General features: G+C 42.5%; 2 protein-coding genes across 2 annotated transcripts; one reads left to right on the top strand and one right to left on the bottom strand.

The window, feature by feature from the left end:
* Positions 1-124,754: 124,754 nt before the first annotated feature.
* Positions 124,755-168,320, top strand: LOC124622418 (myrosinase 1-like). The gene is made up of 11 exons (XM_047148111.1): positions 124,755-124,905; positions 127,060-127,193; positions 137,158-137,292; positions 142,748-142,870; positions 142,950-143,133; positions 146,424-146,518; positions 150,097-150,244; positions 156,140-156,255; positions 163,665-163,799; positions 163,879-163,985; positions 168,114-168,320. Exons 1-11 carry the CDS (start codon positions 124,770-124,772, stop codon positions 168,250-168,252), a joined length of 1,452 nt encoding a protein of 483 aa, XP_047004067.1. The 5' UTR covers positions 124,755-124,769; the 3' UTR covers positions 168,253-168,320.
* Positions 168,321-178,446: 10,126 nt separating this feature from the next.
* On the bottom strand, positions 178,447-288,092 carry LOC124622704 (myrosinase 1-like). The gene is made up of 11 exons (XM_047148494.1): positions 287,960-288,092; positions 257,514-257,647; positions 229,717-229,851; positions 227,598-227,720; positions 224,215-224,398; positions 221,870-221,964; positions 210,225-210,372; positions 201,544-201,695; positions 190,949-191,086; positions 179,672-179,778; positions 178,447-178,585 (listed from the first exon to the last, which is right to left on the bottom strand). Exons 1-11 carry the CDS (start codon positions 288,090-288,092, stop codon positions 178,447-178,449), a joined length of 1,488 nt encoding a protein of 495 aa, XP_047004450.1.
* Positions 288,093-288,358: the final 266 nt, after the last annotated feature.

The following is a 288,358-nucleotide window of genomic DNA, read 5'->3' as shown; positions in this document are numbered from 1 at the left end:
CCGAAATCACCAGACCCCCAGGTAATGGGACCGCATACTTAGCATGTTGCATTTCCTATCCCTCCACATTGTCCAGGGCATCTGTTTCACATGTTAAGGTAGTACTGAGGCATTCGCATTCAACACAATAGCAACTACTCGATGCTCTCCAGACAAGTATCTGAAGAAGAAGAACCACAACAACCCAGTTGGTAATTCTAAATATTTGTACTTCAACGTTAAGACTTTTATATTTTATAAATATTGGGAATCCGATATATCGATATTAATAGAAAAATGATCATCAGACCTCGATGTATCCAAAAATGTTAACGATATGTCGACGGAAAGGATATCGACATAAGGCCTTCAAAAATATCTGCTCCACATTGTAAATGTACTGCCAGTTTTCAAGCTGTATATTTAAGGATAGATTTATTATTATACATTCTGTACATCAAGAAATAATAACGTTTCGGCCACTGTCATCTGGCATTCTTGAGGGAATGTACTGAGTTGTGTGACTGTCCTTGGAATTTGAACGGCACACTTCCCTGTGATGTACAACTCCCCTGTTGCAGCGTTTGCCTTTGAAATTTGACGAGCACCGCCGTAACACTCTCGCGTCCACTAAACGAATCAGTCCCCATTAGAGCAAGAATTGAAAGGAAAACGATGCATATAGACGCTTGACTATAACCACTTTGCTAACGGTATGCAAGTGGCTCAATACAGAGTGTCCGATGGATCCGTCGTTAGGTTTCGTCTCATATCGGGTTTGTCCAGAACACTTCATGTCGACTAATCCATTTTTGTCATTTCTTCCAACGCCAGTGACATTGCAGTTATCGTAGTGTCAAAATTGCACGGTGAAGCTAAATCCTACACTTTCTGTTGGTAGCGCCGATCGCCGACTACGTCAGCATTTCCCCTCACACGCCACCGTCCACTGCAGACACCAGTCTCGTCATTCAGATCCTTGTTCATCATTTTCAGCAACTGATTTTCAAGAATGCTGATGTGAAGAAATAGCACACGAGTCACATTAAAAATTGTTTTTCAACGCAACTGGTGTGCTACTTCTTCACGTCGAAAGTCTTGGTATTCCATTCAACCCTCACACCCCAGCGCAATCGGACTTCTTCTTTTGTGCCACATACACTTGCTTCACACAGTCGAAGAGAAAGATTGGACGTGATTAAAGGTCACAAAGTAATAAGACTCCCTCAGACAGTAAAAGTAAAATTATGTTCTACTACGATTTCAAAATAACGACTCAAAATATATACCGAAAATTTTGAGAAAAACAATAATATAAAATAAAAATATCAGCACTCGACATGCCGTTTTGATGTCGATATCTCGGGGGGAAAATATCGCCGGTGTACAATATGGGGCCGGCCGTGGTGGTCTAGCGGTTCTAGGCGCGCAGTCCGGAACCGCGCGACTGCTGCGGTCGCAGGTTCGAATTCTGCCTCGGGCATGGATGTGTGTGATGTCCTTAGGTTAGTTAGGTTTAAGTAGTTCTAAGTTCTAGGGGACTGATGACCACAGATGTTAAGTCCCATAGTGCTCAGAGCCATTTGAACCATTTTTTTTTTTTTTACGATATGGGTATTGTTTTGGAAAAGATATCAATATATTGATACTTTGTCAACAGCCCTCGTAGACATAAGCAATTTCCTCTGCGGTATTGTCACATATGTATAAACCTGACCTTACAACCAGACGAAAGAAAAAAGGAGAGTGATCAGCACGAAAAACCTCGACACGTTGACCTTCGTTTTGATACGTGGCAAGTTCTCTCTTAAATTGCCGCGCAACATATTTCAGGATATTTTATGCGCCTCCCCATGAACGATGTGCTTGCTGTGCTAAACTGCTTTTTAATTGCAGATCATATTCAGTACCATCTGTGACTGTCGTATTTATTGCCTTCTTTTCGCATTTCTTTAATTACAGTGAGCGTTCAGTAGCTTTAAGAATCTTCGATCTGGTTGGCAAAGAGAAAAGAGTTTTCTTAAAAGGAACAAGCAGGATTGAAAACCTGTTAGTCCAAGGTTGAATTTCAGCCTCAGGTAGTCGACACAGAATTCACTTTCCCAGTCCTACGCACTCCAGTTGATTGACGGGGACAACTACACACTGGGAAAACAGCATTGTTCGAAGAATCCTCACATAAAGATAAAAATCTAGCCAGATGTCGCTTTCGAGACGCCTGTGTGAGACCGCAGTTGCGTCAGCCGCCACGCTTTGGAATAACCTTCTGTTTCAATACCTGAAACAAGCGTTTCCGTTAGTTCACAGTAATATTTTCCGTGGAGCTCGTGCTTTCTCATGCGTGGCTACACTGAAGTTCTCATATTTCTCTGCTTCTGAATCATATTGCGGAGTGTGAAAAGTCTGCTGGTTTACACCTCGAACCACACCGTTGGTTAATAATGCGGAAAATCACAGAAGTAGAAGTTTGTCTAATCTCATTACTGAAATTCTACTGGTCGTGACTTGCAATGTTTGCTTCTACTGAGCGGTAATATTGCTCCTCCGACAGAAACAGCCACTTGTACGTTACCATCATGTTTGAATCTGTAATATTCGTTTCATACAAAAAGTTCTCCGTTCACTTATATTGCTATTTGCTCGGGGACTACGCTACCTATGTTTACAGCACATTAGTTTATCTTTAGCAAGAATATTCTACCAGTTAAGGAATATATTAGAGAATTGGTTTTTCTTTTAGAGCAATTTCGGTTGTGTCCGAGTAACACAAACTGCCTGCCTTTCAGAACCGAGGCAGTTCCACCCGGTTTAAGTGGCTAACAGAGACGCCTTCACCCCTCTGTTGACACTGCCAGTGTATTCACGGCATCGACTTCGCCAATAGCGTGCGTGGGAGGCAGGCAGACCAGAATACAGTCACTGCTCTCTCTTGTGTTCCAGACCTCGCCTAAAACAGACGTCTTTCTTGGAAGGCAAAGCCTCAGGCTCTGCACCCCATCACCAGCCACCAACAGAACTTTACATGAACCGCTTCCTCTCCTCTTGGCCATTTCAGTTATTTTGTTCGACCTCTTAGATTTGCCTACACCTGGTAAGTTCCTACCCTAGGCCCGCCCCTTGAATCCCGTACACTGCAATATATTCCCTTTATTTGACCTACATCTACATCTGCATAAACACGTCTCACGCCACCGTACGATGCTTGGTGGAGGGTACCCTGTACCACCGCCAGTCATATCCGTTCCTGTGCCACTCGCAAATGGAGTGAGGGAAAAACGAGTGTCTGTATGCCTGCGTACGAGTTCTAATTTCTGGTATCTTACGTTAGTGGGCTTTACGCGTAATTTATATTGGCGGCAGTAGAATCGTTCAGCAATCAGTTTCGGATTCCGGTTCTCTAAATTTTATCAATAGCGTTCCTCGAAAAGAACGTCGCCTTCCCTTCAGGAATTCCCATCTCAGTTCGGAAACATCTTCGTAACACTTACGTTTCGTAACGGTAACGAATCTAGCAGCCCTCCTGTTAATTGCTTCGACGTCTTACCAGTCCGGCCTGGTACAGATCCCGAAAACTCGAGCAGTACTCAAGAATAGGTCGCACCAGCACGTTGTATGCCGTCTCCTATGCAGGTGAACCCCTCTTTGCTAAAATTTTCCCAATAAACCCAAGTCAACCAATTGTCTTCCCTGCCACAGTTCTCACATGCTCGTTCCACCTCGGAACACTGAGTCAAACGCTTTCCGGAAATCTGGAAATATGCTGTCTGCCTGTTGACCTTCAATCACAGGTCTCAGTGTATTATGTGAGAAAAGGGCAAGTTGAGTTTCACACGGGCGATGCTTTCTACGGCTATACCGATTCGTGGACATGAGCTTCGCAGTCTCGAGAAAGTTAATTTCCTTTTCCGTCATTTAACGCGAGCTCTGGATGCCCACGCGATAAGTGCCGAACGCTCGACCACCCGTGAACTGTCGTCATCAGAGGGATGTAACAACCTCCCTTTACACGCATTTCTGCGTCGGTGTCAGAAGTAGGATTGCCACGATTAGGTCCATAGGGCGGCCGTTTACTTTCTGTTCAAGACTGATGCTGTGCGGCTGGTCAGCATATGTCGCTGTTGTTCCTATACGAGACGAACGTGGGAGCCCGCTACGTTCGCAGGTTCGAATCCTGCCTCGGGCATGGATGTGTGTGATGTCCTTAGGTTAGTTAGGTTTAAGTAGTTCTAAGTTCTAGGGGTCTGATGACCTCAGAAGTTAAGTCCCATACTGCTCAGAGCCATTTGAACTATCTGAACGAGCCTGGGTGTCTCCGCGCCCCAATGCTGCCGTCGAAGCCGCTTTCCTTGCCCATTCCGAGGCGCCTGGGACGAAATTGCAGAGAGACACGTGCGTGCTGCCTCGCTGGGCGCAGTTGATTGTCGTCACACTTGCGCTGCACTTGTTTCAATTGTCGTACTGGCGCACAGTGCCCGTAAAAACACCCGATACGTCCTTGTCGTTCCCATTGCTAACCAAGCGCACAGGCGCGCTACCGGGCAAGACTGAAGATACCGATATATCGGTCTGACGATACGTTTTACATGCCGTATCGATATATAGTGCCTTCGCTATCCCCCACGATGTCACGGCAAGAGCTGACAAGTGCGAGAATTATCGCACAATCAGCTTAACAGCTCATGCATCGAAGCTGCTTACAAGAATAATATACAGAAGAATGGAAAAGAAAATTGAGAATGCGCTAGGTGACGATCAGTTTGGCTTTAGGAAAAGTAAAGGGACGAGAGAGGCAATTCTGACGTTACGGCTAATAACGGAAGCAAGGCTAAGGAAAAATCAAGACACTTTCATAGGATTTGTCGATCTGGAAAAAGCGTTCGACAATATAAAATGGTGCAAGCTGTTCGAGATTCTGAAAAAAGTAGGAGTAAGCTATAGGGAGAGACGGGTCATATACAATATGTACAACAACCAAGAGGGAATAACAAGAGTGGACGATCAAGAACGAAGTGCTCGTATTAAGAAGGGTGTAAGACAAGGCTGTAGCCTTTCACCCCTACTCTTCAATCTGTACATCGAGGAATCAATGATGGAAATAAAAGAAAGGTTCAGGAGTGGAATCAAAATACAAGGTGAAAGGATATCAATGATACGATTCGCTGATGACATTGCTATCCTGAGTGAAAGTGAAGAAGAATTAAATGATCTACTGAACGGAATGAACAGTCTAATGAGTACACAGTATGGTTTGAGAGTAAATCGGAGAAAGACGAAGGTAATGAGAAGTAGTAGAAATGAGAACAGCGAGAAACTTAACATCAAAATTGATGGTCACGGAGTCAATGAAGTTACGGAATTCTGCTACCTAGGCAGTAAAATAACCAGTGACGGACGGAGCAAGGAGGACATCAAAAGCAGACTCGCTATGGCAGAAAAGGCATTTCTGGCCAAGAGAAGTCTACTAATATCAAATACCGGCCTTAATTTGAGGAAGAAATTTCTGAGGATGTACGTCTGGAGTACAGCATTGTATGGTAGTGAAACATGGACTGTGGGAAAACCGGAACAGAAGAGAATCGAAGCATTTGAGATGTGGTACTATAAACGAATGTTGAAAATTAGGTGGACTGATAAGGTAAGGAATGAGGAGGTTCTATGCAGAATCGGAGAGGAAAGGAATATGAGGAAAACACTGATAAGGAGAAGGGACAGGATGATAGGACATCTGCTAAGACATGAGGGAATGACTTCCATGGTACTAGAGGGAGCTGTAGAGGGCAAAAACTGTAGAGGAAGGCAGAGATTGGAATACGTCAAGCAAATAATTGACGACGGAGGTTGCAAGTGCTACTCTGAGATGAAGAGGTTAGCACAGGAAAGGAATTCGTAGCGGGCCGCATCAAACCAGTCAGTAGACTGATGACCAAAAAAAAAAAAAAAATTTGATATTGTGGTCGAACACAATTGTACTTTGAGCGTGTGAAGCAGTCTTCGAACATTTTGAGCTTTCATCAAGTCCACCTTTCTCCATGACTGTGTAAAGATGATGTTTAGTTTGTGGAGCGCTCAAGTGCGCGGTTATCAGCGCCCGTGCAAATTCCCAACCTTCTCTCAGTCCAATCTCGCGACTTTCAGGAATGATGATGAAATGATGAGGACAACACTAACACCCAGTCATCTCGAGGTGGGTGAAAATCCCTGACCCCGCCGGTAATCGAACCCGGGACCCCGTGTTCGGGAAGCGAGAACGCGACCGCGAGACCACGAGCTGCCGACAGACTGCGTGAAGCAAGTACATGTGACATCAAAAAAGTAGTCCGATTGCAGACGGTGCAGGAGGAGGGCGGGGGGGGGGGGGGGGAGGGCGGAGTGGCAGTGTGAACGGAATAACAAGATATACGATTTGAAGAAGTAGCACACAAGCGGTTTTAAAAAACAATTTTTAACACAACGAGTGCTAGTTCTCAACATCGGCATTTTTCAAAAACAGTTGCTGATAACGACGAACAAATATCTAAATGACAAGATTGGTCTTTACAGTGGGCGGAGATGTGTGGAGGGGAAATGCTGACGTAATCTGCACTTGGCGCTACCAACTTAAATTGCAACTGCTTCACCACACACTTCTGACACACGCCGCTGGCGATGGTAGAAACGAAAGAAGAGGGTGATCGACATGAAGTGTACCGGACAAATCCGGTACTTTTTTACTGATAATGATATTTTTTGTAAATATCGATGTATCGGATATCTGACATCTTTAAAAATATCAACAGTCCTGCTACCCAGGGTTGACGCAGCTTCTCTGTCGCTTCCGCCATCCAAAGGCGCCGCCCACGAGATGCTTGCCGCCCACGTGCGCCGCCCACTGACGCCGCCCGTCCACCTCGCCGCCAGTCTGCTTATACGCCGACATGCCGACATCGCGGATCATGCTGCTGCAGCCAACTGGAGCCGCGGCCAGGCTCTGCTCCGTTAGTGTTGACATACCGTGAGCCACATGCACCTGGAAATCACATACACCTCTTGGGCGCTAATGACCGTTGAAGTTGTGCGCCCTAAAACCACAAAAAAAAAAAAACATACACCTCTGTTAGTGCTTGTAATAGTTTCTTCTTTGGTCAGTACCAAAACAGTTACGTTTTTGTGGTGAAATATTGACTTACGCCGTAACAGTCATACAGTTGTGTAAGCAATGTGCGTGTAAATTAATCGAATCTAAAAGCATTTAAAAGTCTTGGCACTCAATTCGTTATTTGCATTCTACAGCCTGTAAAATTATTCTATACAGGGTGGTCCATTGATAGTGACCGGGCCAAATATCTCACGAAATAAGCATCAACGAAAATACTATAAAGAACGAAACTCGACTAGCTTGAAGGGGGAAACCAGATGGCCCTATGGGGTGGTTGGCCCAATATATCGCACTGCCATAGGTCAAACGGGTATCAACTGCATTTTTTAAATAGGTACACCCATTTTTTATTACATATTCGTGTAGTACGTAAAGAAATTTGAATGTTTTAGTTGGACCACTTTTCTCGCTTTGCGATAGATGGTTCTGTAATAGTCACAAACGTGGTATCACGTAACATTCCGCCAGTGCAGACGGTATTTGCTTCGTGATACATTACCCGTGTTAAAATGGCCGTTTACCAAAAGGTCGATATCGTGTTGATGTATGGCTATTGTGATCCAAATGCCCAACGGGCGTGTGCTATGTGTGATGCTCGGTATCCTGGACGACATCATCCAAGTGTCCGGACCGTTCGCCGGGTAGTTACGTTATTGAAGGAAACAAGAAGTGTTCAGCCACATGTGAAACGTCAACCACGACGTGCAGCAAATGATGATGGCCACGTAGGTGTTTTAGCTGCTGTCGCGGCTAATCCGCACATTAGTAGCAGACAAATTGAGCGAGAATCGGTAATCTGAAAAACGTCGGTGTTGAGAATGCTACATCAACATCGATTGCACCCGTACCATATTTCTATGCACTAGGAATTGCATGGAGACGACTTTGAACATCGTGTACAGTTCTGCCACTGGACACAAGAGAAATTACGGGACGATGACAGATTTTTTGCACGCGTTCTATTTAGTGACGAAGCGTCATTCACCAACAGCGGTAACGTAAACGGGCATAATGTGCACCATTGGGCAACGGAAAATCCACGATGGCTGCGACAAGTGGAACATCAGCGACCTTAGCGGGTTAATGTATGGTGCGGCATAATGGGAGGAAGGATAAATGGCCCCCATTTTATCGATGGCAATCTAAATGGTGCAATGTATGCTGATTTCCTACGTAATGTTCTACCGATGTTACTACAAGATGTTTCACTGCATGGCAGAATGGCGGTGTATTTCCAACATGATGGATATCCGGCACATAGCTCGCGTGCGGTTGATGCGGTATTGAATAGCATATTTCATGGCAGGTGAATTGGTCATCGAAGCACCATACCATGGCCCGCACGTTCACCGGATCTGACGTCCCCGGATTTCTTTCTGTGGGGAAAGTTGAAGGATATTTGCTATCGTGATCCACCGACAACGCCTGACACCTTGCGTCAGCGCATTGTCAATGCATGTGCGAATATTACGGAAGGCGGACTACTCGCTGTTGAGAGGAATGTCGTTACACGTATTGCCAAATGCATTGAGGTTGACGAACATCATTTTGAGCATTTATTGCATTAATGTCGTATTTACAGGTAATCACGCTGTAACAGCATGCGTTCTCAGAAATGATAAGTTACAGAGGTACATGAATGACATTGGAACAAGCGCAATAAAATGTTCAAACGTATCTACGTTCTGTATTTTAATTTAAAAAACCTGTCTGTTACGAACTGTTCGTCTAAAATTGTGAGCCATATGTTTATGACTACTACAGGAACCTTCACCGGGAATACCGGCTAGATACCATCTTGCAAGTATTCCAAAAACTCTCCACACGACTGTACATTAACGCGAGACAATCGCGCAACCCGTTTATCCTTTCTCTGGGTAACTACGACCACAACCATAGATGGAAGCATAACAGACCAAAGACACTGTTGGCAATGAACTAACATGGTCCATAGCACCCTAACACGATAGTACTGGCGAGCCCCTGCATCACAGCTACTACTGGTAACCCCAGATGCTCGACCCGCCGAAAAACAGGCAACCGCAGGGAAACCGTGCTGTACACAGCACGCAAACCAGCCACACACACCCCCTACACTGTCTGTGAGCCGATCTATGACGGATCGCCCACTAATGTACAACGACCTTGAACTGTTGCAGGGACGCAGCAACTGCAGCAAGCCCTACAACGAGCTCCATCAACGAGAAAGGTAACGATCCACGACACCTCGCACTAACATCACACCTTGCATGCACTGTCGCAGATAGCAAGCTGCTACTGCCCTCACTACCGGTCCTATTGTCGCAGAGGTTTTTTCCCTTGGCGCTTGCCTTGACACTTTTTTTTCCTCTGCCCTTACAACCGCTACCCATCGATCGCTTTCGTCCACTTTCTATCTCCTGATGGATCATGTTAGCGAGTAATCTGACCCAGGCGCATGGACAACATCACAGCCCGCATCCTGTCACTCCTGATTCAAAAAACTAACAAGTTATACGGAGGTGACAGTAGAACGCTTGGTTTGGTCACCACGTTGGTGTGGGCGTGGAGGGGCCCCATCATTTGTGTGTGTGCCCCGGCCACAGGCTCCGCCTCTCGCTCACCGCCGAGCAGTCTCTTGCTTCCGTCTCCATCAGGGCCCTGGCCTCTGTGGCCATTAAGCGCAAATTGAGACACATATAGCACGTGTGACACAATATGATTTACCGCCCCAGCGATCGTTCCACACGTGTCGCGTCGAACTGTGCAGATGCCAGGCGCCGGTTACTGACCTACTGTTTTTCAAACCAACAGTGCGTCATTTGCGGATAAAAGAGTAATTATCGTTAGATTTGAGTTATAAAACAGATTCGGATACCAAAGGCGAAGACGAAATGTTGCTTTATACATTAATAGTTCAAATGGCTCTGAGCACTATGGGACTTAACTGCTGAGGTCATCAGTCCCCTAGAACTTAGAACTACTTAAACCTAACTGACCTAAGAACATCACACACATCCATGTCCGAGGCAGGATTCGAACCTGCGACCGTAGCAGTCCCATAAGATTTCACACACATTTGAACATTTTTTGAAATATGTGGACAGTTTCAAACTACGACTATGATGAGTGATGCTGATTTTACAACTTACTTCAGAATGACTAGTGTGGTGTGCGTACTGTAAGACCTTCGGCACACACACCATCAGATTATTTGTCTTGTCGCTCTAACGAAATAGGCGAGTGTCAGCAATATGTCTCGTGGTCTTATCGTGGCGTGTTTATCTTCTGCCGTTAGGTCAGACGATAGAAATGCCACTTGCACGCTTAGAGCAGCAGATTGACTGTGACCAACTTTAAACAGAACTTGATTAATTTTCACACACATTTATTAAAATAATAACAAGCATAAAAATAACTTAATTGGTTCTGGATGCTATTTACAATAGACAATCTGAAGTTCCTTTGGTCTTGGTACGTTAATCTTATTCCCACATATCTCTGATAGTTGACAAAGTGTCTATACATTTGTCTTCATGGCTATGTACAGGAATATGGTAATCTTATTAGGCGCAGACTGAAACTTGACTGCAGACTATTACAGACTGATGCAGATAAATGCTGACTGACTAATCGGAGGTCCGTACACTCGTTATAATACCTCGCGCGTTCAGGTATCACTGCGCGAATGTGATCCGCGAGGAGAAAAGGTTCTACGTTAGCAGCAATCTCATTGGCTGCATTACATATTAATACGCGGATCGGCGGAAGCAGAATTTGGTCCGTCTTTATGGCAGCGCCATCTCGAAGAGCAGAGACGGACGGGCACTGCGCCTGCGCTGTTGTGCTTAGTGGGGCGCGCTCTAGTGGGAAAGTTGTGTACGCGCTGACTACGCGGAACTATGTGCACAACAACTAGAAAAATGGTTCAAATGGCTCTGAGCACTATGGGACTTAACATCTATGGTCATCAGTCCCCTAGAACTTAGAACTACTTAAACCTAACTAACCTAAGGACATCACACAACACCCAGTCATCACGAGGCAGAGAACAACAACTAGAAAGCAGTTTTCTAAAGTACATGGAATCATATAGCACACTATTGACTCAAATGGAGGTAATGCGCAGGAACCGATTGCAACTGAACAAAAACCAGCAGTATTTTTGAAGTAGTTGATGAACACTGACATTCATTTACTTTATTTAAGGAATTATAAAACGTTGCACTGATGTATCTAGGACTTTTATTTTCGAGTCACCGATGCAAAATGTATTATAAAGCTCCCTCCGTTCCCTCAGTGCCTCTATTAACTTTTATTCTGCCAGTGTGAAAAGCAAACTACTCATCCACTGTATAACACAATGGTCTGTGTACTGTCAGTAGCTGAGAATAATGTGCGCGACAGGAAAGCGGAAGATAACCAAGGTGAGTCATGTGTGCAGAAGAGTTCATCTCGTTCTAAAAACATTATCCTGAGTGTCGGCCTGTCTTTGTCAGCAATACATTTCAACAAATTAAATATGTCAGATCACCACATTCTTTCAGGATACTCATACTTTCGGAATAATACCAACCGCTTCTTCATTTGTGTCGCCAGTGCTATTGTGTGTGTGGATACCTAAGGGACCAAACTGCTAAGGTCATCGGTCCCTAGACTTACACACTACTTAAACTAACTTTTGCTAAGAACAACACGCACACCCATGCCCGAGGGAGGATTCGAACCTCCGGAGGGAGGGGCCGCGCAATGCGTGACATGGCGCCTCTAACCGCGCGGACACTCCGCGCGGCTAACCAGTTTTATATTTAGTTTTTTGGTACCGATACAGTGTATACTACCACTGAAATGCTTTTTCCCGTCACGACGAGCCAATTACAATATTGTCGTTCGTGGGGATTTCTAGACTGTTTCTAGCTTTCAGTGGAAATATGATGTCCACATACACGTATAGAGTACCTATTATTACATTCATATCCATGCAATCACGTATACACTAGAGATCGTGGACGCTTTTTACCAGGAACACACGCAGTGGTTAACACACTGGACTTGCATTCGGGAGGACGACGGTTCAAACTCGCGTCCATCCATCCCAATTGAGGTTTTCCGTGATTTCCACAAATCGCTTCAGGCAAATGCCGGGATGGTTGCTTCGATAGGGCACGGCCGATTTCCTTCCCTATCCTTCCATAATCCGAGCTTGCGCCCCGTCTCTAATGACCTCGTTGTCGACGGGACGTTAAAAACTAATCTTGCCCTCCTGTAACAGATCGTACAGGTAGATAACCTTGTTTACTTTCATGCCTCGGTTCTTGATCAAACTATTTTATAATATTCCTTGCCTGCTTATTCAGCACCCTCACCATGAATCGTGTGCCCTTCTTGCGATCTGAAAACAATGTCGGAGCAGAAGATACAATGCCAGTGGCTAATGGCTCACCAGCTATTGAACTGTACATTGTTCTTGACAAAAGAAAAAACAAAACACAAAGACTATACATATATAAGTAACTTAAAAATATAATGTATTAACGAAAAGAGATGGAGCTCTTAAATGGCGAAAAACGAAACACTATTCATTGACAATAAAATTTAGTACACAGTAAGGGTATATTTTTCGGATGACCAGTACTACCAAAGCGCATAGGAGCCATGCTTATGTGACTATACGGCCTCACCTCTTACGCAGCGATGCCCCAGCCTCAACGCCGCGCGACCTGGCGCAGACGCGTGTCGCGTCCCCGTCGCGTCGCCTAGCTATTACAAAAGTTACAAAAATGCGCCCTGTCCTGCGCCGAGCCACACGTGTTTTACGCGTAGCGTAAGGTGTCGCTATGCACTGAGGCACTGCAGCGAAGAACGCAGAGAGCGAGTAGGGACTCTCACATCAGTAAAATTATAGCCTTAAATGAAGAAGTACTGTGATTTTTAAAACTCAATTTTTATATTATATGCTATTATCTAGACTAATATTGCCTGTAATGTAAAAATGTGTCAGAACTATTTTCCTAGAAAGCCACAGAACACATCTAATGATACAGGTAAATATGTTTGGAGAGAAAATTTTCCTGAACATTGCGATATTAGGCTGTGATTTTACGCCTATTAGCGTTGCTGCTTGTATGGGTTTCTCTCCCTCAGTACTTGGAAACACACTGTAAGTAGCGAAGTTCGTTCTGGTGTATTTATGATATAAAAGTAATATCAAATTATTTGACTGATTAACTTAAATGATCAATTAATTACCCGCTCCTCCTCTGGGAAAACCCCAGCCTGGCGGACGATCCCTTCCCTCTTTCAAAGCCCCAGTCCTTCCCACCCCTTCCCCAGTCCTCTCCTTTATTCACCTTCACCCTACCAGAAAAAAAAATTGTCCAGAAAAATCGCTCAGACTGCGCTGAGCTGTTGCGCTTGAAAGAAAACCCATGACACAAAATTGAAAAGATCAATATCATGTACGTTGTTTAAGATATACTGGGTATTTATGAAATTCAATTTGCATATTATACATTTAATCAATTTGTGGGAGACAGGGCTCCTCCCCGCCCCTCACCCACCTGGAAAAATCGTGGGATATGTAAAATCGGCGAGAAATTCAAAATCGGCGGGAATTCACATTTTCGCGGTAAATTCAAATCCTAATTACATTGCATTGCAAAGGGCACAATAATAATAATAATAATAATAATAATTAATAGTGTGCCATCTACATATGATGTCAAATCCAGAATTCTGGCGCAGTCTGACTCCCCTCCTCGTATTGGCGGGTAAATCAAACTTTCAAACTGGGTAATACAAATATCAGTGGCAAAATTCAAATTTTTCCTCTGGCTGTGATGCACAGGAGTTGGCACCGATCTAGCGTTCACTGTCTTGGTGGATGGTAAAACTGTCCCATTCCATAATGATGTCGTTCCAAAGACTTCACTGGATTGCACGTTGAAGGTGTGGCGGTGGGACTTACCATTCACCCTCCACCCTCTGATGGTGGAAGTCCAAGTTGCAGCCAACACATAATGTAAGTACTAACTACATTAAGTAGTAAGTAACAATTCTTGTGCAAATCTAACATTTCTTGCCTTAACTTTCTATTCTCCTCACTTTCTAATTCTCTCCGTTTTAGATCTTCCGTTCTCTCTAATTCTCGCCGTTTTAGATTTGCCTCCATTTCTAAGTCTCTCCGTTTTAGATCTTCCTCCCTTTCTAATTCTCTCTGTTTTATAAATTCTCTTAGTTTGAAATTTTCCTCCCTTTCTAATTCTCTCCGTTTTAGATCTTCCTCTACCTTCGACATGAAATTGAATAATATGTTCATATCGAAGTGTTGCGCGGGAGAAGCATCTGCCACCCAGGAAATTTCTCTTGGTTCGTTTATTACTGTTACCTGAGTTTCCACAACGTCCGGAACTTTCTCGATTTCGTCATTGGATGTTGTGGGCATGTTCAGTTCATCCATTCGTTCTATTGACTCAATTTCAGGGTCAACAGAAGGAATGTTTTACACGTTTTGATTTATCGCTTCGACTGGGTCTTCTCCAATATCGAACTCCTCCTTGTCAGGTTCTAATCTACTTTTCTTAGTTCTTCTAGACATCTTGATTAATACTCGACAACTACCAGTTTACAAAACCTATTTATCTAGTAATACTTATTCAGTTGTCTATGTAGGTCCCCACCAGATCTTACAAATACTCAATGGCACAAAGTTCCAATGTTACACCACACACATAACAGAGTTCATCTACCACTAACTAACCTGAGTTGTACGATACTTTACTGTTTGTTGCTGGGTTGAGTCGAGACAACGGGCGCGCTGTCAGCTTTAGGCAGCCTCAGCGCCCCCCGATCTTCACGGCGTCACACGTCGTCGCTCTCGTAGTCGGCGCGTCGCTGTAGGTTGGTGCGGGCTGCGTCCTGCGTCCAAACGTGACGCAAAATATGCACCTACGCCGATCTTGCGTTGTAGTATAATTCGTTTAGGACGTCAGGTTTTTATAACCGGAAGCTTGAATATGTCTTCTTGTTCGAGCCCCTGGTTTAGGGCGGCGTTTTGTAACTTCTTTTCTTGTCCGTTGTCGTGTTCTTGCCCCACGTTTAGGGCGACATTTTGTATAACGGCTGTTCTTCTTGATGATTTAGCTTGATTTGTACTTGGCCTCGGCTAAAACTCGGCGACAGTCGGTAGAGTGTTGAGATCGTTATCAAGTTACGAAGACGACGTAACACAAAATAACAGTGCTGAACCGAAATGTCAACGTGCGTGAGATATTTACTACACCAAGAATCGTAATTAACCGTTCGTAATCGATGTTCAACTGATTAATGATGAAATATTAATGATAAAACCAATACAGTCACATCCACAACAAATTCCCTACAAGCTGGTCGTAATTTCAGTTATCTAAGAAATCGTAACAGTGGGATTGTTATTTGAGTCAAAGATTCTACACAGGCACCGAACGCTACAGTCAAATATTATCGCTGCGCGTAATTATTACTCGGGAGTTTCATGTCAATAATTTGATAGAGTTTTAAATCACAAATGCACGACTTGGTACGAGAGGGTGTTGTATTGTACAATATCAGTCACTTCCTAACCGAGCCTTGAGAAGAATACTTTCCCAGGTGTTGGGGGGATTTAAATTATATGCTTCGGAGCTATCACTGAAGTTCCATAAACCACTGGCTATTATGAATGAAAATTGTCTATCAGTGTTCGTTGCCTAAATCACTGTCTAAGTAATGTTTAGTTCAATTACCTAGTTAAAAGTTCACTTTATTCTAGTAGGTAAAGATCCTCCGTTCGAATTTTAAAGCCGTGATTTTTGAAGTCAAAAGATCGTATTACTGCATCATAATAGATCCCAATTATTCAATCTCAAAAACAATCTAAGCGCACCTACATGTACGAGCATTCAAATATATGACCGTCTTCGGCAAACTCTCGTAACGTAGTGACAATGCATTGAATTATACTGAGTCATTACTCATGGTTGCCAAATTAGTACTCACACGGAGTATTCTTTGGGATCGTTGGTTCTACTTTGCGAATGTTAATTTACGGTAATTTTGCGATTTATTATGATTTTGATTTTAATTTTACTGAAATTTAATTTTTCTTTCGTAGATTGCTAAATTGTCAAGTCTTAGATTCCTGATTTAATTACTTATTATTGTCCCAATAATAGTGATAAATAGAACTTCGTTCGCTTATTCACTTTTCTGGGAATTTGGGACTTGGGGGAAATCTCTGGGCTATTGCGAGCTAATTTTTGATTTTTATTTCTCGTCCGAGGAAGTGGCATTACACCCTGTAGTCAGCAAATTCAGTTATTTGGGACTCAAAGAAGGAGATTGGAATTTTTGGGTTTTTAAGCCTTTCTTGTTCTAATTCAAGCGAATATTCTGGCTCATATCTAACAACGGGAACACGAATTTCCATATTTTGAACTATAATTTTTTCTTCCAGAGGAAGTGTATCTTTTTCTCAACTCCAGCGTCATTGTAATCAGACCATCTAATAAGCACATCACCAGCACTTGAGCTCCAAGAAAAAATTATTGTTAAGTCTCCTTCCCACATGATTTCTTTGCAATCTTTAAAAAATCCTCCAACCATCGTTAGTGGATACAATACTTCTCGTTTCTTTCTCCATATTTTTTAATATATAGTATGTGTCCTTCCAATACATCTTTCATCAGCAAGAGATGATGTCAAATTTAACAGAACTGATGAGGAAATAAGAGGATGTTCGATTGTAGACAAAATATTGATGATAAGGATGATATCGAACAGTTTTGCCGCACATTTGTCAATCAACTTTTTATTGGATTTCCCATCGTATGTTGGATAGTCTGACCCATCAACCTTAACAACCACAAAGTTCATATGTAATTGTGCATGATTTGGATGAACCAACCATCACCAATTTTGATGTTAATCTCAGTATCCTTGTTGGTGAGATTCAAGTTATTTTTTGTCTTCTCATTCACGGGAAATGAGTAGAATTGATAGCTCTCGATGTGATTCATGATGTAGTCTATAACCACATTAACTGACGATGATTTATTTACGAAAACATTTCACTGATCCATTTTTAAAATTATGGAGACACAGGCACCACTGAAGGCGATCAAACGATCATTTTCGTCAGTTACAGTGGCTTCTAAGTCTTGAACTATGTCAAAAATTAGAACATATACGGGATAAGGTGGCTCATGAATAATTGGCCCTCCAAATTCTGCATTTGGCCTAAATGAGGCAATGATGTTGGTTTCTCTATGAAAATGATCTGTATGCTTGGCAAACATCCCATCAGCAAGATTGAAATTTATATTCATCAGTTAAAATGGAATAATTTTAGGAACATCGTTAATAACAGTCTTTTTATTGCCTTCAACAGTTTGTTCACTAAATCCAAACACACTTCCAATACTATCTGCTATATCCATGCATAATTTAACATCAGTCTCAGTAGTTTGTTTAAAGTTTCATCTGCCTTGATGTGAATATTAGGCTTCTTTGAGCGAATGAATCTATCTAAATTTTTAAACTGTATTGACCTACAGGAATTTCTATTGTCTCTCCGTCGCAGTTAAGTTTATTAATTTCCAGTGTGATGTTTACTGTCAAAAAAGTTGAGCAGAATTCGACCAACGACACAGTTTTAAAATTTCTTATTGGGACAGTCAACCGCTTCTTCAGAACAGACGAGATACCACTCAGTGGAAACAGACGACTGCCAACACAATCTTTAGATAATCAGTTAAGTCGATAAAAATTCTAATAAAATGAGTCGTAGACAAGACGTCGTTGACAGTCGCACAGATTGGGAACCAAAAGTCAGGAAAGCAAAAAGGAAGTCAACGAACAAACATGCTAAACTTTTGCCAAGTTCAATCCGATGTGCGATAATTGGGTGTGGAAAAACAACATTAATGATTGGCAACTACATTTTGCCCCTCGGCTGGTTGAAATGGAAGAAGATCAACCACTTTTTTGTGTACTCCAAATGTTTCGACCAGCCAAAGTACCGTGGATTTATAAAAAGATGCAGAAAATTAGAAGACCAGCGACAGCTAAAGCGGCGCCAGTTAAAGCAGGTTTTTGACTCCGTACAGTCTAAGGACGGCGTCCAGCACAATGAGAAGATTGCCACATTTATCGAAGACAGTGATGAAATAATTCCATTGGATGCATGTCAAGATGATGCAGTTGTAGTGTTCGACGACTTCATTCTCGAAAATCAAGACATAGTCAGAGAATATTTTATGAGAGGACGCATAAGGGGATAGATTGCATTTATTTGAGTCACACATACTCAAAAATGCTTAAATAGCTTGTGCGGGACAAACTAAGTTTTTTGAACATTTTCAAGCAGGACGAACGAATTTGTGTCATATCTAACATGCATTTGTTAGTGTTGATTTGAAGTTTAACGACTTTAAGGTGTTAGCAGTAGATGTTGCAATAGAGACAAATTCGGCTTCGTCACAATCGACATGCCAAGAAAGCCTAATGAGGGCAAATATAGAGAAAAAATTAAGAATTTTTGAGCATTGAACGTAAGTGATGAACGATGAATGTAAACATTGAACCATGAATGATGAACGCAAACGTTGAACGTTGATGATGAATGCAAACGTTGAACGTTGATGTTGCACGTAAACGTTCAACTATGAACAATGAACGTAAGCATTGAACGTAAACGTTGAACGATAAACGATCAATGTAAGCGTTGAATTCGTATCTTAATAAATGTTCGTAGATAGTTTAATTCTCTACAAATAACCAAAAATCAATACTTACTTGTAAAATATAAATAACGAATTGGGAATTTGTATTCATGCAAAATGGGTTTTACCTTAAGTACATATAATATCACAGATATCCTTAAAATGTGAAATAAAAGCAAGTCTTGTTTCACGACCCAGTTGCGCCTGTCGCCAGAAGATGGCTCCATTGTACAAAACGAGTGCTCCTGTCGCCAGCAGATGGCAGCACTATGTAAAATGAGCGAACTTCATTCTTTCTACCATGACTTTCTTTGAGATTATTAGTGCCACCAATAGATAGTTGCTTTGCAGATATTTTGACAGTACATTCTTCATATCATTAGTACTTCTCACTGCCACCAACAGATGGTATCACTGCTAAAAAACACATCGAAGTGACACATTAATATTTTCCCACATCTAAAACGCTGCAACATCCTAAGATGCCTGTAAAATACACAGGCAATGTAAAAATTGCAGTGCTTACACTAATTATCTAGGAGTTAGTTGAAGTTAAATACCCAAAAAAGCGCTGTAAGGCTCAAATAATGTGATGACACAATATATATTTCCCTTTATTGTTATTTCATCCCCTTCGTCCAATACCGGTGGTTGTTGGTCTATCAGTGAGTATATTCTGCCGCTCTTCGGCCATATGAGATCAAACGTTTTAGAACATATTATAAAACTGGACAGGGTGGTTGAAAAAATTATGACACAATGAAATGACAGATCGTCATTGCATAAATAAAAATATCAAAAGCTGACTTGTTGATTAATAGAAATAGTGACAGAGATGAATGGAAAATGAATGTTTTACACATTACAAACGACAGATGGGGAGTTGCATAAGTTAAATGGTAAAAAGCTAATGTGTTGACTGATTGAAATAGATACACTGTCGAATGAAGTGATGAGTGGTTGTAGACTGCGAGGGATAGGAATATCACGGGAATGTAGCAGTTGGGGTAATGTATAATAGGGTGTTTGTGTAGAGCGCTGTTTGGAGAAGGGATTTGGGATAATGAAGAGGGGCACAGTTCCAGACCAAGCCTTAGGACATGGGTGGAAAGAAGTGGAGGGGCACGAAGTATTGACCAGGGGATGAAGGGTGAGTTTTTCTAGATCTGGTAGGATGGGTATATATCAGGGCGGATCTCATGGTCAGGCAAGGAAAGCCAATTAAAGTTTTGGTGGGAGAGAATGTGGAGATTTAGTGTTGGGAGATTGCAGTAATAGAGCTGCAGAAGAGAACGAGGATCTGTTAGCATGGAGAAAATAAGCAGGTGCATAATGTCGAGATTATGACTAGCATAGGATATTTGGAAGTGCACAAGATGGAAGAATAGGGCAGGTAATTTTAGAAGTTGGGTGAGGATTCGGGTGGGGCAGGGGGAGGGGGGGGGGGCGAATCTAAAAGCCAGGCGGAGTGCATGGCGCTCAACGACCTGTAGGGATCATATTATTCTATAACGTCTGCGAAAATAGCTGCAGTGTAAAAGCAGGTGCAAGTTAATTTCCACATATTTGCGAAATTAGTACCCAAAACCCTAAAGTATGTACACCAATGGTAGTAATCCATACCTAATAATAGTAGACGTCTTAGAAGGTGGGCCTACGGATTCGATATAAAACGATCCTGACCAGAATTATAACTGCAGAAAAAAAGTGTTAGCTAAAATACTACGCTAACCAGGCAAACATTCAAGCAAATTGACGATCTGAATGTAACTAATTAGGGCTACTTCTGATGTAAGTCACATTATGCTCTCAAATTAAATATTTACGCATTTATTTTGGTTTCAAGAACCATTTTGAAGGGTCTCAGATAATGCATTATGGTATACAACAGAGAAAATATGATCGATGATACTGTCTGCCAATTATTTCTGTCATTGCAAATGACACGGGCCTACTTTCAACGAACCGTGAGAGCGGTAGGGAATTACGAATAATTGCTGAAGTAACGGAATTATATTGCATAAAAGAGTAGTTCAAAAGGCTGATATAACTCATTGTTTACACACAAAGTCTCTCTACTTTATAACTGGAAATCACCAACATTTAACTCTGTCTTATCATACAGCAAAACGCTAGGTGTCGTACATTGTCAACTGGAAGCGAACATTACGCTCCATGTAGCAAACTTCATAGACGTACCAAAGCGGGATGGCTCCTATGACTGCTGCATGGACGTGGAGAACCACAGAGAGCGACTCAGATTTCTTAACGTAGATTGATAGTGCAGTTTCGTGAGGCAAAATAGCGAGTGAATCCCATGTGTGGTGTGTATAAATTAATGACATCATAGCATATTTCACAAAAAGTGGCTGCAAGTAATAACCTAATGGAGTAATTTATTGATAAATTTCGTGATTTTTGTGTGACAGTACCAAATTGCGATGGTCCTGCGTCGGTGCAAGCAACAGATTCCTCGACTTGCACCGTAGGGTGTTTGGGTTTCGGTTCCGCTGAATAGGTCAGGAATCCACACAAGCAGTAGGCGGCTACACGAGTAGCAGGGGCTGTGTGGCGTGGACTGGGAAATATACAAAGGGCCTCAGTCTCAAAGCGTGCAGCTCGAACGTAGGAAGAACATTGATACAGCAACCATCGGTATAGTAGTTGTAAAATGTCGTAGCTGTCTTGGGAAGGTACCAGAGCTCCAAGTGGTAACAGAAACCACTGATGCTCAAATCGTTATAGGCACTTAAAGCTGGCTAAAGGACAGGCTAAACACAGTCGGCGGTGGCGTGTTTGTTGCTGTTAGACTCAGCAGATATTTCCTCTGAGTTACTGCGGGTAGAGGTCATGCTTGCCAACCGGAATAAAATAATAATTTGATCCTTTTACCGACCTCCCATCTCAGATGATACAATTGCTGAAATATTCAAAGAAACCTAGAGTTTAATTTCAAACACATACCCGACTCATACAGTTATACCTGATAAACACTTTTATTCACTCTCGATATGTTGTCGAAAATACATCTTAAAGCCCACAGGTACGCATAAAACATCATCCGGAACTGTGTTAAATGCATTCTCTGAAAATTATTTCGAGCATTTAGTTCATGAGGCCAGCTGAATAGCAAACGGTTGTGAAAACACACTTCACCTCGAAGAGGTTACTCACACGAAGTGTTGAGTGCTATTGACAAGGTATTTCAGATTTGTTCCATACTTCTAGATTTCCAAAAGGCTTTTGATACAGTACCAGACAAGTAGCTTGTAGTCAAATTGCGTACTTATGGAATATGGTCTCAGTTACGTGATTGGATTCGTGATTTCTTGTCAGAGAGGTCACAGGTCGTAGTAATTGACGGATAGTCATCGTGTAAAACAGAAGTCATTTCCGGCGTTCCCCAAGGTAGTGTTATAGGATCTCCGCTGTCCCTTATCTATATAAAAGATTTAGGAGACAATTTAAGCAGTCGTCTCAGGTTGTTTGCAAATGATGCTCTCGTTTATCATGTAGTAAAGAAATCAGAAGCTCAAAACAAATTGCAAAACGATGTAGGAAAGATATATGAATGGTGTGAAAATTAGCAGTTGGCCCTAAATAATGAAAACTGTGAGGTCATCCACATGCGTGGAAACATGAATCCTTTAAATTAAATTAAATCTAAAGGTAAAAGGTTGAGCAAATGTAAAGGCAAACAAAATACTGCGTTTTATTGGCAGAACACTCAGAAAATGTAACAGATCTACCAATCTTACAGATCTGTAAGTTTGTTTTGCCCAAACAATTTCGAATGCAGCTTCAATTCCCGTAAGCCTATCATTTCTATTTACGCTTAAATTCCCCCAAAAATCTCACTGCAATCAATTGTGTGTGTCGATAAGCTTGTTGCAAATTCTTCGATAGTTAATCACTATGATTTATTTATTGTTGTCTATGAAAGACATTTCACTTGATCTTACATTAATGGTTCCGGGTCTCGCACAGTAATTCTCGATAAACATATTTGTTTAGTCATCGGAATTAACGAACTATATCCATGCGTTTGTACACTCACTGAGCATCATTAACTTGTGAATATGTGTAACTGTCTTTAAGTGTTGTTGTTCTAATTTAGTGATTCTGTAGAATATCTCTCTTCGTAGCACGCTACGAAACCCTAGTGGTTGAGTAGCAAATGATGCTTGATAGCAAATCACGAAACACATTTAATAATAAATAAAAACAATATACGTGTCCTTAGTATAATTTCTGTGGAAGTTAATGACAATGATTCAATTTGTGCACAATCATATTTTTTAAATTTATCATGTCATGGATAAGAATTTCGTTATACCCGAGCCAAGGTAGCCCCTGAGGGCCGGCAACCCATGTAACACCACAGAGGACGAGGTTGTCTAATCCCAAAGGCGGACCCAAAAGCACCGTGGTAAACACCCGGTATTTACACTCAAGATAATGGAAACAGACATTCAGAGCACTACTTCCTGCAGGGGGAACTCGAGCCATGGCCTTCTGGAAGTACCACTACGCCGAAATCTGATTGGCTGGAGACAGCTACTTAGGGGCTAGAGCCAGGTCCGAATTTCAGTTCATGCCAGATGTCGACCTCGTGTACTGCAACCGTCGAAGATTACGTCTTCGTCTCGGAATTCGACTGTTACTAGTGTGTGACCACGAACCTTTGTGGAAAATAAGAAGTCAACTTTTGTTTGCCTCAATTAGGAGCCTTTTTTTCTTTATTGTTACCTTTCGTTTGTATGTTCAGTCATCAACCTTGTGAACTTACATCATTAAAAGTTGTGATGTGAAAAATTGCCAGTTGTCAGTCACAATAAATTTAGCCAACTATATCATATTTTATATTAAACTGCTTGAAACACTGAAACGTGATAAAGTAGGGTGGGGTTAAAAGCCAACCTCGAGGAAGATCAGGTTGTATTCCATAGAAATGTTGGAACACGCGAAGCAACAGTGATCCTACGAGTTATCTTAGAAAATTGATTAAGGAAAGGCGAACCTACGTTTCTAGCATTATAGACTTAGAGAAAAGTTTTCACAATGTTGACTGGAATACGCTCTTTCAAATTCTGAAGGTGGCGAGGTTCAAACACAGGGGACGAGAGGCTATTTATAATTTTTACAGAAACCAGATGGCAGTTATAAGAGCTGAGGGGCATGAAAGGGTAAGCAGTGGTTGGGAAGGGCGTGAGGTAGGGTTGTAGCCTATGCCCGATGTTATTCAATCTGTATATGAACAATCAGTAAAGGAAACAAAAGAAAAATTCGAAGCAGGAATTAAAATGCAGGAATAAGAGATGAAAACTCTGGGGTTTGCCGATGACACTGTAATTCTGTCAGAGACAGCAAAGGACCTGGAAGAGCAATCGAACGGAATGGATAGTGTCTTGAAAGGAAGAGATTAGATGAACATCAACAACGAAATGTAGTCGAATTAAATCAATTGATGCTGAGGAAATTAGATTAGGAAATGAGACACTTTGTTATATCCTAGCCAGTAATGCCACCCGAGCCCGCTGCCAAAAGGTTGGCAGCATCAAAATCCGGACGCCGTCCGCATAAGCAGCGCCAGCGAGACAGCAAATCGCCGCAAGTCTGCGCGCGCCACCGCTGGCTTCTGGTTTCTTAAGCGCTGGAGTCGCGAGCGCTAGGACAGTTCTGTATTCGCCGCTCAGTTGTATACTCGCCACCGAATTGTGTACTTGCCAGTCAGTTGTGTGTTCATCGCAGCAGAGTTGTTGTTTGTCGTCAGCCGACGCTGACCTAGCCGCTCCGACTCGAACTAGACAGATTTCTGTAGACACGGAGTTCACTACTGTGTATCTGTATCTTCGTTAATAAAGATAAGTACCGACTTTTATTTAATCAGAGTGTTTGGGTTTTCACCTTTCTGTTCACTGTTCCAGCGGACCGGTCGGCCCGCTATTAAAAGTGTGGCGGTGACTTCGTAAGCCGTGTCTACAGCGAATTGTTTGTCCCTACGAACGCCGCCACAAAACTGGCGACGAGGGCTTCCGAACTCGTGTGCAGGGCTGGTTCAACTTGTTTCTGGTTATACTCGTTATAGCGATAAAATTTTGGGGGCTGGTTTAATTTGTGTTCACTATGTCTGCCGACTTACAACAGTTGATCTTGTTACAGAGTCAGCAAATACAAAGTCTGGTGGAAGCAATCGCTAAACAAGCGGCTAATCCTCCAACACAAAAGGAACAAGCACAGGCAGCACCACCTTTCCGTGCTTTTGATGCATCACGAGAAGAATGGCGAGAATATTTCGCGCAGTTGCAGATGTTTAGGACGGGTGGTAGGGACAGAGCATCGAGTGACATTATACTGAGTGCACTATCCGAAAATTACCTCGAGCAATTAAACAGAGAACCGACTCGTGGAGATAACATCTTGGACCTACTGATAACAAACAGACCCGAACTTTTCGACTCTGTATGTACAGAACAGGGAATCAGTGATCATAAGGCCGTTGCAGCATCCCTGAATATGGAAGTTAATAGGAATATAAAAAAAGGGAGGAAGGTTTATCTGTTTATCAAGAGTAATAGAAGGCAGATTTCAGACTACCTAACAGATCAAAACGAAAATTTCTGTTCCGACACTGACAATGTTGAGTGTTTATGGAAAAAGTTCAAGGCAATCGTAAAATGCGTTTTAGACAGGTACGTGCCGAGTAAAACTGTGAGGGACGGGAAAAACCCACCGTGGTACAACAACAAAGTTAGGAAACTACTGCGAAAGCAAAGAGAGCTCCACTCCAAGTTTAAACGCAGCCAAAACCTCTCAGACAAACAGAAGCTAAACGATGTCAAAGTTAGCGTAAGGAGGGCTATGCGTGAAGCGTTCATTGAATTCGAAAGTAAAATTCTATGTACCGACTTGACAGAAAATCCTAGGAAGTTCTGGTCTAACGTTAAATCAGTAAGTGGCTCGAAACAGCATATCCAGACACTACGGGATGATGATGGCATTGAAACAGAGGATGACACGCGTAAAGCTGAAATACTAAACACCTTTTTCCAAAGCTGTTTCACAGAGGAAGACCGCACTGCAGTTCCTTCTCTAAATCCTCGCACAAACGAAAAAATGGCTGACATCGAAATAAGTGTCCAAGGAATAGAAAAGCAACTGGAATCACTCAATAGAGGAAAGCCCACTGGACCTGACGGGATACCAATTCGATTCTACACAGAGTACGCGAAAGAACTTGCCCCCCTTCTAACAGCCGTGTACCGCAAGTCTCTAGAGGAACGGAGGGTTCCAAATGATTGGAAAAGAGCACAGATAGTCCCAGTCTTCAAGAAGGGTCGTCGAGCAGATGCGCAAAACTATAGACCTATATCTCTTACGTCGATCTCTTGTAGAATTTTAGAACATGTTTTTTGCTCGCGTATCATGTCATTTCTGGAAACCCAGAATCTACTATGTAGGAATCAACATGGATTCCGGAAACAGCGATCGTGTGAGACCCAACTTGCCTTATTTGTTCATGAGACCCAGAAAATATTAGATACAGGCTCCCAGGTAGATGCTATTTTTCTTGACTTCCGGAAGGCGTTCGATACAGTTCCGCACTGTCGCCTGATAAGCAAAGTAAGAGCCTACGGTATATCAGACCAGCTGTGTGGCTGGATTGAGGAGTTTTTGGCAAACAGAACACAGCATGTTGTTATCAATGGAGAGACGTCTACAGACGTTAAAGTAACCTCTGGCGTGCCACAGGGGAGTGTTATGGGACCATTGCTTTTCACAATATATATAAATGACTTAGTAGATAGTGTCGGAAGTTCCATGCGGCTTTTCGCGGATGATGCTGTAGTATACAGAGAAGTTGCTGCATTAGAAAATTGTAGCGAAATACAGGAAGATCTGCAGCGGATAGGCACTTGGTGCAGGGAGTGGCAACTGACCCTTAACATAGACAAATGTAATGTATTGCGAATACATAGAAAGAAGGATCCTTTATTGTATGATTATATGATAGCGGAACAAACACTGGTAGCAGTTACTTCTGTAAAATATCTGGGAGTATGCGTACGGAACGATTTGAAGTGGAATGATCATATAAAACTAATTGTTGGTAAGGCGGGTACCAGGTTGAGATTCATTGGGAGAGTGCTTAGAAAATGTAGTCCATCAACAAAGGAGGTGGCTTACAAAACACTCGTTCGACCTATACTTGAGTATTGCTCATCAGTGTGGGATCCGTACCAGGTCGGGTTGACGGAGGAGATAGAGAAGATCCAAAGAAGAGCGGCGCGTTTCGTCACTGGGTTATTTGGTAACCGTGATAGCGTTACGGAGATGTTTAATAAACTCAAGTGGCAGACTCTGCAAGAGAGGCGCTCTGCATCGCGGTGTAGCTTGCTCGCCAGGTTTCGAGAGGGTGCGTTTCTGGATGAGGTATCGAATATATTGCTTCCCCCTACTTATACCTCCCGAGGAGATCACGAATGTAAAATTAGAGAGATTAGAGCGCGCACGGAGGCTTTCAGACAGTCGTTCTTCCCGCGAACCATACGCGACTGGAACAGGAAAGGGAGGTAATGACAGTGGCACGTAAAGTGCCCTCCGCCACACACCGTTGGGTGGCTTGCGGAGTATCATTGTAGATGTAGATGTAGATATAGACATGACAGTCTACAAAATCACAGGTACTGAGCGGCAGCTTTATTTAATTTCCACTGCAGGCGAGGAAGTCTATCGACTACTTTGTAAATTGTTCCCGGAATCCCAGCCAGAAGCTTTAGACTATGACGTTGTTGTTAACAAGCTTGCTGAGTATTTCGAGTCGCGAGTTCATGTGGCAGCAGCCAGATTCAAGTTCTTCAGATTAAAGAAACTGCCACATCAATCTAATAAACAGTGGTTAACAGACTTACGGGGCCTCACCCGTCAGTGCCGATTTAATTGTGTGTGTGGAGCTTCCTACAGTGATGTCATGCTACGAGACGCTATTACTCAAAACATTGCAGATTCTCGTATTCGTGCTGCTATCTTAAAGTTGCCTGACCCGTCATTAGAGACTGTGATGAACATCATTGAAGCCCAAGATACTTTTGACTATGCTGAGTGTGTGTTAGATCAGCCATGTATTTCTCAAATTGCCTGTGCTAAGCAAGTTATGTCACGCCCGCGGCCCCACCGGCAGAGTCAGACTGTAAACACTAGCCGGCCGCGTCATGTTAAACACATTCGTCAGCCGCGTGTGCAAAATGATAGAGTTAAGTCTTGCCCTAAGTGTGTTCTTGCTCATCCTCGTGAACGTTGCCCGTTGAGAAACGCGGTTTGTCACTTTTGTCAAAGGAAAGGACACATCCAGACTGTTTGCGTAAACGCAAGAACAATTCTAGTGCTGCCCAGCCCATGGATATTCATGTTCTTCAAAGCCAGCCCGCCCAGAAGGTCGCGTTTAAAGACTCTTCCACGGTTCGTGTGGGTAATAAACTTGTTCGCAATAAGCCACCCACCCAGCCCTCTGCTATGCGACCCAAGCGTAATTCAAACGCTGTAAAACGTAATGTACAGACTGCAAGTGAAGCGGGAGTTGTTGTTCCACCCGCCCAACCCACGAGTTGTCGTAAGCAGCGAACACGCGCTAAACGCGCTGATTTGGTGTCTTCCGCCTCCACTGCACCGATCCAGAGACAGTGTAATAAACTATTTGTGAAGCTACGCATCCAGGATAAGACCTTCAATTTTCAATTAGACACTGGTGCGTCTGTGACTCTCATAAATAGTGCTACGTATGCGGCGATCGGCCGCCCTAAACTTTCAGCGGCAAAACATTCTTTGGCTACTTATAGTGGAGAACAAATTCCTGTGTTAGGTGTATGTAGCGTGCCAGCCACATTCCGTGGCAATACAAAAACAGTTTCATTCACAGTGCTCCGCGCTACAGACAGTGTAAACATTTTCGGATTAGGCTGTTTTGACTTGTTTGGCCTGTCTATCCAAGACAATGTGTTGCAAATTAATTCTGTTGTTGTTCCTCAAGACAGCATAACCGATTTGTGTAAACGGTACAGTGACATATTTAAAGACGAACTAGGTTGTGCTGCGACTTTTGCCGCTCATATTACGTTAAAAGATAATGCTCAGCCTCGATTTTTTCGTGCTCGTCCAGTGCCTCACGCCCTCCGGGCACCTGTAGCAGATGAACTTCGTCGTTGGCAAAACAACGGTGTTATTCAACCCGTTTCAGCGAGCCAGTGGGCTTCTCCCTTAGTTATTATAAAGAAACCGTCTGGCAAGTTACGTTTGTGTGCTGATTTTAAGTCGACAGTTAATCCTCAGACTGTCATTGATTCTTTTCCTTTGCCTAGACCGGACGAGCTGATGGATAAGTTAGGGGAAGCTCGTTTCTTTTCCAAAATTGATCTCCGTGAAGCATATTTGCAATTGCCCCTCGACGAGCAATCACAACAGTATTTTGTCATAAACACGTCGTTGGGGTTGTTCCGTTTTCTGCGTTTGCCTTTGGTTGTGCGTCAGCTCCAGCTGTCTTTCAGCGTTTTTTGTCACAACTTCTGGCTAATGTGCCCTCGTGTTGCAACTATTTAGACGATATTGTTGTGTCCGGTCGGACGCCTGCTGAACATTTCCGTAATTTGGAGTGTTTGTTTAAAGTGTTGTCTCAGGCAGGCCTACGTTGCAACATCGATAAATGTTCATTTTTCCTTACGGAGATGGAGTATCTGGGACATGTTATTAATGCTCAAGGCATTCATCCCTCCCAGTCACATTTAGCAGCTATTCGTGATTTGCCCGCCCCTCGCAATCTGCATGAATTGCAAGCAGTTCTTGGCAAATTGACATATTATATTAGGTTTATACCTAATGCATCACAGATTGCTGCACCGTTGCATCGTCTCCGCCGTAAGAATGTTCCGTTTGTGTGGTCAGCTGATTGCCAATCAGCCTTTCAGCAGATTAAAGAGGCTTTATTGAATGATCGTTGTCTGGTCCATTACGACCCTAACAAGCCTCTGGTGTTAGCTTGTGATGCCTCTTCTTTCGGCCTCGGTGCTGTGTTGTCTCACCGAGTCGGTAACACCGAACGTCCTATTGCGTTCGCATCTAAATTGCTAAACAAAGCTCAGTGTAATTATAGCCAATTGGACAAGGAAGCGTTGGCTATTGTGTTCGGTGTCACAAAATTCCATCACTACCTCTATGGTAGATCATTCTATTTAGTAACAGATCACAAGCCCCTGACGTCACTGTTTCATCCGTCTAAATCAGTTCCTCAGCGGACAGCTCAGAGACTACAACGTTGGGCTCTTTTGTTATCACAATACCAGTATGAGATACTGTATCGCCCTACAACTCAGCATGCAAACGCTGACGCGCTTTCTAGATTGCCGATTGCTGCGGATGATGTCTTCGATTCCTCTGACGACTCTTGCCATCAGATTGACGCCGATGAGCATCAATCCCTCCGGGATTTTCCGATTGATTATCGTCAGGTGGCACGTGAGACAGCTACGGATCCTCATCTGAGTTTACTATTACGTTTTGTTCAACGTGGTTGGCCGTCCAAGGCAAAGCACATATCGGATCCTGTGGTTCGTCGCTATTATCCGCAACGTCATCTGTTGTCTGTTTCGCACGGAGTTTTGCTGTTACGCACCGAGAATGACCAGCTTCGTGTAGTGGTTCCCCAAGTGCTCCAATCCAAGGTCCTCGACTTGTTGCATCAAGGTCATTGGGGAGTGGTCCGCACCAAGCAGCTTGCCCGCCGTCATTGTACATGGATCGGCATTGATAAGCAGATTACGCAGATGTCTACAGATTGTTCGACGTGTGCCGAACACCAAGCTGCTCCGCCTCAACGCTATTTTGAGTGGGCACGCCCTGCCGGTCCCTGGCAGCGAGTACATATTGATTTCGCTGGTCCATATTGGAATTCTCGTTGGCTCATCGTGATAGATGCATTTAGTAATTTTCCGTTTGTTGTGCCCATGCAGTCTACAACGTCTGCACAAACTATACAGGCGTTGACTTCAATTTTTTGTATTGAGGGTCTTCCAGAAGTTTTAGTGTCTGACAATGGTCCACAATTTACCTCTGCTGAATTTGAAAGTTTTTGTTCTGCCAATGGCATTCGCCATGTTCTTACTCCGCCGTTCCACCCTCAATCGAATGGTGCAGCGGAACGTTTTGTACGCACATTCAAGGATCATATGGACCGTCTTCGTGCTACGCACTCTCGTCAGCGGGCCCTCATCACGTTCCTGTCGTCGTACCGGACCACGCCACGCGACGGCCCTTCGCCTGCGGAGCTTCTCCACGGCCGTCGTCATCGCACCCTACTACGGTTGTTGCACCCCCCGGATCGACCCTCCGCTTCCCAGCATCGTACGCGTTTTCAGCGCAACGACGCCGTTGTTTTCAGAGTTTATCACGGTCGCCGTCGTTGGGAACGTGGTACCGTGATAAGTGTCCGGGGTCGCGGTTTTTATACTGTTCAAGGTGCTACTGGGGTGCACAGGAGGCATCAGAACCAGTTGCGCCGCGCTGGCCGCCCGGATTCTGCCGCTCGTTCTTTGTCCACAGATTTGGTCCGCGGCGGGTTCCAGCCGCTCCTTCCGACTTCGCTGCCGCCCCCAGGGCAGCAGCAGCAGCCGTCGCCGCTACCACGCCGACAGCCCGTCCCGTTGATGCCTCCCACGCAGCTTCATCCGGGAGCGCCCCAGGTGGTCGCTCCGGCGCCTGCGGTCCCTCTTCAGTCGCCACCGCCTTCGGAGCTGATGGACGTCGACCCCTCAGCCGGGCCGCCTTCCCAAGCGGTGGCTGTGCAGCCTGTCCTGCAGCCGCTTTCCTTGGGCATCCCCAAGGAGTCTGACACCGCAGCGCCTTGTCCGGCGCCCACTCAGCAGCCGTCGACGCAGCGTCAGGAGACGCTGCCTCTCTTCGTGGGTCCCGACGCCCCGTCGCGTCCAGTACCAGAAGCTGCGCCCGTGGTCACAGGCGTGCACCCTGACCTCGGTTTTCAGTCGGTGTTTCCCGAGGCCCCGTGCAGCCAATGCTGGGGTGCGGACTGGGGACTGCCACCGACAACAGTCTCCGCCCCGGTCTCTTCTCCTACGCCTGCGGCCAGACCCCTCCCCCGCCGCCGACGCTCGCCACGTCATTATTCAACGACGGTGCGGCGATTTGGGGGGGAGGAGTGTTATATCCTAGCCAGTAATGCCACCCGAGCCCGCTGCCAAAAGGTTGGCAGCATCAAAATCCGGACGCCGTCCGCATAAGCAGCGCCAGCGAGACAGCAAATCGCCGCAAGTCTGCGCGCGCCACCGCTGGCTTCTGGTTTCTTAAGCGCTGGAGTCGCGAGCGCTAGGACAGTTCTGTATTCGCCGCTCAGTTGTATACTCGCCACCGAATTGTGTACTTGCCAGTCAGTTGTGTGTTCATCGCAGCAGAGTTGTTGTTTGTCGTCAGCCGACGCTGACCTAGCCGCTCCGACTCGAACTAGACAGATTTCTGTAGACACGGAGTTCACTACTGTGTATCTGTATCTTCGTTAATAAAGATAAGTACCGACTTTTATTTAATCAGAGTGTTTGGGTTTTCACCTTTCTGTTCACTGTTCCAGCGGACCGGTCGGCCCGCTATTAAAAGTGTGGCGGTGACTTCGTAAGCCGTGTCTACAGCGAATTGTTTGTCCCTACGAACGCCGCCACAAAACACTTAAAGTAGGAGATGAGTTTTGCTATTTGGGGAGCAAAATTACTGATGATGGTCGAAGTAAAGAGGATATAAAATGTAGACTGGCTATGGCAAGGATAGCATTCTGTAGAAGAGAAAATTGTTAAAATCGAGTATAGATTTAAGTGTCAGGAAGTCGTTTCTGAAAGTATTTGTATGGCGTGTAGCCATGTATGGAGATGAAACATGTACGATAGTTTAGACTAGAACAGAATACAAGCTTTCGAAATATGGTGCTACAGAAGAATGCTGAAGATTAGATGGGTAGATCACGTAACTAATGAGGAGGTACTGAATATAATTGGGGAGAAGAGGAGTTTGTGACAAACGCGAGTAGAAGAAGGGATCGATTGGTGGGACTCGTTCTGAGGCATCAAGGAATCACCAATTTCGTACTGGAGGACAGCGTGGAGGGTAAAAATCGTAGAGGGAGATCAAAGAATGAATACACTAAGCATATTCAGAATGGTGTAGGTTGCAGTAGGTACTCGAAGATGAAGAATCTTGCACAGAACAGAATAGCAAACCAATCTCAGGACTGAAGACGGTAACAACAAAACAACAGGAGGATTGAATGGGTTTGTATCGTGGTGAAGGGAAGTATTGTTTTGGTGAAGACGAAGAAAGGAATTGCTTCTGGATCAAACAAAGTAGAGTGAATATAGTGTAAACTTAGCATCTATGGATGGCAAACAGCTGCATGTGTATATAATTGTTATACTTCGGAATTCCAGGAGTGTCGCCTCGTTATGGGCGTAGTAATATTACAAGTTGTAGTAGGAAAGTATTTGAGCCTCCGCTTACTAGCTACAATTATTGATTTGCTGCAAAATGTATGTGTGATTATTGAATAATTCCAGCTCTCATTTAATTATTGATCTTTGTACAATAGTCAATGAGTCTAGCTCCAGTCATATTTTCTGCAGTGAATTTTATAAACTATCTGTTATATTTGAAGTACCTTGACTGACGTAGTGTCGTACATACGCTAATAGACAAATAGGCCAAACACATATGAAACTCGATTGGGCATTCAGTTCCACACCTTCAAGATGACACTCAAGCAAAAACTTAGTTGATAAAAGTAGTGTTAGGTGGAGCCTTCAGTTGTGATTAAATTCCTTCTTTGATGCAAAAATGAACAGTCACGACTCATTCATACTATCGCTGAATTGCAATAAATACCATTACGCATTCCATACAAATAGGGTAAATTTTTCAAGTATTTTTACCACTGACAAAAAAAGACACTGTCGTGAGCATCTATGGAAATTGGCCCAAGGACAGTGAAATGATGAGTACGCGAAGAAGTGTTGCACATCCAGGCAGCATCCCAAAACGTGGAGGCGGGAGGCTTGTCCGCTCTGAAAAACAGGATAGACGTTTATATGTAGTGGACGAGAAGACAGAACATACTGTCGAACACGGAATTCCGCTGTACACGAGCCCTACATACCACTGTGTTGACTCGACGACGTAGTCAGTTACGATTGCAGTGAACACAAAATCATCGTGATTTGGCCATGGATCAATGGAGACATATCGCCTAGTCGGATGACTCACGTTTCTTGTTACAGCCGGTCGGTGGTCTTGAACATATCCAGGCGAACATCCAAGCGAACGCGCCACGGACACAAGCCGGTGGGACAGTAGTGTACTACGGGGATATTCAGCTGGACTTGCACGGGACATGGGATAAAAATAGAAGACACCGTAGCAGCTGTGGACTGCGTGACCATTATTGGGTCCCACCTGTATCCCTTCATGCTTGATGTCTTCCCCGAAGGCGTCGCTCTCTTCCAGCAAGGTAACTGTTACTTCTCACTAGTGCAGAATCGAGTTACCGTGGCTTTAGGAGCATGGCAGTGAACTCACATCAATATCCAAGAAACCACATTCACCTGACATGAACTCGAAGGCACCTATCTCAGACGCTATAGATGCCAGCTCCATGGCCACGAACCACTGACCCGTAATTTATTGTAATTGCGTGACCTTTCCGTAGACATCTGGTACTACAAGGGTGAGTCAAATGAATACCTTAAATAATTTTTTAAATATTATTTGATGTGCAGAAGTGGAAAAAAGCTGTATCACTTTTCAACATAATATCCCCCACGCTCAATGCAAGTCCTCCAGCGCTTACAAAGTGCATAAATTGCTCCAGAAAAAAATTCTTTTGGTAGTCCGCGCAACCACTCATGCACCGCGCGGCGTACCTCGTCATCAGAACGGAACTTCTTTCCTCCCATTGCGTCTTTGAGTGGTCCAAACATATGGAAATCAATTGGGGCCAGTTCTGGTGAGTATGGTGGATGTGCAAGACACTCAAAATGCAGGTCTGTGATTGTTGCAACTCTTGTACGGGCAGTGTGGGACCTTGCGTTGTCATGTTGCAAAAGGACACCTGCTGACAGCAATCCACGTCGCTTTGATTTGATTGCAGGCCGCAAATGACTTTTTTTTTTTGTAGATCTGTGTCTGATACACTGGTGACAGTGGTCCCTCTAGGCATGTAATGCTCCAAAATGACGCCTTTTTCGCCCCAAAGAGAGTCAACGTTGCCTTCCCTGCTGATGGTTCTGTTCGATACTTCTTTGGTTTTGGTGACGGGGAATGGCGCCATTCCTTGCTCGCTCTCTTCGTTCCCTGTTGGTGTAAGTGAAACCAGGTTTCGTCCCCAGTAACGATTCTTGCAAGGAAGCCATCACCTTCTCGTTCAAAGCGCCGAAGAAGTTCTTCACAAGCATCAACACGCCGTTATCTCATTTCAGGGGTTAGCTGCCGTGGCACCCATCTTGCAGACACTTCGAGAAACTGGAGCACATAATGCACAATGTGGTGTGCTGACCCTTGAATAATCTGTTAACATGCTGCAATGTGATTCAGTGTCACTCGGCGGTTTTCCTTCACTATGGCTTCAACTGCTGCAATGTTCTTTGGAGTCACAACTCCTCGTTCCTGATCTGGACGAGGAGCATCTTCCACTGAAGTCACACCATTTGCGAACTTCCTACTTCATTCGCAGAGTTGCTGCTGTGACAAACATGCATCACTGTACTGAACCTTCATTCGTCAATGAATTTCAATAGGTTTCACACCTTCACTACGCAAAAAGAATAGCAGAACGCTGTTCTTCCCAGGTGCAAGTGGAAAGTGGGGCGGCCATCTTTATACTGATACAACGACGGCATGTGTGCATCTGCACTATGCTGCCACCTACAGGCCATTCTGCACGCTGTTTATAGCACGCTTACCAACTTCCAAGATAACGGCGCAAAATTTCGATTTGTTATTACAAATTTAAGATTTTCATTTAACTTACCCTCGTACATACCTCCACAAACCTACCCATGGCTTGTGGTATACATGCACGTAGAACCGCTGCCGTATTAGTCCTGTATGTTAACTAACTCGCTGTTACATGTATGCTCGTTATGTTTTGAGTGATCAGTGTATGTAAGCTTCTATCAGAGTTGGACTGGAGCCTCTTTTCAAAATTTCGTACCTCAATCGGTAAAAACTATACCCTTATAGGATGACTCTGCTGTCCGTCAGTTTGTCTGTTCGTCCGTGCGACTGTTAACTACCCTTTTCCTCACGAAATGACACATACTAGTGTCTACGGTCCCTTGGCTGGGTCAAAAATTGAAGCTTCTAAGTAAATGCAGACACGGACATTTAAGTCACATATTTTGATACTCGAAAACTCACTGATTAAAACCTGTAGGGGTCTTATCGTTGGCCTACAATCATGAAATTTGGCAAGAAGCAAGGTTTTAGAGAAGAAGTAAAGAAAAAATCCGAAAAATGTGACTTTTTAATTTGGCGATGAGAAGAACACAATTTAATCAGAATGCAATCAAAAGATACGGTCATTTATTGATATTCGCAAACCCACCCATGAACATTTATAGGATATTTTCCACTGAGATAGAGTCATGAAATTCGGCAAGAAACAAAATTTAACAGAATAAGTGAAAAGAAAATCCGAAAAGTGTTAATTTGTCATTATATAACACAAAAGGAAAATTTTTTGTCATTCCTTATCCGACTGCGTATCCGTCCGTCTGTTGAGACCCCTTTTCCTCGTGAAAGGGTAGACGTATCGAGTTGAAATTTATGTCTCGTACTAAGGTCCATACTTCCTTTGCTATGTAATAAATGTAACCGTATACATGATTAGAAACTAAAGATACGGCCACTCATGTCACATATTTTGCAGCTCGCGAACTCATTCACCAAAACCTATAGAGTACTTACCATTGACCTCGAATCATGACATTTGTCAAGAAACTAGTTTTAACAGTGCATGTGAAGGAAAACGAATCCATAAAATGTTAATTTGTAATTATAAAACACGATAAAAGTATTTTTTGTCATTTTTTATCCGACGTCAGACAGTCTCGTACGCCTTGGATTTCCAGGGACCGATGTCTTTCCAGTCTCATCGTCGAAAAACAGGCTAAAATCGTCCAGATTTTGAGTGCCAGGATCAATCATATGTCTGTATATATGGTTAATTTTTTACGGAAACCTTATAGAGTGAGTCCTACCTGCACCCGGCCTATTTTTTGTTATTTGGGCAAGAAAATATCCTGAATTCTTATTTGTATAGCAGCGTGACATTACTTAGAGAGATCAGTTCGGTAGCTTGCAAGCGGCCTATTCCTGAAATTCATTCATTTGTAATTGACATAAATGCACGGTAGCTATACTGATTGTTCCTTTACACACTGAATATAGTTACTTAATTTCTGAAAGGTTTTATGTTTGCCATTTCTACATTACTTCAAGCTTTTGCCTGACCAACTATGGGAGTTTCTTAGTACAGAAAGTAGAGACTGTTTGGAAAGAAATATTACGTTGAGTCATATTTCGATGAAAATTTCTGAGTACGAATTCTTAAACAAAACAAAAAAATCCACTGAAACTGAGAGTCTACTCAGAGAAGTAAAAAATTAGACCTGGTTACGAACTGCTAACTACGTGGATTTTGAGCGACCTATATCAAATATAAAAAATAGGTTTTACAAAATTACTTACAAACAACATGCGGCACATTTTAAATACCGATTCAGTGGAAGTCCACGAAATTATAAATGAATTCAGCCACTTCTTTTCGCAATGTTTTAGACATTCTGCAAACCCCTTCCACGGCATCAGAAACAGATCGTGGGATGACGTTATGGGCGTTAATGTACGAGGGTTGGAATTTAAATAGTGGAAACTATTTATTCACAACCGATACAAAAGAGTTACATGTTTGCACCTGTTACTGTCCTTCAAAGTAGTCACCAGTGCTGTGTAGGACCCGTTGCCAGCGATGTGGAAGGCGTAGTATATCTTTAGCAGAGCCTGTTCTGTTGATGGTGCGAATAGAGCGGTCTACTGCCTGTCGAATCTCTGGAGCAGTTCTGAAGCGGATGCCACGATGTGGTTCCGTCATCATCGGAATCAAATCAAAGTCATTAGGACTTAATTCCGGGTAGTATGGTGGATGGTACATTACTTTCCAATCCCATCGACCGAACAGAGCAGCCACAGCTGTCGTGCAAAATGATAGGTGGGTTGCGCAGAAAATGTCGCCGCTTCCTTCGCAAAGCTGCTCGCAGGTGATGCTCCAAAAACGAACAGTAATATTTTGCATTGACGGTCTGCCGTTGAGGAACGTAATGCGTTAGTATAACACCATCACAGTCGTACACGAGAATCACCATAACTTTAGACCGCTCCATTCGCACCATCAACAGAACAGGCTCTGCTAACGGTATATTACGCCTTCCAAATCGCTGGCAACGGGTTCTACGCAACTCTGGTGACTACTTTGAGGGACAAGAACAGGTCAAACATGTAAGTTTTTTGTATCGGTTGTGAATAAATAGTTGCCACTATTTTAGTTCCAACCCCCTTATCCCTCGTATTAGTGCAGAGGTGGAACTGAACTCACGGCCCTCTTTTAATCGGCTCCGGAAATGCGACAAGAAAGTGTCGAACGACACCGTGGATATTTCTATTGGGTTTCTATCAGCTTAGCTTTCACATCACTTTCAGTTTACTACATTTTTTCTCGACCCTGAACTTTATATCGTTATCGTCAAAAAAGACCGACATTTATCATGCAACATTCGTGTGTCTTCAGTGCTGTCTGAAGTGCCTCACAAGGCAATTTTTCTGATAATATGTTTGATAAAACACATTTCAGATATTGTGCCTCTGAACTCTCAAGTGGCTCTGGAGATATGGTATAAGTACCTGCCCAACAAAAATTTTTTATCTACCGATGTGCGATCTCTCTTAAATGGGCCGGCCGCGGTGGTATAGCGGTTCTAGGCGCACAGTCCGGAACCGCGCGACTGCTACGGTCGCAGGTTCGAATCCTGCCTCGGGCATGGATGTGTGTGATGTCCTTAGGTTAGTTAGGTTTATGTAGTTCTAAGTTCTAGGGGACTGATGACCAAAGTAGTTAAGTCCCATAGTGCTCAGAGCCATTTCTTTTTAATGTTGTGTCGGCTACTGTGGGAGTCAGCGCCGGCACTAACAGGGAAGTGGAGAACTTGCGAAGGCCGGTGGTGGTAATCCAAAATGATCTCTACATAACACTTTGAACTGATGTTGTTGTTGGGTTGTTGTGGTCTTCAGTCCTCAGACTGATTTGATGCAGCCCTCCATGCTACCCTACGCTGTGGAAGCATCTTCATCTCCCAGTACATACTGCACCCTACATCTTTCTGAATCAGCTTAGTGTATTCATCTCTTGGTCTCCCTTTACCATTTTTACCCTGCACGCTGCCCTCCAGTACTAAATTGGTGAACCCTTGATGCCTCAGAACATGTCCTACCAACCGATCGCTTCTTCTAGTCAAGGTGTGCCACAAATTTCTCTTCTCCGTAGTTCTATTCAATTTCTCCTCATTAGTTTTGTGATCTGCCCATCTAATATTCAGCAATCTTCTGTAGCACCACATTTCGAAAGCTTGTATTCTCTTCTTGTCTAAACTATTTATCGTCCATGTTTCACTTCCATTAACGCACATTCCACACAAATACTTTCAGAAACGACTTCCTGACACGTAAATGTGTTCTCCATGTTAACGAATTACTCTTCTTTAGAAACCCTTTCCTTGCCATTGCCAGTCTACATTTTACATCCTCTCTACTTCGACAAACATCAGTAATTTTGCTCCCCAAATAGCAAAACTCGTCTACTATTTTAAGTGTCTCATTTCCTAATCTATTTCCCTCACCGTCACCCGATTTAACCTTCTGTCGGGCGCGGTGTTTGTCGCAGAGAGATCGGGCTCGGTGTATCAGATTGATCACACCGTTTATTCACGTGATCATTTATTAAATTCTGTCCACAAAACATATTATAAGTGCCAAATATATTTAAAGAAAGACAAAGATGACATACGAGCACAACTTAAGTAGAAACATTCATCATTAAGATTTCTTATCGTCAATGTTGGGCTTTAGTAGCAAAAGATAAAAACGTTCGCTTTTTCATTTGCTTCTTCATTATATTTCACTAATAAAACACATTACAAATGACAATTATCTTTACAGAAAGGCTATTATGACACTGGAGCAGAACAACAATGATATTACAACTTATTCATTTGTTTCATCGTCACTTTTTGACTGTGATAACAAATGCGGAATTTTTCCGCATTCAGAGCAAAATGGTTCAATGTGTATCAAACAGATAGGCTTCTGACACATTTTGCAACAATATTTTTCTGTGCAGGTATTACACCTTTTCCTCTTGATCCCAGTCCCTTGTTCTTCGTTTCTGCTTGTGTCTTCTGCTTCTTCTTCACACGTTGGCCTATATTGTTGTAGCCGCAGTTGAAGATCTCTGTGAATTCCTGAGGTGTCCAAGCATCTACGAACCAAGTGAGGTGGAACTAACGCATGTGAGAGTTGATTCAGGAATCTTTTTCTTCGGATAAAATTCTCGTTGTTGCCATAGTAAATTACTTGTGAATTGATTCCACTCATATTGATCATTGCACAAAAAATGACCATAGGCCAACGGCACACATTTCTTGCTACATTGTATGAAGCGGTCAACTTATCTGTAATGTCGACTCCACCTTTGGTGCTATTGTAAAATGTTACAATGGATGGCTTCTGTTTATCTCCAGTGTCAGCATCTACTGAATTATCTTCATGCAAACTTGATGCCAAGATAACACACGTCCCCTTTTTAGGAACGTAGGAAACTAGAGTACAGCCTTTCTTGAAGCCATAAAGTGAACTATGGACAGCCCTGCCTTTACTTGTAGCAAACCTAAGAGGAATCTCATGCTTGTTTTTCTTCATCGTCCCAACAAAAGACTACAAACCAAGACTAGTAAACCAATTGTCTGCTGTCACATTTCGACCTGACTGATAAATTGGTTCACATAGTCGCAGAACAACATCTGAAGGTTCATTGCTAACGTGGTACAATCCTTCTGGCTGCAGCCCAGCGTATATTTCCAGATTATAGAGATAAAATACTCGGGAATCCACAAGAGCATCTATCTTAGTTCCATATTTGTTTGGATTGTTAGGTATGTATTGGCGAAAACTGCACCTTCCACGGAATCCTTCAAGTTTGTCATCTACTGTAACGTTTTCTCCGAGGGTGTAGGATTTCTGGTAACTCTGTACAAACAGAGAAAATATTTCCCGAATCGCTGTTATCTTGTATAATTTTCTCCTTTTATCGCGAGTCACACGATTGTCAAATCTAAGGCACCGCGTGATGAATTTTAAACGTTCATAACGAGACGAAATTTTTCAATTCCATCCCCATCACTTCCCTACAGATCTCCTAAGCTTTGCCTGTTACTTTTGTTAACGCCAGCCAAAAACAGAAGACCAATGAAAGCTTTTAATTCAATAATATCTATAGGTTTTACGTCTCTCTCTTGCTGAAAAGAAGCTTTGATGCTCTCAATATACTGATTGGTATAGAGAACAATAATCGACAAATTGTCATCATCTATGAGGCAATCCCAACATTCCAAAGGCGTTCTCAATGCTTTCGCCGCACCTATAGGGCCAGGTAACTTTCGAATAATATTGTGGGTCCTGAAACGTACTCTATGCGATGGTGGAACTTTATTCCATTTTGTCTCTTTGTCCCTTCCAGTATAATAATGCTGGCCTTCTTCAAGTACTTCCTCGTCGTTTTCACTGTCGTTTTCCTCTGTTTCTGAATCTTCCTGCCGAACTTCAACTGCGTCATCATAATCTGTGTCTACTTCAACTTCAAAATCCTCTTGAACTTCATCATTATCCTCTTCGAACAACATTTTTTGTATTTCTGCAACATGATTTGGGTCAAGGAGGTTGTGCGTCTTACTGTAGCCTGCCATGACCAAGTGTCTCGCACCTAAAATGATAAAATTCCTATAAAATAACGCAGTCAGGCGCAGTGTATCAATTTGATTCCTGATACTCAAACATTCTTAACTGACGATTAAATGGTCCAAAAAGAAAATAAGTGCATTACACATTGTATATTAACATTGTACTACTTACTAAGTTATGTTGATAACCAAAGAAATGAATTGTTGAAATGCAACACGAACGGGCGCAGTGTATCAAACAGATCAATCAGCACATATATCGACAACAGAGCAGTCGTATCGACACTGAAGCACACAACAATGACAAGCGTTCGGAAAAGGCTAGCTACTTGCGAGTAGGCGTCAGTGCTGCCACTCGTTGACAAATAATTTACACTAAACTTCGAGGTGAATCAATCTGAACAGCCGCACTCGACGGGAGGTTAATTTGACTACATTCCATTATCCTCGTTCTGCTTTTGATGATGTTCATCTAATATCCTTCTTTCAAGACACTGTCCATTCCGTTCAACTGCTCTTCCAGGTCCTACGCTGACAGAATTACAATGTCATCAGCAAACCTCAAAGTTATTACTTTTTCTCCGTGGATTTTAATTCCTACTCCGAATTTTTCTTTTGTTTCCAATAGTGCTTGCTCAATATACAGATTGAATAACATCGGGGACAGGCTACAACCCTGTCTCACTCCCTTCCCAACATCTGCTTCCCTTTCATGTCCCTTATAACTGCCATCTGCTTTCTGTACAATTTGTAAATAGCCTTTCGCTCCCTGTGTTCGACCCATGCCACCTTCAAAATTTAAAAGAGATTATTCCAGACAACAGTGTCAAAGGCTTTCTGTAATTCTACAAATGCTAGAAACGTACGTTTGCCTTTTCTGAATCTATCTTCTAAGATAACTCGTAGGGTCAGTATTGCCTCACATGTTCCAACATTTCTACGGAATCCAAACTGATCTATCCTGAGGTTGGCTTCTACCAGTTTTTCCATTTGTCTGTAAAGAATTCGTTTTAGTATTTTGCAGCCGTGACTTATTAAACTGATAGTTCGGTAATTTTAACATCTGTCAACACCTGTTCTCTTTGGGATTGGAATTATTATATTCTTCTTGAAGTCTGAGGGTGTTTCTCCTGTCTCATACATCTTGCTCACCAGATGGTAGAGTTTTGTCAGGGCTGAGGGCTGGCTCTCCCAAGTCTATCACTAGTTCTAATTGAATTTTGTCTACTCTCAGGGCCTTCTTTCGATTTACGTCTTTCAGTGCTCTGTCAAACACTTCACGTAGTATCATGTCTCCCATTCCATCTTCATCTACGTCCTCTTCCTTATCCATAATATTGTCCTCGAGTATTTCACCCTTGTATAGACCCTCTATATACTCTTTCCACCTTTCTGTTTTCCCTTCTTTGCTTAGAACTGGGTTTCCATGTGAGCTCTTGATATTCATACAAGTGGTTCTTCTTTCTCCAAAGCTCTCTTTAATTTTCCTTTAGGCAGTATCTATCTTACCCCCAGTGATGTATGCCCCTACATTTCTCCTCTATCCATCCTGCTTAGCCACTTCGCACTCCCCGTAGATCTCATTTTTGAGACGTTTGTATTTTTTTTTTTGCCTGCTTCATTTACTGCATTTTTATATTTTATCCTCTCTTCAATTAAATTCCATATTTCTTCTGTTACCCAAGAATTACTAGCCCTCGTCTTTTACCTACTTGATCCTCTGTTGCCTTCACTATTTCATCTTTCAAAGCTACCCATTCTTCCTCTACTGTATTTCTTTCCCTACTTCTTGTCAACCGTTCCCTAATTCTCTATTTGAAACTCTCTACAACCTCTGGTTCTTTCAGTGCCATCTCCTTAAATTCCCACCTTTTTGCAGTTTCTTCAGTTTTAATCTACAGTTCATAACCAATAGATTGTGGTCGGAGTCCACATCTGCCCCTGGAAATGTCTTACAATTAAAAGACTGGTTCGTAAATCTCTGTCTTACCATTATATAACCTATCTGAATCCTTCCAGTGTCTCCAGGCCTCTTCCATGTATACAACCTTCTTTCATGATTCTTGAACTAAGTGTTAGCTATGATTAAGTTATGCTCTGTGCAAAAATTCTACCAGGCGGCTTCCAATCATTCCTTACCCCCATTCCATATTCAACTACTACTTTTTCTTCTCTTCCTTTTCCTACTATCGAATTCCAGTCACCCATGACTATTAAATTTTCGTCTCTCTTCACTATCCGAATAATTTCTTTTTTCTCATCACACACTGCATCAGTCTCTTCGTCACCTGCGGAGCTAGTTGGGATATAAACCTGTACTACTGTGGTAGGCCTGGGATTCATATCTATCTTGGCTACAATAATGCGTTCACTATGCTGTTCGTAATAGCTTACCTGCACTCCAATTTTTTATTCATTATTAAACGTACTCCTGCATTACCCCTATTTGATTTTGTATTTATAACCCTGTATTCACCTGACCAGAAATCTTGTTCCTCCTGCCGCCGAACTTCACTAATTCCCGCTATAGCTAACGATAACCTGTACATTTCCCTTTTTAAATTTTCTAACCTACCTGCGCGATTAAGTGATCTGACATTCAACGATCCGATACGTAGAACGTCAGTTTTCTTTCTCCTGATAACGACATCCTCCTGAGTAGTCCCCGCCCAGAAATCCGAATGGGGGGACTGTTTTACCTCCGGAATATTATACCCAAGAGGACGCCATCATTATTTAACCATACAGTAAAGCTGCATGCCCTCGGGAAAAATTACGGCTGTAGTTTCCCCTTGCTTTCAGCCGTTCGCAGTACCAGCACAGCAAGGCCGTTTTGGTTATTGTTACAAGGCCAGATCAGTCAATCACTCAGACTGTTGCCCTGCAACTACTGAAAAGGCTGCTGCCCCCCTTCAGGAACCAAACATTTGTCTGGCCTCTCAACAGATACCCCTCCGTTGTGGTTGCACCTATGGTACGGCTATCTGTTTCGCTGAGTCATGCAAGTCTCCCCTCCAACTGCAACGACCATGGTTCATGCGGAAGGTAGAACACGATATTTCTAAAAGGTAAGAAACATAACTTCTGCTTATGAGGTGGCTTGATGTGCTTTCCATGCCACCTACATGCAATTACTTTACCCATTATTACCACTAGCAGAAGTACTGAAGCTGTCGATGTCTGCGACCGAACTGGGACGGACCAGCGATGGACGGCTAATTAAGGCAGTGTTGGCAATGGGCGCTGAACTCCGTCTCCCTGGAGGTGTGGTGCTGCCCGCTCTTTTCGTTTGTAACACCCCTCTTCCTAATCAGGCTACGGTACTGCGATGTAATTGACTGTGACCGCCTACGCCTAATGAAATTATACAATGAGTAAGACAATTGATAACGAAGGAAAACAATAGTTGTTAGTAGGAAGAATCTATTCTAAAGCTAATCTAAATACTGATAGTAATTTTAAAATGGGTGTCATATAATGCAATCGCTCACGAACCACACATGGAGGAAAAGAGCAACACGTAATATTTTAATACGAAAATTACTGATAATACAAAAAATACTGATTAGCAGAAAAAGGATAATTAAATGGTCACCTACCCCCTAGTGCAGTGAATACACAGAATACAATGAAAGTAATGGCAAAGAAAATTAAGCAAATAATCACTGGCGTGGTAACAGAAGGTTGTCACAACGCAACAGTTCACGAGAAGATAAATGAATCAGACGTCACTGAGTATGCAATTACTGAATCTGAAGTTCTAAACTTTGAAAGAAAATTTACATAAAGCTGCTGGTTAAATAAATGAGCGGCTGTAACTGAAACTCTGTAACGTGAAAAATGGCTTTCAATAAACTCAGCGTAAGCTACTGTAACGCATAACATGGAAAATTGCAGGCAATTTACTTCTTATTATGGAATGATTGAACTTAACTTACTTCAAGCAAAGGAGCAACTGAATTTACTCTTAATATGAAAACAATAACGTACTTACCAAGATAGCAGAAGTCACTACAGAATAAATGAAATGGCGCACTCGCAATTCGTACTGTATCTTTAGTTTTTAGTTTCGCCAGTGAAATTTTGTTACTTTCAGTGAGTGAAGTTAATACTCAAAATTGTAAATTAGTTAAGCCTGTATTGTGGAATACAAGACTGAACACTTAATGAGGCAGCAAAATTTATATTGAAATTCCTCATTAGCAAATAAACAATGAATTTTCGTATTGTTACGTTGTTGGGGGAGGGGGGGGGGATGCACGGTGTCGGCACGCCGCTCTCCGAAACCGAGAAGCAGCTGCTTCTAAGTATCTGCTTAAATGGCACAAGATTCCAGTCCTCTCAAGGAGCACTGGCACCAGGAATCGGACCTGGGTCATCCATATGGTAATCAGACAGGACGACCACTGTCCTACAGAGGTAGACTTAATCGTAGCATATTATGCAATAATTTCAGAGGCTGAACAACTTGTGTCACGTCAATACGATGAAAATATCATAAAAGACGTTATGATACCTGAAGCTAATACAATGCAATCGTTTTCTCCTCGCATCATATATCAACTGGCGGTGCCTGTTATTATTAGAACGACAAGATGAAAAATTTGATCTAACATTCTATGGTCCTGTGCAATTTTACCTGTAACAGTTGATTTTTAAACACATACTCAAATGCCTAGCTAGGCTAGTAAGGAAACAGTTTTTGATGTTGCTGAGCAACAGTCATACAGGAACACACCGCCATTTGACTGTTTCTTTGTTTATTTCGGTTCAACCCAGGTTTCGGCATTTATGTCATTTTCACGTATTTGCTAAAAGCAACATTTTCATACAGTAGGACCACTTAAAATTTCAAAGGAGGTAAAATATACATTGAAGATAAATTGACGTATAATTACCAAATATGTATTTACATTGTATGCCTTTAACATATATTCAGGACATGTTGTTGTGTTCAAAGTTGGCCATAAATTAAGATAAATATTGGCTCTCCATGAAACGCCGGATGTAAAATCACCGTTTTGTAACAAATCAGTAAATAAACATGGGACACGTCATATTTAATAAAAACAGCTTTCCATTGGTAAATAAAAGATCAGCACATGTCCTTGAAACGTAATGATAGTGAAATCAAAGACTATGAGTAATAGAACAACTGAATATTAAAATGACAAAGTATCATATGACTGTTAATGTTAAATATCTTCAACTGTACATAATTATCTTTGTGGTTGCCCTGTGCACCTCATCTTTGTAATAAACACATATACATCAGATCGTCAACAATTGTAAGCGAACCTGCATAAAATTGGATGAGGAAGTAAGGTCTAAAAAGATCAAAACGAAATACAAATCAAAGGCATTGGATCACATGTAAAAATATAGTAAGCGCCATTGATAATACAAAATACGAAAGTTAACAACAGGAGCTAAGAACGAGGGGGAGGGGGAGGCAGAGAGGGAGGGGTAAATCAATGCTAATAGCTAAAGAGTCATGGCAGAGATACAGGAATATGCATTGTTACGCCAAGACTTACAAAATTAAGAAAATTAAGGTGGTTAACATTGTAATTAAGAGATGGTTTTGAAATCAAATGGAGCAACGTCAAATGACAGTAGTGAGATGGAGAAATGGGAAAAGTTGCGTTAGAGGTGGGTGTATGTATGGGATGTGGAGGAGGTGCTGAGTAAAATGACGGGCATATGAATCCAAATTTCATTAAATGTTGAAGTGGGAAAAATCAAAACGAGGGTGAGAGATGAGACAAATTTAAGGTGTTGGTTTGTTGTGGGAAGGGGTGCGGGGGGCCAAGAAACTACAACGGACCTACCCCTAGGCGAATAGATGAAGACTCAATGAGGGGTGGGGAGGGGTGACAAGAGACTGTGATATATAACGACAAAATAGTATTGAGGAATTGGGGGGGGGGAGGGCTGTGTGGGAAAAGATAGTAATCCACTGGGGTAGGTTGATACAGTAATGCTGGAAGGGTGGAGAATGGGGATGAGAGCATGGGAAAGAGACCAGAAGATATGAGGGGAACGATTTGGGAGATGGTGGGGAGAGTGTGGTCGATAGGGGTTCCAAGGTGGATAGAAAGCGTGAGACTGCAGTCACAGTGCTATATTTATGAAATATAATAGAACTAAGAACGAAAGTAGTAATCATAACATGCACATAGATATGTAAAAATGCATTACTCTTGTATAACGTAGAGTAGTTGCCCCTTAGTAGGAAAAAGCACCTAATGAAAACCACAACAGCTAATGTCTTTTGCAGTTCCCTCTAGTACCATGGAAGACATTCTTTGATATCTTAACACATGTCCTAGATTCCTGTCTTTTATCCTTTTCAGTGTTTTCCACGTATTCGATTCCCTCTGATTCTGCACATAACCTCCTCATTCCGTACCTTATCATTCCACCTAAGTTTCAATATTCGCCTGTTGCACATCTCAAATGCATCGATTCTTTTCTGTTCCAGTTTTCCGCACAGTCCATGTTTCACTACCATAAAATGCTGTAATCCAGACGAACTTTCTCTGAAATGTCTTTCTCAAATTAAGGCCTATGTCTGATACTAACGCACTTCTCTTGGTCAGGTCTGCCATTTCTTCCACTGCTATTCTACTTTTGGTGTCCTCCTTGCTCCGTCCGTCATTGGTTATTTTGCTGCCTAGGTAGTAGAATTTATTAACTTCATCTACTTTGTTACCATCAATCCTGATTTTAAGTTTCTCGCTGTTCTCATTTCTGCTACTTCTTATTACTTTCGTTTGTCTTCGATTTACTCTCGGTTCATATTCTGTATTCATTAGATTGTTCATTCGATTCAGTATATCATATAATTCTTCTTCACTTGCACTCAGTGTAGCAATGCCATTAGCGAATCGTGTCATTGACCTTACTTCACCTTCAATTTGAATTCCATTGCTGAACCTTTGTATCATTTCGATCATTGCTTCTTCGATGTTCAGATTGAACAGTAAGCGAGAGGGGAAGAGGAAGACTACATCCCATTATTAATCCAAGCGCTTCGTTCTTGGTCGTCCACTCTTATTATTCCCTTTTGGCTCTTGTACTTTATGTATATTACACGTCTCTCCCCATAAATTACCCCTATTTATCTCAGAATTGCGAACATCTTGCACCATTTTACATTGTTAAATGTTTTTTCCAGGTCTACAAATCCTATGAACGTGTCTTGATTTTGCTACAGTTGTGCTTCAACCAGAACGTCAGAATTGCCTCTCTCGTGACTTTATGTTTTCGAAACCCAAACTGATCGTCATCTAGCACATCCTCCATTTTCTTTTCCATTCTTCTGTATATTATTCTTATCAGAAACTTGGATGCATGATTGTTAAGCTGATAGTGCGATAATGTTCGTTCTTGGCAGCTCTTGCAGTCTTCGGAATTGTGTGGATGATATTTTTCCGAAAGTCAGATGGTATGTCACCAGACTCATACATTCTACACATCACCGTGAATAGTCGTTTTGTTGCCACTTCTCCCACTAATTTTAGAAATTCTAGTGGAATGTCATCTATCCCTTTTGCCTTATTTGATCTTGAGTCTTCCAAAGCTCTTATAAGTTCTGATTCTAATACTGGATCCCCTATATCTTCTAAATCGACTCCTCTTTCTTCTTCAATCTCATGAGACAGATCTTACCCCTCAATGTACTGTTTCCACCTATCTGCTCTCTCCTCTGCATTTAACAGTGGAATTCCAGTTGTACTCTTAATGTTACCACCCTTACTTTTTATGTCACAAAACATTGTTTCGACATTCCTGTATACTTTGTCAGTGCTTCCGACAGACATTTCTTTTTCGATTTCTTCACATTTTCTATGCAACCATTTCGTCTTAGCTTCCATAGCGACTTGTATTTCTGTATTTCTTAATTTTCCTGCACTTTTTGCACTTCCTTCTTTCATCAACCAACTGAAGTATTACCCATGGTTTCTTCGCTGTTACCTTCTTTGTACCTGTGTTTTTCTTTCCAACTTCTGTGATTGCCCTTTTTAGGGATGTCCATTCCTCTTCAACTGTACTTCCTACTGAGTTTGCTGTATCCTTAGCATTAGAGAACTTCAAGCGTGTCTCGGCATCCGTTGGTACTTCTCCATCCAACTGTTTTGTGTATTGATGCTACCTGACTAATCTCTTGAACTTCAGCCTACTCTTAATCACTACTACAATGTGATCTCAGTCTATATCTGCTCCTGGGCACGCCTTCCAATCCAATATCTGATATCGGAATCTCTGTCTGACCTTGATGTAATCTAACTGTAATCTTCTCGTATCACCCGGACTTTTCCAAGTATACCTCCTCCTCTTTTGATGCTTGAACAGAGTATTCGCTATTACTAACTGAAACTTATTACAGAACTCAATTAGTCTATCTCCTCACTCATTGCTTGTCCCAAGCCCACATTCTCCCGTAACTTTTTCTTCTACTCCTTCCCCTACAACTGCATTCCAGTCTCCCATGACAATTAGATTTTCGTCTCCCTTTATGTACCGTATTATTCTTTCAGTATCCTCATATACTTTCTCTAGCTCTTCATCTTCAGCTTTCGGCGTCGGCATGTATACCGGAGCTGCCACTGTCGATATCGGTTTGCCGTCGATTTTGACAAGAGCAACCCTATCACTGAACTGTTCACTGTAATACACTCTTTGTCGTACCTTCTTATTCGTAATGAATCCTATTCCTTTGTACCATTTTCTGCTGTTGTTGATATTACCCTATATTCATATGAGCAGTAATTCTTGTCTTCTTTCCATTTCATTTCACTGGCCCTTTCCATATCTAGATTGAGCCTCACATTTTCCCTTTCAGATTTTATAGCTTCCCTACCACATTCTAGCTTCTGGCATTCCACCTCCTGGCTCGCAGAACGTTATCCTTTCGTTGATTGTTCAATCTTTTTCTCCTCTTTGGCAGTCCCCTCCCAGAGCTCCGAACATGGAACTATTCTGGTATCTTTTGCCAATGGAGAGATCATGACGACACTTTTTAAATTGAAGGCCACATTTCCTGTGGCTCTGAACCTCTGCCCGCTCCTCCACTCTCTTTGACTAGGCCGTTGGCAGAATGAGAGTGTCTTCTTATGCCGGATGCCTTCAGCCGCCAATGGTGATTATTGATCAAAATTTAAGTGCTGGCAGGTTTCGAATCCAGAACTAAGGACGTTTTGATTAGTAACCAAAGACGCTACACCTCGACCACAGATGCTCCAGCCTTGACTTGCTGTTTCATATTCCTGTGTCTCGCCGTTTCTTTGCAGCCAGCATCGTCTCCCCCCCCCCCCTCTCCCCCACCACCACCTCCACCACACCACACACTCCCCCAAGTTCCTGTTGTTAACTTTACTTTCATATTCAATGGCGCTTATATGTTGTTCACTGTCTTTGAATTTTATTTCGTGTTGTTCCTTTTAGACTTAGTTCCACATCCAACTTATTGTAGGTTCACTTACAGTTTTTGACAGTCCAATGTATTCATATTCCAAAGATGATGGTGCGCAGAGCCATCCCAAAGATTTTTACGTATAATCTGAAGATATTTAATATTAATAGCCATATATATTGACACTTTGTCAGCGGAATGTTCAGTTGTTCTATTTCTCATCCACTGTGATTTCACTATAATTACGTTTTAAGGACATTTCTTCATTTTTCATTTACCGACGTAAACCTGTTTTTACTGAATATGATGAGCCCCCACGATTATTAACTGATCTGTTAGCAGATGGCGATTTTACGTCTACCGTTTCGTGGCGAGCCAATGTTTTACTTAGTTTATGGTCAACTTTGAACATGACAACATCTTAAGAGTCCGCCAATATTTATTAAAGACGTAAAATATAAGTACATATTTCGTAATTATACACTAATTCATTGCTTAGGACATGTTACATATTTTGAAATTTTACGTCGTCTTACTGTGTGCAGTTTTTGCTTTTAGCAAATACTCGAAAATGACATAAAGGCCGAAACCTTGTTTGTACATAAATAAATAATAAAACAGTCAAATGGTGATTTGTTTCTTTAAAAAGAAATACTGTATGAGTGTTGCTCAGTAACATCAAAAACTGAAAGTTATTAATTTATGCAGAGTTTATGCTTCCAGATTTTAGGAATTTGTATTTTACTGTTACTAAACCTTTTTGTGGGTCTCATTTATTATTTTTTTACCTTAGCCAATATTTTTCTATCATTGGTGCTAAAAGTTACCCACTGTTATTTTAACATTTAGAATTTACTATTGCATTCTGTATTCTCTTATAATTCATCATTTGGGTATAGTCACATTCAGGAATCCTTCTTACTTACTAGAAAGAAATTACAAAGCAATAACATTTGTACAACATGAAGACCTATATACCTTACTTACTATAGATAGAACAGAAGAAGAGAATGAAACTTGAAGGACAAATAAAATTTCTTTCAGCTGGGACCGCATGGTACGCCAAACTATGTATCTGCCAGAGAGTGGCGGACTCCCTACAGAAACTAAGTAGTAATTACTGTCAATTTTGAATGGCTTCAGATCTGCAATGCTTTGTAGACCTAATACTCTCTTACTTTTTGGGTATTCCAATCGGTAAGTATTTGCGTGAGGCTTACCAATTGTCTTGATTGGTCCTTTATAAACATGCTTAAACTTCTTTATTTCCACTGAAATTTCAATATACAGGGTGATTCAAAAAGAATACCACAACTTTAAAAATGTGTATTTAATGAAAGAAACATAATATAACCTTCTGTCATACATCATTACAAAGAGTAATTAAAAAGGTTTTTTTTCACTCAAAAACAAGTTCAGAGATGTTCAATATGGCCCCCTCCAGACACACAAGCAATATCAACCCGATACTCCAACTCGTTCCACACTCTCTGTAGCATATCAGGCGTAACAGTTTGGATAGCTGCTGTTATTTCTCGTTTCAAATCATCAATGGTGGCTGGGAGAGGTGGCCGAAACACCATATCCTTAACATACTCCCATAAGAAAAAATTGCAGGGGGTAAGATCAGGGCTTCTTGGAGGCCAGTGATGAAGTGCTCTGTCATTGGCTGTCTGGCGGCCGATCAATCGCCTCGGGTAGTTGACGTTGACTAACCTTTTTCGTAGGATTCTCCATACAGTTGATTGTGGAATTTGCAGCTCTCTGCTAGCTCTCCGAGTCGATTTTCCTGGGCTGCGAACAAATGCTTGCTGGATGCGTGCCACATTTTCATCACTCGTTCTCGGCCGTCCAGAACTTTTCCCTTTGCACAAACACCCATTCTCTGTAAACTGTTTATACCAACGTTTAATACACCACCTATCAGGAGGTTTAACACCATACTTCGTTCGAAATGCACGCTGAACAACTGTCGTCGATTCACTTCTGCAGTACTCAATAACACAAAAAGCTTTCTGTTGAGCGGTCGCCATCTTAGCATCAACTGACGCTGACGCCTAGTCAACAGCGCCTCAAGCTAACAAATGTACAACTAAATGAAACTTTATAGCTCCCTTAATTCGCCGACAGATCGTGCTTAGCTCTGCTTTTTGTCGTTGCAGAGTTTTAAATTCCTAAAGTTGTGGTATTCTTTTTGAATCACCCTGTATATTTCTTTCTTTTTGACTAACACTAGTTCACCAATGTTAAATGTAGTGGGAGTAGATTTGCGTCATGCTTTCTTTTCTGTCCAAGGCTCTTTTACGAATGTTTGCCCCAGCCTACGCTTTCTTTTCATCTACAGAGCTCTGAAATAGGACTGGAAAATCAGCCATGTTTGAAAAGAGGTTATGGAGTTACTGCTTCAATACTAGTTCACAAGGAGCATCATGATTACCGTTGCACTCTTATGTTACCACCCTTTCTTTTTATGCCACCAAAGGTTTTTTGATTTTCCTGTATGCTGAGTCAGTCTTTCCAATAGTCATTTTTTTTCGATTTCTTCACATTTTCCAAGCGGCCTTTTCGTCTTAGCTTCCATGCACTTCCCATTTATTTCATCCCTTAGCAACTATTTCTGTATTCCTGAACTTTTTTGTACTTGTTCCTACATTGACCAATTGAAGTACTTGTTCTTTTACCTACAGTTTCTTCACAGTTACCTTCTTTGTTTTATCTATGTTTTTCTTTCCAACTTCTGTAATTGTTCTTTTTATAAATGTCAATTTCTCTTCAACAGTAATGCCTACTGAGCTATTCCTTATTGCTTTATGTACAGCCTTAAAGAACTTCAAGCTGGTTTCATCATCCCTTTGAACTTCTGTTTCCCACTTCTTTGCGTATTGATTCTTCCTGACAAATCTCTTGAACTTCAGCGCACTCTTCATCACTACTACATAGTGATCTGAGTCTATATCTGCTCCTGGGTACACATTACAATCCTATTTCGCAATTTCTGTCTGACCATGACGTAATCTAACTGAAATCTTCTCGTATCAAAAAAAAATGGTTCAAATGGCTCTGAGCACTATGGGACTGAACATCTGAGGTCATCAGTCCCCTAGAACTTAGAACTACTTAAACCTAACAAACCTAAGGACATCATACACATCCATGCCCGAGGCAGGACTCGAACCTGCGACCGTAGCGGTCACGCGGTTCCAGACTGAAGCGCCTACAACCGCTCGGCCACACCGGCCGGCTTCACGTATCACCCGGTTATTTTTCCAAGTATACATTCTCCTCTCGTGATGTTTGAACAAGAGTATTAGCTATTATTAGCTGAAATTTATTGCAGAACTCAATTAGTCTTTCTCCTCTCTCATTCCCTGTCCAAAGCCCGAATTCTATGGTTCAAATGGTTCTGAGCACTATGCGACTTAACTTCTGAGGTCATCAGTCCCCTAAAACTTAGAACTACTTAAACCTAACTAACCTAAGGACATCACGCACATCCATGCCCGAGGCAGGATTCGAACCTGCGACCGTAGCGGTCACGCGGTTCCAGACTGAAGCGCCTAGAACCGCACGGCCACACCGGCCGGCTATACCATTTTGTGCTGTTGTTGACATTGCCCTATACCCATCTGACTTTGTCTTCTTTTCATTTCGCATCACTGACCCCTTCTGTATCTATACTGGGCCTTTATATTTCCCTTTTCAGATTTCCTATCTTCCCTACCACATTCAAGCTTTTGACTTTCCATGCTCCGACCCGTAGAACGTTATCCTTTCGTTTATTATACAATCTTTTTCTCATGGTCACCTCCTTCTTGGCATGCCCCTAATGGAGATCTAAATGGGGGACAATTCCGAAATCTTCTGCCAATGGAGAGATCATGATGACACTTTTTTCAATTACAGGCCACATACCCTGTGAATACACGTTATGTGTCTTTAATGCAGTGGTTTCTATTGCCTTCTGCATCCTCTTGCCGTTGATCATTGCTGATTCTTCCAGTTTCTCACCCCAAGGATAAGAGACTGCCCTGAACCTTCGCCTTCTTTGACAATGCCGTTGGCAGAATGAGGGTGACTTCCTATACCGGAATTATCAGCAGCCTATGCTGATTATTAATCAATAATTTAAGCGGTGGCGGGTTTAGAGCCTGCGACCGATGACGTTTTGATTACTAATAGAAAGACGCTGCCCCTAGACCACAGCTGCTCCCTTATTACAATTTTATTCAGCCAGCGTGCGTCTAGCGCCTATCTTACGCTTTCCTCACGCTTAAACACAACAGGATTATTACATTCACTAATTGTTTGCTCAATGACTCCTCATGCCAACATATGTTGAATTTCTTTCTTAATAACTTCCTCTCTCACAATATATATCTGGTAAAGTTTCTTGAAAAATTCCTTCTCAAGTTTTACGTCATTGATACACTTTAACTTCATTAGGCGTATTAGAGAATTCATTGTGATGAATGGTGAAGACTTCCTTGAATTCTGCCTTATGTTAATCAGAAATTTTATTTGTTAACTGTACCTTAGCTCCAGTTTCTTCGAGGATATAGTTCTCTTCCACATTATACCTTGCACATTTTACCCGGATTCACTACCTCCCTGCAAGTGTTCCTTATTCCTCATTACTCTAAGAGTCAGCTCCTATGCTTCATTATTACTCCTCACGTAATTTCCAATCACTCGAGAATCTGGTGAAGTGAACGCTAAGTAGCTCTGATGAAAGTCAGTCTTTCCTATACATTTACTTAAAAGGCCTTTACCGATCAACATTTCGACACTTAACTTGAACACGATCAAACAACGATGATCTATTTTTATGTCACCTACACCAGTCGGTATGAAATCTTCGTACTATACTGGTCCAGAAACATTTCCATTTGCACCTATTGTTCTTAAACCACTTACTTTCATGTCAGTTAACTCATTCTTATTAGGAATAGAATCAAAGAATGCTTCGGACAAAGCACTTGCTTCACTGCCATTATCAAGAAGAAAACGCACTATTATTCCTGAGATGTTAGTTTTTGTAATAGGGTGAGTTATTATAGCCTGAACAGATTCCTTATGAAAGCCTTCTAATAAATCTTTTTCAATCTGTCTCCAGCTAAAGTAATTTTGTTCAGTTGCAAGTACATTTGTGTTTAGATCACGAGTTGATCAGCCTCTACTTCCGCAGCCGCCCTCTACAACTTGTGCATCATTTTTAAATCAAAGCAATTGATGATATCCTCTACTTTTGTTTGCTGCACATCAGCTAAACTAGTCTCTACATCTGAGCAGCTGCCTCTCTGTGCAACGCTGATATCTATATACCGTCGTCTGCTTTTACAATATGTGACAAGTCAGTATAGGTAATAGATCCCCTGACTTCACTATTATTACTACCCCTTCACAACTCCTCCTCCTCAAAACCTTGCAAAACTGACTCTACTTCCTCTACCGAAACTTTATCCTTCAGTTGCCACTAGCCTCGAAAATGTAAGCCTTTACTTCATCTTCGTCCTCATCTGGCTTAAACCAGTTAATTTGTTCTTCCCTGTTATCTGTAGTATTTTCTTTTTCCTTCTCGTCCCATTTTTCTAATGTGCTGAAAATTCTGCCAAATAGATAATGAGAGTGGTTTAGAACATTACTGGTACCATCTGTTCTTATTTCATCATCCCTGACATCGGTTTGCGTGTGCTGACTGACTGGGGTCTGTATTTTTGTTACTGGCTGTGTTATTGTTACCGCCTGGTGAGCGCCAGACGGGAGTTATATTCCCACCCACAGCCTGTTGCGTTCATTCAATTCAGAATCAGATCGGCTGGCATTCTGTGCTCCGCCTGTTTTTGCCACCGTCATAATGATTACTGCGAAAGCTCGGTGGCTGTCTGTCTCGTCTTCCTCCACCACAGCCTTGACCACGATAATTATATCGTGTATTCTGAACTTCCATTCCAATATTCACGTTCCCACTGTTACTATTTCGGTTATTTATATGACTGTTAGAGGACCTATTATTATTCTGCACCTTTTCCTCAACAGCAGCTACTCTTTCCACTCTTTTCAGATATTCAATGAATCTTTTCACATTATCTCTATGTGCAGAAATGATTCTTTTCTAAATATACCAAGGCAGCTTACTCTTTTAGCCAGACGATCATCATTTCCGGTTTCTTTATTTCTGTTTGATTTGACAAAATGGCTCTGAGCACTATGGGACCTAACATCTGAGGTCATCAGTCCCCTACAACTTAGAACTACTTAAACCTAACTAACCTAAGGACAACACAAACATTCATGCCCGTCGCAGGATTCGAACCTGAGACCGTAGCGGTCGCGCGGTTCCAGACTGAAGCGCCTAGGACCGCTCGGCCACATCGGCTGACTAAATGTGACAGCCGTGACATCCATTTCCTAGAGAATTCTTTGACTCATACACGACTTGGAAACTTTTTAACCCTCCAAAATTCTCTCAGATCATCATGTTTTATTGCGCGACCAGTACTCATTATGAAATGCCGTTTTAAATTCAGAAAGAGTTTTTCACCTAAGCATTATGTCAGCTGACCATCGCAAAGCGTCTCTTGACAAATGACTTCTTATAAAAGAAATTTTTTGACATTCTGAGCAAGCATTTGGTGAAACATCCTCAAAATCATTCAAGAACTATAACGGATGAATTTGTCAGGATCAAAACGTAAAAATTGACGACATTCGCTTAAAGCTGCGTCAACTGCAGCAACATGATGTACGGTAGTAATACCAAGAGCTACCAGAGTTTCCTTTTTTTGTACTAGTAATACTAGTATTTAGTATTTGTACTTGTAGTCCTGCTGTCTCCACTCTGCCAGAAAATTTCACACAGATTTTAGTTTCTTAGTATCCTTCTGAGAAACATTTACTTTATTACTTACTTTCCGAAACCGATTAGAGCCAAGTTCTAGTTCATTGCCTACTCTTTCTGATAAATCTGTATTTCTGATGTCTTTAAGAACTTCAGCAATTTCGGTTTTAGGAACACTATGCAATTTAGTTACCCGTTGCCCTATTGTGACTTGCACATAATGTTGTTTATTATGAGTTTTATAATTTTAAGCTGTTCATTTTTTAGTTCATTTCATCCTTTAGTGTCTTATTAATAGATTTCAGTTCTTTGTGATGTAATTCAAGTTTAGAAAACAGTAATTGATTCCCTTTTTCTTTTGCTTGCCACTTGACATTTCAACCCGTTTTAAAGGAGTTTCTAGCGTTCCATGACTTGGCTGAATTTCAGAAATACTGAATTCAGTTTCATCATCTGATGACGCTGTTAATTCCATTTTCTCTTTTTTGACTTCAACTTCATCATCATCAGAAATTGGTTATAATTTCGCAGAAATTTATCTCCGATTCTACTTTTGACAAATCACCGTCAGATTTTAGGTTTATTACTTTAACGGAACCATTCTCGTCAATTTCAATTTCTAATTCTGAGGATTCATCGTCAGAGAGTGGTTCCATCGTAGCTTTCACATCATCCTTATCATTAGATATAATTTCTAATAGCCGGTCGTCTTCTTACCTCCTTCCGTCACGTTCAAGGTTACTGTGGCTAACATTCAAAATTTTCTTTCTACATTCACGAGGAAATCTTAACACTGTTCTCGCGCTAGTTTTGGCATATTTCATTTCGCTATCCTGTTGGTAACAACAGAGTTTCCCAGTTTGTATCGATCACTTTCATAGATCTGTTTCCCGGCCAATTAAAACCATATTTGCGGCTGTGGGTAAATAATCAAAATGGTCGATACTTATCATGACGTTATAAAAATACACCTAAATTGTCTATGCGCTCTTTACAAGCGCCTGAAAATTATTTTTTGCGGTCAGCCAGAAAGCGATGGAGAACATACTGGACATAATTTCCACTCCGCAAGTCCACATTACTGTTTGCGCTCACTGAAAGAAAGGATTCCTTTTTGCTATTTACTCTGTGGGATCAGGAACTACGACTATAAATGAAAGTTTTGAGTTTTAACTGATTCACACATACTGAAAAAATTGACACGCACAAAAGTATGATAATATCCCTAATAATAATAACTCCACTATTACCAATCAGAAAGACGGGACCCCACGTAGCAAGTCACGGAGAAGGAGGAGGGGTAGGAGTAACAACCTCGTTAAAAAACATCAGACCATCTGCCTCCGAATGGCAGTACCCTGCGAGGGACCCTGCCTAGGTTTACAGGTGAAACCTGGCCAACGCTCTCGAAGGCAGGAGAGGAAGTCTGATTTAATTCCTGACGTTGAAGAGAACGGAAGAACTTAGTGGAGTGAACCACAAACAAAAAAATCAAATTTTGGACTGACAATCCGATCTTATCTTGGAATCCAGTTCTTTATGTTGTATGTAATGCAATCTCTGTTGCAGTATGGAAAGTCCGCAGAATGAATACACTACCCAGGTGGTAACTCGAGGGAGAAACATACCACTGCGTCACGAAATGCATTGGGACCAAGGGTTCTGGGGAGTCCCAACAACTGCAGTCAAAAGGTTGGATACGAGAAACCTTGGAATCCTTCTGAAATGAAATTCAGCAAAAAATTATTTCTAGGCGCTTTAAACGTAAATTAAATTGTAATGAAATCCAGACCGTTATCAGCTTACAGGCGTTGATAAATATCAACGGGGACAGTTGAAAATTTATTCCCCGACCGGGACTCGAAACCCGGATCTCCTGCTTACATGGCAGACACTCTATCTGATCGAGCCATTTTTTTTGTATTTGTCAAAAAAAATTGCATCTTAAATATCGAAGGACAGACCCCCACATTGTCACAGGGCGTTGAAATACAGCAACGGCCGCAGATGAAAATTTTCGCCCGGCTGAAGTTCGAACCTGGACCTCCTCTTATTAGGCTGACAGGCTGACAATTGCACTATTTTTTTTCTTTTTTTTTACTGCACCATATTTTTTCATTTTTATTTTTTGCATTTTATTTTATAAGGGGTCGAAGATCAGACGCCTGGCCACAATACCTCCCCCATTCCTGTCACTGAGCAGCTCCACTATTCCCATGTGAGCTCATATGTGGCTTAAACCGTAGAACAAAACTGAAGTAGTAACTAAAGTAAAATAAATAACAGATTGCCACTTCCAATGACGTGCGAATGCGTGCCAGGCAGGTGCCGACATGGAGGGCAGGGGTCAAAAATTCAGAGGCCTGGCCACGATGCTGTCCCCATACCTGCCACCAACTCAAATTTTTTGTGATATATCTTCTTCTTTTCTTTTTTTTTTTTGCTTTGGGAACAGTGAGGATTTGGAACAAAAAATTTATTGAACTCAACATCTTGCCTTGCAAAAGATCCAAATAACTGTCTCTCATTTGCAGATAATTTTGCTATACTTTCTGAAAATGTGGCATCTGCTGCAACACATATAAATCTCCTGGAAGAGATAAAGAGGAGAACTGCCTTGTGGATTTCTGTAGAAAAAAAAAAAAATTTGTAAAAAACGTGGGGGTGCTCCAAGATTCCTGCGAACAGATATTGGCCAAATAGAGAAAGCAAAAATAATTCACATATCTTCAGGGGGATAATCCAAGAAAATGCTTTGGAAAAATCAGAAATAGACGAACGGTTGCATAAAGTGGGGAGAGCATTTGGTCTCACCAAAGACCTCTACAATAAAAAGTGCCTATCCAAAAATGCAAAACTAAGACATTACAACATAGTAGTGAAGTCAGAATGCCTATATGCAGCGAATGCATGGCATTTAACTATAATTTAGATAAATTAGAAGTATTGGAAATGCGAATTACAAGGAAAATATTAGGACCACAAAACATAGAAACACAACAGAGGGTTGGATATTACGAAGTAATGATGAAAGATATCAAAATACAAAAATATATCAAACATAATGAGAAAAAGAAGTCATATTTTTTGGACATTTATTTCGAATGCAAGACAGTAGATTAAGTAATAAGATTTTCAAATATTTGTGGTGTAAGAAGTCAACAACATGCTGGGTCAATGAAGTGAAAAAGGTTTTAGAAAGAAACAAAATATAAACAGACGTTATAACTAACAGAGAAGCCTTTCGGGAAAGAGGTATTGAAAATGGAAGGATTCTAAGACTGGGTAGATAAAGAGTCGTTCAAAATGGTCTGATGACAGAAGGAAGAAACATAGTGGACAGATGAAAGCATACTGGAAGAAAAGGAAAGAATGAAGAACTGAAATTGGGAAGTGGTCCTCCGATGACCTATTCGAAGTAACTGGCTTAAAGTTCCGAAACAGAACTACCGTCCTGTAAAAGGAATAAGGGCAGACACTAGGATATGAACAGGATATCAGCCTCAAGTGATTGGTGATAAGAAATGAACACCAAAACCAAGTTAATTGGACGACGACCCAAAGTCTACTTCTCCAGCAGTACAGAGATGTTGTCCGCAGCTTGTGGTCTACCGCCACGGTAGCTCACCGTGTTCAGTCAGAGGGTTAACTGTCCTCTGTAATAAAAAAAACTGAGTTAATCGATCAACAACGAACTTCAATGGATGTCTTACGACGTCCGCCCCGAGAAGATGAAGGGAACAAAACGAGATCTTTTTTTTAAAAAAAAAAAAAAAAAAAAACGTGCTTAGCGTTGCTGCCTTTATATCACGGGGCCCAGGTTCGATTCCCGACCGGGGTGGGGATTTTCTCTGCCCGGTGACGGGGTGTTTTTGTTGACCTCATTATTTCATCATCATAATCATCATCATTCGTGACAGTGAATAGATTGGACCGTGTACCAATTGGAAGTGTGATAAAATTGGGACTTTGTACGGGCGCTGATGACCGCTCGGCTGGGCGCCCCACAAACCAAACGTCAGTACAGAGTTGCTAATCGAAGTCTTCCTCAGACTTCCTGCTATCGATTGTTTTAGCCTCTCTCTTGCGCAGTGCGTACTGTTGCTAGTCACGTTTGCCGTGCTTCCTTTATTGATAACATTGACCAATAATCGAAAAACAGGTATTGTAGAAGAGCCAATTATCTGATTTACCCAGTGATAATCAGTGATAGACGAGTTTGTTTGTTTGTCGCTGAGTACTGTAATGAGGTACTTCAGAGCCTATGTATATATAAAAACACACACACAAGCTCCAAAGGCTGCATGACACTATTGACCTTACAATATGCTGCAGCTAACTCTGTTGGCAGGACTGTTCGCTGCTGCTGCGGCACAGACGGCAGTAAACCAGTTCCCGGAAGGTTTCCTGCTAGGGACCGCCACTGCGTCTTACCAGATCGAAGGGGCTTGGAATGAGGATGGTGAGTGTGAATTAACATCTACGTTACCATATTCTGTATCATTGGGTGTTCTAAATAAATTTCTCGAAATTCCTCTTCATTTGAGAAAACTTCACTATACGTGTGCTCGCTTGCTATTCTCAGTTTATCTACAACTAACCCTCATGCTGAATTGATCTTACTTAACAGTGTCTACGAACCCATGCGTCTCTTCCTTTTAATATTATCCGAAGTCCCGTCCAAATGTTGGGTTCAGTACGAATTTATAGCTGATGAAATTAATGTAGATTTGATGAAAACCGATAGCAGACTTCGTTCACTAGCAGTGCTCATACCTTCGAAACTTATCCTGCGGTATAGTAAAAGAGACATTTCGACATGAAAATGTTTACTTTCGAATTGCGTTGCCTAGTGCTTAAATACTAATTTATTGGAACTACTTTCAAGAACATGTAATATTATCCAGCAACAAAAAATTTCACTGAAGCAGGTTCATTTAGTAAACAACTTCTTATTCAGAATATTTAGACCCCTGACTGCACCATTTTGTGGTGTATTTGCGACTTTTCGCTCTAAATTATAAAGTATATATTTAGCAATGTTCAGATTAAAAAGTGACATAAATTTTGAAATCATGTAAAAGCTTTCGTGAGTGCAGTGTGGCACTTTATGTGGGAAGAAAAAGGAGGAAAATGGCTGCACTACGTGAATGTGAAAATTTACAGCAATGTTGGTGCTTAAACTGACAGATAATTGGCAATAAAAAGAGTTTACAGTGAGTATGAGTACCTTTTCAGAAGGGTTTACACATTTACTTCTGACAAGCTCACTTCATTTTAATAGACCGTCTTCTGTCTCTGAGACAAACATATGACAAATGAATCCTAGGGCCTCACATCCAGCAAGGCAAGTATAACGTAATGATAAAAAAACATGTTGTTTATTTTCAGTGCCTCACTTTGCGATGATAAACATGGGGCACGTAAGAGACTGGGGAATGTACTAGGGTAGCCGAGACACTATAATAATAATAATAATAATAATAATAATAATTTTGTATGCGTGGATGGGCTGCTAAAAGTCTTTGAATTGGGCGCCGGCCGTGCGGTTCTAAGCGCTACAGTTTGGAACCGCGTGACCGCTACGGTCGCAGGTTCGAATCCTGCCTCGGGCATGGATGTGTGTGATGTCCTTAGGTTAGTTAGGTTTAAGTAGTTCTAAGTTCTAGGGGAGTGATGGCCTCAGTAGTTAAGTCCCATAGTGCTCAGAGCCATTTGAACCAACTGGGCGCCATTGTTGCGTCCTGCGTGTCCCTAACCTACGCCCGTAATCAAACCGGAGAAAGGACGGCTACAGTTCAACATGGAATCCGAACGATGTGTTGGTTCTGGCTGTTCCTCGCATCGCTGAGCTACTTTCAATTCGTTTCCATGCGCGATCTTTACTGCTGGAGTACTCAGGCCGAGACTGCAACTTGGTAACGAGGTGCAGTCAGTGGGCTCTCTAACACAAGAGATCCTGCGATGAGAAGAACTGGGAAGCCATGTACGTGAAGGTCGTGATGATACGAAATCCACTGCTAACAACGGACCTGGGCTGAGAGCAGTCGTTTCAGGACCGAAGACGGAGAGTGGGGTGCTCTGACGTGCACTTGTTCCTCACTCACCCCAAGAACACTGTATGTGCTCCGACCTGAGTCTGTAGAACACTACAGTAACACAGTTTCGGCTCACTGTCGTAGCAGGGCGAAAAATAAACGACGTAGCCACATTCAAAGTAATGATAACTCCGGTTGTTTAAAACAAGCCATAATAGCAGTGAAAGGCTGTCTCCCACGCGTCAGATTTTTGTGACTCCTGGCACTTTCCATTTTAAGCACACAAGAGACCCTCTGCCTTAACTTCTGCTTTTGATTGGCATAATTTCGCATTGTTTTCCATCAAGCGTAAGATCCGCTATTTATATCTCAGGCTTTTGCTTCCCACTTTTTGTATCTGCCATTTCTCGGTCCCTCTCACGCAGCTGACTTGTTTAGAAAGCTTCATAAATTCCAATGGCCTCAGGCAGCTATCTTACATGTTCTTTCTTGCTGTGTCGAGTAGTCCAGTGTCTTCTCTCTCATGCCATAAAAAAATCCGCTTCTCTTCTTGCAATGAGACATCGCTGTGTATGCAGGCAAGGGCGAGAACATCTGGGACCACATGCTACACGAACACCCAGAGTACGGCACCAATGGCGACAACGGCGACGTGGCCTGCGATTCGTACCACAAGTACCAGGAGGACGTGCAGATGCTGAAGGCGCTCAACGTGAGTAGTCGCTGGCGTTGCGCAGGTGTGGTGCTCGGTGAATGTACCGTGTTGTGGTGCAACTCACTCGTAGCAGATATTCTTCAGTCTCACATTAATGAAGTACACCGCCGCTTAGAAAAAATGCAGCATCAGGGCGAGGCATGCAACAAACGTAAAATTCACATGAAGTGTGCTACAGGGTGTCAACAATAAAACGCCCGGAAAACTTTTCACGCGCCTTAAGATAAGCAAAGTAGTTTACACTATTTAACGCCAGATGCATTTCTATTAAGATGGGTTATCTGTCTTAAGGTGCATCCCGGCCAGTTTCACTTTGTCCAACCTGTACATTTTTGGACATGCAAATGATTAGAATTTAAAAGCAACCGCACAAAACAGGTAAAAGTAACACCATCTACATTCTGTATATAAAGAAGAAAAACCCATTAAGTCACTCATTTGAAACTTATTTGCTTGTGAATAAATGCCGGCCGGAGTGGCCGAGCGGTTCTAAGCGCTACAGTCTGTAACCGCGCGACCGCTACGGTCGCAGGTTCGAATCCTGCCTCGGGCGTGGTTGTGTGTGATATCCTTAGGTTAGTTAGGTTTAAGTAGTTATAAGTTCTAGGGGACTGATGACCTCAGAAGTTAAGTCCCATAGTGCTCAGAGCCATTTGAACCATTTGTGAATAAATGATGTTGTGCCTCGTCCAAGGATAAGCGTCTACCAGTACGTGTCGGCATTCGGCTGTGGCACATGGTTTATAGTCTGCAGTATTTCTGCTGTTAGTGGATGGAATCCTACGAATGTCATGCGAATGTGGAATCTATGCGTTCAGGAGCAGTATCTCACCTCACTTTCACGAGTGAGGGCACTCATGCTCATAAATTAAGGATAATACTGATACATGGTGAAACAATACTCTGGTGGGCTATTTGCGGGTTTAAATCACCTCAGCGTATGACCATGCGGTGCATTTCGCCTGCAGTCGTTGCACGGTGGCGCTGGCAGCAGTCCACATACACAAAGGTGTGTTGGTGCATGTCAGAGTACGGTGCAGCGAGTAAGTGTGCAGACGTTTTCAGACGTGCTAATGGTGACTCTGTATTGAAAATGGCTCAAGGAACACATATTGATAACGTTATGAGGGGTAGAATACTATAGCAACTGGAGGCTGGTCAAAGAAAGCAGGTCGTAGCACGGGCCCTCCGTGTGCCACAAAGTGTGATCTCAAGATTATGGAAACGGTTCCAGCAAACAGAAAACGTGTCCAGGCGTTACAGTACGGGACGTCCACAGGTACAACACCACAAGAAGACCGATATCTCACCATCAGTGTCCGCAGTCAGCCACGGAGTACTGCAGGTACCTTACCGCAGCCGCTGGAACAGTTGTCTCCAGATACACAGTCTACAGAAGACTGAACAGACATCGTTTATTCGCCCGGAGACCTGCAAGGTGCATCCCACTGACCCCTGGTCACAGGAGAGCAAGTAAAGCCTGATGTCAAGAACACAGTACATGGTCATTGGAACAGTGGTCCCAGGTTATGTTCACGGACGAGTCCAGGTATAGTCTGAACAGTGATTCTCGCCGGGTTTTCATCTGGCGTGAACCAGGAACCAGATACCAAACCCACAATGTCCTTGAAAGGGACCTGTATGGAGGTCGTGGTTTGATGGTGTGGGGTGGTATTATAACTGGTGCACGTACACCCCTGCATGTCTTTGACAGAGGTACTGTAACAGGTCAGGTGTATCGGGACGCCGTTTTGCACCAGCATGTCCGCCTTTTCACGGTTGCAGTGGGTCCCACCTTCCTCACGATGGATGATAACGCACGGCCCCACCGAGCTGCCATCGTGGAGGAGTACCTTGAAACAGAAGATATCAGGCGAATGGAGTGGTCTGCCTGTTCTCCAGACCTAAACCCGATCGAGCACGTCTGTGATGCTCTCGGTCGACATATCACTGCTCGTCTTCAAACCCCTACGACACTTCAGGAACTCCGACAGGTACTGGTGCAAGAATGGGAGGCTATAACCCAGAAGCTGCTCGACCACGTGATCCAGAATATGCCAACCCGTCGCGCGGCCTCTGTACCTGTACGTGGTGATCGTGTGCCATATTGATGTCGGGGTACATGCACAGGAAACAGTGGCGTTTTGCAGCACATGTGTTTCAGGACGGTTTTCTCATCACGAATACCGTGGACTTACAGATCTGTGTCATGTATGTTCCCTATGAGCGTACGCTATTAGCGCCAGTTCTGTGTAGTGCCACGTTGTGTGGCACCACATTCTGCAATTATTCTTAATTTGCGAGCATGAGTGTAGTTTGCTAGGGCGTGCTGGATCGTACAGCCACATTGATTCAGGAAACGGCATCGTTTCTGGCAAGATAGTATCCACAAGGGCAGTGCGACGACGTCAGGAATACTGTGGAGTGTCAGTACGGCGGTCATCGTTGTAGCTTCACTTGCCTGCACCAGAGAGAAGTGGGCCAACACTGGTGCGAGCAACAACAAGAGTGGGCACATGAGGAACAATGCGTCGTGTTTCCAGACGAATGTCAGCGCTGTGTGTAAACTTCACGATGGACGGATTCCTGTGTGGTGTCTCTGATGAGAATGAACGTTTCCAGACTGCATTTTTTATAGTCTTATCAACCCAGCACCTGATGTGACGGTATGAGGTATTGGTACGCTTCTGGTTCATAGAGGCGGTAGTAGCCTTTACCTTCTGACTTGTTAAGGGCCTTAGTTTTGGGCAATTTTCGAGGACTGTGTGACATATTTCACACAGATAATAAAAGATTGCATGTTTCTCAAACGATTGTGACACCTCCTGCTGCACCAACACCCCTCCAGACAGCTTCGCAAGCCTTGGTCAGATACGACAGTTAGCGGCTAGTTTAGCTTCGCTTCCAGTGCTGGAGTATTGCTGAGGCAAGACCTCATCTAGCCACAGTGTCGAACATAATTACCTCATTCTGTGGTCTGATGTTGCATTGCCATGGTCCCTACATACTGCAGGTAGGGACTGGCGATAACAAATTTCGGAAAACCTACCACCAGCCCAGACTTAGCAGTACGTTGTCCTCGACTGCTACCAACACCAAGGTGTACTCCCCACCAGCGACAGACCACCCAGCCTTGTCTACATATCTACCCACTATACCTGCTAGCTGCTGGTGTAGGGGCTGGGCTGCTGCTAGACCTGGTGCTGTGGTGCCTGAACTAGTACCAGCCAGCCGAGGCCATCACCTGGGTGACACCAGCCGGCCTCCGTGAGTGTCCATGGGTCCTGGTTTTGGGTCCATTGCACCACACATGTGATTTCCCACAGAAGTGACTGGCTGTTCTATACCTATGCCTGTGACTTACCAGGTGCCTGACGTCATTCATGACTCAGCAAGGTATCTTGTCACTGTTCTCGCGACTTTCAGGAATGATGATGAAATGATGAGGACAACACTAACACCCAGTCATCTCGAGGTGGGTGAAAATCCCTGACCCCGCCGGTAATCGAACCCGGGACCCCGTGTTCGGGAAGCGAGAACGCGACCGCGAGACCACGAGCTGCCGACAGACTGCGTGAAGCAAGTACATGTGACATCAAAAAAGTAGTCCGATTGCAGACGGTGCAGGAGGAGGGCGGGGGGGGGGGGGGGGAGGGCGGAGTGGCAGTGTGAACGGAATAACAAGATATACGATTTGAAGAAGTAGCACACAAGCGGTTTTAAAAAACAATTTTTAACACAACGAGTGCTAGTTCTCAACATCGGCATTTTTCAAAAACAGTTGCTGATAACGACGAACAAATATCTAAATGACAAGATTGGTCTTTACAGTGGGCGGAGATGTGTGGAGGGGAAATGCTGACGTAATCTGCACTTGGCGCTACCAACTTAAATTGCAACTGCTTCACCACACACTTCTGACACACGCCGCTGGCGATGGTAGAAACGAAAGAAGAGGGTGATCGACATGAAGTGTACCGGACAAATCCGGTACTTTTTTACTGATAATGATATTTTTTGTAAATATCGATGTATCGGATATCTGACATCTTTAAAAATATCAACAGTCCTGCTACCCAGGGTTGACGCAGCTTCTCTGTCGCTTCCGCCATCCAAAGGCGCCGCCCACGAGATGCTTGCCGCCCACGTGCGCCGCCCACTGACGCCGCCCGTCCACCTCGCCGCCAGTCTGCTTATACGCCGACATGCCGACATCGCGGATCATGCTGCTGCAGCCAACTGGAGCCGCGGCCAGGCTCTGCTCCGTTAGTGTTGACATACCGTGAGCCACATGCACCTGGAAATCACATACACCTCTTGGGCGCTAATGACCGTTGAAGTTGTGCGCCCTAAAACCACAAAAAAAAAAAAACATACACCTCTGTTAGTGCTTGTAATAGTTTCTTCTTTGGTCAGTACCAAAACAGTTACGTTTTTGTGGTGAAATATTGACTTACGCCGTAACAGTCATACAGTTGTGTAAGCAATGTGCGTGTAAATTAATCGAATCTAAAAGCATTTAAAAGTCTTGGCACTCAATTCGTTATTTGCATTCTACAGCCTGTAAAATTATTCTATACAGGGTGGTCCATTGATAGTGACCGGGCCAAATATCTCACGAAATAAGCATCAACGAAAATACTATAAAGAACGAAACTCGACTAGCTTGAAGGGGGAAACCAGATGGCCCTATGGGGTGGTTGGCCCAATATATCGCACTGCCATAGGTCAAACGGGTATCAACTGCATTTTTTAAATAGGTACACCCATTTTTTATTACATATTCGTGTAGTACGTAAAGAAATTTGAATGTTTTAGTTGGACCACTTTTCTCGCTTTGCGATAGATGGTTCTGTAATAGTCACAAACGTGGTATCACGTAACATTCCGCCAGTGCAGACGGTATTTGCTTCGTGATACATTACCCGTGTTAAAATGGCCGTTTACCAAAAGGTCGATATCGTGTTGATGTATGGCTATTGTGATCCAAATGCCCAACGGGCGTGTGCTATGTGTGATGCTCGGTATCCTGGACGACATCATCCAAGTGTCCGGACCGTTCGCCGGGTAGTTACGTTATTGAAGGAAACAAGAAGTGTTCAGCCACATGTGAAACGTCAACCACGACGTGCAGCAAATGATGATGGCCACGTAGGTGTTTTAGCTGCTGTCGCGGCTAATCCGCACATTAGTAGCAGACAAATTGAGCGAGAATCGGTAATCTGAAAAACGTCGGTGTTGAGAATGCTACATCAACATCGATTGCACCCGTACCATATTTCTATGCACTAGGAATTGCATGGAGACGACTTTGAACATCGTGTACAGTTCTGCCACTGGACACAAGAGAAATTACGGGACGATGACAGATTTTTTGCACGCGTTCTATTTAGTGACGAAGCGTCATTCACCAACAGCGGTAACGTAAACGGGCATAATGTGCACCATTGGGCAACGGAAAATCCACGATGGCTGCGACAAGTGGAACATCAGCGACCTTAGCGGGTTAATGTATGGTGCGGCATAATGGGAGGAAGGATAAATGGCCCCCATTTTATCGATGGCAATCTAAATGGTGCAATGTATGCTGATTTCCTACGTAATGTTCTACCGATGTTACTACAAGATGTTTCACTGCATGGCAGAATGGCGGTGTATTTCCAACATGATGGATATCCGGCACATAGCTCGCGTGCGGTTGATGCGGTATTGAATAGCATATTTCATGGCAGGTGAATTGGTCATCGAAGCACCATACCATGGCCCGCACGTTCACCGGATCTGACGTCCCCGGATTTCTTTCTGTGGGGAAAGTTGAAGGATATTTGCTATCGTGATCCACCGACAACGCCTGACACCTTGCGTCAGCGCATTGTCAATGCATGTGCGAATATTACGGAAGGCGGACTACTCGCTGTTGAGAGGAATGTCGTTACACGTATTGCCAAATGCATTGAGGTTGACGAACATCATTTTGAGCATTTATTGCATTAATGTCGTATTTACAGGTAATCACGCTGTAACAGCATGCGTTCTCAGAAATGATAAGTTACAGAGGTACATGAATGACATTGGAACAAGCGCAATAAAATGTTCAAACGTATCTACGTTCTGTATTTTAATTTAAAAAACCTGTCTGTTACGAACTGTTCGTCTAAAATTGTGAGCCATATGTTTATGACTACTACAGGAACCTTCACCGGGAATACCGGCTAGATACCATCTTGCAAGTATTCCAAAAACTCTCCACACGACTGTACATTAACGCGAGACAATCGCGCAACCCGTTTATCCTTTCTCTGGGTAACTACGACCACAACCATAGATGGAAGCATAACAGACCAAAGACACTGTTGGCAATGAACTAACATGGTCCATAGCACCCTAACACGATAGTACTGGCGAGCCCCTGCATCACAGCTACTACTGGTAACCCCAGATGCTCGACCCGCCGAAAAACAGGCAACCGCAGGGAAACCGTGCTGTACACAGCACGCAAACCAGCCACACACACCCCCTACACTGTCTGTGAGCCGATCTATGACGGATCGCCCACTAATGTACAACGACCTTGAACTGTTGCAGGGACGCAGCAACTGCAGCAAGCCCTACAACGAGCTCCATCAACGAGAAAGGTAACGATCCACGACACCTCGCACTAACATCACACCTTGCATGCACTGTCGCAGATAGCAAGCTGCTACTGCCCTCACTACCGGTCCTATTGTCGCAGAGGTTTTTTCCCTTGGCGCTTGCCTTGACACTTTTTTTTCCTCTGCCCTTACAACCGCTACCCATCGATCGCTTTCGTCCACTTTCTATCTCCTGATGGATCATGTTAGCGAGTAATCTGACCCAGGCGCATGGACAACATCACAGCCCGCATCCTGTCACTCCTGATTCAAAAAACTAACAAGTTATACGGAGGTGACAGTAGAACGCTTGGTTTGGTCACCACGTTGGTGTGGGCGTGGAGGGGCCCCATCATTTGTGTGTGTGCCCCGGCCACAGGCTCCGCCTCTCGCTCACCGCCGAGCAGTCTCTTGCTTCCGTCTCCATCAGGGCCCTGGCCTCTGTGGCCATTAAGCGCAAATTGAGACACATATAGCACGTGTGACACAATATGATTTACCGCCCCAGCGATCGTTCCACACGTGTCGCGTCGAACTGTGCAGATGCCAGGCGCCGGTTACTGACCTACTGTTTTTCAAACCAACAGTGCGTCATTTGCGGATAAAAGAGTAATTATCGTTAGATTTGAGTTATAAAACAGATTCGGATACCAAAGGCGAAGACGAAATGTTGCTTTATACATTAATAGTTCAAATGGCTCTGAGCACTATGGGACTTAACTGCTGAGGTCATCAGTCCCCTAGAACTTAGAACTACTTAAACCTAACTGACCTAAGAACATCACACACATCCATGTCCGAGGCAGGATTCGAACCTGCGACCGTAGCAGTCCCATAAGATTTCACACACATTTGAACATTTTTTGAAATATGTGGACAGTTTCAAACTACGACTATGATGAGTGATGCTGATTTTACAACTTACTTCAGAATGACTAGTGTGGTGTGCGTACTGTAAGACCTTCGGCACACACACCATCAGATTATTTGTCTTGTCGCTCTAACGAAATAGGCGAGTGTCAGCAATATGTCTCGTGGTCTTATCGTGGCGTGTTTATCTTCTGCCGTTAGGTCAGACGATAGAAATGCCACTTGCACGCTTAGAGCAGCAGATTGACTGTGACCAACTTTAAACAGAACTTGATTAATTTTCACACACATTTATTAAAATAATAACAAGCATAAAAATAACTTAATTGGTTCTGGATGCTATTTACAATAGACAATCTGAAGTTCCTTTGGTCTTGGTACGTTAATCTTATTCCCACATATCTCTGATAGTTGACAAAGTGTCTATACATTTGTCTTCATGGCTATGTACAGGAATATGGTAATCTTATTAGGCGCAGACTGAAACTTGACTGCAGACTATTACAGACTGATGCAGATAAATGCTGACTGACTAATCGGAGGTCCGTACACTCGTTATAATACCTCGCGCGTTCAGGTATCACTGCGCGAATGTGATCCGCGAGGAGAAAAGGTTCTACGTTAGCAGCAATCTCATTGGCTGCATTACATATTAATACGCGGATCGGCGGAAGCAGAATTTGGTCCGTCTTTATGGCAGCGCCATCTCGAAGAGCAGAGACGGACGGGCACTGCGCCTGCGCTGTTGTGCTTAGTGGGGCGCGCTCTAGTGGGAAAGTTGTGTACGCGCTGACTACGCGGAACTATGTGCACAACAACTAGAAAAATGGTTCAAATGGCTCTGAGCACTATGGGACTTAACATCTATGGTCATCAGTCCCCTAGAACTTAGAACTACTTAAACCTAACTAACCTAAGGACATCACACAACACCCAGTCATCACGAGGCAGAGAACAACAACTAGAAAGCAGTTTTCTAAAGTACATGGAATCATATAGCACACTATTGACTCAAATGGAGGTAATGCGCAGGAACCGATTGCAACTGAACAAAAACCAGCAGTATTTTTGAAGTAGTTGATGAACACTGACATTCATTTACTTTATTTAAGGAATTATAAAACGTTGCACTGATGTATCTAGGACTTTTATTTTCGAGTCACCGATGCAAAATGTATTATAAAGCTCCCTCCGTTCCCTCAGTGCCTCTATTAACTTTTATTCTGCCAGTGTGAAAAGCAAACTACTCATCCACTGTATAACACAATGGTCTGTGTACTGTCAGTAGCTGAGAATAATGTGCGCGACAGGAAAGCGGAAGATAACCAAGGTGAGTCATGTGTGCAGAAGAGTTCATCTCGTTCTAAAAACATTATCCTGAGTGTCGGCCTGTCTTTGTCAGCAATACATTTCAACAAATTAAATATGTCAGATCACCACATTCTTTCAGGATACTCATACTTTCGGAATAATACCAACCGCTTCTTCATTTGTGTCGCCAGTGCTATTGTGTGTGTGGATACCTAAGGGACCAAACTGCTAAGGTCATCGGTCCCTAGACTTACACACTACTTAAACTAACTTTTGCTAAGAACAACACGCACACCCATGCCCGAGGGAGGATTCGAACCTCCGGAGGGAGGGGCCGCGCAATGCGTGACATGGCGCCTCTAACCGCGCGGACACTCCGCGCGGCTAACCAGTTTTATATTTAGTTTTTTGGTACCGATACAGTGTATACTACCACTGAAATGCTTTTTCCCGTCACGACGAGCCAATTACAATATTGTCGTTCGTGGGGATTTCTAGACTGTTTCTAGCTTTCAGTGGAAATATGATGTCCACATACACGTATAGAGTACCTATTATTACATTCATATCCATGCAATCACGTATACACTAGAGATCGTGGACGCTTTTTACCAGGAACACACGCAGTGGTTAACACACTGGACTTGCATTCGGGAGGACGACGGTTCAAACTCGCGTCCATCCATCCCAATTGAGGTTTTCCGTGATTTCCACAAATCGCTTCAGGCAAATGCCGGGATGGTTGCTTCGATAGGGCACGGCCGATTTCCTTCCCTATCCTTCCATAATCCGAGCTTGCGCCCCGTCTCTAATGACCTCGTTGTCGACGGGACGTTAAAAACTAATCTTGCCCTCCTGTAACAGATCGTACAGGTAGATAACCTTGTTTACTTTCATGCCTCGGTTCTTGATCAAACTATTTTATAATATTCCTTGCCTGCTTATTCAGCACCCTCACCATGAATCGTGTGCCCTTCTTGCGATCTGAAAACAATGTCGGAGCAGAAGATACAATGCCAGTGGCTAATGGCTCACCAGCTATTGAACTGTACATTGTTCTTGACAAAAGAAAAAACAAAACACAAAGACTATACATATATAAGTAACTTAAAAATATAATGTATTAACGAAAAGAGATGGAGCTCTTAAATGGCGAAAAACGAAACACTATTCATTGACAATAAAATTTAGTACACAGTAAGGGTATATTTTTCGGATGACCAGTACTACCAAAGCGCATAGGAGCCATGCTTATGTGACTATACGGCCTCACCTCTTACGCAGCGATGCCCCAGCCTCAACGCCGCGCGACCTGGCGCAGACGCGTGTCGCGTCCCCGTCGCGTCGCCTAGCTATTACAAAAGTTACAAAAATGCGCCCTGTCCTGCGCCGAGCCACACGTGTTTTACGCGTAGCGTAAGGTGTCGCTATGCACTGAGGCACTGCAGCGAAGAACGCAGAGAGCGAGTAGGGACTCTCACATCAGTAAAATTATAGCCTTAAATGAAGAAGTACTGTGATTTTTAAAACTCAATTTTTATATTATATGCTATTATCTAGACTAATATTGCCTGTAATGTAAAAATGTGTCAGAACTATTTTCCTAGAAAGCCACAGAACACATCTAATGATACAGGTAAATATGTTTGGAGAGAAAATTTTCCTGAACATTGCGATATTAGGCTGTGATTTTACGCCTATTAGCGTTGCTGCTTGTATGGGTTTCTCTCCCTCAGTACTTGGAAACACACTGTAAGTAGCGAAGTTCGTTCTGGTGTATTTATGATATAAAAGTAATATCAAATTATTTGACTGATTAACTTAAATGATCAATTAATTACCCGCTCCTCCTCTGGGAAAACCCCAGCCTGGCGGACGATCCCTTCCCTCTTTCAAAGCCCCAGTCCTTCCCACCCCTTCCCCAGTCCTCTCCTTTATTCACCTTCACCCTACCAGAAAAAAAAATTGTCCAGAAAAATCGCTCAGACTGCGCTGAGCTGTTGCGCTTGAAAGAAAACCCATGACACAAAATTGAAAAGATCAATATCATGTACGTTGTTTAAGATATACTGGGTATTTATGAAATTCAATTTGCATATTATACATTTAATCAATTTGTGGGAGACAGGGCTCCTCCCCGCCCCTCACCCACCTGGAAAAATCGTGGGATATGTAAAATCGGCGAGAAATTCAAAATCGGCGGGAATTCACATTTTCGCGGTAAATTCAAATCCTAATTACATTGCATTGCAAAGGGCACAATAATAATAATAATAATAATAATAATTAATAGTGTGCCATCTACATATGATGTCAAATCCAGAATTCTGGCGCAGTCTGACTCCCCTCCTCGTATTGGCGGGTAAATCAAACTTTCAAACTGGGTAATACAAATATCAGTGGCAAAATTCAAATTTTTCCTCTGGCTGTGATGCACAGGAGTTGGCACCGATCTAGCGTTCACTGTCTTGGTGGATGGTAAAACTGTCCCATTCCATAATGATGTCGTTCCAAAGACTTCACTGGATTGCACGTTGAAGGTGTGGCGGTGGGACTTACCATTCACCCTCCACCCTCTGATGGTGGAAGTCCAAGTTGCAGCCAACACATAATGTAAGTACTAACTACATTAAGTAGTAAGTAACAATTCTTGTGCAAATCTAACATTTCTTGCCTTAACTTTCTATTCTCCTCACTTTCTAATTCTCTCCGTTTTAGATCTTCCGTTCTCTCTAATTCTCGCCGTTTTAGATTTGCCTCCATTTCTAAGTCTCTCCGTTTTAGATCTTCCTCCCTTTCTAATTCTCTCTGTTTTATAAATTCTCTTAGTTTGAAATTTTCCTCCCTTTCTAATTCTCTCCGTTTTAGATCTTCCTCTACCTTCGACATGAAATTGAATAATATGTTCATATCGAAGTGTTGCGCGGGAGAAGCATCTGCCACCCAGGAAATTTCTCTTGGTTCGTTTATTACTGTTACCTGAGTTTCCACAACGTCCGGAACTTTCTCGATTTCGTCATTGGATGTTGTGGGCATGTTCAGTTCATCCATTCGTTCTATTGACTCAATTTCAGGGTCAACAGAAGGAATGTTTTACACGTTTTGATTTATCGCTTCGACTGGGTCTTCTCCAATATCGAACTCCTCCTTGTCAGGTTCTAATCTACTTTTCTTAGTTCTTCTAGACATCTTGATTAATACTCGACAACTACCAGTTTACAAAACCTATTTATCTAGTAATACTTATTCAGTTGTCTATGTAGGTCCCCACCAGATCTTACAAATACTCAATGGCACAAAGTTCCAATGTTACACCACACACATAACAGAGTTCATCTACCACTAACTAACCTGAGTTGTACGATACTTTACTGTTTGTTGCTGGGTTGAGTCGAGACAACGGGCGCGCTGTCAGCTTTAGGCAGCCTCAGCGCCCCCCGATCTTCACGGCGTCACACGTCGTCGCTCTCGTAGTCGGCGCGTCGCTGTAGGTTGGTGCGGGCTGCGTCCTGCGTCCAAACGTGACGCAAAATATGCACCTACGCCGATCTTGCGTTGTAGTATAATTCGTTTAGGACGTCAGGTTTTTATAACCGGAAGCTTGAATATGTCTTCTTGTTCGAGCCCCTGGTTTAGGGCGGCGTTTTGTAACTTCTTTTCTTGTCCGTTGTCGTGTTCTTGCCCCACGTTTAGGGCGACATTTTGTATAACGGCTGTTCTTCTTGATGATTTAGCTTGATTTGTACTTGGCCTCGGCTAAAACTCGGCGACAGTCGGTAGAGTGTTGAGATCGTTATCAAGTTACGAAGACGACGTAACACAAAATAACAGTGCTGAACCGAAATGTCAACGTGCGTGAGATATTTACTACACCAAGAATCGTAATTAACCGTTCGTAATCGATGTTCAACTGATTAATGATGAAATATTAATGATAAAACCAATACAGTCACATCCACAACAAATTCCCTACAAGCTGGTCGTAATTTCAGTTATCTAAGAAATCGTAACAGTGGGATTGTTATTTGAGTCAAAGATTCTACACAGGCACCGAACGCTACAGTCAAATATTATCGCTGCGCGTAATTATTACTCGGGAGTTTCATGTCAATAATTTGATAGAGTTTTAAATCACAAATGCACGACTTGGTACGAGAGGGTGTTGTATTGTACAATATCAGTCACTTCCTAACCGAGCCTTGAGAAGAATACTTTCCCAGGTGTTGGGGGGATTTAAATTATATGCTTCGGAGCTATCACTGAAGTTCCATAAACCACTGGCTATTATGAATGAAAATTGTCTATCAGTGTTCGTTGCCTAAATCACTGTCTAAGTAATGTTTAGTTCAATTACCTAGTTAAAAGTTCACTTTATTCTAGTAGGTAAAGATCCTCCGTTCGAATTTTAAAGCCGTGATTTTTGAAGTCAAAAGATCGTATTACTGCATCATAATAGATCCCAATTATTCAATCTCAAAAACAATCTAAGCGCACCTACATGTACGAGCATTCAAATATATGACCGTCTTCGGCAAACTCTCGTAACGTAGTGACAATGCATTGAATTATACTGAGTCATTACTCATGGTTGCCAAATTAGTACTCACACGGAGTATTCTTTGGGATCGTTGGTTCTACTTTGCGAATGTTAATTTACGGTAATTTTGCGATTTATTATGATTTTGATTTTAATTTTACTGAAATTTAATTTTTCTTTCGTAGATTGCTAAATTGTCAAGTCTTAGATTCCTGATTTAATTACTTATTATTGTCCCAATAATAGTGATAAATAGAACTTCGTTCGCTTATTCACTTTTCTGGGAATTTGGGACTTGGGGGAAATCTCTGGGCTATTGCGAGCTAATTTTTGATTTTTATTTCTCGTCCGAGGAAGTGGCATTACACCCTGTAGTCAGCAAATTCAGTTATTTGGGACTCAAAGAAGGAGATTGGAATTTTTGGGTTTTTAAGCCTTTCTTGTTCTAATTCAAGCGAATATTCTGGCTCATATCTAACAACGGGAACACGAATTTCCATATTTTGAACTATAATTTTTTCTTCCAGAGGAAGTGTATCTTTTTCTCAACTCCAGCGTCATTGTAATCAGACCATCTAATAAGCACATCACCAGCACTTGAGCTCCAAGAAAAAATTATTGTTAAGTCTCCTTCCCACATGATTTCTTTGCAATCTTTAAAAAATCCTCCAACCATCGTTAGTGGATACAATACTTCTCGTTTCTTTCTCCATATTTTTTAATATATAGTATGTGTCCTTCCAATACATCTTTCATCAGCAAGAGATGATGTCAAATTTAACAGAACTGATGAGGAAATAAGAGGATGTTCGATTGTAGACAAAATATTGATGATAAGGATGATATCGAACAGTTTTGCCGCACATTTGTCAATCAACTTTTTATTGGATTTCCCATCGTATGTTGGATAGTCTGACCCATCAACCTTAACAACCACAAAGTTCATATGTAATTGTGCATGATTTGGATGAACCAACCATCACCAATTTTGATGTTAATCTCAGTATCCTTGTTGGTGAGATTCAAGTTATTTTTTGTCTTCTCATTCACGGGAAATGAGTAGAATTGATAGCTCTCGATGTGATTCATGATGTAGTCTATAACCACATTAACTGACGATGATTTATTTACGAAAACATTTCACTGATCCATTTTTAAAATTATGGAGACACAGGCACCACTGAAGGCGATCAAACGATCATTTTCGTCAGTTACAGTGGCTTCTAAGTCTTGAACTATGTCAAAAATTAGAACATATACGGGATAAGGTGGCTCATGAATAATTGGCCCTCCAAATTCTGCATTTGGCCTAAATGAGGCAATGATGTTGGTTTCTCTATGAAAATGATCTGTATGCTTGGCAAACATCCCATCAGCAAGATTGAAATTTATATTCATCAGTTAAAATGGAATAATTTTAGGAACATCGTTAATAACAGTCTTTTTATTGCCTTCAACAGTTTGTTCACTAAATCCAAACACACTTCCAATACTATCTGCTATATCCATGCATAATTTAACATCAGTCTCAGTAGTTTGTTTAAAGTTTCATCTGCCTTGATGTGAATATTAGGCTTCTTTGAGCGAATGAATCTATCTAAATTTTTAAACTGTATTGACCTACAGGAATTTCTATTGTCTCTCCGTCGCAGTTAAGTTTATTAATTTCCAGTGTGATGTTTACTGTCAAAAAAGTTGAGCAGAATTCGACCAACGACACAGTTTTAAAATTTCTTATTGGGACAGTCAACCGCTTCTTCAGAACAGACGAGATACCACTCAGTGGAAACAGACGACTGCCAACACAATCTTTAGATAATCAGTTAAGTCGATAAAAATTCTAATAAAATGAGTCGTAGACAAGACGTCGTTGACAGTCGCACAGATTGGGAACCAAAAGTCAGGAAAGCAAAAAGGAAGTCAACGAACAAACATGCTAAACTTTTGCCAAGTTCAATCCGATGTGCGATAATTGGGTGTGGAAAAACAACATTAATGATTGGCAACTACATTTTGCCCCTCGGCTGGTTGAAATGGAAGAAGATCAACCACTTTTTTGTGTACTCCAAATGTTTCGACCAGCCAAAGTACCGTGGATTTATAAAAAGATGCAGAAAATTAGAAGACCAGCGACAGCTAAAGCGGCGCCAGTTAAAGCAGGTTTTTGACTCCGTACAGTCTAAGGACGGCGTCCAGCACAATGAGAAGATTGCCACATTTATCGAAGACAGTGATGAAATAATTCCATTGGATGCATGTCAAGATGATGCAGTTGTAGTGTTCGACGACTTCATTCTCGAAAATCAAGACATAGTCAGAGAATATTTTATGAGAGGACGCATAAGGGGATAGATTGCATTTATTTGAGTCACACATACTCAAAAATGCTTAAATAGCTTGTGCGGGACAAACTAAGTTTTTTGAACATTTTCAAGCAGGACGAACGAATTTGTGTCATATCTAACATGCATTTGTTAGTGTTGATTTGAAGTTTAACGACTTTAAGGTGTTAGCAGTAGATGTTGCAATAGAGACAAATTCGGCTTCGTCACAATCGACATGCCAAGAAAGCCTAATGAGGGCAAATATAGAGAAAAAATTAAGAATTTTTGAGCATTGAACGTAAGTGATGAACGATGAATGTAAACATTGAACCATGAATGATGAACGCAAACGTTGAACGTTGATGATGAATGCAAACGTTGAACGTTGATGTTGCACGTAAACGTTCAACTATGAACAATGAACGTAAGCATTGAACGTAAACGTTGAACGATAAACGATCAATGTAAGCGTTGAATTCGTATCTTAATAAATGTTCGTAGATAGTTTAATTCTCTACAAATAACCAAAAATCAATACTTACTTGTAAAATATAAATAACGAATTGGGAATTTGTATTCATGCAAAATGGGTTTTACCTTAAGTACATATAATATCACAGATATCCTTAAAATGTGAAATAAAAGCAAGTCTTGTTTCACGACCCAGTTGCGCCTGTCGCCAGAAGATGGCTCCATTGTACAAAACGAGTGCTCCTGTCGCCAGCAGATGGCAGCACTATGTAAAATGAGCGAACTTCATTCTTTCTACCATGACTTTCTTTGAGATTATTAGTGCCACCAATAGATAGTTGCTTTGCAGATATTTTGACAGTACATTCTTCATATCATTAGTACTTCTCACTGCCACCAACAGATGGTATCACTGCTAAAAAACACATCGAAGTGACACATTAATATTTTCCCACATCTAAAACGCTGCAACATCCTAAGATGCCTGTAAAATACACAGGCAATGTAAAAATTGCAGTGCTTACACTAATTATCTAGGAGTTAGTTGAAGTTAAATACCCAAAAAAGCGCTGTAAGGCTCAAATAATGTGATGACACAATATATATTTCCCTTTATTGTTATTTCATCCCCTTCGTCCAATACCGGTGGTTGTTGGTCTATCAGTGAGTATATTCTGCCGCTCTTCGGCCATATGAGATCAAACGTTTTAGAACATATTATAAAACTGGACAGGGTGGTTGAAAAAATTATGACACAATGAAATGACAGATCGTCATTGCATAAATAAAAATATCAAAAGCTGACTTGTTGATTAATAGAAATAGTGACAGAGATGAATGGAAAATGAATGTTTTACACATTACAAACGACAGATGGGGAGTTGCATAAGTTAAATGGTAAAAAGCTAATGTGTTGACTGATTGAAATAGATACACTGTCGAATGAAGTGATGAGTGGTTGTAGACTGCGAGGGATAGGAATATCACGGGAATGTAGCAGTTGGGGTAATGTATAATAGGGTGTTTGTGTAGAGCGCTGTTTGGAGAAGGGATTTGGGATAATGAAGAGGGGCACAGTTCCAGACCAAGCCTTAGGACATGGGTGGAAAGAAGTGGAGGGGCACGAAGTATTGACCAGGGGATGAAGGGTGAGTTTTTCTAGATCTGGTAGGATGGGTATATATCAGGGCGGATCTCATGGTCAGGCAAGGAAAGCCAATTAAAGTTTTGGTGGGAGAGAATGTGGAGATTTAGTGTTGGGAGATTGCAGTAATAGAGCTGCAGAAGAGAACGAGGATCTGTTAGCATGGAGAAAATAAGCAGGTGCATAATGTCGAGATTATGACTAGCATAGGATATTTGGAAGTGCACAAGATGGAAGAATAGGGCAGGTAATTTTAGAAGTTGGGTGAGGATTCGGGTGGGGCAGGGGGAGGGGGGGGGGGCGAATCTAAAAGCCAGGCGGAGTGCATGGCGCTCAACGACCTGTAGGGATCATATTATTCTATAACGTCTGCGAAAATAGCTGCAGTGTAAAAGCAGGTGCAAGTTAATTTCCACATATTTGCGAAATTAGTACCCAAAACCCTAAAGTATGTACACCAATGGTAGTAATCCATACCTAATAATAGTAGACGTCTTAGAAGGTGGGCCTACGGATTCGATATAAAACGATCCTGACCAGAATTATAACTGCAGAAAAAAAGTGTTAGCTAAAATACTACGCTAACCAGGCAAACATTCAAGCAAATTGACGATCTGAATGTAACTAATTAGGGCTACTTCTGATGTAAGTCACATTATGCTCTCAAATTAAATATTTACGCATTTATTTTGGTTTCAAGAACCATTTTGAAGGGTCTCAGATAATGCATTATGGTATACAACAGAGAAAATATGATCGATGATACTGTCTGCCAATTATTTCTGTCATTGCAAATGACACGGGCCTACTTTCAACGAACCGTGAGAGCGGTAGGGAATTACGAATAATTGCTGAAGTAACGGAATTATATTGCATAAAAGAGTAGTTCAAAAGGCTGATATAACTCATTGTTTACACACAAAGTCTCTCTACTTTATAACTGGAAATCACCAACATTTAACTCTGTCTTATCATACAGCAAAACGCTAGGTGTCGTACATTGTCAACTGGAAGCGAACATTACGCTCCATGTAGCAAACTTCATAGACGTACCAAAGCGGGATGGCTCCTATGACTGCTGCATGGACGTGGAGAACCACAGAGAGCGACTCAGATTTCTTAACGTAGATTGATAGTGCAGTTTCGTGAGGCAAAATAGCGAGTGAATCCCATGTGTGGTGTGTATAAATTAATGACATCATAGCATATTTCACAAAAAGTGGCTGCAAGTAATAACCTAATGGAGTAATTTATTGATAAATTTCGTGATTTTTGTGTGACAGTACCAAATTGCGATGGTCCTGCGTCGGTGCAAGCAACAGATTCCTCGACTTGCACCGTAGGGTGTTTGGGTTTCGGTTCCGCTGAATAGGTCAGGAATCCACACAAGCAGTAGGCGGCTACACGAGTAGCAGGGGCTGTGTGGCGTGGACTGGGAAATATACAAAGGGCCTCAGTCTCAAAGCGTGCAGCTCGAACGTAGGAAGAACATTGATACAGCAACCATCGGTATAGTAGTTGTAAAATGTCGTAGCTGTCTTGGGAAGGTACCAGAGCTCCAAGTGGTAACAGAAACCACTGATGCTCAAATCGTTATAGGCACTTAAAGCTGGCTAAAGGACAGGCTAAACACAGTCGGCGGTGGCGTGTTTGTTGCTGTTAGACTCAGCAGATATTTCCTCTGAGTTACTGCGGGTAGAGGTCATGCTTGCCAACCGGAATAAAATAATAATTTGATCCTTTTACCGACCTCCCATCTCAGATGATACAATTGCTGAAATATTCAAAGAAACCTAGAGTTTAATTTCAAACACATACCCGACTCATACAGTTATACCTGATAAACACTTTTATTCACTCTCGATATGTTGTCGAAAATACATCTTAAAGCCCACAGGTACGCATAAAACATCATCCGGAACTGTGTTAAATGCATTCTCTGAAAATTATTTCGAGCATTTAGTTCATGAGGCCAGCTGAATAGCAAACGGTTGTGAAAACACACTTCACCTCGAAGAGGTTACTCACACGAAGTGTTGAGTGCTATTGACAAGGTATTTCAGATTTGTTCCATACTTCTAGATTTCCAAAAGGCTTTTGATACAGTACCAGACAAGTAGCTTGTAGTCAAATTGCGTACTTATGGAATATGGTCTCAGTTACGTGATTGGATTCGTGATTTCTTGTCAGAGAGGTCACAGGTCGTAGTAATTGACGGATAGTCATCGTGTAAAACAGAAGTCATTTCCGGCGTTCCCCAAGGTAGTGTTATAGGATCTCCGCTGTCCCTTATCTATATAAAAGATTTAGGAGACAATTTAAGCAGTCGTCTCAGGTTGTTTGCAAATGATGCTCTCGTTTATCATGTAGTAAAGAAATCAGAAGCTCAAAACAAATTGCAAAACGATGTAGGAAAGATATATGAATGGTGTGAAAATTAGCAGTTGGCCCTAAATAATGAAAACTGTGAGGTCATCCACATGCGTGGAAACATGAATCCTTTAAATTAAATTAAATCTAAAGGTAAAAGGTTGAGCAAATGTAAAGGCAAACAAAATACTGCGTTTTATTGGCAGAACACTCAGAAAATGTAACAGATCTACCAATCTTACAGATCTGTAAGTTTGTTTTGCCCAAACAATTTCGAATGCAGCTTCAATTCCCGTAAGCCTATCATTTCTATTTACGCTTAAATTCCCCCAAAAATCTCACTGCAATCAATTGTGTGTGTCGATAAGCTTGTTGCAAATTCTTCGATAGTTAATCACTATGATTTATTTATTGTTGTCTATGAAAGACATTTCACTTGATCTTACATTAATGGTTCCGGGTCTCGCACAGTAATTCTCGATAAACATATTTGTTTAGTCATCGGAATTAACGAACTATATCCATGCGTTTGTACACTCACTGAGCATCATTAACTTGTGAATATGTGTAACTGTCTTTAAGTGTTGTTGTTCTAATTTAGTGATTCTGTAGAATATCTCTCTTCGTAGCACGCTACGAAACCCTAGTGGTTGAGTAGCAAATGATGCTTGATAGCAAATCACGAAACACATTTAATAATAAATAAAAACAATATACGTGTCCTTAGTATAATTTCTGTGGAAGTTAATGACAATGATTCAATTTGTGCACAATCATATTTTTTAAATTTATCATGTCATGGATAAGAATTTCGTTATACCCGAGCCAAGGTAGCCCCTGAGGGCCGGCAACCCATGTAACACCACAGAGGACGAGGTTGTCTAATCCCAAAGGCGGACCCAAAAGCACCGTGGTAAACACCCGGTATTTACACTCAAGATAATGGAAACAGACATTCAGAGCACTACTTCCTGCAGGGGGAACTCGAGCCATGGCCTTCTGGAAGTACCACTACGCCGAAATCTGATTGGCTGGAGACAGCTACTTAGGGGCTAGAGCCAGGTCCGAATTTCAGTTCATGCCAGATGTCGACCTCGTGTACTGCAACCGTCGAAGATTACGTCTTCGTCTCGGAATTCGACTGTTACTAGTGTGTGACCACGAACCTTTGTGGAAAATAAGAAGTCAACTTTTGTTTGCCTCAATTAGGAGCCTTTTTTTCTTTATTGTTACCTTTCGTTTGTATGTTCAGTCATCAACCTTGTGAACTTACATCATTAAAAGTTGTGATGTGAAAAATTGCCAGTTGTCAGTCACAATAAATTTAGCCAACTATATCATATTTTATATTAAACTGCTTGAAACACTGAAACGTGATAAAGTAGGGTGGGGTTAAAAGCCAACCTCGAGGAAGATCAGGTTGTATTCCATAGAAATGTTGGAACACGCGAAGCAACAGTGATCCTACGAGTTATCTTAGAAAATTGATTAAGGAAAGGCGAACCTACGTTTCTAGCATTATAGACTTAGAGAAAAGTTTTCACAATGTTGACTGGAATACGCTCTTTCAAATTCTGAAGGTGGCGAGGTTCAAACACAGGGGACGAGAGGCTATTTATAATTTTTACAGAAACCAGATGGCAGTTATAAGAGCTGAGGGGCATGAAAGGGTAAGCAGTGGTTGGGAAGGGCGTGAGGTAGGGTTGTAGCCTATGCCCGATGTTATTCAATCTGTATATGAACAATCAGTAAAGGAAACAAAAGAAAAATTCGAAGCAGGAATTAAAATGCAGGAATAAGAGATGAAAACTCTGGGGTTTGCCGATGACACTGTAATTCTGTCAGAGACAGCAAAGGACCTGGAAGAGCAATCGAACGGAATGGATAGTGTCTTGAAAGGAAGAGATTAGATGAACATCAACAACGAAATGTAGTCGAATTAAATCAATTGATGCTGAGGAAATTAGATTAGGAAATGAGACACTTTGTTATATCCTAGCCAGTAATGCCACCCGAGCCCGCTGCCAAAAGGTTGGCAGCATCAAAATCCGGACGCCGTCCGCATAAGCAGCGCCAGCGAGACAGCAAATCGCCGCAAGTCTGCGCGCGCCACCGCTGGCTTCTGGTTTCTTAAGCGCTGGAGTCGCGAGCGCTAGGACAGTTCTGTATTCGCCGCTCAGTTGTATACTCGCCACCGAATTGTGTACTTGCCAGTCAGTTGTGTGTTCATCGCAGCAGAGTTGTTGTTTGTCGTCAGCCGACGCTGACCTAGCCGCTCCGACTCGAACTAGACAGATTTCTGTAGACACGGAGTTCACTACTGTGTATCTGTATCTTCGTTAATAAAGATAAGTACCGACTTTTATTTAATCAGAGTGTTTGGGTTTTCACCTTTCTGTTCACTGTTCCAGCGGACCGGTCGGCCCGCTATTAAAAGTGTGGCGGTGACTTCGTAAGCCGTGTCTACAGCGAATTGTTTGTCCCTACGAACGCCGCCACAAAACTGGCGACGAGGGCTTCCGAACTCGTGTGCAGGGCTGGTTCAACTTGTTTCTGGTTATACTCGTTATAGCGATAAAATTTTGGGGGCTGGTTTAATTTGTGTTCACTATGTCTGCCGACTTACAACAGTTGATCTTGTTACAGAGTCAGCAAATACAAAGTCTGGTGGAAGCAATCGCTAAACAAGCGGCTAATCCTCCAACACAAAAGGAACAAGCACAGGCAGCACCACCTTTCCGTGCTTTTGATGCATCACGAGAAGAATGGCGAGAATATTTCGCGCAGTTGCAGATGTTTAGGACGGGTGGTAGGGACAGAGCATCGAGTGACATTATACTGAGTGCACTATCCGAAAATTACCTCGAGCAATTAAACAGAGAACCGACTCGTGGAGATAACATCTTGGACCTACTGATAACAAACAGACCCGAACTTTTCGACTCTGTATGTACAGAACAGGGAATCAGTGATCATAAGGCCGTTGCAGCATCCCTGAATATGGAAGTTAATAGGAATATAAAAAAAGGGAGGAAGGTTTATCTGTTTATCAAGAGTAATAGAAGGCAGATTTCAGACTACCTAACAGATCAAAACGAAAATTTCTGTTCCGACACTGACAATGTTGAGTGTTTATGGAAAAAGTTCAAGGCAATCGTAAAATGCGTTTTAGACAGGTACGTGCCGAGTAAAACTGTGAGGGACGGGAAAAACCCACCGTGGTACAACAACAAAGTTAGGAAACTACTGCGAAAGCAAAGAGAGCTCCACTCCAAGTTTAAACGCAGCCAAAACCTCTCAGACAAACAGAAGCTAAACGATGTCAAAGTTAGCGTAAGGAGGGCTATGCGTGAAGCGTTCATTGAATTCGAAAGTAAAATTCTATGTACCGACTTGACAGAAAATCCTAGGAAGTTCTGGTCTAACGTTAAATCAGTAAGTGGCTCGAAACAGCATATCCAGACACTACGGGATGATGATGGCATTGAAACAGAGGATGACACGCGTAAAGCTGAAATACTAAACACCTTTTTCCAAAGCTGTTTCACAGAGGAAGACCGCACTGCAGTTCCTTCTCTAAATCCTCGCACAAACGAAAAAATGGCTGACATCGAAATAAGTGTCCAAGGAATAGAAAAGCAACTGGAATCACTCAATAGAGGAAAGCCCACTGGACCTGACGGGATACCAATTCGATTCTACACAGAGTACGCGAAAGAACTTGCCCCCCTTCTAACAGCCGTGTACCGCAAGTCTCTAGAGGAACGGAGGGTTCCAAATGATTGGAAAAGAGCACAGATAGTCCCAGTCTTCAAGAAGGGTCGTCGAGCAGATGCGCAAAACTATAGACCTATATCTCTTACGTCGATCTCTTGTAGAATTTTAGAACATGTTTTTTGCTCGCGTATCATGTCATTTCTGGAAACCCAGAATCTACTATGTAGGAATCAACATGGATTCCGGAAACAGCGATCGTGTGAGACCCAACTTGCCTTATTTGTTCATGAGACCCAGAAAATATTAGATACAGGCTCCCAGGTAGATGCTATTTTTCTTGACTTCCGGAAGGCGTTCGATACAGTTCCGCACTGTCGCCTGATAAGCAAAGTAAGAGCCTACGGTATATCAGACCAGCTGTGTGGCTGGATTGAGGAGTTTTTGGCAAACAGAACACAGCATGTTGTTATCAATGGAGAGACGTCTACAGACGTTAAAGTAACCTCTGGCGTGCCACAGGGGAGTGTTATGGGACCATTGCTTTTCACAATATATATAAATGACTTAGTAGATAGTGTCGGAAGTTCCATGCGGCTTTTCGCGGATGATGCTGTAGTATACAGAGAAGTTGCTGCATTAGAAAATTGTAGCGAAATACAGGAAGATCTGCAGCGGATAGGCACTTGGTGCAGGGAGTGGCAACTGACCCTTAACATAGACAAATGTAATGTATTGCGAATACATAGAAAGAAGGATCCTTTATTGTATGATTATATGATAGCGGAACAAACACTGGTAGCAGTTACTTCTGTAAAATATCTGGGAGTATGCGTACGGAACGATTTGAAGTGGAATGATCATATAAAACTAATTGTTGGTAAGGCGGGTACCAGGTTGAGATTCATTGGGAGAGTGCTTAGAAAATGTAGTCCATCAACAAAGGAGGTGGCTTACAAAACACTCGTTCGACCTATACTTGAGTATTGCTCATCAGTGTGGGATCCGTACCAGGTCGGGTTGACGGAGGAGATAGAGAAGATCCAAAGAAGAGCGGCGCGTTTCGTCACTGGGTTATTTGGTAACCGTGATAGCGTTACGGAGATGTTTAATAAACTCAAGTGGCAGACTCTGCAAGAGAGGCGCTCTGCATCGCGGTGTAGCTTGCTCGCCAGGTTTCGAGAGGGTGCGTTTCTGGATGAGGTATCGAATATATTGCTTCCCCCTACTTATACCTCCCGAGGAGATCACGAATGTAAAATTAGAGAGATTAGAGCGCGCACGGAGGCTTTCAGACAGTCGTTCTTCCCGCGAACCATACGCGACTGGAACAGGAAAGGGAGGTAATGACAGTGGCACGTAAAGTGCCCTCCGCCACACACCGTTGGGTGGCTTGCGGAGTATCATTGTAGATGTAGATGTAGATATAGACATGACAGTCTACAAAATCACAGGTACTGAGCGGCAGCTTTATTTAATTTCCACTGCAGGCGAGGAAGTCTATCGACTACTTTGTAAATTGTTCCCGGAATCCCAGCCAGAAGCTTTAGACTATGACGTTGTTGTTAACAAGCTTGCTGAGTATTTCGAGTCGCGAGTTCATGTGGCAGCAGCCAGATTCAAGTTCTTCAGATTAAAGAAACTGCCACATCAATCTAATAAACAGTGGTTAACAGACTTACGGGGCCTCACCCGTCAGTGCCGATTTAATTGTGTGTGTGGAGCTTCCTACAGTGATGTCATGCTACGAGACGCTATTACTCAAAACATTGCAGATTCTCGTATTCGTGCTGCTATCTTAAAGTTGCCTGACCCGTCATTAGAGACTGTGATGAACATCATTGAAGCCCAAGATACTTTTGACTATGCTGAGTGTGTGTTAGATCAGCCATGTATTTCTCAAATTGCCTGTGCTAAGCAAGTTATGTCACGCCCGCGGCCCCACCGGCAGAGTCAGACTGTAAACACTAGCCGGCCGCGTCATGTTAAACACATTCGTCAGCCGCGTGTGCAAAATGATAGAGTTAAGTCTTGCCCTAAGTGTGTTCTTGCTCATCCTCGTGAACGTTGCCCGTTGAGAAACGCGGTTTGTCACTTTTGTCAAAGGAAAGGACACATCCAGACTGTTTGCGTAAACGCAAGAACAATTCTAGTGCTGCCCAGCCCATGGATATTCATGTTCTTCAAAGCCAGCCCGCCCAGAAGGTCGCGTTTAAAGACTCTTCCACGGTTCGTGTGGGTAATAAACTTGTTCGCAATAAGCCACCCACCCAGCCCTCTGCTATGCGACCCAAGCGTAATTCAAACGCTGTAAAACGTAATGTACAGACTGCAAGTGAAGCGGGAGTTGTTGTTCCACCCGCCCAACCCACGAGTTGTCGTAAGCAGCGAACACGCGCTAAACGCGCTGATTTGGTGTCTTCCGCCTCCACTGCACCGATCCAGAGACAGTGTAATAAACTATTTGTGAAGCTACGCATCCAGGATAAGACCTTCAATTTTCAATTAGACACTGGTGCGTCTGTGACTCTCATAAATAGTGCTACGTATGCGGCGATCGGCCGCCCTAAACTTTCAGCGGCAAAACATTCTTTGGCTACTTATAGTGGAGAACAAATTCCTGTGTTAGGTGTATGTAGCGTGCCAGCCACATTCCGTGGCAATACAAAAACAGTTTCATTCACAGTGCTCCGCGCTACAGACAGTGTAAACATTTTCGGATTAGGCTGTTTTGACTTGTTTGGCCTGTCTATCCAAGACAATGTGTTGCAAATTAATTCTGTTGTTGTTCCTCAAGACAGCATAACCGATTTGTGTAAACGGTACAGTGACATATTTAAAGACGAACTAGGTTGTGCTGCGACTTTTGCCGCTCATATTACGTTAAAAGATAATGCTCAGCCTCGATTTTTTCGTGCTCGTCCAGTGCCTCACGCCCTCCGGGCACCTGTAGCAGATGAACTTCGTCGTTGGCAAAACAACGGTGTTATTCAACCCGTTTCAGCGAGCCAGTGGGCTTCTCCCTTAGTTATTATAAAGAAACCGTCTGGCAAGTTACGTTTGTGTGCTGATTTTAAGTCGACAGTTAATCCTCAGACTGTCATTGATTCTTTTCCTTTGCCTAGACCGGACGAGCTGATGGATAAGTTAGGGGAAGCTCGTTTCTTTTCCAAAATTGATCTCCGTGAAGCATATTTGCAATTGCCCCTCGACGAGCAATCACAACAGTATTTTGTCATAAACACGTCGTTGGGGTTGTTCCGTTTTCTGCGTTTGCCTTTGGTTGTGCGTCAGCTCCAGCTGTCTTTCAGCGTTTTTTGTCACAACTTCTGGCTAATGTGCCCTCGTGTTGCAACTATTTAGACGATATTGTTGTGTCCGGTCGGACGCCTGCTGAACATTTCCGTAATTTGGAGTGTTTGTTTAAAGTGTTGTCTCAGGCAGGCCTACGTTGCAACATCGATAAATGTTCATTTTTCCTTACGGAGATGGAGTATCTGGGACATGTTATTAATGCTCAAGGCATTCATCCCTCCCAGTCACATTTAGCAGCTATTCGTGATTTGCCCGCCCCTCGCAATCTGCATGAATTGCAAGCAGTTCTTGGCAAATTGACATATTATATTAGGTTTATACCTAATGCATCACAGATTGCTGCACCGTTGCATCGTCTCCGCCGTAAGAATGTTCCGTTTGTGTGGTCAGCTGATTGCCAATCAGCCTTTCAGCAGATTAAAGAGGCTTTATTGAATGATCGTTGTCTGGTCCATTACGACCCTAACAAGCCTCTGGTGTTAGCTTGTGATGCCTCTTCTTTCGGCCTCGGTGCTGTGTTGTCTCACCGAGTCGGTAACACCGAACGTCCTATTGCGTTCGCATCTAAATTGCTAAACAAAGCTCAGTGTAATTATAGCCAATTGGACAAGGAAGCGTTGGCTATTGTGTTCGGTGTCACAAAATTCCATCACTACCTCTATGGTAGATCATTCTATTTAGTAACAGATCACAAGCCCCTGACGTCACTGTTTCATCCGTCTAAATCAGTTCCTCAGCGGACAGCTCAGAGACTACAACGTTGGGCTCTTTTGTTATCACAATACCAGTATGAGATACTGTATCGCCCTACAACTCAGCATGCAAACGCTGACGCGCTTTCTAGATTGCCGATTGCTGCGGATGATGTCTTCGATTCCTCTGACGACTCTTGCCATCAGATTGACGCCGATGAGCATCAATCCCTCCGGGATTTTCCGATTGATTATCGTCAGGTGGCACGTGAGACAGCTACGGATCCTCATCTGAGTTTACTATTACGTTTTGTTCAACGTGGTTGGCCGTCCAAGGCAAAGCACATATCGGATCCTGTGGTTCGTCGCTATTATCCGCAACGTCATCTGTTGTCTGTTTCGCACGGAGTTTTGCTGTTACGCACCGAGAATGACCAGCTTCGTGTAGTGGTTCCCCAAGTGCTCCAATCCAAGGTCCTCGACTTGTTGCATCAAGGTCATTGGGGAGTGGTCCGCACCAAGCAGCTTGCCCGCCGTCATTGTACATGGATCGGCATTGATAAGCAGATTACGCAGATGTCTACAGATTGTTCGACGTGTGCCGAACACCAAGCTGCTCCGCCTCAACGCTATTTTGAGTGGGCACGCCCTGCCGGTCCCTGGCAGCGAGTACATATTGATTTCGCTGGTCCATATTGGAATTCTCGTTGGCTCATCGTGATAGATGCATTTAGTAATTTTCCGTTTGTTGTGCCCATGCAGTCTACAACGTCTGCACAAACTATACAGGCGTTGACTTCAATTTTTTGTATTGAGGGTCTTCCAGAAGTTTTAGTGTCTGACAATGGTCCACAATTTACCTCTGCTGAATTTGAAAGTTTTTGTTCTGCCAATGGCATTCGCCATGTTCTTACTCCGCCGTTCCACCCTCAATCGAATGGTGCAGCGGAACGTTTTGTACGCACATTCAAGGATCATATGGACCGTCTTCGTGCTACGCACTCTCGTCAGCGGGCCCTCATCACGTTCCTGTCGTCGTACCGGACCACGCCACGCGACGGCCCTTCGCCTGCGGAGCTTCTCCACGGCCGTCGTCATCGCACCCTACTACGGTTGTTGCACCCCCCGGATCGACCCTCCGCTTCCCAGCATCGTACGCGTTTTCAGCGCAACGACGCCGTTGTTTTCAGAGTTTATCACGGTCGCCGTCGTTGGGAACGTGGTACCGTGATAAGTGTCCGGGGTCGCGGTTTTTATACTGTTCAAGGTGCTACTGGGGTGCACAGGAGGCATCAGAACCAGTTGCGCCGCGCTGGCCGCCCGGATTCTGCCGCTCGTTCTTTGTCCACAGATTTGGTCCGCGGCGGGTTCCAGCCGCTCCTTCCGACTTCGCTGCCGCCCCCAGGGCAGCAGCAGCAGCCGTCGCCGCTACCACGCCGACAGCCCGTCCCGTTGATGCCTCCCACGCAGCTTCATCCGGGAGCGCCCCAGGTGGTCGCTCCGGCGCCTGCGGTCCCTCTTCAGTCGCCACCGCCTTCGGAGCTGATGGACGTCGACCCCTCAGCCGGGCCGCCTTCCCAAGCGGTGGCTGTGCAGCCTGTCCTGCAGCCGCTTTCCTTGGGCATCCCCAAGGAGTCTGACACCGCAGCGCCTTGTCCGGCGCCCACTCAGCAGCCGTCGACGCAGCGTCAGGAGACGCTGCCTCTCTTCGTGGGTCCCGACGCCCCGTCGCGTCCAGTACCAGAAGCTGCGCCCGTGGTCACAGGCGTGCACCCTGACCTCGGTTTTCAGTCGGTGTTTCCCGAGGCCCCGTGCAGCCAATGCTGGGGTGCGGACTGGGGACTGCCACCGACAACAGTCTCCGCCCCGGTCTCTTCTCCTACGCCTGCGGCCAGACCCCTCCCCCGCCGCCGACGCTCGCCACGTCATTATTCAACGACGGTGCGGCGATTTGGGGGGGAGGAGTGTTATATCCTAGCCAGTAATGCCACCCGAGCCCGCTGCCAAAAGGTTGGCAGCATCAAAATCCGGACGCCGTCCGCATAAGCAGCGCCAGCGAGACAGCAAATCGCCGCAAGTCTGCGCGCGCCACCGCTGGCTTCTGGTTTCTTAAGCGCTGGAGTCGCGAGCGCTAGGACAGTTCTGTATTCGCCGCTCAGTTGTATACTCGCCACCGAATTGTGTACTTGCCAGTCAGTTGTGTGTTCATCGCAGCAGAGTTGTTGTTTGTCGTCAGCCGACGCTGACCTAGCCGCTCCGACTCGAACTAGACAGATTTCTGTAGACACGGAGTTCACTACTGTGTATCTGTATCTTCGTTAATAAAGATAAGTACCGACTTTTATTTAATCAGAGTGTTTGGGTTTTCACCTTTCTGTTCACTGTTCCAGCGGACCGGTCGGCCCGCTATTAAAAGTGTGGCGGTGACTTCGTAAGCCGTGTCTACAGCGAATTGTTTGTCCCTACGAACGCCGCCACAAAACACTTAAAGTAGGAGATGAGTTTTGCTATTTGGGGAGCAAAATTACTGATGATGGTCGAAGTAAAGAGGATATAAAATGTAGACTGGCTATGGCAAGGATAGCATTCTGTAGAAGAGAAAATTGTTAAAATCGAGTATAGATTTAAGTGTCAGGAAGTCGTTTCTGAAAGTATTTGTATGGCGTGTAGCCATGTATGGAGATGAAACATGTACGATAGTTTAGACTAGAACAGAATACAAGCTTTCGAAATATGGTGCTACAGAAGAATGCTGAAGATTAGATGGGTAGATCACGTAACTAATGAGGAGGTACTGAATATAATTGGGGAGAAGAGGAGTTTGTGACAAACGCGAGTAGAAGAAGGGATCGATTGGTGGGACTCGTTCTGAGGCATCAAGGAATCACCAATTTCGTACTGGAGGACAGCGTGGAGGGTAAAAATCGTAGAGGGAGATCAAAGAATGAATACACTAAGCATATTCAGAATGGTGTAGGTTGCAGTAGGTACTCGAAGATGAAGAATCTTGCACAGAACAGAATAGCAAACCAATCTCAGGACTGAAGACGGTAACAACAAAACAACAGGAGGATTGAATGGGTTTGTATCGTGGTGAAGGGAAGTATTGTTTTGGTGAAGACGAAGAAAGGAATTGCTTCTGGATCAAACAAAGTAGAGTGAATATAGTGTAAACTTAGCATCTATGGATGGCAAACAGCTGCATGTGTATATAATTGTTATACTTCGGAATTCCAGGAGTGTCGCCTCGTTATGGGCGTAGTAATATTACAAGTTGTAGTAGGAAAGTATTTGAGCCTCCGCTTACTAGCTACAATTATTGATTTGCTGCAAAATGTATGTGTGATTATTGAATAATTCCAGCTCTCATTTAATTATTGATCTTTGTACAATAGTCAATGAGTCTAGCTCCAGTCATATTTTCTGCAGTGAATTTTATAAACTATCTGTTATATTTGAAGTACCTTGACTGACGTAGTGTCGTACATACGCTAATAGACAAATAGGCCAAACACATATGAAACTCGATTGGGCATTCAGTTCCACACCTTCAAGATGACACTCAAGCAAAAACTTAGTTGATAAAAGTAGTGTTAGGTGGAGCCTTCAGTTGTGATTAAATTCCTTCTTTGATGCAAAAATGAACAGTCACGACTCATTCATACTATCGCTGAATTGCAATAAATACCATTACGCATTCCATACAAATAGGGTAAATTTTTCAAGTATTTTTACCACTGACAAAAAAAGACACTGTCGTGAGCATCTATGGAAATTGGCCCAAGGACAGTGAAATGATGAGTACGCGAAGAAGTGTTGCACATCCAGGCAGCATCCCAAAACGTGGAGGCGGGAGGCTTGTCCGCTCTGAAAAACAGGATAGACGTTTATATGTAGTGGACGAGAAGACAGAACATACTGTCGAACACGGAATTCCGCTGTACACGAGCCCTACATACCACTGTGTTGACTCGACGACGTAGTCAGTTACGATTGCAGTGAACACAAAATCATCGTGATTTGGCCATGGATCAATGGAGACATATCGCCTAGTCGGATGACTCACGTTTCTTGTTACAGCCGGTCGGTGGTCTTGAACATATCCAGGCGAACATCCAAGCGAACGCGCCACGGACACAAGCCGGTGGGACAGTAGTGTACTACGGGGATATTCAGCTGGACTTGCACGGGACATGGGATAAAAATAGAAGACACCGTAGCAGCTGTGGACTGCGTGACCATTATTGGGTCCCACCTGTATCCCTTCATGCTTGATGTCTTCCCCGAAGGCGTCGCTCTCTTCCAGCAAGGTAACTGTTACTTCTCACTAGTGCAGAATCGAGTTACCGTGGCTTTAGGAGCATGGCAGTGAACTCACATCAATATCCAAGAAACCACATTCACCTGACATGAACTCGAAGGCACCTATCTCAGACGCTATAGATGCCAGCTCCATGGCCACGAACCACTGACCCGTAATTTATTGTAATTGCGTGACCTTTCCGTAGACATCTGGTACTACAAGGGTGAGTCAAATGAATACCTTAAATAATTTTTTAAATATTATTTGATGTGCAGAAGTGGAAAAAAGCTGTATCACTTTTCAACATAATATCCCCCACGCTCAATGCAAGTCCTCCAGCGCTTACAAAGTGCATAAATTGCTCCAGAAAAAAATTCTTTTGGTAGTCCGCGCAACCACTCATGCACCGCGCGGCGTACCTCGTCATCAGAACGGAACTTCTTTCCTCCCATTGCGTCTTTGAGTGGTCCAAACATATGGAAATCAATTGGGGCCAGTTCTGGTGAGTATGGTGGATGTGCAAGACACTCAAAATGCAGGTCTGTGATTGTTGCAACTCTTGTACGGGCAGTGTGGGACCTTGCGTTGTCATGTTGCAAAAGGACACCTGCTGACAGCAATCCACGTCGCTTTGATTTGATTGCAGGCCGCAAATGACTTTTTTTTTTTGTAGATCTGTGTCTGATACACTGGTGACAGTGGTCCCTCTAGGCATGTAATGCTCCAAAATGACGCCTTTTTCGCCCCAAAGAGAGTCAACGTTGCCTTCCCTGCTGATGGTTCTGTTCGATACTTCTTTGGTTTTGGTGACGGGGAATGGCGCCATTCCTTGCTCGCTCTCTTCGTTCCCTGTTGGTGTAAGTGAAACCAGGTTTCGTCCCCAGTAACGATTCTTGCAAGGAAGCCATCACCTTCTCGTTCAAAGCGCCGAAGAAGTTCTTCACAAGCATCAACACGCCGTTATCTCATTTCAGGGGTTAGCTGCCGTGGCACCCATCTTGCAGACACTTCGAGAAACTGGAGCACATAATGCACAATGTGGTGTGCTGACCCTTGAATAATCTGTTAACATGCTGCAATGTGATTCAGTGTCACTCGGCGGTTTTCCTTCACTATGGCTTCAACTGCTGCAATGTTCTTTGGAGTCACAACTCCTCGTTCCTGATCTGGACGAGGAGCATCTTCCACTGAAGTCACACCATTTGCGAACTTCCTACTTCATTCGCAGAGTTGCTGCTGTGACAAACATGCATCACTGTACTGAACCTTCATTCGTCAATGAATTTCAATAGGTTTCACACCTTCACTACGCAAAAAGAATAGCAGAACGCTGTTCTTCCCAGGTGCAAGTGGAAAGTGGGGCGGCCATCTTTATACTGATACAACGACGGCATGTGTGCATCTGCACTATGCTGCCACCTACAGGCCATTCTGCACGCTGTTTATAGCACGCTTACCAACTTCCAAGATAACGGCGCAAAATTTCGATTTGTTATTACAAATTTAAGATTTTCATTTAACTTACCCTCGTACATACCTCCACAAACCTACCCATGGCTTGTGGTATACATGCACGTAGAACCGCTGCCGTATTAGTCCTGTATGTTAACTAACTCGCTGTTACATGTATGCTCGTTATGTTTTGAGTGATCAGTGTATGTAAGCTTCTATCAGAGTTGGACTGGAGCCTCTTTTCAAAATTTCGTACCTCAATCGGTAAAAACTATACCCTTATAGGATGACTCTGCTGTCCGTCAGTTTGTCTGTTCGTCCGTGCGACTGTTAACTACCCTTTTCCTCACGAAATGACACATACTAGTGTCTACGGTCCCTTGGCTGGGTCAAAAATTGAAGCTTCTAAGTAAATGCAGACACGGACATTTAAGTCACATATTTTGATACTCGAAAACTCACTGATTAAAACCTGTAGGGGTCTTATCGTTGGCCTACAATCATGAAATTTGGCAAGAAGCAAGGTTTTAGAGAAGAAGTAAAGAAAAAATCCGAAAAATGTGACTTTTTAATTTGGCGATGAGAAGAACACAATTTAATCAGAATGCAATCAAAAGATACGGTCATTTATTGATATTCGCAAACCCACCCATGAACATTTATAGGATATTTTCCACTGAGATAGAGTCATGAAATTCGGCAAGAAACAAAATTTAACAGAATAAGTGAAAAGAAAATCCGAAAAGTGTTAATTTGTCATTATATAACACAAAAGGAAAATTTTTTGTCATTCCTTATCCGACTGCGTATCCGTCCGTCTGTTGAGACCCCTTTTCCTCGTGAAAGGGTAGACGTATCGAGTTGAAATTTATGTCTCGTACTAAGGTCCATACTTCCTTTGCTATGTAATAAATGTAACCGTATACATGATTAGAAACTAAAGATACGGCCACTCATGTCACATATTTTGCAGCTCGCGAACTCATTCACCAAAACCTATAGAGTACTTACCATTGACCTCGAATCATGACATTTGTCAAGAAACTAGTTTTAACAGTGCATGTGAAGGAAAACGAATCCATAAAATGTTAATTTGTAATTATAAAACACGATAAAAGTATTTTTTGTCATTTTTTATCCGACGTCAGACAGTCTCGTACGCCTTGGATTTCCAGGGACCGATGTCTTTCCAGTCTCATCGTCGAAAAACAGGCTAAAATCGTCCAGATTTTGAGTGCCAGGATCAATCATATGTCTGTATATATGGTTAATTTTTTACGGAAACCTTATAGAGTGAGTCCTACCTGCACCCGGCCTATTTTTTGTTATTTGGGCAAGAAAATATCCTGAATTCTTATTTGTATAGCAGCGTGACATTACTTAGAGAGATCAGTTCGGTAGCTTGCAAGCGGCCTATTCCTGAAATTCATTCATTTGTAATTGACATAAATGCACGGTAGCTATACTGATTGTTCCTTTACACACTGAATATAGTTACTTAATTTCTGAAAGGTTTTATGTTTGCCATTTCTACATTACTTCAAGCTTTTGCCTGACCAACTATGGGAGTTTCTTAGTACAGAAAGTAGAGACTGTTTGGAAAGAAATATTACGTTGAGTCATATTTCGATGAAAATTTCTGAGTACGAATTCTTAAACAAAACAAAAAAATCCACTGAAACTGAGAGTCTACTCAGAGAAGTAAAAAATTAGACCTGGTTACGAACTGCTAACTACGTGGATTTTGAGCGACCTATATCAAATATAAAAAATAGGTTTTACAAAATTACTTACAAACAACATGCGGCACATTTTAAATACCGATTCAGTGGAAGTCCACGAAATTATAAATGAATTCAGCCACTTCTTTTCGCAATGTTTTAGACATTCTGCAAACCCCTTCCACGGCATCAGAAACAGATCGTGGGATGACGTTATGGGCGTTAATGTACGAGGGTTGGAATTTAAATAGTGGAAACTATTTATTCACAACCGATACAAAAGAGTTACATGTTTGCACCTGTTACTGTCCTTCAAAGTAGTCACCAGTGCTGTGTAGGACCCGTTGCCAGCGATGTGGAAGGCGTAGTATATCTTTAGCAGAGCCTGTTCTGTTGATGGTGCGAATAGAGCGGTCTACTGCCTGTCGAATCTCTGGAGCAGTTCTGAAGCGGATGCCACGATGTGGTTCCGTCATCATCGGAATCAAATCAAAGTCATTAGGACTTAATTCCGGGTAGTATGGTGGATGGTACATTACTTTCCAATCCCATCGACCGAACAGAGCAGCCACAGCTGTCGTGCAAAATGATAGGTGGGTTGCGCAGAAAATGTCGCCGCTTCCTTCGCAAAGCTGCTCGCAGGTGATGCTCCAAAAACGAACAGTAATATTTTGCATTGACGGTCTGCCGTTGAGGAACGTAATGCGTTAGTATAACACCATCACAGTCGTACACGAGAATCACCATAACTTTAGACCGCTCCATTCGCACCATCAACAGAACAGGCTCTGCTAACGGTATATTACGCCTTCCAAATCGCTGGCAACGGGTTCTACGCAACTCTGGTGACTACTTTGAGGGACAAGAACAGGTCAAACATGTAAGTTTTTTGTATCGGTTGTGAATAAATAGTTGCCACTATTTTAGTTCCAACCCCCTTATCCCTCGTATTAGTGCAGAGGTGGAACTGAACTCACGGCCCTCTTTTAATCGGCTCCGGAAATGCGACAAGAAAGTGTCGAACGACACCGTGGATATTTCTATTGGGTTTCTATCAGCTTAGCTTTCACATCACTTTCAGTTTACTACATTTTTTCTCGACCCTGAACTTTATATCGTTATCGTCAAAAAAGACCGACATTTATCATGCAACATTCGTGTGTCTTCAGTGCTGTCTGAAGTGCCTCACAAGGCAATTTTTCTGATAATATGTTTGATAAAACACATTTCAGATATTGTGCCTCTGAACTCTCAAGTGGCTCTGGAGATATGGTATAAGTACCTGCCCAACAAAAATTTTTTATCTACCGATGTGCGATCTCTCTTAAATGGGCCGGCCGCGGTGGTATAGCGGTTCTAGGCGCACAGTCCGGAACCGCGCGACTGCTACGGTCGCAGGTTCGAATCCTGCCTCGGGCATGGATGTGTGTGATGTCCTTAGGTTAGTTAGGTTTATGTAGTTCTAAGTTCTAGGGGACTGATGACCAAAGTAGTTAAGTCCCATAGTGCTCAGAGCCATTTCTTTTTAATGTTGTGTCGGCTACTGTGGGAGTCAGCGCCGGCACTAACAGGGAAGTGGAGAACTTGCGAAGGCCGGTGGTGGTAATCCAAAATGATCTCTACATAACACTTTGAACTGATGTTGTTGTTGGGTTGTTGTGGTCTTCAGTCCTCAGACTGATTTGATGCAGCCCTCCATGCTACCCTACGCTGTGGAAGCATCTTCATCTCCCAGTACATACTGCACCCTACATCTTTCTGAATCAGCTTAGTGTATTCATCTCTTGGTCTCCCTTTACCATTTTTACCCTGCACGCTGCCCTCCAGTACTAAATTGGTGAACCCTTGATGCCTCAGAACATGTCCTACCAACCGATCGCTTCTTCTAGTCAAGGTGTGCCACAAATTTCTCTTCTCCGTAGTTCTATTCAATTTCTCCTCATTAGTTTTGTGATCTGCCCATCTAATATTCAGCAATCTTCTGTAGCACCACATTTCGAAAGCTTGTATTCTCTTCTTGTCTAAACTATTTATCGTCCATGTTTCACTTCCATTAACGCACATTCCACACAAATACTTTCAGAAACGACTTCCTGACACGTAAATGTGTTCTCCATGTTAACGAATTACTCTTCTTTAGAAACCCTTTCCTTGCCATTGCCAGTCTACATTTTACATCCTCTCTACTTCGACAAACATCAGTAATTTTGCTCCCCAAATAGCAAAACTCGTCTACTATTTTAAGTGTCTCATTTCCTAATCTATTTCCCTCACCGTCACCCGATTTAACCTTCTGTCGGGCGCGGTGTTTGTCGCAGAGAGATCGGGCTCGGTGTATCAGATTGATCACACCGTTTATTCACGTGATCATTTATTAAATTCTGTCCACAAAACATATTATAAGTGCCAAATATATTTAAAGAAAGACAAAGATGACATACGAGCACAACTTAAGTAGAAACATTCATCATTAAGATTTCTTATCGTCAATGTTGGGCTTTAGTAGCAAAAGATAAAAACGTTCGCTTTTTCATTTGCTTCTTCATTATATTTCACTAATAAAACACATTACAAATGACAATTATCTTTACAGAAAGGCTATTATGACACTGGAGCAGAACAACAATGATATTACAACTTATTCATTTGTTTCATCGTCACTTTTTGACTGTGATAACAAATGCGGAATTTTTCCGCATTCAGAGCAAAATGGTTCAATGTGTATCAAACAGATAGGCTTCTGACACATTTTGCAACAATATTTTTCTGTGCAGGTATTACACCTTTTCCTCTTGATCCCAGTCCCTTGTTCTTCGTTTCTGCTTGTGTCTTCTGCTTCTTCTTCACACGTTGGCCTATATTGTTGTAGCCGCAGTTGAAGATCTCTGTGAATTCCTGAGGTGTCCAAGCATCTACGAACCAAGTGAGGTGGAACTAACGCATGTGAGAGTTGATTCAGGAATCTTTTTCTTCGGATAAAATTCTCGTTGTTGCCATAGTAAATTACTTGTGAATTGATTCCACTCATATTGATCATTGCACAAAAAATGACCATAGGCCAACGGCACACATTTCTTGCTACATTGTATGAAGCGGTCAACTTATCTGTAATGTCGACTCCACCTTTGGTGCTATTGTAAAATGTTACAATGGATGGCTTCTGTTTATCTCCAGTGTCAGCATCTACTGAATTATCTTCATGCAAACTTGATGCCAAGATAACACACGTCCCCTTTTTAGGAACGTAGGAAACTAGAGTACAGCCTTTCTTGAAGCCATAAAGTGAACTATGGACAGCCCTGCCTTTACTTGTAGCAAACCTAAGAGGAATCTCATGCTTGTTTTTCTTCATCGTCCCAACAAAAGACTACAAACCAAGACTAGTAAACCAATTGTCTGCTGTCACATTTCGACCTGACTGATAAATTGGTTCACATAGTCGCAGAACAACATCTGAAGGTTCATTGCTAACGTGGTACAATCCTTCTGGCTGCAGCCCAGCGTATATTTCCAGATTATAGAGATAAAATACTCGGGAATCCACAAGAGCATCTATCTTAGTTCCATATTTGTTTGGATTGTTAGGTATGTATTGGCGAAAACTGCACCTTCCACGGAATCCTTCAAGTTTGTCATCTACTGTAACGTTTTCTCCGAGGGTGTAGGATTTCTGGTAACTCTGTACAAACAGAGAAAATATTTCCCGAATCGCTGTTATCTTGTATAATTTTCTCCTTTTATCGCGAGTCACACGATTGTCAAATCTAAGGCACCGCGTGATGAATTTTAAACGTTCATAACGAGACGAAATTTTTCAATTCCATCCCCATCACTTCCCTACAGATCTCCTAAGCTTTGCCTGTTACTTTTGTTAACGCCAGCCAAAAACAGAAGACCAATGAAAGCTTTTAATTCAATAATATCTATAGGTTTTACGTCTCTCTCTTGCTGAAAAGAAGCTTTGATGCTCTCAATATACTGATTGGTATAGAGAACAATAATCGACAAATTGTCATCATCTATGAGGCAATCCCAACATTCCAAAGGCGTTCTCAATGCTTTCGCCGCACCTATAGGGCCAGGTAACTTTCGAATAATATTGTGGGTCCTGAAACGTACTCTATGCGATGGTGGAACTTTATTCCATTTTGTCTCTTTGTCCCTTCCAGTATAATAATGCTGGCCTTCTTCAAGTACTTCCTCGTCGTTTTCACTGTCGTTTTCCTCTGTTTCTGAATCTTCCTGCCGAACTTCAACTGCGTCATCATAATCTGTGTCTACTTCAACTTCAAAATCCTCTTGAACTTCATCATTATCCTCTTCGAACAACATTTTTTGTATTTCTGCAACATGATTTGGGTCAAGGAGGTTGTGCGTCTTACTGTAGCCTGCCATGACCAAGTGTCTCGCACCTAAAATGATAAAATTCCTATAAAATAACGCAGTCAGGCGCAGTGTATCAATTTGATTCCTGATACTCAAACATTCTTAACTGACGATTAAATGGTCCAAAAAGAAAATAAGTGCATTACACATTGTATATTAACATTGTACTACTTACTAAGTTATGTTGATAACCAAAGAAATGAATTGTTGAAATGCAACACGAACGGGCGCAGTGTATCAAACAGATCAATCAGCACATATATCGACAACAGAGCAGTCGTATCGACACTGAAGCACACAACAATGACAAGCGTTCGGAAAAGGCTAGCTACTTGCGAGTAGGCGTCAGTGCTGCCACTCGTTGACAAATAATTTACACTAAACTTCGAGGTGAATCAATCTGAACAGCCGCACTCGACGGGAGGTTAATTTGACTACATTCCATTATCCTCGTTCTGCTTTTGATGATGTTCATCTAATATCCTTCTTTCAAGACACTGTCCATTCCGTTCAACTGCTCTTCCAGGTCCTACGCTGACAGAATTACAATGTCATCAGCAAACCTCAAAGTTATTACTTTTTCTCCGTGGATTTTAATTCCTACTCCGAATTTTTCTTTTGTTTCCAATAGTGCTTGCTCAATATACAGATTGAATAACATCGGGGACAGGCTACAACCCTGTCTCACTCCCTTCCCAACATCTGCTTCCCTTTCATGTCCCTTATAACTGCCATCTGCTTTCTGTACAATTTGTAAATAGCCTTTCGCTCCCTGTGTTCGACCCATGCCACCTTCAAAATTTAAAAGAGATTATTCCAGACAACAGTGTCAAAGGCTTTCTGTAATTCTACAAATGCTAGAAACGTACGTTTGCCTTTTCTGAATCTATCTTCTAAGATAACTCGTAGGGTCAGTATTGCCTCACATGTTCCAACATTTCTACGGAATCCAAACTGATCTATCCTGAGGTTGGCTTCTACCAGTTTTTCCATTTGTCTGTAAAGAATTCGTTTTAGTATTTTGCAGCCGTGACTTATTAAACTGATAGTTCGGTAATTTTAACATCTGTCAACACCTGTTCTCTTTGGGATTGGAATTATTATATTCTTCTTGAAGTCTGAGGGTGTTTCTCCTGTCTCATACATCTTGCTCACCAGATGGTAGAGTTTTGTCAGGGCTGAGGGCTGGCTCTCCCAAGTCTATCACTAGTTCTAATTGAATTTTGTCTACTCTCAGGGCCTTCTTTCGATTTACGTCTTTCAGTGCTCTGTCAAACACTTCACGTAGTATCATGTCTCCCATTCCATCTTCATCTACGTCCTCTTCCTTATCCATAATATTGTCCTCGAGTATTTCACCCTTGTATAGACCCTCTATATACTCTTTCCACCTTTCTGTTTTCCCTTCTTTGCTTAGAACTGGGTTTCCATGTGAGCTCTTGATATTCATACAAGTGGTTCTTCTTTCTCCAAAGCTCTCTTTAATTTTCCTTTAGGCAGTATCTATCTTACCCCCAGTGATGTATGCCCCTACATTTCTCCTCTATCCATCCTGCTTAGCCACTTCGCACTCCCCGTAGATCTCATTTTTGAGACGTTTGTATTTTTTTTTTTGCCTGCTTCATTTACTGCATTTTTATATTTTATCCTCTCTTCAATTAAATTCCATATTTCTTCTGTTACCCAAGAATTACTAGCCCTCGTCTTTTACCTACTTGATCCTCTGTTGCCTTCACTATTTCATCTTTCAAAGCTACCCATTCTTCCTCTACTGTATTTCTTTCCCTACTTCTTGTCAACCGTTCCCTAATTCTCTATTTGAAACTCTCTACAACCTCTGGTTCTTTCAGTGCCATCTCCTTAAATTCCCACCTTTTTGCAGTTTCTTCAGTTTTAATCTACAGTTCATAACCAATAGATTGTGGTCGGAGTCCACATCTGCCCCTGGAAATGTCTTACAATTAAAAGACTGGTTCGTAAATCTCTGTCTTACCATTATATAACCTATCTGAATCCTTCCAGTGTCTCCAGGCCTCTTCCATGTATACAACCTTCTTTCATGATTCTTGAACTAAGTGTTAGCTATGATTAAGTTATGCTCTGTGCAAAAATTCTACCAGGCGGCTTCCAATCATTCCTTACCCCCATTCCATATTCAACTACTACTTTTTCTTCTCTTCCTTTTCCTACTATCGAATTCCAGTCACCCATGACTATTAAATTTTCGTCTCTCTTCACTATCCGAATAATTTCTTTTTTCTCATCACACACTGCATCAGTCTCTTCGTCACCTGCGGAGCTAGTTGGGATATAAACCTGTACTACTGTGGTAGGCCTGGGATTCATATCTATCTTGGCTACAATAATGCGTTCACTATGCTGTTCGTAATAGCTTACCTGCACTCCAATTTTTTATTCATTATTAAACGTACTCCTGCATTACCCCTATTTGATTTTGTATTTATAACCCTGTATTCACCTGACCAGAAATCTTGTTCCTCCTGCCGCCGAACTTCACTAATTCCCGCTATAGCTAACGATAACCTGTACATTTCCCTTTTTAAATTTTCTAACCTACCTGCGCGATTAAGTGATCTGACATTCAACGATCCGATACGTAGAACGTCAGTTTTCTTTCTCCTGATAACGACATCCTCCTGAGTAGTCCCCGCCCAGAAATCCGAATGGGGGGACTGTTTTACCTCCGGAATATTATACCCAAGAGGACGCCATCATTATTTAACCATACAGTAAAGCTGCATGCCCTCGGGAAAAATTACGGCTGTAGTTTCCCCTTGCTTTCAGCCGTTCGCAGTACCAGCACAGCAAGGCCGTTTTGGTTATTGTTACAAGGCCAGATCAGTCAATCACTCAGACTGTTGCCCTGCAACTACTGAAAAGGCTGCTGCCCCCCTTCAGGAACCAAACATTTGTCTGGCCTCTCAACAGATACCCCTCCGTTGTGGTTGCACCTATGGTACGGCTATCTGTTTCGCTGAGTCATGCAAGTCTCCCCTCCAACTGCAACGACCATGGTTCATGCGGAAGGTAGAACACGATATTTCTAAAAGGTAAGAAACATAACTTCTGCTTATGAGGTGGCTTGATGTGCTTTCCATGCCACCTACATGCAATTACTTTACCCATTATTACCACTAGCAGAAGTACTGAAGCTGTCGATGTCTGCGACCGAACTGGGACGGACCAGCGATGGACGGCTAATTAAGGCAGTGTTGGCAATGGGCGCTGAACTCCGTCTCCCTGGAGGTGTGGTGCTGCCCGCTCTTTTCGTTTGTAACACCCCTCTTCCTAATCAGGCTACGGTACTGCGATGTAATTGACTGTGACCGCCTACGCCTAATGAAATTATACAATGAGTAAGACAATTGATAACGAAGGAAAACAATAGTTGTTAGTAGGAAGAATCTATTCTAAAGCTAATCTAAATACTGATAGTAATTTTAAAATGGGTGTCATATAATGCAATCGCTCACGAACCACACATGGAGGAAAAGAGCAACACGTAATATTTTAATACGAAAATTACTGATAATACAAAAAATACTGATTAGCAGAAAAAGGATAATTAAATGGTCACCTACCCCCTAGTGCAGTGAATACACAGAATACAATGAAAGTAATGGCAAAGAAAATTAAGCAAATAATCACTGGCGTGGTAACAGAAGGTTGTCACAACGCAACAGTTCACGAGAAGATAAATGAATCAGACGTCACTGAGTATGCAATTACTGAATCTGAAGTTCTAAACTTTGAAAGAAAATTTACATAAAGCTGCTGGTTAAATAAATGAGCGGCTGTAACTGAAACTCTGTAACGTGAAAAATGGCTTTCAATAAACTCAGCGTAAGCTACTGTAACGCATAACATGGAAAATTGCAGGCAATTTACTTCTTATTATGGAATGATTGAACTTAACTTACTTCAAGCAAAGGAGCAACTGAATTTACTCTTAATATGAAAACAATAACGTACTTACCAAGATAGCAGAAGTCACTACAGAATAAATGAAATGGCGCACTCGCAATTCGTACTGTATCTTTAGTTTTTAGTTTCGCCAGTGAAATTTTGTTACTTTCAGTGAGTGAAGTTAATACTCAAAATTGTAAATTAGTTAAGCCTGTATTGTGGAATACAAGACTGAACACTTAATGAGGCAGCAAAATTTATATTGAAATTCCTCATTAGCAAATAAACAATGAATTTTCGTATTGTTACGTTGTTGGGGGAGGGGGGGGGGATGCACGGTGTCGGCACGCCGCTCTCCGAAACCGAGAAGCAGCTGCTTCTAAGTATCTGCTTAAATGGCACAAGATTCCAGTCCTCTCAAGGAGCACTGGCACCAGGAATCGGACCTGGGTCATCCATATGGTAATCAGACAGGACGACCACTGTCCTACAGAGGTAGACTTAATCGTAGCATATTATGCAATAATTTCAGAGGCTGAACAACTTGTGTCACGTCAATACGATGAAAATATCATAAAAGACGTTATGATACCTGAAGCTAATACAATGCAATCGTTTTCTCCTCGCATCATATATCAACTGGCGGTGCCTGTTATTATTAGAACGACAAGATGAAAAATTTGATCTAACATTCTATGGTCCTGTGCAATTTTACCTGTAACAGTTGATTTTTAAACACATACTCAAATGCCTAGCTAGGCTAGTAAGGAAACAGTTTTTGATGTTGCTGAGCAACAGTCATACAGGAACACACCGCCATTTGACTGTTTCTTTGTTTATTTCGGTTCAACCCAGGTTTCGGCATTTATGTCATTTTCACGTATTTGCTAAAAGCAACATTTTCATACAGTAGGACCACTTAAAATTTCAAAGGAGGTAAAATATACATTGAAGATAAATTGACGTATAATTACCAAATATGTATTTACATTGTATGCCTTTAACATATATTCAGGACATGTTGTTGTGTTCAAAGTTGGCCATAAATTAAGATAAATATTGGCTCTCCATGAAACGCCGGATGTAAAATCACCGTTTTGTAACAAATCAGTAAATAAACATGGGACACGTCATATTTAATAAAAACAGCTTTCCATTGGTAAATAAAAGATCAGCACATGTCCTTGAAACGTAATGATAGTGAAATCAAAGACTATGAGTAATAGAACAACTGAATATTAAAATGACAAAGTATCATATGACTGTTAATGTTAAATATCTTCAACTGTACATAATTATCTTTGTGGTTGCCCTGTGCACCTCATCTTTGTAATAAACACATATACATCAGATCGTCAACAATTGTAAGCGAACCTGCATAAAATTGGATGAGGAAGTAAGGTCTAAAAAGATCAAAACGAAATACAAATCAAAGGCATTGGATCACATGTAAAAATATAGTAAGCGCCATTGATAATACAAAATACGAAAGTTAACAACAGGAGCTAAGAACGAGGGGGAGGGGGAGGCAGAGAGGGAGGGGTAAATCAATGCTAATAGCTAAAGAGTCATGGCAGAGATACAGGAATATGCATTGTTACGCCAAGACTTACAAAATTAAGAAAATTAAGGTGGTTAACATTGTAATTAAGAGATGGTTTTGAAATCAAATGGAGCAACGTCAAATGACAGTAGTGAGATGGAGAAATGGGAAAAGTTGCGTTAGAGGTGGGTGTATGTATGGGATGTGGAGGAGGTGCTGAGTAAAATGACGGGCATATGAATCCAAATTTCATTAAATGTTGAAGTGGGAAAAATCAAAACGAGGGTGAGAGATGAGACAAATTTAAGGTGTTGGTTTGTTGTGGGAAGGGGTGCGGGGGGCCAAGAAACTACAACGGACCTACCCCTAGGCGAATAGATGAAGACTCAATGAGGGGTGGGGAGGGGTGACAAGAGACTGTGATATATAACGACAAAATAGTATTGAGGAATTGGGGGGGGGGAGGGCTGTGTGGGAAAAGATAGTAATCCACTGGGGTAGGTTGATACAGTAATGCTGGAAGGGTGGAGAATGGGGATGAGAGCATGGGAAAGAGACCAGAAGATATGAGGGGAACGATTTGGGAGATGGTGGGGAGAGTGTGGTCGATAGGGGTTCCAAGGTGGATAGAAAGCGTGAGACTGCAGTCACAGTGCTATATTTATGAAATATAATAGAACTAAGAACGAAAGTAGTAATCATAACATGCACATAGATATGTAAAAATGCATTACTCTTGTATAACGTAGAGTAGTTGCCCCTTAGTAGGAAAAAGCACCTAATGAAAACCACAACAGCTAATGTCTTTTGCAGTTCCCTCTAGTACCATGGAAGACATTCTTTGATATCTTAACACATGTCCTAGATTCCTGTCTTTTATCCTTTTCAGTGTTTTCCACGTATTCGATTCCCTCTGATTCTGCACATAACCTCCTCATTCCGTACCTTATCATTCCACCTAAGTTTCAATATTCGCCTGTTGCACATCTCAAATGCATCGATTCTTTTCTGTTCCAGTTTTCCGCACAGTCCATGTTTCACTACCATAAAATGCTGTAATCCAGACGAACTTTCTCTGAAATGTCTTTCTCAAATTAAGGCCTATGTCTGATACTAACGCACTTCTCTTGGTCAGGTCTGCCATTTCTTCCACTGCTATTCTACTTTTGGTGTCCTCCTTGCTCCGTCCGTCATTGGTTATTTTGCTGCCTAGGTAGTAGAATTTATTAACTTCATCTACTTTGTTACCATCAATCCTGATTTTAAGTTTCTCGCTGTTCTCATTTCTGCTACTTCTTATTACTTTCGTTTGTCTTCGATTTACTCTCGGTTCATATTCTGTATTCATTAGATTGTTCATTCGATTCAGTATATCATATAATTCTTCTTCACTTGCACTCAGTGTAGCAATGCCATTAGCGAATCGTGTCATTGACCTTACTTCACCTTCAATTTGAATTCCATTGCTGAACCTTTGTATCATTTCGATCATTGCTTCTTCGATGTTCAGATTGAACAGTAAGCGAGAGGGGAAGAGGAAGACTACATCCCATTATTAATCCAAGCGCTTCGTTCTTGGTCGTCCACTCTTATTATTCCCTTTTGGCTCTTGTACTTTATGTATATTACACGTCTCTCCCCATAAATTACCCCTATTTATCTCAGAATTGCGAACATCTTGCACCATTTTACATTGTTAAATGTTTTTTCCAGGTCTACAAATCCTATGAACGTGTCTTGATTTTGCTACAGTTGTGCTTCAACCAGAACGTCAGAATTGCCTCTCTCGTGACTTTATGTTTTCGAAACCCAAACTGATCGTCATCTAGCACATCCTCCATTTTCTTTTCCATTCTTCTGTATATTATTCTTATCAGAAACTTGGATGCATGATTGTTAAGCTGATAGTGCGATAATGTTCGTTCTTGGCAGCTCTTGCAGTCTTCGGAATTGTGTGGATGATATTTTTCCGAAAGTCAGATGGTATGTCACCAGACTCATACATTCTACACATCACCGTGAATAGTCGTTTTGTTGCCACTTCTCCCACTAATTTTAGAAATTCTAGTGGAATGTCATCTATCCCTTTTGCCTTATTTGATCTTGAGTCTTCCAAAGCTCTTATAAGTTCTGATTCTAATACTGGATCCCCTATATCTTCTAAATCGACTCCTCTTTCTTCTTCAATCTCATGAGACAGATCTTACCCCTCAATGTACTGTTTCCACCTATCTGCTCTCTCCTCTGCATTTAACAGTGGAATTCCAGTTGTACTCTTAATGTTACCACCCTTACTTTTTATGTCACAAAACATTGTTTCGACATTCCTGTATACTTTGTCAGTGCTTCCGACAGACATTTCTTTTTCGATTTCTTCACATTTTCTATGCAACCATTTCGTCTTAGCTTCCATAGCGACTTGTATTTCTGTATTTCTTAATTTTCCTGCACTTTTTGCACTTCCTTCTTTCATCAACCAACTGAAGTATTACCCATGGTTTCTTCGCTGTTACCTTCTTTGTACCTGTGTTTTTCTTTCCAACTTCTGTGATTGCCCTTTTTAGGGATGTCCATTCCTCTTCAACTGTACTTCCTACTGAGTTTGCTGTATCCTTAGCATTAGAGAACTTCAAGCGTGTCTCGGCATCCGTTGGTACTTCTCCATCCAACTGTTTTGTGTATTGATGCTACCTGACTAATCTCTTGAACTTCAGCCTACTCTTAATCACTACTACAATGTGATCTCAGTCTATATCTGCTCCTGGGCACGCCTTCCAATCCAATATCTGATATCGGAATCTCTGTCTGACCTTGATGTAATCTAACTGTAATCTTCTCGTATCACCCGGACTTTTCCAAGTATACCTCCTCCTCTTTTGATGCTTGAACAGAGTATTCGCTATTACTAACTGAAACTTATTACAGAACTCAATTAGTCTATCTCCTCACTCATTGCTTGTCCCAAGCCCACATTCTCCCGTAACTTTTTCTTCTACTCCTTCCCCTACAACTGCATTCCAGTCTCCCATGACAATTAGATTTTCGTCTCCCTTTATGTACCGTATTATTCTTTCAGTATCCTCATATACTTTCTCTAGCTCTTCATCTTCAGCTTTCGGCGTCGGCATGTATACCGGAGCTGCCACTGTCGATATCGGTTTGCCGTCGATTTTGACAAGAGCAACCCTATCACTGAACTGTTCACTGTAATACACTCTTTGTCGTACCTTCTTATTCGTAATGAATCCTATTCCTTTGTACCATTTTCTGCTGTTGTTGATATTACCCTATATTCATATGAGCAGTAATTCTTGTCTTCTTTCCATTTCATTTCACTGGCCCTTTCCATATCTAGATTGAGCCTCACATTTTCCCTTTCAGATTTTATAGCTTCCCTACCACATTCTAGCTTCTGGCATTCCACCTCCTGGCTCGCAGAACGTTATCCTTTCGTTGATTGTTCAATCTTTTTCTCCTCTTTGGCAGTCCCCTCCCAGAGCTCCGAACATGGAACTATTCTGGTATCTTTTGCCAATGGAGAGATCATGACGACACTTTTTAAATTGAAGGCCACATTTCCTGTGGCTCTGAACCTCTGCCCGCTCCTCCACTCTCTTTGACTAGGCCGTTGGCAGAATGAGAGTGTCTTCTTATGCCGGATGCCTTCAGCCGCCAATGGTGATTATTGATCAAAATTTAAGTGCTGGCAGGTTTCGAATCCAGAACTAAGGACGTTTTGATTAGTAACCAAAGACGCTACACCTCGACCACAGATGCTCCAGCCTTGACTTGCTGTTTCATATTCCTGTGTCTCGCCGTTTCTTTGCAGCCAGCATCGTCTCCCCCCCCCCCCTCTCCCCCACCACCACCTCCACCACACCACACACTCCCCCAAGTTCCTGTTGTTAACTTTACTTTCATATTCAATGGCGCTTATATGTTGTTCACTGTCTTTGAATTTTATTTCGTGTTGTTCCTTTTAGACTTAGTTCCACATCCAACTTATTGTAGGTTCACTTACAGTTTTTGACAGTCCAATGTATTCATATTCCAAAGATGATGGTGCGCAGAGCCATCCCAAAGATTTTTACGTATAATCTGAAGATATTTAATATTAATAGCCATATATATTGACACTTTGTCAGCGGAATGTTCAGTTGTTCTATTTCTCATCCACTGTGATTTCACTATAATTACGTTTTAAGGACATTTCTTCATTTTTCATTTACCGACGTAAACCTGTTTTTACTGAATATGATGAGCCCCCACGATTATTAACTGATCTGTTAGCAGATGGCGATTTTACGTCTACCGTTTCGTGGCGAGCCAATGTTTTACTTAGTTTATGGTCAACTTTGAACATGACAACATCTTAAGAGTCCGCCAATATTTATTAAAGACGTAAAATATAAGTACATATTTCGTAATTATACACTAATTCATTGCTTAGGACATGTTACATATTTTGAAATTTTACGTCGTCTTACTGTGTGCAGTTTTTGCTTTTAGCAAATACTCGAAAATGACATAAAGGCCGAAACCTTGTTTGTACATAAATAAATAATAAAACAGTCAAATGGTGATTTGTTTCTTTAAAAAGAAATACTGTATGAGTGTTGCTCAGTAACATCAAAAACTGAAAGTTATTAATTTATGCAGAGTTTATGCTTCCAGATTTTAGGAATTTGTATTTTACTGTTACTAAACCTTTTTGTGGGTCTCATTTATTATTTTTTTACCTTAGCCAATATTTTTCTATCATTGGTGCTAAAAGTTACCCACTGTTATTTTAACATTTAGAATTTACTATTGCATTCTGTATTCTCTTATAATTCATCATTTGGGTATAGTCACATTCAGGAATCCTTCTTACTTACTAGAAAGAAATTACAAAGCAATAACATTTGTACAACATGAAGACCTATATACCTTACTTACTATAGATAGAACAGAAGAAGAGAATGAAACTTGAAGGACAAATAAAATTTCTTTCAGCTGGGACCGCATGGTACGCCAAACTATGTATCTGCCAGAGAGTGGCGGACTCCCTACAGAAACTAAGTAGTAATTACTGTCAATTTTGAATGGCTTCAGATCTGCAATGCTTTGTAGACCTAATACTCTCTTACTTTTTGGGTATTCCAATCGGTAAGTATTTGCGTGAGGCTTACCAATTGTCTTGATTGGTCCTTTATAAACATGCTTAAACTTCTTTATTTCCACTGAAATTTCAATATACAGGGTGATTCAAAAAGAATACCACAACTTTAAAAATGTGTATTTAATGAAAGAAACATAATATAACCTTCTGTCATACATCATTACAAAGAGTATTTAAAAAGGTTTTTTTTCACTCAAAAACAAGTTCAGAGATGTTCAATATGGCCCCCTCCAGACACACAAGCAATATCAACCCGATACTCCAACTCGTTCCACACTCTCTGTAGCATATCAGGCGTAACAGTTTGGATAGCTGCTGTTATTTCTCGTTTCAAATCATCAATGGTGGCTGGGAGAGGTGGCCGAAACACCATATCCTTAACATACTCCCATAAGAAAAAATTGCAGGGGGTAAGATCAGGGCTTCTTGGAGGCCAGTGATGAAGTGCTCTGTCATTGGCTGTCTGGCGGCCGATCAATCGCCTCGGGTAGTTGACGTTGACTAACCTTTTTCGTAGGATTCTCCATACAGTTGATTGTGGAATTTGCAGCTCTCTGCTAGCTCTCCGAGTCGATTTTCCTGGGCTGCGAACAAATGCTTGCTGGATGCGTGCCACATTTTCATCACTCGTTCTCGGCCGTCCAGAACTTTTCCCTTTGCACAAACACCCATTCTCTGTAAACTGTTTATACCAACGTTTAATACACCACCTATCAGGAGGTTTAACACCATACTTCGTTCGAAATGCACGCTGAACAACTGTCGTCGATTCACTTCTGCAGTACTCAATAACACAAAAAGCTTTCTGTTGAGCGGTCGCCATCTTAGCATCAACTGACGCTGACGCCTAGTCAACAGCGCCTCAAGCTAACAAATGTACAACTAAATGAAACTTTATAGCTCCCTTAATTCGCCGACAGATCGTGCTTAGCTCTGCTTTTTGTCGTTGCAGAGTTTTAAATTCCTAAAGTTGTGGTATTCTTTTTGAATCACCCTGTATATTTCTTTCTTTTTGACTAACACTAGTTCACCAATGTTAAATGTAGTGGGAGTAGATTTGCGTCATGCTTTCTTTTCTGTCCAAGGCTCTTTTACGAATGTTTGCCCCAGCCTACGCTTTCTTTTCATCTACAGAGCTCTGAAATAGGACTGGAAAATCAGCCATGTTTGAAAAGAGGTTATGGAGTTACTGCTTCAATACTAGTTCACAAGGAGCATCATGATTACCGTTGCACTCTTATGTTACCACCCTTTCTTTTTATGCCACCAAAGGTTTTTTGATTTTCCTGTATGCTGAGTCAGTCTTTCCAATAGTCATTTTTTTTCGATTTCTTCACATTTTCCAAGCGGCCTTTTCGTCTTAGCTTCCATGCACTTCCCATTTATTTCATCCCTTAGCAACTATTTCTGTATTCCTGAACTTTTTTGTACTTGTTCCTACATTGACCAATTGAAGTACTTGTTCTTTTACCTACAGTTTCTTCACAGTTACCTTCTTTGTTTTATCTATGTTTTTCTTTCCAACTTCTGTAATTGTTCTTTTTATAAATGTCAATTTCTCTTCAACAGTAATGCCTACTGAGCTATTCCTTATTGCTTTATGTACAGCCTTAAAGAACTTCAAGCTGGTTTCATCATCCCTTTGAACTTCTGTTTCCCACTTCTTTGCGTATTGATTCTTCCTGACAAATCTCTTGAACTTCAGCGCACTCTTCATCACTACTACATAGTGATCTGAGTCTATATCTGCTCCTGGGTACACATTACAATCCTATTTCGCAATTTCTGTCTGACCATGACGTAATCTAACTGAAATCTTCTCGTATCAAAAAAAAATGGTTCAAATGGCTCTGAGCACTATGGGACTGAACATCTGAGGTCATCAGTCCCCTAGAACTTAGAACTACTTAAACCTAACAAACCTAAGGACATCATACACATCCATGCCCGAGGCAGGACTCGAACCTGCGACCGTAGCGGTCACGCGGTTCCAGACTGAAGCGCCTACAACCGCTCGGCCACACCGGCCGGCTTCACGTATCACCCGGTTATTTTTCCAAGTATACATTCTCCTCTCGTGATGTTTGAACAAGAGTATTAGCTATTATTAGCTGAAATTTATTGCAGAACTCAATTAGTCTTTCTCCTCTCTCATTCCCTGTCCAAAGCCCGAATTCTATGGTTCAAATGGTTCTGAGCACTATGCGACTTAACTTCTGAGGTCATCAGTCCCCTAAAACTTAGAACTACTTAAACCTAACTAACCTAAGGACATCACGCACATCCATGCCCGAGGCAGGATTCGAACCTGCGACCGTAGCGGTCACGCGGTTCCAGACTGAAGCGCCTAGAACCGCACGGCCACACCGGCCGGCTATACCATTTTGTGCTGTTGTTGACATTGCCCTATACCCATCTGACTTTGTCTTCTTTTCATTTCGCATCACTGACCCCTTCTGTATCTATACTGGGCCTTTATATTTCCCTTTTCAGATTTCCTATCTTCCCTACCACATTCAAGCTTTTGACTTTCCATGCTCCGACCCGTAGAACGTTATCCTTTCGTTTATTATACAATCTTTTTCTCATGGTCACCTCCTTCTTGGCATGCCCCTAATGGAGATCTAAATGGGGGACAATTCCGAAATCTTCTGCCAATGGAGAGATCATGATGACACTTTTTTCAATTACAGGCCACATACCCTGTGAATACACGTTATGTGTCTTTAATGCAGTGGTTTCTATTGCCTTCTGCATCCTCTTGCCGTTGATCATTGCTGATTCTTCCAGTTTCTCACCCCAAGGATAAGAGACTGCCCTGAACCTTCGCCTTCTTTGACAATGCCGTTGGCAGAATGAGGGTGACTTCCTATACCGGAATTATCAGCAGCCTATGCTGATTATTAATCAATAATTTAAGCGGTGGCGGGTTTAGAGCCTGCGACCGATGACGTTTTGATTACTAATAGAAAGACGCTGCCCCTAGACCACAGCTGCTCCCTTATTACAATTTTATTCAGCCAGCGTGCGTCTAGCGCCTATCTTACGCTTTCCTCACGCTTAAACACAACAGGATTATTACATTCACTAATTGTTTGCTCAATGACTCCTCATGCCAACATATGTTGAATTTCTTTCTTAATAACTTCCTCTCTCACAATATATATCTGGTAAAGTTTCTTGAAAAATTCCTTCTCAAGTTTTACGTCATTGATACACTTTAACTTCATTAGGCGTATTAGAGAATTCATTGTGATGAATGGTGAAGACTTCCTTGAATTCTGCCTTATGTTAATCAGAAATTTTATTTGTTAACTGTACCTTAGCTCCAGTTTCTTCGAGGATATAGTTCTCTTCCACATTATACCTTGCACATTTTACCCGGATTCACTACCTCCCTGCAAGTGTTCCTTATTCCTCATTACTCTAAGAGTCAGCTCCTATGCTTCATTATTACTCCTCACGTAATTTCCAATCACTCGAGAATCTGGTGAAGTGAACGCTAAGTAGCTCTGATGAAAGTCAGTCTTTCCTATACATTTACTTAAAAGGCCTTTACCGATCAACATTTCGACACTTAACTTGAACACGATCAAACAACGATGATCTATTTTTATGTCACCTACACCAGTCGGTATGAAATCTTCGTACTATACTGGTCCAGAAACATTTCCATTTGCACCTATTGTTCTTAAACCACTTACTTTCATGTCAGTTAACTCATTCTTATTAGGAATAGAATCAAAGAATGCTTCGGACAAAGCACTTGCTTCACTGCCATTATCAAGAAGAAAACGCACTATTATTCCTGAGATGTTAGTTTTTGTAATAGGGTGAGTTATTATAGCCTGAACAGATTCCTTATGAAAGCCTTCTAATAAATCTTTTTCAATCTGTCTCCAGCTAAAGTAATTTTGTTCAGTTGCAAGTACATTTGTGTTTAGATCACGAGTTGATCAGCCTCTACTTCCGCAGCCGCCCTCTACAACTTGTGCATCATTTTTAAATCAAAGCAATTGATGATATCCTCTACTTTTGTTTGCTGCACATCAGCTAAACTAGTCTCTACATCTGAGCAGCTGCCTCTCTGTGCAACGCTGATATCTATATACCGTCGTCTGCTTTTACAATTTGTGACAAGTCAGTATAGGTAATAGATCCCCTGACTTCACTATTATTACTACCCCTTCACAACTCCTCCTCCTCAAAACCTTGCAAAACTGACTCTACTTCCTCTACCGAAACTTTATCCTTCAGTTGCCACTAGCCTCGAAAATGTAAGCCTTTACTTCATCTTCGTCCTCATCTGGCTTAAACCAGTTAATTTGTTCTTCCCTGTTATCTGTAGTATTTTCTTTTTCCTTCTCGTCCCATTTTTCTAATGTGCTGAAAATTCTGCCAAATAGATAATGAGAGTGGTTTAGAACATTACTGGTACCATCTGTTCTTATTTCATCATCCCTGACATCGGTTTGCGTGTGCTGACTGACTGGGGTCTGTATTTTTGTTACTGGCTGTGTTATTGTTACCGCCTGGTGAGCGCCAGACGGGAGTTATATTCCCACCCACAGCCTGTTGCGTTCATTCAATTCAGAATCAGATCGGCTGGCATTCTGTGCTCCGCCTGTTTTTGCCACCGTCATAATGATTACTGCGAAAGCTCGGTGGCTGTCTGTCTCGTCTTCCTCCACCACAGCCTTGACCACGATAATTATATCGTGTATTCTGAACTTCCATTCCAATATTCACGTTCCCACTGTTACTATTTCGGTTATTTATATGACTGTTAGAGGACCTATTATTATTCTGCACCTTTTCCTCAACAGCAGCTACTCTTTCCACTCTTTTCAGATATTCAATGAATCTTTTCACATTATCTCTATGTGCAGAAATGATTCTTTTCTAAATATACCAAGGCAGCTTACTCTTTTAGCCAGACGATCATCATTTCCGGTTTCTTTATTTCTGTTTGATTTGACAAAATGGCTCTGAGCACTATGGGACCTAACATCTGAGGTCATCAGTCCCCTACAACTTAGAACTACTTAAACCTAACTAACCTAAGGACAACACAAACATTCATGCCCGTCGCAGGATTCGAACCTGAGACCGTAGCGGTCGCGCGGTTCCAGACTGAAGCGCCTAGGACCGCTCGGCCACATCGGCTGACTAAATGTGACAGCCGTGACATCCATTTCCTAGAGAATTCTTTGACTCATACACGACTTGGAAACTTTTTAACCCTCCAAAATTCTCTCAGATCATCATGTTTTATTGCGCGACCAGTACTCATTATGAAATGCCGTTTTAAATTCAGAAAGAGTTTTTCACCTAAGCATTATGTCAGCTGACCATCGCAAAGCGTCTCTTGACAAATGACTTCTTATAAAAGAAATTTTTTGACATTCTGAGCAAGCATTTGGTGAAACATCCTCAAAATCATTCAAGAACTATAACGGATGAATTTGTCAGGATCAAAACGTAAAAATTGACGACATTCGCTTAAAGCTGCGTCAACTGCAGCAACATGATGTACGGTAGTAATACCAAGAGCTACCAGAGTTTCCTTTTTTTGTACTAGTAATACTAGTATTTAGTATTTGTACTTGTAGTCCTGCTGTCTCCACTCTGCCAGAAAATTTCACACAGATTTTAGTTTCTTAGTATCCTTCTGAGAAACATTTACTTTATTACTTACTTTCCGAAACCGATTAGAGCCAAGTTCTAGTTCATTGCCTACTCTTTCTGATAAATCTGTATTTCTGATGTCTTTAAGAACTTCAGCAATTTCGGTTTTAGGAACACTATGCAATTTAGTTACCCGTTGCCCTATTGTGACTTGCACATAATGTTGTTTATTATGAGTTTTATAATTTTAAGCTGTTCATTTTTTAGTTCATTTCATCCTTTAGTGTCTTATTAATAGATTTCAGTTCTTTGTGATGTAATTCAAGTTTAGAAAACAGTAATTGATTCCCTTTTTCTTTTGCTTGCCACTTGACATTTCAACCCGTTTTAAAGGAGTTTCTAGCGTTCCATGACTTGGCTGAATTTCAGAAATACTGAATTCAGTTTCATCATCTGATGACGCTGTTAATTCCATTTTCTCTTTTTTGACTTCAACTTCATCATCATCAGAAATTGGTTATAATTTCGCAGAAATTTATCTCCGATTCTACTTTTGACAAATCACCGTCAGATTTTAGGTTTATTACTTTAACGGAACCATTCTCGTCAATTTCAATTTCTAATTCTGAGGATTCATCGTCAGAGAGTGGTTCCATCGTAGCTTTCACATCATCCTTATCATTAGATATAATTTCTAATAGCCGGTCGTCTTCTTACCTCCTTCCGTCACGTTCAAGGTTACTGTGGCTAACATTCAAAATTTTCTTTCTACATTCACGAGGAAATCTTAACACTGTTCTCGCGCTAGTTTTGGCATATTTCATTTCGCTATCCTGTTGGTAACAACAGAGTTTCCCAGTTTGTATCGATCACTTTCATAGATCTGTTTCCCGGCCAATTAAAACCATATTTGCGGCTGTGGGTAAATAATCAAAATGGTCGATACTTATCATGACGTTATAAAAATACACCTAAATTGTCTATGCGCTCTTTACAAGCGCCTGAAAATTATTTTTTGCGGTCAGCCAGAAAGCGATGGAGAACATACTGGACATAATTTCCACTCCGCAAGTCCACATTACTGTTTGCGCTCACTGAAAGAAAGGATTCCTTTTTGCTATTTACTCTGTGGGATCAGGAACTACGACTATAAATGAAAGTTTTGAGTTTTAACTGATTCACACATACTGAAAAAATTGACACGCACAAAAGTATGATAATATCCCTAATAATAATAACTCCACTATTACCAATCAGAAAGACGGGACCCCACGTAGCAAGTCACGGAGAAGGAGGAGGGGTAGGAGTAACAACCTCGTTAAAAAACATCAGACCATCTGCCTCCGAATGGCAGTACCCTGCGAGGGACCCTGCCTAGGTTTACAGGTGAAACCTGGCCAACGCTCTCGAAGGCAGGAGAGGAAGTCTGATTTAATTCCTGACGTTGAAGAGAACGGAAGAACTTAGTGGAGTGAACCACAAACAAAAAAATCAAATTTTGGACTGACAATCCGATCTTATCTTGGAATCCAGTTCTTTATGTTGTATGTAATGCAATCTCTGTTGCAGTATGGAAAGTCCGCAGAATGAATACACTACCCAGGTGGTAACTCGAGGGAGAAACATACCACTGCGTCACGAAATGCATTGGGACCAAGGGTTCTGGGGAGTCCCAACAACTGCAGTCAAAAGGTTGGATACGAGAAACCTTGGAATCCTTCTGAAATGAAATTCAGCAAAAAATTATTTCTAGGCGCTTTAAACGTAAATTAAATTGTAATGAAATCCAGACCGTTATCAGCTTACAGGCGTTGATAAATATCAACGGGGACAGTTGAAAATTTATTCCCCGACCGGGACTCGAAACCCGGATCTCCTGCTTACATGGCAGACACTCTATCTGATCGAGCCATTTTTTTTGTATTTGTCAAAAAAAATTGCATCTTAAATATCGAAGGACAGACCCCCACATTGTCACAGGGCGTTGAAATACAGCAACGGCCGCAGATGAAAATTTTCGCCCGGCTGAAGTTCGAACCTGGACCTCCTCTTATTAGGCTGACAGGCTGACAATTGCACTATTTTTTTTCTTTTTTTTTACTGCACCATATTTTTTCATTTTTATTTTTTGCATTTTATTTTATAAGGGGTCGAAGATCAGACGCCTGGCCACAATACCTCCCCCATTCCTGTCACTGAGCAGCTCCACTATTCCCATGTGAGCTCATATGTGGCTTAAACCGTAGAACAAAACTGAAGTAGTAACTAAAGTAAAATAAATAACAGATTGCCACTTCCAATGACGTGCGAATGCGTGCCAGGCAGGTGCCGACATGGAGGGCAGGGGTCAAAAATTCAGAGGCCTGGCCACGATGCTGTCCCCATACCTGCCACCAACTCAAATTTTTTGTGATATATCTTCTTCTTTTCTTTTTTTTTTTTGCTTTGGGAACAGTGAGGATTTGGAACAAAAAATTTATTGAACTCAACATCTTGCCTTGCAAAAGATCCAAATAACTGTCTCTCATTTGCAGATAATTTTGCTATACTTTCTGAAAATGTGGCATCTGCTGCAACACATATAAATCTCCTGGAAGAGATAAAGAGGAGAACTGCCTTGTGGATTTCTGTAGAAAAAAAAAAAAATTTGTAAAAAACGTGGGGGTGCTCCAAGATTCCTGCGAACAGATATTGGCCAAATAGAGAAAGCAAAAATAATTCACATATCTTCAGGGGGATAATCCAAGAAAATGCTTTGGAAAAATCAGAAATAGACGAACGGTTGCATAAAGTGGGGAGAGCATTTGGTCTCACCAAAGACCTCTACAATAAAAAGTGCCTATCCAAAAATGCAAAACTAAGACATTACAACATAGTAGTGAAGTCAGAATGCCTATATGCAGCGAATGCATGGCATTTAACTATAATTTAGATAAATTAGAAGTATTGGAAATGCGAATTACAAGGAAAATATTAGGACCACAAAACATAGAAACACAACAGAGGGTTGGATATTACGAAGTAATGATGAAAGATATCAAAATACAAAAATATATCAAACATAATGAGAAAAAGAAGTCATATTTTTTGGACATTTATTTCGAATGCAAGACAGTAGATTAACTAATAAGATTTTCAAATATTTGTGGTGTAAGAAGTCAACAACATGCTGGGTCAATGAAGTGAAAAAGGTTTTAGAAAGAAACAAAATATAAACAGACGTTATAACTAACAGAGAAGCCTTTCGGGAAAGAGGTATTGAAAATGGAAGGATTCTAAGACTGGGTAGATAAAGAGTCGTTCAAAATGGTCTGATGACAGAAGGAAGAAACATAGTGGACAGATGAAAGCATACTGGAAGAAAAGGAAAGAATGAAGAACTGAAATTGGGAAGTGGTCCTCCGATGACCTATTCGAAGTAACTGGCTTAAAGTTCCGAAACAGAACTACCGTCCTGTAAAAGGAATAAGGGCAGACACTAGGATATGAACAGGATATCAGCCTCAAGTGATTGGTGATAAGAAATGAACACCAAAACCAAGTTAATTGGACGACGACCCAAAGTCTACTTCTCCAGCAGTACAGAGATGTTGTCCGCAGCTTGTGGTCTACCGCCACGGTAGCTCACCGTGTTCAGTCAGAGGGTTAACTGTCCTCTGTAATAAAAAAAACTGAGTTAATCGATCAACAACGAACTTCAATGGATGTCTTACGACGTCCGCCCCGAGAAGATGAAGGGAACAAAACGAGATCTTTTTTTTAAAAAAAAAAAAAAAAAAAAACGTGCTTAGCGTTGCTGCCTTTATATCACGGGGCCCAGGTTCGATTCCCGACCGGGGTGGGGATTTTCTCTGCCCGGTGACGGGGTGTTTTTGTTGACCTCATTATTTCATCATCATAATCATCATCATTCGTGACAGTGAATAGATTGGACCGTGTACCAATTGGAAGTGTGATAAAATTGGGACTTTGTACGGGCGCTGATGACCGCTCGGCTGGGCGCCCCACAAACCAAACGTCAGTACAGAGTTGCTAATCGAAGTCTTCCTCAGACTTCCTGCTATCGATTGTTTTAGCCTCTCTCTTGCGCAGTGCGTACTGTTGCTAGTCACGTTTGCCGTGCTTCCTTTATTGATAACATTGACCAATAATCGAAAAACAGGTATTGTAGAAGAGCCAATTATCTGATTTACCCAGTGATAATCAGTGATAGACGAGTTTGTTTGTTTGTCGCTGAGTACTGTAATGAGGTACTTCAGAGCCTATGTATATATAAAAACACACACACAAGCTCCAAAGGCTGCATGACACTATTGACCTTACAATATGCTGCAGCTAACTCTGTTGGCAGGACTGTTCGCTGCTGCTGCGGCACAGACGGCAGTAAACCAGTTCCCGGAAGGTTTCCTGCTAGGGACCGCCACTGCGTCTTACCAGATCGAAGGGGCTTGGAATGAGGATGGTGAGTGTGAATTAACATCTACGTTACCATATTCTGTATCATTGGGTGTTCTAAATAAATTTCTCGAAATTCCTCTTCATTTGAGAAAACTTCACTATACGTGTGCTCGCTTGCTATTCTCAGTTTATCTACAACTAACCCTCATGCTGAATTGATCTTACTTAACAGTGTCTACGAACCCATGCGTCTCTTCCTTTTAATATTATCCGAAGTCCCGTCCAAATGTTGGGTTCAGTACGAATTTATAGCTGATGAAATTAATGTAGATTTGATGAAAACCGATAGCAGACTTCGTTCACTAGCAGTGCTCATACCTTCGAAACTTATCCTGCGGTATAGTAAAAGAGACATTTCGACATGAAAATGTTTACTTTCGAATTGCGTTGCCTAGTGCTTAAATACTAATTTATTGGAACTACTTTCAAGAACATGTAATATTATCCAGCAACAAAAAATTTCACTGAAGCAGGTTCATTTAGTAAACAACTTCTTATTCAGAATATTTAGACCCCTGACTGCACCATTTTGTGGTGTATTTGCGACTTTTCGCTCTAAATTATAAAGTATATATTTAGCAATGTTCAGATTAAAAAGTGACATAAATTTTGAAATCATGTAAAAGCTTTCGTGAGTGCAGTGTGGCACTTTATGTGGGAAGAAAAAGGAGGAAAATGGCTGCACTACGTGAATGTGAAAATTTACAGCAATGTTGGTGCTTAAACTGACAGATAATTGGCAATAAAAAGAGTTTACAGTGAGTATGAGTACCTTTTCAGAAGGGTTTACACATTTACTTCTGACAAGCTCACTTCATTTTAATAGACCGTCTTCTGTCTCTGAGACAAACATATGACAAATGAATCCTAGGGCCTCACATCCAGCAAGGCAAGTATAACGTAATGATAAAAAAACATGTTGTTTATTTTCAGTGCCTCACTTTGCGATGATAAACATGGGGCACGTAAGAGACTGGGGAATGTACTAGGGTAGCCGAGACACTATAATAATAATAATAATAATAATAATAATAATTTTGTATGCGTGGATGGGCTGCTAAAAGTCTTTGAATTGGGCGCCGGCCGTGCGGTTCTAAGCGCTACAGTTTGGAACCGCGTGACCGCTACGGTCGCAGGTTCGAATCCTGCCTCGGGCATGGATGTGTGTGATGTCCTTAGGTTAGTTAGGTTTAAGTAGTTCTAAGTTCTAGGGGAGTGATGGCCTCAGTAGTTAAGTCCCATAGTGCTCAGAGCCATTTGAACCAACTGGGCGCCATTGTTGCGTCCTGCGTGTCCCTAACCTACGCCCGTAATCAAACCGGAGAAAGGACGGCTACAGTTCAACATGGAATCCGAACGATGTGTTGGTTCTGGCTGTTCCTCGCATCGCTGAGCTACTTTCAATTCGTTTCCATGCGCGATCTTTACTGCTGGAGTACTCAGGCCGAGACTGCAACTTGGTAACGAGGTGCAGTCAGTGGGCTCTCTAACACAAGAGATCCTGCGATGAGAAGAACTGGGAAGCCATGTACGTGAAGGTCGTGATGATACGAAATCCACTGCTAACAACGGACCTGGGCTGAGAGCAGTCGTTTCAGGACCGAAGACGGAGAGTGGGGTGCTCTGACGTGCACTTGTTCCTCACTCACCCCAAGAACACTGTATGTGCTCCGACCTGAGTCTGTAGAACACTACAGTAACACAGTTTCGGCTCACTGTCGTAGCAGGGCGAAAAATAAACGACGTAGCCACATTCAAAGTAATGATAACTCCGGTTGTTTAAAACAAGCCATAATAGCAGTGAAAGGCTGTCTCCCACGCGTCAGATTTTTGTGACTCCTGGCACTTTCCATTTTAAGCACACAAGAGACCCTCTGCCTTAACTTCTGCTTTTGATTGGCATAATTTCGCATTGTTTTCCATCAAGCGTAAGATCCGCTATTTATATCTCAGGCTTTTGCTTCCCACTTTTTGTATCTGCCATTTCTCGGTCCCTCTCACGCAGCTGACTTGTTTAGAAAGCTTCATAAATTCCAATGGCCTCAGGCAGCTATCTTACATGTTCTTTCTTGCTGTGTCGAGTAGTCCAGTGTCTTCTCTCTCATGCCATAAAAAAATCCGCTTCTCTTCTTGCAATGAGACATCGCTGTGTATGCAGGCAAGGGCGAGAACATCTGGGACCACATGCTACACGAACACCCAGAGTACGGCACCAATGGCGACAACGGCGACGTGGCCTGCGATTCGTACCACAAGTACCAGGAGGACGTGCAGATGCTGAAGGCGCTCAACGTGAGTAGTCGCTGGCGTTGCGCAGGTGTGGTGCTCGGTGAATGTACCGTGTTGTGGTGCAACTCACTCGTAGCAGATATTCTTCAGTCTCACATTAATGAAGTACACCGCCGCTTAGAAAAAATGCAGCATCAGGGCGAGGCATGCAACAAACGTAAAATTCACATGAAGTGTGCTACAGGGTGTCAACAATAAAACGCCCGGAAAACTTTTCACGCGCCTTAAGATAAGCAAAGTAGTTTACACTATTTAACGCCAGATGCATTTCTATTAAGATGGGTTATCTGTCTTAAGGTGCATCCCGGCCAGTTTCACTTTGTCCAACCTGTACATTTTTGGACATGCAAATGATTAGAATTTAAAAGCAACCGCACAAAACAGGTAAAAGTAACACCATCTACATTCTGTATATAAAGAAGAAAAACCCATTAAGTCACTCATTTGAAACTTATTTGCTTGTGAATAAATGCCGGCCGGAGTGGCCGAGCGGTTCTAAGCGCTACAGTCTGTAACCGCGCGACCGCTACGGTCGCAGGTTCGAATCCTGCCTCGGGCGTGGTTGTGTGTGATATCCTTAGGTTAGTTAGGTTTAAGTAGTTATAAGTTCTAGGGGACTGATGACCTCAGAAGTTAAGTCCCATAGTGCTCAGAGCCATTTGAACCATTTGTGAATAAATGATGTTGTGCCTCGTCCAAGGATAAGCGTCTACCAGTACGTGTCGGCATTCGGCTGTGGCACATGGTTTATAGTCTGCAGTATTTCTGCTGTTAGTGGATGGAATCCTACGAATGTCATGCGAATGTGGAATCTATGCGTTCAGGAGCAGTATCTCACCTCACTTTCACGAGTGAGGGCACTCATGCTCATAAATTAAGGATAATACTGATACATGGTGAAACAATACTCTGGTGGGCTATTTGCGGGTTTAAATCACCTCAGCGTATGACCATGCGGTGCATTTCGCCTGCAGTCGTTGCACGGTGGCGCTGGCAGCAGTCCACATACACAAAGGTGTGTTGGTGCATGTCAGAGTACGGTGCAGCGAGTAAGTGTGCAGACGTTTTCAGACGTGCTAATGGTGACTCTGTATTGAAAATGGCTCAAGGAACACATATTGATAACGTTATGAGGGGTAGAATACTATAGCAACTGGAGGCTGGTCAAAGAAAGCAGGTCGTAGCACGGGCCCTCCGTGTGCCACAAAGTGTGATCTCAAGATTATGGAAACGGTTCCAGCAAACAGAAAACGTGTCCAGGCGTTACAGTACGGGACGTCCACAGGTACAACACCACAAGAAGACCGATATCTCACCATCAGTGTCCGCAGTCAGCCACGGAGTACTGCAGGTACCTTACCGCAGCCGCTGGAACAGTTGTCTCCAGATACACAGTCTACAGAAGACTGAACAGACATCGTTTATTCGCCCGGAGACCTGCAAGGTGCATCCCACTGACCCCTGGTCACAGGAGAGCAAGTAAAGCCTGATGTCAAGAACACAGTACATGGTCATTGGAACAGTGGTCCCAGGTTATGTTCACGGACGAGTCCAGGTATAGTCTGAACAGTGATTCTCGCCGGGTTTTCATCTGGCGTGAACCAGGAACCAGATACCAAACCCACAATGTCCTTGAAAGGGACCTGTATGGAGGTCGTGGTTTGATGGTGTGGGGTGGTATTATAACTGGTGCACGTACACCCCTGCATGTCTTTGACAGAGGTACTGTAACAGGTCAGGTGTATCGGGACGCCGTTTTGCACCAGCATGTCCGCCTTTTCACGGTTGCAGTGGGTCCCACCTTCCTCACGATGGATGATAACGCACGGCCCCACCGAGCTGCCATCGTGGAGGAGTACCTTGAAACAGAAGATATCAGGCGAATGGAGTGGTCTGCCTGTTCTCCAGACCTAAACCCGATCGAGCACGTCTGTGATGCTCTCGGTCGACATATCACTGCTCGTCTTCAAACCCCTACGACACTTCAGGAACTCCGACAGGTACTGGTGCAAGAATGGGAGGCTATAACCCAGAAGCTGCTCGACCACGTGATCCAGAATATGCCAACCCGTCGCGCGGCCTCTGTACCTGTACGTGGTGATCGTGTGCCATATTGATGTCGGGGTACATGCACAGGAAACAGTGGCGTTTTGCAGCACATGTGTTTCAGGACGGTTTTCTCATCACGAATACCGTGGACTTACAGATCTGTGTCATGTATGTTCCCTATGAGCGTACGCTATTAGCGCCAGTTCTGTGTAGTGCCACGTTGTGTGGCACCACATTCTGCAATTATTCTTAATTTGCGAGCATGAGTGTAGTTTGCTAGGGCGTGCTGGATCGTACAGCCACATTGATTCAGGAAACGGCATCGTTTCTGGCAAGATAGTATCCACAAGGGCAGTGCGACGACGTCAGGAATACTGTGGAGTGTCAGTACGGCGGTCATCGTTGTAGCTTCACTTGCCTGCACCAGAGAGAAGTGGGCCAACACTGGTGCGAGCAACAACAAGAGTGGGCACATGAGGAACAATGCGTCGTGTTTCCAGACGAATGTCAGCGCTGTGTGTAAACTTCACGATGGACGGATTCCTGTGTGGTGTCTCTGATGAGAATGAACGTTTCCAGACTGCATTTTTTATAGTCTTATCAACCCAGCACCTGATGTGACGGTATGAGGTATTGGTACGCTTCTGGTTCATAGAGGCGGTAGTAGCCTTTACCTTCTGACTTGTTAAGGGCCTTAGTTTTGGGCAATTTTCGAGGACTGTGTGACATATTTCACACAGATAATAAAAGATTGCATGTTTCTCAAACGATTGTGACACCTCCTGCTGCACCAACACCCCTCCAGACAGCTTCGCAAGCCTTGGTCAGATACGACAGTTAGCGGCTAGTTTAGCTTCGCTTCCAGTGCTGGAGTATTGCTGAGGCAAGACCTCATCTAGCCACAGTGTCGAACATAATTACCTCATTCTGTGGTCTGATGTTGCATTGCCATGGTCCCTACATACTGCAGGTAGGGACTGGCGATAACAAATTTCGGAAAACCTACCACCAGCCCAGACTTAGCAGTACGTTGTCCTCGACTGCTACCAACACCAAGGTGTACTCCCCACCAGCGACAGACCACCCAGCCTTGTCTACATATCTACCCACTATACCTGCTAGCTGCTGGTGTAGGGGCTGGGCTGCTGCTAGACCTGGTGCTGTGGTGCCTGAACTAGTACCAGCCAGCCGAGGCCATCACCTGGGTGACACCAGCCGGCCTCCGTGAGTGTCCATGGGTCCTGGTTTTGGGTCCATTGCACCACACATGTGATTTCCCACAGAAGTGACTGGCTGTTCTATACCTATGCCTGTGACTTACCAGGTGCCTGACGTCATTCATGACTCAGCAAGGTATCTTGTCACTGTTCTTCACTGAGGTATCGCACAGAAACGGCGTCCTTGCCTGCAGCATGTTGAGCATAATCCATTGTGAAACTTCCTTGGCAGATTAAAACTGTGTGCCCGACCGGGACTCGAACTCGGGACCTTTGCCTTTCGCGGGCAAGTGCTCTACCATCTGAGCTACCGAAGCACGACTCACGCCCGGTACTCACAGCTTTACTTCTGCCAGTATCTCGTCTCCTACCTTCCAAATCTTCCAGGAAGTTTCATATCAGCGCACACTCCGCTGCAGAGTGAAAATCTCATTCTGGAAACATCCCCCAGGCTGTGACTAAGCCATGTCTCCGCAGTATCCTTTCTTTCAGGAGTGCTAGTTCTGCAAGGTTCGCAGGAGAGCTTCTGTAAAGTTTGGAAGGTAGGAGGCGAGATACTGGCAGAAGTAAAGCTGTGAGTACCGGGCGTGAGTCGTGCTTCGGTAGCTCAGATGGTAGAGCACTTGCCTGCAAAACGCAAAGGTCCCGAGTTCGAGTGTCGGTCGGGCACACAGTTTTAATCTGCCAGGAAGTTTCATATCAGCGCACACTCCGCTGCAGAGTGAAAATCTCATTCTGGAATAATCCATTGTGTTTTGCTTAGGTTACCATGGCCACATGGGTCTCAAAGCATGAGTTCGAATTGTCACCAGCAGCTTTTGTGCGAGAGTCACAGTGCATAAAAACTTTAATTGCTAATGGAGTGTTTCCAAGAAAATCGTAGTACGCACCTTATATCTTCAATGGCATCTACAGTCGATTATCCAGGCATATAACAGTGTCCACAACTCTGACACTATTACTCTGCTGACAGAAATAGCCAATTACAGCCATCGACGTGTGTGTAAGCATTCAGCATCTTCGTTTCAGTGGGATGAATGAGGGCAAACTGATTTTATTTGCTCCAGTGATTGACAATAGGGAAGCAATTATATTGAAGAGTTATGTTAAAAGAGTGAGTCGTGAAAATTATCTAAGCATTGATTTGAATCGGTAGAAAATACTAGAGGAAGATATACTGGTTTGTGCCTAGATAGGTGCGGAAGTGCAATTTCCTGGAGCATAATGCCCCATTCACTCAATCTTCAGCAGTGTCCTGTTTCAAATGCAAAACCCATCGGCTGTTTGCTGAAGAATCCAGAGAGTGTGCATGGTTAGTATTCACATGTAGGGATTAAGCAACGTTAGTAGGCAAAATTGTGATGTGATATGAGTATTACGTTTTTCCTATATTTGTGCTTCTATTTTGTCCTGTTGTTGTATACACATGGTTTGAAATGAGTAAATGTAGGGAACAAGGGGTCACCACTACAGAGCGGTTCAGTCTGAGCAAGTGCCTCGAATAAGGGCAGATAATGTAGACTAGCATAAGAAGTTAGAGTGATTACAAGAGACCAGAGCCTTGTACAACTTATCAGTATCCCACCTAGAAACTAGTGCAGCTACCAGGACTTTTTGGGTAAAGCAGGAGAGGGTGTGTTGACACTAGTGAATAACCTTTTGACAACTCGGGAGCTGAGTTTATGATCAGAGGCACACTTGTTAGATATGGCTAAATTATGTTATGCAGGAGATGCGAAAATGTATGTGATGTATCATGAAGAATTAAGGAATGCTCATACATTTGACAGCCTTGGAGAGGCTTATTGCAGCGTCATAAGAATAGTTGTAGATGTAGAAGGTAGATAGTGAGCAGGTGGTGTCCATCAGACTAGATAATCTGGAGACTGAAGACATGGACTTGTCACAGATTTCATGGTCGCCAATTTGGAGATTCTTGAGGAAGATATTACTGATAAGATGAATTCGGACGCTAATTATAAAAAAGTCACCAGTATAATTATGGAAGAAAATAAAAAATTCAAAAGGAATGGAAAAATTATCAGTTGAGTAATTTTGTTGGAGTTTAAAGACCTGTTTAATCGTTTTTTGGCTTCGCCAGTGCCAAAAGTAACACAACAAAGAATCCAGATTGGGAATTAGTCAATGCACATCGTAAGCCGTACTTCTACCTCATAACCCACAGCCGGTGATGGAGTTCAATAACCAATGTTTACGAAACAGTATTATCGAGGAAAGTTGTAATCTTTGGCGAGCACTGGGAAAAAAGGTATTGATGGAACCAAAGTTTAGCATTTCAGATGTGACTGCAGATATCTTATTAGCCATCTGATTAAGGACACATATCCAGTACCAAATATAAAAGAAACTTATGACAATTTGGGGCAGTGCACATACTTTTCCACCATGAATCTGGGGAGTTGGAAGCAGCTCTGGAGGACTGACCAATAACGAAATTTATGTATGGTTGACGACACTACTAGGATCACTGTCTGCTACTTGGGTTGAAAAATGCACCAATTACATTTCATCAATTGTTATATGAAGTTTTGTAAGGATTAAAACAAAGGCAGTGTGTGGTGTATTTGGAAGACATAATTGTCTTTGCAAAGGATAGCCTGTGCTATGACTAAAAGAAATGTTCCAGATGTTGCATGCAGCACACTTACCACTAAAGAAGTCTCACTTCAGATTACAAAAAATACAGTATATGGGCCATATGATTAGTTGTGATGGAGTTTGGACGGATTCTACATTACTGAATGCCAAATAAGGTTTCCATACACTTCACACAGGGAAACGTTTACGCTCATGTTTATATTTAGCGAGTTACTTAACAAAGCTTATCCCAAAACTTGCAGAAATTTCTCACGTACTTATTGAAAGAAATGCACAATAAAATTTCAATGAAATCAGAGTATGAAGACATGTTCAAAGGACTGAAAGAATTGTTGACCACTAGACAGGTATTAATCATTCCAAACTTAGAAAAAAAGTCCATATTGATTTGTGATGCAAATAGTTATGTGCTTGGCTTAACTCAAGAAGTAATTGGAGCGGGGCAACCGATATCCTATGCCTCACATTAGCTAAGTAAAGGGGAATTATTCTACGATGAAGAAAGCAACTGTTAAAACCCCATTTGTGGTGTAACATATTTCCACTGATGTCTGTATGGTGGAAAATTTATTCTAATAATGGATCATGTCACTATTAATGGCTGCTGTGGTTGATTGATCTATGGAGCAGAAATCGCAATGGGTACTGAAGCTTAGCGAATTCGAGATAGTCCATCGACCTGAGAAGAGTCACATGAATGCAGATGGTCTCTGCTGGACGGTTTATTTTTTACAGAGAGTGGGTCATACCATTGTGGAGTGTCAGGCAGAGGAAACAGCTGATGAAGACTGTAAACTCTCTACAATGCAGTGACCCACAATGTACTATGCGAGAAGTAAGATGTTATGGCTCCGGGAATGATGCATGGGGAGGTGTCAAGCAGGTACATGATCATGTGTTATCAAGGCATGACGGTCAGAGAACCATGGAATGGCATGTGGCCAAACAGTACTGATATTGTATGTGTTAAAAGGATGTGGCTCAGTATCTGAAGAGCTGTGTACTGTGTACACATTGAGCTGACTATTCCATTTCAGAGATGAATGGAGGCTGAAATGATTGGTACGGATATCTTGAGTCTGTTTGCATACATACTGGCAGGGACTTGCAATAGTCTGCCTATAGTAGAACATCTTTTATGTAATGTGCAAATGGCAGCTATTCCAACTCAGTAATCTTACACAGTAGCTCACACCATGGTAAACAGTTCCTTGTTGGGGGTCGGTGTTCAGAAACGTTAATAATGGACCAGGGCACCAATTTTATATCAGAATTGATGAAACAGTTTCTCAGTTACTGTACATTCATAAGTTAAGGACAACGACCACTTTGATGAATAGTGATGTGAGCAAGGTACAAGTCTGGTTAGACACATTAGCCACTTGTTTGGACATGGCAAGTCTGTTGTATACCTTTGCCAATAGTGTTGGGGATGCTTGCATAAAACAGCTAACCTACAGCAAGTGATACACCATGGACAGTTAACTTCTACCCTGCTAACACTGACTCAATTTCTGGATGGTCTGCAACAGGCATGGGAGGAGCTGCAAACTGCACTGTAATTGGTTATACCTCTCGAAGAAAAAATTCTGACGAAACATAGCCATCTCACAACATGGGCGTCAATACTGACTGCAAAAACCTCAAAGTGTTAATATATATAACACTAGCAGATACCAATGCCAGATGTGAGTTTCATGGAAGCCTATAAAATGGAGTAATTTTAGAAAATTTGTAAAAGTCAGAGTGAAGAAATTTTGGAATTACACAAGATGAGAAGAAAGATACATTAATGTCAAGAGACGAATTGGAGTGATGTCAGAGAGATGAAATTACTGTGCGCCCATCAACAGTAGTCCAAACTGTCACTTCTAGGAGGGACTGGTGTGGAGTGATCCTCATGATACATGCCTACTACACAACCTTATTTTCAGAAGGTTGGACTTCACTTGGTGTACTCTATATGTGGTACAGCTATGTTATGAATAGCAACAGTTATGAACAAGAGCAGGCAAAAGACACAGAATGTGTAGAGCTGTGAGGCAACGAGTTACTACCAAATGGTATGCAGCGTGGTATCGCAGTACCAACTTCTCGGCTTCTGGCAACAATAACAGTGATTATAGCTTCAAACTTAACATTTGCAATACTGCCTGACAGTCCTTTTGGAAGTACTACTCTTAGGATCTTGACCTTCTTGTCTGCTACCTTGAGTCAAACCTTACTCAGCTCTTGGCATGGGCTCATAGCATAGAAAGAATATTCCAACATATTCAGCAGTACCACAGTAGATACCAACATCAAGTCGTAGTGATAGGATCCTTGTGTTTAGGCGCCGTCGTAATCCTTGTCCTTGCTTACACAATCTTTGTCTGTCTACAGTGCTTCCAAACTCCCAGTTCATTGTAAAGCAACGGAGTGGCTCACCCCTAGTGTTTAAGTAGTACAATATTAGCTCTAATGGACTAAGAAGAAAGACATTTGGTAGTAAAGTGTGAATAAGTGTACAGAAAAATGTAACAGTACACTGTAGTTTCTAACACACCACAGATTTAGCAGCAAACTGGGATCTGATGGACCAAATCTTCTAAAGGGGGAAGGAGTGTTATGCCAACACCCCTGTGGCAGAGTTCACAACTCGTAATCAGATGGACCAGCTAGTTTTGCAAGTAATTTTTCTGCCAGGGCTGGAAAATTGCTGAGGTGGCATGGTACAAGATTTCAGTCTGCCACAGAGGCAAATTCCATTATATCAGGCCACACCTGATGTCACATTGCCTCAGTCCCTATGTAGCAGAAGTGGTATGAAGTCACATCAAAACTGAGCAAAGGTACCATAAACATTTGCAGCCCAGACAAAGCAGTATGTTGCCTTCGACTGCTACTAACCCTGAGACGTACTCTGTTGAAGCAGAAGAGTCACAAAGCCTCACCTACATTTAGGTAATAGCTCCACTACTTGTTGGTCTACACACCACTGCGAAATCTGATGATGCCGGTGCTTCAGTTAGTGCCATACATATGGGGCTGCCTCTTGGGTGACTCCAAGGGGTCTCTGTGCGTCTGTAGGCCGTCTTTGGTTCTGGCCCAGAGCGCCAAGTGCCTAACTGTCTAGGGAAATAGCTGGCTGTTTTCTACCCGTGCACGTGGCTTACCTGTCACCGAATGTCATTCATGACTCAACAGGGATTGTTGCCACTTCTCTTCGCTGTGGCAGAGAATGCAACCTCCTTGGAATCCTTGCATACCACAAGCCGAACGCGCTAGCTTGCCATCTGAAAATCAATGTGTGATTTCGAGCGACCACCAGAAAAAGAGCCTGTGACAACTCTGACACTATTAACTCCATACAAAGATTATTCAGCTGTTCATGTGCCAGCACATTCCTGAGATCTTTCACCTACGCAAACCATCTGATCATGGGGTGTTGAGAGACTAGCAGACCAGCAAACACGAATCTGTGAAATGTAGCTAGCGTAAGGCTGAGACAGAATGAAATGACATGTCCTAGATTATGTCAACTGGATGCCCTAACCAGGTTAGAATCAATGTTGCTGCCTGAATTGTCAGCTTAGTGGACAAATTTTCGCATCTGTATTCATCCAAATCATCTACAAATTTAATCATGTATCATTCCTGCTCTGCTGTGTGTTCACAATACGTAAAATTTCGTGTTTTGCTCTCCTTCCTGGTGTTGCAAATTTAAGGATCAGTAGTGTACTTACTACTTCTCTTAATTTTACTGTGGAATTTTGAAAAATGATTCTCTCTAATTTTGTGTAATAAAATAGCTCCTTTCGGTGATATTTCGGTAAATTCAGCACTCGAATTAGAACTACACCCATTCATTACAAACCTCTATATCATACTCCAACACACAATGATGTGTATTTATTACTCTCAACACAGTATTTACCGTTACTTTTCACATATTGTGGTTTATTGTACATTGCAGAACAACTCTTGAAGGACACATACGATGAAGTTAACAGACCGTTACCGTACTCTTTCAATTTAGTATTTAGGAATAGTGATGCTGGTTTCACAATTTAGCTTACATTATTCTACTTATTTTCTAACAGGCGGGCGTGTACCGCTTCTCCGTCTCTTGGGCACGCATCCTGCCCACTGGAGACCTTGACGTCATCAACCAGCCAGGCATCGACTACTACAACAACCTCATCAACGAGCTGCTCGCGAACGGAATACAGCCCATGGTAAGAGGGACACACATAGGTATAGGACTGAGCAAACAAAACGTTGCTGGTGTGTAATCAAGAACTCATAAACGGGGCAAAGTGTTTCTTTCTTCATGTATATGCGCACGTGAACTTGCACTGAAAATGAAAGAAGTCTACTCAAGTTTCATGCTCAACTAGACTCAAAATTTCTTACATGGTGGGTCTTGGGAAGTCTTGCAAACCGAGTAATAAATACGTTAACTTATATTACAAGTCTTATTTGCTAGTTGTTTGTGGGATGTCAGTATATCCATAAGTGATGATATCGTTCCAAAAAATCTTGTCCTAAGAGTAATACACGACCTTCATCCTGCAGTAAGCCTTGGCTATTTTAACAATAGTTTGACAGTACAAACCTTCCAACGTCATCTGTTGTTAATAAACTAGCCCAGTTCAAAGGAAGTAAGAATATGAATAATTACAACGGTACACCTAAAAAGAAGTTCGTTAGTGTTCATTGCACATGACTGTAGTTCAAAATGGCATTAATAATGCTGTGAATCCTCCTGGACGAATTTTGCATGTAGCACAATGATTAGACACTGTGTTTAAAAATCTTGAAACAATGTTGTTCATGTGTAAGAGAGCTGTAGTTACTAGAGGGTTTTAGTTACGTTATGTAAAGTAAGTGCTTTCGAAACCACGTTTTAAACTACCGGGTTTTCAACTACCAGATCTTAAACAACAAAACAGTCCCAGGGGCTGATGACGATTCCGACCATAAATGTTGGAGATCATATTTGAAAAAGTAGTAAATCAAGACTTGGGTGAATTGGAAGATACAGTTTGTTTCTAGTTTCAAAGGGAGCATTGTGCAACGATCAGCTGAAACAGAGGAAAGAAATATAAAACGAATTGGTCGCTATGAGCAGTGATTTCTGACGGCAGGTGAGGATAAAAAAGTCAAAAATAACCCTGTGGAAATCTCCGCATAACGCACGAGGTATTGAATTTAATTGGGGAAAGTGGAGACTTAAAAATGCAGCCACTGAAGTTGACAGAGGAGAGCCTGTGAAGAATATGGTCGACAATTAAGTGACAAAATCGGAAAGGGGTGGAGGGAAATTCAGGGTTGCAGAAGCATGCGTGATTATGGGAAAGATAAGTGCCACCTGAAGGAAAATCATAGAGGCCCTTGAAATAAAGAAAATGCTGCATGAGTGCCAAGAGCTCGGCTGGCAGTCCAGTACTAAGAAAAGAAGGGAAAAGACAAAGATGGAAGAAATATACACAAGAGCTACACAAGGGAAGAGAACTGGAAGATAGTATTATGGAAAGCGAAGAGGCAGTAAATGACTATGCTGCAGGTGATACGATATTGAGAGAAAAAATTGACGGAACACATAAGTCGAAACAAGGCACCTTTAGCTTACAAGACTCCCTCAGAATTACTGAGGCGCTTGAGGAAACACATGTCAGGACCGTTTCACTTAGTGTGTAAAACACATGAGGCAGATGAGGTCCCCTCAGGCTTATAGAAGAATGTAATAATAGCAGTTCCGAAGGAAAGATGTGGCGACAGGTTTGAGTATTACAGAATAATCAGTTTAATAAGACATAGCTGCAAAATTTGACAAGAATTATTTGCTGAAGCATTGTTGAAGCTGACCTTGGGGAAGGTCGGTTTGGGGTCGGGCGAAATGTACGAACCTCCAGGGTAATGCGTCATCTTAGACGGTAGAGTGAAGGAAGGCAAACCTTCTATTATAGTATTTGTAAATTTGGAGAAAACTGGACAATCCTGATTGGAATACACACTTTTAAATAATGAAGAACACAGGGATAAAATACGGAGGATGAAAGTTCTTGTATAACAGTTACATGAGCCGAAGAAAGACAGGCAGTAGTTGAGAATGGAGTGAGAAAAGGTTGTATCCTACCCACGATGTTATTCAGTGTGTACATTGAACAAACGGTAAAGGAAGGGAATTAAACTACAGGGAGAGGAAATTAATGTTTTGAGGTGTGCCGATAGCCACTTAATTGTTTCAGAGACGGAAAATGCCTTGCAAGAGCAGTCGAACAGAATGGAAAGTGTCTTGAAAAGATATTATAAGGAGACAATCGATAAAATTGAAAGAAGTGTAATGGGGTAAATCAGTCGATGCTGTGGGAATTAGACTAGAAAATCAGATACTGTAAGTAGTAGATTAGTATTACTGTATGGGCAGCAAACAGCTGACGTTAGTCGAAGTAGAAAGGATATGAAACGAAGACTGGCACCAGTGATAAAAGCGTTTCTGACATTTGCTAGCATCGAATATAAGATTAAGTTGTAGTAAGTCTTTTCTCATTGTATTAGTCTGAACTGTAACCTGTACTGAGGTGAAACGTTTATAGTAAATTCTTGCAACAAGTAGAATAGAAGCATATGAAATTAAGTGCCAGAGAATGAGGCTGAAGCTTACGTGTGTAGACTAAATAACTAATGGAGAGGTACTAAATTGTTTTTGGGGGAAAAATAACTTACGGCACAATTTGATTGAAAGCTCAGTTGATAGAGCACATCCTGAGACGTTATGGAATAGTCATTTTGGTAATGGGAACGGTGGGGGTGGGGAGGAAGAGGCGAGTGATAAAAATTACGGAGGCACACCAAGGCTTTAACTACAGTAAACTACTTCACATGGATGCAGGTTGCAGTAGTTAAGTGAAGAACTGAAGACCAGAACAACAAAGCGACAATGAAGCTATTCTTCTCCACGGGTGAATGTCTACGTCAAAGAAGTAATGAGTGACATAGAAATCTTCAGAGGAAAAGTAATGAGTGAAAAAAGAGAAATATTCAGAGATGTGATTCAAATAGTGGGTGAAGGAGGTCAAGATTCATTTATAACATTGCCACCTGTAGCCAATCTGCGGATAAGTCAGGACCTGTTGCAAGGAATGAACAGGCTACTGAGCACAGATATCGATTGTGAGTAAGTCAGAGAAAGCCAAAAGTTATAAGAAGCAGCAGAAATGAGATTAGCAGCTAAATTAACATCAAAACTAGAGACTATTTACTAGGCGACATGAAGGTATTCACCTAACTAGGAAACAAAGCCGTGCATGATGGATGAAGCAAGAAGTGGGTTACCACAGGCAAAGGCAGTATTCATTCCATAAAGAAGGCTACTATAATAAAGCATAGCCATTAATTGACAGAGAAATTTATGAGAATACACGTCTGGGGATGAAACAGGGGTTGTGGGGAAAACGCAAAAGATTAGAATCGAAGCGTGTGAAATGTGGTGCTGGAAAAGGACGCTAAAAATTAAGTGTAGTGATAAGCAATGAGGATGCTTTCCGCAGAATCGGCGAGAGAGAAGAACACGTAGAACATTAACTAAAAGGAGATGCAGGAGAAGTGTTCAAACATCAGTTAATAGCTTCCATACCAACAGAGGGATTTACGAGGGTCACTCCAAAAGAAATGCACACTATTTTTGTAAAAGTACAGTTTTCATTTTGCATGTGTGAAAGTTTTACAGTGAGTAGATGCATCCTTCCCGCTTGTTTTCAAACTTAGTTCAACCTGTTGCCGTGAGTGGCGCCGTCACAGCATGTCTTCAAGGTGGCGCTACACTTGACGTTCGTCAGAAGCAACGTGCTGTCATAGAATTAATGTACTGTGAAAAAGAGACAGTGGGAAACATCCACAAGAGGTTGAAAAAGGTGTATGGAGATGCTGCTGTCGATCTCAGTACAGTTAGTCGTTGGGCAAGCAGATTGCGTGACGAAAGCGGGCACGGCAATATTGAGGATTGTCCTCGCAGCGGTAGGCCTCGTACTGCACACTCTCCAATGTGCAGAGAGTTAACGAATTGGTGACTGCTGACAGACGCATCACAGTGAACGAATTGTCACGCTACGTTGGGGTAGGGGAAGGAAGTGTTTGCAGAATACTGAAAGTGTTGGCGTTAAAAAGGTTTGTGCCAGGTGGGTTCCCAGGATGTTGATAGTGGTTCACAAAGAAACAAGAAAAACGGTATGCAGCGAACAGTACGAGAATGGTGGAGATGATTTTCTTGGAAGAATTGTGACAGGTGATGAAACATGGCTCCATCATTTTTCCCCAGAGACGAAGAGGCAGTCATTGGAGTGGCATCATGCAAATTTATCCAAGAAAAAGAAATTGAAAACCACACCTTCTGCTGGAAAAGTTATGACTATGGTGTTTTTCGATTCCGAAGGACTCTTGCTTGTGGACATCATGCCAAATGGAACCACCATAAATTCTAATGCATACGTGACGACACTGAAGAAACGTCTAGGTCAACTGAGTCGTGTTCGACCACATCGGCAGAAGCAGGATGTTTTACTGTTGCACGACAATGTACGGCCGCATGTTAGACAAAAAACCATGGAAGCGATCACAAAAGTCGGATGGACAACACTGAAACACCCGGGCTTACAGTCCTGACCTGGCTCCATGTGACTATCATCTCTTTGGGAAACTGAAAGACTCTCTTCGTGGAACAAGGTTTGAAGATGATGACTCCTATGTGCACGCTGCCAGACAGTGGCTGCAACAGGTTGGTCCAGAATTTTACCTTGCGGGTATACAGCCGCTGGTTCCAAGATGGCGTAAGGCAGTTGAGAGGGATGGAAGTTATGTGGCAAAATGAAAATATTGTTCCTCAAGGATGTATCTACACACTGTAAAACTTTCAAACATGTAGAACAAAAGATCGATTTAAAAAAAAAAATAGTGTGCATTTCTTTTGGAGTGACCCACGTATAAAGGGAAGAAACTGCAGGAGAAAGGAAAAGACAACCACAGCAAATATTTGACGTCGTTGAGTGTATGTGCTTCTCTGATAAGAAGAGATAGACACGAGAGAGGAATCGATCATATGCCGCATAGGACCGGTCAGGAGTTTAGATAAGCGTTAGAATCAGACAGTCACTAAATCAGACAAATGAACAAGCTCACTTGGATGTAATATCCAGTAACTGAACAGCCACATATGCTAGTGGTTTATCGCAGCAATAGAGAGTCCGTAATAAATCTAGTCTATAACGCAAGTTATTCTCAGGAATCATAAAACACGTTGTAGAGAAGGTACACAACGTGAATTTGAGGAGCAGAGCGCTCCAGCATTAAGGCCCATACCCGTGTGTCTGACCTGGCTACGTGACCGCATCGTGTGGCAGTGCGCACATTTCAAACTGCTAACCCCGAACCTTCTTTTGCTGGGAAATCGAAATTTCTGTCAGGCCCTAACGCAATAATAACTACAGCATGATCAGCCAGCCATTACTGAGACATGGACATTTCGTTACAGTCCATCGAAAATAGGTACTCCCACTGTAAAACTTTTGTATAGAGGCATGGCTTTAGTTTTATTAGAAAGCCGCCAATTTTATGACTGGAGAAACGTAATCAAAATATGATATGGTATGAGACTGAAACTATAAATTTAATTATGAAGCATTTGCTGTACAGGTGACGATGTATCACTGGGACCTACCACAAGCACTGCAATACATCGGCGGATGGCCAAACCCGCTCCTTGCCGACTATTTCGTGGAGTACGCTAGGGTGCTGTTTGACAACTTTGGCGACAGAGTGAGTACCCATGCCTCCACTAATTGTCACACGGGTTTCTTCCTGTTGTGACACATCCCTGACAGCCGTGATTCTTCAGGTGAAATGGTGGATCACGTTCAACGAGCCGGCAGTCTTCACCGGTGGCTACGCCTCCTCTGGTGGTCAGGCGCCCTCGCAGAACGCGTCTGGCATCGGCGACTACCTGGCCTCCCACACCGTGATCAGGGCCCATGGACTCGTCTATCGCCTGTACGACGAACAGTACAGGGCCACGCAAAATGGTATGCTTTTAAACATCGCTACGCTTTGCCTGATACACTGAATTAGGTTAGATGTACATTTCGTTTCAATATATCCACACTCAAGGGATCCTTCAGGAAGCTGAACACGTCAGAAAACAATATTACGCAAAAAACATTTTCGAAGAAAAACCATGTTAATGTATCTAATAAGATCTCAAGTTAAATACTTCTCATGGATGTGCAATAGCGCAAAAATCGTAAATGTGTTTTACTTATAAGGTAATATCAAATTTGTTATAACCCTTATAAATGTTCAATACACTGAGCTGCACATGACAATTCTTAGGCCACTGTAGCCATGTACCATTAACTAATAGAACCCAGTACGTTGTCCTCGATGGTGAGTGTTGATCGGAGGTGAGGGTATCATCTGGAGTGCCCCAGGGAAGTGTGGTAGGTCCGCTGTTGTTTTCTATCTACATAAATGATCTTTTGGATAGGGTGGATAGCAATGTGCGGCTGTTTGCTGATGATGCTGTGGTGTACAGGAAGGTGTCGTCGTTGAGTGACTGTAGGAGGATACAAGATGACTTGGACAGGATTTCTGATTGGTGTAAAGAATCGCAGCTAACTCTAAATATAGATAAATGTAAATTAATGCAGATGAATAGGAAAAAGAATCCCGTAATGTTTGAATACTCCATTAGTAGTGTAGCGCTTGACACAGTCACGTCGATTAAATATTTGGGCGTAACATTGCAGAGCGATATGAAGTGGGACAAGCATGTAATGGCAGTTGTGGGGAACGCGGATAGTCGTCTTCGGTTCGTTGGTAGAATTTTGGGAAGATGTGGTTCACATGTAAAGGAGACAGCTTATAAGACACTAATGCGACCTATTCTTGAGTACTGCTCGAGCGTTTGGGATCCCTATCAGGTCGGATTGAGGGAGGACATAGAAGCAATTCAGAGGCGGGATGCTAGATTTCTTACTGGTAGGTTTGATCATCACGCGAGTGTTACGAAAATGCTTCAGGAACTCGCGTGGGAGTCTCTGGAGGAAAGGAGGCGTTATTTTCGTGAATCGCTACTGAGGAAATTTAGAGAACCAGCATTTGAGGCTGACTGCAGTACAATTTTACTGCCGCCAACTTATGTTTCGCGGAAAGACCACAAAGATAAGAGAGATTAGGGCTCGTACAGAGGCATATAGGCAGTCATTTTTTCCTCGTTCTGTTTGGGAGTGGAACAGGGAGAGAAGATGCTAGTTGTGGTACAAGATGCCCTCCACCACGCATCGTATGGTGGATTGCGTATATGTATTTAAATGTAGATGTGAAATATAAAAATCATTTTACAACTCATATTTACAAGGATGGCATTACTGCTCTGAATTTGAATAGAATTCAGGTTGTACATGACACTCATTGTTTGATATAATTAGTACCATATACACATCAGGAGGTTCTGCTAATAATTTCATCAGTGGAGTAGAAGGAGATGAGCTCCAATAAATCTTTAGGATCCTCCTAAACTAAATTTTATTGTTCAAAAATGGTTCAAATGGCTCTGAGCACTATGGGACTTAACATCTATGGTCATCAGTCCCCTAGAACTTAGAACTACTTAAACCTAACTAACCTAAGGGCAGCACACAACACCCAGTCATCACAAGGCTTTTATTGTTAGTTTAAGTTTTAATGACTGGTGGGGAGTTATAGGAAATGCATGATCTTATTCAAGAATAATAATAATCTTAATCAAGAATAATAATAATAACAGTTTTATTCATCCATTGATCGTTTTGTACAATGATATAAACACGTGACTTCCTAAAGACGTATACACTCCGTCATGCAAAATGGAGATATTGGCCTATACATACAAAGACGTCTCTCAAATGCGTATCAAACCATTGTATGTATGTGGAGAAAATACATTAATGTATATTTACAGATTTAAAGGCTCAAGATGTCACAATTTTTCCCATAGTAAATTTTTAACAAATAGAATTATAAGTAAATTAGGCATTTTTGTATTAATAATTCACACAATATCTTAATCATTAATGAAAATATGACTACCATTACAACCTGAACGTTTTTCCTATACTTTTAAGCAGATTAACAGCCAAGGCTGTGATGACTGGTCGCGAGTCATGCTTGGGTAGTTCAGTTGGAAGAACACTTGCCTGCAAAAGGCAAGGGCCCCAAATTCGGGTCCCAGTCCGCAACACAGCTCTAATCTGCCAGGAAGTTTCATACCAGGGTGTGCTCTGCTGCAGAGTAAATGTTTCACTTTATAAAGGTGAACGTCTTTACTAAGCAAAATAGAAGATGCTCACTGAGACGGTATCTGACATTCATCAGGGTCTTCAAAAATACCAGTCTTCCACATTCATATTTGGGACACGATAGGAAGAAGTGATTTACATCAGTTTCCAACTCAGAATCACACTCACAGACATGAGAACCGGTAAAGTAGTTTCTATGTAGAGAAAATATGCGTGGATAAAGTGCTGTCGAATGATGGTAGAAATCATTGACCGCTCCAAGTGTGTCCTCGTAAACAATGGTCTTGAAGGAACTTGAGGTTGTAATGCCGCATTATCTCCATATTTCGTTTGTTGGGGCATATTCCACATCTCTTGCCACTGATATTTTCTGTGGCTCCAAACATCACAAGCAATCGGGTGGTCTATATATGGCAATTTCGAATTGAGGACAGTCCCTGTAGATGCAGCTGGACATATTCCATTAGCATACGCTGTTTGTAAGTGTTGGTTGCTTTATTGTATCTCTGGTGGTGAATATTTTTAAGGACACTGTGAGTAGGACACGATTAATATATTTTAAGCAGGAAGTTGAAGATACAGACCCGTGTGCTTGCCACTATCTTCGCCGTAAAAGTCGAAGCGTGTTTGGATAGTTTGAAGGCTTTATTGACTTGGATCTGAGGGCCTACAAAAGCACATAGAGGCAAACAACATCTTATAGATAGCAAGACGGAAGACCAAATTCCAAAGCTGTTGGACGCAGTCCATGATCCACATTTGCAGACAAGACAATCCATGAATTCGATGCCTTTGTCTGTTCTCCCAGCTTGTGCCTCTTGTACACTTGGTCTGCACCAGTCTGAGCTTTACTCCGAGCATGGAGTAGTGGATTCGTCTACGGGGCTCGTAAAGATATTTTTCACTTTAACAAATACTGCGAGAGGAGAAAAAAGTGAAAATGGTAAGAGAAAAAATCCTGGTGATAACCTGAGATCGAAGCCGAGAATTTCTGCATAGTATATTTCAGTGATTATCTAAATGGCAATCTGTTTCAGGCAGCGTAGGAATCACGCTGAGTATCGGGGGAAGTGAACCGGCATCAAATTCGACAGAAGACTTGGAAGCCGCAGACCGACAGCTACAGTTTGATGTAAGTACGGTATCTGCTACAGCTGTGTTTCTAGTTCGAAAACAAGTTGACCGTTGTGTGATTTCAGGCTTTCAGAGAGAAAAATTATTTTGAAATATTCTGGGATAGTCACTCGGCTAAATGCCCGAGGACAGTTCAGAACTTTCAGTCTGTCGCTGTCAAGTTCTAATTATGGACTACCATACCATACATCTATATCTACATCTGTACCCAGCAAGCCACTCTGCGGTGCTTGGCAGAGTGTACTTTCTTTATCACGCCACCCCCCCCCCCCACCCCACCCCCACCCGCCACGTTTTTACGTTCCAGTCACGAATGTTTCACTGAAAGAACGATTATTGGTAAGACTGCACCTGAACTTGAATCTCTCTTATTTTACGATGATGATCTTTTCGCGACACATACATGGGAGGATCAATATTTTTGTTAACTCTCCTAACTTGAATACACTCTGAAGTACCAAGGGGAGAAATCCAAGAGTCCGGAATCAGATGAACGTGATGGCCACAGCCTTGCTGAGCCTCTGCCTCTCCATCTTCAGGTGAATCTTCGATTTAGGTACTCGCTAACAATGAGAGCAAAATCACGGGCTGCATCCGTGTCAGCATTGCTTTCTTGCTGGAACTAAGGTTACAGGAGTTGTTCCAGCGTATCAAGATGAATGTGTCCTGTAACTGTCTCTTCTGCAAACATGGTGGGTTCATAAATCACAGTCTTTGTGAATTCAAACCACATATTCACTTTACTCGTGTCTCTTTCCCATTCGATGGTAACTTGAGGTGGATCCTTATCCATTAACGGCAGCTATATTTGTTACCTTTTGCGAAGATGTGGAATGTGGCGCCATTAGTAAACAAACTGTGATCCATGAGAAGTTCATTGTGTGCACCTTCTGTCAAATTAAAACACAAAGCTTTGAGAGCTGGATAATCTTCATTATCTAATTTGTGAAGCATTTCTTTAGCGTGAAGTCTAAACTGTCAAATTCAACGTTTAAATCTTTGCTTAAACGACGTTTTGATGCATTAGGACACATTTCCATTACTTTTCTGCTTAACTGAATAGTCTGTTGGGGAACTAGAGTTCTCCCGTAGTGTGATTCATTGGGAAGGTTTCCATTTATTTGGAATTTGTTAACAAATAACCGGATGTTTGCCCTCGTTGGTGTTTGTTCATGAAAGTTTCTAGTGAACTCCTATTGAGCCTCTAGATACGATAATGAAATGAAATGCCGTGTGACGAGGACCGCCCGTCGGGTAGACCGCTCGTCTGGTGCAAGTCTTTCGATTTGACGCCACTTCGGCGACTTGCGCGTCGATGGGGATGACATGATGATGATTAGGACAACACAACACCCAGTCCCTGAGCGGAGAAAAACTCCGACCCAGCCGGGAATCGAACCCGGGCCCTTAGGATTGACAGTCTGTTTCGCTGACCACTCAGCTACCGGGGGCGGACTAGATAAGATAAACTACACAATCACGCATGTCGCAATCATGCATTAACAACAGCCACACATTCTCCTATCATAAGTAGTCTTCTTGATTATCTTGGAAAAATACATCAGGCCATGCTATCACATTAAATGATTATAATCATGTATTACATAAATACACCCGTTACTCCTTACAATCAGAAATGGATCGAGACCTTATAACCACCCTGCACATTGTGATTTCGTAAGCTTTCCCAGCGTTATAACTTAGTCTTCTGGCTTCTGCAGCCGGATCTTCACGGCAAGCTGACTCAGTATTTCAACGGCCCACCTGGGCGTCGTATTCAGGGGAGACGCTGGTATTGCGGAGTGTCGTCCAACTAATGCTGCTTTGGAGCCGGGGCCCCTACAGATGGGTCAGCAGGGAGTCCTCAGTGTTGCATCATGGGACTCGCTACGGGTAGTACCTTATGGCCCACACATTATAATTAATTTATGGAGGGCAGCAACCTTAAAACCAAGATATTTCTAGAGAAATGTTAAGGACCTAGTTTGGCCACATAGATCCGATGTCCTTAATTGTTCCTTGGAACACTTTAATTCCCTTAACCCTGGATGTGGAAACTGATGGAAAGCTCCCATCCCTGGACGTTCTCGTCTGCAAACAGGATGATGACACTCTGAGACATAGTATATATTCGAAACCTGTACATACTGATCGCTATCTGGATCAGTATAGCTATCACACACCGCACCAACGCAATGGGATTCTTAGGTCGCTGCTACAAACAGCATATACCATATCTCACACGGGAAGCTTTACACAGGAAATTGAACTCCTAAATTCGGTATTTAAGTGGAAGAGATTCTCTGAGAGGCAGATCCGTCATGCCTCCATGTTCATATATTCACTATAGCGAGGTGAGTCGACATCAGTTGCTTTCCTACCATATACTGGGAGCATACCAGCTAAAATACGGAGAATTTTAAGAAATTTAACAAGACTGTCTTTCGCCCACCAGTCATCGTAAATGTCTTTTTGAATTCTGATACAGGTGATTTGGTGTCAAAGAAGTCCAGTTTTTGTAAGATTCCATGCCACTGTGGTAAGATTCCTACTGTTGAGTACAGGTGGATGTACCAGTACCACCACACAATGTTACAAGAACCCAAAAAAATCCGCTTGGTAGAGCATTGGTTACCCAAGGGAAAGACAATGAAAGTTAATGTGACTCAGATGATTGCTGCCACTTCTCTTATCTCGGACTGTGTTCTGCGACAGTCTATTGAAATTAGTCTGGCTAGTGAACATATTTATTGGGTCAAGGGCTGTATACTCCCAGCAAGTCGTGGGACCTAGTGCTGACATACATTAAAACACGACGTGCTTCATTGACAGAAGCATCTAAGGATGAGTTGTGGTAGTGATACCTCGTTTTTGTTTGCCTTCACGACTGGTAGCACTGCTATAGACGAATCGGCATAAGAGAATCGCTGGCAGCTGCTGCAGTGGGGTCCGCTTAAGTCAACCAATCCCATAAGGCGACTTCGTAAACGTCTCTACGGAGCGCCTCAGTGTCGTCGTAGTTCTACAGATGACTATTGTTTTCGCCTGCAGGCATGAGCACTAAGCAGCTGAAAGCCAGTAACAGCGCTGCCAACTGTCAGGGATCCTCATAATCTGACAGGACTACTGTATATTTTGCAGTGGAGGCAGCACTAACAGCATTTGGCAGATGTGCAGATTACTCTCTGCTGGTCTGTTTAGGGACACTGGTTGCACAGCAGCATCAGCAGGATTTCACCTGAAGATGACAGCTTGGTGAAGCACTGGAATATCGTCTCAGCTTGACTTGAAGATCTGGTTGCAAACCTGAGAAGAATATCACAGCATAATGTATTAATTTAAAATGTTTCCAGCTGAAAGTCTTGGACTCTTACTTCAGGAGAGGAAACCATACTAACTGCCAATAGCTGATTATCTACTGGTTACACATAAGCTGTCATGTCACATAAAATTCTTTGCTGATACCATAGCATTTGGTTTTTCATAAACAAATCCTTTTCTGTGGTTGAAATAATAATTGGCAATATTTGGCATGTTTACCAAATTTCACCATCTATATTCCTTGGTGTTGATCAGGCTGGACTATACGCACATCCCATCTACAGTCAAGACGGCGACTACCCAGCTGTAGTGCGTCAGAGGGTAGATGCAAACAGTGCAGCAGAGGGGCGACCCCGATCACGGTTGCCAACTTTCACTCAAGAGGAGATCGCATACATCAGGGGTAAGCATGTGCTGTTTTACCGTCTTCATTTTCCCTCGATGCTCAACGTATTGATTTCCTCTACAGAGCATCAGATATAATAATGTAAGTACTATTTTTACTCTTCCCATTCTTGTTATTTCGTTTAGAAAAGTAGAAGCAAATTTTTCATATAGTTCAAGCATACTTCGTGCTTAACATTTGGCACATGTGGATCTTCATTGCACGTATCGCCACATCCCACATAACCGAGGTCACTAATATCCAACCCCCTTTTGTCCATTCTCAATTTTGGAAGAAACTGTTTCTGCCAGTATTTGGTTGACAACCATAAAATGAGAGATCGACACCCTATGCGCCAGTATCCCTTGTTAACTTCCAATCATTCTTCATAGCGTGCTGTCGGCGTTGATGTGGAAGATGCCATGAATAATTTGTGGTTAATGAACTTTACATTGAGGGTTGCAAGAGAATGTCACGATGTCAGCATGAGTTTCTGAAACCAACTGAACACCAGTGTGAAATTTCGTATGAGACCCAACAGATGAAGTTTTTACTTCTGTTGTCGAAACAAGTGTCGAGAAAATATCAAGCGTTGGACAAATACTGTTCTATTGCTTTAAACACACATACTAGTTTTTGTGAAAATCACAGCACCAAGGAAAAAAAATCTGCTTGAATTAGAGAAAGTTCATTTTCCGCGCTTTGTAAATAAAGTATAAAAGTGAAGTATGTAATGGCGTTTCGTAACGCAATTCGTGACGCAGTAAATAATTTATAATAAAATGGATCTCTATGTAGCCTTGATGCATTTTCAAAGTCACAGCTTTACTGACAAATTTGGAATGGACAGGAAATCAGTTATATATACGTGATGTCTATAAGGCTCTGAGGACTGGCTATCAGCAAAAATATGTCTCAATAATATGCACCAGCAAACACAAACTTCGTTTTGATAATGCTATGGGGTACCTGTATGAATTCGTTATTACCAGTGACACAGGACGAAGAATCACATACCCTTTGTTATTGTCAACGTAAGTTCTCTGCTTGTACTACAGTTGGCAGGCCGGGGTGGCCGAGCGGTTCTAGGCGTTACAGTCTGGAACCGCGCGACCGCTGCGGTCGCAGATTCGAATCCTGCCTCGCACATGGATGTGTGTGATGTCCTTAGGTTAGTTAGGTTTAAGTAGTTCTACGTTCTAGGGAACTGATGACCTCAGAAGCTAAGTCCCATAGTCCTCAGAGCCATTGGAACCATTTTGTACTACTGTTGTTATGCTTGCAGAACTGGTAACATTGCAATACTGCACGGTTTGTTTGCAAATGGTAAGCAAAGGAAATGGTCCCTCCTCTACCATCAGTTTCTTGCTGATTGTCGTAGCGACGGAGGGTGGCATGCAGGAGGAATAAGGCGCAGGTCGTTCCATTCCAAACGAAGGATAACAAGACTAGTGGGCAGAGCTATGCACTATTTCAGTGATGTTACTTTCATGTACTCGTACAAGGGCTGAAGATCGAACAACTCCGTGTAGAATTCAATGTTGCTTGTGTGGGCTCAAACGGAAGGGAATCCGTCTTCCTCCGTTCATTCATGAGATACAGGAGGCAGCAGATAGTGGAATCCCTCAAGATTACCGTAGAAGCGATATGTAGGTTCCTGAAGAAGTTCTTCCTATGCTCTCCCGTGACATAAGCAGGCCACTAATCTTTGGCGCTGCACTCTATTGCCTACAGATGTATCTGATGTCTCGTGTAAGTCCAAACTGGTATGGGTCCCTCACAACTCAGCTGCTTCACCACGTCATGCCAGTCTTCTAGACTTGAATATGACTTCATAGAGCTCACACTGTTTATTTTCCTGCCAGGAACCCATTTTTTAAGGATTATTTCCAATTTTATACCTGAGGGAATTTTGGAATGGTACATGTTATCCCAACGAAAATTCAAAATCGTTCACAGTTACAATTCTTCTTGGCTGTTGAACTTTGCTTCGTCCTCTGAGTAATCATGGTGATTGCAAGAGTACTGGGCCAAGTGGAGAATGCAAAAATAGTGGGTTCAGTTATGATTTCGTCTACTGCGAGTCGGCGAAACATAATCCTTGACGGCTGTCGTGGGCTTGATGTGGCTACTTCGCACTTCCACCTTAATCTGTCACGTAACGCTATTTTGTGTACGTTTCTATGGATACCGCTCGGTTTCATCGCAACTCTACAATGATGAGCCAAAACATTATGACCACCTGCTTAATAGCTTCTTTGTCCGTATTTGGAAAGAAATACATCACTGATTCTTCCTATCAGGGATCCGACAGTTTGTTTTTAGATTTGTGGAGGCGTGTGGCATTAGATGTCTACGCACAGGTCACGTAATTCATGTAAATAACGGGCCGCTGATTTGCGTACGTGGTGATGGCGTCCAATAGGGGCCCAAATGAGTTCCACAGGATTTACTTCAGGCGAATTTGGTCACCGAGAAATCAACGTTAGTTCACAATAATACTCTTCAACTGTAGCACAGTTCTGGTTCCGAGACATGGGCAATTATACCTCTGAAAGATGACATCGCCGTCGGGGAAGACACCAAGCATCAATGGATTCAGGTGGTTAGCAGCTGTCAGCGTATCTTCGATTACTACCACAGGTCTCACGCAAGTGCAGGATGTGTGTCCCACAGCATACCACTGCTCCCACCAGCCTGCTCCCGTGGTGCGCTGCACGTTTCGAGCCGTTCCCCAAGATGACGGCGTTCTGGACGTCTCCACAGCGACGTAGGGTAGAAAAAATGTGTTTCACCCGAAGAGCGTCCACGTGTCGACGGTCGAATCCCAACGGTGCCCTGCGCAGTCGTAATTGACGATGTCATTGGGTCAACGTGTGGACACGGAAGGTGGGGGAGTGGGTCCGTTGCAGAGCTCCATGTTCAACAATGTCCGATGAACGATGTGCTCCAAAACACTTCTGCATGCAGTAGCATTGTGCTTTTTCAGCAAAGATGCCGGAGATCGCCATCTATCCTACTTTACAGAGCAAACATGCCTCGACGTCCGACCATTTAGCGCCTAGTGGTAGTTTCACTGTCCTTCCACTCTCTCCGTAGATGCTCACGTCAATAGCACGTAAAATTCGACCACAAATACTAGTTCACAGGATCTGCGTAATAATAATCTGCGCTTTGTCAAAGTCGCTTATCTCTATGGTTTTCCCCATTGGAAGCCAATATCTTCGCTAGGTGTCTACTCAGATTATATACCTTTATTACCACGTTACGTCCCCACAACGCCACCAGGTGGTCTAACGTCCAATGGGCAGTGGTCATAGTATTTTGCTTATCAGTTTTTTGCGCCTCGATGTATATGCGGCTACTGTTTTCGCCTGTAGCATTTGCGTTTCATAGTCGAAACCTGACAACAGCGGTGCCAATTGTTAGGGATTTTCTTTCTCCGACTCTATTACAGTGTTACGTTAGATATGTATTGCATTATTCCAAAGACTTTGAGAATCAGGTTATCACAGCTTGTTTATACAAAAAGAACTCATTGCAAATGTGCCTGCAGCTGCTTAATTTAATATAATTTAAAATGATTAAGAATCAACTGTACTTACCACATCAATTAGCTGTAAGTGCAGTCAAAGCAAAAAAAATTCTGAATGAACTTCATGTATTGATTGTTGATGTTACGTATATTTTTTGCCAACATTCAGTATTACTCATGTTGTCTTAAAACTGACATGATTCTATGTCTTTATGTGAACTGGGAGTGCATTACTGTAACCGCCTGATACTATACGAGTTGTAAGGCGTCCGGCTTTCACGGACCTTACATGAGTTTGATCCATAACGACAGTACGATACAGCATGAGATCCTCAGAAAATAATAATTATATTATATCTGTGGTGTCACCGCCAGACACCACACTTGCTAGGTGGTAGCCTTTAAATCGGCCGCGGTCCGTTAGTATACGTCGGACCCGCGTGTCGCCACTGTCAGTGATTGCAGACCGAGTGCCGCCACACGGCAGGTCTAGAGAGACTTCCTAGCACTCGCCCCAGTTGTACAGCAGACTTTGCCAGAGTTGGATCAATGACAAATACACTCGCATTTGCCGAGACGATAGTTAGCATAGCCTTCAGCTACGTCATTTGCTACGACCTAGCAAGGCGCCATTACCAGTTTATATTGAGATTGTAATTAACGTATCATCAAGAGCGATGTTCTCCAATTATGGATTAAAGTTAAGTATTCGAAGAGCTCCCTACTTTATTTCTTAGACTCAACTCCTTTAACTGTTCCAGACCCCACGCCAGCCTGCGTGAGCTTAAACGCGTGCATTTCGGCCTCCTCTAGCAACACGGTGTTGGCTCTTCTGCCAACACATCAATATCAACATAAGGCAATTGTATTAATCTCATGTACCGAAAACTAACAAAACAATATCTACCAATATGGACAGGCGCATAAATAAACAGCTTAAAGTGAAATGCATTTTTGAAACGAACCGAGCAGCTGGTTAAAGGCATCGGAATCACCACTTAACAAGAGAACGGCTAGCTTCAGCGCAAAAACGGATAAGGCCAGAACAATATATTATTCCTTTTAACGTAAATACGGCAGGGACCGACCATAAGTGGCTGGACGGCTTTAACAGGGCTAGGCTGCGGCCCAGCAAGAAAAATAAAATTCACCTCTAACGAGACGGCGATTGGCTGAAGCCATACTGGGCGACACAGGAGCGACACGATGAGAAGATCCCCATTATATAAAAGCATTTTGAGAACGAAAATTTCTAGATATATCTCTCGTTTCACAGCGGATCGCACAAGTGTGTGGAAAATAGCGAGGACGTAGAGAGCTTTGCTATCGTGGCGACAGATAGAAAAGAGGTAGTTAATTATTGCTGCAGGAATTTTTGCGGGCAAAGAAATTGTGCACGTCGCTCCAACCGTTAGCGAGTGTGCAATAGCCATTATTTCAACTAGGGAAAAATTAACGTTCTACGCAACGCAGTAAAGTTGAGACTGAGTGAATCCAGTGAAGGCCAAAGTAGGGAATTAGCGTTTCAGATCCAGCATAGAGACAACGCCGTTGCAGATTCCGCTTGGTGAAGTACCATTATACATTAGGCCACAGTAAATGTTGAGTCGAGATTTTGCTCACTCCAACTTGCATACGCTTTTACCATTGAATATCAAACGCTTGGATACTAACCTACCCTCACATTGAGTACATGGGAGTTTTTTCATTGGTTCAAAAAGTAAATTAATTCTCCTCCAACTCACTCAGTACATTGACCAGCTACGACATTGTAGATTAAATGAGCTAATGAAGATTTTAATAATTCTTTCATGTGATAAAATTTTTTTCGTATATTGAGATAACGATTTTAACAATCGTCAGTTCGAATGTCCAAGAGTTAAATATTTTGTTCTTGAGTGTCAAAAGTAATTGAACGTGATTGTTGTGTATCACTAGACACCTGAAAGCACAGTTGATAAATTATATGTAGAAAAAAGGGTATAGCTGTTTTGTATTTCTATAATAGACCCCTAACTTTCACTTTTATTATTTCATGCCTCCTAGTTACGTGACAGCAGCATTTCTAATGAATTTTGTTACGATCCGCACCTGTTATTACCTGCCTTAAAGGGCTATATTTATATATAATGTCTGTTTAACACCCTGGGCTTGAGAAGGCAGTTCAGATGTTTTGTCCATTTGCACGCAAAGTGGTAAGCTAAGTTCGCACACATTAGTTCACTCGCTGTGCAGGTACAAAGTGCAGACTATCTCACAGAGTGTTAAGCATAATGAAAATAGATTCTAGCTTTAACTGAATGCTAATATATGTACCCCTCAAGGAAACGCTCTCTTCCGAAATGTTTATTCATAGCAGAAATAAAACTCTGTTGTAGGTTCATCCGACTTCTTTGGAGTGAATCATTATTTCACGAGTATCGTAACGTCAGGTGAAGCTGGAATATCCCCATCCAAGAGCAGAGACTCGGGCGTCATCAGTGTCGGCGGTGGGGTAAGTAAGCTGTACAAGACCTTCCGCCAGATGTGCGACTTTCAGTAATTCTAAGTGAGGTTAGATCAAGCACAGTATGCGATCAAAAGTATCGGGACACCTGGCTGAAAATGACTTACAAATGGTTCAAATGGCTCTGAGCACTATGGGGCTTAACGACTGAGGTCATCAGTCCCCTAGAACTTAGAACTTCTTAAACCTAACTAACCTAATGACATCACTCACATCCATACCCGAGGCAGGATTCGAACCTGCGACCGGAGCGATCACGCGGTTCCAAACTGACGCGCTGAGAAACGCACGGCCACACCGGCCGGCAAATGACTTACAAGTTCATGACGCCCTCCATCGGTAATGCTAGAAATGAATACGGTGTTAGTCCACCCTTAGCCTTAGTCCAGCTTCCACTCTTGCAGGCATACGCTCAATCAGGTGCTGGAAGGTTTCTTGAGGACTGGCAGCCCATTCTTCACAGAGTGCTGCACAGAGGAGAGGTATCGATGTCGGTCGGTGAGACCTGGCACGATATCGGCGTTCCAGAACATCCCAAGGATGTTGTATAGGATTCAGGTCAGGACTCTGTGCAGGGCAGTCCATTACAGGGATATAATTGCCGTGTATGAAGATATGCTCGATCGTGTTGAAAGATGCAATCGCCATCCCCGAATTGCTCTTCGACAGTGGGAAGCAAGAATGTGCTTAAAACATGAATGTAGGCCTGTGGTGTGATAGTGCCACGCAAAACACCATAACACCACCGCCTCCGAATTTTACTGTTGACACTACACATGCTGGAAGATGACATTCACCGGGCATTCGCCGTACCCACACCCTGCCATCGGATCGCTACGTTGTTTGCCGTGATTCGTCAGTCCACACAACGTTTCTCCACTGTTCAATCGTCCAATGTTTACGCTCCTTACACCAAGCGAGGCGTCGTTTGGCATTTACTGGAGTGATGTGTGGGTTATGAGCAAACGCTCACCTCCAGCCTAACTGTCTTTGCAGTGGATCCTAATGCAGTTTGGAATTCCTGTGTGATGGTCTGAATAGATGTCTGCCTATTACACATTACGACATTCTGCAACTGTCGGCAGTCTCTGTCAGTCAACAAACGAGGTCGGCCTGTGCGCTTTTGTGGTGCTTAGTGTCCCTTCACGTTTCCACTTCACTATCACATCGGAAACAGTGGACCTAGGGATGTTTAGGAGTGTGGAAATCTCTCGTAGAGACGTATGACACAAGTGACCACGTTCGACTACTGAGGTCGCTGATGTGGAGTACCTGGCAGCAGGTGGCAGCACACTGCACCTATTATGAAAAGCGTATGTTTTGGGGGAGTGTCCGGATACTTTTGATCACATAGTTTAAAGTAAATTCCTTATTGGATTTTTGTATATATAGCAATAAGCATATTTTTATAAAATGAAAGCATTGTTTAGATCGTTATTTGTTCACATCAGCTGTAAGTTATGCGTTTTGGTAGATTACTATCGTCAGATTCACGTTGAAATAAAAATGATAGTAATAATCAGTACCGCGTTAAAGCATCGTGGCATGAAGCTATACACATTCGTTCATCCTTATCTGCGAGAAACTTCTGAGATGAAACACTGGCAACTATGAAGAAAGCTCAAGTAGAAGCCAGAAATTTCGTATATTGTCTCTACACAGGGTCGACAAAAATATTTGAAACGCTTGCTGGGATGTTGCAGGGCAGGTTGTACTGAGACATAAAAATGGACAAAAAAATTCGATATTTTGCGCCGTTTCCGAGTTATTTATCATTGAAATCAGTCGGCCGGGGCGTCGCGCGCTCGCCTTAGAGCAGCCTGCCTGGGGCTGTGCTGCCCACAGAGTGCTTTGCTTGGTCAGCTGGAAATTTAATTTGCGTCCTCGACGACCTGACTGGCTAAATTAAATTCTAAATAACTGGGAAAGGACACAACGTATCGAGTTTTTTTCTTAACATTTATGTCTCAGTACAGCCTGCCCTGCAACATCCCTACATGCGTTTCCGACATTTTCTGACCACCCTGCATTGCCCGCTACGACTACTCGGATGATGTCGTAAGCATTCTGTTGACAGATGAGTTCTTTTCAGTTAATAATAGTCAATAATTAACCACAGTTACTGGTTGCAAGTATTCAATCGTTGGAATTCTTCTCGTTGCGCAAAGTAGGCATCCAAAATTATTTGCTATAACTCAGTTTCCGTTTCTGTTAAACTTATTACAGTGTGCATGATTTTCAGTTGCTTGTATAAAAGCACGTACGACAAATAGTGCCTTTGGCTAAAATCCTAGTCTCGTGAAATTTGCAAAACGTGTTCCGGTATGGTCGTCCGTTCAAAGCGACGGCTCCTCTGGAGTCCGGCTGAAGGACTGTTTCGGTGCATACCGCTCAAAACAGCTGTGAAACCCTTGATTTCATTTATAACAAAATCATCGAACGCGGAAGTGTTACAAAAAAATGACGTCGTTGTGAGGACCTGCTGTGTTTTAAGATAAGAGGGAACAGGGTAGTCTGCTGTTCGGAGACTTCTTTTGGTTGGAATAAACATGAATAAATGCATGCCAGTCTGTGTGAAAAAACTGTGCAGAAATACCCGTGGTGGCACTGATACGTCCCCTTAGAAAAATTAATCAATTACTGTGCTGATAAACCTCTTACATTATTTGATTTTCAAACAGCTGATCAGAACTGAACGTACTCAGACATTTCGCTCTTTACCTATTCTGATCAACACTAAACTGACACACAATTTTTTTACCGCAACGCAATCTGACTTTCAAAAATCCCTACAAAAGAATGGCCCTGACTAACATTAACCTATACCTTTCACAAATCACTTACCTCACAAAAATATTCGTTACTCGAACTATTGCAATACAGCGAGCGGCACTACTGCCAGCTAAATAAAAGATTCTAACTACTGAAGGCACTAACTACTGATAGGCATAGTTAGCAAATGAAAGATTTTGATAGATAACAAACAATGTATTTACCTTACTAGTGTTCAAAGGTCACAATATATAGCAGTTCATGTCATTCAGTCTTACAAATTTACTGTCTCTGATGGACACACGTCCAGATTATCCTCTCTCAAAACTCCGCCATCTCTCTCCCCACATCCACCACTGCTGGCGGCTCACCTCCAACTGCGCAACGCTACGCGCTGTTAACATCCAACTGCCCAACACTACAATAGCAAAGTCCAACAATGCCACCCAGCCACAGACTGCACACAGCACAGCCAGTGATTTTCATACAGAGCGCTACGTGGCGGTGGCGTTACCAATATAAGAACCTAAGCAGCCTACTTACAGCACTGCTGTTCTCGGAAAACAGTATTCAAGAACTATTCCCACAAAAAAAAAGGAAAAAATGTAGCGGTTTCGTGTTTCGTATCGAACTGTCTCTCGGGTTATACGGTTGGGGCAGTCGAGTTTAACTTCCACATCCGACGGAGGGATCGCCATCCACTGTACCACTTCCCGCACTTCATCAGATACTGTGAGAGGTTTCAAAATAAATCCTTGACGTTCGTACAAAGTCTGCTGATCAGCATCTGTACTTTGCTTCCTCTCGCTGCGGATATACCGCTGCTGATAATTTCCTCCACCACGACGATCGAAGCGGCTGCCTGCAAGTCCATTTCTCCTACTGCTTTCTGAAATTCTAATATAGGGGTATAGAATCTTATTTTGAGATGGTGGTTGTGGACGCTGGCTACTTAAGGTAACGTTTATTAGTTTGAGATCCGGATAACGTTACGAGGTGAAGGAGCTAGAAAAATAAGCAAGTAATCACTTCACCATACCTAAAAATTATTCAAAGTTCCAGATTCGTCGAAGCTCTTTCAAATTCGGGAGTCCATATAGTTCCATCCCCCAATGTAATAATAAAGTTCTAGCATTATGTAATTAGCAAAAGTAAAATTCATTATTCCAGATACTCGTGGGATATACCCAAGTCGCCACTGCACAGTACAAGGATTAAAGTCCTGCGCTGACGTCCACTAAAAAATTCGCATGTCATGCATGTTGAATCCTGCCTAGTCGTCAAGTATGGGAAGTCTAGAAAACCTGCTTTCTCGGATCGCTAGATAACAATTTAAGCAAATCATATTCATGAGTTTTATTACAGAAAATAATGACAATACTTAACTTTTTATTTACACAGATGAGTTGTAAGCAAAGGGCTACAGACAAAATTATTCTTCGGTGTATGCAGTTCCTATGTCGCTAATCTTGAAGTGCCTAATCTTGATGCTCCTGATGAAGTGGGCCGCGACCAGTCGCCTCTGCGCTTGTGTCCTCTTCTCATAGAGGCCGCTGCCGTCGCGTTGTCGTCCTGGAGAGGGGTCAAAAATGGTTCAAATGGCTCTGAGCACTATGGGACTTAATATCTGTGGTCATCAGTCCCCTAGAACTTAGAACTACTTAAACCTAACTAACCACAGGACATCACACTACACCCAGTCATCACGAGACAGAGAAAATCCCTGACACCGCCGGGAATCGAACCCGGGAACGCTACCGCACGACCACGAGCTGCAGACGGAGAGGGGTCGGTCAGCGCGCGATTGGCTGACGGCTTCTTCACAGCGCCCTCTGCTCCCTCGTTTCCGACTCGCGTCCCGGTGCTTGACTTTACGCCGCAATAATGCAGACTCGATGCCATCTACAACTGCGTTCGGAAACGATCACACGGAGACCCTTTTTCCTCGTCGACTCAGCTTGGAAGTACGCCACCCAGAGACACAAGGAGGAATATTTCCAAGCCATGATCAACAGAGTATAAAATCTACCACGTTTCCATCCAAGAAGAACGCGACACATTGCGATGTATAGCACGACAAAATGGTTTCAATCCAGATATACTAATGCAAACATACGAAAGAGAAACAACACCTGCCCAATAAATAATTCACAAGGTCATAAAGTTATTCACAGAAGCACCAAAAAAGGACTAACCAATATATATATATTTATAACATATTTAGGCACAATAGCACACATATTAAACGCACTAACGAACAACACAAGCATCCAATACTCACATGGAACGAACAACAATTTCCGCCACAAACTTCACTCAGTATGAACAAAGTTACCGATATAGACAAGCCCATGCATATATAAAATCGAATTTCACGACTGCAATAAATTTTACATAGGAAGGCAGGACGCGAGTTCAGTTTAACGAGAGCATACGAGAATTTGCGAAAATAGTTCATCTCTATTCTTCCACCTCTTACTGGATGATAACCTCAGCAAAATCTAAAATATCTACTAACAAACGTTAATGATTTAGAGAACTCTATGGTATATGAAAATGTGCGTTGTTTTGCGGCCTTTAATTTAATGACTGGGGCTTACTTCTACGGCTGGTATTACGGGAGATACTCCTTAATGATTGAATCTCAATTTGTGACTAATGCAAACCAAAAGAAAGTTCCCTGAGTCTAGTTGAGTGTCTACATCTGAATGTATTAGTTATTCTCGTGCCTCTGATGCTGCTGTGTGTGTCGGTCTGTGTGATAGTTTGCTGTGATTAGCTAAGTCTCTCGTCCTACCACGAAATAAGTACGTGCACAATAACAGCCTTGTAGATCCAGGTAGGCAATGCAATGTGCTATCCTATGACGTTTTTCAGGGTCTTATATCTGTTTTTGTATGGCAGATTTGCCATAGATTCTGCGAACCTTGCAGAACGAGCACTCCTGAAAGAAAGGATATTGTGGAGACATGGCTTAGCCACAGCCTAAGGGATGTTTGCAGAATGAGATTTTCACTCTGCAGCGGAGTGTGCGCTGATATGAAACTTCCTGGCAAATTAAAACTGTGTGCTGCACCGAGACTGGAACTCAGGACTTTTGCCTTTCGTGGGCAAGTGCTGTACCAACTGAGCTACCCAAGCACGACTCACGCGCAGTCCTCACAACTATACTACTTCTGCCAGTACCTCGTCTCCAACCTTCCAAACTTTACAGAAGCTCTCCTGCGAACCTTGCAGAACTAGCACCCCTGCAAGAAAGGATATTGTGGAGACATGGCTTAGCCACAGCCTAAGGGATGTTTCCAGGATGATATTTTCACTCTGCAGCGGAGTGTGCGCTGATATGAAACTTCCTGGCAGATTAAAACTGTGTGCCGGACCGAGACTCGAACTCGGGATCTTTACCTTTCGCGGGCAAGTGCTCTACCAACCGAGCTACCCAAGCACGACTCACGCCCCATCCTCACAGCTTTACTTCTGCCAGTACATCGTCTCCTACCTTCCAAACTTTACAGAAGCTCTCCTGCGAAGTTTCATATCAGCGCACACTCCACTACAGAGTGAAAATCTCATTCTAGAAAGAGAAGGAGACCACACTTCTAAGGCATTTATTAGATTAGTTAAGCTAGTAATGTACTTTCTGTGAATCACGGCGAATATTTGATAATCTTACCGATCAAAACATTAGTCACCTCTAGAGAGATCATTACAAGCATCAGTAAATACCGTGTAATTCCGCCCCAGGACTTAGTAAGTGCCTGGATTCGGTTAGGTTTGGTAGGTACGCCGCATCCAGATTAATCCACTCGCTGAGGATTTGATCGTATAATTCCTCCAAACTGCGGGAATGCTGATGGCATTTTAGCCGGTGTTCCAATATGTTCCATGAAATTTTTGTGGGATCCAAGCCAGATTATATTTCCGGTCAATAGAGATGTAATAGGGTGGAGGAGTGTTCACAATATGAATCACATATACTTACAGACCGATGAACTTTGTCTTTATGCACCGACGTGAGCACGGTGACGGACTCTAAATGTTCACTGCATGCAGTTCCCGTCGCTATGTCCTCTCGCTAACAGCAAGGAATGGACTTTCGTTCACTGACTGCAGCAATTCCTCTCGTTTTGGAAGCGATTTTAATTCACAAGCTGTGAAACGCGTATCCTTTCCCTCCCACTCAGGATCTTCTTCCGACCACAATTTTGACGTCGCGTTTCGTGGGCCCGTGTGTAACATCGCTGGTTATAAACGGTCCACTGCAAAGCACCAACAAATCCAGCAACTTCACACAACGTACGGATTTGGGCACGGCCAAACAGATTGCCCCTCTTTGCCACTCTCTCAGGTTCTTACGTTTATGCATGTTTACATACATTGGGCGCTTGAAACATAAATGTCCCGCTGGTTGCTACTACTGTGTACTCGGATAAAAAAAGTAGAGGCAGTGCGCGTGCGGTTTGAGCGCGTGACTCGACCGCTGCGTCACGTGTGAAGGCTTAACAAATCATCTGTGTATGCGCTGTGGGACGACAAATTTTTTGTCTAGGGGTCTTACCATTTCAGAGCCGCTTCGCTCATGTTCATATTTATGTTAAATAAGGCTTCATTTTCTATGGTTCCAGCAATATCCATGGGGATTCCGCAACCTGCTGAACTGGATCGCTAACGAATACCCAGGTTATCCAATCATTGTGACAGAAAACGGCCTGGGAAATTCTGGTGGCCTCAATGACACCGACAGAGTCGATTACTATACGGTAAGTTTCTGTCGCAGTTAACATTAGCAGTTTACCTCCGTAAAATGAACCTTTTAAATATGTTGTATCTACATTACAGTCTTACTTAACGGCTCTTCTACAAGCTGCCAACACAGACGGCATACCAGTAATCGGCTACACTGCATGGAGTCTTATGGACAACCTGGAATGGAACAGTGGATTCACGTGAGTGCTTACGCATTTTTTTCCTTTGCATTTGCTCATAATGGAATTTGGAAACAGCAGTAGTGTTTTAGCCATCTTAAGAATTTTCTTCGGCAATAAGCAATGATAAACATAGGCATTGTCAAAACTATTGTTATAGGTCTTGCAAAGAACTCTCTCTCGTCCGCGGTAAATACTATTGAGTGTGAACGAGAATCAAAACTCATCATGTGACTGGCACATTATCAGCAGTACAGAATTCTTCGGATTTCAAGGTTCTTGAACTGACTAACTTTCGCTTATTATCTTTTTCTTTTACATGTTCGGTTAGGGCGGAACCGAGTCGGTATTTTCCACACCCGCTGATTGCTTCAAAACCATCTTAATCAATAGTTTGCAATACGTATACCCTCTTATGACATACCTGTCTTCATTCAATAATTAGAACTCAAGATCTGGCATACACAGCACCTCAGCTACGCCTGTGCATACACTATATAATCAACAGTACCTGGACGCCTACTACTGGGCATTATCGTTGAGTATGTCCACCCTGCGTCTTCATGTCGGTTTGAACCCAGCTGGGGACACATTCAATGAGATGTATGATGTCTGTGGAGGAATGGCGGACCATTCTACTCAAGAGCAGAAACCAGAAAACGCATTCGTGTTGGACGCAGATTCTGTAACAAAGTCGATGTTCTAACTTATCCCAAAGGTGCTGAATTTGCTACGAGTCGGTATTCTGGGCGTGACAGTCTGTTTTAGGAATGTTACTGACAGCAACTCACTGACTTGCTGCTTTATGACGGGGTTGGTTGTCATGCTGGTACAGTCATCGTTCCGGAATTTTTTCTTCCGCATTTGTCGTTTTCTTAAGTGCAGCGAGGGGACCACACCTTGACCACGAAAGGCACCCCCATACTGTACCACCACCTCCTCCCCACTTTCCTGTTGGCACTATGCATGATGGTAGGTAGCGCTTTCCGCGAATTCACCAAAAAAATTCCCCCAACGGAGGAACACAGTTTATAGCGTGATTAGTCACACCGAATCACTCGCTTCGAGTCACGCATTGATCAGTAGAACTACTCTTTACACCACTTCAGGCGTCTCATAACATTGACTACAGAGACAAGTGACATGTGAGCAGTTTGCTCGACCACTATACCCAACTCTCTTTAACTCTCTACGGACATTGTCGTAGTTGGACAGCTGGTAGCACTTCTGTACTCACGAATGATTCTTCCAGCTGATTTCATGCATTTTTTACAGCCAACCTGTGCAATGGTCTACGGTCCATCAGTATAAGAGGTCTGTCTGGTATTGGTTTAGCTTTGGTGGTTCCTTCCACATTCCACTTCACTGTCATATCACCAATAGTCGACTTGATGAGCTTTAGAAGGGTTTAAATGTCGCCGATGGATATGTTACTCTGGTGACGCCCAGTGACTAGTTTATGTTCTGGGTCACTGAGGCCTTATGACCGACCAATCCGGCTGTGGCTGTTTCTCGACTAACAACGCAACCCTTCCTGGCTCCGTGTATAAGTGGGGCTCCCCCTCTCGTGACATCTAGTGATCAACCACTCATTTCATACGGTTGTCTGGATACTTTTGATCAGATACTGTAACTATGTAAACTCCATCCTCCTTCCTACGACCATATATTGTCCACATTAAAGTCTTTTATGAAGATTTGAGAGGAGCGAAGATTACAATAAACTTTCAAGTTTACTTAGCTTGTCATGTTGAGATGGCTCCAGTTCTTCTTGTCTAGCGGTCTGATTCTTGAGGGTGAAAATATCACATCAGGTTCTCACGGCTGGTTTGCACGAAATAGAAGGTTGTTGTTGCAGCATTTTTTACGTAAATATATTTTCTCACATTTTAGTATTGTTCTGGTCTTCAGTTCTGAGACTGGTTTGATGCAGCTCTCCATGCTACTCTATCCTGTGCAGGCTTCTTCATCTCCCAGTACTTACTGCAACCGACATCCTTTTGAGTCTGCTTAGTGTATTCATCTCTTGGTCTCCCTCTACGATTTTTACCCTCCACGCTGCCCTCCAACGCTAAATTTGTGATCCCTTGATGCCTCAGAATATGCTCTACCCACCGATCCCTTCTTCTTGTCAAGTTGTGCCACAAACTCCTCTTCTCCCCAATTCTATTCAATACCTCCTCATTACTTATGTGATCTACCCATCTAATTTTTCCTGTTGGCACTATGCATGATGGTAGGTATCGCTTTCCACGAATTCACCAAAAAAAGTCCTCCAACGGAGGGACACAGTTTATAGCGTGACTCGTCACACTGAATAGTATATCATACAGTATTTTCATTTTTTTACATTAACAAAGCCAAAATTACATTATTCGCACAAAAATACGTCCGATCACATCAGAGGCACGCTTACAACTCTCACACTCTGCGGAAACAATCATATTCCAAAAGGTTTACAATTTTTCGTAACAAATGGATTTCTACTAGCTTTAATTTCGATTATTACTTCATAAATGAATCCAAAAATAAACACTGTAAACAGTACAGGATTGCGTAATTAATAATAGAACATTCAGGTGTGCATATATTTCTAAAAAAAATAATTTTAACTGTACATTATGAACTAGTACTTATCCATTACAAAATCGGAACTAAAATTTTTTATAAAGTAATTTGCTTTTCATAAATTTAAGCTTGAAATATAACATACTGTGTACAAAATTATGTGAAAGTTTTCAGGAAAGCAACTGACACACTTATATTTCCAAAATTCGAAAAATAATGGTGGTATCGACAACTACTGTTGAGGAAAGGTAATGCCAGAGTAAGATGTCCCGTTACAACTATAAATCCTTTCCCATATATATATATATATATATATATATATATATATATATATATATATATATATATATATATATTTCACAAACAGGTGTCTGTAAGGGTCTACGAAGTGACTTGTGTCTGATACAAACGCTCTTCGAAACCAGAGCTCTCTGCGTTATCATCAGTTTAATTTCGTTATCATCATGCCGCAGATAGATTGTTGTTATCCGGCAATGAACAAGGGCAAAGAACGTGGTAGCAGCCGATTACAAGGTCAGCAGTGAACATCTTGAGTACGTCACATTACATAAATATTTCTGAGTGTTCCAATCAAACGAGGTGATTTTGCACGAGCGCGTAAAAGCAGTATTACCAAATGCGAACAGTGCACTTTTGGAAGGATCCTATGGAAATGCAGTTCGTCTATAAATGAATTCGTTAGTGGGAGAAGTTCTATAGTTTGGAACCAGCGTTTGGACTCGTTATCAAGCAGGTAAGACTACAGACAGCAGACACTCAGCGACACGCCGTTAGGATTGTAGCAAGTCTGTACACCTCATATGAAAACATAACAGAGATGCTCAGGGAACTTACATGGGAACTTTGGAACAAAGTCGACTTACTTCTCAAGAAAACTTGTGTAACTATAGAGACCAGGTACTGTAGGAAGACCGGGTGAGCATTGTGCTGACAGTATGGTATATCTCGCTTAGGGATGATGAGAACAAGCTAAAGAGAGTTTAAGTGACGTAGGCAGACACGAGTAGAATAGGAAAGAAGATCACTAATTTTGATTCAAAGTACCCTCCACTATGCAATGTGCATCGTCTTGCGGACAGTAGGTCTACGTATAACCGTAGCTGTAGAGAAACCAGTACAGCGGTTTCACTATCAAGACTCTCCTTACCTCTTTCATTTTCTGTTTCTTTTTGTCTCGTGTGGAGACTGGATTTCCTCTCGTTGTCTCTTCAACTGCCTTTCCTCTGTTGTTACACACTCTTCCTCATACTGATTAACAAATCTGTGGTAAATGATATTTTGTAGCGTCAGGTTTCATTTCTATAGGTTACATTTTTTCGTTTATTTCAGCTGATTTTGTTCGTATGTTTGATGATGACACCCTGGCTGGCTTTATCGTATTAAGATATGTTTTAAAAATATCTGAAAATGGTCTCCACTGACCATAATCCGTATCAAAGGAGAGAAAGAAGATTCTGATCACCAATCAGAATGACATAAAGGAATTCTACACTTCCCGGATCTCTGTTTTTATTCGCGAATGTGTCGTAGCTTGTTCTTACTAATTTTATTTCTTTCCAGAGTAAAATTCGGGCTGTACGAGGTGGATTTCGACAGCCCGAACAGAACGAGGACGCCGAAGGCTTCTGCAGGTGTCATATCGCAGATCTACGAGAGCAGGGAGGTGCCTCAGGAGTACTTCCGCTACAGTCTTGTCTGAACTTTTTGCTAGCACTTTACGTGACTGTCTGTAATGGTGAAATAAATGACTCTGGCTAACACTGTCAATTGTTTAAGCTCTTACTTTCAGTACTAATGAGTCTATTAGCCTAAGTCTCAGCTAATTTTTACTTTCCTTTGTCCCCTTTGCATCATCCATATTACAAATTATGACAAAAACAATGAGATGATAACTCGTGAAGGCATCTTGATACCTAAACAAGTGACTCTTCATAAATAATTTAGAGGCTATCTAGTTTTTTATTCATGTATATCTACATGTACATCATTACTCAACAGTTCTCAAATAAGCGCTTGACGGAGGGTTCATCGAACCACTTGTAAGCTACCTCTCTACCGTTCCACTCTCGAGAAGCGCGCGGGAAAGAACAAAAACTCAAAAATTTCCATGCGGGCTCTGATTTCTCTTATTTTATGATGATGTCATTTCTCCATATGAAGATGGACGCCAAAAAAATATTTTCACACTTTGAGGAGAAAGTTGGAGATTGAAATTTCATGAGAAGATAACCCCCATAGCGAGAAAAGCCTTTGTTTTAATGACTGCCACACCAATTCGTGTACCATATCCGTAGTACTCTCCCTATTTCGCAAAAATAAAAGACGAACTGTGTTCTGCAAATAAATATCAGTCTTTGATTCGCTTTCGCCACAACATTATCTACGTTATCGCACCAATTTAAGTTATTCACAATTGTAATCGCTAAATATTTAGTTGAGTTTCTAGCTTTTAGACTTGTAATATATATCGTCTAATTGAAATTTGGAGGTTTCTTTTTAGTGCTCATGTGGATGACTTCACACGTCTTGATTTACAGCCAACTGCCACTTCAGACTTCTTGTCTAAATCAGTTTGCAATTCGTTTTAATTATCTGGTGACATTAAATGACTGTAAATGACAGCATCACCTGCAAACAATATAAGAGGACTGCTCAGACTGTCTCATAAATCATTTATGTTGATCAGGTACAACTGAGGACCTATAACACTTCCTTGGGGACAGCCAGATATTAATTCTGTTTTACTCAATGGCTTTCTGACGGGAAATCACGATCCTGTCACACAACTGATTGTGAGACGGCACTCCATAGACACGCAATTTAATTAAAAGTCGCTTGTGAGGAACGGTGCCGTAAGCCTTCTGTAAATCTAAAAAAATTGAATCAATTTGACGTCCCTGTCGATAGCACAAAATTACTTCGTGAGAATAAAGAGTTAGTTGTGTTTCAAGAGAGCGATATTTTCTGAATCTGTGTTGGCTATTTGCCAAAAAATCGTTTTCTTCAAGGTGATTTATAATGTTCGAGCACAGTATGTGTCCCAAAATCCTAGTGCAAATCGACTTTAGTGATATGGATCTCTAGTTCAGAGCATTACCCCTATCTCCTTTCTTGGGTATCGGTGTGACATGTGCAACTTTCCACTCTCTACGGATCTTTCTACGAGCGAGTGGTTGTATATGATTGCTAAGCATGGAGCTGTTGTATCAGTATACTCTGAAAGGAACCTGTCTTGTATATAATCTGGACCGGAAGGCTTGCCATCCTTAAGAGTTTTAAGCTGCTTCGCTACACCGAGGATATCTACTTATATGTTACTCATGGCGGCATTGTTCTTGATTCTAATTCTGGAACATTTACTTCGTCTTCTTTTGTAAAGGAGTTTTGGAACACTGTGTTTTGTAACTATGCTTTTAGTTGCGCTGTCACCAATAACATCACCACTGTTATCGCGCAGTGAAGGTATTGATTACATCTTGCTGCTGGTGAACTCTACATATGACCAGAATTTCTTTGTGTTTTCTGTCAAATTTCAAGACAGAGTTTCGTTCTGGAAACTATTAAAAGTATCTCGCATTGAAGTTCGCTCTAAATTTCGAGCTTTCGTACGACTTCGCCAATCATGAGGATCTTGCGCTTTTTTAAATTAGGCACACTTTTTTCGTTTTGCAATATTATCCTGACCTGTTTTGTGTACTATAGGAGATCAGTACCACCCCTTAATAATTTATTTGGAATGTATCTCTCAACTGCCGTCGATACTATTTCTTCGAATCCAAAACACGTCTGGTCTAGGCTTATGTAGTCAGATTGTAAGGAGGGTAGACAGACCCTACGATGACGTCAAGAGAATTTTTATCTGCTTTTTTAAATACGTGTATTTTGTATTTATTTTTGGCTGGTTTAGATGTTAAGATATTTGGTCTAGTTGCAACAATCTTGTGGTCACCAAAAGATATTCGGTCTAGTTGCAACAATCTTGTGGCCACCAATCCCCGTATATGTCAAGATGTTGCCAATTTCGTCAGGATTATTTGTTGCTAAGAGTTCAAGTATATTTTTGCAACCATTTATACTTCGATTGGGCTCCTGAACTATTTGTTCAAAATACTACTTTGCGCATGTTTAAGGTTATTCTATTCCACTTCTAGGGACTTCAGGTTAGGCTTATTTAATTAGACATCGCACTAAGTTTTACACTGCTGTCGTCGAAATTCGGAGGTATTTCTCCTCACATGGGGAATTAATACCGAACAGGCATTAAATTTCGAGGTTATCCAGGCTGTTTTATTTTTACACCTAGATATGAAACGGACGAGTACAGATCAACAAAACAAGCAAATAATCATAATAGACACAGACCCACAAATCAAATCATTATCCCAACACGACATATTACAACAAAGTGTAATGGAGGTATGTGAGTTCTGGGATAAAATATTCACTCTAATTTAAACAAACCGATTACTTGTCCTAACTTAATTTAATGACCCCAACTTAAATGAACCGCTCGTTTGGGCTCTTAGTTTTGGATCTAATTATTCTTTACATCCACATCTACATAGATACTCCACAAGCCTCCGAACGGTGCGTGGCGAAGGGTATCTTGTAACCACTACTTGTTATTTCCTTCCTGCTCCACTCGCAAACAGAGCGATGGGACAACGACTGTCTGTACGCCTTCGTATGAGCCCTGATTTCTCTTTAATTATCTTCGTGGTACTTACACGCGACGTATGTTGGCAGCAGCAGAATCGTTCGGCAGTCATCTTCAAACGGCGGTTCTCTAAATTTTCTCAATAGGGTTTCCCGAAAAGAACGCCGCCTTCCCTCCAGGGATTTCCATTTGAGTTCCCGAACCATCTCCGTAACACTTTGATTTCGTTCGAACTTGCTGGTAACAAATCTAGCAGCCTTCCTCTGAATTGCTTCGACGTCTTCGTGCAATCTGACCTGGTACGGATACCAAACACTCCAGCAGTTCTCAAGAACAGGTTGCACCAGCGTCCTGTATACGGACTCCTTTGCAAGTCGACCATTTTCCTTCCCTACCACAGTTTTCACACGCTCGTTCCACCTCATATAGCTTTGCAACGTTGCCCCCAGATGTTTAAACGACTTGACTGTTTCAAGCTGGGCACTAGTGATACTGCATCCGAGCATTACAGGTTTGTTCTTACATTTTTCGAGATTTAGGGCTAGCTGCTATAGCTGCAGCCCGTAAATGTCATTTATTGCCATTATTTATTTTCCAAAAATGTCGGTCTCCACTCCCCCACTCCTGTAGTGCGTTCCCATTGGTTTCGCATTAACAGTCCGCCTACATGTGGCACTCAGTTGATCATTAGCAGCAGCAGAAACCGCAAATTCAGTTGATATTCGCAATTTCGTTTTCCTTTTTCGCAATTTGCAGCAGCGTACCACACCCAATACTATTGTTGGCATACGTGTCAACATGTGACACTGTTTACGGATTTGGGGCTCTTTGCTACAGTTCTCCAGATTTTCTCCCACTCTTCAAGAAAGCGACGTTTCCACAGTTGGTATTTTAACAAATACTGACAGAAATGTCTGCAATTTATTATTTAACAACAAATATACTCATGCTACGTACGTGCTCCAAGCACATCACCTACCTTCATTGCTATTTACAATGTCAGGGTACTTCACTAAAATTTTGTCGATTTTATCCCAGTATGACAAAGACATATGATAATTTTAACGTCTGTCAATTACCTCAGTGCAATATTTAAACAAACCACATGAACATCCAGCATTAAACAATTTCTGCAATGCGCTGTTTAACAACAAAAACGCTCTTGCCATACACCAAGTCTATGTTTCACTGTAACGAGTTTAACCCTGCGTTATTTGTGTGTTATAAACTAATGTTGCATGGGCAACAGTCTGGATGATTGACTGATCTGGCCTTGTAACACTAATCAAAATGGCCTTGCTGTTCTGGTACTTTTTTTTTAAAAAAAAGCTAGAAATCCCCACGAATGACAATGTTGTAATTGGCTGGTCGTGACGGGAGAAACCATTTCAGCGGTTGTATACACCGTATCGGCACTGTTGTTGTTGTTGTGGTCTTCAGCCCTGAGACTGGTTTGATGCAGCTCTCCACGCTACTCTGTCCTGTGTAAGCTTCTTCATCTCCCAGTACGAAACAATAAACACTCTCTTGATGCTGATTAAGTAGTCTTAGCGTTATTGTAATATTTGCGGCTATTTGAAGATTGTAGCCCTTCTGTTTGGAATGCACTGAATACACAAAGCACATGTGCTTTCCTTGCCTGTGAAATAGTCGGGATGACAAGAATCACTACATAGTGAAAAATTGGCCACCCAGAAATCTACCTGTAGCCGAACAGCACAATGTTCAACGTGTACCTCTTGTGCATCGTAATAAGATTTCTCTACCTCCACTCCATCTCAAACTGGGTCTTATGAAACAGTTTGTTGCAGCGATGAATAAAATAAATCGTGGGTTTTTAGTACTCCTAAAAGTCCAGTTTGAAAAGATGAAAACTGATGAAGAATTGAAAGCAGGAGTCTTCGATAGACCACAAATACGTAAGTTGATTCGAGATCCACAATTCAGATTGGAGCTCACGGGAAGAGAACCAGCAGCCTGGGACGCATTTGTGCTTGTGGTGCACAACTTTCTTGAGAACTACAGACCAAACATCTATGAAGGAATTGTAGACAACTTGCTAACAGTCTTCCAGAACCTCGTTTGCCGAATGTCACTAAAGATGCATTTCTTGCATTCACATTTCACCTTCTTTCCGGCAGATATGGGAGCCGTGAAAGATTCCACCAGGAGATGTCCACCACGGAAGCTAGATATCAAGGTCGCTTCAATCCGAACATGATGGGGGGATTACTGTCGGTTTCTTGCAGAAAGCAAGATGTTCACAGGCGGAAAGCAAGAAGCTCTACACAATTTTAAACCCAGATATTGTCAATCTTTGTGTAACTAAGATCCGTGACTCATTTTAGAGGTACATAAACATTTATAATTCACTTCTTAATAATGATATTTAATGTTTTCATCCCAATGTACTCACATTAATTTCCCTAAAATTTCTGACATTCACAATTCATCATAGTTAATAGCATTACCCTTGATAAGCTTTACACGTACGTAACCCTTTTTCCTTATGTGCCAGAGCAAATACGACTGCAGTTCTGTATTCAGTGCGTATGAATTACCATAAGGAACATATTTTCAACCGAGTAGCAGGAAAAAAATTTTATTTTATTGCATAGTGTTGTTCGAAGATGCTCACACCAGCTTCTGTGTCCATCAAGCCCACAACAAGGCCATGTATTAAAATAATTTCCTACACTTCTTCAATTTTGTAATTTCTATATAATTTCTATATTTTATTCAAGAGTGCTCACACCAGCTTGTGTGTTCATCAAGGCCACAAATGGTTCAAATGGCTCTGAGCACTATGGGACTTAACATCTGAGGTCATCAGTCCCCTAGAACTTAGAACTACTTAAACCTAACTAACCTAAGGACATCACACACATCCATGTCCAAGGCAGGATTCGAACCTGCGACCGTAGCGGTCGCGCGGTTCCAGACATCAAGGCCACAGAGAGGCCATATGCTAAAATAATATCTTACACTGACTCTTGAATTAAGGTATGACTATTTCGACCACATCATAATCAAATTTTGAAACGTATTTATTGGAAATTTTAGGTGTTTTCCTACACTTTTTGAATCTGAAATTTTTGGGACAGTTTTTGCACTAGTGTATAACGATTCAGACCCTATCATGGTCACATCTTGAGTGCAGATTACTTTTATTTGTTGAATGGTATGTACCTAAATTACAAGCTAATAGATCTGCGTGGTCTTGAATGACTGATATCTATGGATACATTCACTTCAATTCAGTATGCATTTCATATCTGTGCGTGTGTTTTCTTATGTGAAAAATGTTTGAACACTTTAATAGATTTTTTATTTTAAAAGGAACTATTTTCATAAAAACAATTATTCTGGGCACTGATATATTATTAGTTATCAGGACTCTGTGTCCTAAGCTCTATTTTAATGCTATGATGATTTAAGAAGTATGTTTTCTCACATTTTATTGAATGAGAATGACGTTTCTGCCTACTGGACTTGTTTAAGCGATCAGCCTGGAGCGTGCTCTGCAAATTGATTCTATGGAAAACCTACCAAATCTGCTCTAAAATTCAAGGCGAGTCTGATGAAAGTTGTCTGTTACAGATTGCCAGCTTCCATACATTATGTTTCATCTGTCTATTAGGCACAGTCAATCTTTGCTATCACTACTCTGAAGAACAAGTCTTTCTACGACAGTGATGTGTGTAGCACATAACTCATGTAATATAAATCTTATTGTTTCTATGTAAAATATGTGTATTCTTTGGGTTTTAATAATCACAGATCAAAAGAGAATCTCATTTCTTCGTTTAAAATTCGCTCATTTCATCCATTTAATTAAATTAATGTAAGGGTCTTTGGGTTGCACGCAGCCGTATCGTACGTAACACGTGTTCGCCAGCCGACCTAACTAGAATGCTGACAATCTGCTTGGTCAGTACACGTGTGTCCGGCCGCAGTGCGACGCAGGGAGTAAGCCACTGGCCGCCGTCCACAGCACGCCATATTAATTAGCGCGGCCTCAGGCGCGAGTATGTCTCTTTTCTTAGCTCACCATGGAGCCTTTCGATATGACCGTAATTAGGATGTCAGACAGAGTGATGATGGATGCACATGACGTGCGTTTTTTAAAATCAGCCATTGTTAATAAAACTGATTAAACTTACTTCTCGTGTACGCGTATTGCCATACCTCGAGGACCCACTGCTTACAAATCCTGACAAATACTCCGTCTAATTATCATCTGGGGCAACAACACTAACAACGCCCTTATATATACTTTGCATGAAGGTGACAGTGAATAACCATGACGCCTTGTGCTAATGTACTACACAGGAATAATAAAAGGAACGATCTTGTGCCCTCAACTCAAAATTTAGTTCGATGATAACGACTTCACATCATACACATTGTACGGACAGAAAGGATTTCTGTTACTTTAATAATTTGTTTCAGATTTTAGAAAGTAAATCTGTTTCGAGAATTCCAATACAGCAGTTACTACAGTGTACTGATAAAATGTTTTTTTGTGAACGATGTATTACGTGACAGAAACAGTCAAATGTTATGGGCCATAACTGAATCCACAATGAAGACCTTATCAACATGTCGCATATGGGACCCAACATTAGACTCAGTGATAAGAAACTTGCTCTGTTAACGATAGCAAATCATCTCAGATACCAAATAAATTAAATGCACTAAGTATGTGTGCCTGTTTCGAATTATACCTGAAGGACAGTCAGATCGCTTAAAAATATTACCTCTTTGGACTTTATTCACTTAGTGAAGAGGGCATCTTTAATCACGGCAATTTGATGTGGAACTCACGGACAAATACTAATGCAAACACATTGTACTTATACGTTTGCCATCCTTCTTCTAAATGGGCGTAATCTGTGTTTTCTTCCACTCACTGGCCACTTTTTTTTGTTAGATGTAGGCAGAGTAATATTGTAGTTTATGGGATCTAGTTCAGGTGCAAATTCTGTGCTGAACATCAGAGGTTCTATCGAATCCTGAAACCTTGTTTAATTTTAGCGATTATAACTTTTCTGTGCGGCACTGACACTAATTTCAATATCATTTCTTATTGTAGTGTTCCCGGAAGTAAACTGAGCAGTACACGTGTGTCTTCGTCAGAGAAGGAACACTTGAAAGCAGAGTCCACCATTTCTCACCATTTCTGCTTTTGCTTTTCTACACTCAAATTCAGTTCTTGTGTGATCGATGGTATATATATATACAATCTTAAAAGCCAAACGTGTTTCATTCAGCATCTCCCTATCTCTAGATCTATTCTTGCTTTACATTTGTTATACAATGAAAGATGTTTCTCTACAATTGCGGTATACCGTAGAGCGTCGCCCCAAACCCGCAGTTTTCTACTAGGTACGAGTACATCTCTAAATAGTGCACGGTCAACTATTATTTTAGATCTGCGCTGCAGTTCCCGAACATTCTCCCGCCCAAGTTAATGTTTTCGGTCCCTTTTCCAGATATGCCACTGATGCTTTTATATCTAGTTTACTGAACATATAAAACTTCCTATTCATTTTAGTTGCCGTTTGTAAATGTAATCATTGTTGCTGCAGCTGGCTAGTAGTCACTGATATCAATTTCCACGAGGACATCTTCAAAGAGGTCGAGTTTATTTGTTTGCGAGAGATTTAATACATTTCAAGCACAAATGGACTTCCGAAATATTTGTATAGGTTTAAGAGAAGGCATTTATTAATGTTTTGGGAATATTTTGTAACACTCACCACTTACAAAACTGCATATCGAAACTGACTGTTGGATGATTAGTTTTCCAGTACGACTTACCATTATCTGGATTGGGTGAAAAACCTTGTGTAAACCCCACACACAGATCACCACGTAGGTGGCAGCGTCTGACGTGTAGCACACCTCAAACATTTAGTAGGGTGCTACAGTTCTCAATTCCATGGCGCACGTCCAGTAAGTGACAGGCTAGCTTGTCGATCTTTGGTTAGGCCTTCTGCCCGGCTAGAAACCAGAGGTCCTCGATCACTTCTTGGGACAATGCTGTAAACTGTGAACTTCGTTGAAAACCCATGATCAAGTTTGGCCTTCTCAACTACCTCTGCCAGTCGTTGGAATTGATCAAATACGATCTTGGACTCCAGACGACAGGCATCGTTTATTTCTGCACGTGCTAAATGGTTGACGTAACAGCCTCTTTGACATGTGTAATGAGCTAGCTAATCATACACACAGAGGGATTCTTGCCACTCCTTGCTGCCGTTCCCGTAAGCGGTATCTTTTTCGCCATAAGTCTCAATTGCTGACGATGAAGATACCACTGTCATTTTGTTCTTCATTCCCCCTAACACTTGCCACGCCAAGCTTCACAACACGTGAAGTCTGTGGCAGTGGAATACACCGCCTCAAACCTGTTGATTACGAGGATACATGTAAGACCCTGAACTATCCCTGGTCCCCATCTTCCCTGTACAGGACGCCCAGACCGACCACCAGTAAAGTGGATGAGTGGTGATAAATTCTGTACTACCTGCATGGCAGAGAGCATCCATTTGAGAGGATAGTATTTCAGATACCTCTCCTATCTCTGTAACACGTCATTTACCTAGCAAACTCATTCGAAGCAGCTTCCATTTGTTAGAAAGCTGTCACAGAGATTTACAGCTGTTTAAGAACAGCAGCTAAGCCATTACACGTCCAAGAATAGTACTCACGGTAGTGGTGCATTCTGGTTGATGCAATATTAATTGGAAACTGGTTAACGTTATATTAGCCTCACTCACTTTCTTTTTATTTCATGACCTATCATGTAACAAGTGTCTCAAGTTCCCTTTAAGATCTGAAGCTACAGAACCCAATAATTGTAATTTTTTTAAAGAGCTATGCATCGCTGTTTAATTACACACCACGTATGTGTTGAAGTAACTGAAAACTGTTCAACACAGCAGACACAAAATTAGAGTTTTTGTCTTGATTCTATTTCCTTACCAGAAACCAGTTTCATACTAAAACACAGTATCGTAATTAAATTTCAAAGGTGTGGGGAGTAGAACAGAGAACTTATAACATTGTATTTTTGTTTGCATTAGTGGACAGTCATTCTTGGAATGCATATAATACACAAAAATAAAAGAGCATAGAGTCTTCTAAGTTTCTGGTGCTCTATATCGTCAGAAGTATCCGCAGTTGACAAAGTGAGAAGTTCTCCACGGTCTAAGTATTCCACAAAGGACGCTACGTGAAGGCTGGCTTTGCAGCGCGGTTAGGAAGCTGTCGTGTCGCCACGATCTCTTGAAACATGGTTGCTGACGGCTTCGGTGTTCGGGTCCTATTCTGATCACTGAAGTCCACTTGATAAAAGCCATATTTCACACTGCAAAAAATAACAAAAATAAAAAAATGAAAAACTGCGTAACGTATTTATGTTCAAAATATCTACAAGAAACACTTTCAGAAGACTGCCAAAGTTTCACAGACGAGAAAGCTGTTTCAGTTTTAGTTGATCACGTCGTAGGCGTAGCGTTGTTGTATAGACCACAGTAGATTCCTAAGACACTACTCAATAAGGCCTGTTTCAGTTTCTACAAAAAAACGTTTTACGGTTGTCCATATGAGTAACCATCCGCGCGAAAAGGAGGTACAGTCTTTCACTACAGTTGCGGTTAACTGTTTCGAAATTCATAGTTCATTGTCAGCAGAATCAAAAAGCTCATGTTAATTTAGGAGATTTTACACACATTGGCGAATGGCTACAGTCATCGAACCACATTGCATCATTCGATTTCTAGAATGTTGTTAATGCCTGATGTTTTCATTTGAGACATTTTTCTGTCTTTGATGCTTTCTTTCTTTCTCATTTCTTCCAGTACCTTACGAAACGTTTCGTGCTTCACACACATTTACCAGTAAAATTAACTGGACCAGTAAAGCGAGCAACAGCATTGATATGAAAAATTTCGCTGGAAGAAAACGATTAAGGAATTTGTCGGACTGTTGCTTTAAGAGTCGGCTGATAAGTAGTGAAATTATCGTCAGAGTGAGCAACTATCATCAGTGTCAGAAATTATCATCAGTGAAATTCGCCGAGAAGGCCCTTATTTTCGCTAATTTACTTATCACCACCAAATTATCATTATAAATTATCTGATTATGCCGTTTATCTTAATTTACTCTGATGTTTGTTCTAGCTTTTCAGATATGTTATTCTTATTAGCATTGTTTCGTTTTTATCTCGGTCATACATATTTCCTAAGTAGTATTTCACAGGTAAAATTTGATCATAACTAACACCTTTTCAGTGTCCTCGATCCGATAGTAAGTGTAGTTACCATTTCTGTCAGATTGTTCTGTTATGGTTTTCACATATTTGTCAGTAGTTAACAGCAAACCCAAAGTTTTCACAGCACCACTCAGGAAGTGACTATAACACGAAGAGAATGTAATAATTTATTATACTTACGTGTATCCTCTAATCCACTCGAAACCGTCAAGCAGGCTCCATCCTGTGTAACCAATCAAGTTGATACCATCTTCATGAATGGCATTCAGTATCTCCGCCAGGTAAGCCTGCGCAAAGTGTTCCTAGTTAGCATAGCGTGTAATGGCCGGTGAGTGAATTCCATTTAAATAAATTTGTAAATGTACCGTTACTACTATCAAAATACAAACTGCGATGAATGTGAGTGTGACTGGCACCCCAAAAGAAATTGATATTTGTCGCAATCGGTTCAGTCACTGTTTGTGTTAGTCATTGTTTTCTATCTGACCATCGACAATTTACTAAGATAAAGAGCGAACAGATACACATTTTCACTCCAGTGTTTAGGTTACAATATCTCCGCACTCAATAAATATATAGTCCTGCAATTTTAACATTTATTTAGATTATTTCTAAAAAATAGGTATTCTAGAATTGGTTCTAATTCAGAAAATAGTTTTCATTTTGTTCTGTCACGTAAGGATCTTTTGCAAAATAATGTCTCATATTTTTAGATTTAAGTAACAGAGACACAAATATTAAAATTGCAATCAGTTACACATTTTTACAACTATTGTTTTCTGTCTACAGGCTCACATTAAAAATACCACATTAACAATTATCTAACAACATAATGGGTACTCTGTTACATTTAATCTTCAAAGTTTCTCAATTTTTTTAAATTTTGTCTTCTCACATAACATTCATCTTTACTGTTCCTTCACAACATCCAGCAATAACTGGCCACCATGCTTTTATACCGTCTTCCCTGGTATCTCTTCTCCATCTTCTTAACGCCCTGGCGGAAGCGGTCTCCTTGCTTATCACTATAATTTCCCAGATTTTAGGGAGAATAGTCGGTATGTGTGTGCAAGAAGTCGACCTTTATGCTCATGTTACAATCCAAATACATGAAATTTTCCAACTTTTTTTTTGCACTTTTCTTATGATCTGGATGTTATGTTCCCCAGAAATTTTTCTGTAACAGGCTTGATGGACGTCATTGCACCTTTTTCTGTAATATTCATCATGTTCTCAAATTTGAGGCCTTTAATCAATCTGTGCTTTGAGGACTAACCCAAAAAGGACAGCTTTCAGTTTTTCTTGACTAATGAGGGGAAATTTCATAGAAAGCTATTTAAAGCAGGGTCTATCATATGGAAGAACCCCTGCGAACTGCTTCATCAGATCCAATTTCACATGCATTTGCGGAAGCATTTTTTTTTTTTTTTTGGCCTATTAGCGGTTTCTGATTGTAGCACCAGGAACAAAATGTTTCCGATTTGGCCAAATCTTTGCAGTCCAATACTTTCTATTTTTCCAGTGATCACATTCATATAAAAAGCAGGGCACTTTCATGTGTTCAGCTTGCTGCCCTAATAAAATTCATATAGTCAAAAATAAAATAAACTTCATTTCATTATGAAAAAACTGTACGTCATAGAAGCAAACTAAAAACAGTTTTGAAATCTACACATAAAGTTAGTTAAAAAGACAGATTTGCTTTCAGTCGTTTGATATTATACGAGCAAGTCCTTAAAGTGTGTATCCCGTCTCTCTTCGACTGCCTGCAACTTGAAATATTTCAGCACTTCTGTTCCGCTCTGTCGCCACTCACACTAGCTTGTAAAAGTCCGATTGACGGTTCTTTGTATAGGCCCCAAGACCCCTAATAGTTTGAGCTGACATATGATCCACGTACTTGAGCAGTAATCTAGTATGTCCCATACAAGTGTTCAGTGTGCAGTCTCCGTTAGAGACAAATTGCAGTTTCCCAGTATCCCACCAACGAATCGATTCCTACCATGTGCTTTGCATAACACAACCGCGCCTCTATTGGCGTTCCACCTCCTGTTTAATATTTATTTGGCTTTGTTCAGTACATTTTCTTCCCTCCTAATGTCTCTTCAGTCGCCCATTCCTCGTCGTTCTGCTTCCGTGATCTTGATCTTGTTTCTCGTTCAGTGCAGCATGACGTTCCACTTTACTCCTACAACTGAACGAACCAGTCTTGCACCTTTTTTGCTTATCCATCTGTCTTCCACTCCCGCCTGACTTCTGTCATCAATCTGTTCCCCGTTAAGCATGTTGCGCTACATATATTCTTGGACAACGTGTTATTGCCCGACCGCCAACGTGCCAGTCAAATCTCAGTCTGTTCTTCTGTGAGATGCCTGAACTTGATTCGGCACTCTCTGTCAGCTCCTGCCTTGACCTATGTGATTTTATACAGGTGTAACTCATTAACCCGACAGCCAAAGGATACCACTCCTTTTTTACGTTCTGCGAAGTGCACTATTTTGCATTTCTCTACATTGCGATAAAGTTGGTAGCTTTGCCACCAGATTGATCTAGAGGGACATTACTTCAATTATTATGGGATAGAATGTCTTCGTAAATAAATTTATCATCTGCGAATGACCTGAATTGTAATTAACAAAAATCTAGTAACCCAGTCTTCTGCAGGAAGGAGAAAACAAAATGGCCCAAATACAGGGTGTAAACGGTACAAGTGAAGACATTTCTATACTGAGGACGGCGCACTGAATAACATTACATCAGTATCTACGATATTTTTGCAGTCAAATGATCATAACTATAATAAGTCGTCTGTTTTTAGATTTATTAGTATCTCTAAGTATGTGTGACAAGAGCAAGCCATTAATGGTTGTTTTCCCTCAAGCAGCAGGTCAAGAGGTATAGTGTGGACGCGTGGACGCAACACAGTTAGTCTATATCGGCAGGTGTATTCCACTCAGTGGTGCAGTTACGACCGTGCAGAAAATATTAGGTCGTAAAGTCTGTGATGTGTTTGTGGGAAGACTGTTCGATGCAGAGAAAAACAACCTACACAATGATGTGTGCTCATATTAATGTACCATGTATAACAATATCCGCGCTTATTACGTCGCTGCAGCGCTGTGTTCGATTTATCGAACTATGTGACATGCCTAGCAGCTCTATAGAATAGCAGCAATATTGTTTCTAGTGTTCTGCCGCAGCTCTCAAAGTGCCTGAGTATTGAACGCGACCCTTCAATTTGGCTCACAGGTAAAAATCACAAGAAGAGAGATCAGGCGAACTGGGTGGCCAGGAGACTTCGCTGCCCCAGACTGACCTCTCCTCACGGAACACCTCACGCACTCGTGAAGAGATTGTCAAGGGTGTGTGTCGTTGTTAAGTATTGCTTAAAAGATCCACACAGCCGCTCATCTTTTGTCAGCTAATTCACTTATGGATTAAGCAGTTCCTGGACATACCTCTTAGCTCTAAGAGTTCGTTCAAAGTATCTTCTTACGTTACGAACGACAGACACTGCGCACCAAACAACAGTGTTGAGATTGTGCATCAGCTCTTCAAACTATGTTGGGAGTTTCTGACAGATAATGCTGCATGTCACTCATATGTAATACAGTTAAATGCTTGGTGCACAGGAAACGGGTGACGCGCATGCGGTGACAGGTAACAGAAACCGATTGGTGCATCGAAATCACCGTATTTTAGGTTATGGGCAGTTCTCCTTTTCTTTAACAAGAATCAGTTTGAAGTCAGTCTTATTAATATTTTCCGAGCCGGTTTAATTTTGCCAAGCCTGTATAACACAAACAACAAAGATCCTGTCACTCTCCGCGGGCCCACACCTAATATTACGCCAATGCCCGTGGGCAACCCACCGTCTGGCGTAAAGAAGTGACTTGCGCGCAGCACGATATTTTCGAACCAGTCGCAAACCTGGTTAAAAAATGGGAAGTCTAGTGTTTAATGTCCCGTCAACGACAAAGTAAATGGAGACGATACAGAAGCTGAGGCAAACGTAGTTAGCTGTCTCAGTTGCCTTAAGACGTCTCGATGTACCACTGAGTGAAAAATCTTATCGGAATCCTAGAAACAGCGATTCATCCTGGTTTCCTTTCATACCGAGCGAGACGGCGCAGTGGTTCTAACACTGCGCTCACTTTCAGGAGACTGTTTAGAATTCGGTCCGACCATCCAGATCTAAGTTTTACCTGCATCGCTTATGAATTGTCTTTGAAAGTACATGGACTTTTCTTGCCGATCCTGTCTTAATGCGAGCTTGCGCTCCGCTTCTAATATCCTCGTTGTCGACGGGGTGTTAAAAACTGAACTAACTTTCCTTTTCGTTTCGTTACTCCATGCCACTGAGGACAACACCTGTGATTAGCTATGAGTACTTGACACATTCGATACTTCGAAACACGTCTCTTCTACTACACTCACTTTGGTCTCCATATTTTGCTTCGGTCGTTCCTGTCATATCCCCGAATACTTATCGTTCCTCCTGGGTAGATAACTTTCAGAGGTTATAGTATGAATCACAGAAAGGAAAAAAATGTTCAGTAAATATGGGCTCTTGTGACAGCCAGAGCGAGAGCACCAGCAGCAGCGAGTACTGTTTGTATAAAGCGTTTATTTTGCATTTTGTTTACGACCTTCCACTAAGGAAGGGATTCTATTTGTGTTTATCTGCTCTGCATAGTAACTAACAGTTCTTGATAAAACTTTACGTAGATTTCTTAGTGTTTTCTTGATCGTTTAGAACAGAAAGCGCCCTAAAACCGTCTTTTGTTTGTTTCGCGGCCGTTAGCCACTAGTCACTTGAATCAGCAGTTGTCTTGTGACAGCCAGAGCGAGAGCACCAGCAGCAGCGAGTACTGTTTGTATAAAGCGTTTATTTTGCATTTTGTTTACGACCTTCCACTAAGGAAGGGATTCTATTTGTGTTTATCTGCTCTGCATAGTAACTAACAGTTCTTGATAAAACTTTACGTAGTTTTCGTGTTAGATTTCTTAGTGTTTTCTTGATCGTTTAGAACAGAAAGCGCCCTAAAACCGTCTTTTGTTTGTTTCGCGGCCGTTAGCCACTAGTCACTTGAATCAGCAGTTGTCTTGTGACAGCCAGAGCGAGAGCACCAGCAGCAGCGAGTACTGTTTGTATAAAGCGTTTTTGTACTTATTTGCTGCGCTTAGCTTTTAAATACTTTTTCTGGGAAAACCTAGCGTAGTTTTCGCGTCTCGTATTTCAGTGAGTGTTTCTTGATTATCAGAGTAGCTCATCAGAAGATTATCTTGGGAATTTGTCACCGTATAGAGTAGGGTAAACATAGTCATGTGTAGGGACTGTGGTTGTTGTGAGCGGACGCAAGGAGAATTGGCCACTCTTCGGGGGCAGGTGGAGGCTTTGTCTGTTAGGCTCATCGAGCTCGAGGCGCAGGCGTCGGCTCGTAGTGGCGTTGGGGCAACTGTGGTGAGACCTATGCCTACTTCGGTGGCCTTGGAATCACATGGAACCCCTGATGTCGCTGCGTCTTCCGGCAGTGAGCATCTTACCGGTCAGCCATCACTCCAGGGTGAATGGCGGACAGTGGTGGGCTCGCGCGTGCCTGGCCAAAAGGCAAAGGTGGGATCTGGCCGCGTGGCAGCTGCCTTACCCCTTTCCAACAGGTACGGGGTGCTTCCTAGTGGTGATGACATCGTTTCCGAGCCACCACAGGATGCCTCGCCTGTTGGGCCAGTGGCCGATTCTCCGGCAAGGTCCCGACAGTCACAGAGGGCGGGCCTATTAGTTATAGGGAGCTCCAACGTTAGGCGGGTTATGGAGCCCCTCAGGAAAATAGCGGGTAGGTCGGGGAAGAATGCCAGTGTGCACTCGGTGTGCTTGCCGGGGGGTCTCGTCCGTAATGTGGAGGAGGCCCTTCCGACAGCTATTGAACGCACTGGGTGTGACCGGCTGCAGATAGTAGCACATGTCGGAACGAATGACGCCTGCCGCTTGGGTTCTGAGGCCATCCTTGGTTCCTTCCGGCGGCTGGCTGATTTGGTGAAGACAACCAGCATCGCACGCGGAGTGCAAGCTGAGCTTAATATCTGCAGCATAGTGCCCAGAGTCGATCGCGGTCCTCTGGTTTGGAGCCGTGTGGAGGGTCTAAACCAGAGGCTCAGACGACTCTGCGACTATAATGGTTGCAAATTCATCGACCTCCGTTATTGGGTGGAGAACTGTAGGGCCCCCCTAGACAGGTCAGGCGTGCACTACACACCGGAAGCAGTTACTAGGGTAGCAGAGTACGTGTGGCGTGCACACGGGGGTTTTTTAGGTTAGAGGGGCCCCCCCTTGGGCGAAACGATAAAATACCTGACGGCTTACCAGAGAGGACATTATCATCGTTGATAAAGAACGTCCGTCCTCAGAGACCAAAACTAGGAAAAGTTAACGTAATATTGGTAAACTGCAGGAGTATCCAGGGCAAGGTTCCTGAATTAGTATCTCTTATTGAAGGAAATAGTGCGCATATAGTATTAGGAACGGAAAGTTGGTTAAAACCGGAAGTGAACAGTAACGAAATCCTAGACACAGAATGGAATATATACCGCAAGGATAGGATAAACGCCAATGGTGGAGGAGTATTTATAGCAGTAAAGAATTCAATAATATCCAGTGAAGTTATTAGCGAATGCGAATGTGAAATAATCTGGGTTAAGTTAAGTATCAAAGGTGGGTCAGATATGATAGTCGGATGCTTCTATAGACCACCTGCATCAGCAACCGTAGTAGTTGAGCGCCTCAGAGAGAACCTGCAGAACGTCGTGAAGAAGTTTCGTGATCATACTATTGTAATAGGGGGAGACTTCAATCTACCAGGTATAGAATGGGATAGTCACACAATCAGAACTGGAGCCAGGGACAGAGACTCTTGTGACATTATCCTGACTGCCTTGTCCGAGAATTACTTCGAGCAGATAGTTAGAGAACCAACTCGTGAAGCTAACGTTTTAGACCTCATAGCAACAAATAGACCGGAACTTTTCGACTCCGTGAATGTAGAAGAGGGTATCAGTGATCATAAGTCAGTGGTTGCATCAATGACTACAAGTGTAATAAGAAATGCCAAGAAAGGAAGGAAAATATATTTGCTTAACAAGAGTGATAGGGCACAAATCGCAGAATATCTGAGTGACCACAATCAAACGTTCATTTCTGAGGAAGAGGATGTGGAACAAAAATGGAAAAAATTCAGAAACATCGTCCAGTACGCCTTAGATGCGTTCGTACCGACTAAGGTCCAAAGCGAGGGGAAAGATCCACCGTGGTATAACAATCATGTACGAAAGGTACTACGGAAACAAAGAAAGCTTCATCATAGGTTTAAGAGTAGTCGAATCATAGCTGATAAGGAAAAGCTGAACGAAGCGAAAAAGAGCGTAAAGAGAGCAATGAGAGAAGCATTCAACGAATTCGAACATAAAACATTGGCAAACAATCTAAACAAGAACCCTAAAAAGTTTTGGTCATATGTAAAATCGGTAAGCGGATCTAAATCCCCTATTCAGTCACTCGTTGACCACGATGGCACCGAAACAGAGGACGACCGAAGAAAGGCAGAAATACTGAATTCAGTGTTCCGAAACTGTTTCACTGCGGAAAATCGTAACACGGTCCCTGACTTCAGCCGTCGCACGGACGCCAAAATGGAAAATATTGAAATAAACGATATCGGAATTGAAAAACAACTGCTATCACTTAGTAGCGGAAAAGCATCCGGACCAGACGAGATACCCTTAAGATTCTACAGTGATTATGCTAAAGAACTTGCCCCCTTTCTATCAGCAATTTATCGTAGATCGCTGGAAGAACGTAAAGTACCTAGCGACTGGAAGAAAGCGCAGGTCGTTCCCATTTTCAAGAAGGGTCATAAATCAGATGCGAATAAGTATAGGCCTATTTCGCCTACGTCAATCTGTTGTAGAATAATGGAACATGTTTTGTGTTCTCGTATTATGACGTTCTTAGATAATACAAATCTCCTTCATCATAACCAACATGGATTCCGCAAACAGAGATCATGTGAAACTCAGCTCGCCCTATTTGCCCAAGAAATTCACAGTGCCGTAGACACTGGCGAGCAGATTGATGCCGTATTCCTGGACTTCAGGAAGGCATTTGATACGGTTCCGCACTTACGTTTAGTGAAAAAAATACGAGCTTACGGAATATCGGACCAGGTTTGTGATTGGATTCAGGATTTCCTAGAAGAAAGAACACAACATGTCATTCTTAACGGTTCAAAATCTGCAGATGTAGAGGTAATTTCGGGAGTACCGCAGGGAAGCGTGATAGGACCTTTATTGTTTACAATATACATAAATGACTTAGTTGACAACATCGGTAGCTCCGTGAGGCTATTTGCAGATGACACGGTTGTCTACAAGAAAGTAGCAACATCAGAAGACTCGTACGTACTCCAGGAGGACCTGCAGAGGATTAATGCATGGTGCGACAGCTGGCAGCTTTCCCTAAACGTAGATAAATGTAATATAATGCGCATACATAGGGGCAGAAATCCATTCCAGTACGATTATGCCATAGGTGGTAAATCATTGGAAGCGGTAACGACCGTAAAATACTTAGGAGTTACTATCCGGAGCGATCTGAAGTGGAATGATCACATAAAACAAATAGTGGGAAAAGCAGGCGCCAGGTTGAGATTCATAGGAAGAATTCTAAGAAAATGTGACTCATCGACGAAAGAAGTAGCTTAGAAAACGCTTGTTCGTCCGATTCTTGAGTATTGATCATCAGTATGGGACCCTTACCAGGTTGGATTAATAGAAGAGATAGACATGATCCAGCGAAAAGCAGCGCGATTCGTCATGAGGACATTTAGTCAGCGCGAGAGCGTTACGGAGATGCTGAACAAGCTCCAGTGGCGGACACTTCAAGAAAGGCGTTACGCAATACGGAGAGGCTTATTATCGAAATTACGAGAGAGCACATTCCGGGAAGAGATGGGCAACATATTACTACCACCCACATATATCTCGCGTAATGATCACAACGAAAAGATCCGAGAAATTAGAGCAAATACGGAGACTTACAAGCAGTCGTTCTTCCCACGCACAATTCGTGAATGGAACAGGGAAGGGGGGATCAGATATTGGTACAATAAGTACCCTCCGCCACACACCGTAAGGTGGCTCGCGGAGTATAGATGTAGATGTAGATGTAAAGAGCATACCACAAGGGCCATGAGCATCTGCTATACAGCGCATCTATTCTACTGAAGAAGTGCCCATAGCTCTTGAGGTATACATTTTAGACCCCATGTTCACACAGCATGTTGTTCTTAATGGACAGACGTCTGCAGACGTTAAAGTAACATCTGGCGTGCCACAGGGTAGTATTATGGGACCATTGCTTTTCACAATATATATAAATGACCTAGTAGATAGTGTCGGAAGTTCCATGCGGCTTTTCGCGGGTGACGCTGTAGTATACAGAGAAGCATTAGAAAATTGTAGCGAAATGCAGGAAGATCTGCAGCGGATAGGCACTTGGTGCAGGGAGTGGCAACTGACCCTTAACATAGACAAATATAATGTATTGCAAATACATAGAAAGAAGGATCCTTTATTGTATGATTATAAGACAGCAGAACAGACACTGGTAGCAGTTACTTCTGTAAAATATCTGGGAGTATGCGTACGGAACGATTTGAAGTGGAATGATCATATAATATTAAATGTTGGTAAGGCGGGTGCCAGGTTGAGATTCATTGGGAGAGTCCTTAGAAAATGTAGTCCATCAACAAAGGAGGTGGCTTACAAAACACTCGTTCGACCTACACTTGAGTACTGCTCATCAGTGTGGGATCCGTACTAGGTCGTGTTGACAGAGGAGATAGAGAAGATCCAAAGAAGAGCGGCGCGTTTCGTCACAGGGTTATTTGGTAAGCGTGATAGCGTTACGGAGATGTTTAATAAACTCAAGTGGCAGACTCTGCAAGAGAGGCGCTCTGCATCGCGGTGTAGCTTGCTCGCCAGGTTTCGAGAGGGTGCGTTTCTGGATGAGGTATCGAATTTATTGCTTCCCCCTACTTATACCTCCCGAGGAGATCACGAATGTAAAATTAGAGAGATTAGAGCGCGCACGGAGGCTTTCAGACAGTCGTTCTTCCCGCGAACCATACGCGACTGGAACAGGAAAGGGAGGTAATGACAGTGGCACGTAAAGTGCCCTCCGCCACACTCCGTTGGGTGGCTTGCGGAGTATAAATGTATATGTAGACTTTTTTTCTTGTTTTGGTCCATACCACCACCTCTACACTACCTCTACACTACAATCGTAACGGCAACATTGCCGGTACCAATTACAGAGGTACCAGAATGATTTTCGCTAATAACTTTTCACTCGATGATTTCCAGACCAGGGTCCCTTACCTCAAATTGCAATTTTTACCCATCATCCCTGAAAGTTTGTAACATTATCACGGACTCGTCTTAAAAGAGTGAAAGTCATCTTTTGTGTCTTATGCATGAGTCAGTATCGTAGTTCCTTTCGAGTGAACTCGTATAAATAACGACAATTTCGAAGCTTCTGGCAGATTAAAACTATGTGTCGAACTGGGAACCGAACCCGACATTTTTTCCTTCTCCGGGCACTGACTGAGCTGCCCTAGCACGACTCAAGACCCGTCGTCACAGCTTTATATACGCAGTATCTCATATCTAAACTTCACAAACGTTCTGGAAAAATTCGTTCTGGAAATGAAACTTTTCATTAACTAAGACACAAATACGTACTAGGATGCTAGATTCATGATTCATAGACTGTTTGGCAGAGTCTAAATTCATGAACTGACACCGCGAATACTGTTGATAACCCCGTTGCTGGACTATATATAATAGAACAGCCAGAGCTACACCAGCCTAATCGCTGTAACATTGTTAAATGACGTACGCAGGTGGGCACATACCAGATGATATGGAGAGCATGTTAATTTAATCTACTGTTATACTGAACGAGCTAGATTCATTCTCATATCTGTTGCTCTTGATTTACGATTAATGTCACTTCATTAAATAATTTCAGCTGTATATCTGCATAGCTCCACATACAGATTTCATGTTTCTCCTGTGGAATTGACCGTCCGTCTAATGACAACCTTCTTTTCACTCCCTATATTGAGGTATCCGTAAACTTCCTTAAATAATGAGAAAACAGAAAACACCCTTACCGTTATGTTTAATATACGAGATTGATAAGCTCTTAAGCACCTACCTTTTCACAATGAATGTCATTGCACATGTTGACGTTAAATCTGTATTTAGAATACAGAAATCACTTTACGTTTCCTCTTTACCAGTGAACACTGCGTTGTCACAGCGAATGAAGTGTCTCAGCGCACAAGCTCTCTACTCACCCGCGGCACTGACAATGGTATTTTTCTCCTTCACGCTTACCCTGTAGTACTCCTGCCGACCACTGTCCTCTAGCTCTCCTGCGTCTGGAAAACCGTTCCCTGTTACAAAGATCCCTCCTCTGACGTCGTATTCGTTGTTGATCCAGTTCAGCAGACTGCGCAAGCCCCACGGAACGACCTGAAACATGAAAAATACGAAAAGCGTAATCCAAATGTCAATGTCCAGAAAACCTGTGTCCTCGGAGCGTTCCGTGGTGGCGCACCTGATCGAAAGGTCCTCTCGGCTCACAACCAGCGTCACTTCGATTAAAAACCACGAGCTTTATTCGGGTGTTTGCGCCATCGTCACCAGTGTCTGCTTTACTCCTCATGACGATGGCGGAGACAGCTGTAACTCGAGTGTTTCACTCACAGTGACGCGGATTGTAAGCCGAGAAGATTTTATTGGCTCAGGAAATGTGCTACTGCCAGTCTTGAATGTTTAGCTCTCTATTGGAGTGAAAACTTATTTCTTTTAAGTCAAATATACCAGCAGGTTGGGTCTGGAGCAGACGGAATCGCAATTCGGAATATTTAGGAAAGGATTTGCAGTTCCCGTATTTACTTGACAACTCAGAGAAAATTCCCGAAAACCTTGATCAGAATTGAGGGACAGAAGTATTCTTAAATTATTTCAATTATTCGAATCAGAAACATGTGTGATTGGTGGTGTGGGAATCGGATGTAACCAATATCGATGGGAATATTTTGTTCCATGGAAGAGAGGCCGGTGAGGATATTAGAGAAGCCAATATTACTACAATATACCTTCTGTTTACACGACAACTAGCTATGATGCATCAGGGAATTGTATGGATGCCTCAAAAAGGGTAAAACGAGTTTCAGTTGGGCAAGTCACCTCTGTGCCAACGCCTTACGGCAGTGCTAACACCGGTTCCAGTCGCATCACCGAAGTTAAGCTTTGTTGGGCTGGGCTAGCACTTGGATGGGTGACCATTCGGTCTGCCGAGCACTGATGGCAAGCAGGGTGCACTCAGCCCCTGTGACGCAAGCTGAGGAGCCACTTGATTGAGAAGTAGCGGCTCCGGTCACGGAAACTGACATACGGTGTGCTGACCACATGCCCCTCCATATCAGCATCCAATGACGATTATGGACTGAGGATGACATGGCGGCCGGTCGTTACCGTTGGGCCTTCCAAGGCCTGTTCGGACGGGGTTAGTTTACGTCACCTTTGTAACTAATACGATGGAGAGCACCAGCGAGAGAAAAAAATTAGAGACATTCAAGGTGATGGATTTCAGGACTTTACATGAAAACAAAAGTGATCTGTGTCTATTTAATCCATTTCCCTTGTATTTGTCCGTCACCAGCCGAAAATTAATAATTCTAAAATACATTGTGCTGAGTCAAAAGCACGGATTTCGTACGCCATTGCAATTGCTGATCACCCGATCCGGCAAATGGGCAATAACACCTGGTGAATGCAATAATCATATACATATGAGTACTAAAAGGCGATAAAACATGTTCTAGATGACCCGAGCGTGTCGCAGAGAAAACAGGTGGTGAAGGTGTGCGCTTCAGCGATGTAACAACTCGCCATCGCTGATTACAGAGATGCTGCATCAGTGACGCGACGCAGCCGGCCGCTATCTACGTTAGCCGTTGGCCAAAAGGAATAATAAATAATTTAACAGTCAAAATTTGGTGTGGCGTTGCGTGTTTGTTCATGTAAAAGGTACCCATTGTATGACATCAGAAAATAGTTAGTTCCCCAGTAGACCTCTTACCGATAAAGTTAATCTCGGGGTATGTCTAGATCGGATATAGTACCGGCCCACTGCGTGTTGTATACAGTAGAGGCACCGCAATTGCTGTTTAAGGTTTGGGAGAGGTGAAGGAGTTTGGCTGGTGAAGTCAGTGTAGAATTTTGTGCAGTTTACGGAGACAGTGTGGCAACTTTGTCATTTATGTTCCTGTTGATAGACGTAGCTGCGACTGTAGTTTTCCTCCCAAGGCCGAGCTACAGAACATATGTAGCTTCCGGAATTTTGAAGTAGTCGCAGATTAGACACTGGTTTGCGAAATTGTGTTTTTGCGCGGTCGATTGGTTGTCGTCGTGTGGACAATTCGGGAGGAAAGAGTGGTTATTTTTCTGTGATAGTTACAGCGTAAGCCGTGTTATAGAGAGATATTTGCATTTGATGATTTTTATTGAATCGGTAGAACCCGATATCCTGTCCGTGTTGTATGATTAGTGGTTGCGTCTTGCCCGGAGGTAACTGGGTTGATAGTTGCTTTAGGGAGTGGTTTGGTAGTAACTGATGTGTATCAAGAAGACAAAGCCTCGAGCGCATTTTTCCCTGTTGTTATTTGGATGCCACGATCGTACAGCGGATCTAGAATTGGCTCGTGTACATTCGAAGAGTTTCACCTGGATATTGTTGAGTTGGTAACCGACGGGAATAGAAAGGAACCATTTACGAGCAACACGTAAATATGCAAAAACTTGGTTAGTGGAAGTGACGAGTGGCCTGATTTAATTTAGGGAACTTTAGCGGGTCGCGTTGTGCTAACGCCTGAAGAGGCTCAGTTTTGTTTGACTTGTTAATTAAGCTTAAGACAAAAGAGGCGGTGGCGCATAGATTTTTTTGTTTATATTTTTATTTGTTCTTGAATTTCCGTTTCTGTGGAAGGGGGAAGGGGGGGGGGGGGAGTCTTTGCTGGCACTCGATCACTTACGAGATCTGAACTTGTGTTGAGATCCTAGCCCAAAGTAAGACGAGTTTTCTTGGGTCAAAATAAACCTTTGCGTGTGGTTACTTGGTAGCCGTTGCATGTAATTCATTGTGTTGTAATTGCAAGATTGCAAGTTCAAGTGTCACCCTAAAAGTGACGTGTTTGAAGGATATTTAATTTCAGAGAACAAGGGAAACTTATTTTGGTTGAAACTGAGTGATGAATAACTCTGAAAACAGTATTATTACGTAAAGGTGAATCTATAAAAACTCTTACAAAACGACGAAAGCAAAGAGTTAAGTTTCAGAGATATTACTAGCTTCTTGCGTAACATACTCCGAATTGGTATTAGGAAGTTTTGGTTTCAGTGAAAATCACTGAACTGCGTTGGTCCACGCAGACTACACAAGAGTCCGATACTGATAAAAGCTAACAAGACTACATTTACATAAGAAAAATTCCAAAGTGACTGATAATCAGAACTGAAATTATTTTTAGTAGTTACGAGAAGTTTGCGATCATACTCACAAATGTGTAGCTGTTAATCTGTGGAATACATTACGTATCATTATTTACGTATCAACATTAGACTACACAGAAAGAAACAGAATTATCACTTCAGTTATCTTCATTCCGATACAAACGTTGTCCAAATACGAGTTTAATATGAATCGATCGTTCCACTCACTTCATATTTGAGATGAACGTTAAAAGTTGTTAAAAGGTTACAAGGCGGTCCCAAATAGATTGTTCTGCGTTGGAAGGAAGTCGTTGCTTATGAGAACAATTGCGAGCTGGATTTACGATTTAGCTGGGCATAATATAAACAGGTATCGTATTGAAATAATTTTGGTGTCTTGTTTTGGACGACAGGGAGATAACATGTGTTGTCGCTGTATTCTGCTAGTCTCGTCATTGCTGATAGATAGCGCTTGTCGGTATCATTTGGATATTTCGGTGAATCTATTTGTGATGCAGTAGCATTGCTGTACGACCTCGAATTTTGCGTGTATTGAAACTGCTGTTTGTTATTATCTAGCATTTGAGTCTGCTGTCTCGTCAGTGTTTATTATCGTTGCAGTTGCTGATCACCAAATGGTTGATTTGTCCTCAAATTGTTGTCTAAGAGTTCAACTACTGTACAAGCTAGGCTTCAAGTGTTTGCCAGGCGCTCGGCCACTACTAGAATCTTCTGTGATCGGATAGCGATCCACAGTCACAACATCGACTGTCAATACAAAAACTGTACCTGATTCTTGCTGTAGTGGTCGATTGGTTCGCTCAAGAGATTTTGTGTGGCAGGAAGCTACATCGCGACGTTGGTACAGTACGATCCCTTGTCGTTTTGAGTCTCGCCAGTGGCCGCTTTACAGTCTGTGGTGACCCTTGGTTCAGGATTTGCCTAATCTGAGATCATCCTGAATAGCAAGAAGTGTGCTGGTAGACAGAAGTCTGTCGCACGTCTTGACATTATTGGAGGATACTCTGACGGGATTCTGTTGCTAGGAGACGGATTAAGTTCTGTACAGATTCGATGACCAGATTAAGCTGAGCTGAGTGGAAATCCAACCCCATCGTCATTGCTGCTGAACTATCGCCACAGTCCAGACCTCTCTTCAGCTGAACCATCTCTTCAGCCGAGACATCGCTTCAGCCAAGACATCGCTTCAGGTAATTTTCAAGAATGTTTGCCTATCGCTGGCCGGAGTGGCCGAGCGGTTATAGGCGCTACAGTCTGGAACCGCACGACCGCTACAGTCGGAGGTTCGAATCCTGCCTCGGGCATGGATGTGTGTGATGTCCTTAGGTTAGTTAGGTTTAATAGTTCTAAGCCCAATAGTGCTCAGAGCCATTTGAACCATTTTGTTTGCCTAGCAAAGATGCGGACTCCAAACACTATATATCGAACGTGCGATTATAAATCAATTACGCGACTGTGGTGGCGGGTGCTATGATAAATTATTTGCGAGATGCTAGGAAAACCCAAACGATTTATGACGATAGTGAGCGGGATGTCTAGTATTGTAGACGTTTCTTTCGCTAACGGCGTCACATGGAAGAATCTAATTCCATGCTTAAGCAATGTAGAAAATTGTTAGAATTTTTGTCGAAAATGTGACACTCTAACCATATTTTTGCGTGATGTTGGAAGAGTCTACCCAAGTTATGGCAAAAAGGGATTGCTTGCCGTAGCATCATATGTACTTTATCACGACGACAACGTCGACGACGAGTGAGGTAAGTAATTTCCTTTGTAATTACAACTATTTTAGTAACACTCTTCTTTTGTCATTGCTGTAGTGACCACTATAAACATGCTCCTACCACACGCCACCAGTGCCGCATGATAGATTTAGAATAGCACGTTCGATAACTATCGTTTGGAGCCCACGGCTTCAATAGGCACACACTCTTGGAAATTACCTCGCTTCAGCCGAGACATCGCTTCAGCCAAGACATCGCTTCAGCCGAGACATCGCTTCAGCCGAGACATCGCTTCAGCTGAGACATCGCAGTAGCAGTATCATCACTGCAGCCGAGCCTACACTGCTGCCCAGCCCTTGCTTCAGCCTAGACGTCGATACAAGCGCAGCATAGAGCTGGAGGAGGAAGTAAATCTTAAAATTTGGTATTTTTTTACTAACCGTTTACTTTCATTGAACTTGGTCCGTGTGTTGTGTGTTTGAACAGGGTGTTTCAAAAATGACCGGTATATTTGAAACGGCAATAAAAACTAAACGAGCAGTGATAGAAATACACCGTCTGTTGCAATATGCTTGGGACAACAGTACATTTTCAGGCAGACAAACTTTCGAAATTACAGTAGTTACAATTTTCAACAACAGATGGCGCTGCGGTCTGGGAAACTCTATAGTACGATATTTTCCACATATCCACCATGCGTAGCAATAATACGGCGTAGTCTCTGAATGAAATTACCCCAAACCTTTGACAACGTGTCTGGCGGAATGGCTTCACATGCAGATGAGATGTACGGCTTCAGCTGTTCAATTGTTTCTGGATTCTGGCGGTACACCTGGTCTTTCAAGTGTCCCCACAGAAAGAAGTCACAGGAGTTCATGTCTGGCGAATAGGGAGGCCAATCCACGCCGCCTCCTGTATGTTTCGGATAGCCCAAAGCAACCACACGATCATCGAAATATTCATTCAGGAAATTAAAGACGTCAGCCGTGCGATGTGGCCGGGCACCATCTTGCATAAACCACGAGGTGTTTGCAGTGTCGTCTAAGGCAGTTTGTACCGCCACAAATTCACGAAGAATGTCCAGATAGCGTGATGCAGTAATCGTTTCGGAGCTGAAAAATAGGCCAATGATTCCTTTGGAAGAAATGGCGGCCCAGACCAGTACTTTTTGAGGATGCAGGGACGATGGGACTGCAACATGGGGCTTTTCGGTTCCCCATATGCGCCAGTTCTGTTTATTGACGAAGCTGTCCAGGTAAAAATAAGCTTCATCAGTAAACCAAATGCTGCCCACATGCATATCGCCGTCATCAATCCTGTGCACTATATCGTTAGCGAATGTCTCTCGTGCAGCAATGGTAGCGGCGCTGAGGGGTTGCCATGTTTGAATTTTGTATGGATAGAGGTGTAAACTCTGGCGCATGAGACGATACGTGGACGTTGGCGTCATTTGGACCGCAGCTGCAACACGGCGAACGGAAACCCGAGGCCGCTGTCGGATCACCTGCTGCACTAGCTGCGCGTTGCCCTCTGTGGTTGCCGTACGCGGTCGCCCTACCTTTCTAGCACGTTCATACGTCACGTTCCCAGTCCGTTGAAATTTTGCAAACAGATCCTTTATTGTATCGCTTTTCGGTCCTTTGGTTACATTAAACCTCCGTTGAAAACTTCGTCTTGTTGCAACAACACTGTGTTCTAGGCGGTGGAATTCCAACACCAGAAAAATCCTCTGTTCTAAGGAATAAACCATGTTGTCTACAACACACTTGCACGTTGTGAACAGCACACGCTTACAGCAGAAAGACGACGTACAGAATGGCGCACCCACAGACTGCGTTGTCTTCTATATCTTTCACATCACTTGCAGCGCCATCTGTTGTTGAAAATTGTAACTACTGTAATTTCGAAAGTTTGTCCGCCTGAAAATGTACTGTTGTCCCAAGCATATGCAACAAACGGTGTATTTCTATCGCTGCTCGTTTAGTTTTTATTGCCATTTCAAATATACCGGTCATTTTTGAAACATCCTGTATGAACTAGAAGGGTTTGTTGGACGTCTTGTTAGCAGGGAAAACTGTGGTGTAGGGAGTGTGGAGTTTCTTTGAAGGATAATTGTTGTCACATGTTGGTTTTTAAAGTAATAACAAAATGGATGAAAACTGAAAGGGCTATCTGGAGCAACTTTTAGCCAGCTAAAGAAAGTTTGGGGAAGATCTGAAAGGGCTTAAGAATGGCCAGAGGAATAAAAACAATGACTTCAAGGAGCTTAAGGATAGTACAAATAAAAGGTTAATGGATTTGAAAAGTAAGTTAAAGTTGGGCACGAAGAATTCAGGAATGAAGTATTAAATTTGAAGCAAAACTATCAGGAGTTATCGGCACTTCCTGAGGAAATAGAAAAGTTGAAAGAGGCTCAGGAAATGTTGACTGAATTATTGTTAAAAAATATCTAATCAAATGGCTGGAGACCATAACAAACTTCAGAAAGAGTTAAAGGAGGATCTTACAGGTTTAAGCAAGTCTGTTGATTGCAAAATCAATAAGATACAGACTTGGGTTGTAAAGAAGTTAAAGCCAACATCATCTTCTGTATGAGAAGTTAGTGTTACTGATAGAAGAATTGATCTATGTGTGAACCTGGTTGTAGTCAGGTGGATGTAAGTTAGACGCCATGTAGTCGTGAAGCCAATCGTTCACAAGATAGTAGTGCGGTTCCTGAGTTGTTAAACTCACAGGTTATCATTGGACGTGCCTGTAGAACAGAAACTACTCATAGTGATTTGGTGGAATACTTACGTCTTGGTATTAAAAGTAGCAGTAGCAACTTTCCTAAGTTTAACCCAAGGGGATGAGTGCATCCAGTAATCTTTATAAATTTATTTCAGGGAGCCTTGCCTGCTTCCTGGGACAGTAAAAGAAGCATTCGTTTTATAGTAAGCCATCTAGAAGAAGGTACCTTACATTGGGCTATGCTGAATTTAAGTCGTTTTAACACTGTGTAGGAATTTTGGTGAGCTTTAAAATCTAAATATTGGTCAGATAATGCTCAGAGGAAGTATAGATTAGAACTGTTTGGACGACAGCATTATACTGGTAGTTGGGGCGGATACCGCAACTTCGCCGAACATTACTTGAACCGGTCGTTATTTAGACGAACCAGTAAATGAGATGCACTTAATCGAAATATTGATTACACGTTTACCGGATAAAGTAAGAGGACGGTTGGTAGGTAAGCGTTGGGCTCAACCGCAATCCTTGTTAGAATTATTGGACCAATTGGAATTATTTATATTAGTCAAGGGAAAAGAATGATACATGAGTTGCTGTATGGGTAGATGTAAGACGAAGTCTGCAAGGCCAAGAACGAACTAGAAATAAGTTCAGAGATAATAGGTGGCGTAATAATAATAATGGTTCACGTAGTTGTAATAAGAAATACGTTAACTGTAGAAATAGGAATAGAGATAAGAGGAATCCGTGCAATGGAAGTGACTTGAACGGGCGTAGAACTGGTCCACCGAAAAATCAAAATTGTGAACAGAGAACTGTAATTGTGAATAGTACTGATAATGGTAATAAGAATAGCAATAATCTGGAACACGTTAGTAATGGTAGAGCAAGCCACAAGCATAATGGAGCAGTTATACAGGAGGTATCCGAGGATAATTAGCCCATTCCTATGCATGGTGGTTCTCGTGACAATACTCAAGAATATAAGAATGCTTTTTTAAGATACCGTGACAGGCAAGCAATGAGTGAGGAACTTTTGCGGTTCCCGTGAGATCACCGAAGTTAAGCGCTGTCGGGCGTGCTCGGCACTTGGATGGGTGACCATCCAGGCCGCCATGCGCTGTTGCCATTTTTCGGCGTGCACTCAGCCTCGTGATGCCAATTGAGGAGCTACTCGACCGAATAGTAGCGGCTTCTGTCAAGAATACCATCATAACGACCGGGAGAGCGGTGTGCTGATCCCACGCCCCTCCTATCCGCATCTTCCTGGAGGATGACACGGATGGTCCCGGTAGGCCACTCGTGGCCTGAAGACGGAGTGCTTTTTTTTCATGTGGACGGATTGGAGTTTGAGTTTTTGTTAGACACTAGTAGTCAAATTAGTTTATTATCTAAGGAAGTGTGGGAAAGGTACAAACAATAGTGGATGTATCCCACCTTCCCAGTAACCTACGAAAAGAACGTAGAAGGAGAAGTGTTACTTATATTTAACATCACTTGGACAGACTTTGGCACGATATCCCTTAGGAGGACATCCAAAAACGCTATCAGACAATGGCAAAGAGAATAACTGCTTGCAAAAGTACCAGAGGCGAACCAATGCGTTATTGACTTGCCCAATTTATGAAGCCCTTTCTCATGAATAAATTATCTAATTTTTGAAAGTGTAATCTTTTGTTTGTCTGTACATGTACATCACATATACCGATTTTCGTCCCATTCAGATAATTCCTTCGTGGTGTGTAATTTTATTGCCTTCGAGTGTTATTTCAAAAATCCTTTCATTCCATACTTCACCCCCTTACGGCTGGAGTTTACAACAATCCCTTATTAAATGATACCTACAGTCTAACATCAACACCCTTTCGAAATTTTATGTTTATTTCCTTCGTGTTCTGGGCTGGACGATGATGGGTTAGTGAATCAGTCAGAATCTATTACATCCCCCTTAAAGGTTGAATTCCCAAGAACAGTGAAATGTACATTTCTTTTTTTCCAACCGAGAAGCCAAGTACAAATTTTCACAGATCTATCTTTAAAAATTCTTTTGTAATGAAATATTTTCATAAAATCTTTCATCCACAGCTGTCACACCCTTAGCTGCTGAATTTCCAAAAACACTGAAACACGTATTTTTTTTATTTCTAACCCGGAAGTGAAATACAAATTTTCATAGATGTAAAAATCTTTTAGTAGTGCTTTAATAATTTTAATAATTTAGTACTTTAATAATGCGCGAAAAACGACATTCACTCACTGCTTTACACCGTTAGTGATCGAACTGCCATAAAAATGCTGAAGATGTATTTCTTTATTTCTGACTGAGAAGCCAAATAGCAATTATCATAGTTCTAGCTTCAAAACTGCCTTAATAACGGCATATTTCCATAACCATTTCATCCCTATTTCACCCCCTTAGACGTGGAATTTCGAAAATCACCTTCTTAGACGATGTCTGCAGTATAAGGCAAACATCCTGTACAAATTTCAAGTTTCTATCCTTAGCGGTTTGGGATGGATGATTATGAGTCAGCGAGTCAGTCAAGATATTTCCTTTTATCTATAGAGATAAATGTTAAAAAGAAAAACTGATGGAGGGTTGGTACTTCGGTCTTTGTGGTGCTTTCTTGGACTTTTCAAACCGGGAAACATAAAATTTAGAAGCAAAGGCGAACAACTTCTTTGAGATCATCCTGTAACGGAGCACGTATCTGTTGCCACTCAAAAGAAACGATCGGAACTGGGATGAAAGCACCGCGTGGTGCGTCAACTGCCTCGGCGTGATCGTAGAACCACGACACAGGCTGCTGCTGCGACACCCACCAGCTGACAGCTGAGCTCAGCTGTTACGTGAACAAAGTTTCCTGTAGTTTACGCATTGGTTACTGGTAAACGAAAAATGCTTTTCGCTATGGGTCTGTAAACCAAAACTAATAAATGTATATTGCGAAGACAAACCTTTATGTTGTCGTCGGCTGTGGCCGCCCAACTGTCGTCAAAAGACAAGATGGCGCCCGTGTCCCAGTCGTGCGACGGGTGGAAGTAAGCTTGCTGACCGTTCGATGCCAGTTGCGTCGTGAAATGGTTCAGGGCAAAGAAGTCTGCTGCTCCTGGACATACAGAAATAGAAGCTGAAAAACGTTTGAGTCACTTGGAACTTGATGACTGTCTTTAGCGCCACACAACATCTTAATAGCGATTTATTATAAACGAATAGTTTGGATGATTATGATAAAAATGTTAGCGATGATACTGGAGGACGATGTGTCACTCGGAGACAGGGAATGCTGGTCTAGAAAGTACTGATACGAAAGGTACATGCGAAAATTCAAAATATAAAAGTTGCGCCTTTTTTACGACTGTAAGCATCGAAGCGAAAATGCTTTTGTAATGACTTTTTTTTACTTACACAAAGGCTACATTTACAATAAATGTTCAAAGAGGTGTCCACCAGCGTCATCACACTAGCGCACGAAGTTCAGCCGTACCTGACCCATCACCTCTGGTATCGTTCGTGCAATGACACAGACAGGCGCATTATTACGAGGGGATCCTCTTCACTTTCCAAGAAAGCCAGGTTTTCCACTTGACCCCAGAGGACGAAGTCAACTAGAGCGAGATGGGACGACCTACTTGGCCCCTTTGCATCCACGTTTTAGTGAACGACTGAAGCAAGCCTTCACGAGCTCGAAGTGCATAGTTAGCTGTAGATCCATTATGTCGGTATGAGATATGCTCGAAGGTGACATGGTATATCTTAAGACAGTGTGAGAAATACATCTGTAAAAGCACAAGGCAGTGATCGAATCAAACGGAGGGGAAGCAGCTACGGACCAATTAGCCAGTCGCTCACTACGCCCACCACCATTTCGCAGCTAATCTCTTTTGGTGGCTCCTCACGACAGGATCCTACGCATTCTCAATGACCAATATATTACTATTGTGACCGTTTATCATTTAATCTTTGATAACACTGGGTTCGTGTGAGAGAAGTAATCTGTTTGCCATTGCCATTGCAACACCAGGAAGAATTCAAGAAATATTATTTGTGGTACATATGCAGTGTAGTTCCAAGAATATATGAGTGTATACGCGGCTCCCAGCTTTAGTAGCAACAACAACTCTAGCGAGGCTGGGATCGATCTTCGACAGCAGGTAGAGGAACGACATTCCATGCTTCTTTAACTCAGTGCCAGACTGGTGCTTGCGCATGATGGAGCGACAGTCTCTCTGCAACCCATGGCCACACGTTTTCCATGAGCAAGAGATCTGGAGAACGTGTTGGCCGGGTCAACAATCGAACACGTCTATTGCCAGGTGAGTCAGAACGAACACAAGCAACATGCGATTTAGCGTTATCTTGCTGAAATAGACACTACTGGCCATTAAAGTTGCTACACCATAAAGATGACGTGGAACAGACGAGAAATTTAACCGACAGGAAGAAGATGCTGTGATATGCAAATGATTAGCTTTTCAGAGCATTCACACAAGGCTGGCGCCGGTGTCGACACCTACAATGTGCTGACATGAGGAAAGTTTCCAACCGCTTTCTCATAAACAAACAGCAGCTGACCGGCGTTGCCTGGTGAAACGTTGTTGTGATGCCTCCTGTAAGGAGGAGAAATGTGTCACATCACGTTTCCGACATGATAAAGGTCGGATTGTAGCCTATTGCGATTGCGGTTTATCGTACCGCGACATTGCTGCTCACGTTGGTCGAGATCCAATGACTGTTAGCAGGATATGGAATCGGTGGCTTCAGGAGGGCAATACGGAAAGCCGTGCCGGATCCCAAAGGCCTCGTATCACTAACAGTCGAGATGATAGGCATCTTATCCGCATGGCTGTAACGGATCGTGCAGCCACGTCTCGATCCCTGAGTCAACAGATGGGGACGTTTGCAAGACAACAGCTAAAAACGTCATTTTTTCGGATGAATCCAGGTTCTGTTTGCAGCATCATGATGGTCGCATCCGTTTTTGGCGACATCGCGGTGAACGCAGACTGGAAGCGTGTATTCGTCATCGCCATACTGGCGTATCACCCTGCGTGATGGTATGGGGTGCCATTGGTTACACGTCTCGGTCACCTCTTGTTCGCATTGACGGCACTTTGAACAGTGGACGTTACATTTCACATGTGTTACGAACTGTGGCACTACCCTTCATTCGATCCCTGCGAAATCCTACATTTCAGCAGGATAATGCACAACCGCATGTTGTAGGTCCTGTACGGGCCTGTCTGGATACAGAAAATGTTCGAGTGCTACCCTGGCCAGCACATTCTCCAGATCTCTCACCAATTGAAATGTCTGGTCAATGGTGGCAGAGCAACTGGCTCGTCACAATACGTGTTGAAGCTGCATGGGCAGCTGTACCTGCACACGCCATCCAAGCTCTGTTTGACTCAATGCCCAGGCGTATCAAGGCCGTTATTACGGCCAGAGGTGGTTATTCTGGGTACTGATTTCTCGGGATCTACGCACCCAAATTGCGTGAAAATGTAATCACATGTCAGTTCTAGTATAATATATTTGTCCAACGAATACCCGTTTATCATCTGCATATCTTCTTGGTGTAGCAATTTTAATGGCCGGAAGTGTAAATTGACGAAGATATCGAACATAGACATCAGCCAACCTCCATCAACATGCTAGAAGAGTAACGGCTGCTGTCCAGCTCACTAGGTGATAGTATTTTCTACCTAATGTCATCCAGTACCATCACACCAGGTGCTGCGCTTGTATGACAATGTCGAATGCAACATGGCAACGTTCGCTCTCCCCGGAGCGTTCATACATGGACACATGCATCGTGATGCTGTGCCCAGAACTGGGACTGGTCTCAAATCACGGACCGTTGCCGCACTCCTGTGTACAGTGTTGTCGGTAGGCGGGCTACTTCCCGCACGTCCCTCCCTGCTGCTCTATACCGCAACTATGGTGCACCGGCCGTGCCGGATTGTGTGCCTGCATACCTGGCTACCTCCATACAAGCTCATTCACTGAATCAACGTACTTGACTTTTTTTTTACAATATGTCGTGGCCCGGTGAACAATACAGGGCTATTAATAGGAATCTCCAGGGTTTCTGAAGAGGTACACCGCAGACAGAAAATACTGGGAAGAGTAGCCTGCTGGGAGAGAAAGTGGGAGGTAATGTTGTGTGGCACTCAGCAAAAAATTGAGTATTTGTGTTGTGTTTGAAGCAAGTGATTCGAACAAGCAATAACTACCATTTCCACTAATGAAAGTCGTCTCTATTGTATCACTGCCATGGATGAGACATTTTTACAGGTCTATGAGGTTTCGCAATACTACACTATACTTCAAGTGTGCTGCTACAGGGTGTTTCAAAAATGACTGGTATATTTGAAACGGCAATAAAAACTAAACGAGCGGCGATAGAAATGCACCGTTTGTTGCAATATGCTTGGGACAACAGTACATTTTCAGGCGGAGAAACTTTCGAAATTACAGTAGTTACAATTTTCAACAACAGATGGCGCTGCAAGTGATGTGAAAGATATAGAAGACAACGCAGTCTGTGGGTGCGCCATTCTGTATGTCGTCTTTCTGCTGTAAGCGTGTGCTGTTCACAAGGTGCACGTGTGCTGTGGACAACATGGTTTATTCCTTAGAACAGAGGATTTTTCTGGTGTTGGAATTCCACCGCCTAGAACACAGTGTTGTTGCAACAAGACGAAGTTTTCAACGGAGGTTTAATGTAACCAAAGGACCGAAAAGATATACAATAAAGGATCTGTTTGAAAAATTTCAACGGACTGGGAACGTGACGGATGAACGTGCTGGAAAGGTAGGGCGACCGCGTACGGCAACCACAGAGGGCAACGCACAGCTAGTGCAGCAGGTGATCCGGCAGCGGGCTCGGGTTTCCGTTCGCCGTGTTGCAGCTGCGGTCCAAATGACGCCAACGTCCACGTATCGTCTCATGCGCCAGAGTTTACACCTCTATCCATACAAAATTCAAACGTGGCAACCCCTCAGCGCCGCTACCATTGCTGCACGAGAGACATTCGCTAACGATATAGTGCACAGGATTGATGACGGCGATATGCATGTGGGCAGCATTTGGTTTACTGACGAAGCTTCTTTCTACCTGGACGGCTTCGTCAATAAACAGAACTGGCGCATATGGGGAACCGAAAAGCCCCATGTTGCAGTCCCATCGTCTCTGCATCCTCAAAAAGTACTGGTCTTGGCCGCCATTTCTTCCAAAGGAATCATTGGCCCATTTTTCAGATCCGAAACGATTACTGCATCACGCTATCTGGACATTCTTCGTGAATTTGTGGCGGTACAAACTGCCTTAGACGACACTGCGAACACCTCGTGGTTTATGCAAGATGGTGCCCGACCACATCGCACGGCCGACGTCTTTAATTTCCTGAATGAATATTTCGATGATCGTGTGATTGCTTTGGGCTATCCGAAACATACAGGAGGCGGCGTGGATTGGCCTCCCTATTCGCCAGACATGAACCCCTGTGACTTCTTTCTGTGGGGACACTTGAAAGACCAGGTGTACCGCCAGAATCCACAAACAATTGAACAGCTGAAGCAGTACATCTCATCTGCATCTATTCCGCCAGACACGTTGTCAAAGGTTTCGGGTAATTTCATTCCGAGACTACGCCATATTACTGCTACGCATGGTGGATATGTGGAAAATATCGTACTATAGAGTTTCCCAGACCGCAGCGCCATCTGTTGTTGAAAATTGTAACTACTGTAATATCGAAAGTTTGTCTGCCTGAAAATGAACTGTTGTCCCAAGCATATTGCAACGAACGGTTTATTTGTATCGCTGCTCGTTTAGTTTTTATTGCCGTTTCAAATATACCGGTCATGTTTGAAACACCCTGTAAAAGGTAGACATAATGGTACTTCTGTTTATTGATCGTATCAGAGATATGAAGAGTATTCTGGAGTACTTTAACATCACGTCGTCTTTAGCACTCCATCTGACAAGGCAAGCTACAATAGTTTTATTCTGTAGTAATGTGTAGCAAAGCCAGAATGTTGTTCATTCAAAAGGCTTGAAAGCGGTTTTGAAATAATACACTGACGCTGAAAACTACAATACATTTGTTTAAAAAAGGCACGAATCAGAAGATACTGCAGCTCTCCAAATTTCTGTTCGTATCAACTGTGATGATGTAGCTGCAGAACGCACCATGTGGGATCCTGTAAACAGGTCATCCACTCTGTAATGTGGCCTTAAATTAGTTCGCGCCTGTAGATAGGCAATCCAATGAACAAACTTCCAAAACGGTCTGCTGCCATTGCCAATCCCAGACAGCAGACACTCCAATGAGTTGCAACCTCGTGCTCTTCCTCGTCACAAGTGGTGCTCACATCAGCACCTGTAATGTGAATTAAGAACTTGGAGAAACGCTCTATTCACTCACATATGTAGTTTTTCACACAGTCGTCTTCTGAAATAACAGAGTTATATATTAATAACCCTGTAAGTTTGTCTCCTCTGGCATTCGTCGGACGGGCTCATTGAGGTCGTGCATGGCATTGAGTATTCCACTCCTGAACTATGTATTCCATATTTGAATGATAGACGAAGATTCCTGACCAACACATCCACCATTACCAACGGATTCCTGTAGTCCCACTCAGCCCATTGACCTACAACGCTCAGGTGGAAAAGCCAAACACCATTTTCCTACAGCACAGGAATTGCTCCTCTACAGTTTACCACAGAGCCCAACACATCGCAAATCAATAAATACCACACCATTTTTCCTGTTTCCATTACCTGCAAAAACAGTCTTGGGAACGGTGTGCGTCAGGGGACTCCTACGTGGATACTTGACGTGACACAATCTTACAGCTTCCTTGCATTTTACATTTGCTCATATGTACACGAAAATCATGTCTGCTAATTCAGAAACTGTGCTCAACGCCACTTCACTTGGACTGATAGTTCTTACACTTCAACATTTCCATTCAGAGTGCAGTGTATACTTGAATGTTGCGCAATGCATCACAGGAGATTTATCTCAACTTCATGTGATGAGCACTCATATATTGATCGTTTTTTTTTCCTACCCTAAATTACATCATTTTGTCTCACAGGTAATGAAATATTCCCAGCATTTATACCGTGGTCGGATGGGTTTCACATTAAAACCCAACGTTTCGTCCCCATCTGCGGAATTTATAGGATTCATTGTAGTTGTGGGGACTACAGAAAGAACTGTCGGGAAAGACTAGAAGAGCACAATTGCAACTCTTGAAGTGGAGAGATTAAGAGATCAGCTGTTGTGGAACGTGATATGGAGCCAGGAGAGTACCATATTCATTTCGATATGACTCAAGTACTCGCAGCCACAAGCGGATGCCATGGAAGGTTACGAAGAGAGGTCACAGAGATTGTTAAACACCGCAGGAATTTGATTTGGAAGGAGAAAGGCGTGAAACTGAATGATATCTAGATCCCGGTACTAAAGGACATGTGTACGAGTCTTCCACCATGGGGTGGTAGGAACAGCGGATGACGGTAACCACGAACGGCCAACTGCCCCTCGGTTTTCAAAGCATGTGACATCAAGTGACTGCGAAGGAGGTCGCGTAAACGAAATTTTGCGCTGAAGTCTAGTAGTAGTCAGCTAGGCAGTGAACTGGACGCTCAAAGAAGCTGAGATCCCCCATAAAAATTTCCTCTGCAGATGGGGACGAAACGTTGGGTTTTCGTGTGAGATCCATCCGATCACGGCGTAATATCCAGGAATATGTTATTAACTATCGTATTTCCAGCCATGAACCTTTACATTTTACAATAATTTTCTCTTCCATAACCCAAGAAAGTTTATCATCACAGAAACATCCTGTATTCCTAGACATTGTATTTCATAACAATGTCGCTTCTCATCGTTTGCTGATCCATTTTTGGACACAGAAGGAAATATAGTGATCCGTATGCTTCCATAAGCGTCTTGACGCATTTTATCTCATTATTATGGAAATATTGCAGGAAGTCAGTAGAAACGATTTACATTCTGTCTCAGATATTGCATCTCTACTCGCACCCAACAGCCTTTCAGGAAAAGAAACTTTCTTTTCTCCAGCTATTCACGTAACCATAATTCAGTCATCAACAAAAGTATCCTCACTCAGTAATTTTCAGGTTTGTATTACTATAGACGATAACTATACTGTAGTACTATTTGGCACAACAAAAATGTTATAAAGTTTACACTGAAGAGCCAAAGAAACTGGTACACCTCGTAAATATCATATAGGGCCCCCGCAAGCACGCAGAAGCGCCGCAGTACGACGTGGCATGGACTCAACTAATATCTGAAGTAGTGCTGGAGGGAACTAACACCATGAACTTTGCAGGACTGCTCATAAATCTGTAAGAGTGCGAGGGGATGGGGATCACTTCTGAAAATCAAGTTGCTAGGCATCCCAGTTATGCTCAATAACGTTCATGTCTGAACAGTTTGGTGGCCAGCAGAAGTGTTTACACTCAGAGGAGTGTTCCTGGAGCCACTCTGTAGCAATTCTGGAAGTGTGGGGTGTCGCATTGTCCTGCTGAAATTCCCGAAGTCTGTCGGAATGCGCAATGGACATCAATGGATACAGGTGATCAAATAGGACGCTTATGTATGTGTCACCTGCCGGAGTCGTATCTAGCCACGTCAGGGGTCCCACATCATTCCAACGGCAGGCGCAACATACCGTTACAGAGCCTCCACCAACTTCAACAGTCTCCTGCTGACATGCAGGGTCCATTGAATTCATGAGGTTTTCTCCATACCAGTACACGTCCATCTGCTCGATACAATTTGAAACGAGACTTGTCCGACCAGGCAACATGGTTCCAGTCATCAGCATTCCAATGTCAGTGGTCACGGGCCCAGGTGAGGCATAAAGCTTTGTGTCATGCAGTCATAAAGGGGACATGAGTGGGCCTTTGACTCAAAAAGTCCATATCAATGATGTTTCTTTGAATGGTGCGCACACAAACGCTTGTTGATGGCCTAGAATTGGTATCTGCAGCAATTTGCGGAAGGGTTGCACTTCTGTCACTCTGAATGATTCCCTTCAGCCGTCGTTGGTCCCGTTCTTGCAGGATCTTTTTTCAGCCGCAGCGTTGTCGAAGATTTGATGTTTCACCGGATTCCTGATATTCACCGTACACTCGTGAAATGGTCGTATGAAAAATCCCTAAATCATCGCTACCTCGGAGATGCTGTGTCCCATCGCTCGTGCACCGACTATAACAGCTCGTTAATACTCAGTTATATCCTGTTGATCTTCCATTGTAGCAACAATAACCGATCTAACAACTGCGCCAGACAGTTGTCTTATATAGGCTTTCCTGACCGCAGCGCCGTATTGTCCCTTTTTACATATCTCTTTATTTAAATACGTATACCTATACCAGTTTTTTGGCGCTTCAGTATATTTGTCATTGTAAGTCCAAAGTTTCATTAGAATACAATATTCGTACTGCGCCTCTCCTAGAACAGGACACGCAAGCAAAAGTGCGTATTCAGGACCTGGCTGCAGGAAGGACAGAGAAAAACAGTCATTGCTTCAATGGATTATTGTTTTTACGGCTGAGAGAGAATATATGTTAGGACAGAGAACTTACCTCTGAGGTCGACTAGTTCCTGGGCGCTAAACTCGGGTAGCCGCGAGATCCAGATGTTGTCGTTGATGCAGTCCTCCCAGATGCGTTCTTGCATCACCAGGGGGTATCCGCCCTCCTCCGTGTAGATCGGGTGAGCAAACCAACCCAGCTGCAACAGAGGCGGCACGTGCACGTTAAGGAAACAAGTGTGCTTTTGGCCAATATAACTGTTGACGAAAACATCTTTAAAGGCGTATTTGAAAACAAATTAAGGTGAGAGTAAAACTACACAGATCAACCACATCAGTTATGATTCAATATGCCATATATTGTTTTGATGGTTTAAAACGAAAGTAATGAAGTAAAAACAGAAACAAGAATTTGTGCGTCTGAACCTCAGTGGCCACCCGTGGGATACCTTCCTAGATTTGTACGCCTAAACGATGAATACTAAATTTCACGAAATTTGACGCTAATCATCCATGTAATCGTTAGAGTTAATAAATATCCACATTATAGTTATAACACACCTTTAAAATTCTGACGCTGCCTTCTGTGCATGCACACTTATAGTTGGTACCACTGTGGTCACATAAGCGTCATTCAAAGCCGATCACCTCAGTTTTATTTGTCAGAGTCAGCGTAAACATGTCGTCTCCCCTGTCCCTAAATGCTGCAAGATTCAGGAACAGTAAACAGCATGAGGCAGCAGAACGGAACGGAAACCACTGCATTAAGGATACAGGGTACTTATAAATGGTGGAAAAATCGATATTTTTATGACTTTATTGAATTCTATAGTCTTTTCTGATTACATTGACATATACATTATAGGGTTTCAAATGAAAAATGACCTATACAAACCAAATTTTAAAGTTACGTTCAGGCGTGTCGCCACGCCCCCTTTATTTCTGTTACAGAACCCAGTATTATTTCGAAAAGAACTCTGAACTTTCTGTTTCCAGCGATTATATGCATGATACATTGAGTATGTTGGTAATAGTGGAGGTTTCTAGTGTCTGTAAATGATTATCGTTGGTAGTATTTACTTTTGTTCCGCTGAAGCACTTTGTTCACGTGTTACTGAAAGTTTGTTGCCCAAGTGCTACATATATTTGTGAAAGTGCATATCCTATAGTGTGCAATAAATGCTAACCATGCCACGCATCAAGAAATTCAATAAAAGGAAATTCCGTGGTAACCAGTTCACAGACAAGGCAAGCCACAATGTTGAAAGTAACCTATGTACCAGTTCTTCAGGGAAGAAACTCTCACATAGCTCGCCTCCTGGTGATTCAAATTTTTGTGTTAACAATGAAGCTGTTTGTAGCGGATTTGTTGTTGTTGATGTGGGCATCTTATCTTCTTTGATGAAGGAAGCGGTGAAATGTAAACAATGTGATGGTGTAGGCTGTCTGGAAATAACTGAACAACAAAGTAGCAGGAAGGGTTTAGCGTCAAAATCAGTTGTTCTGTGTAGATCCTGCAATAAATCTACCTAGAAAATGACTTAGAAGATTGGGCATAATTCATATGATGTGAATTTGAAGTTAGTGTATGCAATGAGTGCAATAGGTAAAAGAAAAATGCTGTTCCAATGTTTTGTGATTTTATGGACCTTCCTCCTCCTCCCAGTAGGTTCAGCAAGAGATAAAAATACTTTTAGGTGCCTTGACGGTTATGTCTAAAGCATCTATGAAACGTGCAGCAGAAGAAACTGCAAATATTAGTGGAACCAGGGACATTGCTGTTGCACTTGATGGGACATGGAAACGTCGAGGACATCGTTCCTTGAGTGGTGTAAGTGCTACTTCTCTGGAGAATGGAAAAGTTATTGATGTTGAGTGCTTGTCTAAGTACTGCCACACCTGCCATGGTAACACTGAAGGACATACTGAACATCAGTGTTCTAAGAATTATGATGACTACGGTGGAGATATGGAATGTGATGGAGCTCTAAAAATATTTCGGAGGTCGGTGCCCGTTTATAACGTTAGATATACGAAGCACATAGGTGATGGGGACTCTAAAGCTTTCAATAAAATTAATGAGTTCAATGTTTATGGTCATACAATGTTAACAAAACTTGAGTGCTGTGGACATGTACAAACAGGGATGGGTGCTATATTGAGGAAGCTACGAGGAGAAATGAAAGGAAAGCTGCTATCTGATGGAAAATTTCTGTCTAGCCGAGGCAGATTGACAGAAACTGAAATAGACCTTCTTCAGAGTTATTATGGACTGGCCATTAGATGATCGGCCTGCACCTCTGAATTATGTTACAGCAATGGGAAAAGCTATATCGGGCACCTACTTTCATACGTTGTTCACAGATGACCACCATGTTCATAGACTTTGCTCTAAAGGAGCAGATTCTTGGTGTGGTTACCAAAAAGCAAGAGAAAGTGATCAAAAATATCATCATAAGCATTCTCTTCTTGGGCCTAATGTGAATGAAATAAAACCAATTTTTAGAGAGCTGAGTGACCCTGTTTTGCTTAGTAAGTCTTCATGGGGGCACTCAGAATACAAATAAAAGTTTCTACCATTGAATGTGGGAAAGATCGCCCAAGAATGTTTTTGTAGGACTAAATACATTAAAAATTGGTGTACTAGCTGCAGTGTTATGTTTCAATGATGGAGTGATAGGAAGGTTGGAAGTCCTGAGAAATTTAGGCATAAAATGAGGCTCTAATATGGAAGATCAATTGGTTGTGTGTGACAGACAACAGGTGCATGAACCTCAAGATTCGCTCTTCAAGTAACCAAAGAAGCAAGAAGTGCTAAAAGGAATGCCAAGAGGAAGCTTGAAGATGAAGGAACGCTGCATGATGAAGACAGCTTCAGGAATGTTCTGAGGAACAGTTTAATGGGACTCATATCTTCATTCACAATTTCCCACAAGCTGTATTTTTCAGAATTCACGTATAAATATTTCCCAAAGTTCATAAAGCATTGCTCTAATTTTTTTCTGTAACTTGCAATAGTCAATATTTATGTAGTATATCTAAGCTTTATTACAGAATCAACTAAATTAAAGAAAAAATAACATTTTTATTAGGAAAAAAATTATAATGGAAGATGTGATATTTTTTATCCTTGTAATATACATTATGGGTGGAATTAAATAGGTCTGGTACCTCAGCCATCATGTCATGCATATCTGGTAAGAATTTGGTCTCCTTCAAATGTGTAACATTGGATTAAATGGTACCCCAATTTGAGGAAGCATTTTGGAAAAAAATTGCATCAGTTTCTTTGTAATTTTTTTAATAACCGTAAGCAGGTTCAAAAATAATCAAAATACTTCTAATTTGATTAGAAAGTGTGCTGCATTACCTGATATCAACAAAAAATCTGTATAACATGTATGTTATAAACAGTGCCTGAAAGAAATAGGTGCTGATTTTTACATAATATTGAGCCAGAAAAGTACCCTATATCGTTAAAGACACATAACATGTATTCAGAGGACATGCGATCTGTAATTCAAGAAGTTTCACGATGATCACTTCACAGGCAAAAGATTCTGAGCTAGTCCCCCACTCGGGTACCTAAGAGGTGACTGCCAACGGGGAGGTGACCATGAGAAAAATATGAAATAACCAACGACGGGATAACATTCTACGAATCGGAGCATGTAATGGCAGGAGTTCAAACGTAATAGGAAAGCTAGAAAATCTGGACAGTGAACGGCAAAGTAACAGTCTAGATATAGTAGGATTCAGTGAATTTAAAGGGAAGGAATATAAGGATTTCTGGTCAGACGAATATAGCGTAATATGAACAGCGGCAGAAATTGATGAAACGGGAGTGAATTCGCTATGAATAGTATAGCAGGGCAGAGAGTGAGCTACTGTGAACAGTTCAGTGGTACGCTTGTTCTCGTCGGATTCGACAGCAAACCAATGATGACAGCGATATTTCAGGTGCGTATGTCAACTCGGAAGCAGAAGATGAAAAAATAGAGAAAATGTATGAAGATACTGAACAAGTAATTCAGTATGTAAACGGAGATTGTAATCTAATAATCATCGGGAAATGGATCGCGGTTGTAGAGGAAGGGATAGAAGAAATGGTTATGGGAGGATATGGGCTTGAGAGTAGAAATGAAAGAGCAGAAAGACTAAGCTGTGCGATAAATTTCAGATGATAATAGCGAATAACCAGTTCATGGAAGGGAAGGTATAGTGGGAAAAGCCCCGGAGACATGGAAAGATTCCAGCTCTATCACGTCATGGTCAGATAGAGATTACAAAATCAGATATTGGATTGTAAGGCGTAACCATATAGAGATGTAAATCCAGATCACAATTTAGTAACGATGAAGAGTACACGAAGTTTAAGAGAATCGTCTGGGAGAATAAGTGTGAAAGGAGTGAGACACTGAAGTACAGAGGAATGAAGAGACGCATTTGAAGTTCGCTAAGAATGTGGATACTATGCTAAATGATATCAAAGAATAGAGTACAAGACCATGAAAAGAAATAACCCAAATACTACGGTATACAAAGTGGCGTTACGCCCAACAAGATACAACTTTCTACTGAAGGCTACGGCAAGTGTCTACTAGATTAGAACGAGAGTAGGTATTGGCCAGAGAGCTCCTAGCTGTAGGTACACACCGCCAGTCTGACTCTCCTGGCGTGCTTATAACACCGTAGTCACATTAGTTCCAATTGGTGGATCACTGTCACATGGTTTTTCACGAAGTAGTGCCGCGTTTGTGTGGAAAGTCTTTTGATGTTTACATCCACTGACGATGTTTTGATCTGAGCTCTAGAAGGGAGGTCGGCAGATCACCTTGTTTGTCTGTTGTGCGGGCCCTCTAACTGGTAAGGGGCTGCTACGACACTGTCCTCTTTGAAGCAAAATAGCCTGCGATGAAAGGAGGACATAAAAAGTAGACTAGCATAGGCATCCCTGGCCAAAAGAAGTCTACTAGTATCAAACATAGGCCTGAATTTGTAGAAGAAATTTCTGAGGACGTACGTTTCGAGCTCAGCATCGTATGGTAGTGAACCATGGACAGCGGGAAAATCAGAAGAGAATCGAAGCGTTTGAGATATGATGGTATGAGGGTAAGTCAATTATTATCCGCAAAGTAGTTACAAAATTTTATTATAATCAAATAGGAAACTTACAAGAACATCATTTTTCGACATTGTCTCCTTGCGTTTCAATGAACTTGGTCCATCGTTGTACAAGCTTCCCGATGAGCTCATAAAAGAAGGTTCTCGGTTGAGCTGCGAGCCAAGAATGCGCCGCTTCTTTCACTGCTTCGTCAGAGGCAAATAGACGGCCCCTTAATGCCAGTTTGAATGGACCAAACAAGTGATAGGAGGGGCAAGATCGGGACTATATGGAGGATGATCCAGTACTTCAAATTTGAGTTTCTGGAGCGATTCAGCAGTGTGGACAGCAGTATGCGGGCATTGTCGTGCACAACATCTTTTGACAGCAATCCTCGGCGTGTGCTTCCGATTGCAGGCTTTAGCCTGGCAGTAAGCATCTCACTGTAACATACTCTGTTTTTTGTTGTGCCCCTTTCCTCATAATACTTTACCTTGTGCGTCCCAAAAAGCCTCAAGCATCAGTTTTCCTGCGGATTGTTGGGTCTTTAACTTTTTCGTACATGGCGAATTTAGATGTTTCCATTCCATACTCTGCCGTCTACTCTCCGGCTCGTAATGATTCATCCATGTTTCGTCACCAGTAATGATCCTATCTAAGAAGTTATCCCCTTTATTACCATAGCGATCCAAATGTTTGTTGCAGGTGTCCAAGCGCGTTTGTTTCTGCATCTCTGTGAGTTGTTTTGGGACCCATCTTGCACAAACTTCATGAAACCCAATTCTGTTGTGGATGATTTCGTAGGCAGAACTGTGACTGATTTGCAGATGATGTGCCACTTTGACAATAGTTGATCGACTGTCTAAGAAAATCATTTCACGTGAACGCTCAATGGTTTCTTCGTTTGTGGCGGTAAACGGTCATCCTGTTCCTTCATCGTGCGTAACACTTGCACGATCATTTCAGAATCATTGAATCAATTTGTAGACACTCCGTTGTGGCAGAACACTGTTCCCGTACTGTACCGAAAGTCTTCGATGAATTTCGGCCCCTGATACGACTTCCGACCACAAAAAATGGAGCACTGGACGTTGCTCTTCTTTGGTGCAAATAGACAGCGGAGCGATAACGAAACTAACGTATCAACTTGAAAATTGCAAAGATGTAACAACAAATAAACAAAGCATGCATAATCAACGTAAAACGACAGTGCTAAAAAATAAACAAAAGATACCTACATTTCGGATAATAATTGACTTACCCTCTTACAGAGGAATGTAGAAAATGAGTTGGACTGACACGATAAAGAATGAGGTGGTTCTCCACAAAATCGGCAAAGAAAAGGGACAAACGGAAAATCAGGAAATAACCTCCATGACACTAGAGAGAGGTGTAGAAGATAAAAACTGTGCGAGAAGACAGAGATCTGAAGACAACCAAGAAACAATTGAGGACATAGGGTGGTTGGTCTGTTTGGGTAGTCCCTTGACATAGGGATCATATGCTACCCTGAGATGAAGAGCTTGATGCACGAGATGAATTCTTAGCGGCCGGCCGCATCAAACCATCAGACGACTGACGACTCAAAAAAAAAAAAAAAAAAAAAAAAAGCGTACCCTGGCCTGGTGATCCTGGCTTCTCGTTTCCACCAACCACCACAGAGGCCTGCCGCTCTGGCGTTTACTATAGCAGGAATACTTAAGCTTATAAACTGCTGGACCAAGCATATTGAAGAGGAAACAAAATGCGTTGATAAATAATTGCAAGTCAAATCCACAGTTTTACTTTTTAAATATGTTGTGGATTGAATTTCTTATTCTTCCTCAAAGTTTATCAGATGAAACTATTTTTCCTGACTGGTTTAATATTCAACAGAATTACTACTAAGTCACGAATAGTTTACACTACTTTCTCATTATCAAGCCAACATACGTAAAAATATCTATTTAAAAAATGGGAAACTGGGTCTTGAAACAGTAATAAATATTACCACTTAATACAAAAACCACTCATGTTTTCAATAAGATAGTAGCAATGGAAGACGTGTGGGGCTACTAATGCAATTTACGTGGTCCAGCATAGCAAGGATATTCTTCAGATTCCTAATGGTTGACTTAATAAACTTCGTGTAAGTCAATGTAAATTCATGGAAGGTTAATAGTAACAGTCACAGTATAAAGCTTTTTAAAAGATGAATCTAACTATTCACGAAATAATGTGATGCATTGCACACGTTTTCATTACTTAAGAGGATAGTAGGGAAAGACTTGAATTTCGTGGAATATAACGACTTCAGTTTCAAAATAAAATACACTGATGGTTCACGTAATTTCTTTATACAATTTTCAACTAGAGTTTTAGGAATAGTAATATTCCTATTGACAACAACGTGTAGTCAAATCCAAACTGGAAACAGTAATACAATTCCACTGCTTAATTGTCTCTCTGGCATCATGATATTTGACTGCTGATATGTAAATACATGGTACATCATTAAAATAGTAACAGGACATAGGAATTTGCAAGGGTAGTAAATGAAGAGTGGAGCTGATGATCTAAGGACTATTTGTGAAAGACATACTGTAAAAAGAATTCAGTACACTCTACAAAAATTTAAAATACAGTATATGCTCTAATACGGTCACACTCTACTTGTAAAACATTGGTTTACTAAATTAAATGTTTCCAAGCACTGGTTTGCATTGTTATCAGAACAACAAAGTTAGAGGAGACTATATTTAAAAGTATAGGACACAGATAATCAAGAGGTGAACACACATCAAAAATTGAATTTCAGAGTTTTAAACAACTATCAAAATGCCTCTATTTTTAAGGCAAAATACGCTTCACAAACACTAAGATAAAAACTGTTTTAATAGAAATATAACATAAATCAGAGGACAGAATAAATTTCTTGAAAGGAAAGTAATTTACTGATGACACATCGTACACAAATATCAGATACCTTTCATGTTCGCTAGGGATAATTTTGATTACAAAATCTCTTTAGCGATTGATCTACGGTTCCTAATAGCATACAAAAATGAGCTTGATAAAATTCAGCTATAACCTACAAATCAATCGAAAGAATTTTTTTATATCACCAGTTATCTGAAAGATAAATATTATACTGCTAATGATGAATTCAGTAGTAAAATAATCAAATATTAGTCAACTGATCCTTGTGTATAACAATTTATGTCATTAATTATCCCCTTTATGGGAATACTGTATTTCCACAGAGAGATGTAAAGATGGTGTCAAACCAGTTCATAAATAACATAATAAAGAGGTAAAGAGCAACAATATCCAAATACTGATTGGTCCACAACATAATTAGCGCCAGACTGAAAAAATACAATTCATAAACACTTAGAACAGGAAAAGAAATTACACTGACAATCTGGATTTCGAAAAGATGAGTATATTCGCCTTGACATGATACATTATTGTCAGCCAATCAGAGATTTTTGCAATTGAAAATATTTGTGATTTAGTGAAGGGTTTTGCTTGTGTGAGCCACGATATCCTCAACAATAGCTAAAAAAAGTATAGCGTAATCCACAATATTGGTCTAAACATCATGCAGTGATAGGTATTCAGAATCTAATGAAAATGGGCCTGTGTAATGGTCTAACTTCCATCTTCCACTGTCTGTAATATACATTAATCACTTCCAAGTTACTCTAGGATCAGATGTTTTTAGATTTTTCTTTCCTTTTTGAGCACGATGCATATGTGAAATTAAAATTCGATACTGATCCTTTAACAAAAATCCAACTGATATAGTATTTGAAAATGCCAGCAAATGGTTCACTGCAAATGGACTGTCGTCAAATTTTTATAATTCTTGGTACATGCAGTTCAGCACTCCTCACAGAACTCTGAACCCTATAATCAAAACCTATTAAAACTCTCTCAAATTTTAGAAGCAGATGGCCTCCCCCCATGAAGCATGGACCTTGCCGTTGGTGGGGAGGCTTGCATGCCTCAGCGATACAGATGGCCGTACCGTAGGTGCAACCACAACGGAGGGGTATCTGTTGAGAGGCCAGACAAACGTGTGGTTCCTGAAGAGGGGCAGCAGCCTTCTCAGTAGCTGCAAGGGCAACAGTCTGGATGATTGACTGATCTGGCCTTGTAACAATAACCAAAACGGCCTTGCTGTGCTGGTACTGCGAATGGCTGAAAGCAAGGGGAAACTACAGCCCTAATTTTTCCCGAGGGCATGCAGCTTTATTGTATGAGCATGGAGAGCTGCATCAAACCAGTCTCAGGACTGAAGACCACAACAACAACAACACATGGTCTTTAGATCTTGAGACTGCAAAAAGATCACATCATGTGATCAGTTTGGGCTCCAGAGAAATAAAGGAATACGTTAAGCAATAATCAGTCTATAATTTGTCATAGAAGGCAGACTGAAGAAAGACAGACCTTCATTTACAGCATTTGTAGATTCAGAAATAGATTTTGGCAGTGTTGACTACAACAACTCTTTGAAATTCTGAAATTACTAGGGATAAAAATTATATACAATTCACACAGAAACCAGGCTGTAGGTATAAGAATGGAATGAAATGTGAGCAAAGCAGTAGTTGATAATGGAGTAAGTCAGAGTTGAAGCCTAATCCCAATGTTATCCTGTGCACTTCGAAAGTGCTAAAGAGAACCAAGGAGGAATTTGCAAAGGGAACTGAAGTTTAAGAAGAAGAAATAAAAACGCAGACTACTGTAATTCTATCAGAGACAGTGAATTACTTCGAAGAAAATTGAGTGGAATGGATAGCATCTTGAAAAGATGAGCGTTAATGAAAGTAAAAAAAAAAAGGGTGATGGAATGGAATCGAGTTAAATAACATGATTATAATACAATCAGATTACAAAACGAGGCACTAAAAGTAATAGATGACTTGCTATATTGGCAGGAAGTAAAGAGCTGAACTACAGGTGACATAAAATACCAACTGAAAATAGCAAGAAAAGACTTTTTTGGAAAAAGGAAATTTGCTAAAGCTGAATATAATTTTAAATAGTTGGAAGTATTTTTAAATGTATTTGTCTGGAGTGTGGCATCATATGGAAATAAAACTTAGACATTTAACTGTTCAGACAAGAAAAGAATATAAGCTTTTGAAATGTGGTGTTACAGAAAAATGATTAAGATTAGGTGGGTGAATCGAGTAACTAAGATGTACGCTGTACCACTATAGCAGGTGTGCAGAGATGAAGGAATCTGCATATGATAGACAAATGTGGAGATCTGCATCAAACCGTCTTCTGACTGAAGATTACAACAATATGTATTGAGACACACAAGCCCTAGACTTATTGAAATATCTTAGTTCAACTACGTTTTCAATACATGTTATTGCAACTATAGGTGGTCATAATTCGAAGAAATTAGTTTATTCATAATGTCTTCATTAACTGATGCTACAGCATAATTTTTGGGAAGAGGTGAGGGGAGCAGGCTGTGCTTACAGACAACACATTTTCAGAATAAATAAATGTGCTCTAGGAATGATAGCTAATATTACTAATTGAATGTCCTATTGAAACCTGCTTTGTTCAAAATAATTTTCGTAACAGATTTCGGAATGTCTTATGTCATTACCAGTACAAGCACGTCAGTTTTCTCATAAGAAAACTACAAAGTAATAGTGTATTAGTAGCACCAATAACAATCCCTACATAATCATCAACAGTTTAAGTTAATACAGAAAGTAGTCTAGCAAGTGAATGCACTTGTGTTCAACAACCTGACACAGTATATTATGTGTCATCTTAATAATTGGAGTTGAAGAGTGAATGGCAATGTTACTTTAGAAATTCTTATTGCTATGTAAAGAGCATCTCTACAAGGATTTACATAACTATTTTATTAATTAATATTAATCCCTATTAGCACTTTAAGATTATAATACTTAATAGATTTAAGTCATTACACTGGCTTACACTTAAATGTTCATCTTTTAATCAGTTTCACTGACAAAGATGTAGCATTTCTTATTTTTCAAGGTAATAAATTTATTGTATTATTTATGTTGGCAGCAGGGTCAAGAGCAATTAGCCCTGTATAGTAAAAAAGACAGATTAATGGAAACTCTTACATAGGGAAGTATAATTTCAAAACTGCTGATAGAAGACCTGCAGGACCAACATTGAATGTAAGAGAAAATGCTTATTGCATGTAGTTTATCTAAAACTGATGTAATAATGAGATATTATAAAAGTGTTGTTGTGAAGCATGTATATCTACACCAAATGAATCAAAACATAATATTCGAAATCACCTTAAAAATATTAATCCTACCTTTATAGTCTGTTAAATATGTTTAGTACTAGAAGCAGAGAACATGTGATTAACTGATAACAATAAAATTCAGTTGCAAAAGATGAATTATAGTTATTATTATACACAAGGTTTTTCATTGCAGAATGAGTAGGTAAAGACGGAATGTAGTAGATTAGTTACAGTTAACTGTTAACATAATATACAGAATTAGTTTATTGCCATTGTTATATATCAATTGCTGAACTACTCTGTCTTATAACTCTGGTAAAATGTAGTATAATGACATTTGACTTACGAAAAATTGTAAGGCCCTTTCCGCCGCTTCTGAATCTTCAGTGGAATTGGTGGCTGGCGCATAGAAGTTTGAGTTAAGAGCAATACTGACGTACCCTGTGAACAATGCAGTTTCCCAGCAGTTAAAGTGTGTCCATTTCTTAGAATCATAGTGCAGTTTTATTAAATTAGAAGGCTTAATCTACCAATTTGTTTAACAAATAGTATGTACACCACTTATAAACAATGATACATAACGTTTCATCAGAATAATATATACACAATGGATACTGATATTAAATTTGCTGGCATACTTGATGCTTTGTCTCAGTGGTAGCAATTTGAAGACGGATCTTCGCTCTGAAGAAAAAACAAAATTAAAAGCACTAACCTTTGAAACATATACTAACTGTATTTGCAGTGCAATACAGAAGATTCCACAACGGAATGTTCTAGATATCGCTTTTTCGATGGATATTTAATGCGTCAGTGTCTGCAAACAGTTTTTTTTCTGCACACTAACTTTAATTCAAAAGCCTCAAAGTGACTCACTTTGGCTTAGGAAGTATGAAATCAAGTGTGGCAAGTTCCCATGTGTTCTGCACCAGCCAATCACACCACAGGCATGCTTAGTAAGAAACGAACGATTACTGAATATTTTCTAACGTGTAGAGTGCTCGACAGTACCTAATTCATACGGTTAAAATGTAAGTCGTTACTTTCACAGGCCCACAGCTGGAACTTCCGTCGTGCAGTGTGTGCTGCTGCAGCTGGTGACAAGCGCTTCCAGATGTGCCGAGTTTCACGCGACGTCCCCGTATTAAGGGGTGTCTGTACCATCCCGTGTAAGGCTTCCCCGGGGCACCAAATATCCCGACTTTACGGCTAACAATACCAAATATCAGTATATCACGTGTTCAGAAATGGTCGAGTCATCAAAGTTCCGAAGTGAGTTTCTGAATGCGTAGATGGCGGTGAACGAGAAAGAAATGTTGCGTCGAGAGGTGGCAATCAGTCAATGTACAACAGGGAGGCCTCGGCACATGCCCGAACGCCAAACCGGGTGACTTACGTTGTTGTTTAATTAACACCCACACCGTTGCTTTCTGCAGAGTGGTTAAAAGTCTCTCTGCCTCCCTCTTGGCAATTAAGCGGCCGCGAGTTCTTTTGGCAGGCCAGTTAGAACCTAGCTTGCTTTCCACAGTGGGAACTGCCCGTTGTGTCCGCCCACTTGTTCGTGTTATGTTTTCATGTGTAATGAGATTCAAAAAAAAATTTTTTTAATTAAAAACGCGGGAGGTAGGCGACTTTAAAATGTGTGAACAATGCCCATTGACATTCCCAATCCATTCTCTCAGTAGAAAAACTAAGTAACTGATAGAATATACAGCTGTTTCGAAAGACAATACGGGTAAATGCAAAGAATATGAATGAAGCAGCGTGTGTTACTTAGGTGTGTTAGGTAACTACACTATGGAACCTAGACATTGATCCATATTAAAGTTCTATGTTTAATTAGATTTCCAATTATATGCAAAGCATGCTATACTTTATTATGATTGCTTTTCTTCATATTTAACCCTTCAATGTGCGGTTTTACTGTGTAAAGATTTTTTTTTTCATATGAGCTTAAGACTCATGTGATATCTCAGGAAGACTAATTGAATACTAATAAGTGCAAATATTTTTTGCTATAAGCCAAATTTGTAATTTTGATGAACAGATCAGTATATTTGAATGCAACAGTACCAGTGTACTAATTCTGCTCATAATATATTGTAAGAAAATATTAATTTAATGATTGAAAATTTACATCTTAATTTTGTGTTCCGAATTTTTAAGTCCTTGCTCCACAAATCTTTTAAACCACCAGCCCTTCAGTCATGATTTTCTGCAAACTGGATCTGCAACACTACAAAGTGTCAAGTTGTAGTTGCGGGTAGCGGAGTTAGCAAGCCTGGCCCCCACAAGAGCAGCTGTGCACGGGAAAACGAGGCACGCAAAGCAGGCATCTCAAGTTCTGTTACATGCTTCCACAGATGCAAAAGCCACGCTAGGAGGTAAAAACTGCTTCAGTGTTCTTCATAATCAAAACTGACATCGTTTCATGTACTGCCACGTTCACTAAAGATACTAACTGCAACAATTAGGTACACTTATTACAGGGAAAGGAAACAGTTTGAAGCATAATGAAGTACAACAATGTAAAATAACAGACAACAAACGCTGCCTCACACGCTACTGTCAGATGGGTGGCATTGGCTGCAGATAAAAACAAGTGACTACCAGCCGACGCCTACCGACCCGTACCGAATCGAGCCCGGGGAGCTGAACGGCCAACTTAAACTCCCTGTAGCGGTGACTCACCTCCTTGGGCGGCCCTGAACTGCTGATCGTAGAGCCTGTAGGCCATGGCATGCGCACGCAGAATGCAGTGGGCCGCCGTGTAGTCGCCGAAGCCGTGGGCGCCGATGGCCGGTGCGTTAGTGTCCGTGGAGCTGTAGCCGAATGCGATCGTCGTCGGCTCGTTGAACGTCACCCACCACTTCACCTGCCACACAGAGAAGCGGGAATTCATCCGGTTGACAAAAGTGTTACAGGTGTCTCTATCTACACATGCATCTCCGCAAGCCACCAAGCGGTAAAAGGCAGAGGATATCTTGTACCTCAACTACTCATTCTCTTTCCTCTTCCACTCGCAAATGCCAAGTGAGAGAAAGACGAACACCGATACACCTCAGTAAAAGTCCTGATTTCTCCTTTTTAGTTCACGGTCCTTACGCTAGGTGTACATTGGTGGCAGTAGAATCGTTCTGCAGTTAGTCTCAAATGCCAGTTCTCTAAAATTTCCCAATAATGTTTCACAAAAAGAACATCTTCTTCCAGCCAGCGATTCCCACTTAAATTCATTTCCATGATACTCGCTGTTTGGTGAGATCAGCAGCTAATATGTCTAGCAGTGCGTCTCTAAATTACTTCGATGTCTTTCTTTATTCCAAAATACTAGAGCAATAATCAAGAATGTATTGTTTAAAGTTAGTATTCATGGGGAAATGTTCGAAGAAGTGGTAGTTCTCGTAAATTTTGACATATTAAGTATATATTAAGCAAATGTGGTCACAACCAAGACAACTTGGGGCTGGTGGCCATCACCTTAGCACCTCTATTTGTGTATATCAGTAGTTGAAATCTGCTCGGTTGAGAGGACAGACAATGTAATGTATCTCTACGTGTGGTATAGTTTTTAATGGTCACCTCTTTTTGTCTTAGTACTGAGTACATGTTCGTGACAAAGGTGTAAGTGAGCCTTAAACAAATGAAATTCGAGGTTTGGGAGTTTTTATCGATATTTAGTGATTGTTGTAAATAACAGAAAGTCAGACAGGGTGTTTTATTGGATCATTTTTGGAATTTTGTGGTTTTCTTTTGTAATTTGGTGATGAACAAATTCACGCCAGTTGTGTAAGCGAAATTTAATCTTGCGAAATTCATGGTATTACGTTGGTTTATCATTCTTGAATACTTGCTGTAGGCTTAAAGTACTTTTCCTGGAAATTTTAGTGTCATTCTGTTTACGCTTTATTTGCGACCACGTGTTTCGCGATATTTTTTGGAAACAGCTCCTAGAGATAGTTAAACAATTACCAACGGAAAACAAGCTCAGTTAGCGTGGCTTTATTGTTTTATAATGAATATTTTAGTTGTTTTGTTTGTGACTGGTGTTGGAGCCACATGGCCTCCCACGTGTGTGGTAGGCAATGTACATCTCTGAGAGGGGTTAGAATATGATCGATTGACTCAACTAATTTTAGAACTGCTGTAATAGCGGTGCCCTCATCAAAGAACAGCAAGACGACCTCAAAAGAGCTACACGGGCTGTTGTCAAGAGAATTCGGAAGTGCACTTAAGAAGGAAGTAGAATTTGTGAAAATTATATTTGAACTTAATCATTTGCCTTTGCTTAGTACCCTCCGTGTGTTGCATTCTAACAGATGTATCTGTGTACCAACAAAACGTGGACCCATGTGTTGTGCGGAAGGTTTCATTCGATTTAGTCTATGCTACTATCTCCTAAAACATTTAATATTCTTCCTAAAAGACCCTGTATAGATGAATGTCACTAAGGATACAGACACTGTATACGAGCTAGGTAACAACACCAGGGAAGTTCAGCATTATTCGTAAGTAGCCCCTGGGTTACCCAAGACAACTGTGTGAAAACTACAAGTTCTGTTAAAAAGTGATGCATTTCAGTAGCTAGGGCAGTTTGCAAGCTTCGATTCGTAAGACGTCCCGTGGCGTATTTGTACTAGGGGCCGGCATTTAAGAATATGTCATTAAGTAATCCACTCTATATTGCCCCAGTAAATTTGTTCGCGCCTGCGGGAAGGCAATTTAATAAACATATTTTCACCGTGAGCTGCTGTCCCGCCTTCCAAGGCAAATCATGCAAACGACCTGAATAACGTGCACTCACGTATTGCCGTTTGCTGTGTCACAAATTGTGCCGATACTGAGCAATCGTAAGCTGAGTTAAAAACTTGGAGTGGTGCTCTATCCACTGTTGCGTGTAATTTTTCTGTATGCCATATAGTTTTCCTTCAGTCGTCCATTGAAAACCCGTAAGTACTTATGAGTAACCGAATATGATCTCCCCAACCACAGACAGAAACTCTACATCTACATACATACCCCGCAATCCACCATACTGTGCGTGGCGGAGGGTACCTCGTACCACAACTAGCATCTTCTCTCCCTGTTCCACTCCCAAACAGAACGAGGGAAAAATGACTGCCTATATTCCTCTGTACGAGCCGTAATCTCTCTTATCTTTGTGGTCTTTTCGCGAAATATAAGTTGGCGGCAGTAAAATTGTACTGCAGTCACCCTCAGATGCTGGTTCTCTAAATTTCCTCAGTAGCGATGCACGAAAAGAACGCCTCCTTTCCTCTAGAGACTCCCACCCGAGTTCCTGAAGCATTTCCGTAACACTCGCGTGATGATCAAACCTACCAGTAACAAATCTAGCAGCCTGCCTCTGAATTGCTTCTATGTCCTCCCTCAATTCGACCTGATAGGGATCCCAAACGCTCGAGCAGTACTCAAGAATAGGTCGTATTAGTGTTTTATAAGCGGTTTCCTTTACAGGTGAATCACATCTTCCCAAAATTCTACCAATGAACCGAAGACGACTATCCCCCTTCCCCACAAATGCCATTACAGGCGTGTCCCACGTCATATCGCTCTGCAATGTTACGCCCAAATATTTAATCGACGTGACTGTGTCAAGCGCTACACTACTAATGGAGTATTCAAACATTACGGGATTCTTTTTCCTATTCATCTGCATTAATTTACATTTATCTATATTTAGAGTTAGCTGTCATTCTTCACACCAATCACAAATCCTGTCCAAGTCATCTCGTATCCTCCTACAGTCACTCAACGACGACACCTTCCCGTACACCACAGCAACATCAGCAAACAGCCGCACATTGCTATCCACCCTACCCAATAGATCATTTATGTGGATAGAAAACAACAGCGGACCTACCACACTTCCCTGGGGCTCTCCAGATGATACCCTCACCTCCGATGAACACTCACCATCGAGGACAACTCATTCAAATACTGCCACAGACAAACAGTTAAGGCTGTAGTTCATGTTGGCTACAGTAGTTTTTGTCGAGGCCACTGTTATTTGCTGGAAACCAAACTCTTAAATCCACTTATAAATTACTTTAACTCACCCTGTCTCCAAACGTCTGGAAGAGGAAGCGAGCGTACTCTCGGAAGTACTGTGCCACCACGGGGTTCGTCCAGCCGCCCAGGAGCTGCAGCGGCTGCGGCAGGTCGTAGTGGTACATGGTCACCTGCGAGAGGGCGACGAGTCGATCAGAACGGCCATAACGTTCTAGATTATATCTTTCACGAAACTGTGTACAGTACCCAATTCACAGAAAAATTTTCATGGAGTCTACATTTTAATGTACAGTGCAAATACACTCCTGGAAATGGAAAAAAGAACACATTGACACCGGTGTGTCAGACCCACCATACTTGCTCCGGACACTGCGAGAGGGCTGTACAAGCAATGATCACACGCACGGCACAGCGGACACACCAGGAACCGCGGTGTTGGCCGTCGAATGGCGCTAGCTGCCCAGCATTTGTGCACCGCCGCCGTCAGTGTCAGCCAGTTTGCCGTGGCATACGGAGCTCCATCGCAGTCTTTAACACTGGTAGCATGCCGCGACAGCATGGACGTGAACCGTATGTGCAGTTGACGGACTTTGAGCGAGGGCGTATAGTGGGCATGCGGGAGGCCGGGTGGACGTACCGCCGAATTGCTCAACACGTGGGGCGTGAGGTCTCCACAGTACATCGATGTTGTCGCCAGTGGTCGGCGGAAGGTGCACGTGCCCGTCGACCTGGGACCGGACCGCAGCGACGCACGGATGCACGCCAAGACCGTAGGATCCTACGCAGTGCCGTAGGGGACCGCACCGCCACTTCCCAGCAAATTAGGGACACTGTTGCTCCTGGGGTATCGGCGAGGACCATTCGCAACCGTCTCCATGAAGCTGGGCTACGGTCCCGCACACCGTTAGGCCGTCTTCCGCTCACGCCCCAACATCGTGCAGCCCGCCTCCAGTGGTGTCGCGACAGGCGTGAATGGAGGGACGAATGGAGACGTGTCGTCTTCAGCGATGAGAGTCGCTTCTGCCTTGGTGCCAATGATGGTCGTATGCGTGTTTGGCGCCGTGCAGGTGAGCGCCACAATCAGGACTGCATACGACCGAGACACACAGGGCCAACACCCGGCATTATGGTGTGGGGAGCGATCTCCTACACTGGCCGTACACCACTGGTGATCGTCGAGGGGACACTGAATAGTTCACGGTACATCCAAACCTTCATCGAACCCATCGTTCTACCATTCCTAGACCGGCAAGGGAACTTGCTGTTCCAACAGGACAATGCACGTCCGCATGTATCCCGTGCCACCCAACGTGCTCTAGAAGGTGTAAGTCAACTACCTTGGCCAGCAAGATCTCCGGATCTGTCCCCCATTGAGCATGTTTGGGACTGGATGAAGCGTCGAAGCGTCGTCTCACGCGGTCTGCACGTCCAGCACGAACGCTGGTCCAACTGAGGCGCCAGGTGGAAATGGCATGGCAAGCCGTTCCACAGGACTACATCCAGCATCTCTACGATCGTCTCCATGGGAGAATAGCAGCCTGCATTGCTGCGAAAGGTGGATATACACTGTACTAGTGCCGACATTGTGCATGCTCTGTTGCCTGTGTCTATGTGCCTGTGGTTCTGTCAGTGCGATCATGTGATGTATCTGACCCCAGGAATGTGTCAATAAAGTTTCCCCTTCCTGGGACAATGAATTCACGGTGTTCTTATTTCAATTTCCTGGAGTGTATATCTGTTTATGTACGAGTGAAATATTTTATTGATGCTATGAAAATAATTATTTCTTAAAAAACTATCGATATTTTTTTTTAATATAGGCTTGGAATAGTCACACGCTGAGAGTATAAAACAGTCCAGCTAATACACGATAGTCTAGAACAGAACGTTGTCGGTGAGACGTACCCCTTACCAACACGGGGTCCAATCATGAAATTCTTTATACTTTACGCAACAGAGAATTCAGGCCCTAAATTTGAATTTATGGGTAAGTTAGAGTATTTCAGGAAAATGAACAGAGGCAGTCATAGATACAGCTGCGGCAGTGAAAGGTAATTTGATTCGTAGGTGTTTCCAGAGCTACCTCATACACAAAACCATACGTTACAATCAGTCATAAAAACTATAACATGCATAACTGTAAAAACTGTGTATAGCTTCACTTACCATAGGCTGAATGCCATTTGCAATCAACAAATCGATGAGGTTGTTGTAGTAATCCACTCCTGCTTGATTGATTTGGCTGACATCACCCACAGGAAGAACTCTGGCCCAAGAGATGGAGAATCTATATATGTCCACCTGAAACACGTAGCGAAGTAAATATTCAGTGATAACTAGAATCTTTTCATCCAAGTTATCGTAGGACAGCCAGCGCCCTTCCTTCTCCATAAAAGAATTTCCTTTTAGTAATAAGGAACTACGAAGTTTCCCTGAGTGAGAAACAGTATATTATACGAAAGTGGTCTGCTAGTCTTGGTACTGTGTGGTGCTAAATCAGAGCGACATTGCGCAGCGGTTTAGACCTTGAACTCGTCGGGTCATCCTGATTTAGACCTCCCGTAGTTTCCTTAAATCGCTCAAGGGAAATGCCAAGATGGGGACTTTTGATCCAATCCAAATTTGTCTTCCATCTCCATGTCGACGGGACGCTAAACCCTTACGTTCTTTCTTTGGTGTTGAACGTCTGAGACTCGCTGCACAACAAATCTTAGGAACTTTGGTTGGTGTATTGTTGAATGAAACTCTATAAACCTTTTTCAGTATGTTTGTTTGTGAATGTGTGTGTGTGTGTGTGTGTGTGTGTGTGTGTGTGTGTGGGTGTGTGTGTGTGGGTGGGTGGGTGGGTGGGTGGGTGGATGGGTGACTGGGTGGGTGTGGAGTAATGATTTGAAGAAATAGTAGGCACATTTGTATCTGTACACTCTCACAAAAACACATAACTAAGAGTTGCCACGCCTGTTTTCTCTGTTTCTTCGGCAAATTTTCTTAATTTCGTTTTTGCTGTGTGTATCTGGAGTAAGCCGAAACAAATATTGTTCATCATATGTTACACACGACGTCTACTGTCAATGGAAACGCTAGAAACAAAAAACAATTTAAAGTGGAATTTTCCGTGGCCATTCGATGAATTGGCCCCAAATTATTTTGGTGCGATATTCGTTTTTTCGAAACGCATTGACATGAACAGTAAAGAACGAAGAATAACCAGCATCCCAGCAGCCACAGAACCGCTCTGGGCCACTGTGACTGCTGCTGCCATGCACAAGCGCTGCTCAATCGCTACTGGAGTACTGCCTGTTCTTTTTGTTTTACTGTCCCTTTCAGTACTTACATATAAAGCCAATGTAACAGATTAATGTTGCACCGCTCCATCCAACAGGCATATAAAATTCCGCTTTAAAACTCCTATATAAGACAAGATGATTTATTTGGGCTAGCTCCTGTTACACACTGCGAAAACGCAATTGCAAACATCAGAGAAACTGTGTGTGACAACTCTCAGGACGGCATCCGCTATACAGGGTGCAACGGATGTAAGTGCAGATATTTATACTGGTGACTGAGGACAGTGGACTGAATAACATTGCATAATAATTTACCTCATTTACAGACTAATAATTATAGTTATTACAAGTCGTATGTTTTAAGGTTGATTAGTACCTCCAAGTACATTTGACAACAGCAGGTCATTAATTCTTATTTTCCCCTGCCCTGCAGGTCAAGTGTTGAAGTGTGGATGCAGGGACACAAAATGGTTAGTCTAAACTGACAGGCGGAGCCCACTTAGTAGTGCAATTACAACCATGCAGAAAACATCAGGTAGTAAAATTTGTAACGTGTTTGTGGGAACAGAAGAAACAACCACCACACTCATGTGTATACGAGGGTCACTCCAAAAGAAATGCACACTATTTTTGTAAAAATACAGTTTTCATTCTGCATGTGTGAAAGTTTTACAGTGTGTAGATACATCCTTCCCGCTTGCTTTCAAACTGTTCCCGTGAGTGGCGCCGTCACGGTATGTCTTCAAGATGACGTACGTCAGAAGCAACGTGCTGTCATAGAATTCCTGTGCTGTGAAAACGAGACAGTGGGAAACATCCACAAGAGGTTGAAAAAGGTGTATGGAGATGCTGCTGTCGAACGCAGTAAGTTAGTCGGTGGGCAAGCAGGTTACGTGATGAAAGCGGGCACGGCAATATTGAGGATTGTCCTCGCAGCGGCAGGCCTCGTACTGCACACACTCTAGACAATGTGCAGAGAATTAACGAATTGGTGACTGCTGACAGACGCATCACAGTGAACGAATTGTCACGCTACGTTGGGGTAGGGGGAGGAAGTGTTTACAGAATACTGAAAGTGTTGGCGTTAAAAAAGGTTTGTGCCAGGTGGGTTCCCAGCATGTTGACAGTGCTCACAAAGAAACAAGAAAACGGTATGCAGCGAACTTTTGGAACAGTACGAGAATGGTGGAGATGAATTTCTTGAAATAATTGTGACAGGTGATGAAACATGGCTCCATCATTTTTCACCAGAGACGAAGAGGCTATAAATGGAGTGGCATCATGCAAAATCACACAAGGAAAAAAATATTCAAAACCACACATTCTGCTGAAAAAGTTATGGCTAGCGTGTTTTTTGATTCCGAAGGACTCTTGTTTGTGGACATCATGCCAAGTAGAACCACCATAAATTCTGATACATGTGTGACGACACTGAAGAAACTTCAAGCCCGACTGAGTCGGGTTCGACCACATCGGCAAAATCAGGATTTTTGCTGTGCATCTTCAGGTTTTGGCGGCGCAAAGACTGTTCCATTAAGTTTCGGGTGTGCACCAGCAAGAAATCTCCTTCTTCTTCTAATATTTCGGCTGTATAACGTTCAGCCATCTTCAGAGTGAGCCGCAAGACTGCCGCTCCAGTGCTCGCTTCGTCCCTTTATACTGTTGTATCGCGTGACTGCGCGTGCGGCCACAGATGCCATTGCGCCAGAGACGTTGGTCGGCGGCAGAGACGTGCATAATGCGCGAGCTGTATCTATGACTCCGCAGTTGATCTGTGTTGGCATATCGATATACCATTGTGAGCTGCAATGTGACGACGTCTTTGTGAGTTTATTACAGCAAGTGCCGGATTCCATGATTTATCAAGATCGAAACCACTATCTCTATTAATTAAATTCGTCGTCAAGCGAATTTCAATCGCCTCCTTCACTATCGAGTCCCAAAAGGATGATGTAGTTGCTAAAATTTTGACGTTGTCATGCAACATACTGTGACCGTTATCAATACAGTGCTCTGCCACTGCCGACGTCTTAGGTTGTAAAAGTCGTGTGTACCTCCGGTGTTCTGTACATCTTTCTTGGACAGTACGAGTTGTTTGTCCGATGTAAGAAAGGCCACATTCACATGGAATTTTGTAAACTCCAGATCATCTTTCACGGAGCCCACGAGTGCAGTTGTCTTTGGGTGGAGGACGAAAAATCACTTTTATTTTGTGTCTGCCGAGAATGCGTCCTATTTTTGATGAGAGGCTGCCCACATATGGCAGGAAGTCCATCGATTTAAGGGTTTCTTCATCTTCTTCTGCTTTCTTTGTGGCCTCTTTCGGTTTCATTTTTAGTGCCCTCTGTATTTGTTGTGGAGAGTACCCATTGTCTTCAAACACTCTTTGTAAGTTCATCTTGCAGACTGCTTTCGTCAGAAATAATATGAGCTCTGTGGGTCAAAGTTCGGAGAACACTCATTGTCTGGGCAGGATGGCGGCAGCTATTTGCACGTAAATACAGATCGGTGTGCGTCGGCTTCCTATACACTTCATGTCCCAAAGTGCCATCCTCTCTGCGCCGAACCAAAACATCCAAGAATGGAAGGCATCCCTCCTTTTCAGTTTCCATTGTGAACTTTATTTGATCGTGGAGGGAGTTCAGCTGTCTTAAGAAGTCTTGCAAGTTGTCTTCACCATGGGGCCAAACTACAAGGGTGTCATCAACATACCTCAAAAATACCGTGGGTTTCCAGCAGATTCAAGCGCCTTCTCCTCGAAGTCCTCCATAAATAAATTGGCCACCAGAGGGGATAAGGGACTACCCATGGCGACTCCGTCCGTCTGTTCAAAAAATTCGTTGTTAAATAAGAAATATGTGGAGGTCAGAACATGTTTAAATAAAGCTGAAATCTCTTTGTCAAAACTTCTTTCATTAAGTTGTAGAGATTCTGGAAGGGGAATCTTTGTAAATAAAGCCACCACATCAGAACTCACTAATATATCAGACGGGTTCATTTTCAATGATTTCAGTTTACTAATCATTGAAAATGTACAGATCACCGGAGGTACACACGATTTTTACAACCTAACAAGTCGGCAGTGGCAGAGCACTTTATTGATAATGGTCACAGTATGTTGTATGACAACGTCGAAATTTTGGCAGCTACATCATCCTTTTGGGACTCGATAGTGAAGGAGGCGATTGAAATTCGCTTGACGACGAATTTAATTAATAGAGATAGTGGTTTCAATCTTGACAAATCATGGAATCCGGCACTTGCTGTAATAAACTCACAAAGACGTCGTCACAGTGCAGCTCACAATGATACTTCGATATGCCAACAGAGATCAACTGCGGAGTCATAGATACAACTCGCGCATTATGCACGTCTCTGCCACCGACCAACGTCTCTGGTGCAATTGCATCTGTGGCCGCGTGCGCAGTCACGCGATACAACAGTATAAAGGGACGAAGCGAGCACTGGAGCGGCAGTCTTGCGGCTCACTCTGAAGATGGCTGAACGTCATACAGCCGAAATATTAGAAGAAGAAGGAGATTTCTTGCTGGTGCACACCCGAAACTTAATGGAACAGGATTTTTGCTGTTGCACGACAATGCACGGCCACGTGTCAGTCAAAAAACCATTGAAGCGATCACAAAACTCGGATGGACAACACTGAAACTCCCGCCTTATAATCCTGACCTGGCTCCATGTGACTATCATCTCATTGGGAAACTGAAAGACTCTCTTCGTGGAACAGGTTTGAAGATGATGACTCCCATGTGCACACTGCCAAACAGTGGCTCCAACAGGTTGGTCCACAATTTTACTGTGCGGGTTTACAGGCCCTGGTTCCAAGATGGCGTAAGGCAGTTGGGAGGGATGAAAATTGTGAGCCAGCCGGAGTGGCCGAGCGGTTCTAGGCGCTACAGTCTGGAACCGCGCGACCCCTACGGTCGCAGGTTCGAATCCTGCCTCGGGCATGGATGTGTGTGATGTCCTTAGATTAGTTAGGTTTAAGTAGTTCTAAGTTCTAGGGGACTTATGACCACTGCAGTTAAGTCCCATAGTGCTCAGAGCCATTTGAACCATTTTTTTTTTTTTTTTTTGAAAATTATGTGGAGAAATTAAAATATTGTTCCTAAAGGATGTATCTACACACTGTAAAACTTTCAAACATGTAGAATAAAAGATGGATTTAAAAAAAAATAGTGTGCATTTCTTGTGTAGTGACCCTCGTATATATTAAGGTACCAAATATAAAAATATCTGCACTTATACCCGTCACATTCAGTATATTGAAGGGGTCTCAAAAAGTAAGCTAGACATTAGTATGACAGAGCAAGTAACTTTTATTGAATGCTGCACAACATTTCAAAGTGACCGTTGGTATCATTTGGCCGAAAGTGGCATTTCATTTGGTCCGTACACCTTCAAAATTTCACGGTGGATCTGTGTGAAATTTAGACGTTTTGCCTGTCCCACGTGATGCACCTGTGAACCGCACTGAAATGTTGCATTTTGAATAATTAATAGAATATGTCCCAATCGTTTAATTACTGCTGCAATGCATTAAGAGTACATATTGTTTGTGTAAATAAATGTGTAAAGTAAGGAGAAAAGGTCACGATTTAATGTGAGGAATGTATTTTTTTGCTGTTCCGATAAAGAATGTTCCACAGAAATGTTTATATATCGAAACTGTAAAGCAAGTTGAAGACAATCGCCGTAATATGTTTTTGGATTATATAAAAGTAGGGGATGTGAGCTCTCCCTCTCATTTGTTTTCGATGGCTGTTACACGAAATGTAAGTGTCGCTCTCGTATCTGTAACTTTTGTCTAAATAATTAGGCACTTTTAATCATAACAACTGTGTCTGAATTAAGAACCTACTTTCCTCTTCCATTAACGCCACATCTCAGTTTATTATGTCGCGTTTTAGAACTTTTTCAGGCTGCAGCGAAGGAGAGTTGCCGACGAATTTTTTGGTAACCACAAGAGAGCTACCAGTGTTCAGTCAGCTTTTACGTTATCAAACTTTTACTTCAGCGTCGCAGCGACCTCCTTTACCGATCTTTTCTATCAGTACCTGGGCAAGGTAATTACGCAAACTGCGTAATTTTGACATCGGTCACAGGCCTCTAAACAACACCATCGTTCAACGTTCTCGCCGATGTGATGGGAATCATCATCATCAAGCAAAAATTTTCTATGCACCATTTTATAATTTCGGAAGCATTGCTATCAGTAAAAGTGATAAAAGTATTACATTTTTTTTTACATCAATAATATTATTGCACTGTAGCAGCACTGTGTCTGCAGGGTAGCCAAAACGTGTACTCTCTTCTGACAATGTGGCACTCTTGTTGTGGAAAGGTCTTAGCTTGGGACGATATGTGCAACTCACTTTTTTAAGTCCCCTCGTATATACAGGTCCAACATTAATAAAACCCACAAAGTGTACAGATAGATTTTGACTGGAAATTGGGGGAAATGTCCTATGAACATGTGTCTGGAAATGCATCGTTGCCACGATGAATGAAAGTTCCTCTAACCATGTGCCGTGTGTTCCTTACGTGTTGCATCTCTGTGATTGGTGCAACCTACCGTAAACGCAGAATAGTCCGGTATTCATGTGGGGAACACTCTGGGACGATACTCGTGTATGGTCAAGCAGATGGAAACAGTCGAGAGGCAGCAGGGCTGTACAAAAACAAGTACCCTCACAAACACCAACCATATCCCACAACATTTATAGCCATTTTTGGGCGTTTGTGTGATAGCGGGTACTTCCAGAGAGACGAACGTGCATGGAAGCGGTAGATTGTGCATACACCGGATTTAGAGAACCGGATTCTATAGGATATTGAGACGAACCTTAGTAAAAGCTCCAGGCGAGTGGCCCACCAGCATGGTGTAAGCCAAAGTACGATTATATATATCGTGCATGATAACCGCAATCATCCCTATCACCTGAAGGATTACCAGCAGCAGAGTTCCTTCTAAGGGAGCGCTTTTGTCGATAGTTTTTGCAGCAGACCGATACAATTATGGGATTTCACTCATCAGTTGGCTTCACTGACGAAGCAACCTTTACCAGAACTAGCATCATCGATTTGCATAGCCGGCATCTTCGAGGAATGGCTGAGGCATCTCATCAGCATCGGTTCAGCACCAATGTGTGGGCACGGATTCTTGGCGACCACATCCTTGGACCAGTTATTATCCCGCAACATCTCGACGGAGGAGTACTCGGACTTATTGCGGAATACTCTGGACTGCTTAAGAATGTGCCTTCGGAAATATCAAAGGTTATATTGTTTCTGCATGACGAAGCACCGTTCCACTTCCAAATTACCCCACTTTATCATTGCAGTTCGCTGACACAATTTGTTGTCGCTGCACGCACACCGTCCATTTCCGGACACTTGTTCACAGGACCTTTTCTGGATCTGTCCCTGCAGCTTGACGGTATTATTTATGTTCACCCGGTATACAGGGAAAATCAAGTGAAACGTAACAGCCGTTGTATTTTGTGAAAAGTTTCAGATACTGAAACGAGGTTTTCGGCAAATGAAAGTGCACTAAGCGGCAGGTACTTTGGATGTTTGATAGAATTTTGACACTTGTATCGATCGAGATACTGAAGGAAGTATGGTTTTTTAATGGAATGATATCTTTTTAATGGCATCTGAAGGCGAGCGAAAAGGCGTTATATAATGCTTGTTAATTTTGAGGCTGAAAGAATTCGAGATGTATTCTTAAACTACATCATTGTACGAAGCCCTTGTTTGTTTGCATGTCTGCAGTGCAGAACTGGCAGGAACTGTATCGTCAATCGGCAGCTCATTGCTGCTCAGTGTTCTTTGCATGCAGACATGTACAGGAATGAGAGGTTAAACGTGGTAGTTTCATACGTCAAATGTCAAAAAAATGCTGTCGAAACGCTACGGCGCTAGAGGAATGTCCATCCTGATCGTCGCTGCTTGTCGGGCCAACTTCAGCGTTTAACACGGGACGAGGACGACTACAGCAACTGGAAGTGCACATCAAGAAGCTGTTCTGGTTACGACGCTTGTGAATCTCCATGGGATCAGCAGGACGAGTGCCATGCGTGTCTTGCATCTACACACATTACACCCTTGTCATCTGCCACTACACCAGCCACTCGGAGGACGTGATTCCGAAGAACGTGAGTTCTTTGCCAGTGAAGCAATGTTTACGAATCATGGTAATGTAGCTTGCACTGAAAATCCGTGATGGCTTCGCCAGGTACAACGCCAACGAACGTGGAACATAAACTAATAGCGTGCCACGGTAGTCAATTCCGTTGTGGGACCTCATTTAATCCTATGGTTGTTGAATAGAAATACGTACGGACACTTTGTTACGAACATTCTACCTTTTTTTCTAGAAGAGGTGCCGCTGGTTAAGCGACAGTGTATTTGGTTTATGTCACGTTCCCCGTGTTGCAACACCAATTCTGAACAGAAGTTTCCTGACCGCTGGATACAAAGGAGTGCTTCAGTACAATGGCAGACCAGGTCCCCCAGTTTGACTCCTCTTGATTTTTTTCTGTTGGGATAACTGAAAGACGCAGTCTATGAAGCCCTAACTACACCAGGCCATATGCGCCGTCTCATAGTCACAGCATGCAACGCCCTGTCATCTAGTGTACTTTCATCTGCCCATCTCTATCGAACGACGATTTCAAATATGCCTTGCAGCTGGTAGTAAACAATACATGAAAAACTATGTTTCGTTAAGAAAAGTAATTATTTTGTGGGTGACATGTCTTCTGTCAGTCTAAATAAAAAGTTTAGTTTATTTAAAGTACATTCCATCTACTTATAATTTCGAGTAGACACTTATCCACTGCAGGCGTTAAATTTTTGAGAAGCCTTCAGGCGTCTCCAGGCAAAGAGACATCAGTTGTTCTTGTTTTATTATTATTATTATTATTATTACTATTAACCTAAGAAAGTTCATAAACCAGTTTTTTTCGGGAATAAGGTTGTATATCAGAATGAAGTGAACAACCTACTTTTCTTCTTCGGCTTTGCCTTCTAACTAAGCAACAACGAGGAGCGTTTAAATTGGAATCTGTCTGGCGAAACTGTAGTTGTTTCCACAAAAACCTGGAAATCTAAACTCAGTTGAAATACTTTTCCTAATATCCATCTGATGGCAACGGCCTTAGCGCAGTGGATACACCGCTTCCCGTGAGATCACCGAAGTTAAGCGCTGTCGGGCGTGGTCGGCACTTGGATGGGTGACCATCCAGGCCGCCATGCGCTGTTGCCATTTTTCGGGGTGCATTCAGCCTCGTGATGCCAACCGAATAGTAGCGGCTTCGGTCAAGAATACCATCTTATGACCGGGTGAGCGATTTGCTGACCCCACGCCCCTCCTATCTGCATCCTCCACTGAGGATGACACGGCCGTCGGATGGTCCCGGTTGGCCACTCGTGATCTGACGACGCAGTGCATTTTTTTTTTTTAATATCCATCTGATGCGCCGGAAGCTGACATTTGCCATATATTCATTCACGAAAGTCACAGCTGGCCCTGTATCTATGTTGTATACGAAATGAGGTTTTTCTTAGTAGTGTAGTTGTATCTTGTTGCATGTAATGATAGAGCCTGGCACGAAAACTCTGCCTGGCGGTGTTTACAACGCAATAGCCGACTCTAGCAGCATTGCATTCCAATTTTAGAACATTTCTCGGATTCTTTAGCGAAGACTTTCAACCTCAAAATTAACAAGACTTATATCATTGTATTCATCTTTTCAAGCTCTTTCGGATGCCGTTAAATAAGCTATATCACTCCGCTTTAAACAATCGCACTTGCTTTAATGTCTCGATTGATACAGGGGATAAGACTCTTTATCACACACCGAAGTGCGTGTCTCTTAGCGTACTATCATTTGCCGAAAACATCGTTTCGATATCTGTAACTGTTCACAAAATAAAACGGGCATTGCGTGACTCACTTTGTATATATTCAGTCACCCGTATATGAATGCGTGTGTGTTGTCCTCAATGCAAAACGTAACGACGTGTACATGAGACGTACAGGTCCGTATTTCAACTTCATACACTCAAACTGAGCTGGATGAGTACGTTACGAGTCTTTGATCGTCACTTACCGAACTACTGCGTAGGTTATTTGTCTGTATCTACGGGGTGGCTAAAATGAAAGCGACCCGGAACATACACTCCTGGAAATTGAAATAAGAACACCGTGAATTCATTGTCCCAGGAAGGGGAAACTTTATTGACACATTCCTGGGGTCAGATACATCACATGATCACACTGACAGAACCACAGGCACATAGACACAGGCAACAGAGCATGCACAATGTCGGCACTAGTACAGTGTATATCCACCTTTCGCAGCAATGCAGGCTGCTATTCTCCCATGGAGACGATCGTAGAGATGCTGGATGTAGTCCTGTGGAACGGCTTGCCACGCCATTTCCACCTGGCGCCTCAGTTGGACCAGCGTTCGTGCTGGAGGTGCAGACCGCGTGAGACGACGCTTCATCCAGTCCCAAACATGCTCAATGGGGGACAGATCCGGAGATCTTGCTGGCCAGGGTAGTTGACTTACACCTTCTAGAGCACGTTGGGTGGCACGGGATACATGCGGACGTGCATTGTCCTGTTGGAACAGCAAGTTCCCTTGCCGGTCTAGGAATGGTAGAACGATGGGTTCGATGACGGTTTGGATGTACCGTGCACTATTCAGTGTCCCCTCGACGATCACCAGTGGTGTACGGCCAGTGTAGGAGATCGCTCCCCACCCCACACCATGATTCCGGGTGTTGGCCCTGTGTGCCTCGGTCGTATGCAGTCCTGATTGTGGCGCTCACCTGCACGGCGCCAAACACGCATACGACCATCATTGGCACCAAGGCAGAAGCGACTCTCATCGCTGAAGACGACACGTCTCCATTCGTCCCTCCATTCACGCCTGTCGCGACACCACTGGAGGCGGGCTGCACGATGTTGGGGCGTGAGCGAAGACGGCCTAACGGTGTGCGGGACCGTAGCCCAGCTTCATGGAGACGGTTGCGAATGGTCCTCGCCGATACCCCAGGAGCAACAGTGTCCCTAATTTGCTGGGAAGTGGCGGTGCGGTCCCCTACGGCACTGCGTAGGATCCTACGGTCTTGGCGTGCATCCGTGCGTCGCTGCGGTCCGGTCCCAGGTCGACGGGCACGTGCACCTTCCACCGACCACTGGCGACAACATCGATGTACTGTGGAGACCTCACGCCCCACGTGTTGAGCAATTCGGCGGTACGTCCACCCGGCCTCCCGCATGCCCACTATACGCCCTCGCTCAAAGTCCGTCAACTGCACATACGGTTCACGTCCACGCTGTCGCGGCATGCTACCAGTGTTAAAGACTGCGATGGAGCTCCGTATGCCACGGCAAACTGGCTGACACTGACGGCGGCGGTGCACAAATGCTGCGCAGCTAGCGCCATTCGACGGCCAAAACCGCGGTTCCTGGTGTGTGCGCTGTGCTGTGCGTGTGATCATTGCTTGTACAGCCCTCTCGCAGTGTCCGGAGCAAGTATGGTGGGTCTGACACACCGGTGTCAATGTGTTCTTTTTTCCATTTCCAGGAGTGTATTTAACGCACCTTAAGACAGGAAACACAACATACATCATCTGCCACAGGGGCAGATAGTTTGCATTAGTGTACAGGAACAAAGACAGGGTCGTACTCCTCTGAATTAGCCCGAATTTCTCTCATTTTAACGTTCTGGTCACTATACGGGACATATTTTGGAGCAATCAGCATGTTTCCTGACTTGTTCTGTACTTTTGTGAGTTAGCCTTTCAGCAATGTGAAACGCCCAGTGTCTCCGTCTAAGAAATTTTTTCAGTAATAATAACTTTTTCACAGCCTTAAAGCACCCATGAAGTATCGTGCAGGTCTTATGTGAATCAAATCTGTGTCGTAAACGACTTCGTTAGTGCGTGTAATACACTTCCTTAGGAGTCTTGTAATAAATCTGAGGATGTCGTAATCCGCCATGCCCACGGCTAGACCGTTACACCAGAAATCGTTCGAAACGGGTAACCCAAAATGCTTATCATATGTAACTGCCTTTGGTTGACAGACAATCGTTTCATCTGTTTATTCACATTACATTGCGTTTATTAATGCTTAGAATCAGCTGCACCCGGAGATGATAAACTGCAAGTCCCTCGTTCCTTCGCAACAATATTCCAATGATAGCACCTCCCAGTACCAAACTGCATTCTTTGCGCACAGCTTCACGGGGCTACAGAAGTCATTTGGTAGGTCGTTTAGAATCGTATACCGCCAACAGAGGCGGCCCTGTCTCGCTGTCTTTCTGCAGACGGTGTAGAACTTTCAGAATATCCCACGCTATTTTAAATCTTAAGTTGGTCAGACGAACAGGCGAACAGGGCCCCGAGGCTGTAAATGGCTGGTCTTGCAGTCATATACGTCACAAAATATAGGAGGGTACCAACTGCTACATTCATTTCATGTCTGGCCTTTCTACGTTTTGCTATGGGAACAAAATAGGTCGCACAAATAACGCCCCTCGTGTAGACACATCCTCAGACCTGCACCAGTGGTTACATACGCTATGGTAATGGTGCTACGTTGTCATACTGTCGATATAATTAGAGATGGCAGAACACTGCAAACAAGATTGCTAGTCTCCGCTAAACTGGAAAAACTGACGTTGAAAGATAAGTAAACATGCTGCCTACCAAAAAGGGAAGACTTTAGTAAGCATAACAAGAATGTTTCGCGTAGTAAAGATAGTAAAAAAGTAGCTTTTATTTTACACGGAGAATGTCGTATTCTTACACTGCTTCCAGTGCATTCACAGAAGCAGATCCATACCAGTAAACCCGTTTGTGCTTCATTAATCAGTTTAGGGGTTAATTTCCTCATTCGGCATATACAATAAGCGATTTGTACCTTTTTTTTTTTTTTGAAAAACTAACGAAGCATTCAACGTAAAGCTTTTTCAACATTATATAATGATTGGTGGACAACATTTTCTGATTTCTGTAAGAAATTCAGTCATCATTAAGGCCCCCCTCCATCCGAGGAGTTGAAGCTGCTCAGTTCAAAATGAGGTGTCTCCATGAGGGAAGTACCGCAATCTGTAAATCTTGTATGAGGTCAAACCACAAACGATTTTCTTAATATATAGGATATTACGCACGGTTTAATAGCACGGTGTTTTGAAATTTGAAAAAATAATAACGTGGTGGTCACTTGAAACAGAGATGTAGTTTAGTCGTATGTTTTTGGTCACATTTTTTTGCAATAACTAGTGAATAAATTAAAATAAAAAATAGCCCATTACTATTTGCGGACAAACCCGCGAACTAATTCAGCCGAATTTCAGAAAGATATCTTTGTTTGTGTGAACGCAATTAATTCCGTCATGTTGAGATGCAACGTATTTGCCAGCAGGGTCTAACGGATAATTCTTTGCTTTAATGTATTCGTCAGTTATTGGAAAAAACGTGACCAAAAATACATGACAAAACTACATCTGTGTTACAAACCTTCGCTATTTTACTATTTTTTACTAATTTCAAAAAGCTGTGTTATTACTCGGTGCGTAGTATTATACAGATTAAGAACGTGTTTTTTGTTTCAGATAAGATTTACCGACTGCGAGACTTCCGCCATTGACAAACTTCATTTTGGATAGAGCAGCTTTAACTCCTCGGGTGCGGGGGCGTAATGATGACTGAAGTTGTTACAGAAATGCGAAAATGTTGTCCAAGAATCAATTAATCATGCGTAAAAAGGTTTACGTTGATTGCTTCATTGGTGTTTCCAAACTAAATCGTAAAATTTCCTTATTTTGTAGACTGACTGAAGAGAGTGGACCCTTAAGAACCATTACGAAACCCGTTCATTTACAGTGTGGTTATAAAGTCTATAAAACATTCCAAAAAAATCGGTACAGATAAATGGCCAAGTACAACGTACGATATGATGTAGTGTATGAAAGACAAATTCTCGAAATTTATTTTACCATGTTTATAAATATTGTGTGTCCTCCTGGAATCACACAGCAGACCTCTAATCAATAGACTAACTCTTGCCATACCCGACCCATCGTATCAGGTGTAACGGTAAGAACAGCTTTTGCAATGTCGTGTGGTAGGCCTTCAAGGTTCTGGGGTGCAGGTGGAACAAACACGCTGTCCTCGATATAAACAAATACGCAAAAATTCTCAAGTCCCGCAACCGTGGTGGCTACTCGGGTGGCGCCAGGTCATCGGCCACAACACGACCTGTTCAGCGACGTGGCGACGTTTCGTTCATGTCATCTCGTACACAACTGTCGAAATGAGGAGGGACATTGTCTTGTTGAAAAATGAAACACCAGCTTTAAGTTTCACGTTGTGGCAAGAGTCGCAGCTTTCACGTTGTGGCAAGAGTCACAGCTGCAGCCTGTCGAAATAGATGATACCACTGACAGTTACCTCTGTGAAGAAGAAGAGTCCATACGCCGCCTTGTTGGACACAGCACAGAGTGCGTTAAATTCCTCGGAACTTAGTCCAGTTCGACAGCTGCATGTGGGGTCTCTCTCCCACTTATGCGAGTCTTGTGACAGACTCATTCCGGAAAGATGAGAAGTAGCTTCGCCGTTGAAGTTTAATTTGCTTGCAAAGTCTTAATTTTCGATACGGTTCTGCATTTCAGTACAGAACAACGGAATTTGTCATCGTAGCTTATGGTTTACAGGAGCCATAATTTGTACGGAGCACTCCTAATCGCTTACGAAGGATTTTTCACACTTTTGGCTGAGGAACGTTCAATTCTCCACTACCTCGAGGGGTAGAGTTTGTTGAACTTCGCAATATCACGTCCCTCGCACGGTCTACTGTCCGTTCTGACACGTCACGTCTGCTCGTGGTCGGCCCAAACGTTTTCTGCATCTATATCTACATCTACATACTCTGTACTCTGCAAACCACCGTGAGGTGCATGGTAGACGGTACGTCCCGTTGTACCAGTTATTAGGATTTCTTCCTGTTCCATGCACATATGAAGCGCGGGAAGAATGATTGTTTGAATGTCTCTGTGCGTGCAGTAATTATTCTAAGCTTAACTTCACGATCCCTGTGTGAGAGACACTTAGGAGATTGTAGTATATCATTTAAAGCCGGTTCTCGAAAATTTCTTAACTCAAACACAGCTTTCTTAATAGTTTACTTTTGTCTTCAAGAGTCTGCCATTTCATTTCCATCAGTATTTCTGTAACACTCTCCCACTGATTAAACAAACCTGTGACCATTCGTGCTGCCCTTCTCTGTATGCGTTCAGTATCCCCTGTTAGTCCTATCTGGTACGGGTCCATTCCAGGATGGGTCGCACGAGCGATTTGTAAGCAATCTCTTTAGTAGACTGATTGCAATTCGCCAGTATTCTATCAATAATCCGAAGTCTACCACGTGCTTCACACACTATGTGATAATTCCAATTCATATCCCTGCAGAGCGTTACACTCAGGTATTTCTATGTGTTGGCCAATTCCAACAGTGACTCACTGATATTTTAATCATAGGGTACTACGTTTTTTGGTTTTTTGAAGTGCACAATTTTACATTTCTGAATATTTAGAGCAAGTTGCCAATCCCTGCACCATGGTGAAATCTTATCAAGATCTGACTGAATATTTATGCAGCTTCTCTCACATAGTACTTCATTGTAGATAACTGCATCACCTGCAGAATTACTATTAATATTGTCTGCAAGGCCATTAATATACAACATGAACAGCAACGGTCCCAACACACCATTCTGGGGCACACCCGAAGTTACTTCTACATCTGACAATGACTCTTCGTCCAAGATAATATGCTGTGTCCCCCTTACCAAAAAGTCCTCAAGGCAGTCACAAATTTCACTTGATACCTCATATGACCGTACTTTAGACAATAAGCGTTGGTCCAGTACTGAGTGAAATGCTTTTTGGAAATCAAGAAACACTGTGTCTACCTGGTTTCCTCGATCCAAAGCCATGTTCGAAAAATGCGAGTTGGGTTTCACATGCCCATGTTTTCGAAAACAATGCTGGCTGGCATTGAAGAGATCATTCTGTTCAAGATACCTCATTGTGTTTGAGCTCAGACTATGTTCTAAGATGTCAAGGATATTGGACGGTAGTTTTTTCGATCACTTCTACTACCCCTCCTGTAGACGGGTGTGACCTGTACCTTTTTCCAAGAATTGGGCACGGTTTTTCTTTTTTGTTCGAGGAATCTACGACAGATTATAGCGAGAAGAGGGGCTAACTAAGCCGCAAATTCACTATAGAATCCGATAAGGATTCCATCGATCCCTGGAGCTTTGTCCGAATTTAACAATTTCCGCTGTTTCTCAATACCACTGAAACTAACGCTGACTTCACTCATCTTTTTAGTGGTACGAGGGCTAAACTGGGGCAACGCTCCTCCGTTTTCTTTTGTAAAGGAACATTTGAAAACGGAGTTAAGCATTTCGGCTTTGCTTTCCTACCCTCAATTTCAGTTCCTGTGTCATTCGATAGGGACTAGAGACTAACTTTGGTGCTACTAACAGCCTTTGCATTCGACTAGAGTATCTTTGGATTTTTTGAAGTGTCATTTGACAGTATTCCGCTACGGTAGTCATTGAAGGCATTGCTCTCTTGACAGGCCAACGCGTTTCATTCAGCATCTCTCTGTCTGTAGCTCTACGTTTTGTTTTACAGTTATTATGCAGTAATCTTGGTTTTCGTAGAAGCTACTCTGCAGTGACTGTATACCATGGAAGTTCTCTCCGAGTATGAACTGTTCTACTGGATACATTCTGTCTAGTGCGAGGTCAGCTATTCTTTTAAACTTGAGCCAGGGTTCCTCTACACGCTTCTGACCTGAGCTGAAAGTTTCAAATTCCTCATTGAGATTCTCATTACTTTTTCATTGCCAAAACAACTATTCTCCTGGAACTTGATGTACCACTTTTCTATTCTCTTGTCCGACTAACAGTGGCCAAATTCCGGCACAAGGAATGCATCCTCTTTCGGCGGTTCTTTAAACAAAAGTACTGGCACTAGATTTAAAAAAAAATGGCCAACTACGAGTAGGATGCCCGCACTGAGGGTTCAGTTCAGACTTAATTACGTATACAGGCAGTTCATCCAGTTCTGGGGATCGAGTACCTCGGCCATTTAGACCTGTTGTCGACACTGACACCAGTGAAATTCGGTTGGTTGTTTTAAAAGAGGGGGGTAGGGGGTCATCGGTCCCCCGTACCGATTAAAATAATTCCACAAGGGTGGGAGAGAAATAATTCATACATACAAAACACACATGGAAGAAAGAAGTAAACCACAAGAATGACAGAAGGGCAATAAACACTAGAATGGACAAAATTGGACAAGAAAACCACAGAGGGATGCAAGAAACATGTAGAAGAGACCAAAACAAAACCTTTTAGGGTGGGGATTTTAATGTGTGGCTGGCTTCTCCTTTTTATTGTCATGGTCAGCCAACCACTCGGTGGAGGACACAGAGGGACAAAGGACATGCACTAAAAGATCAAATGAAAAAACCCACCCTCACGAATAAAACGTAAAACTAAAGCTGCTGTTGAGGCATTGTCTCCTAACACCGAAGGCAGGGTGCTGGGAAAGTTAAAAGTCCGCCACAAAGCGGCCTAAAAGTGGGCAGTCCAGCAAGAGTTGGACACCCGTCATTCGTGAGCCACAGCAACACTGAGAGGACTGCATGGAAGACTTCCATACATTCGTAATCACGAGGACCGCATGGAAGACTTCCACACATTCGTAGACACCTCAACTACATGTAGTTTATTGTGCGTACTGTTAAGCCATTCCGTCTCCCAAAGCTGAAAAACCCTGTGGCGTAAGGCAGAACGAAGGTCAGTTTCGGAGATGCCCATCTCCAGAAGCGGTTTTCGCATAGCCTGTTTGGCCAGCCTGTCGACAAGTTCGTTGCCTGGGATTCCGACGTGTCATGGGGTCCACACTAACACCACTGAACGGCGGGACCGTTCCAGGGCATAGACGGACTCCTGAATGGACACTACCAAAGGATGGCGAGGGTAGGACTGGTCGATAGCTTGTAGGCTGCTCAAGGAGTCAGTACACAGGAGAAATGACTGGACAGGGCATGTGCGGATGTGCTCAAGAGTAAGAGATATGGTCGCCAGGTCTGCAGTGAAAACACTGCAGCCATCTGGCAAGGAGTGCTGTTCAATATGTCCTCCAGGAACATACGCGAAGCCTACGTGAGAGTCAGCCATCGAGCCGTCGGTGTAAACCACTTCATGGCCCCGGTACATGTCGAGAATCGAGAGGAAGTGATAGTAGAGAGCCGCAGGGTTAACGGGGTCCTTAGGGCCATGTGAAAAGTCCAGAAGAATCTGCGGCGTAGGCGAGAACCATGTAGCTGTACGTGAATGGACCTTGAGGAGAGGTGGTAACAGGAAGGACTCCAATTCAGACAGAAGGGACTGGACGTAAACCGCAATCGTAAGCTCTGACCTGGGCCGCCAATGCGGGAGATGAACCGCCGTGGTTGGGAAAAGGAGACGATAATTCGGATGCGCAGGAGAACTACAAACGCGTGCAACGTAACTGGCCAGCAGTTGTGCACGCCTAACCTTCAATGGAGGGACTCCGGCCACCACGAAGACACTGGTCAGTGGACTCTTTCTAAAAGCACCCGTCGCTCGGCGAACGCCACAGTGGTGCACTGGGTCAAGTAAACGCAACGCTGAGGGCGCTGCCAAACTGTAAACCAGACTCCCAAAGTCAAGGCGGGATTGAATAAGGTCTCTGTAGAGCTGCAGCAGCGTAGAGCGATCTGCACCGCAGTTGGTGTTGCTCAAGCAGCGGAGGGCATTGAGGTGCTTCCGCTTAAGCTGACGAAGGTGAGGTAGTCAAGTCAATTGGGCGTCGAAAACCAGTCCTAAGAATCAATGTCTCCACTACAGTGAGTGAATCGTCATTAAGGTAAAGTTCTGGGGCTGAACGGTTCGACACCGACAGAAATGCATGATACATGACTTCGCAGCTGAAAACTGGAAGCTGTCGACTAGAGCCCACGACTGCACCTTGTGAATGGGTCCCTGTAGGCGCCGCTCAGCAACACCAGTACTGGAGGAGTAATACGAAATGCAGAATCCCTTTGCATACAGAGAAGGTGAGACCGACGGCCCCACAGCTGTTGCTAGACCGTTTATAGCCACCAAAAATAGAAAGACACTCAATATGGAGCCCTGTGGAACGTCATTCTCCTGAATGTGGGGGGAACTATGGGAGGTACCGACTTGGACATGGAAAGTATTGAGCGACAGTAAGTTTTGTATGAAAATCGGGAGTGGGCTCCGGAGAACCCTCTCATACAATGTAGCAAGGTTATGATGTCGCCAGGTCATGTATGCTTTACGTAAGTCAAAAAAGACGGCAACCTGATATTGGCGTCTGGAAAAGGCTGTTCAAATGGCAAACTCGGGGGACACAAGATTATCAGTGGTAGAGCGACCCTGGGGGAAGCCACCCTGACATGGAGCCAGTAGGCTACGTGACTTCAGGACCCAACCCAACTTCTGACACACCATGTGTTCCAGCAGCTTACAAATAAAGTTGGTGAGGCTGATGGGCCGGTAGCTATACACATCAAGCGTGTTTTGACGGGGTTTGAGCCCCAGAATGATGGTGCTCTCCCGCCATTGCGATGGAAAGACGCCATCGTACCACATCCGGTTGAAGATGACGAGAAGACGTTACTTGTAGTCAGACGAGAGATGTTCAATCATCTGACTGCGGATCCGATCCGGCCCAGGAGCTGTGTCGGGGCAATGTGCAACGGCGCTGAGAAGCTCCCTCTCTGTAAATGGGACGTTATAGGGTTCACTGTGGCGTGTAGTGAACGAGAGGACTTTTCTTTCCATCCGCCGTCTGACGATGCGAAAGGCTGGGGGGGGGGGGGGGGTAGTTCTTCGACACAGAGGCTCGAGCATAGTTCTCAGCAAAGTGCTCGGTAATCGCATTTGCGACGCTAGATAACACGCCATTGATGTTAATGCCAGGGACACCTGTTGGGTTCTGGTACCCAAAAAGACGTCAGATCTTTGTCCAGACTTGGGAAGGTGACGTATGGCACCCAATGGTCGACATGTACCTCTCCCAACACTCCTGCTACCGTAGTTTTATAAGCTGGCGAAGACGGGAATGGAGCTACTTAAAGACTATTAGGTGCTCTAGGGAAGGGTGCTGCTTATGTCGCTGTAGAGCTCTCCGACACACTTTAATTGCCTCAGCGTTTTCCAGCGATCAACAAGGGACTGTCTTTCGCCAGGGGCATCCTAAAGTACGAGGGATCGCGTTTACCGCCGCAGAAACGATCGTTGTAGTTTCCTGCTCAACGACAACATGGATAGCACCATATGGAGCAGACTCAGCGGTCACAGCAGAGCAGAAGGTTTCCCAGTCTACCTTGTTTAAAGCCCATCTGGGTAGACGTCCATGGACATGACGCTGTGAGAGTGACAGGAAGATGGGGAAGCGGTCACTATCACACAGGTCGTCATGTGCTCTCCAATGGATAGAAGGGGAGAAGTCCAGGACTGCAAGCCGAGAGATCAATGGCCGAATATGTGCAATGTGCCACAGTGAGATGCGTGGGGGTACCTGCATTTAAGAGGCAGAGGTCGAGTTGTGAAAGTAAATTTTCGACCTCCCTACCTCGGCCAGTAAGTATGGCGCCACTCCACGAGGGGTTATGTGCGTTAACATCTCCCAAAAGAAGGAAAAGAAGAAGTTGATCAATCAGTGCAGCCAATACGTTCGGTGATACTGCACCATCTGGAGGAAGATACACATTGCAGACAGTTATTTCCTCCATCGTTCTTCTCCTGACAGCATTAGCTTCAAGAGGGGTTTGAAGGGGCATAGGTTCACTACATACTGAGTTCAGGACATAGACGCAAACTCCACCTGACTATTATAATCGCTACGGTTCCTGTAATATCCCTTATAGCCACAGAGGGCAGGAGTCCGCATTGCTGGAAACCAGGTTTCCTGGAGGGCAATGCAGAAAGCAGGTGTGAAGCTTAACAGTTGCCGTAGCTCAGCGAGGTGGTGGAAGAAACCGCCGCAATTCCATTGGAGGATTACGTGATCGTCAGACTGGGAAGCCATGAAACACTCAGTGAGGCCTGTGCGATCGACATCCATTGTGTCTGAGGGCCCAGCGATATCTAGTAGGTCCTCAGCGGACGCCAGAATCTCCACCTCATCCTTAGACACGGAGCTTGTAGGTAGTGGGGTTGTGGGTGCCACTGCAGTGCCTTGGTTCTTGAGGGTCTTTTTCTATTTAGGTTTCTCTCGCTGCTCCTTAGGTTTGCCCAGCTGGGAGGGCTTCACTGATTCAGTCTCAGGAGGAACGTGAAGCCCTATGATCAGCTACCTGTGCTTGCTTCAGCCACTGGTGGGTGTCAGCTTTGCCACTCATAGGAACCTGCGAAGGGACTGACCTAAGAGATCCCTTCCTGGCGAGAGGAGCCGAAGGAGACTTACGCTTATCTAGCTGAGAAGTGGGACTGACATCCCTGATGGTTGTGGGGGTGTTGCTCCTGAAGTAGGTTCTGCAGGAGCAGCAACATGGAGGGAAGTGCCCTCCACCATCAGGGGAGCAGGTGGAGTTTTACGTCTCTGAGAGCCAACTGTACCCAGCAGAACGGAAGATGGTAGAACCTTTGTTGTAGCGGCCTCTTATATTTTCTCTTAGCCTCAGTGTAGGTCAGTCTGTCCAGGGTTTTGTATTCAGTTTTCTGTCTTTCTTTCTGGAGAATCCTGCAGTCTGGCGAGCAAGGCGAATGATGCTTTCCGCAGTTGACACAGATGGGAGGCGGGACACATGGAGTATTGGGATGTGAAGGACGTCCACAATGCCGACAGGTGACTCTGGACGTACAGCAGGAAGACATATGGCCGAACTTCCAGCACTTAAAGCACGGCATCGGGGGAGGGATATATGGCTTTACGTTACAGTGGTAGAACATCACCTTGACCTTCTCGGGAAACGTGTCACCCTCGAAGGCCAAGATGAATGCCCTGGTGGCAACCTGATTATCCGTCGGACCCCGGTGGAAGTGCCGGACGAAATGAACACCTCGCCGCTCTAAATTGGGGCGCAGCTCATCGTCAGATTGCAAAACAATGTCTCTGTGAAATATGATACCCTGGACCATATTTAAGCTCTTATGGGGCGTGATGGAAACAGAAACATCCCCTAGCTTGTCACAGGCGAGTAGCGCCCTTGTCTGGGCAGAGGATGCTGTTTTGATCAAGACCGACCCTGTCCACATTTTGGACAAGCTGTCCACCTCCCCAAACTTGTCCTCTAAATTCTCCACGAAAAATGAAGTTTCGTTGACAAGAAAGATTCCCTATCAACTCTCGTACATACGAGGAACCGGCGTGAATAAGCTTCGTTGCCATCCTTAGCCTGGCGTTTCTTCCATGGTGTGGCCAGGTAAGGGGGGAGGGGGGGGGGGGGAGGGACGATGTCCAACCTGATGCCACCCACTCGAACCAGGGGCCCTCCCCATGGGCGCCACCCAGCCGTAGTAAAGGCTACCTGGCAGGATGGCCATTGCCGGGGGTCCCGATGCCCCAGGGTGACGAGCACCTACTCCTTGGCATACGCGGTGAGTTAACGGGGCAGGCATCAGCAGAGCGATCCCTGTGTGGTCAGGGGCCTACAACCAACAGGGTACATGGTGGCCCCACCACAACGGACGTGCTACTGTGCTAGATATCAGGCGCAAACGAGCTAAGAAGTCCGTTTTCGTCAACAGCGCAGAAAGCGATACTGCACAGAGGACGGAAGAAAACGCCCCCAGGAGAGTGACATCGCCCAACAGCTGGAGAATGAACGGAAGTGCAGATCCACGTCGACGGAGGATGCGAGAGGTCTCAGCGCATGATGCATCATGTAAGGCGCCCTTCCTCAATGGGCTTGCTCTTCGGGAAAATTTTGTAAAATGGAGGCCAAACCGTACAGGGGACCATCACATAAAGGCCGAAACATGTGTGACTCTTAGTCGCGTCTTACGACAGGCAGGAATACCTCTGGCTTATTCTAACCCCCGGACCCGCATGGGGGCGAGATCTGACCTAGGAACTGCAAGGTTTTCGAGAATGTTTTAATTTCAATAATATAAATGACGGAGGCAGACGACCATTATTATAATAATCACTGGTTATCCATTCAGGCTGACTGGATCGCAATGCTAAATGTCGAACATTAAATGTCATCGCTCATTGCAGACTAGTCTTCGAATGCGTGTTTCACATACCACTTAAAATGCCATATCTACGTGCAGTGATTGCTCCTGGTTCTCAGATGATGGATAAATCCGGAACTCGTCATGTGAGCAATAAAGTCATTCCTTGCTTGATATTTGACTTTTACCACTGCGACGCTGTCAGCCTGAATGCGGAAATACTCACTGTTTTAATTTCAAGTCTGATGTCGGATAGCAAATGACAAACGAAATATTTATTTTCGTGTGGTGTAGTTACAAATGAACAATTTTAGAATTTTTTTCTTTACTTATACTGTGAAACCTTGATTCTTGTCAAATTTCATGATTCTGGGCTAACGGGAAGTACCCTATAGGTTTTGATGAGTGAGCTGGTGAGTATCAAAAATGGCCGTATCCTTTTATTGCATCGACTTGGAAGTTTCAATATTTTACACCGCCAAGCGATGATAGACCTCATTATCTGGTATAAAGTTCAAATTGATACTCCTACCCGTTTCTGAGAAGAACTGTTTTTAACAGCCTGACAGACAGAAAGACAGACAGTCAGACAGACGGAAAACAAAGTGGTGCAGTGAGAGTTCCGTTTTTATCGACTGAGATTCGGAACTTTTGAGAGCTTGTCTTTCACGTACTGTATAGTTGTATTATGGTATTTGCTGCTATTTCAAAATGAAAACTAAAGCAAGACCCTCGTCCATTTCTTTCCAGGCATCTTAATTGTTACGGAAAATAGCGTAAGTCCGGTTTATCAATATTATCGTGTAGAACAGCGGTAGTAGAGTGCAATATCTCCACGAATCTCTTGAAAAAATAATCAGTTATTATACTCTCTGCCAACGGCCTTGCCGCAGTGGTAACACCAGTTTCCATCAGTTCATAGAAGTTAAGCGCTTTCGGACTTGGCTATCACTTGGATGGATCACCGTCCGAATCTGCGGAGCGCTGCTGGAAAGCGGGGTGTACTCATCCCTTGTGACGCAAGTTAACCCTGTGGAGCATAGCGTCCACTACAGTGGACGTCTGTTAATGGTCGTTTCTTTGGCATTTTCAGTCAGTCATAAGGCTGCAAATGCACACAGTTTACTGCAGTGAGCACTCCCTACTGGTGTTGTGTCCTGCATGCATTTTCAGCGTCATGACTGACTGAAAACGCCAGAGAATTGACCATTAAAAGTTGTCCACTGCAGTGAAATTCATGCACCACAGGATTAACGAGCTGCTTGATTGAGACATGGCGGCTCCGGTCATAAAAGTTGACAGCGGCCGGAAGAGCGGTGTGCTGACCACCTGTAAGAGGTCCATGATTAAAGATTTTTGTTGCTAGCGCACTCGAGCAGATGTAATTTCGATGTATTGCTCACGCGCTGCCTGCGATATGTAAGCTATAAGAGAATCTCAGACCAAAGAGCAGTGTTGACTGCAAGAGGAGTAAGTAGTTGCTAGCGAGCTGTCTGGTGTATCGTGTTAGCTGGGCCGGTCGTGGTGGAGCGATGGCGGAGCCTGAGCGTTGTAATACACTCCTGGAAATGGAAAAAAGAACACATTGACACCGGTGTGTCAGACCCACCATACTTGCTCCGGACACTGCGAGAGGGCTGTACAAGCAATGATCACACGCACGACACAGCGGACACACCAGGAATCGCGGTGTTGGCCGTCGAATGGCGCTAGCTGCGCAGCATTTGTGCACCGCCGCCGTCAGTGTCAGCCAGTTTGCCGTGGCATACGGAGCTCCATCGCAGTCTTTAACACTGGTAGCATGCCGCGACAGCGTGGACGTGAACCGTATGTGCAGTTGACGGACTTTGAGCGAGTGCGTATAGTGGGCATGCGGGAGGCCGGGTGGACGTACCGCCGAATTGCTCAACACGTGGGGCGTGAGGTCTCCACAGTACATCGATGTTGTCGCCAGTGGTCGGCGGAAGGTGCACGTGCCCGTCGACCTGGGACCGGACCGCAGCGACGCACGGATGCACGCCAAGACCGTAGGATTCTACGCAGTGCCGTAGGGGACCGCACCGCCACTTCCCAGCAAATTAGGGACACTGTTGCTCCTGGGGTATCGGCGAGGATCATTCGCAACCGTCTCCATGAAGCTGGGCTACGGTCCCGCACACCGTTAGGCCGTCTTCCGCTCACGCCCCAACATCGTGCAGCCCGCCTCCAGTGGTGTCGCGACAGGCGTGAATGGAGGGACGAATGGAGACGTGTCGTCTTCAGCGATGAGAGTCGCTTCTGCCTTGGTGCCAATGATGGTCGTATGCGTGTTTGGCGCCGTGCAGGTGAGCGCCACAATCAGGACTGCATACGACCGAGGCACACAGGGCCAACACCCGGCATCATGGTGTGGGGTGGGGATCGATCTCCTACACTGGCCGTACACCACTGGTGATCGTCGAGGGGACACTGAATAGTGCACGGTACATCCAAACCGTCATCGAACCCATCGTTCTACCATTCCTAGACCGGCAAGGGAACTTGCTGTTCCAACAGGACAATGCACGTCCGCATGTATCCCGTGCCACCCAACGTGCTCTAGAAGGTGTAAGTCAACTACCCTGGCCAGCAAGATCTCCGGATCTGTCCCCCATTGAGCATGTTTGGGACTGGATGAAGCGTCGTCTCACGCGGTCTGCACCTCCAGCACGAACGCTGGTCCAACTGAGGCGCCAGGTGGAAATGGCATGGCAAGCCGTTCCACAGGACTACATCCAGCATCTCTACGATCGTCTCCATGGGAGAATAGCAGCCTGCATTGCTGCGAAAGGTGGATATACACTGTACTAGTGCCGACATTGTGCATGCTCTGTTGCCTGTGTCTATGTGCCTGTGGTTCTGTCAGTGTGATCATGTGATGTATCTGACCCCAGGAATGTGTCAATAAAGTTTCCCCTTCCTGGGACAATGAATTCACGGTGTTCTTATTTCAATTTCCAGGAGTGTATAAGGTAAAAGCAGCCTCGCGCATATGTAGTATTGTTATCTCAAGTCCCATGTAAATGTTTTAAAAATAATCTCTTAATAATAATCTTTCTCATAAAAAGTAACTTTTGACGATCATTCATTTCAATTTAAAGATTTTACTAATTTCTCCAATCCTTGGTCATCCCGATTATTGAAAGGAAAAATCAGTTGTTTCTTTTTATACATGACAAATCTATCGGCCAGCATTGCACTGGGCTATGCCACAAAAATTTCTTATAGGAGCAGATATATACGCGTTATCCGGCGACCTTATTGAGGTAAGATTTTTCAATTTATTCAGAATGAATTTTCAGCGCCATGACGCAGCACTGCTGACGTTCTAAATTTACCAGTTTAAATTCACAGTCAATTATATTATTGAAAGGTTATAAGTGAGTCACATTTTTTATTATTGATAGATTAGTCACATTATATTATTGGAAGGTTACGCTAAGTGTGAATGATATAAATAATTACTGTTTTTACTGTTGGGAGGTTACGGAATTTATTTTGTGGGGAGGTTACACTTGTCGACAACCGGCCAGGATCGTATTTTCTTTGCGAATTTCTGAGAGGTAGTCAGTTATATATCTGCTCTTATTTACTTAATATTAAATGTAGTTTGCACCTGGCGCAACGCATTTACTAATTTGTCACTCTTTCCTTCACATATCATCGGCAATTTATTGCTCTTTGTTGTAATTGTATTTGTTCCATTTTTGCTTTGTCTTTGTTTCATTTTGTGCTTAACTTTGATTTATGATAATGCCGCGAAAAACTGCTAACAGTACATCGCGATGTGCAATGAGTGAAAAAGCCGACTCGAATAATTTGACCGATCATACTAGCGACACTCAGTGCAATAGTGATAATCGTGTAATTACAGATAATCAGTGCGTACCGACCACTAGTAATGACTTTAATCCTAATGATGAGCAAACACATTCAATTATGTCCACAGTAAATGTAACAATTGATGACGCGGCACGTTCGAGTCTCTGCCAGGAAGTTTCAAATCAGCGCACACTCCTCCAAAAAATAAATCATGCCGATGTATTTTATTGAGATAAATATTCTTCACAGGCTATTCCTCGCATTCTTTTCTATACTTTTTGTTTGTCCTGTCTTAGTTAAATCCAGGCATTCGGCTGCATGTTATTACTATAACTTAATACTTTGCTTGAGAAGAGAGTAAATGTTGTCTGTATTTGTATAATAGCTAGAGCTCACAAGTTTTTGTAGAGCTTTTCGTTTTGTAATTGATGACCAAACTGTGCCTCAGAGTACTACCAATAATAATAAAAGCAATAACGACTAAGCAACACCAGACATATTCCGCACGCATGTAATGCACCACGTGTGCTCAGCTCACCCCTAAAGCTCTGACCAGCTGCACGTCCTCCTCATACTTGTGGTAGGAGTCGCTCGCTACGTCGCCGTTGGATCCGTCGTTAATGTACTGCGAGCTGTCGTGCGTCAAGGTGTCCCAGATGCTCACTCCTTTGCCTGCAACACGTCGCAGCAATCACCGTAAAATATTTCTGCTGTATACGGGTACAGTCCTAAACAAATGTCAGAATACTGTTTGCAGCAATGGTACATTGTAAGAGTTGGTCCAAATTTCAGTTTCTTAAGTATCAATCGGTAAGGCTCCCTCTTTAGTGTGCTAGAATAACTAGACATAGGTATTACAAGAGAGAAAACTTGAAAAAAATCTTCGATGAGTCTAATTTCCGTTTAGAAAGGAGCGAGGTACAGAAATATAGAGGGCGCACGTAGGAGTACAAATTGCCTTCCAAAGAAACAGAAATAATTTTAAATTAGACTAATTCATTTAGTGCCATTATTTATTTATCGTCAGCACATTCATTTTATATATATATATATATATATATATATATATATATATATATATATAGAGAGAGAGAGAGAGAGAGAGAGAGAGAGAGAGAGAGAGAGAGAGAGAGAGATCATTTACACAATCTCGAAGAAAGCTAGCGAGGGCAGATGAATGTACGAACTACTGCGTAAGTTTGACAGACCACGCAGCCACATTTCTGATCGGGAGAATATACAGATGACGATCTGTTAGAGAAAGTAGAGGTAACAGAGAGAAAAAGTCCTGGGGTCGTATTGGATAATGGTGGAAAGACTCAAGGGAAACTAATTGCTTTCATAGGATTTATCAGTGTAGAGAAGTGTCCAGCAATATAAGGAGATGCAAGATGTTTCAAATCCTTTGACACACAGACGTATGCTACCAATATGTTCCAAAATTTCAGAAGCTGCGATATCGTAACAGCAATAATTGTTTTGCCCTAATCACTGCACGCCTTTGTTATATATAGTGTGTTCGCAAGTTCACCTATTATTGAGCGCATCACATATTTACTTCGTTTTCATACGTTTTACGCATGACTCTAGTAGGTTCTTGTTCCTTCTTTATTCATTTCATAGACTGTATTAATCAGATAATGTAGATCATCCACTGTTACGGACTTTTATCGTTCTATTCTTGCAACAGAGTACCGCAGGGTCCAAGGACCCTCTGCCGGTTCACGTTCCTCCAACTACTTCCCGCCTGTGCGGAATTCTGGCGTTAGCGCTAACAGAGGGCGCTGATTATGTGCGGAACTATATTTTCTTTCATTTGTGGCTCCTTTAGCGATTTGTTTTATGTTGTTTAATATTACCCGATGCAATATCAATGGTGTTTAATATTTATGTCATTGTCTAGAATATTGACAATAGAGCGTATGTCAACCACCGTTTTTTAACTCTTCGTCTTTTTAACAATATTACTTTTGTCGTGTTCTTCTTTTTATTGCTTTTTATTACTGTAACACCTTTTATACTTTATAAGCTTATTACAGACTTTAACTATTGTATCTCCCTTTTATTTTCGCTGTGTCAATTAATTATTGAGAACTAGTGTATGCCGACATTAGCGACATCTGGTCAACTTGCAACACAAACATCTTGTGGTTACTGTACGGCAGCTTGTTTTAAACAGTAGTGCTATTGACAACATGCCTCGTGCATGTGATTTGGTTTATATGTATTTGACGATGCTGGTGCTGATTCCGCATTTAACATTTGACGACTCCACTATAGCTGCAGTACATTAGGACAATGATTTTATGAAACAAGTATGCCTCTTCATATTTATAGCGCACAAATGTAAATTTTGTCGGTACTACTTTTCAATATGCTCTATGTATTGTTCTTAAGCTGTATACAGTTTGCGAGTGTATTCATATTTTTCCTATTTTTGCTGCAGATCTGATGATGGTCATTAAAGACCGAAACCGGTAATCTGTTAAACAAAAACGATTGTGACCATAGACGCAAATTAAAGAAACTTATGTTCCAAAATGCCGAGCATAAAAGCGGGATATTCCCGGGGCGCAGATCTGGTGCTCTGTTGGTGATGGAAACGGATGATCAAGTTGTTTTGGATAGCCATTTGGACTGGGGATCATTTGCATACCCAACAGAAGGATCGTCTTATCGTAGCTACCCTATAGTAGTGGGCCAAAGTTTGATCATTACACACTTCCTCCAGATTAGGTAAATGAAACAAATCGGTTGGTTCTTTCTTCATTGGATGTAGCCTACGCTGGAGTCTCATGGAGGTACCATTTAGTTCATTTACGGTTTCTGAGAAAACACGAAAAAAGCATCTTTCACCATATTTCATCGTCAGTAGCGAATAGCGAGATAACTAGCAGCAAAAGATTACTCAAATGTTAACGGTATATTCTCTAAGCATTTTCTAAAATCTTTATCCGATATCGAGAAATATCCCAAAAACATGGTTTTTGGGTATCAAAACCGAGCAGTTATTTCCAAGACGGTCACGCATAGCAAATGACTGTAATTTTTACGATATGTTCCTAGGGTCTCGATCTCGAAGATCCTTGAAAATTTTCTTGATATCTTCATCCTTTTCCGGGGCACGGAGGTTCAAAGTTACATTTCATGTACACGTAAAATACGCAGGTAAATCCGGTGTGAGACGAGAACGTGGTTTGTAAAGCGTCGTAACACGGAGAAATGTGATGCAAAGCGTCTCTGTTATCATCATAATTGTTCTTGGAACCCTGAGTTGTAGTCATAAGGCACACGCAAAATTTTTGTTTGTGTTATTTCAATTTCACGTAAGTAAACTATCAGAGTTTTACTGACCGGTAAATTTCTTTTCATATGAGTGACATGCCCAGCTGTAGAAAGAAAAAGAAGGCATTCAGTCCAAAAATACGCCTATCTGTTAACAAATAAGACGAATATGCTATTTAAAAGGTTCTGACTCAAAAGTGGGATTCCATCTATCTCGTTCTACCGTCCTCTGCACTTTTAAAAATTTTCCCAAAAATTATGGTATGCAAACATATTTGTACATTTTTGAAGCAGACAGTGTCAGTGTGAAAGAGACTTAAAAGTAAGAAATACTGGAAGATATTAGACTGCGATTGTAGTATAGAAACAGCGAAGGAGACAATGGCAGTGTGAGAGAAAGACAGGGATGCAGTGGAACATAGTTGACAGTGAGAGAACAGTGCTGGTGCTAGGAGAAGAGTATAGGGCACAGTGCTATTGGGAGCAGAATAAAGAGAAGGAGAGAGCCAGTGATAAAGAGTGACAACAATCTACGGCAATGAGAATGAGTAGGAGCGAGATAGTGACAGTGAGAAGAAACCAGCGGGGAAGGAATGAATGAGATAGTAGCGATAAGAGAGAGCTGGAGTGAGATGGTGACAGTGAGGCGAGCCAGCAGTAGTAGGACAGCAGACAGTAGGCAGGAGACAGTGACAGAGAGACACAAAGAAATGATGACAATGAGTTAGGTTGAATGAGTGAGGGAGAACGGATAAGAGTGGGAGAGGGTGGGTATGAGCGACTTACTGCGATGAACTAGTAGGCGTGAGCGAGTCACACTTAAGGGAGCTCGCGAGAATGAGAGGTGAGCTGCATGTTAAAAAGAGCGCGAATACGTCCCCATACCGAAATTTTTGGAAAACTTTTAAAGTGGCGAGGAAGGTAATGAGGCAGCTGGTACACCACTTTTCAGTCAGAGCCTTTTAAACAACAGAATATTCCAGAATGAGATTTTCACTCTGCAGCGGAGTGTGCGCTGATATGAAACTTCCTGGCAGATTAAAACTGTGTGCCCGACCGAGACTCGAACTCGGGACCTTTGCCTTTCGCGGGCAAGTGCTCTACCATCTGAGCTACCGAAGCACGACTCACGCCCGGTCCTCACAGCTTCGGTAGCTCAGATGGTAGAGCACTTGCCCGCGAAAGGCAAAGGTACCGAGTTCAAAAAAAAATGGTTCAAATGGCTCTGAGCACTATGGGACTTAACATCTGTGGCCATCAGTCCCCTAGAACTTAGAACTACTTAAATCTAACTAACCTAAGGACATCACACACATCCATGCCCGAGGCAGGATTCGAACCTGCGACCGTAGCAGTCGCGCGGTTCCGGACTGAGCGCCTAGAACCGCGAGACCACCACGGCCGGGGTCCCGAGTTCGAGTCTCGGTCGGGCACACAGTATTAATCTGCCAGAAAGTTTCAACAGAATATTCCTTTTTTTGTGCTCTAGGAGTATTTTCCGCTGGTAATTCAATACGTGCAAGATCGTAATGGGAAACACAGGAACGGACTGCCAAAGTGGTCGGATTAAAAGAGAGATGATTCAGGGATGCAGTCTCACTCCTGTGGTATTCAGTCTACTTGTGGCAGAGGTAAAGAAAGAAAGATTCAGAGGTGGGGTTATAATTGAGGATTAACGGATTTAATCATAAAAATCACCCAAGTCAGTTTTCCACCGTGTGAAAGTGAGGTAGAGTACAGAAATTGTAGAATTTAATCAACAATCTACTGAGCACAAAAGACGAATTCAAAATAGTTCAAATGGCTCTGAGCGCTATGGGAGTTAACTTCTGAGGTTATCAGTCCCCTAGAACTTTAAACTACTTAAACCTAAGTAGCCTAAGGACTTGACACACATCCATGCCCGAGGCAGGATTCGAACCTGCGACCGTAGCGGTCGCGCGGTTCCAGACTGTAGCGCCTAGAACCGCTCGGTCATCGTGACCGGCCAAAAGACGAATTGAGGGCACAGCAAAGAAAGAGTAAAGTCTTGAGTAGCAGCAGAAATGAGACTTCTGACAGTCTTAACATAAAATGTGTGAACCATGTATTAGACGAAATGAAGAAATTCTGCTATCTAGGAAGCAAAGTAATGCTTTACAAGTACAGCAAGAAACACGTAAAAGGATATTTTAACAAGAAACTAAATTAAATTCACATTAAATGAATTCGCAATTGCGAATTAGGATAACCATCAGTGTTACACTCAGGTGACAATATTCATGTGGTAGCGATATGCACGTTTGCGGATGGTGGTAGTATTGCGTGAACGATGAATAAAAGGGCCGTCCATCAGCGGAGCTGTCATTTTACTCGGTGAGTCACATGAAAAGATTTACGACGTGATTATGGCCGCACGGAGGGAATTAACAGACTTTGAATGCGGAATGGTTCAAATGTTCAAATGTGTGTGAAATCTTATGGGACTTAACTGCTAAGGTCATCAGTCCCTAAGCTTACACACTACTTAACCTAAATTACCCTAAGGACAAACACACACACCCATGCCCGACGGAGGACTCGAACCTCCGCAGGGACCAGCCGCACAGCCCGTGACTGCAGCGCTGTAGACCGCTCGGCCAATCCCACGCGGCTGCGGAATGGTAGTTGGAGCTAGACGCATGGGAGATTCCATTTCGGAAATTGTTATTGAATTCAGTATTCTGAGATTCACCGTGTTAAAAGTGTGCCGAGAATAACAAATTTCAGGCATTACCTCGAACCACGGACAATGCAGGGGCCGACGGCCTTCACTTAACGACCGAGAATAGTAGTGTTTGCTTCGAGTAGACAGAGCTAACAGACAAGCAACACTGTGTGAAACAACCGGAGGAATCATCGTCAGACGAAATTTGGCAGCGAAATTTGGCGTTATGGGGCTCTGGCAACAGACGACCGACGTGACTGCCCTTGCTAACAGCACGACGTCGCCTGCAACGCCTCTCCTGGACTCGTGATCACATCAGTTGGCCCCTGGACGACAGGAAAACCGTGGCCTGGTCAGATGAGTTCCGATTTCAGTTGGTAACAACTCATGGCAGGATTCGAGTGTGGCTCAGAGCTCACGAAGCCATGGACACATGTTGTCAACAAGGCACTGTGCAAGCTGACGATGACTCCAGAATTGGGTGAGATCTGTTTACATGGAATGGACTGAGTTCTTTGGTACAGCTGAACCGACAATTGATTGGAAATGTTAATGCTCGGCTGGCTGGAGACCACTTGCAACCATTGATTGACTTCGTATTCGCAAACACCGACGCAGTTTTCACAGATGCCACCGAGCGAGGTGGCGCAGTGGTTAGCACACTGGACTCGCATTCGGGAGGACGACGGTTCAATCCCATCTCCGGCCATCCTGATTTAGGTTTTCCGTGATTTCCCTAAATCGCTTCAGGCAAATGTCGGGATGGTTCCTTTGAAAGGGCACGGCCGATTTCCTTCCCCATCCTTCCCTCACCCGAGCTTGCGCTCCGTCTCTCATGACCTCGTTGTCGACGGGACGTTAAACACTAATATCCTCCTCCTCCTTCACAGATGCCAGTAAGTCATGTCACCGCGCCACAAATGTTCGCGATGGTTTGAAGAAAATTTTGAACAAATCGAGAGAATGGTCTGCCCTCCCCCCCCCCCCCCCCCAGATCTCCCAACACGAATCTCATCGAATATTTATGAGACATAATCAAGAGGTCTCAAAATCCGCAATTAGGGACGCTTACGGAGACAATATGGCTCAATATTTCTGCAGCTGACTTCCAACGACTTGTTGAGTCCACGCTGCGTCGACTTGCTGCCCTATGCCGGGCAAAAGGAGGTCCAGCACAATATTAGGAGGTATCCCATGACTTTGCCACCTCAGTGTATTCTTCATTATAAGAATTCTGCTAGTATCGATAATTGAGATTAATTCGATAAAGAAATTTTTGTTGATGCAAGTGTATCAAAATGAATCTTGGACTGTCAGAAACACAGAATGTTTCAGGAGGACGGTGGACTGAGAAAATAAGAAATAAGGAGGTTCTCCGCAGAATCGCTGAGGGAAGGAATGTGTCGACAAAAAGAAGCAGAAAAAATGACAGGATGACACTATAGGTTTTGAGAAATTACGGAATAATTTATCTGTACTGGAGGGAACAACTGAGTGTTAAAATATAGGGGAAAATAAATAACAAAAAACAACCGAGAATGTTAATGAGTGTTATTCCAAGGCGAAGGAAAGCAACTACGACTAAATAGTCCCTGACAGGAAGCAAACAGGATAATGTTGTAGCATTCTTGGCGCTGATAATGAGGAAAATAATTATTTCTTATCTCCTTTTCTTTGCTTTTTCCACCGAACTACATTCGTTGATGTTACCATACAAATAAACATTGCAAAGATACTGGAACGTATCTAAACATGCCCTCCTTTGATGTAGAGCGTGACCACACTACCATTTTTCTTATACCAATAAAGTCGAATGTATTTCTTAAGACTGACTCTCCGCAAGATGAGAGACTATTCGTTGTATCACTATGAAGTAAACCCTTACGGATTAGGCGACCGAAGTAACACTCAAGAGGAGTGAAGGGACGTCAAACGATGAGGAAACCTGATGCTAAGCGCCAGTGTTTCGCTTCGGTGTCCAACAGTGAAAGGTTATCACGTGATTAAGTTCACAGGGGAACAATGATTGGTCTGCCGGACACTGATTAGTCATTCTGTAGCATTTCCACTTATACGAGCATGATATTCCACAGATGTACATTGTTTTTGGTTTAGATACTTCTGGATTATTTGTCCATGATCGACTGTTCAGGATAAAAGAAAATCACGAATGCATGACATGTATAGCTATACCTGTCCACAGATGTGCACTGAAACGCCAGAGAAAATGGTATAGGCATGCATATCCAAATACAGAGATATATAAACAGCCAGAATACGGTGCTGCGGTCGGCAACGCCTATATAAGACAACAAGAGTCTGGCGCAGTTGTCAGATCGGTTACTACTGCTACAATGGCAGGTTATCAAGACCTAAATGAGTTTGAACGTCGTTTATAGTCGGCGCAAGAGCGATGGGACACAGTATCTCCGAGGTAGCGATGGAGTGGGGATTTTCCTGTACGGCCATTTCATCAATGTATCAGGAATCTGGTAAAACATCAAATCTCCGACACCGCTGCGGCCGGAAAAAGATCCTGCAAGAACGGGACCAACGACGACTGAATCGTTCAATGTGACAGAAGTGCCATCCTTCCACAAATAGCTGCAGATTTCAATGCTGGGCCATTAACAAGTGTCAGCGGTCGTACGATTCAACGAAATATCATCGATAAGGGCTTTCGGAGCCGAAAGCCACTTGTGTACCCTTGATGACTGCACGACGCAAAGTTTTGTGCCTCGCCTGGGCCTGTCAACACCGACATTGGACTGTCGATGGGTGGTAACATGTTGCCTGGTCGGACGAGTCTCGTTTCAAATTGTATAGAGCGGATTAACGTGTATGTGTATGGAGACGACCTCATGAATCCATGGACCATGGATGTCAGCTGTGGACTGTTCAAGCTGGTGGAGGGTCTGCAATGGTGTGCGATGTGTGCAGTTGATTGGGACCCCTGATACGTCTAGATATGACTCTGACAGGTGAAATGCACGTAAGCACGTACGTCTGATCACCTGCACCCATTCATGTCCATTGTGCATTCCGACGGACATGGGCAGTTCCAGCAGGACAATGCGACATCCCATACGTCCAGAATTGCTACAGAGTATGAAAGGTGGCTACACTGAGCCACTGCGCCAGAGATTGCACCAAAGAGTATTATTCAGCCGCCTCCACTGGCAGTGCTTGGGGAGAACTCGTAGTAAGTAGTGCTTGTTGAGATGTGCTAGTGAAAAGTGCTTGTTGAGAACTCGTAGCAGGGAGTGCTTGCTGAGATGTGGTACTGAAAAGTTCTTGTTGAGATGTGGTAGTAGCGAGTCGGTGTGGAGATATATTGTAATGGTTAGAGTGATTTTCGTCAATATACGAAGGTAAAAGAAAAAAATTTTTCCTTTTCTTTTTATTATCCCAATGTCTTAAATAATGCAGCATTACAGGTTCAGTCAACAAAGCATCTAGCGTGTGTTCTTGTATTAGAGTGTAATTCTGGTTTTCTTGCGCAATTATAGTATTTCTAATTTTTTTTTATCACGTCAGTATAAATGGTATTTAAAATTTCTTGTCTTGTTGAAGAAGAACCGTGCCAGATGTGTACGTTGAGTCACACTCCCACACACAGAACAATTACACTTGTGCTTTGGTTTCGTAGGTTTTATAGTTGCTGGGGACTTAATTAATTAATTGTGTTAACGAAAATTTTCATTTCATTCTTTGTTGTTGTTCTATGCAGTCAGATTGCGTAATAAAACTAGTCAGGGCCAACCGTTTACGAAACAGCGTAATCGGACTTACAGCCACCAAAATTAAAAATTATTTTCAAATTTAATAATAATTAAGCCCCCATGCACGTGCCGACCGCTGCTTCGGATCGTCCCTTGGAATCTTCTGATTGTAAAAATAGTAGACAGTAGTATTGTTGTAGTAATTTGTAGTTTAGTAATTGTAGTCTATATTGCATGTGTAGATTTGGTAATTGGCATTCTTCTAATGGTATTTTTCAAAATTTATTTTTTGTTGTTGTCTTGTCTACGGGTTTGATAATTTAGTGCAATTATTTCAATTGTTCGTTAATCGTGTTTGAGGGAAGCATGTCGTGTGAATGGTATTGTTGGTGATAACATGTTATATTCTCTGTAATTTTCGTATTGTGACGAGTTTTGTATGTTTTGTAAATGATTACGCGATGATGAAAAAGGCGAAAATGATGAATAGTGAGAATGACGAAATTGTTGACATGGCGAACTCGCCAACACAGGACAACAGTATCATGAATAATGGTGTTGAAGACAATTTAATAAGTCGGGAAGATAGTCCGGAACCATTTCAAAATTTTTCTCAATCTGAAAATTCACAGAATACGTGATTAACGACAGAAGTTATGGAGCAGTTGATGAGTGCTATATTAAATTTGGGAGCACGAATGGAAACACGGTTAGACTCACAAATAGGAACAATTAAAACAGAGATGGGAACTTTGGCAACACGGTTAGACTCACAAATAGGAACAATTAAAACAGAGATAGGAACAATTACAACTGGTATGGGAACAATGGAAACACGGTTAGACTCAGTGGGATCACAGATAGGAACAATTAGAACTGAGATGGGATCAATGGAAACACGGTTAGATTCACGAATAGGGACATGTTTCAAAAATATGAAAGATGAATTAAAGAAAGAAATCAGAGAAGAAGTACAACCAATTTTGAATGCTCACAATAATAGATTAATTGCAGTAGAAATCAGACAAAAGGAACAGGATAGAGAACAGGAGGAAAGAGATCGCGTGATAGTACAGAAATTTTCAGAGTTAAATTTACAACGCGCGCACGATAAGGAAGAAATATTTGAGAGAATTGAGGAATCCGTACCAAATGACAGAATAAATAACCTAACACAACAATATGAACAGTTAACTACCAAATGTGTTAATACTGAAACCCGAGTCGCGACACTTACGGAAGACGTAAATAAACAGAAAGAACAAATAGGTGATTTATCGGAAAGAGTTGAGGAGATTTCAGATAAACTCACAAGTCTTAGTTTAAATGGGGACAGAGATTCAGATGTTACAGCACCATTGCCATTTGCAGAAACCGAAGAGTATCAGAACATAAATAAGCATGTTGAAAATCAGGGAAAATTTAATGAACGCGTGAAAAGGGAATTTGAGGCATTAAAAAAGCAAGTCAAACAAATTGAAGGCGAAATAGTAGGAAAAGACAGCAAAAGAAATTTAGAATCACAGATACCAGAGGGGTTTGAAGAAAATAATTTGTTTCATTTACGGGATGCAACAAGAGAGCGCCAGTCGCGTGAATTTAACAATAATCGTCATTGGGACTGGGACAGACGCGGTAGGTCTTTGTCGCCACGAGGCGAAAACTTTGACTATAAGCACTTTTTGACTGTTCGGAAATTTAAGATCTTTCGTAATTCTAAGAATGACGTACATCCATGTTCATGGTTAGATCAATTTATGTACGCACTTCCACGGAACTGGCCACTAAGTCACAAACTGGAAATTATGTGCGGCTATTAAAGTCTCAGGGGATTCACTACACTAAGTTAATATGTGCCGTAGCGTGCATAGGGCCCCGAGCTGTAGTGGTGCTATTTCCCTTTTAGTTTTCAGCACCGCTGCCTACTCTTTTACTATTCTTTGCATCTGTCAAAACAACTCTTCGACTATCAATCTATCTAGACAGTAGATAAACAATAACCGGATATGACTATTTTACCTAAAAGTGATTTCGGAAATTACCGTTTGGACTTACTGTATCTTCTGTAGCATTCATTCGTAGTTTAAACGAAATCTTACCTGTTTATCTTCGTGACAATATTACTTCATATGTTGACGATATTCTTATTGCTAAACGTTCTTGGAGTGAACACAACAAAATTTTGGATTCATTATTACGTATTTTTGCACGAGTTGGCATTACAGTGAACTTGGAAAAATCTGAATTTGGTCGTTCTCAGGTGAAATTTCTCGGTCACATTATTTCTACAGAAGGTATTCTCCCTGATCCAGAGAAATTAGACGCTATTCGTAATTATGCTGTTCCTACCACAAAACGTGATGTTCGTAGTTTCCTTGGTGTCTGTAAGTTTCTTAGACGCTTTGTTAGGTTGGACAATTTGGCCACACCTCGTTTATGTGAACTATCTGGAAAGAAATGTAATTGGTGTTGGGATAAGGAAGCTCAGTCAGAATTTGAACAGCTTCGTGATGCTTTAGTTGCTGCTCCACTTCTTTCACATCCGGATTTATCTAAAGATTTTTGTTTGGCGACGGACTCATCATACAAAGGCCTAGGTGCTCATTTATTTCAAGAGATAGAAGTAAACGGCGTTGTAGTGCAGAAGACTATTGCATTTGGAAGTCGTGTTCTCTCTAAATCAGAAAAGAATTATTCGATTACGGAACTTGAAGCTTTGGCTGTTGTTTGGGCTTTTACAAAATTTCGGACATTTTTGTTTGGCAGACATACCAAGGTTTACACCGATCATCGAGCTCTGGAATTTCTTATGTCAACAAAATTAACTCATGGCAGATTGTCACGATGGGCGTTGTACCTACAGGAATTTGATTTTAGTATTGTTTACATACAGGGTTCTTCAAATATTGTTGCTGATGCTTTATCACGTGCACCTATGGGTTTGAAACAAAGTGCTGAAGAGGACTGCATAGAAAACAATTATTGTTTGATGTATATTCAAGGTGTTGCGTTTGAGAACTTTATTTCGTCTTCGCTCCAGGACATCGCTAAGGAGCAAAATAAGGATCCAATCTGGAAGGACATTAAGGGGAAGTGGAGGAGAAAGGAAAGCGTAGCGATCAGACAGCATTATTTAGTTCGCAATGACATTCTTTTTAAACGAAAATCGGTCGACAACTCTGTTTGGTTAGTTTGTATTCCTAATGAGTGGGTTAATAAGCTGATTTGGTATACGCATTTCAGTTATGCACACTTTGGCCCCAGAAAATGCTTTCATAAATTACGGGAAAATTGCTACTTCAGTAATATGGAAAAACGTATTCGATCTGTTCTGGCCAAATGCAAAGTATGTCAAAGGCTAAGCCGCCAACAATTTCTCACAGAGCACCGTTGTTTCCTATCATTCCAGCGAAATTAAAGGACATGGCTGCAGTCGATTTGTTCGGTCCAGTTGTTCGTTCTACTAATGGTTTTGCGTACATTTTCGTAGCAGTGGAGTTGATATCAAAACATGTGTGTTTTACACCTTTACGCAAAGCAACAGCTCGTTCAGTATCTAATGCTTTCATTAACCATTTTCTTAAAGAAGTTGGTCATGTTGATAAGGTTATATCAGATAAGGGATCACAGTTTCGTTCTAAAATTTGGCTTCGTACTCTACGGCGTCGTAAAATTAAACCAATTTTCATTTCACTTTTTCACCCTCAATCTAACGCTTCAGAGAGATGGATGAAGGAAATCAATAAATTGTGTCGTCTTTATTGTCATCAGAATCACAGAATGTGGGATCAGTATCTTCATATTTTTCAAAACATTCTGAATGAACTTCCTAATGACTCAACATCTTTACCGCCTATACTGATAAAAAACAAAGCACCGACAAATCGCATTTCTGAACTCGTTCCTTTTCCACCTTCACGGAAACTGCGGCATTGTGAAGTTGTCAACCTGGCTCTACAAAATATTGCATCTGCGGCTGCTAGAAGAGAGAAATCAGCTAAGCGTCCTGGTCGTTTAAAAATCTTGTCAGTTGGTCAGAAGGTGTTAATTAAGTCTCACCGTTTGTCTCAGAAAGGAAAAGGCTTGTGTCGCAATTTTTTTCTGCTTTATAACGGTCCATATAGAATTCGCAAAATTATACATGATAACACTGTTGAAGTAGAAACTCTTAAATCACGACGCTCTAAGGGAATACATCATATATCTAACGTTAAAATTTTTGTGGAATGACGTACTTTAGAGAAACTAACAGCTACCTGTAAACATGCAGAGAATACAAGGATACCGCGCTGTGTTTTGGCGGCGGCACATACTCAAAGCAACAGTCAAGTCTGCGCGCCGCACAAGGCAGTCGTTGACCGCAAACAATTACTTCCTACGTCACGAGCCTACAGCTGATCGAGCGCTCAGTGCGAATGCACTGACAGCCGTAAACAAATACACAGTTTAATTCCTCCGATTAAATTCAGTATAAAGCTATAGTGACTTGATGAATTATGTTATTAACATTCAGTATTTTTCAGGATACGGTTTTATAAAATATTTAAGAACTTCAGGTAAATTCTGTGTGTCTCCGACGTTAAGAGGACTTACTATCGAGAAAATTTCAGAAAGAATGTAATTTCCAAGAAGAAACTAATAAACTAAAAAGGTAACTATTAATTGAGTTTATTTTCCAGGTAACATATTTCCACTTAGGTACGTACTTTAGACGTAATTTGCTGCTCGCGATTACGTGATTCATACTTTGTGCTAAATTTCATGTTCTATGAAATTACTTGTGAAGCGACGTGCTTGCGTACGTTAACTGATTTTGACAATGATTATTAATGAACTGGGTTGTAACTTGTGTATATTATGCATCGCTTGGCTGCACTGCTTTTTCACTGATGTCATATTTTTCTATTATGTGCCTGCTGTGCTTATTTATTTAAATTATAATTGTAACCTGATTAATTGTGCTGACTGTGATTATGTATGTAAGTTATACTTTGTGATTTATCTGCTTGCGCCTTCATGTTTACTTATTAAGATTACATACGAACATTTATTTGCTTATGCTGATATGATGCTAATGACCTGTTTATTATGTTAGATAACGTATTTGCTGCCTTGCTTATGGATTGCATATTTACACATTTCTGTTTTGTTGTCATAACTACTCTTTAATTTGGTATATAGAAATGCTGATATACTGTGTATGAACATAGAGTTTAGGTCACACTATTGTATTAATTATAGATTGTTTGCTTGGCAGAGCCTCGTTGTAAGAATTGTGCTGCATCCACTTGTTGACGTTCTGTTCTCTACTGGTATATTTACTCGCTATTGCATGTTTTGCTTACGCTCAGTGCCTTATATTTTTAAGATAGGAAAATGAACTGCTATAATTCGACATAAACGACATTAGTACAAGAAACTTCATAGAAGTCACATGAGCTGGAGGTTTTATGGAAGCTGTATAAATTTATGCTAATAGGAAGGAAGCTAACGACATGACATACCAAAACTAGGTTTAGACCATTGACAGTTATTACACTGCTTTTTTCGTGAGCAATTGAAATAGGAAGTGACACTTGACACAAGAAATACTCCACATGTTCGCTTCTGTTTGCCATAATTCTTGAAGTGGTGTACACACTGTGAAATATTATGATCATTCACACTCCGTAATCGTACTTAATTACTGAGAGTTATTCGAACTAAGTCTGTTAGAGGTCATGTATGCATTTCTTTTGTTTATAATTCATAATGAGTAGAAGATTTGGGTCAGATGGATTACACAGAGGTTGTGTGTTGACAGTGTGTCTTCGGATTGTATAGGATGATGAGGTTTGCATTAGGATTTTATCTGTACTTGTTCGAGGAGACTGACTAGAGGAAAGAGTTGTTATGGAAGTGAAATTATATTGGCGATAAGGTTTATATGTGTCGACGTATTGAAGAGATATTATTGAGGTATTATTGAGATTATGTGAAGTTGATAATTATTGGAGTTTTTGTGGACAAGAGGTAAGGTAAATGATATTGATGATAAGATTTATATGTATCGACGTAAGAGGTATTATTGAAGTATTGAGATTATGTGATGCTGATGATTATTGGAGTTTTGGTGGATAAGAGGTAAAGTAAGTGAGGTGCATAGTTTTTTTGTTGGTCTATATGGAACAAGGAGGATGAAGATAGCAAACTAGAACACTCAAGTAGAAGGAAGATTGTCTACACACACTTTGTTAAGTCAATAAGCAGTATATATTTTTTTTGGAGAGAGGAAGTAATTGCATATCTTGGCTCACTGACAGTTGTTCAGCAACCGTACATTTTGATCTGGCTTGGCAAACATTGGTCTTGACATGATGACTATGACGTTGACTTAACTATTATTGACTGTTATACATTGCTGCCACTACTACTTGATACACAAGATGAACATCAAATTTTGGCAGAATTGCATTTACACAGTTGACACTATTCAATTACACAGTAGTACTTAATGTGGATGAAAGATGAGTGAGTGTGTTTTGTGTGTTTTCCTTTCCTAATCCTACCCACCTATCTCCTAAATATTATTTTATTTGTTTGTAGTGGCTTGCACTGACACCCATAAATATTATAGGTTTACTGATATTTGAGTATTTGTAATAGTTAAAAATGACAAGTATCTGACATCATGTGTGTGTTTGTTATGATTTGTATGTTTAGTGTGTAAAAGCATTTGTATGTGTATTCAAACTATTGTTCATGCCTGAACTGTCTGATTAGTGATGGTGAATATTATGAACTGTTACCTGCACTTGTTCAACATTGATGGGTGCCACTTAGAAATGTTTAATTTCTGCTGATGAACTGTGTGATTAGTGATAGTGAATATTATGGACTGTTACCTGCACTTTTTCAACATAATGGGTGCCACTTAGAAATGATTAATTTCTGCTGATGAACTGTGTGATTAGTGATAGTGAATATTATGGACTGTTACCTGCACTTTTTCAACATAATGGGTGCCACTTAGAAATGATTAATTTCTGCTGATGAACTGTGTGATTAGGATAGTGAATATTATGGACTGTTACTTGTACTTTTTTACATGATTGGTGCCACTAGGACATGTTTAATTTCTGCTTATAAACTCTGATGAACAGTGTGATCAGTGATAGTGAATATTATGGACTGCTCTCTGGACCTACTCAACTTTGTTGGGTGCCAAAGACGGAACTGCTTCTAGTGAAATAATGTCACTTGTTGCTGTCTGCACCTGCTCAACATTGCTGGGTGCCACTGATGGACTGCTTGTACTGAGATAATGTCACTTGTTGGTGTCTGCACCTGTTCAACATTGCTGGGTGCAACTGATGGAACTGCTTTTATTGAAATGATGTCACTTGTTGCTGTCTGCACCTGCCCAACATTACTGGGTGCCACTGATGGGCTGCTTCTACTGAAATAATGTCACTTGTTGCTGTCTGCACCTGCTCAACATTGCTGGGTGCCACTGATTAACTGCTTCTACTGAAATGATGTCACCTGTTGCTGTGTGCACCTGTTCAACATTGCTGGGTGCCACTGATGGACTGCTTCTACTGAAATAATGTCACTTGTTGGTGTCTGCACCTGTCAACATTACTGGGTGACACTGATGAACTGCTTCTACTGAAATAATGTCACTTGTTGGTGTCTGCACCTGTTGACCATTGCTGGGTGCTACTGCTGGAACTAATCATTGAAAGCATTTTATGTGAGCATTTGTATAAACTGATTTTTTGTGTATTGTGTGAACTACTATGTAAAGTCACATGTATGAAAGAAATTGTATTGCTTACTGTATTTTATATATTAGGTTATTGAAAGGTCAGTGCAAAGCCCAAATTTCATCTAATTATGTGATATTTACGTATTAATATTATCTTTTATTTTTGTCTGTATTTTTGTGGACGAATTTGGTGGTATTTTCACCACCAATGCTGGCAAAAATACCATCAAATTCTGGCCCGTGGATGAGGGGCATATGAAAGGTGGCTACACTGAGCCACTGCGCCAGAGATTGCGCCATGACTATTATTCAGCCGCCTCCACTGGCAGTGCTTGGGGAGAACTCGTAGTAAGTAGTGCTTGTTGAGATGTGCTAGTGAAAAGTGTTTGTTGAGAACTCGTAGCAGGGAGTGCTTGCTGAGATGTGGTACTGAAAAGTTCTTGTTGAGATGTGGTAGTAGCGAGTCGGTGTGGAGATATATAGTAATGATTAGAGTGATTTTCGTCAATATATGAAGGTAAAAGAAAAAAATGTTTCCTTTTCTTTTTATTATCTCAATGTCTTAAATAATGCAGCATTACAGGTTCAGTCAACAAAGCATCTGGCGTGTGTTCTTGTATTAGAGTGTAATTCTGGTTTTCTTGCGGATTTATAGTATTTCTAATTTTTTTTAATCACGTCAGTATAAATGGTATTTAAAATTTCTTGTCTTGTTGAAGAAGAACCGTGCCAGATGTGTACGTTGAGTCACACTCCCACACACAGAACAATTACACTTGTGCTTTGGTTTCGTAGGTTTTATAGTTGCTGGGGACTTAATTATTTAATTGTGTTAACGAAAATTTTCATTTCATTCTTTGTTGTTGTTCTATGCAGTCAGATTGCGCAATAATACTAGTCAGGGCCAACCGTTTACGAGACACAGCGTAATCGGACATACAGCTACCAAAAATAAAAAGTGATTTTCAAATTTAATAATTAAGCCCCCATGCAAGTAGCTGCAGGAACATTCTGAGTTTAAACAGCCCCACTGGGCACCAAACTCCCCAGATATGAACATCATTGAGCGCATCTGGGATACCTTGCAACATGCTGTTCAGAAGAGATATCCATCCCCTCGTACTCTTACGGATTTATGGGCAGCCCTGCAGTATTCATGGTGTCAATTCCCTCTAGCAGTAATTCAGATATTAGTCATTGTGCGACACTTGTGCTTGCCCACGGGGACCATACACGGTATTAATCAGGTGTACCAGATTCTTTGGCTCTATGATTCCACCCTATGCATCAGACATAAAACGACCACGTTGAAACTGATGCTACCTGCTCCTCAAACGCGCAATGTCTTCACCATAGGTCAACAGGTCGTAACCACCCGTCAGAAAACCAACAGCTTCAATTAGGACACTTAACGAATACCAAAATAGGACGCCTGTGGGAAAAATTCGTATAGTCATAAATCTTTATGTAGGGGTAGGAGTAAGAGCCATGAACAACATACTAAAAACAATGACATATGGGGTGCGAGCGTTGGGTGACAGGGAAGGGGTTAAAAGGTCACTTTTTGTGTTTTCTTGATTAATTCGAAAAGCGCTGCGAAATTGTTTCCCAGGACAAATAGAACTTCGTTAAGATTTCCTATTCATTTTTATCTCTACGACTAATAGTGTCCGTGTTGCAGGGGATGTAAAAACCGTAGATTATTAAATATAATGCTTTAACCGTATAACTCAAATGTTTATCTTTAAATGAAGTGGATTGAAAACAGATGGTAAATGTATGTCTACGTGTAAATACAGCAGAGCTGTATTAACCGATTAACTGTGTTCCGAAGGTGAAACACGGTTGAGATGGGTTTGTCGGGGGAGGGGGGGGGGGGGGGGGGGTGCATGTGCGATAGAAGCACGTGGGAAGGTAGGTCACTGGATTGTGGACTCGCATTTCCACCTTTCAAAGGTCTGTAGAGTGAAGATCGAGCAGGTGATTCCCCATTCTGTCTACCCAGCAACATCACAAGAAGCGACTACAGGGCGCTCTCTCGTGTAAGGCAACTTTCCCACAATGAGCGCTACACGCTTTTCAGTCTTCAGGTAGGCTATAACTCCATAGCATTTTCTGTCCAGTTCTAGTATCAGAGAAGACAAAATAACGTCACTGAGTTCGTGTTTATACAGGTGTTTCAGAACTCAATGGCAAAATATCAGTAATTGCTCCCTCGTATAACAAGAAGAATAAAAGGCTGTGTCAATATGCATCCGGAATTGCATAGTTACCAAGTTATTCGAGCATGTTGCTGTTACGCAGTGCACCCTGACAAAAGAGCTGTTTGCCGGAGAAAAATGTACAACGCTGGTTACAAGCGTTACACAAATTGTCTGATAGTGGATCAGCGTGATATATCCTGTATATCCTTCTGCATGCTCAGAGGAATTACAGTCATCGCCAGTTAAATGAATAGCTTTTGGATTATCTGTGGTTAGATGCGCAGCCTACTCTCAAGTGTTCCCGTACATTTCAGTCTGTGTGTGGGGGAATCTGAATGCAGAGTTTCCTGAGGGCTCGGTTGGTAGGGGTGGACTGACCGCTTGGCCACGCCGCTCACCTTACTTAAGCCCCTGGGACTTCCACCTGTGGACAAACATAAAGTCTCCCGTTTGTTCGACTACTGTTGTGGATGAACCTACTCTCCATGCACGCGTTGTGGCAGTCTTTCAGACAGTACGAACTACAGTAGGCATTTTAGATCGCGTGCGGTTTTCAGTGAAGCGTCGAATGGAGGCATATATTCACGCGGGTGTAGTTCACTTTGAACATTCCTCTGACAAGTAACCAGAGTGTACTGGCTGGCGTTACAGACGTACAGGTCGGTTTGTAGGAACTAAAGGTCGCATAAATCTGTAACGCTGGATTTGAAGACCTATACTGGCATAGCCCTTTTCTCTTCTTGTTATATGATGAATCCATTCTTGAAGTTTTAGTATCGAGTTTCGAGACACATTATATAGTGGAGCTATTTTCGTTAATTGCGTGAATACACATTTGCAGTTGTTAACCGAGCTCTTCTGAAGAAACGCTCGAACGACGGATCTGTCATCTGTCTTCCACATCGAAGAGCTTGCCCTAAGTGTACCAAGCTGTCAATATGTATTCGACAAAGTCTATTTCATGGTCTCCACCATCAGTGTCTGGAATATTCATCACAGAATGAGGGATACTGCATCACCACAATCTCAGCTCTCCCAACATAAAAAGCGGCCAAAGGATTAAATAGTCTCCCTCCTTAACAGAGATTGGTCGCCTAGGTGATATAAGGGGAGATCAAAAAGTTTCCGTTTGAGAGCGTTGTTGCAGCATTTACGCAGCCCAGCACAGCTGCGATGCTGTTATATAAGCACCAACAGCTAGGCAAGGGAAACATCGCTCCTTAAAATTCAGATAATTCAACGGAAGTCGAATAACGCATTCCAATTGATTATTGTTCTAGACTTCGACATGATCTGTCGCACTCCATCAAACATATTCACACCCGTCTTGTAAGACATACTTTGTATGCGTGGTAAGTGTCTCCACTTAGTGCAGACCACTCTACAAGTGGAAGCAATTCCTCAATAGAAACGATTTTTACTGTCTACCATTAACACAGTTAATGGCGAGAAAAATGCAATAACTTTCTGTTCATTCATTTATTCACACCTGGTGACCACAGTGCAATTACATAGCTTTACGAAATGCTGTTACCGATATACTTACAAATTAAACAGTTATCAGCCGTTGTTTACAGGATCGTATTTTACAGAAAGGCCCCCTTAACAGCTGCAAATAAGTATGCATTTAATGAACTGAAAATAACACCACTACGCAAACACATGGTCAGAGAAGTTACCTGATCTATTCACAAAAGATACCTGTAACTAGAGAGGAAACTCTGAAAACAAAAAATCGATCAGCGCTCGTGATGGAGGAAGTCGCCTTTTCCGGAAGACACTCCAACTGACATTCAGAGCCGGCCGTTGTGACTGAGCGGTTCTAGGCGCTTCAGTCCGGAGCCGCGCTGCTGCTACGGTCGCAGGTTCGAATCCTGCCTCGAGCATGGATGTGTGAGATGTCCTTAGGTTAGTTAGGCTTAAGTAGTTCCAAGACTAGGGGACTGATGACCTCAGATGTTAAGTCCCATAGTGCTCAGAGCCATTTGCCATTCAGGATGACTAAGACTCAAGTTTCCCCTACAGCAGTGTACATCAGTTCACAATGAGTTACGTAGATTTTCCAGATATGTGTTACTTGCGTTAATATTATTAGTAACTCATATCTGTATTCCATGTGGTGTTAACGCTCTTTGCCGAAAATTAACAAACCCCCTGACACGTCTACGTTCTGTGTCGCCATTGATTCATAAGTCGCGCTCTCGAGGGTCGGTATAACAATGTAAAACGCTATGTAGTTATTTCTCGTAATATAGTAGGGTAGCTGGAGTGGGGAATAACCTGCTCGACCTTCAGTTTTCAATGGAGTGGAAAGTCACCTACTCGGTCTTCAGTTTGCACTTCTATGAAGGAGGAAAGTGCCTGAACACTATTCAGCGACCTGCCTTCCCTTCCGCTTCTACCCCACACTTCCGCCCTCCCTCCCCCCCCCCCCCCCTTTCACTCTGTTTCACCCCAGAACACAATTTATCACTTAATACACATTCAACATTTGTTTTAAAATTAAATATTAATTTTATTCCATCAAAACAATATTTTTAATAATCTGCAATTTTCTATCCCCCTCAATGTGGAAACTATTGGTCATAGAGAACAAATAAATAGCAGCTTTTATCTGGAAAATTTAAGCCAATTTAACTTCGAGTTTTTCAAGAAAAACACAGTCCTCCCTCAACCATGAAACCCCAACGTTCAGGATTTTTAGTATGTTGTTCATAGCAATCAATCCTTCCACAGTACAAAAATTTGAAACTACACGAGTTTTTCCCCAATTTTCCTTCGTTTTTTGGAATACATTACGGCTCTCTTCCAACAATAAGATAGAAGCGGTTCCTGGTGGCAACTGCCGCAGTACCGTCTGAATCGACTGTCCGATATGCGGGAGCTGCTGCTATCTGGCGGTTGCCTTCACAACTGTCTGCTCGCCGACACAGCGTCGAAGATGGTGAAACACACTTTACCGGTGTGGGACCTACGACACTTTACACTTACGTAATCACAGAAGGACAATTGTATGCGCAGGTCGGGAAATGCAAGGGAGGGGAAGAGTAATTTCATTGTAGCGGACGAACAAGTGGGTTAGAGGTAGCACGAGCGTATACGTATAAGACAATGTAGGGCGACAGAAACCCCCTATCAGACCCTGAAGACAACGCAATAGTCTGGAGGTTTATTTTACGAGCGTAGTGAGATGAAACAAACAATTAGGTAGCAAACAGTAACTTCATTGTTGAGAAGACCTTCACAGATCTTAATAATAGTTGCGTACAGTCAAAAATGTACTTGTTTAACGTGATCACTTATTTCCAATAACGGTCACGGCAGACCAAGTGCAATAATATCACACTCAATTGACAACACTTGCGATAAAAGTGATGTCGTTTTGACGTTACATCCTCTATCGAAGATTGAAGGACCTGTTATCGACTTCCGTGATCATTCATCCACGTTCTTCTCTCACGTGGAATTCAGTTCGTCCTTTGCAACATTATAATGTCGTTCCCAAACATACAACTGAAATTCCTCCAGAGTCCATCGGAAATGTCTACTTTCATCAGAAACTGGTATCGTCTACAAACTGAGGAAAGCACGGCCTATGTTGTTAATAATAGGTGGCACTGTTTCTCACTTTTTCATTTGAGGGATTACACTTTCCAATTATAGACCAACTTCTGAAACCATTTTTTCAGTTTTTCTAAAAATGTACTGACGTTGTTGAATACTCGTATTTACGTTATTGCATTCAATTATGGCTGGGATCAACTCATTTTTTGCTTGTAAACCAGCAAGACGCCTAATTTTCGAGGCTGATGCAGGCGTAATAGGAAAAATAGATAGTACAACATTTTCAGTTAATTTCGAAATTATTTTTGCCGACGTTTTAGCCTCTCACTTATCTGCGGGTCCATCACATGAATGTGGAACTTAACACATTTATAAAAGAAAAATCTTAATTTCGAGGTTAACGTACCTTTTGGTAAACAAAAAGCGGCAGGTCACTTTTACTGCTTGGAACGTCACGTTCGCGTCACGTGTTGTGAAGTGAGCGGCCACGGAAGTGTAACGTCAGTCTTTTAGGAACAAGAAAATCCACCGGATGCAAATTATTTAGCTCCCAAAAAGGGCGAGAAAGGTTTACCCGCTGCGGGCGATGGTTAAGAGTCATTGAAACGTCTTAGTGGTCAGTGAAGCTGGTAGCAATTACATCAATTGAAAAAAGTTGGCTGCATAGGGAAGTAAACAAATAAAAAACGCCAATTCGACTACTAGAAGTAGATGTAGAACATGGAATACCCAGGTAGACAAAACACATGAAATAACACTTCTTACAAACACACAACATCACTTGGGAATCATAAACTGTCGTGACGCAGCAAGTTGTGATGGAGAGCTTATCCTGTTAATATTCGGGGTAAGAAACGGCCGGCGGTTGTGGCCGAGCGGTTCTAGGCGCTTCAGTCCGGAACCGCGCTGCTGCTACGGTCGCAGGTTCGAATCCTGCCTCGGGCATGGATGTGTGTGATGTCATTAGGTCTGTTAGGTTTAAGTAGTTCTAAGTCTAGAGCACTGATGACCTCAGCTGTTAAGTCCCATAGTGCATAGAGCCATTTGAACCAATTTGGTAAGAAACGTGTACACCTGCCTTAGTTAACACATGCGAGGCACGAAAGTAGAACTAGGAAAAAAATTTACGCATCACGTCCCGCTCATGACAACACCGGTAGACGGCGAAGGTACAGGATTTGAATCCCCTCCACCAGAAGGTGCGGACACCACACTTTCTTTTTATTTCGTAGTGACGCTGCCCGCTCAGGTTGAAAAGTTGTCTCACACCACTCCGTGACAGCGTAACTTGTGAAAGCGGAAATGTAGCGGGCTCTCCAAGACTGGCTGCGGGGAGGGAGGCGTCCCTACTCCACTCAGCGGAATGCGGGAAGCACAACCGGGAGCGATGAACATGATCATCACATAAAGAAGAGACAGGCAGTGCTGCGTCTGAAGATGTCTGCATCATCTGACGACCCGGACGAGAATCCGCAGTAACCTGTTGCTCTGTCATGTCAGACTAAGTGATCGCATTTCACTAGAGCACTGCGAAGGCAGAACAGCAGACGATGTCTCCGTTAAATCATCGGAACCCACCGGAACGGACGTTCCTATGGGTGGAGGAGAGGACACAGATGCAACACTCATTCTAACATCGACAGAAAAAGCCTAGTTATCCCTGGCGGAACAAGAACAGTTATTATCGTCAGTATTCAAAGCGTCACCACTGGAAGAAGCACTTCTACCAGCGTCTTCTCGGAGAGGCAAGACTGGAGAGGGGTGACTTGAAAATATTCGCCATCCTGAGTCCGCCGGCGTTTAACTTGCGCAACAGATGCCGGCGCCTTAACGACAACTGGGGCCGCATCTGAATTTGCCGGTGTCAGCGGAATCGCGCGAAGTCGGGGGGAGGAAGGTGTCCTCTAAAGCTGGAGAAGTATTGGCAGCAGATTGCAAACACTAATTCAGCTAATGCCAACGGACGACGTTTTTCATAGGACGACTGTAAAACCGTAACGCAGCGCGGGCAATTGGACCTGGGATGGCCACTTTCACCACAAAGGAAGTAGGTTCCTTGTTATCCTTCATACCGAACGTGAATCCGCTAACCATTAACATTCAGGTGTGGAGGAAACTTCTTTTGAACACACATTTCTACAGTTCGGATACCACTGTAACATTGTAAACGATGTTGATCATACCAGCGTTCCTGCCGGATATGCCGAACGACTCCCTAAGAAAGCAACGCTGCCTTAAGAAATGAATCGTCCACCGGATAGAAGACTGTAAACTCTACTGGATCGCCGCATTTGCATGAAGGACTGGACTAACGGAGCCATCACGATGTGTAAACATCGCCTGAGAACCAAACCGAGAGAGAAGCCGGTCTGCTTGCAAGAGATCGTGAAACTCGACAAAAATGCATACAAATCAGAATCAAAAGGAATGGTATCTACCTGATCAGATGCAACTCAAACCGTATCACCTAACCAATCGTGTATTTCTAAGATCCAGGTTGCACATGACGCGTACTCTAGCCAAAACTTAAACGGCGAATATTTCTGGGAGACTCGACAGATATGATGCGAGCAGTGAACGCGATGTGACACCGGCTGATATACACACAAGACTGAGTACACCAAATTCGACACAAGCGGTGCTGCACTGCTATACAGACGGGCCGGCCGCTGTGTCCGATCGGTTCTAGGCGCTTCTTTCCAAAACCGCGCTGCTGCTACGGTCGCAGGTTCGAATCCTGCCTCGGGCATTGATGTATGTGATGTCCTTAGGTTAGTTACGTTTAAGTAGTTCTAAGTTCTAGGGGACTGATGACCTCAGATGTTAAGTCCCATAGTGCTTAGAGCCATTTCTTATACAGGCGAAAGTAGGAATAACCTGCTCGCTATACGATACGCAGGGCGCAACTATCCAGTACACCAGAGTAAACTTGTGCAACTCTCTACTTTGACAAAACACAAGTTATAATAAGAAAACAGCGAAATACGAAAATTCCTGAATCACCAACGTAACATTTCTTGTCATTTTATTGCAACAAATTGTACCAATACCGTCGCGTTTTCGGGAGATCCTCAATTTGATGTGTTTTGAAACCGCGTGTATCCAAAGGGCATAAGTTATTGTATAAAATCCACTACTAGCCTCAGCTAAAGAGCTACAAATCCAATACATCATCTCCCAAGTTCCAAACGACGACAAAAGTAGATAGACGGCTCCCGCCGCCTTCGATACAGTGTGTGCCTTCAAAATGAAGTCACGTTTGCCTCAGTTGTTGTGAATTGAGTGCTACCCGCTGTACCTATATGCATTCAGATGATATTAACACAGTTGTGAAATAAGAAATCACTGTACTCCTATTGCTCGTTATCGAGTAATCTGATACTGAATTATAAAATTCATTGGTAAACGGGTGAATAATTTATTACATTATGTACACTAAATATAATATTACATGAAACAGAAAAACAAACATTGTACGTCGACTGGTATCTCGACTGGTATCTCGTAACTTAGTCTGTGTACTTTTCCCGTATAACCATTGCTGTATTACCGCAAAATATGCTTCAGTGGCACTTCTAGCATAACAAAGATATTCTGGTAGCACTTACTCAACTTCACACTATTGTTAGGGGCAGATTATTAATGGCATATCTTCCAGGATGTTGGAGTGAAGAACTCCAAGACCTGGTTCAGTAGATTCCCCCAGTTATTTTTATGTTATTCATACCAGCTGTTAACAAGCAGCACCTTGCAGTGCCAGTCCTGAAGCTGATACACAGCGCACATCAAAGGCTGTAGTCCCTAAAAAAAATCTGATCCAAACGGTGTTTCTTCATTTATTCTCCATTCAGCTCCGCAGGAACTACAGTTATCCTGTAAATAACTGTTGGCGAAGATCGACTCTACACAGGGATCCAGTTCACAAAGAGTTTGTCAGCAGCAGCCAGACCCCAAATACCGGAACAGATATCTTTAAACATAATCAAGGAACCATCTAGCAACAAAGACAGTGGCGGGGCATGTAGTGTTTCCTTAGATCACATATCGCTAGCAAACTGAATCAACTCCTTGTTCTGTGAACTTTCCCATCTGTACTCAGGAGATCCCACAATATCCAGTGAAAATGTACTACGTCAGGAATGTTCCTATGGACAGAGTTAATAAGGAACGTACAGTGAATACTTGATCCTCAACCGAAAATCTGACCAGTCCGAAAGCAGAAAGAGTGCAACTGCGGACAGAATGTTCCAAAAGAGGGGAGCTTGCCTCTGAGTGAAATGGAGTTGCGTCAGTGCATGCGGTAAAATCCAGAGAAACAGCAATAACCAGGGAAAACGCAAAGCAGTTGACAATATTATGGTTACCGTAGTAATAGTGAAGGAAACCAGTAACGACCCTGCAATCTGTTTGCTTCATCTATACTCGGGGACATTACAGGACTTTTTCAGTATGATGACAGTGGCTGCTTCATCTACACACGGGACATTACAGGACGTTTTTCAGTATGATGACAGTGGCCGCTATGGTATAGCGACATTGGTCGAGCAGTGTAGAGATTTCATTTATTGAACGAACCTAGATGGTAGACCATTGTGAGACAGGAGACAGACCAGGTTCATAAACATGGTGTCGTTTAGAAGTTCGCTCATGTGTTTATTGTAGAGTGAGACAACAGTCTGTTACTACGCACAAGCAACCTTCAGATTCGGTAGAGGACAACGAAGATTATGATAAGCGTAGATCAGCTATACCAACAGTTTTAGGCTCATAGAGATACGACAGCCATAATAAACAGCATCACTAATTCATATATTGCTGTTCTGCGTAATAACACTCCGTATGTACTTCGCTACTACGCTGAACTGACACATCCTTTTGAACGTTTGAGACATGTCAAATGTCTTTTATTCCACTCTTTGATCACAATATTAAGTTCTTCGACGATGGATGGTTTCAGTCAATTTTCAGATATGTTCCCAACCATGTCCTAATGTGATAAAGCCGTAATGGCATCGTCAAAACGTAGAAATATACTCAGCAAAGCATCGTCACATTAGGACATGGTGTAGAACAGATCTGAAGATGGTCATTACTGACTGAAACCGCTCACCGTCGAAGAACTTAATATTGTGATGAAAGACTGGAATAAAAAAACATTTGACAGTACCTGGATCACTTAAAAAATGTTCAAATGTGTGTGAAATCTTATGGGACTTAACTGCTAAGGCCATCAGTCCCTAAGCTTACACACTACTTAACCTAAATTATCCTAAGGGCAAAGACACACACCCATGCCCGAGGGAGGACTCGAACCTCCACCGGGACCAGCCGCACAGTCACTGTTTATATTCGCGACTATGTCGCAGCTTGTGAAATTTGAATCATGTTCTTAATTAGCCGGTCGTATATTTCCGTTGGGGGACTTCCTAGATTGGTAATATCATGAAACAAAGTTGTATATGTGTAAAAGACATGGAGTAGTAGATAAGTTTCAAATAGATTACATATTGGTAGGACAGGGACTTTGAAAATAAATTTTAAATATTTCCAGGAGCAGATCTGGACTCTGGCCATAATTTACTTGTCATGAAATGCAGATTAAAGCTAGAGATACTGCACAAAAGATGGGAAATTAAGGAGACAGGGCCTGGATAAATTGAAAGAACTCCTTGACAGTTCGAAGAGAGCTTGAGGCAACGATTGACCGAGACGAGGGAAAGGAATTCAATAGAAGAATGAGTGCCTTTAACAGATGAAATAGTGAACGAAGTAAAGAATCATACAGAAAAAAGGACAGGGCTCAGTGGAAATCCCTGCGTAAGGCACGAGATACTGAATTTAACTGACGAAAGAAGGAAATACAGTATAAAAATATAGATTGACGGGAAGTGCAAAACGGCAAAGCAGGTGTGGCTAGAGGTCAAATGCAAGGCTATAGGAGGAAAGACAAGTGTTGGCTATGGGAGAGTGAAAGACGAGCTTGGGAAAAACAAAAGCATCTGCTCAAATATCAACAACTCCGATGGTGAGCCAGTAAAAAACAAAAAACAGCCATGACAAAAACGTTTTGTAAATCTTTCACACGAGGGTCTATGTTTCTGTTTAATACACCAAAACATAAATGTGCTGAAAAAGAGAAGCCGTTAATATCTTGTGCACAGTTACTCTGGAATGGGCGTATGAAAAGTAGACCATTGTTAGATCTGAGAGGGCCTGTCTTTCGACAACTACTTTATACACTGAAGAGCCAAAGAAACTAGTACACCTGCCTAATATCGTGAAGGGCTGGATATGCTCAATACCGTTCTTGCTTGAAGAGTTTGGTGGCCAGCGGAAGTGTTTCAAACCAGAAGAGTGTTCCTGGAGCCACTATGTAGCAATACTGGACGTGTGGGGTGTCGCATTGTCCTGCTGGAATTGCCCAAGTCCGTCGAAATGCACAGTGGACATGAATGGATCCAGGGGATCAGACAGGATGCTTACGTACGCGTCGCCTGCCAGAGTCGTATCAAGACGTATCAGGGATATCACTCCAACTACACTCGCCCCACACCATTACAGAGCCTCCACCAGCTTTAACAGTCCCCTGCTGACATGCAGGGTCCATGTATTCATGACGTTGTCTCTATGCCCGTACGCGCCCATCCGCTCGATACACTACGGTCGCAGGTTCGAATCCTGCCTCGGGCATGGATGTGTGTGTTGTCCTTAGGTTAGTTAGGTTTAAGTAGTTCTATGGGACTGAAGACCTCAGATGTTAAGTCCCATAGTGCTTAGAGCCATTTGAACCATTTGAACCGCTCGATACAATTTGAAACAAGACTCGTTCGACCAGGCAACATGTTTACAGTCATCAACAGTCCAATGTCGGTGTTGACGGGCCAGGTGAGGCGTAAAGCTTTGTGTCGTGCAGCCATCAATAGTAGACGAGTGGACCTTCGGCTCGGAAAGCCCATATCGATGATGCTTCTTTGAATGGTTCGACTGCTGACACTTTTTGATGGCTCAGCATTGAAATCTGCATCAATTTGTGGAAGGATGGTACTTCTGTCACACTGAACGATTTTCTTCAGTCGTCGTTGGCCCCCTTCTTGCAGGATTTTTTTCCGGCCTCAGCGGTGTCGGACATTTGATGTTTTACCAGTTTCCTGATATTCAGAGTACATTCGTGAAATGGTCGTATGGGAAACCCCAGTTCATCGCTACCTCGGGTATGCTGTGTCCCATCGCTCGTGCGCCGACTGTAATACCACGTTCAGACTCATTTAAATCTCGATAACTTTCCATTGTAGCAACAGTAACCGATCTAACAACTGCGCCAGACACTTGTTCTCTTACATATGCCTTGCCGTCCTCAGGACCGTATTCTGTATGTTTACAAGTCTCTGTATTTGAATACGCATGCCTATACCAGTTTCTTTGACGCTTCAGTGTAGTTGTGTGTCCGTATGCAGTGAGCTTGCGTTCAAAGTGTTTCCTTGTTCATTACCTATTTGCTTTGAATATCTTAACTAAAGATATCCTAAGAAAGCATTGTGAAATTAGAACAAAAGGAATGGAGCAGTGCTTAACATCCCTTCTACGACAGGGTACAAATTCTGATTGGGGAATGAATTTCAGAGGCAGATCTTTACCCCAGACTACGGGTTTCAACACTATTTCGAAACAAGCCATCTCAATCTGGTTCACTTTTCATGAATATTCCTGCTCGACATGTCTCTCATTAGCTAACAAAACAGCAGAGTGCATGAGACGAACTAGGCTAGTGCTCACCATCTGCGTCCCAGCCTCCTTCTATTTCATAGGCTGCAGACGATACGGCGAAGAGGAAGTCGTTTGGGAAGGTGGCGTTCTGCGCATGCGCCACCAGCGCTAGGGCGCTCATTACTAACGAGAGCAGCAGCATCTTGGTAAACGAAGGAACTGCACTAAGCGGACATCGCACCGTTCTTTTATGGTTACCTTTTTATCAGACGACAGCTCTAGGCAAAGTGATTGGTCATTGTCACCTCTTACAACCCTGGTAATTCACTGTACTTAGGAGGATAGCCGTCTTTTGTTAGGGAGTGATCATAAGGGAAAACCAGCCTTTGTGAAGAATTGCTGACACGGTAAAAGCAAGAGACCACGCTGTCATTGCGCAACAGCGCATCCACTGCTTGAGGAGGTCAG

This window comes from Schistocerca americana, chromosome 7 (assembly GCF_021461395.2).
Source record: "Schistocerca americana isolate TAMUIC-IGC-003095 chromosome 7, iqSchAmer2.1, whole genome shotgun sequence".
Taxonomy (NCBI): Eukaryota; Metazoa; Arthropoda; class Insecta; order Orthoptera; family Acrididae; genus Schistocerca; species Schistocerca americana.
The sequence above is the reverse complement of the archived record's forward strand: the minus strand, read 5'-3'. Positions and strand labels throughout refer to the sequence as shown.

What these genes read in the sequence shown, in the direction of transcription:
- LOC124622418 (XM_047148111.1), top strand. Translation starts at nt 124,770, where the DNA reads ATGCTGCAGCTAACTCTGTTGGCAGGACTGTTCGCTGCTGCTGCGGCA. An exon ending in TTGACAACTTTGGCGACAGA is followed by an intron (nt 142,871 to 142,949) that starts GTGAGTACCCAT and finishes GTGATTCTTCAG; the next exon opens with GTGAAATGGTGGATCACGTT. An exon ending in GTACAGGGCCACGCAAAATG is followed by an intron (nt 143,134 to 146,423) that starts GTATGCTTTTAA and finishes AATCTGTTTCAG; the next exon opens with GCAGCGTAGGAATCACGCTG.
- LOC124622704 (XM_047148494.1), bottom strand. Translation starts at nt 288,092, where the DNA reads ATGCTGCTGCTCTCGTTAGTAATGAGCGCCCTAGCGCTGGTGGCGCAT. An exon ending in AGGAGGCTGGGACGCAGATG is followed by an intron (nt 257,648 to 287,959) that starts GTGAGCACTAGC and finishes GACGTGTTGCAG; the next exon opens with GCAAAGGAGTGAGCATCTGG. An exon ending in AAAGGGCCTTACAATTTTTC is followed by an intron (nt 210,373 to 221,869) that starts GTAAGTCAAATG and finishes CCTCTGTTGCAG; the next exon opens with CTGGGTTGGTTTGCTCACCC.